Genomic DNA, 288,358 nt, shown 5'->3' on the forward strand with positions numbered 1-288,358 from the left:
GCTGCCATAAAACTGAAACCTGGATTATCTGTTACTACTACTTTTGGATAGAGATTAGTCATTTCAGGATATGTGAAGAAAAACAGATTTCTAACTTCAAATACATATACAAGGACATATTTTGACTTACATTTTCAGACTTTAATGCCAGAGGGCCAGTTCAGGTTTCTGGGATGGCTGGCTTCATAACCCAGGCCATAACTCCCGCCTCAAGTCTCTAATGTCTTACAAATGGCCACAGGCTTGAATCTACACTCAGAGCTAAAGATTTCCATCTTTCAAGAAGATCTTACTTGTTTTTCTCATTCACCACAGTCTTTCTTCAGACTTCTTACTTGTGCCTTTTGTAGAGAACAACTCCTCTGTAGTGAAAATATGTGTTATAAAATGCTTATTTTGTTCCCCAATTATTAAAGAGCCTTCATGTTTCACAAGTAGTTCTTTAAGAATACACTGTAAAAAGGCATAAATTTCTTCAGAATAGGCATTGCAACTTTGGACAGTTTAGAACATGTATATCCATATGTAAAATTAGTCTGTGGCTAATGCTAGTGGTGTAACCCAATAAATTAAGGGTGACTGTGTATTAGAAAGCCTGCAATAGTTGTACTTCAGCTGCATCTCAGTATGAAAGTTAATGGCTTTGTTACCTGAGAAAGAGGAGTGGGAGAGATGGCCTTGCCATACTCCTGTTAAGTATTTGTATATCATCCAGTAACTTGAGACTGGTATAGAGAAAATTATTTTTTATGTATCACACAACAATTGCATATAGAGCTCAAAGTAGACTTTGGCTGTGTAAATCTATTTTAGTCAATGCAAAATCAGAAGATGCAAGTTTGCCATTTCTAACTAGTAGCCTTTTGACAGTTTGGTTGTTTTGTCTTGCCCAGATACCCAAATGACAATTGTCTCTGGAGACTAAGCATTTACCATTTATACTATCTAAAGTATAGAGGGCATAGAAGTATTTACATATATGACTTAAAGAGTTGAATATGGTGCATGCTGTTCCACTGAGATAAATTATACAGGAAAAGAGATCAAGAAGAAATAGGAGATCCTTATCAAAAACTTTCTTGAATGTAAATGTGAATTTGCTTCAGGTATTTAAACGAAACAGAGTTAAAATTTTTAACAGCTACTCCTGACACTGAAACAGAGAAAAAGCAGAACCAGATCTGGTGGCAGGAGGAGCAGGTATCTCCCAGTGCCATGGGGCGGCCTGTGCTGGTTGAGCACTGTGCCACTCAGCTAGCAAAGGAGGAGGTATCAACAGTGCTGGTGAGAGTTATGATCAGGAAAGCTTTTGTACAGGCAGAAGTCCTTAAGCTCAGTCCCTTGTGTCTTGGGAAGGGAGTGTTTTTTCAAGGGTGTCAGCGGTACAATGCAAGCCTTTGTTTTGAGCTCACCCCAGAGGGTGTGGTGGGCTCTTCGTACTCGGAAGTTGGTGGGTTTACTGTCGTTATTCGAAGGAGCCAAACTTTTTATTCTGACCAGACTCAGAAACACCCTCTTTCACCTCTGACAGGAGCCTGATTGCTCTAGTGCTTTAGATCTGAGTTACTTAAAGATACCAAATGAGGCTGATCAGATGCTGAAGGGCTGCCAAGATTACAGGCCTGTCGGCCCTATCACTTTTGTTATTAATTATGATAAAGCTGTACAAGCTGCAACCCGGTCCATTCAGCGCAGACACTGGGACAGCTTTCCTCCCTTATAGTCCCCTCTTTTCACTGCTCCAGCTATTCTTAGCTAGGGGAACAGTCCCTTGTGGGATGATTGTCATCTGGTATATATACATTGCAGCAGCTGACTCAGATAACCAGGAAACTATAACCAGCTCCCTGACTGCCCTGGGAACTTGGCGGCATCAGGGAGTCTGGCCCAGTACCAGGAACAAGCACACAGCCATGGCCTGCATCTTGTAGGAGAAGGACACGTGTTTCTGGTGCTTCTTTGCTTTTCAGACTTACACCATAAAGACTTTTGCAAAGCAGTGAAACGTATTGCAAAATGAGACTCAACTTTAAAGACAAACAAAAAGATGTCCTGAGGAGCTTGATGATATTTGTATGATTCCCACCTTGTATCATCACTGTGGAGCTCTCTGCCTCTATTTAAATTACAAAACCAGTATAACTTCGTTTGCTTTTATCAGCGATGGCTTCCTGTTTCCTGCTGACTCCTCTACACATTCCCTTCTTGGTCATTTTCTGTCAGTGTATCTGTCCCTCGCAAAGCAAACAAGGCAGAATTATTAAGTCATTATTAACCCTGGGTGCACAAGATTACCCCTACCACAAAAACCTTTTTCGGAAACTCTCTTTTATTAAATTCATTCTGACCTGATTTCTGAAAATGAGTCTTCCACAAGAAAACCTGCAGTAAAGGAGGAGTGGAGAGATGGGTTATAAGCAACTACGTGACAGGATCTGGCAAAGATGGTGGGGCCTCGGAGCTGGGAGGACTTCCTTCTTCTGGTGTCAGAACAATTCTATCAGCTTGAAATGTGCCTATAACTTCACCCCTAGCCTGAAGTTTCACAGTCAGTCAAGCCCATAATGTCTTATTGCAGACAAAAGTAGGAAATCTCATACCCCATCCTGGCTTCCTATCCTCCTTCCCCTGCTCTTTCCTCTCTGTCTCTGCTCCCAGCTGCAGACCTTTCCCTGCTCTTGCACTTCTTCGCTCCTTTGCTGATTCACAGCAGCCCACTAAAACAGCAAAAAACCTAGTCATCTTTTTTATTTTTCATGAGTTACTTTTCTGCTGTTTTGTGGGCTAAATTAGCTCATGCAGGAGCACCCTTTGCCTCTGCATTTTGACCCACAGAAACAGCTGAGTTAGGGCCACACACTTCTATCCCCCTGCACAACCAGGAGAAGAGGCTAGGGCAGCGTGCTCCAAGATTTTTTTGCCTAACCAAGGTTTGGTTGCTCCTTCTGTTGCACCTGAAGGATGATGATGGGCTCAGCCCTTGTTTTGAATAAAATCCTTGACTATGTTTGAACTTAAGCTCTTCCTGCCATCAGCCATTCAGAATAACAGCACTGCTGCTTAAACAGGACGGTAGAAGCAGTTAGGGAAGGTGCTCAGGACGGATTCATCACAGCCCCACTGTGCAGTGATCATTCACCTGAGGAGCTGATGGAGCTGTTTTCCTCAGTGACCAATGAGCTGCAATTTCAGGCTTCTCTGACAGCAGATATTTCTGCCAGCTTTGCAAGTCTCAAGCGTTGTACCACGATCCATCATTGGAGTTTTCCTGTCACTGTTTCCGCTCTGGGGTTCTTATGACATTCTGGTTTGCAAAGTAAAAATCCCTGGTAGCGATCCTTGCTCAGTCCTGGTACAGCCTTTTGCCAGCTCTCTGCTTTTGTTTGTTGCTATCCAGAATCCAGCTAACTTCTGTTCTTTCTGAACCGATCTCACAAAGAAGCCCTACGTTTCAAGAAGGAGGTACAAGGCAATCAATGCAGCAGGACTCTTTGACTTAAGACCCGTGTCTAGATCCCAGAGATCAATAAAACTGTCTCCTCACATTCAGAGATCCCACAACAAGCTCTAGCCAGTCTCCAAAAGCCTCAGTGTGCTGATCTGTGCAGAGCGAATAGAGCCTGTGCACAATAAACAGCAGTGGACGGCTGTTCACACACTCTGGAGGAGTAGAAGGCATGAAGTTATCACAAGAGAACATGACCAGTCAGGAGCTGGTAGCAGCCTTTCCCACTTATCACTGCTTGCCTTCATCTGTCCTCATGTCAGGTTCAAACCCCTTTTTCTCAGGTGGTGAGCAGGGTAGATATATATAAAATATATATTTTCTTCCTTATTGCAGGGTTGTTTAAGGAAATGAACATGTCTGAGAAGCCACTTGGAGCTTTTGGGAGCTATTTACGGCTACTACTGTTATGACTGAATGGAATTGAGGCAGGGAGGTTTCTTTAGGTATAAGAGGATGGCAGAACAGTAATGGTGAGAGACTGAGGAAGAAAGAACAACAGCAGGGCTAGTGGGAACAATGCCAGTGCAGAATTAAGATGAGTGATAAGAGGCACGGGGAAGGGGGGAGAAGAAGAAAGAGAAGATTGTGATTCATGGAAGCAAACTGACCCACCCTTCCTAATTCTGTGGCATGTTCTGCTTTGAAGCCTTTTGTTCTGTATCAAAGCAAAGACTGTATCGCACAGCCTGAGCAGCCACTGCAGTTGCAAGCTAATAGGAAAGGGAAGAAATAGCAGCATGCCAGTTAGGTTGCATGATGCTGATAGCGAGCCTTGTAGGATGGAGAGAGAGGTATGCTAGCAATGTCTCCATTTCAACGGGTGTGTGGGATATTTAGCTCCCAACATTACTTATGAAGATTAATGTTTCTCCTTCTTAAGTATTGCTTTGTGGAAAGTCTAGATCAAAAGACGCAAACCAGCTCAACAGAGAGTGCTCTTCAGGGAGAGAGAGAGAAGAGTCCATCATGTGTCCAGCTTATTTCATATTCAGACATTTTGTGTGAATCAATGCTGAGAGCTCTGTGTTTGGGTTAAAGGAAGTTTGACAGTGCTGCTGGAACTGCTGAAAGGAAACTCCAGCCAGGTTGAGTTATCCATGGGTGCTGTGTTCTGGCCCCCAGGTTAGGGTACCACAGTAGCCGATCTTGCCTGAATGCTATGACAAATCCCCAGTAATCACCGTTTCTTTTGTGCACCCTGCTCTGCACTTGAAGGAAACCTGAAGAAGCAAGGAAGAAGTCAAGATCTGTTGCAGCAATGCCCTGCTGTGGGTAGTCAAGGGACTGGGACTGTGAGAGTGAAGACATAAGCCAATTCCTCAATTCAGACGAAGCTTCAGTGTCAAGAAATCCTGATGAGGTCTCTTGTTCCTGTACAGGTCAGCTTCTGGGACTTCCTTCAGGATGTTATTAAAAAGAGTAAAATAAACAGGCCTGCATTGTGTCAGGTCTGAACCCATGACCAACACATTAGAATGAAGTAACAGCCATTGAATAGTCAATGAAGAGGAAAGCCCTGTAAAGTACTTGCTTAAATTCACAGCAAGACCCTGAGTGGGATTCCTCTAACCCATCATGGATATTGGAGGTCAGCGAACCTGCCATAAGAAGCATCTCTTTCCACTGGCTATAGAGAGAGTTCAAGTTGATTAGGTGAAACACCTTATATTTTTACTCATCTGCAGCTGGGTTTCCCACTCTTCTCATAATGCGGGAGCAAATTCTCTGTGGGTCACAATGAAAAAGCTGAAGTTTTAAAAATAAGAGTCTAAGATCAGGCACTAAGCCACATACTTCCTCTGGCTTAGGATGAGACACTTACATTGCCATTTTAGTTACTCCAAAGCAGCCTGAGATTTTTGAAATGCTTAAAAACATGTGCTTCCATTGACTTCAATGTGTCCAAAATAAACCGAACTATTTGTTAACCTGCTATGAGCGTAATCAAACAGAATCCTTTGAAAAAGGAAAGTTTTGCAAATAATGACAGGAAAAGCATGAGCTGTCCTAAATTTCCTGTGCCTGTTGCCTTTTTCTGCTTAAAGTGCTCTCTGCTTTCCTTTAAAATTTCAAAGCCTTAGAAATATTTTTTGGCTTTGCTCACATTTATAAAGCTAAGAGTATCCAGAGAAGGGGGGGGGAGCTGATTTACATGGTCAGTTATACATAGCAGAAGATGCAGCTCTACATTTGTAGACAAACCATAGTCTGGCATTTGTTCACATAAACGATATGATGAATAATTATGAAAAATTGTCTAATTTGGGAAAATTACAATCAGGTCATGTACATTACAGGGAAAATAACTAAATTAATTATGTATAGTGTGTAACTGTCAAATACCAACATATGTAATGGAAAGTCAACAACATATAAGGATCCAGCTGATTTTTGTAAATCCTGAATTTCTCAGGATGTTCACGTTCCTCAGATTCACAAACTGCTGTACTCCATCTTATCAAGCTGTACTTGTAAAAAGGAGTGGCAGGATTCAAATAAATCTTTTAATGAGGATTATTGTTCTGTAGAATCGAAACAGTAGTCTGACTACCGATGGCTGCACCATCAGGGAGTTGTGTTGCAGGACTCAGCAAAACTCCTAGTAAAACTGCAAGCAATTACTGAGTGCCCAGTTTTGGAAAACAAACTTGTTGTGACAAATAGGCTAACTATGAATCACTTATACACATGAAAATATCTCAAGAGTAAATAATCCTTAAGAATTTTGGTCACAGTGTTACATTATCAATTCCCTAAATTATAATAGTGGAACTGCCAGTATTACTGGTCCACTGTAAAATTGCTGTGAAAATTTTGTGAATTTTTAATGTTTTCTTGATTATTTGCATTATAATTAAACTATTTAAAACTTTTTTAGTGTAAATACTCTCTTTCCTAGAGGCATTAAAAACATTGCTATGACTGAATTGTGTTAATTATTAAAATATGAGCAGTAAATAATGAAAAATGACTAGAAGTGGCTGCATAAAGGTCCATCTGCTTTTTTATTGTTTTATATCCTCAAAGAAATCTAAAAAAAGGAAGCAAGTGCATTAACAGTGAAAAGTGAGAGCGTCAACTTTCAGTTGAAATAGCTGATGTCTTTGCCTTAGGTGTGACTATTGTGAATGAATACAAATTGTACTCCAGTTATAAATCTGGGAGTTGCTAATAGAAAAAAATTTATATTAATTTAATATACCTGATCCTAAACTTGGAAGCAGGAATTTTTACTCTAACTCTGTTTTCAAAACCAATAGTCTTATCACTCAATGTGCACATACTTCACATTTGCTTTAATATGGAAAGCGCGCATCTTGTACAAAATGGAGAAAACAGATTAGAAAGAGTAAAAACCCGTTTCAGTATGGACTGGATGTCCACAACAGACTCACTGGGGACCTTTGATCTTACAGTCAACAACCATGTATTTCCGTCTGCTTAGGTTTTCTTATATGATTACCTTAAAAGAATTCTTGCCATATGTCATTTGAATCCTCTGGGGACTTTGAAAGAAAATGAGAAGACTACTTAAGCAAGATTTGTAAATGTATGTGTCTGTCCATAAGTATTATACAGATATTTTTTATCTTATGCCATACTTAAATTTATTAAAAATAAAATAAATGTACTGAATTTTATCACAGCTAGAATGTTCAGTGATTCTGCTTAAACTAGGTAAGATTATATAAAGTACTGTGCATGATTTATTATGCAGCTTTCCTGCTGCGCAACAATCCCACCCTGAATTACTAGCTCACCTCTTTCCTAGCCCATAGCCTTAATACTGGCAAACTGCACTAAACAATGTAGATCATGATTGGCATTCATGTATGCACACGTTAGGCGAGTTCAGTTCCCATGCTACTTAAAGCAAATTACATGTATGATGGGTCACAGTTTGAGAGAGAGCAGCTTCTGTGATCCTTACTTCTTCCTATGTTCTTCAAAAGGGCAGGGCCAAGATCTGGTGGGGAGGAACAACAGACAGGAGAAATCAGCATTCAAGAGGAACAAAATATTGAACTTCTGGGGGTTTCAAGCAGATTTCATATACATATGGTTTCATAATTGCCAATTTCTTGAATCGGCATCTTCAGGACCTTGCAGAGGAACAAAAGGAGGGAAGAGGTGCCCTAGTCTCTGAACAAAGTTTTTTCCAAAGTATTATTTATGCAAGTTCTAAGGCCCAGATCTAGAAGGATAAAGGACCTGCTTAACCACTTTACAGAGCATCAGCAGCATACAGTGAAACGTTCTGCAGATACAGCTCTGGAGTGAAGGTAGCAAAAAGGTCAAAAGTTATTAACTCCATTTCTCGGAGAATTGCCTAGCCTTTAATCCAAATCCCCAAAACATGTGGCAGCCTGTCATTGCTGAAGCTGTTAGAAAATGTGTTACTGATTAAGACATAAATTGTCTCTGTGTAGAGTGCAGTCACTAAGGATATTCAGCCTCTATTTCTTAAATTATGGCTCTAATGGGCTTACTGTTTCCACAGAAAGATTTGGTGATGTGGGGTATGCTACAGTAAAGTATTTTCAATTTATACCCCAGACTTGAACCTGCATGTGGAGTGGATTCAGTCTCTTTGCTCCAGCTTTGAAGAAGGAGATACCCTTTATTTGAAGCTGGGTGCAATAATCGTGGCCACACGTCCTTCTTTAGTTCAGGAAATCTCACTGGTGAGAGCTGTGCCAAATCTTGCCTTTAAGAAAGCATTATCTGACAGACTTTTGGTAACATATGCAAAGTCAGGGACTTATCCTTTTTCAGATCACAAACAATTAATATATTACTTCCTTCTGGCAGAGCATTAATCAGGATAAGTCAAGATGAAGGCTGAGAACCTTGTCTCCTTACATCTCAATGTCTGAAGAATTTATAGTAGTTAAAAGCAATGGAATGAAAATAAAACACTTCCTTACATCCTTTTCTTAACATTGTCCTACTTGTAGAGTTATCTGTCTACCAGTCGACTACCTCTGTGACAGCAGCAATCAAGGTTTTGTAACGATACTTCCCGTCAGATTCTCCTGGCTATCTAGAGTCCCAGCTGCTTGAAAATAACAACCCCAGGGGCATACCAGCTGAAACAAGGTATGCCCAAAAGGGAAATCTCTGCAGTTATCTTTGTAAGAATATTTCTTCTCTGTACCTCTCTGGCTCTCCCAAATACATAGTCTCACATAGCAGCCACTCACTGGGAAACAACAAGCTGATGTTACTTCTTGGTCTTCCTGTGCTCAGCTGGCTTTATATCAAATTCGGGGACACGCTCTTAGTGAATAGAACATTGCATTTCACCACTCTCCTGTAAATGATGCATCACAAAATAAAATGTCCCTGATCCACTCTGTCGCTATCTGCTCTACCGTTGGGATTAAAGAGAGAGGGATGTCAGCAGTTGCTCACAGCTGATCAAGAATGGGCTGCATCCTTTCTCTAGTGGTCCTGGGAGTGGCACTGAGAAAACTTCAAGACACACCACGTTATCCCCTCCCCGTGGGTCCCTCACACTCAAGGGAAACAAGCCTCTTCATTCTTCAACATCCAGTCCTGAAGTTAGGTTGTGAAGAGCTTGGGGTATTTGTTTGTGAAGGGTTGGGGTATTGGCTTAGCTATAGTCAGCTGGGAGACCAACACTGAAGGGCAGAGCACCAGGGTCAAATTCAGCCCAAACTACCCTGATGGAAGGACAGTAAGTAAACTGATTTCTCCATGCATTGTGACTCAGGTTTCCAGACCAACATTATAATACAGTTTGCCTGGATTAAAAACTGGACACTCTCAGTGATACAGTTGGCCCACGGATGCTTTTCAGGATTAAGGAACTACAGTTTTGAATTAGCAGCAGCTATAAATTAGTTCTATGGTACTGCTGTGCACATACCATGTCAAGCCTGTTTGTTTGGTGGTTATTAATCAGAGAAGGATGGCATGGGAATTGTCTATGCATAGGTAATTAAAGCCGTTCCAAAAGCAGGAATTTGGTGTTTGCAGGAAGCACTGATGGGCATGTTTCAAGAGAGTGCAGCACTATGTTTACCATGTTTGCTTTCATCCTGCTCATGCATGTACTCATGTATGCAACCCCATTCTCCCAGAATTCTATCAGTCATTTCCAGCAACCAGGAAATTCTATTTTCTTGATATATAACTGTTTCTGTCTTGGGTTTTTTGCTTGCTTGCTTTTCACCTATTCTTTTTTGTAAGAGAGATTCACAACAGGAAAAGATGGGACACTGTGTATTAGGGGAAAGTTCAGGCTCAGTTTATGCATCTTGTTCATGAATAATTTGGGATCAGGATTTGGTGTTCATGCCCTTTGGTTTTGCTTTTATTATGGAACAAGGCTCATTCCTCAGAATCACCTGAGCATTCTCTTATGATAAATTCCTTACTCTTCAGTCAACTTGCAAAACTGGCACTATATCTTACTTTTTTTGTAATACATTATAATTGGAGTTCTTTAGGTCCTTCATTTTAATTAAAAAGTCTTACTTTAGGATATTGGCAAAGTTTTATTTCGTGAAATGTGTAGAATGGGGGTGTTGTGGCTGTTTCCAGGAATACCTTTGTATTGCATGGTTGCTCACAATTGTAGAATTCACCCCAGAACTGGCAGTGTCTCCCATCCACAGTGATAGGCATGAGCTTGCATTTGTGGCTCCTGGTTCAAGTGAAGGACATTTCTTCCTACCTGATTATTCTTTTTCATCACTTCTCCTAGAAAAGAAAAATTCAGGCAAAGGAAGAGCAGCAGCGAAGATTTGTGCACAGCAAGAGAACAGTTGTATCTGAAGACTTTCTACTGACTAGGTTGTGTGGCAGCAGATGGGAGAAGAGAAGATGTCCTTCTTTCCTTCACAGATCTGTCAACAAACAGAGGCTTTGCATTCCTCCAGATGGGAAGATGAAGAGAAAACTCTTGATTTTTGTCTCTCCTGCATTACTGTCAGAGAAGAGAGGCTTAGCAGAAGTGTTTGAAGGTAAACCTGGCAATAAGTTTGGGAATCTGACTTTTGACGTCCACATTTGCTGATTCCATTTGCTTCAATTTAATACGGAAGTAACATAACTTGAACTGGCCTGCTTCAGTAAAGTGTTCCATTTATGTGCCTAAAATCCTTAATTCAAACCAGTTACACATAGTGAGATTCCTTCACGTACTTTGTGAGTGCTGCTAACCCCCAGATTTACACTATGTCAGCAGGGGGTTTACCCAAGCCAGCTCCATGCACAAGGATCCTTCCTGCTGTCTGATACGGTATTGTAAATACAGAGAAGCTCTAACAAAGTTAATCCGAGTTACAGCTGACTAAATCTGGTGTAAATGAAGGCAGAAATCAGTACCGGGTTAGAAGCACGGATTTAAGCATTCCTATCACACACACACACACACACACCCCATCCTTTTTTTCTAGTGAGTCTTCTGTCATGGTGGGACTTTCCCACCTTACTTCCCCAGTAAAATCAACACAGATACATCACATTTTAAGGTATTGTTTATTTCAGCTACTTGGGCCAAACCTGTGGTAAACTAACTACAAAACTGTCCAGGCTGGTTCAGATCTGGTTTACTTTTACCTGTAAGATTATAAGATTGCTCCTTCAAGTGAGCAGGTTGTCACTTGTTTCTCTGTGAAGGCTGTAACCAAAGAATTAAATTGTATACATCAGACTGTGGCAAATAAGACTCAAAAAACCACTTGATCACAGATGTGACATTGGACAAAAAGTTATCTGTCACCTTTACTTGCAGTGACAGCAATATCTCCCAGCTTTTCCCTCCTCTGCTTAATATGCCATCAGCCATTTGTGTCACAAGGCCAGTGAGAAAATGATGGTATGTTCAGAAAGAGGGCAACCTAATGGCATGAAGCCTCAAAACCAAAGCATTCTATTCACATGGCTACCAACAGCTGATGTCATCAGGGCTGACTTATATGACATCACTGTCACATACAGCACTCTGTGTGCTGTAACCTAACCAGGCCAGAAAACAAAGCATTATGCCATGTTATATCTACCTCCTGTATGGGCCTGGCTGGTCATTCTTCCCATTACCAGAAAGAAAGGAAGAAGAACTGTGCTCAAAAAGGATTCCCAAGCACTCCACCCTTTACTCATTTCATGGCCACTTCTCCCATCCTGAAAGTGTCCCCCTTCAGCTCAATCGAGGGCACTATCTTACTTTACCAATAATTTTCTCCTTGGCAAAAACACTAATATAGTGAAACTGTTAGTTAGCTGAGCACCTTGTGGTTGAGGACAACAGAACATACTCTGAATAACTTGTGGGGTTATTACAAGCCCAGGATCGATAGATACAATTTTAGAGGACAAAACTTTAGAAGACTCATCAGCCTTTGACGGAGCACATCTCCCATCATAATGACATAGCTAAAGTGTTGGTTATTCAGCTTTGTTCTCTTTTCTAGCAAGGGTTTTAATCCTGTTTCACAACAGAATACATGGAGGAAGTTATTTGATGAGATCTCAAGTACAGCTTTTTTTTAATTGTTTGATTTTTGACATTCCATAGGAGCCATATAAATCAAAGAAATGTTGGAGGGAGGTGTTTCCTCGGTTCCATTTCATCGCCACTGTCATCCTTGGCAGTATTTCAGAAAGGATTTCTGAGGTATTCTTTGAAAAGTGGCCTGATTATGATCCCATGGAAACCACTGACAAAATAATCACCAACTGCAACTGAAATCCATCCATTTAAAAATTTAAATAATGACATGCTGATTTGGAGGAAGGAAATAGAGGTAAAACTGAGAAGAAAAAGATCCTTATGCCCTCATTTTTGTCTACACAAATCAATGAAAAAATATTTTTTTTATGTATTTGTGTCAGGAAAAGAAGAACATTAAGACAATACTTTCCTTCAAGATATTTCTTTCATTTTCATGCTCTTCTTAAACTGGGATGGACAGGAAATAGCTCTTGAGCCTTGTAAGTAGGTCAACTGTGGTTCTTATGCCTGGACCACGTTCCCCACTGTGGAAAGCAGGATACCAGTGGGGCTTGCGTATATGCACTCTCCCTAGGTCGGGTGGAGGCTTCTTTCTTTCCTCCCAGAACCCAGTCCCAGTTCTCAATGGGGTGTGGGGGGACACACACTGGGAAGCAATTATCATCTTTTGCTTTTAAATTGCTCCCAAGCGTTTCCTCTTCCCTTGTTTCTTCAGGTTATATTAAATGTATCTTCAAGTTCTCAGCCAAATTAAGATTTTACTATCAGTCATATGGTGTGGGAGACTGATAGCTTGTGTATTAAACTGCCCCCAGACCTATGTTGTATATTAAAACTGCTTTTCTGGGGGCCTACAAATCTGGAATTATTTTCTGCAGTGATGCCATTTCACAAGGAGTATGAAGAGAACCCTTCCCGCAAGCCCTAAGCACCTCACTGCTTCTTTGACAATAAACGTGAGTTAAAACTTGCCGGATGTACCACTTTCAGGATCTGTGTTTCAGCCATTAGCTAGTCCACTAAAAATAGCTTCCTCTTTAAGGAGAAGCACAATCATTACATTTTTTTATCAGGCAAATAAAAATGTATAATTTGGCCATTAACATCCCTCCATTCTTCACTCTTTTATGTACAGTTACATGCCCAGACCTCAAGAGACAGGGGAGTTGGACTCAAGCTCATTGCTTTGTAGTCACTCCTAACTTCATCTAAGGGAGAACATGAAACACTTTGGCCAAAGCACAGTGGTGTTTGAATGAGCCTTTTCCTCCCCATTCATCTACAAATTACACTCATTGGAACATTTTCTGATCCCTCACAAAACCAGCAAGTGAGCTATAATCTTTTCTTTCATTTTCCGGGATTTCTGCATGAAATTGTACAATGTGAGCATTAACTCTTTTCTTGGCATTTAAGTGGATACACTTTCACACACTCAAGCCTTCATATTATTTGAAGGTCAGATTTAAATGGAAAAGGTAAATGTATATCAGAAAGACTGTAGTAAGTCAGAGTCTCCTTCTGAACCATTATATCTTTAAAGTAATAATGTTCGAAGTCTTGCCAAGACAAAGTCTTCTTGGACACCTCTCTTCATGTGGCTGATGGGAAGGAGCTGCTACACTGGGTTCTGTGACTATGAACTGATTACATGATTTTAATAGTCAAATATGCACTCAGGATAAAAAGAAATGTGCTTCTAAAGAGTAATAGAAAATGTGTGTATCATTTCATCCATCTCTCTTTTAATTAGGCATGTGTAAATAAGATGGCTGTTGCAAGGTGCTCTATAATCAGGTTACCTAAACGTCAGCCCCTTCCTAAATCAGCATTTACCATTATGTGAGATAGTTACAGATTGTTGATTCCTACTGCTTCTTCTATTATTATTATTATTATTATTATTATTAAAGGAACAGGCAATATGCCCCATTGCAATTTCGCATGCATGCCTGGGAAAAAAAGTAGATGACATAAATTGCATGCATAATCTCAGGAGACAATCATTTTAAATCTTAATTGGCTGCCTTTTAAATATCATTTAAGGTCTCGTTTTCCCTGCCTCTCTCTCTCTAGTTAAGAAGGTGTTGTGTCAAAGTCTATTACCTTGCTGGACGTCTCGCCTCTAAGTTTTTTTAAAAAAATAGAACCATCAGCAGAGGTTTGAGAGGTCGATAAAGCTTTTAGATTTGGAGATGTTTTCAGGGAGCCCATTTCCTGCGGCTAAGAGTTGTTAATGGAGCTTAAGGAATTATCTTATGACTCGGGCTGGGAGAGCCGTATATTTCTTCGCTCCTGTTCCCTTGTCGAGGCTGAATATGCTGCTGTCAAACTCGCTTAATGAAAAGTAACGCGCCGCTGATTACAGTTTTATTTGGGCTCTATGTAAAAAGCACTGTTAATTTAGCATCCCCTCCTTTGTGTGTTTGAATTTGCCATGGCTGAATGATTTAGAGTCTCTCAGTTTCAAGCCGTTTCTCTATGATTTTTTCCCCTCATCTCTTTCTTTCTCAGTCTGCCTTGTATTTCTGCTTTGTACAGCCATACGAGCTGCACGGCTTTCCCTTCCAGCCCCGTAGCCTGCTCTAAAGCAGCTGAACCTGATCTTTGACTTGTGCTATTGAATCAAATGGCAAAATTAATTTCTCTCACTCTTTTGTTCATACTTTAAAAAAACAAAAAACAAACAAACAAAAAACCCCAAACTCAAACCAACACTTTTGAAAAACCACTGCATTTGACGGCTGATCTAGAGATAAGGTTCGTATACCAAAGCAAGAAACTATTTTCCCTTCCCCATAATTTATCCAGTCTCGCCCCAGGATCGTGATCGTGCTGTGATGTGAGGACATTCAGACACACGCTCAGACCCACCAGCTCTAATTCGCGACCAGTCCCGCGGTCTGGAGGGATCGGGGCTTGTTACAGAACAGACATAAACTTACTCAAACTTGGTTTATAACGACAATGACACGGAAATGAAGGGATAAAGATTTGATCCGCTTTTCTTTTGGCTGCTGGTATCTCAGCGCTCCTGCGTTTTGCCCACAGTGTTATCACCTTCATTTTAAGTCCGGGGCGGGGGGGGGGGGGGGGGAAGGAGTCGTCTCCCAAACGTCGAGCTGACCCCATCGCGCCTCTGGCCGAGCCACGGCCGGTCCGTGACGCTCTGTAACGGCCGGCGGGCGGCGTGACCTGCCCAACCCCGCCCCCCCCCACCCCCGGGCCGGTGTGCGGGTGCCCGGCGCTCCGCCGGCCTCTGGGCACTTTTGAGGCCGAGGGAGATTTTTGGCTGCTCAGGGGAGGAGCCCTCTCCTCGCACACACGCACACGGTGTCGTGTGTGTGTGTGTGTGTGTGTGTGTCCCAACACGCACACGCACACTCGGCCGTGGCGGTGTCGGCAGCACCAGTGAGGTCCCCTCCTACCCCACAGAGCCTCTGTCGCACGGAAGGCGAATCCCCCCGGGACAGCCGGTGTCACCCCACCTGCTCCCCCCCCCCCCCCCCCCCCCCATCCCCCTCCCGGCTTTAAAATTCCCATCGCAGCAGGCGGCGGGTCCCCCCCCACCCCGACCCCCATCCCGCTTGCCTCCGCCAATGGTTTGAGGGCAGCCTAAACACTCGCTTTTGCTCCCTTCCCTCTTTCTCGCCTCCTTCATCCCCACCTCCTGAGTTTGGCTGAAAATAATTTGCTTTGTCTAAAGGGTTTCAGAGGCAAAGCTCGCCGGCCGCCCCGGCTGCATTAAAATTCCTGCCGGCCCAGCCTTTCGCTGAGATCGCGGCTCCCCGGAGACTCCACTTTCGCTATTACTGTCAAGTACCCTTGACTCTTTATTTTTGCCCTTTTATCTATTACAACTAATTCGAGTTCTTTTGCCCTTTTCAGTTTAAGACGTGGGCTTTCTGTAAAGCCTCCCCCTGCCACCGAGCTCTCCGGGTGCAGAGCCTTTAGAAATTGAGGGGTTTACTGTCAAAATGAAAATTTCACTTCAAATTATCTTGGCTGATGCACGTTTTCCAGGCCGGGGGCTCCTGTCTGAGCCTTTTGACAGCCAGATCAGCAGAGGGGTTCAGTGATCTCGATAATATCATCCAAGAGAGCGAAAGTCAATACAATGACAGGGAATATGACTGGATACAATCCAATTACGGCTGCTCGCCGAGAGGGGAAGGGCTTGATCTGATCTCCGCACCCAGATTCCTTTATTCAGTCCTTGCACTAACAGGTCTCGCTAGAAACTTTGCGGGCCGGAGTGTGTTACATTTGGGCTGGGTGCTGTCTCGGTTGCGTTTAGCTTTGCCTTTATAGATATATATATATTCCGCACTGTATTCTGATTTATTTATGGGGGAGGGGGGGAGCTGGCGGGGAGCCGCAGGGGTGGGATGGGCGAGGAGGCTGGGAGGCAAGGAAAGCTCTTCTGCTTGTCCGGTGTCAGCTCGGTCCTTCGGGTGCTTTCGGTGTCCCCCCGCAGTGCCGGGCGCCGCAGCTCAGGGGGTTTAGGCCCGTCTGGGTAAGCCTGGATCTGGTATCGCCTCGCAGCTTCTTTCCCAGCAGTGGTCCCTCTCTCCCGGTCCGGGGATCAATGAAGTTTGTTCCCGTTCCGGGGAAGGAGAGAAAATCTTTTAAACGCCTGTTATCTAAGTGGTAAATTGGCTGCGAGTGCTCCTGAGTCACACGTCGCAGGCGCTCTTTCTCTCTCTCGTTTTGTTGGCTGCACTCTATTTAATGTCAAAACGGTAAAGCATCTATCCTGAAGTGCTGAAATATTCATGGAGGATCAGCGATTCTCCGTACTGGCGGAGGAGCTGGAAAGCTAAAACGGTTCTTTAAAAGATCCAATTTTCCATGTGAATCAATTGCTCCGCGCACAGCGGAGGCGACGTCGCGGCCGAGCCCGGCCCTTTGGGGCCGACACCCGCCCGCCCGCCCGCAGACCGGGGGTGGGCAGGGGGCTGGGGGGGGGGGGGGATGCTCCAGCCCCGTCTCAGCAAGCAGCCGCCCCTCACCACCCCCACCCCCACCCCCCCCCCGTCGGCGCGGGTGACGATCGGGGCGCAGCGGCGAACCGCAGGGCCGCGGTAAAGCGCGGAGGGCAGCCGCGCCCCGCCCCCCCCCCCCCCCCCCGCGGCTCCATCCCTCCGCGGCAGCGCTCCGCTGAGCCTCCTGTCCCCTCTCCCGGCAGCCTGTTGACAGTCCTTGGAATTACCGGGACGAGCTCCGAGGGGGGATGTTGAAACCTAAAAGGTGTTTGTTGGGCAATGCAAAACGCCACCACTTGTGTTACCTCTGAAACAGACAATTTATTGGAGTGAACATACCTTTTAACATATTCTCTTTTTTTTTTTTTTTGTCAAGATAAATTTGTGCAGTAGGTGTAAACTTAGTAGAAGTGCGGTTTGTGAATTATATGCTAACAAGGAAATCAGGAGGAAAAACTCTCGAAAAGTCTTTATAACTAATGTCGGCATGCCTTAAATTAAATCTGAATTAAAATTTCCCGTTTGTAAACTTTCGGATGTAAACTTTTTAAGTAGGTCTACGCTATAGTACGTGCTTTTTGGACATGGAATTAAATAACTTTCACGACATTGATCCCTTAAAGTCGCAGCCAGGAGAAATTCTTCAGAACAGCAATGAGCAAAGTCTGTCCGTTGAACTGAGCAAACTGAACTTTAAATCCTCGTTTCTGTTGGTTTGTTGGGTGGGGTTTTTTTTAAAAAAAAAAAAAAAAGTTTTATATTTAAACTCTCGCAAGTCTCTTTTCAGTGTAGCTGACTCTTCAAGCATTAGGAAGTCCTTCGCCCCTCGGCGGCCCTGTTAGGAACAAAACATTTTGCTTCCTGATTTGGGAAACGCCAGAAACTCTTTGTTTGAGTCATGGTGGGCCAAGTTTGAGAGCTGCCCCTTGAGCACGTTGGCGCCGTTCCCCACCGCGCGTCCCAAGGCGCCCGTTTCCAGAATGGCTCCTTTGGTGGTAGCCCAGGAAACTGTCGTGTTGCCCAGGGCTTGGTTCAAAGTACTGTGCCTGAAGAGGGGGTCGTGGAAGACCCCGTCCACCCAGTTCCTGAGGTTGGTGACCGGCGAATCCTGGTGCCTGTCGATGACACTGACCGGGGCGGGGAGGGCGGCGGCGGCCGAGCCCCCCTGCCGTTTCAGCATGCAGGAGGGGTACTCGGCCTGGTTGAGGGAGGTGGCGGTGTGCGCCAGGGACCAGATCCGGGGCTTCGCCTCCAGCAGCTGCTGCCCCTGCTGGAAGCACATCTTGGACTCGCAGCCGCGCTGCCGGGCGCCCAGCAGGTCGGGGCCGCACTCCGCCGCCGCCGCCGTCTTCAGGCAGCTCCGCGCCCGCTCCGCCGCCGCCGCCCCCCCCGCCTCTTCCTCCTCCTCCTCCTCCTCCTCCTCCCCTCCGCCGGCGGCGGCGGCCGGCGGCGGCATCTTGGCGGGGGGCTCGGCGGCCCGCGGCGGGTGGCTGCCGCCCGGGAGCGGGTGCGGGAGCGGGTGCGGGAGCGGGTGCGGGAAGGGCCGCCTCAGCTCGCACTCCGAGCTCTCCGACTCGGCGGCGTCCAAGTCCTCCAGGTCGCTGAGCTCCAGCTCCTTCTCCTCCTTGCCCGTGGGCTCTGCGGGGTGGGGGCGGGGGAAGGGACAGCAAAAACAAGACACAGGGTCACTGGCGGCGCCGCGCTGCCCCGCGGCCGCCCCCACGAGCGGGGCCCGCGGCCGCCCCCACCAACGGCGCCCGCCCCGGGGGCGAGCTGGCGGCCGAGCCCCCGCGGCCGAACCGCTAAGTGCCTGTTTTTAGCAGGGTACCCTCGGCTTTCCCGCTCTTCATCGCCTCTTCCTGCGAACCCTCCTCCTCCTCCTCCTCCTCTTCCTCGTAGGGCCGCTTCTCGTCCGAGCACTTGTTCCGCGGGGGCCAGGTCATCTTGTTCTCCTTCTTGAGCCGCCGGCGGGCGTTGGCGAACCAGGTGGAGACCTGGGTGAGGGTCATCTTGGTGATGATGGCCAGCATGATCTTCTCGCCCTTGGTGGGGTAGGGGTTCTTGCGGTGCTCCTGCAGCCAGGCCTTGAGGGTGCTGGTCGTTTCCCGGGTGGCGTTTTTCCTCCGCGTCCCGCCGTCCATGGTGCCGTACCTGCGGGCACAGGGGAGCACCCGCGGTGTGACACGGAGCCCTCGCCCCCCCGCGGACCTGCCCCACGCGGGATCCCAGGGCCCCGGCCGCCTGCCTGCGGCACCCCCCCGGGGGGTGGCCGGACCAGAGGGGGGTTGGGCAGCGGGGGCAGCTCAGCTTTAAGAGGGCGACATGCCTCAAGAATTCAGGCCGAGGAGGAAAGCAAGGAGGAAGGGGTTCAGCTACCAGCAGCACCGGGCAATGCAAATCCCCGCTGTGCCGTGGCGGTGGTGGCGGCAAGAGGGAAGAAAGCGCCGGCCTTTATTCGCGGTAAAGTCAATGTCAACATTTCGGGCAGCAGGGACATCCTAGCAGCTTGCAAACGCACAGAAATCCCGCTTTCCTGTTGTTTGATCAGTCCTTCCCAAACAGAATACATCTGGGTTGACCCCAGGGTGTAACTCTTCATAGAAATATATTTCCTCTTACTCCCTTTATTAGTAATCTCTCCTACCCTTTTGTTCCTGAAACTGTAGAAACCTAACGCGGATGACACTGGGCTGCGACTGAATATTTAATGCACATCCTCCAGGAAAGGTCAGCGGCGCCCAATGGGCCTCGGAGCTTGAAACGGTGCGTAAGTGCGTTTGCGCTGCTTTAAAACTAATAAACGTACCAGAGATGACTCCGCGCAGGGAAAGAGAATTACCTCCCCAGTGGAGAGGGACCGCCCCCCCCGCCCGGGGGGCAGGGACCCCGGGTCTGTGTGCCCGCGGGAGAGGGACGTGCCGGTGGGGCAGGGGAGGCGGCACGGCTGGGGCCGGGAGGGAGAAGCCGGGCGGCGGGGAGGCAGGTCCCACCACGGGGGGGGCAGTGAGCGGGGCCGGGGGGGGTGTGCTCTTACCTGTCGTACTGGTACTGGCTGAGGGTGTGATCGTAGGGGTAGTAGGCAGCCGCCGGGGCGATGCCCGCATGCGCAGACCCGCTCCCATCCTTCGCCTCCAAACTGTTCTGCAAGAGACACCGTGCCGCGCCCTCAGCCCCGCCGCCCCCCGCGCTCGGGTCTCGGGGGGGGGGGGGGGGGGCGCACGGAGCCGCGACGGACATTCCCGGAGGCCTCTCGGCCGCGGCGGCTAGCGAGATCAATAGAGACATTAACTCGCGCTGTTACGGTGTCAGGAAAAAATAAAAAGAAAAAAAAAAAAAAAGGGGAGGGAGAGAAAAAAAAATAAAAGGCTGGCTGGGAAGAGCGCATCATTTTTTTTGGGCCGCCCCAAACTCCTCGCACTCGGCCGTCACCTCGTCAGGCGCGACTTTTAATTGCGTTACCGTGAGAACCGTGCCGGCCTTGAATATTTAATGACCGCGGGGTTGGACGCGCCGCGCATCCGCGCCTGTCGGCAGAAGCGGGGGAGCGGCCTGCGGCTCGGGGGCGAGGAGGAGGAAGCAGTAGCAGCAGCAGCAGCGCTCGGGGCTGGGCCCGCCGCGGAGGGGTCCCTGCCACAGCCCCCCGGGGGTGGGGGGGGAGCGCAGGCCCGGCGGCGGAGCAGCACGGAGGTCTGGCGTGAGCATCCCCCGCGACGGCGGGCGGCGGGTGCCGCCGGTGAGGCTTACCAAGGAGTAGAAAGCGGGAGCCTCGGTGCCGTAGGTCACGTAGTTTCCATAGCCCTGGGGGCCGGCGTAGGGGCCGCCGTAGACCCCCAGGGCGGCGGCGGAGTTGAGTTCGTGGCGGGCGGTGGCGAGCAGGCGGCTCTCGTACACTGGGCAATAGACGGGGGTCTGGGCGGAGGCGGCCGCCCCCGTCTCGGCCAGCGTGCGGCCGCTGGACTCGCAGCAGGTCGTCAGGGAGTTGGTGCTCATCAGGAACTGGAGGGAGAGAGAGCGGCGCTGAGGGCTGGGGAGACGGGGGGCGCGGGGGGGCACAACTTCCCAAACTGTAACTAAGTTCGGGTTCTTTTTTCCTCATGAGGTCGCAACTTTGGGGTGTCGCCCCCTCCCTCCCCATCCGTATTTTACTTCAAGTCGGGATAAAAACGCTCTGGAGAAACGCAGAGGTGCAAGTATCTTACCATTTTTTTTAAAAAAACCCACCACAACAACAAACGCACGCCCCGTGACTGTGGGCGTTTAATCCTCTGTAATGCGTCGCTACAGCCTTTTGCAATTAAAAACTAACTTTCCCCGTGCGTTCTCACAAGACTGGGTTTACACCGGGTTTCTCCTCTTGCAGCACAATGCTTTCCATCTGCGTTTTTAAACCTTTTTTCTATATCACTCATGCATATTTATTTCGACTGCGGATTTGTAGCGGCCACGCACGCATCTGTTATTAACTTGCTGGTTTAGACTATCCCATTAGGTTTCTACGGTCTGGACCTCAGTACTTCCTTGCTTAATTGCTAAACTGAGAATTTAATCGGGAAAGAGGAAAAAAGCGCTGGGGGGGGAGGGAGGGGAGAGAGCGGTTGGGGGGGGGTTGGGGGATCTCTAGCTCCTCTTCTCACCTCTCTCATCTCTGTAATCCTCCCCACGCGTCATTATCACCCCCAAACACCCTAAACCCCGCGTGTTCCTTCCCATTTTAAAATCTGTGCGCGAGATATAACTTGAGCATCTTGGAAAGATGCGGAGCCAGCAGCCGCTTTGCCGCTCCCGCACGCCAGAAAGGATCGCTGCCGCTCTCAGCCCTGGACGGGAGTAATCAATAAGGACTGAAACGCAATCAATTAACGTTGGTAGGCAAAAAGTCTTACCTGGGGTGCAGAGGAGTAAGGGTAGCCAAACTGAGGATATGACATGGTACAGAGGCTCCCAGTTATCTAGAAACAAGGCGAGACGTCTGATCTGCACGCTATTGCAGCCTGGCTCTGCTCTATTGTACCAATTGATTGGTAACCACAGGTCCCTAGATGCTTATAGGACGAAGCAGAAAACCACATTTAATTTATTTACGTGAAATCTTAAACTTTCTTTTTTTTTTTTTTTTTTTAACTGAAGGAGAAAAATGTATAGTGATTTTAGCACCTTCCCCTCTACAGCTACAAACCAGAAATAATTGTTACATGTGGGCTCCAAGGCTGGCAAACGTGACGGCAGAAACACATAGTTTGCACCCACGGAAAAATAAAGGGGGGGGGGGGGGGGGGGGAAGGGATACAAATACATCAACTCAGAAGCACGTTGTTTTAAAAGAGCCGAGCCTCTGACGTCACGCAAAACCTATTCAAATTAACCTGCCTGCAAGTTTAACACTCATTTTCGGGAACCTTTCCCCTGGCGTGAAAAACAGGCTCTCCGGCATCCCTCTCAGTTTGCCTAACAGGAGAGAAAGTTTGGAAAGCTCTCCGGCAGCGGCTACGCCTGCTTGCAACATTTCTGTGTATTTCTGCGGGGAAGGGAAGGAAATGAATGGTTTTAATCTGAAGGATCAATGTTATATCAGCTAAGATTTCCCCCCACCCTCCTTCGTCACTGAAGGGCTGGTAAGCACTTTTAATTAGAAATTAATTAATGAGCAGCTGCTTCTTCCCACCCCACAGTAATAATTAGTCTCAATTACAAACAAGACATATGAAGGGACACACGACTGAGTCTTCATTTAAGATTTAATCAACAGTTAAAATTAGCGCTAACGCTGACAATAAAGCACATGACATGCAATCCTGCTTTTCTTTTCGGCTTTTATTCCAGACGTGTGATTACAGGTAGAAAACCCTACAAGCGTATTCCGGGGGATGATGGAAAGGACGTGACTTCTCACGTTAAAACCACTTTGATCCCATCGCAAACCTGGGCGGGAAAAGCCTTTCGCGGGGCTGAGGGCCGTATCCAGCCTGTCTGTGCTCCGAGGGGGAGACAGCTGAGGGGTGTGTGTGTGTAAAAGCGGAGGGGAGAGGTGGGAGGGAATTAGGGAGAGGGGGTGCAACTCAGACGTGCCAAGTGCTGTTTCTCACCGAAGAGCAAACATCTCTTTAGAGGGGCTCTACGGCGGGACCCCCGAGTGAAGGAGGGCCTGGGAAGGAGATTCGTCTCCCTCCAACCCCCCCGCTTCTCCCCAACCTGCCCCACTGCTGCCAGCAGCCTCCCTAACACCCTCGGGGGGCTGGGACACCCCCCTCCTTCCCCCCCACAAGCAGGCAGCATATCCCCCCGCTCCTCTTCACCCTCGGGGGGGTGGAGGGGGGGGGGGCGGGCTCCGTGCTGCCGCCCGGAGGTAGCGGCCGTCGGGGGGGGGCGAGATGCTGGGGCTGCCGGCCGGCGGAGGTGGCCCGGCCACCTCCGCCGGCCGGCAGCCCCAGCATCTCGCCCCCCCCCGACGAGCAGCTACCCGCCGGTTAGGGTAGGTGGAGGAAGCTGAGGAGTCAGCTCCGAGGCTGAAGCTCGGCTGCTGGTGCCGTTGAACGTTGCTCCGTGGTGTGCAGACTTGCTCAGAGAGATCCCTGGGTTCAGACATGTGAATAGCCCCAGGGTCACACTCTAATTAATGATGATGTTCTCTTCTTCTCCCCAGCTGGAAAACTGCCTCCCAGAAACGAATCTGCCCACACTGACAGCTCGATTGAGGGTGATTGATGACTATCTGGAGACCACAGTACACATAATATAATATCTGCTGCGTAATTGCTTTAATTTACAGATGAAAATACTAGTTCTCGGATTGAGTTAGACTACAACGAGAGGCGTTTTATGGCGCTTTAGAGTGTTTGCAAATAAAAGATATCAGATACAGTACATGCAAATTATCCTGACAGCTCAGTATCTGTAGCCGGGAGAAACGTATAAAGAAAGGGAATCAGATGACATTAATAATCGGGTTTGAATTCTGTATTGATTTTTGGAGGGGAAGAAAGTGCTTTTTCTTTCCTCACCTGAAACGCTAATACCTTCTTCTTTCTGGGAATATTAATAACTTAGCCATTGGGTCTCTTTTACCGAAATGCTCCTTTATTCCTCCTGCTACCCCGGTGCTGCGGGGATATAATGACACTTTTAGCTCCTATTTCCGAGCAGCTTCCTTCCACGCGACGTTCTGGCCGTCTATTGCATTGTTTGGGAAGAAAAGACACCCGGTGTTTACACAATGGTCTGCACGCAGCGTTTGGTGCGGCTCGCTCTGCCTCCTGCGCTGATTGCGCTGGGGGATGTTTATTTAAGCCCTGGAGTATAACTCACCGGTGCTAGGGAAGAAAACAGTTGCACTTATCTCAAGAGCGGCTCGGTGTAAGGCACTATAATTAGCCGGGAGAGCTAGAGAACCGCCTGGAGAAGTCCTCCCAGTTTTCCAGGCTACAGTTCGGGAGTTGTCCTGGTGTGGTGGGGTTGGGTTTTTTTTTTTCCTTTTCTTTCCCTCTTTTGAGAATACTGCAGATGTCAACTCCGCAGTGGCCCACGGAATACTACAGGTTTTGATATTTAGATGAGTCTATTAAACTTTAAAATACAAGGTGAAATTCAATATTTATAGTCCTTGTCTATTTATATATCACAGTTGTCTTTCATTGCACCATGCAAATACTCTGGTGCCCATTTTTGCACTGAACTTTCCTGTATTAATCATGATAATTATTTGTCATTTTTCTTTGCAGCCTGCCTGCTCTGCTACTACACCTCTGGTCAGCTTTGTGCCAGTTCCAATCTGTATTCCCTAGAAAGCAGTTATTAAAAAAAGCAACCAAACACCAAAAAAAAAAATCCCACCAAAACCAAAAAACAGCAACAAAACAACTTAACCTGAAACGCTAAAAGCTGACGTTACATCTTCCTCCAGCGTTCATGTCTTGTTTCACTTACAATCTACAAGTAAGGGCCCTTTGTGGATAAGAAACTCAACACAATTATATTTCGTCTTGAATAGTTGGTGCCCGCACACAAACATGCAATAAGCCCCACAATGATTTAAAATAACCTTTGCGGCTCTTGCACACAAACAATGTAACACCGTTCAAATCCAAGCAAAGGCGCCTAATGCTGTGGGCTATATCCTTAAGCATTTGGAAAATGCAAGTCTTTGCCGTGCAATAAAAATTGATCCTTGTCAAAGCCCTGATTCCTGTACAAAGCAGTTAACAGCTTTCGCGAAAGAGAAACACACGCTGCCTTCTCCAAAGTTTGAGCAACCAAACCCATCGCGATCAATAGGAAAGGCTGGAGAGTTCCCCTCTTGTGGGAGTCAGCCTGCACACCCAGACGAGCGGGGATTTTGCAGCCAAAGCCCGACCGAGTCTATCTCCGAGAGTTGTGTGTTTCTTCCCCGAGAACCCGGAGCCAACGTTCATACAAGTTTTATCATAAAAGCACGAAACGAGAAGGAAACGCTGTGGTGCTGGAACAGGCCACAGCAGGTAAACCAGAGAGCCTCTTCAGGACTAACGCTTTGATGGACGTCTTCAGGGACATGATCTAGAGGCAGTTAATGCAGCTACACTTTTACTATCTGCATTTTCATCGCCTCCTCTTTTGGAGGGGTTATTGCCACTCCTGGAAATATTTCAGCGACGGAATTTGCTTATGGGCTAAACAGACTTTAGCGAGCTCTTTGAGTCAACTTCGCTTTGTTTTCACGTTACAGATTTAAAGCAACCTTGACACCGCCTGACAAACGCTGTGAAGCTCTACACGTTGCCCATTTGGGATCTGACATGGAACCGAGGGCAGCCTACAACAATTTCAAGTAGATTAGCTCCCATAAAGTCGCTATCGACAGTAAATACGACTGTGTTTCCTGAGCCCGTCTGAGGTGTAATTGCATCTCCTGCACTCTGAATCGAGGGACAGCGAGCTGACACTGCCGACCCGCACAGACCTACGCAATGGCTTGTGATCGGCAGAGCTATGATGACAAACATAACACTTGCATAAGAAGGCGCCGCTAATTAATTGACTCAGATTACAACTGCACGTAAAATCAGGCGTTCAAAGCTATCCCTCCGAATGCTTTCATTCTCCAAGTCTTCAATCCCCTTGGCAAACAATCTAGATTAAAGCAGAAAGGCCTCCCATGCTCATTCTGTTCTTCGTATTTATTAACTTTTCACACTTAAGAACTAGAGCCAACACGCGCGCTCTCTCTTCCCACCTCCCCTCCCCAAAACTTTTCAGCAAGAGAAGCAAACGCTGCGACCTGGGCAGCAGCTGGATGGCTGGATGGACCCTACAACATGCCCACATTTACCTGCTCGGTGCAGAGCATCTCAACTACGCTTTCACCAGCAAAGCAAAGGTTGTAAGAGGTTTCTCTTTCCAGCCCTGTACCCCCAGTGCCGCAGACTCGGAGGCATTCAAACGCCACCGCCTTTGAGCTCTCTGGCAGCGGACAGCTTGAACATACTTCCCTGCGAAGATAAAACTTTCCTACTTGCAAGGTCAAATTCTATGCCTTTTAAAGTTTGCCTTAAAATCCAGAAAGTTTGACTCGATACCTTACCTTAGCGCTCGCTGAATATCATATCCACACCCCCTTCCCAAGAAATAACACACATGTTAAAATACATTTGCCCTCTGTCCTAGGTAAGGATTGCACAAAGCCAAATGATTCATCACAGATAGTTTCTCTTCCCTCCAGCAGTTCGTTTTCAGCTGCCTTGCTGCTAAAGCAGGCTCCGAAGGGGAGGGGGGGGATAAACCCCACCGCTCCCCCCCTCCCCCGCTTCCGTAGAGAGAGAAACACCACACATACACACACACACACACACACACTCATCGCCACCAAAACGAGGAGAAAATGTTTACCTGCGATCACGCCAGGCTTCGGCTAAAGCCTCGCAGCGATGGCTGTGCCATGGCAGGGCTTCGCTCCTCTCGGCTGCGCGGGCGGGCTCCGCGGGGAGCTGCGCGGAGCAGCGCGGGCATTTCTCGGCGCGCAGTACCTGCGCGGCGCGGTGCCGCCGGTCCCCAGGCGCCACAGTCACTTCACTAACCCCTGCACCAGAGTGACGTTCAAGTGAACAGCTCCACTGGTCACACTCTTTCCTACTGATTAACACTTTCCAACGCGACCAGGCACTCCGCTTCCAACTTTTCCCGTTTTAAACCAGAAGCAGCCAGCACCGCTTCCTCCCGCGGGTTATAAACGCCGTCTGGGGCGTGGGGGACACCATAATTAATAGCAGGTTAGTAAAATTAGTGCTGCCGCTCCAACTGTTGTCCTTGTTGCCAACAATAATTGCATTGATTCTGGAAGGACAAGAATGTCCTCCATTTAACCTAATGATCTGCGGGTTGCACACGCTGTAAGGCAGCCGTAGCGTTGATTAACGGCGCGCACCTCCGAACTATCATTTATCTCGGCGAGTCACGACTGAAAGGCGCTAAACTTGCAGGCAACTCTCCCTGCCTCTCTCGCCGCCTTTGTTTCCCTCCCGTTTGAGGAGGTGGCCTGGGAGGGCCGCGCTAGCCCTGCGCGCGGGAGACGGGCACCCGGACCTGTCCGCCCATCGGCCCTCGGCGCTGCGCAGAGCCCCGGGGCAGCGCGGCGGGGCCGGGGGACGCGGGGAGGGGGCGGGGGGGGGGGGGCGGCGCGGCTGCGCCCGCCACCGGGGACCCGCTCCCGGCCGCGCCCCCGGGGCCGGCCCCGCCGCCGCCGCCCGCCCGCACTGGGCGCAGCCCGCCGGGGCTGCCCGGGCACCGGGGGCTTCCTCCGGGGGGGCGGCGGCGGCCGCAGGCAGGTCGGGGCAGGAGCGCTTGCTCCCGCTGATCCTCTCCGTCCTCCTGCGCCCGCCCGCCCGTCCGTCCGTCCCGCCCGCTGTCAGCCGCAGGCTGCTGCCGCCGCTCTCTCCTGCGGAGAAGTTACCGGGGCCCGAGGCTGGGCCAGCTGGCAGCGAGTCCCCCGTCTTAAATGTCTTTCCTGGTGTGCGCCCCCCCCCCCCCCCCCCCCCCCCCCCCCCCCCCCCGCCCATCTCACCCCCGGGCGCCGAGAGCCGCTCCAGGCCCCCGCCCGGTGCCCGGGGGCCGCCCCGCGCCCCGGCGGCCCTGCGGGGCCCCGCCGGGTGCCAAGTTGTACGGTGCGGTCGGTACTTTCTTTTCTTAATTGTTTGTTCAGCAGGAAAAGGGACAAATCGGGATTGACAGAAGGGGGAGGAGGAATCAATATCATTCCTGTTTCAAGGCGCGAGCCGGGGCAGACGTCTCAATAAGACAGAGGAGAGGAAAAAGAGAATATTATATCCTACCTAATTAAGGGAAGACAAAGAGGTGTGGGGAGAAAGGTTCAGCAGAGGTGGGGTGGCAATGGGAATTTTTAATCCGGTGTCTTCCCACCGTAACCACCAAGGCTGAACAGTAACGTTAATAGGGAACATCTGTACATCGACAGATTTATTCTTGCCAGGGCTCTTTCATCCCCGTGTCATTTGCATGGACCCGTGCTCGTAATGTTCGACACGCTGCACCTTGTAGTGCAGTGACAGGGTAAATCTGATGAATGTTGAAACTGGGAAACCCTCTTCTCTTTCCCCTTTCTCCCTCCTCGGATTGCCCTTGCAGCTTCCAAGGCGGGGAAACCACACGGAGAAAGAAAACGTGAGCCTTCTCCCCATCTGCACTTGTAAACAGAAAGCCAATCCTGCCGCGAGCCGCTGCGTTTTAAAGCAGAGTAACAAACCCCCAGCGACCTGGATGCCTGGGCTGCCCGCCCGGAGCTGGCCTGCTCTCCGGGAGGACGAGGACAACGTGGCTCGGGACAGGGGCATCGCTCCGCTTCCCAGCCACCCCGGGGGACTCACTCTTACCCTCCCCAAATCACCCGGGAGCTCTGTCCCCGACCTGCCTGTGTGTCCCTCCCTGCCTCCCTCCCTCCCTGCCCTGGGGAGGCCCATCCCGCTGGCGCTGCCCCCGGGCTCCTGCCCCCGGCTGCCTCCTGGCCCGGCTGCTCGGCTGCCGGCAGACCCGGCCCGAAGCGGGGCCGAGGCTCCCGGGGGGCAGCGCCGTGTCCGCGGGGCAGAGCCGCCGCCCCGGGGGGGACCCCTCCCTCCGCCTCTCTCCGTGGACCCCGTCCAGCCGCCCGACCGCCCGAGCCCCTGTTCTACAGGGCGGGGTGACACCACCTTCCCCCCTGGAGGTGACAGCTCCCCTCCGGCCCAAGCGTGCTTCGGGGGACCCGGACCCCGCAACACCCCCCACCCCCCTCCGCCCCCGGGGCCCGGAGCTGCCGGAGACAGGGGAGCCCCACGGCCTGGGTGCCCGGGAGCTGCTGCCCCCCACCTTTCCCGGCGGCAGAGCATCAGGGGAGAACTACTGTGGTGAAGTATTGGTGGGCTGCTGGATGCAGCTGCCCCCCGCTCCCCCTCCTTGAAATTTACTATGGTGTTCAAGGGCAGGAGGCATCGTTCAAAAAATCATTTTTTATACTAACAGCTCCCCCCCCCCCCCAACAGTCCATTAATATGTATCTTCTGTAATATAACAAGCTCAGTTCCATGAGATCAACATTTCTTATTATTTCAGTGGTGGTTAAAGGAAGCGAGTGGACTCTTGAGTCTGTCTTTTCCAATTTGCTCATGGCGACCTGCACACCTTGGAGATTGCCGCCCATTGCCGCTGTGACCCACGCGCCAGAAAGCGCGGTGGCTTTCTGACAAAGGCTGGCCTAGCCAGGCAGGAGGGTGGTCAGACTGAGCGGAGCTGAAATCCCAGTAGACATGTGTGCAGGTCAACCATAGTGACGTGACGGACACAGCCACTGAGGGAACACTGGTCACCAACAAATCTGGGGAGGTGCTTGCAACCAGAGCAAAAGCACTCCTCAGAAATCATGGGCTCTGGCCCATGGCTGGAAGGGCGTTTGTAGATTTTGCCTGATATTGCTCATGATGTCGTTACAGATTCTTTTTCTCCCTCTCTTTTTTTTTTTTAAATGACCAATAACGCTAAGGTTTCAACCATTTTTAACGTTTAAACTATTAAAAGGTACTCTTTTCCCCATAGAAATGGTGTTGGTCCTGCCTATCCTGGCATCCTTTGGCATTCTTTCCCATTTCTGTAGCTAGATCAATGCCCTCTCTGCTGTGAAAAGGCCATCATTAAATTATACCAAGTGGTTAAAACCCTTAAATTTTCCATGTCCTTAGACAAACAGCACTGGTGATAGCACCACATACTTACATCAGAAAAGGAATATCATTTAATTGCCAGTGTCAATTCCTGCAACACCGTGGCTATCCTTTGAAGACCTACTGTCTAAGAGATCAGATGGGAGAAAACGCCAGCTTGATCTCTTACTTTTTTGGCCTTTATTTTCCTGTAGAGATTACTAAATCACACCTAGTCAAGGAATAATATACTAATGCTGGTCTCATAAGTCATGCATGCTATGAAGGTCCTAGAAACACATTAGCTTAATCACGAAACCTCTCAGATAATTTATGTAACTGGAATAATTTCACAGGAAAGCCAATATAATTCAGAATGTAGTAAATACATGGATAGAAATCAGATTTTCACTGAAACTATTCTTGTCCTCATCTGGCTCGGGTGCCAAGTTTTATGCTAGCCTCAGAGCAGCAAGGTTTATCTTAATGTGCAGGGATCCATACAGGTACATTTCTTTTCCTTTTCTCACATTAAATTCATTATGTGATGTTCAAAAGACTGATACACATTAGAAAACCTTTAGGCATTTCAGTGTAAAAGGAATGGTTTATTAAAAGGAAGGTTATTACTTTGAACAATGACTTCAGTGTCTACATTTAAATGTGAAATGTTTATCTGGTACTGACCTGCATTGGTCAGAATCTGTACAACTGTACTTTTATTCATAAATGCGTGCCTAAGCTAGTAAAACACATTTATTTTCAGATTCTGTGTGGTCATTTGTGGGTCTTTTGTAGTCCACAAAGATACAGGTTGATAATTATTTTTTTGATAATTTTCTAAGCAAGGGTTACCATAATTCCATTTGTGAGCCCATGATTTTGAGAAGATCTTTATTCTGTGGTAGAAAAAAAATGTTGATGTGGTTAGAGAAATAGCTTAGGCTGTCTTAGTGTACTCAATATATGGATGGGTGGAGAGAATTACTTTTTAGTAGGAAAACAGCATCATCTTAAATGCTTAAAAGCTGAGCCATTTCAACCCTTCTTGAAGACCTTGAACAGGCAGGAGACATTGAGTGAGTCAGTAGTACCAAGTTCTCCTTCCTGCGCCGCAGCTTTGCTGGAGCAGGGAGGGTGGCCTGAGCCTGCAGACCAGGTGAGCAATGCTGCTGAGGTGGAGCTCCAGGGAAGCAATACAGGAAAAAGCTCCTTCCTCCATGTTAAACAACTAAAGAGAAGTGGACCTCGGGTCTAATCCCACTGACCTTCCCGTGAGTGAGTAGTTCTATAAAATGTTACTTGTGAGTGATCACTTCTTGCACAAAAGGCATTGTAGAAGAGAACTGCATGTGCCTCAGAAAACAAAGATGCAATTAAAGCAGCATTTGTAGTTTTCAGTTAGGGTTATCTTTCAATGCGGGATGAACCATCATTTTTTTCTGCTAATTATTTTCATTAGCTGTATTAACTCTTCCTGAGAGCTCTTAATAATTGCTTCAGAGCAGAATGTGTAAAACTGAAAATTATTTATGGCACTGATTAGAACTACAGAATACTAATATGGGTAGTCAGGAATAATTTACCATAGCAGGAAAAGCATTATTTAATTGTTTAATATAGAAGTTTAATTGTGCTTGCATATAATTATCATGTAAATATCACTGTGATCACTTTAAGAGGTTATTTCGAAGTGTGCCAAAATTCTGAAGCAATCTGAAAAGAATTAATTTTTTTCTTGCCTCCCTTCACAAGTCTCTCAAGTGCACTATATGTTTTAACTTAAACCAAAATATAGCCAAAGGCAGACAGGAGTTCCAACAGTGACCAGTGTAATACTCACTGCTTTTAATTACTGTAACAATAAATCACACAGGAATGTCCTCCAGGAACTAAATGATTTTCTAAAAACATTTGAGAATATTTTTGAAATTCAATTAATTGAAGGCACCAGATAAAAGGTACACATTCTTAATGGCTATAAAATAACCCTAAGGGATGTAACTGAGCTCCAAGCTTAACTTCAAAGTGTGACAGAAATACTTACTGTATTACTTTAAAAGTATTCAGATCAATGAATCAGTTAAAATTACTTATACATTTACCAACCTTTTCATTTTCTTTCTGAATATGATAGAAAGAATTGCTCTCATTTCCCAGGATACAAAAAGCAGTTCAGACCTGTAAAAGAAATTGTAATTAAAGCCAGCCTTCAGTCAAAATTGGTATTATGAATTTTTGGTTGACACATGATAAAGAGGCCAGTGAAACATAAAAGTGGCTTGATAAAACATACATTTAGACATTTTATACTGAAATTTAACTGGTTTGTGGAGATATTTCAGGTTCTGGGATTAAATCTGTCCTTGCTAAAGCCAGTAAGCATTTTTCTATTGAATTCAATAGAATCAGAATGTCACCCTACAGTCTGTATTGTGTACAGCTGTGTACCTGACTGGCTAGCTGATTATAGGCCAAATCAGTTCTCTCTTTTTTTTCCCCCCTCTCTTTGGACTAACTATGCTAACTTGAACGCCCACACAGCTTTGCAAGGTGCTGAACATCTCAAAGAGTCGCTGTATGCCTTCAGCTTTCGCGGAAAGCAGTCTGAGGTAGTATGCCATCTAATGCTCAGTAGGATCCAACTCTGAATAAATACCTTGGCATTTGGCCTGTAGTCTATGAGCAACAGAGGTTGTTTTAAAACAAAAGTGTTTAAACCATCATAATTTTCTGATCTGGAAGATTTCATAACACAACGTGACTCAACAGCAGCAAAGTGTTAAGAAACATGTAGAAGCTGAACTGTCGCTACCAGTCAATTTTTTTAGCAGAGGTGCTCTGTTCTGAGCAGCTCTTCCTTTCCCTCTGTAATCTCAATATATACCATGGAGACAAGGGTTAACTTCTAACCTTTGCAAAATGTCTGCTTATTATAAATATTCGCCGATGAGATATAATTAAAGTGCATATATATTATTCCCCAGTGCAGAAAGTTTAGAAATAGTGGAACCAGAATTATGCACACATGTACGTTGATCCACACCCGTGTCTGTGTGCTTGTATGTACCATGCACACGCACACACAGAGGGAAAGGATGCAGAGAAGTGTCTGTACTATATGAAGGGACTATATTCCAAGAGAAGACTGAAAATACTCTATAGAAGACTAATTAAAATATTTTCCAGTGGATACCTATTTTCAACTCTCACTGGTAATTTTCTTAGTAGCATGTTAACATTTTCTCTATGTTTAAAATGTGTTAAACTGAGACAGTAAAAAAATGACAATAGTGCTGCAGATATAACTGCATCTTTATCCCTTCTGTTTCTTTTCCTTGGTCATTCAAAATCATAAACATCATAAGAATCTTTGAGCATTTAATATTGATGTTATGTCATGAAAATGTAACAATTTTATGTAGCTCCATGGAGTAATTCTTCACACTGCAGGTGTGAGGTGGGTGGAAGGGTCACTGAGCAATGAAAACATCTACAGTAGATTGCAGTTGCAAAATACAGGTGTTGACAATACATGTGTTATATAATAGCTATTTTTAAATTACATGTAATAAATATAATACAAGACTAAATAAGACTCAGATTTCGTCAAACGACTCTGTTTAATAACAGTAGTAGTCTAACCATGACACTCTTTTGGTAAGGGACTGCAGCCTGTAGGAGACAGTTTGATATGTTTGTTTTGAGAGGCAAATACCTATAATATTCACAACAGACTCAAATCTACCAAATTAATAGCTGTGACCGGCAGCCAGGTTCAAATCAATTCTGCATAAAAAAGTCCAAACTTTCTAGTAAATGTTTCTTCCACCCATTACTCCAATCCACTGTTCACAAGCATTTAAAAGCTTTTATTTTCTGAAGACCTTGCAGCTAAAAGATCTTTTTCCAGAACAGTTAGGTTGTTTATCTCAGAAGGGCTGTTTGTCTAATAAAGGAACACATGGATTTATGAGTATATAATATCTCCATCAATTCTGATAAACTGTAGGACATTCCTACATTTCCCTCTCTTCTCTTTCCTGTTTTGAAAGTCAATAAATATTTGAACACTTTTTTTTTTTTTTTCTTTTAACCTGTGGTGAAATGGTTGAACTGCAGTAATATAGAAGAGCTGAAGTAAAAACAAGTCAGAATATTGGCTTCAGATTAAAGCTGGGTAAACCTGGGAAAACTCATCTAGAATGTAGAATCATTTAACTGAAAATACATGTCAGGCAAGGTTAAATATGATTAACAAAGGAAAAAACTACCCTCATACATCTAATTTTTAGGTTTGCAAAAAGTCAGTGCAGTCAAGATATGAAATGTAGTCATGTTTGTCATAAGGTGCTATGTTTCATCTGTGTTGTATTTTCCAGTTAACAGTCCTCCTTCTCCTCCTCTCCCAAGCATCTGATTTCATAGCAGGTAGAGCTATCAGTCCTAAGGACACAGACAGTGGGAGCTGAGGGATTTCTGCAAAATCCTTATTAATATTGAAGGAAGAACCTTCCTTGGGAGGATGGCTCCATTTCTTTGCCCATACCCAGAGACAACTGTGGGAGGTAAAAGATAAAGAGCAGACACCTGCAGCTGCACATGCCCACAGAGAACGTGTCCTCTTCAACATTTCAAGCCTCGCACAAGGCTACCAGCCATTCTCCGTTCCCACACCAGCCTATTTTTCAGGTGAAAGGGGAGCAGAGTAGTACAAGAGCTGCTTATTTAGGAACCAAGAAAATGTCAATACCATGCTCAAACCCAGCGTGGTTGGGTATGCAGCAGAGCCAGCGGTGACATTGGTGGAACTGGTTAATGCAGCTGACCGTGCATCACCTAGAGGAAATTTCAGCTGAGACAACATGATGGAGCCAAAGGTCAATGACAGCCCATGGCACCACAGCCATTTCCATATACTCCAGCTCTCACCCAAGCTGCAAAAAGACGCCTACTGCAAGTTTGGCCAGGTGATCATGAGAACTGTCAGCTGCCCGTGGTCAGCCAAATGAAGTCTGAGTGGGACAAGCATGAGAAAGTTTTCCTTTCCAGCATTACCAAAATGTAGGCAATCCTTGGGCTTGCCGAGACTTGATAGCAGGAGCTCAGTTGGACCCTTGTTTTTTTTCCCACTGTCACTTTGTCGTGGTTTAACCCCAGCTAGCAATTAAGCACCACAGATCCTCTCGCTCCCTCCTCCCAACTCCTAGGGTTATGGGGAGAAGAAACGAAAAAAAGTAAAACTCGTTGGTTGAGATAAGAACAGTTTAAAAACTAAAAAATAATAATAATAGTCATGAAAAGGAATATAACAAAGAGAGAAATAAAACCCCAGAAAAGGCAAGTGATGCACAGTGCAATTGCTCACCACCTGCTGACCGATGCTCAAGCAGTGATCAACACCTCCTGGCCCACTCTCCCCAGTTTATATACTGAGCATGATGTTTCATGGTACGGAATATCCCTTTGGCTCATTGGGGTCCTGGCCATGCTCCCTCCCAGCTTCTTGTGCATCTCCTGGCTGGCAGAGCATGGGAAACTGAAAAAATCCTTGATTTAGGGTAAGTGCTACTTAGCAACAACTAAAACATCAGTGTGTTATCAACATTATTCTCACACTGAATCCAAAATACAACACTGTACCCGCTACTAGGAAGAAAATTAACTCTATCCCAGCTGAAACCAGGACACACTTCTAGCTTTAACCAATAATTGAAACCTTGATCTGGCAAATCTATTCCGTGGTTCCCTGTGGGACTGTTGTTGGCTTGCAGTTTTGCATCAGGTTTTCTTACCAAAAGGCAGTTAGCCACATTACAGTAATGTGTAATGAAAGGTCTCCCAACTCTGTCAGCTCCTGGGCCTCAGACAGTGTTTTCTAGTATTGTTGAGCATTTGAGAGGAAGGCTTGTTGGAAGCGGCGATCTCAGCTGGCTCTGCTTTCATGAAACTTAAAGATTTGAAACAGAAAGCACAGTGGAGTAAAACCTGAGATGATCTGAAAATGAAAAAGCTATAGATAAATGTAAAAGACTCCATAAATGTAAGACTTACGAATCTGAATTCTTCCTGTTTAAAATATTCTATGTGAATTACACTGCTGGGAAAAGGCAGATGGGGATACTGCAATCACTCCTGAAAGCAGAGAGGGTCTCAGGAAGACTGGGAAGGCTGCTTGTTCCTCTGGTGCATGTTATGCTGGCCCTTGAGATATGTGACTCTAAATAGGTTTTTTTGAGAAAATTGTGAGTCATGTGACTATAATGGTTGATCTTTGTGTGAGAGGAGAAACAAAACCAAAGGCAATTTTTTTTTTGCCTATTTAATGTGGTAAATTTATTTTCAAGACACCTAGCTTAATCTGTGTTCGGTAATCACCAATAAATTTATAAGGCTCTCTAATCTGTCATTTTTTTCCCTGAAATTACAAAGCGTTGTGGCTTGCTAGCTTAACAATCTCCAGCATTTCTCACCTACAGTTTCAAGATCTTAAAATCACTCAGACCAGCCATGTGAAGGCACTTCAGAATTACCAGAAGAGACAGGCAGGGGGGACTTATATGAATTTATAAAAATACAGTCATTAAAACTTCCGTTCTGGAGCTCAGTCCCAATTCCCTCTTCATTTTCTTTCTTTCTTTCACTGAGCCATATGAGTTTACTCTTGTCTTGCCTTGGTTGCATTAAAAAATCCACATGAAACTTACTGAGAAACAGGATAACAATAAAAACTTTTTCTATTTTGAATGGCACTTTTCCTTTTTGTAGTTTCGTTACTCGTGTGGAAGTGCTCGTGCCAAGGTAAATTTGTTCAATAGTACAATTTACAATTGAAAATTTTATAGATAGAACTAGGAAAATAAAGTCAGTTGTAACAATACAAACAAAGAATGAATCTCATGTTACATATGAATCATGCAATTAGTGAATTCCACTAAGGATAGTAATTGTTCATTACTTCAGATCTGGAAGCTATTTTGAAATGCTCTGGGAAGTTGAATGAGAAGAATATTGTTTATCTTCAAAATCAAGTTCAAAGAACTTACCTTCAAGCAAATGACGGCATTCCCAAGTAGCACTCACACTACAGAGTAAATGTTAAGGGGAACTAAACTTAAAGCAGTCAAATAGAGAAGCTTGGCTGAAACAAAACTTGCAAGGAGTTTCCCAGAAGATGATAAAAAAAAGGTCACGGTGAAAAGTAGCAAGACAGATGGAGGTCTGGGACATTCACAGCAAACACTTCTCTCTTCCACTTTTACATGTGCATTGCAGAGCTATGTCCCAGTGCAGCTGAATCCCATCGAAGGTCCTGTGTAAGCCTAATATTTTTCTTTCCTGTGGAAGGAAAGGTTTAATCTAGTACTGTTTAGAGATGTGTAAGTGGTACAGGTTCTGTGTATGTTACCAATTTGATTTTGTTTCCTCTACTCGATTTAACTTCATAAATAATGTTTGCAATGGCTGAAATGAGTAAAATGATATGGTAAAACTGCCTATCCCAAAACACTGTTAAACACATAAATAACAGTCCAGCTTTTATACCTAAATACTTAGAAGCTTCATTTAGCGGATTCCAGAAAAGAAGAGTAATTCTACGGGTAAATAAAACGCCCAGAATCTTTCCTCTTGCTTTCTCTGCCCCCAAGATTTGTAAAGACATAAACCATCACGTCTTAGGGAATAAGCCAACTGCTGAACTTGAGCTGCTTTGAGGGAGGGTTTTTCAGTCGTTCTCTGCAGCAGATGGTACTGGTCAATATTAGAAATAGGATACTTGATGGATAGACTGTAGTTCTGTTTCAGAATAGCCATTCCCATATTTCTTCCAGATTCAGCTTTTCTTTCTCCTTTCTTGACTGCCAGGATTATCGAGGATATTTACCCCAACACACTGCTCATGGTCTTGTTTTTAAAACTTTCATTGAAGACAGATTTATTTGGACTTCCGTTAACCAGTTTAGAGGAAATTGTCCTTCTGGCAGCAATATCTCCTTGGGAATCTGTCAGCGTTAATTCTTTCTTTAGCTGTTGAACCAAACCAGGAGTTAAAATACATATTTAGGAACCTAAATAAGTTTTTCAGAGTTTCTGAGCATCAGCAGCTTCCACTGTGGTCAGTAACAACTGACGTTCAGCATCTCTTTGACTAGGTCACTTTTTGGAGAAAGCTCTTAAATCTTTTATGTAGCAAGGGATGGAACTCATTTCCTCATGCCAGTGTTTGCAGAAAGAGATGCATAAAGTCATGTTTAGGAAGGAAATTTCATTTAGAGATTTAACAGTTACAAAAGTGAAATAAGAATTGGTCTTATTTTGTGACTAAGACAGTAGATTTAGAACCAAAAAACTCTTGCAGTGTGTCCCCTGATGCATTAAAATCAGAGCAATTTGTGATGAAAGATTCAGCTCTAAAGGAGCAGGATAGGAACCTGAACTCAGGTCTTCTGTGAGTCAGACTGAACATGTGTCGGTGATGTCCCTCAGCCAAACCATTCAGATTTCAATTCCAAAATGGAAGTATTTTATTTATTTATTTATTTATTTATCTATTAACATATCAGAAACCTTGAGAGTAGAGGTAGAACAGAACTGGTCCCTTCAGGGAACTTTTCACTTAAGTCCACATATATGCAGCCTTATTTTCAGCAGTTATACTGAGCGCACAAGCACTCTGTAGATATCTACAGGTCCTGAACAAGAATGGAAGAAAGGTGGAGTGGAGAGTTGTGTGACAGAAAGTTTCGCTGTTGTGAATTTCAGACATAATTGAGAGATTTCAAACAAAGATATGTACATATGTGTACACACACACACATACACACGTATATACATATAAGGGAAAAGTTATTTTTCATCCCTGCCTTTGAAAATATAGATCTAAAAGTTTTAAAATGTAACTGATTCAAAAACAATTTAAATGAATTAACTTTTTATGGAAATTCGGAGAAAATGTTAATCTTTCCTTGAAAATATATCTGCCCTAAACCAGAAAAAATGAGCAAACCCAGTTGCAGTTATTAAAAACTGACATTGTTTAGATGAAAATGCTTCAAAACTTAGAAACACCTGGTAAGTAGCGAGAAGAAAAAAAAATTATCAAAACTTTGTTTCCACATTTAAGTACCTAATAACAATTTATTGGTAGCAACTGGGAATGGGAACAAATTAGATTAGGTTAATGATATGCACCTAACTAGAAGACCAAAAAATAGAAATTTGATTCTTGTCTCTTTTAACACTTGATGTCTCTACAGTTAAAACCTCTAAATCTTTGTTGTTAATCTGAATCCAATACTTTAGGCAAAGATCTATTTGCCCACTACAGAGATAACAGAGAACTCCCAGAAGGGACGTTAAGAAAATCTCTTGAATGCTTACTTCAATTTAGTTTTGTTTGCTTGTTTGTTTGTTTTGTTGCTTTTTAAAATGTCAGTAGCATGGAATTTATCTATACCAACCTGGCAAATAGACCAGGTAAAGGACACTTCTGATTACTTTCACTTGCACTCATATTCTTTGACCCAGAATTTGTATAAATACAGTAGAGGCTTACTCTCAACTTCTGACCCAGGCATTGTTATGGATCATTTGATTATGTAGTCCAGGGTCATTAGACCTTAATTTCTCTAGACACAAATACACCATTCTACAGGTTTCAGTTTCTTTAGACAGAGAAATTCTTGTTTCCAGGGCTATCTGTTTCTTTAATTTCATTCTTGTATACTCTGATACGTTCCAAGTTTATGTATTTCATTTCAGCATATGTCATTTTTACAATACTATTTCATCTTTTGCAAGTTTATTAATAGCTGCATTAAACTGCTTTCACAAAAGCAGGATTGTATTTTACTTTAAAATTGCAAGAGAAAAGAAAAGCTTTTGAGTAGCTTTAAAACCATTTAAATATGAATAATTACTCTTCGGAAATTCTCATTAACAATACCTAATATCAGATGGCATCTATATTTACAACATTTCAACACCAAGAATATTTGACTCCTAAGAATCTAGCTGAGGATTGGGCCAGATACATGGTCCTTTTTGGGCAAGAGCACATTTGGTTCCACAGCTGTGATATGGTTTGCTATCTTGCCCAGAGCTCTTACCATCAAAATCAGAAAATTGTTCAATAAGACTTTAATAAGCTATCCACAGAATCTTTGGCACTAGTTCTCTGTTCACTGGGTGACATAAACAGTTCCCAAACCTGCCCTCTCCACTGTGATAGGAACAATACATTCCACCTCGTGAAGTTAAGGAGTATTTTGCCAGTGTAGATTGCCTCCTCTGACAATTGGACCAGAATCTGCAATCCAGAGATCCTTTTTATGAAGGTCTGTAGATTCCTTACAATCCTGAAGAACCATCAAACTAACCTTCTCTTGTTTACCCCCCCCTTCCTGGTCAGGCAGTAGCAGTCCTTTCTTTGGAAGGCTCAGTCATAATTCTGAGGTAATTTGAAAAGACCACTCTGGAAACTGTTTCCTAGCATTTGGGCCTCCTGGTTGAGCATGTGTTATGGTCCCTTCTCATCTTTTGAATATCAAGAAACAGATTTTGAGATACTGGCATTTTTAGACAAGTGAGACACTGTAATTACCAACTTGGAAGCACAGACGTGATGCCTCTGTCTTGGTTACTTTGCAGCAGAATGTGCAAAAGTTTCAATGCACTGTAGACCAGGAACCTCTCAATAACAAAGTATGATGTTTCCCTTGTATGTGAAAATACCAATACTCGCTCAAATGATGTGCATTTGCTTAGCCTGAAGGTGTCAGGATTAGGTTGGATTCAGAGTGCATCCTTCTCCTTTTCGGTGAAGGATCCTTACTTTTAGGTTACGAAACAGCTGGGAGAAATACATTTAGAAATTGCCCTTGATTCACTTTCTCTGGGAACAGTTCTGGAGTGCAAGATTTATTTCTTCATGATTGCTTCAGAATATTTTGGGGGAATTTCTTTCTTCCCAAGGAGACTTTCTGTGAAACCTTTTAAGAGGTGGCTGCTAAAATATGTATAAACATCCACATTCTATCTGAGGAATATGGCTTTATACTCAAGCAAATGTTTGGAATACTGCACATAATTCATTTTCCAATTACATAATGGGGATATTTGCTTTCTATATGGCTGCATTGCTGCTTACTGCTATATTAGCTTAATGTGAAGGATTTTTTTTTTTTTTTAATTTTGATGTCTATTTTAGGCTATGGGAAAGACATCACTTGTGTTTTTATGAGATAAGAAAGGTAAGAGAAATTTTTGAAAAAGGAGGTGCTTGCTAATCATCTTCTTGTCATTACCTCCTGTTTCCTACTCTACATCTCTTCCTGCCTCCTTTCCTTCATTGGACCAGATAGTTTGGTTTGGACATTCTGGTTTAAAGAAGGTGGTTGTAAACTTGTTCTGGATAGAACTGGCTACCTCAGAATTATTTGTACTCCCAGTGTCCAGACCATAGAACTGTTATTTAACTAATGTGAGGAATAAGAAGTGGTTGTTTACAGGTGGACTTTGGAAAGGAGGAGGAGGAGGTTATGATAGACTGAATTAGTACTAAATAAGTCTTTCCATAGAAAAAGTGGTTCTGTGATTCTGTGAAAAGGACTTACAGTGATCTCAGTGAGTTACTAATTTGTTTACCTTCAAGTAAAATCATATCTCTAGAGCCAGCCAATTTTTATACTGAGGTGTAGAAGAGCTGTCCTGTGTGGCAATGTGATGGATAACTTCATTATACAACTTAAGAAGCTCTTCTTCTCTTTCTTGTACCTTTTCACACTCTAGTTAATCACCTCACCCTGGTTAAACCAACTGACTACTTCAGCATTAAAAGTATGCAAAATTAACATTTTACTGCACCATTGCCAGATAAAGGCAGTCTTTTCCGTCTGGAAAACAGCCAGCTTTGTTTAAATGATTCTGGCTTCTCTGTCTGATACATAGTCCAGTTGATGCCATTCCCAATCAAGGGATTAAGTCATACTCTCAACTTCCATCCTTTCTCCATCTTTTTTCATGATAAGAACATAATGTAAGGATGGCTGTCCTGGGCTGTCATTGTCTTCGACAGGGGTGGATATTGACTGCTGAGCATATATGAACAGGAGGAGGTCACAGAGATAATCTGTCAACCTCCAGCAATCTGTGGTTCAAGGACTTTCTGAGTCCAAGATGTTGAAGTCCTGGTTACTCTTACTGGGTCTGATCCTGATCCTGACCTGTGTGGTGACATTCTGCTCAGCTTCGGCCCATCCCCAGGAAAATGCCCTGAAAGTTCCCCGTTCTCCATTGTATCTAATGTGAAATGACTTTGATGTTTATTTCACCTTACTGTGTAGATTTCCCATCTTTTTGAGATGAAGGACAGAATCATACCTCTACACACTATTCAGCATGTTGGTTCACTTTGGATTTATACAGCGACATAACAAGATTTTTAATTTTTATTTTTTAATTTTTTTATTTCTTGAAACACTTTCATAATCATGTTTTTAAGTTTGTAGTTTCATAAAACTGGGTGAAAATTGTTTTCAACCCTGGGGTCTAAATCATGTACAACCCTCTTACAGAAATTGCTGCAATTTTTAATAAAAAATTTGTCTGTTTGAGAGCGTCTGTTCCCAACCACTGAGAATATCAGGATTTCCATTTTTTGGAAGACTTCATTAGAGTAAGGGTTTGTATCTGTAAGACCTTATCTTCCCTTCCTATAGATATCAAGATGGATTCTCCTGTTGCAAGATTTTACGGGGTAAAATTCACTGCACTTTCTCTTTGTAAGCAACGCTTATCATCTCTCCGTACACTCTGGGATTCTGTTATCAAACAATAAGAACAGTGCTGAAGCACTATTTTGAGATGGTTATTAAAAGACTCTTTCTCTTGTTTCTTTTCAATTGAATCATTTTTCCTCAAAGCTCTTGCATGAACACAGTTTGAAAAAGAAAACCAATATGACATCACATTTTGTCACCATCAATCATGTGCTATGCAAATTGAGATGCCTACAGGACTTCAGGGAGTTCAAGGCCTGCCTGCACACGGGTCTTGTACAAACAATGAAAGATTTACAATGTGAGTAATAAGTACTTTCAGGAAAAGACCGATTACAAATCAAAATATAAAGGAGTATGGATAGAAAAAGAAAAAAGAGCAAATGTTGATCACAAAAGGGAAACAAAGGGAATATTGAACACATCTGGTAAAATAGTTTTATGAAACACTTCTATTTGAAAGATATACATTAAATTCTTTTGCCTGAAACTTGTGCTTGCTTTTCAAATTCTGAGCAGCTTTGAAAATTAAATATTTTTAAAATAAATATAAAAGCCCTAACAAGAGATAAAGGTCCACCCACAGCTTGTTTCCGAGAGGCTGACAGAGGATGCCTATGCTAAAGTACAGCACCAGGGCAAGAACACAGTGATGCAATTTTCTCCCAGGCGCCAACCATTCTCAGGTCAGGATCTGTGATAAAGGTAATACTTCTGTGTTGAGTGGGCCCTGATGGTTTTTTCTTGCATTAATTTTTCTGATTCCTTTTTGACCTGCTCTTCATTTCAGCGTTTACAGCATCCTGTGGCAAGGAGTTCCAACACTTGTGTGCTCACTGTATGAAGTATTATCTTTTGCTTGTTTTGAACATGCCACATGCTGATTTCATGCTGTGATTCTTGCCTGCTGGCATTCAGTGGAAAAGTACACTCAGTATCTAATAACAAAAGAATGGAGGCTACTGTATCAGGACAAATCAGGATGGTAATATATTTCCCATCAAGACAACATAGGCCAGATTGAGGTCATGTTAAATGGAAGTCCCAAAGTTGCCACAGTTCCCAAAAGATAGAAAACTTAATTCCTCTTTCAAGTGCAGTACTCCCCAGCGACCTCCCCCAGATCTGTTTCTGAAAGGATTTTCCAGCTCCTTTGAAGCCACTGGTAAAGTTGAGTTAAAGGTAGATCTCAGATGTAAAAATAAAAAAGTCTTTAAGTGCATAAATATAGATTGGATTGCATATAGAAGATAGTGCCCATTATCAATATCAGTGAATAGCAAATTGAGGGGAAAAATCCACAGGCATCACATTGCCTCCTATTTTACTGCTTGTGCAACCAGAGAAGCAGCTGTATTTACAGGCCTGTTCCTCCTTTCTCCTCTATTATGAGTGACTTGATAATCATGATAAATTCTGTGCAGGCTTCTGACTGTGTAGAGTCTGTAGGGGAAAAAAACCTTACTTCCAATATTCATCTCACCAGAGGGCTGTGGACTAAGAATTTGAGATGTCAGTCTCCAAGAAACAGATGTCTCTGTGCAATGAACGACACCAAGCCATATCCATAATTATATATAAACAATAATAACAAAAAAGACCATGAGACACACTTTGTTATGTGGTACTGAAATCTCTCACTCAATTTTTAAGCCTCTGCTGTAGTGAGAACCTAAAGTTAATTTCCTGGCAGTGATGTAGGATAATCAATTTTACTCTACTTAGTAGGCTTTGAAAAGAGATTTGCAGCCAGATCCTTGGTGACAACATTAAGTTAACTTCCCTTTTGGAAAAAATAACTGTCCATTTTTCCATCAACAAATTGGGCACAATAACATGGTATGAGGTATGATAAGCAGTAAAAGCCAGATCAGTTTTGGGAAACCCATATATGGGTCTCAGGGAAAACCCAAGAAATCATATATGACAGTACTGTGCTACTGGAAGAGCAACCTGTTCATGGCACTGGCCATTATCTATCAGTTAAGTGTAATCTGCAAGAATAATCTTATTTGAAGGTAATTGTCTATTCTAATTTTAGTCAGACACTTGTTAGTTTATTCACTGAAGAATGGTTTTATATCCTTAAGGAACTTTTATTCTATGGAGAGGTCCTGAGTGTCCACTGGTCTCCACCTGCTTTCAGAACAGTTCAAGTGCCCTGTAGGTTTTCTGCCACATTTGCCACACAGACCTCTTAGGATACTCTAGATCATGTTAAATATTTCTCTGTGCCATGTTCAGACAACTGGATGCCCCCCTTCCATCCTGTTCATTTTTGATCTGTTGGGCTCAATTGTATGCTATCACAGTGAGTTCTTCTGCTTCCCTTCACACAAGGAAAGGATGTAATTCCTTTTCTAGGTCACTTTAATTTTATTGTCTGTTTCCTTGTTTTTTTGCAATGAGGAGATGAATAAGAGTTCACAATTTGCTGTTGCCTTTGCATGCATTATTTTATTTCTCTCTCACATATTTCCTCTCCAAAGGAAAGAATCCTGATCCTTAAAACTTTTCATTTCGTGAAAATCTCTTATCATATTTGCATTTATGTTGTGTGAACATCTTCCCTTTGCACTCTATTATTTATTTTAAATGAGGTGACTAGACTTAAGCACAACATTTGAAGTGAAAGTGTACAACTGGTATCTAGTAGTATGCATTAATTTGTAGTGTGTTGATGTCCACAAGCCTCCAGACTGCATAAGGTTCCTTTGGTCTGCATACTGTGCAATCATGGAGTCTTGCCTGGAAGATCTTCCAATCAAATTTTTAAAACAGATGTTAAAAGGTGAATAAATCATAGAAATGAGAAAGGAAAAGTGTACAAGGGAATAAAATCATTTATGAGCAGTTAATGCAAACCCAAGCAAACTGATTGATGATGGCATTATATGATTTTTCAGGTATTATTTTAATCCAATGTTTTATATATTTTAAAATGTAGTCCCCAAAATCCACAAATAATGAATAACTATGTTAATGGAGATGCTAACAATGACTCATTGTCTCCTGTGCCCGACTCCCAAGTGATTACCATTCACTTAGAGTTCATGAAGGTGTATCATCAGCTCAGATCATATTGAATGTTTTACCTCCCACTGTACATTAACATGCCTTTGTTAACACAGAGTTTTAACTGAAGCCAGGCTGTGCAGTTGTCTGTCTTTTAAAGTGCCTCTGGAATTCCACACAGTTCTTCCTGGTTTTCAGTAACCTAAATTATTTTGACACCTGTGAATATACCACCTTGGACTTCACCTTTTCCCAAATAATTAATAGACACATTAATTAATTATTTCCCTGCATTTTTAAAAGAGTTCCAATATTAGCTCTATTGTTTATGTGAGGAACACAGTACAGGAATAGTCACAAAGCCAAAGTGGTAACCTCTTTCCTGGGACATTGCCTATAAAAATAACCATTAGCTGGTATTTTTGAAATTTGCTAAGCAAAGTCTAAAGGTAATTCCTTACTCTAGGCCTGCCTTAAACAGAAGGAAGTCACAGTCTCTAGTTATTCTGGGCCAATGGGGGATATTAACTCCAAAGGGAAGTTGTCTTTGAAGAGAAAATGCTGATTTTACCTCTTCTGTTTGAAATGAAAGGTACCCACAGGTCTCAAATGCAGGAATGTGTCCCAGGAAAACATACAGTCTTTCAGGTAGAAAAGACAAATCAGTGCACAGATGAAAAACAGTGTCTTAAAATGCACCTAGATCTTGCAGCCCATTGAGAAGAGCAGGAAGAGCATCTAAAAATAAATCTCTAATATGTGCATGAGTTTTCAGTCTGAGAATAAATTTAAAGATGTGGCTTCAGATAGATTTCACAGCAATATTCTGATCTAGAAATGCCAATAAAGTACTGTGATCATAATTTCAGAGGTAAGATGGTTAGATCTTAGCCAAATACAGGTAGAAAAAGGAGGCTGGTCACAGTAGCTTCTTTTGCATAGTCAAATAGCAGACAATCTCTATTTTTGAAGTATCAGCCTTTTTTGATACAAAAGGTGGTGCTGTAAATTACCTCATGGGACTATTCATACTTACTGGGGTTTTCAAAAGCTTGAAGCTTCTGAATTCCTATGGAAAGCCACAGAAATTAGGCAATCTCTAAAAATCCACTAATCATCTGTCCACTAATCGTCTGTTTGCATGTTTCTGTGTTGAAATACTGGTAGTGTCATATTTCTAAATGTTTGGGTTCAGTTTCTAAATTATTCACAAGCTTTTAAAATTTTGCCTTGGACACTTCAGCAGATTGTGGGGCAATTGTTGAATACAGTCTTTTTGCCATGCCAGATAATTTCAGTTTATAAGAGTAAACAAAACTGAGGGAAACTGGGAAATTTATCTCTGAACAGAATAAAGAGTAATTAATGGATTTCCTGCAGAGAGTAGATACAAGTTACTTTTAAGGCAATCTATTCTTCTTAGGAATGAAAATTACTTTCTTATAGACCTTACCAATTTGGAAAGACAAAGATTCAGAGCACAGATGGTTGTAATCCAGTTGGCACATCAGTTACTATCAGCTTTTTTTCACTTCTAATTCCTGCATTTTGTTTTCTGCCCTGGAAGAGTTCCCAGGTACAAACACCACTTTACGCAGCTTTGTTGGCGGCAGCTGATATTGTTTCAGTTCTGAATTTCACATTACTAAAAAGACCCTGGGAGAAATTTAGAGAACAACAAAAATAATCTGGATGGAAACAATGAGAGACAAAATTGGTTTATGGGGACAGAGCATAAAAGTGAGGCGTGCACAGCTTTGTCAGGAGGTGACTGCAGAGGAAAGGTGGTAAGAAAAAAGAGAGCAGTATACTAATGGTATATAACGGCTGAAGGTTTTTCAGCTTCAGGAAATTCATATGGTTTAAGAAGATGCAATAATGAGTAATAAAAAGAAAGTGAGAAAAAAAAATCTGGCATACAAAATACTGTAACATCAAGACTTTAGGTTGCAAGGCAGTTTAGTAATTAAACATTTAAGTTAGGAGAGTATTCCTCCTAAGGAAATCTGTGGTAGCTGTGCTGGGTAAGACTGTGGGTGTGATTCAGCTCCAGATTGAGACAACTAACAGAAGTGTCTACTGATAATAGAGATGCTCGCATGTGAACGAGTGTCTAAGTCCTGTCAGAGTCAGTGGGGCTCTGGGACTTGTTCATTTGCCTAAATGTAGGCATCTAGCATCATTTAAGTTGTCATGGACATTGACCTTTATCCAAAAGATCTAGCAGGTCTAGCACCGGCTGTAGGGGAGACTTGTGCCCTGCTGGAGCAGCAGCTGGTGGCTAGGCAGGCTTCAGCAGCTGGAAGCTACCGTGGGGCTCCAGATGTTAGTGGCCACGCTGGCAAATCTTCTTCAACTTCAGAGGGAGCTGAGACCCGCCACCCCCGGCTCCTGTGCAGACACCTACTGTAAGCACCTAAAGTGATAAGTTTCAGAGTCCAGAGCTGAATCCTGCCTTAGCTGTGCTTTTCATTTAAGCTGTCTATGAAAAGGTAATTTCTGTGGTTAAATCATAAAGTCATCCACAGATTATAAAGTAACCTCAGCTCTGAAGGATCTGGAGATTAATTCTGATGTGTAATTAAATCATATAATGTCTTCTCTCTTATAATGTTCTTAGAATATCATGATAAAATTTTGGTGTTTAATTGAATGAAATTTTAACAGTTTTGAAAATTATTTGTATCTTTCCAACTCCTTTTGTGAAATCTTTTGGGATAGTTAAAATCTAAGTAAAAATATTCCAAATCCTTTCTTATTACCATCTCTGTTTACTTTGTTAATGTCACAAGTTCCACAATTCTAAAGAACTTAATTATTTAGCATTATCTGAATAATATGTAATAAAAAGAGACAAATCATCATGTTTTTTTCAGTAGCAAGTGCATCATACCTGAGTAAATGACCTGACTTTTCCATTAGAGATGACACGGCATGCTCAGAGTACTCACACAAAAGAAATGAAGCTTTATTTTTAACAGTTTGATGAACATTTAAATACAGAAATGGTTCAGCAAATCTTTCCAAGAGTTTTTATCTTTTTGTATCTAGCTCACATTATAAACAGATAGCACACAATTTTGACTTTTAAAATATTCTAATATTTTAAGAATCAAAATATAAATGTGTGTCTCAGTGTTCAGTACATGCAATGTTTATGTCAAGTGATCTTTCACTGTCACTAATGTCCATGGGAAAATAAAGTTTTACTAAAATTTCGAGGCCTGATGGGAAAAAACCAACAGTAGAACCACATCTGATTTGACTATTTCAAACATCCAAATAAATTTTAGTGAAATATGATTTGATATATTTTGCAATCTACTTGACATGCAATGAAATCAATTAACTATTTTCTGTTAGGACTAAGTCTATTTCCCTAACTCATGAACAGCCTCTCTATAACAACACATCATCAGAAAAAGTCAGGCTTACAGCTCAGCCTTAGCAGCTGGTCATAAAACCACACTTCAAAAAGATGACAAAACCGAGATAAAGTATAATTCACAATGGAAAAACAAAACAAAAAGCTCAAGCCTTAAACCAAAATGTTTTATTGTCTGAAGCTGAAAGAATTGACATGTTGTTAATATTCTGTATTGTGCTTTGCTCCTGCTTTTATCTTCAATAAAGGATGACAGTGTTACAAACTTCTGGAAGAGGTCGAGCACTGCCACTTTTATCAAATGTGGCATCAGCATTTTTCTTTAGTGGTTTTGGAACAACGTTAACTGCTCTGTGTTGGCTTAGGAAGTGAGTTGACTGCTTGCTTTGTACCTGCATTTTGATTCTTGCAGTGAAATTTGAGGGAGCACTGAGGAAACTAATTAAACACTCAGAAGAGAGGAAAATCCTTTTGTGGGGTGTATAAAGAAAAGGGTAGTTGCCTTTGAATGTATTTTGTTATTGGTTTGCCTTCTTTGTCAGTATATCCCATTTCCAAGTACTGACTCACTGTGTAGGTTGAAATCCTTTAACTCTGCAGTTTCCCAGAACAATTTGTTAAGACTGGAAAATGAAGGACTAACCTAGTGGATGAACAATAAGCTGGTACTTCTCACATTTGACTCTCTGGTGGGTAACCCTCTATGTGAAGCTCTCCTTTAGGTTACATTTAATATTACTATTTAATGTAACTTAATTAACACTTAAAGGTATTAAGGTGAAAAACTTATATTAAGGAAGTCATAAATTCTGTGTAACAGCTGTCAACAAAGCAACCCTGTGAAGGAGGAATTATCTGTACATCTTAGCTATGTATAGTAGCTGGGGATATATGACCTGGTTTTCTGTGATTAGGTAGCTGTATTACTGTAACCCATGTACAGTATATGTCAGGGTTTGTTTTGCACGAGGATCTTTACCGCTAATTTCACACAGCAACAAGATCATGCAGTTTAGTGCATGATAGAAACATAGAAAAAAGGACTTTGGGTTTTATTTTCTGATGTGTAGTTTAGAAGAACTCATCAGATTAACAAGTATCTGAATGAAAGACCCTGTGATATATATTTCAGGAATATAAATAAATGTTGAATCTCAGTGGATAATTGTGGAAAATTCCTTACAAAGCAAACTAAAAATGCTAGTAATTCTTGAATTGTTGAATAATTTGATATATGTAATCTACTGTCCTATTCTTTTATGTTCATATACAGAGCCAGGAAAAATGCTATGTTTTTGCCTGCTAGATTGTAAAAAATAAATGTAAAGGTACTGGACTGATATATGTGATATGTGATGCTAATGCTTCTTAAAAGAGGAGCCATGAGCAGAAGCTATCAGCCACATAAATTTGTATTTTGTGCCAATGCACTAAAGAAATCTCTAATGACTCAGTTAAAAAAAAAATAGTTAAGAGAGCTTGTTTTACAGTGATTGTACCTATTAGGGGAACATAGTAGATTCAATTGGAAATAAGATACCCAAAGCACTTGTGTATTTAAGTTTGAAGACAGGCTTGTGATATGATGACTCCCCAAAGTCTTCACTGCGGTAAGTAGGAATTGAACAAATAACACGAATGGGATGCCATGGGTTAAGCAGCCTTTCAACTCAAAGATATGCGGCAAGTGAGAACTGGGGAAGCAGTGATGAAGGTGGGGGTGAGGGGAATAAAGTGCACTTGTAATTTAACGCTTCCCTTGATAGAACAGTACTGCCTTATTGATCAAAAAGTTACAGATTTATTAGAGAGACTCAGATGGACTTTTTGTGTACTATATGTTAAGAAGACATGCAAAATTTTTGTTTTTTAGACCTGTATGTTCAGTCTTAGATCTTAGATCTGGTAGTCTATCAAAGTATTACTGAAGTCAGCATATTTCAGGTAAGTAAGACTACAATTCAGTACTTCTTCTTCCCAAAGCATCCACAAAAAAAAAGCAAAACCAGTCTGTGCATTTTCAACAAAGAAATAAAGATTTGAAAGCATAAAACTAGATACAACAACTGCAATGGGAAACAGAGTAGAAAAGCAAGCTTAGTTCCTTCAATCAATAGTCCTCTCTGTACCTTTGGTCTATGCTTCAGTAGTTCTCCTTCAATTCTTCTGTATTAAGCCACTTTGTAGGATTAAGGCAGATGAATGATTATAGCTAAAATCAAAACCCCAGTGGGATTAGGTCAAAACTCTCCTAATGTCTTCCTGTTCCTTCAGTGATATATCTTGTGTGTTTTTCCTTTAAATAGCCCAAAGCGGGGATCCTGATCCTGGCTGCCATAGCTCTATGTGTACCTCAGGCTTTGTAGGACCCACCTCAGCATATTGAACCCAGTTATGCTCCCATTTGATTGCTTATTTGCAATGGAATTTCAATAGGATTACAGTCACTCTAACAATTTGGAAATATGGAATTTATGCTGAACACTGACCTTTAAGTCAAGAAAGCTGCAAATGCCCATTAGGAGGACATAATTTTGGTTTGGGCCAGAGTCTGTGTTTTGGTATTTTTGGTTGTTTTTTTGTTCTTTTTGCACAGCCAGGGTAATTTGCAAAGGTCTTCATGCAAATAGAAAACATTCCATCTAAACACTTTCCAAAGGTGAGACATAGGGAACGTCTTGCAGCATGTATTTGGTAAGTCATAGAAACACTGGTCATCCAACACCGGATTCTGCTAACTGTTCTTGGGTGTGTGTAACACATCTTCCTCCATAGATAATTCCACTCATTTCAAATAAGTAATTATGTTTATTAATATAATTATGTTAGCACAAGAGCTCTCTCTAGTGGAGCCAATGATGCTTTACTGGTTGTGTTGCTCAGATACTGAAAAACAGTAGAAATACTTAATCCTGCTGTCTCCCAAATACAGCTAATGTCAGAATGGTATTGCAGTCACACAGCATATGAGGAATGCTGTGTCCATGAAATACTTTAAAAACATAATTTACAAAAGGTGCTGGAATGAAATCTTTGCTACTAGCTAACATCATTGCCCTCAGCAGAGCTTGGATTTTTTTGAAGGTCTTCATGGGCTGTTCAGGAAGAACATGAGACTGTTTCTGAACATCCAATTTATTTGTCAAGCCTTTTATTTCACTATTTTTTTCTGCGATATGGTGACTAGAACTGGACAAAATGCAGAATGTATTGATGCTGTGTCTGTTCCATCAGAGAACCATGATGTTATATTACATTTATGTCTCTCATCCTGCTCCTTAAAGAACAGCCCAAGCCCCACTGTTGTGCCAGGTGCAGCAGCTTTCAAGAAAACATTGTAATAGGTAGAGAAGTTCAGGAGACAAGTGGTTCATCCGAACAGCCTTTTCCCTCAGCCATGTGTCTGGCTTTTATATCCAGAAGAAAGCAGGCATCAAGAGAAAAATCTTAGAGATATGTGCAACATAATAGCTCATTTTACATTAACCAAACATTGGTTCTGTTGACTTTCTAGTTACTTTGCACCTACATGTAGTGGGTAAGGAGAAGGAAAAATTTAAGATAGCGCTTTTGGATAGAGTGAGAATTTTCTCAAATAAGTTTGCATATTCTCATGTGTTTGGCTTTCATAGTTACAGTTATCTTTCCCTTAGATTTTTCAGAAGCCCCTTATGAGCTGCTAAAGAAAGAAACTAGTTCACTATGGAAACTATACTGTTTGGCTTGGAAATCTGTTAAATTGACTAGTAAAGATAACATGTTTCTGTGATGGCACATGGCTAACAGGGAGGTGCCCCAGGTCTTAATGCAACGGTCAGTATTGTTTTAACACATTCATTTATGCTGGTGAGTAGTGGGATGACAAATTCTGTAGCACACAGTTATGTGGATTAGTTACTATCAGGAAAGATTATGAAAAACTAGGTAAGCTGTGAGGTGTGGAGCAGTTGAAGAAGTTGAGGTAAACCACACCAGGAGGAATCAGAGCACTCTTATACCCTGGTTACCCCATTATCTTCCTTTCAGATCAGGCAAAGAAATGTAGACCTGCATCCTAGAAGAGGGATCTAAGTGGGAGCAGTTAAAATCAGTTCCACTGAAGTGAAAAGGACATGTCTAAGGAGGCCAGTGCTGAGGGCATAAAAGGGCCTTTGTTGGCTTTGTGGTTTACATGACGCCACTGGAAGAACTGGCAGATATTTCACAAAGGATTTGCAGCCTGGAAACCTATCCTAAATGTAAGTAAGTATGCTCTATTCCTAAAAGAGGTCCATGTTTGGTTCTTTTTTTTTTTTTTTTTTTTAGATAGCTAAAAGAGGATCCATCTTTCTAAGCGGTAGCCTGGTAGAACACTGGGTACTTTCAGAGAACTGAGGAGCCTGTGGTCCACTTCCCTCCTTTTTTTTCAAGAAGCCAAATCTTTTGAAAGAGAAGCATGTATTTCTCTCTCTGATGGCTTCTCTCACATCCTCCTCATATGCCTGCCCCATGATGGGCCTTGTGCTGAAGCAACCATCTAACAACAGCAAGTAATTTTTCTGAGGAGCCTGTTTGAGGAGGCATTGCTGGGGAGTCTTTGAAAGTTTCAACATCTGCAAAAATAGCATTTATTTGCTTCTGGCTGAATGCCTGTTCCATGTTGTAGCTAATGATCTTTGTTACTTTGGGTGGGTTTTTTTATGATTGGTCTGCTTCTTTTAAACTCCTTCAGTGCTTGTTTTTGTATGACTCATCCTTCTCGAATGTCTTCAGAGGCAAATGGGATGGTATGCATGCAAGCATCTGCAATCCTCATCTTTGGCTTCTTTTAGAGTTAAAGGAGAGAATTGTGCTCTTCTAGGGGCTCAGATCATGCCCTTTTAAAAATGACATCTAAAGTAGGTCATGTGAATCATGACTTAAAATGCCTATTTTATACTCAGTTTGAGTATGAAAAGAAAGGTAAATGGATAGTCAGTCTGCTACTATCTTCAGGGCCAAGGCAAAAGTTTTATTTCCTTTTTTGTGTGATAGGACAAACTGTTTCAAGAAGCAATTGACTCAAAGGAGTTACCAAGAATCTAATAGAAAGCATTATGGGGAGCTGAAGAAATGTAACTGAGAGACTAATCTGGCTTGCAGGAGCATTATTAACAGTAAGGAGGAGAAGAGTGTTGCCTGTCCATCCACCCTGTTTGAATTTGGCAGGGCTGGCAGGTGGAAGGTTGCAGTTCTTCTCTAAGACTGAACACACTGATACAGCCATCCCTTGAAGCTGAAACTTTAGGTGTTCAAATAGTTACTTTTATACATTTACTTCTTCAAATATGTGTTCACTTCAGCTTTAATTTTTTCTGTTGGTATTTGAAGAAAAGCAAGCTTCCTTCATGCCTGTCTTCTTTTATTCCTTTTCTTCTTTGATTTGTGCAATACAGAATCACCATCCCTGACAACGACAGATAAATTTCAAATCCTGGGTTGAACAGTTAGTGTTTCAAGTGTTTTATTCATGCACACCATATGCAAAAAGTGAGTAGTTTTTCCTATTGTGGAAAAGTAATGTTATGTTCAGAACTGCCAAAGTTACTTGAATTTTACTTAGCTGTGTTTTCAGGTGAACCTAGAAATAAATGGAAAGTTGAAAAAAGAAGCTACATGTTAAATACATAGTATACCTGTAGTTTTAATTCTTTTAGGTCAAAAAATATTCAAATGCATTCACAGTATTTTTGATTGAAAGAATTTGTAATTGGATTTCCAAACACGCTGCTTTCATCTTGGGCAGTACAATGTGCACTTTGATAATAACATGGCTATGTCATTAGAAAGAAGTCCATTTACTAGTTTAGGCATAAAATGAGATACAGAAGAAGACAATAAAATGCTTTATAACATAAGACACCTTATTTTTTATTGTATTCAATAGAGGCACGATGAATAAGTAATCTTATAAGTGCATCAGAAGTACACCTTGGCTGATCTCTCAGAGGTGTTGAGATTTCACTGCTATTGAGATTATTCATAATATCACTTTAATTTCTCATAAAGTGCATAGAACTTTATAATGGATCAAAATATGTGCCCACAAGCTGCTTAGATCATCTGCTGGAAGAGGCAAACTTCCACACTGTAGAAGTAATCCAAGACAGGAGGAAAGGAAATTAAATGAAGATGAAAAGCAACATCTTCAAAATTGCTTCTTTTTAAAATATAAAGCCCATAAATAATAATTTCCTTATTTTCACTTATTCACACTCTTTTACTGGTAGCTATATATCTATAAGCTCTTCTGGGCATTAGTTACATTTTCCCCTATATTTAATGTTATCTCATGCAAATTAGATTTGCAGCAAACTAATCTGGTCCAGGTAGTAAACGTCACTGCTTGAATTATTTTATTCCTCCATTCCTTTTTTTTCTATAGCATTTATGCAATTACCAGTCCTAGTGGGATTCTCCCCGCCCTCCCCCCATGAAATCAGAAAAAATTAAATCCAAGGAACTTAAATAAGGTTTACAATTTTTTCTAGCTTTTTTTTTTTTTTCTTTTCTAGGAGAAAGAGAAAAGAGCTTTATTTGCTTTTAAGACATCCACATTTTAAGGTTTAATATCAGAACATAAGTAATTTTCCTTATAATAACAGCACTTGTTATATTCATAGGAAATTTCTGAAACTGGGTGATTTTGCAACCTCAAAGACAATAGCAAAACCAGTAGAGTAGTTCTTTGTCAGAAGGTGTGCAGCTCTGGTTTTGGACTCTCAGCATTTCATACAGGGCAGCTCTGCCTGCTTAGTAATAAAGACACTCTTTTGACTACAAGTGATCTAGACTGATTTTACATGGTATTTGTTTTGAATTTTGCTGCTCACAGTGAGAAAAGGAGGCTTCTGAATCGACCATTGTTTCTTTCTAAAAGTGCATTTGATTTATGTACTTTATTGGAAAAAGTATCACAAAATAAAACCTGGCAATTGTTCTAGATTTTGAAAATGTGCATTGGTATTGATGTTTTTGATGTTAATAATATCCTTTCTCTAGAACTGATGAAACATTGAAAATAATTGGGGATCCATTTTGTGCATTTAGCCTTCATATTCTGAAGCTCACTTGATGTTCAAAATTGCACTTACTGAAACAGACCTTTTTGAAAGTCACACATCCTCTTGAAAAGATTTCTTTTGAAACAATGAATCAGGCAGGGATTCATTGTACTGTTTATTGCCAAATATAGTCTCTGTCAGGTTGGGGATTTTTGGGTTGTTTTTTTTTTTTTTTTGTTAAGTAAAATGATGGCTATGAATTCATCTTTAGAATACAAAATGGCTGACTTGTAGCAAATTATTGCTCATACTCAAAGTATATCATAGTTGGATTTCAATGTCCTGATCCTAGTTGCTGCTATAGTGAGTTGGGTACAAACAGATAGCCCATGTTTTCCAAAATACAGCCCTTTTAAAGAAACCAAAGATACCAGAGATTTGGAGTCTGTTTTATTCACAAAAAATGATTTATTTAAAAATCAACCATTGCTTTCAGATAATCTTTCTTTTCCATGTTGAAACTGTTTTCGTTTAGAAAATTGCCAAAACTGAGTGAAAAATGAAATTCAGGTCATTAAAAGATGAGCAGCAGCATAGAACAACAAATTTAGAGTTTAAAAACTCCTCAGTAAATTACATTTTTAACTTATAAACATACTTATCCTTTTTGTTTTGTTTTGTGAGTGAAGATAAAGTCAATACCTGACAACACTGGTCCTGCTCTTACAAAGAATTGTGCATATATTTAACTCTGCTCTTGCAAGAAACTTCCTCTATTTTAGCTGGTCTGCTCCTGATGTTGGTGTTAAATTTATGTGACCAGAGACTTTTTCAGATCAGGAGTTATGTAAGACTGATGTAAAACACAAGAAAGAGAAATAATCTGTAAGTAAATCAACATTGTTTGGTTCCATTTTTTTCCCTATATGTTTTAAAAAAAATTCTTATTTTGTGATAGGAACAGAATTACTATTGTTGCACTTCCTTTTTTTTTGGAGTGGGAGAGAATAAATCCAGTAGTCACCTGTTCTTCTCAGTTCCTTTGTTAGATCTGTGAACCATGTTACTGGGAGGGTGAACTTTTTCCCCCTCACCAGATTCCATGGCAGATGACCTTACGTATAGAAACAGTCCAGGCTTTTTTTAATCCCTCATAATTTACTAGACCAAATCAATTTTGCTATTAAAATGGGCTTAGTTGCTTAGTTGCTTAGAGTATAAATAATGATGTGCTGTGATACATATTGTGATTTGCAACTAAGAAGGTTTAAGACTCTCTTCAAAAGATAAAAAAAACCCACCCTAAACCACACCTCCATCAGATTCTCCAAACCTGCATGCAAGCGACCTGAAAAAAGTGAGCAAAGAAATTACATGTCCTCAGCCATGACTGCTTTCAATAAATGTTAGAAAACTGGGGAAAATTCCAGGACAAAAACATGCCCTTCATGTTACCCTGAGACTCCAAGAGGGTGTGTGACAAGGGTGAGTTTCATGCTGTGGTAAATTAAGAGAACACTCTGTGGTCATAGTAGTTCATAAAAAACCAAAAAGATCAAAATAAAATTAATACTGGCCATCATGGTTTCATGGAGAATAGGTCTTTGTTAAACAGACTTGTTTTTCTTCTTTGATGATGATATAGCTGATATGGTAAACGAGTAGGTGTGATGCACTTAGACATTTAAAAGGCATTTGACTTTGTACAACATGCTGTTCAGATTTAAAAAAAACCCATCACTATACTATGTCAATAAAACACATGTTAAATAGATTAAAATCTGGCTAGCTGACAGGTAGTGCAGGTAGTTTTCAATGGAGAGCCATCATCGAGTATAGGTGTTTCTCATGGTCTTCTGCAAGGACAGATGCTGTGCTCAGCACAGTGCACTTGCCTCAGTGTTAATGAAGCTAATACAAGATCATTGCTGATTGATAGACTAATACAATAGTAAATAATCATGAGGACAACATAGCCTTGAGTAGACTCTGCCACTTGCCAGCCACCTTATCTTGATTTCTTTTTCTCCTTAAGGAGCTACTTGTTTGAACTGTGGGCTTTAGTATACATTCGTATTCACAGGATATCAGAGTAGTTCAGTTGAAGACTTGTGGCCTCAAAGTCTATGAATCTACAAAGAGGTGGCATTTGTGTGTTAAAAAACATGATGGGATAAGGTTAATGGTTTGGTGGGAGGATTTGCTGAATTTCACAGGGAAACTGAAGATTTCTTTTTGTTGTTGTGGAACATGAAGTATGGGAAGCTGCTTGTGTTTAGCATGGGGATGAGCAGTCAGCCAGTTATATACCAAATTAAAAAAACATTTGTAGAGAGAAAGGTATGCAGTGGAATATAGGTACCATGTCTGAATCATCAATGTGATGTGCAGATGGCTAAACTGATGGCCTGAGTCTTTACGATCCTCAAGACACACAGGCAGCAGTACTTGGTGTAGATCCTAGGCAGGATCTAGGTGCACCTTAGCTTTATTCAGTGAGCATTGCACCTCCACTAATTAACCTGTCTAAAACCAGTCAGTCCGGACTTTTGATGGGATTTATGTAGCCATATTGTCTGGGGACTGGGGGTGACTTATGTCCAGCTAGCTCAGGGAGATCTGACACATCATGTGTGGAGATGCCCAGAAGAGGCTTTCATGTTTGTTATACAATTTACCTCTGAGGTAAAGGAGACAGATCTGTAGCTCTTGCTGGGACATTTCAGTACTTCCTAAACATAGTGACAAAAAAAAAAATTCTGATGAGGGATATCAGCTGCCAGTTATAGTTCTCTGGGTAACACTTCATGCTGGTGGTCTCTATTTTTCAGCATTCAAGAACGCTGCTGAGTGAATAACATGCAATGGGGAATATCAGACTTGGCTGCTATTGGTGGTCTTAATCTTAACTTTTTATTTCCCAGGGCTGTGTGTGTGCAATGCTGGTGGGGCTTGGGGGCAACATTTTGGGTTCTGTTCCAATAAGTTAGACATCATTATGGTAAAGCAGTGTATTGATGGTATTCTTCTTATGTCAGCAACATCAGATGGAAGTCCAGTAAGGCTTCTAGTTTCTGCAGTTTTTGGTGTTGGAAAGCATAAGTTCTGTGTCAGATTCATTTATACAGAGATAGATGGATCTAGATAGCTATTTTAAATGAGGGTCTTACTGAATCAAAATAAAAGGGCACAAAAACATAGTAATATCCTAGAAGGAGAAATAAAATGCCCCTTAGAGTATTGGGATAGCCAAAACTGACCTTGCAAACAGGTGCACAGAGAAATTCAACACAAATATTTCCAAAACCCAATGTTTGTTTCAAAATAACCTTGGGGAGGAAAAAAGAAGGAAAAAAGAAAAGAACCAACTATTTTTGGAAAGATATTGAGGATCTAAAGCATTTCCCTCTTAGTGAGATAAGAGTTTTTCTTTGATTATTGAGAACTAGGAAGATTTTTGTTGTTGTTTTACTTCTTATTTCTTCTGAAATCATTCCCATGCCTGAAAGGGAGGGCAGTATTTTGTCTCTACTGATACAGCTTTCTCTCTTGCATTTGAAATGATGACAAAGGGCTTAGAAGTCTTGGAAAAATATTATTTTACTTTAATATATTAACCTATATCAATATTTCAGATTTATGTTTATTTCCTTACTCTATTTTTCTCTTCCACTGACAGTTACCATACTCGATCATACTCTTCTCTTGAAACAAAACTGAAGTCTATGAAGATGTTCAGCACATACAACAAGTGTTTCTTACCAAATGAGTTTATTAAAATGTAACATTAGAAAAAAAATAGAAGGGCAAGCATATATCAGGAAATACCAAAAGAGAAACTGTTGAACATATCTTTGTTCAACACTAAAAATTTCTATTGATTCTCAGTAGTCAGCACTGTGTCTTTCACTTTCTAACATATTGGAACAAGCTGAAAGGATTATACTTTCAGAAAGACTGTGGCTAAAAGTAGACCCTACATAAATAATTTGGAATTTTCCTTTTAGCAGGAGTAACTGCTTAGAGCTGTAGTGCTGTGTGTATGTACAGGCAAAATTATGGGATTTTCTTAGGCATTTCTCTGGATATATGTATTCTTATGCTTACTGATGTCTGATTTTCAGCTGCTTTCCTGAACATAATGAATTTAATTAATGACTGGTGGATGCATATGAATATCCCCAGAGCCTAGTTCCCTGTATGGATTCTGTGTTTTATCAGAAGTCCCTGGTATATGAAAAGTAGCTGTACCTATTATATTTTTATTTTTTAGAGAGACCACAGAATTTATTGAGGAAATTATTTTTTACACATTTTTGGACCTATTATTCATGAAACAAAAAAGAGTGAGATAAGGTGCAGAAACAGAAAGGGAATCACATCTAATTTCTATCAGTTGCACATGGTTTGTACATGGCATTGAAAAAACTGTGTTACAATAACATAGTCAGCAATAAACACTTTACAATAATTTTGTCCTTTGTCTCCTATTGTGGCTTCTGAATCTATATATTTTTACTTATATTTTTGGTTCAAAATCAAAAGCACAGTGGAAAAGATGACAGAAATCAATTTCCTTTCAGCCCATCCATTTTCCATCATGCTTATCATGGGAAATATTTTCATATGTTCCTCTCACTATCTTAAGTGATCTCCACAGTCACTCAGGTGCTGGTTCCTTGCATCTGTTCATAGGGGCTCCGTGTTAGTTCCACCAGCTAATCAGTTAAAATTAAAGTTTTGATGTGTATACCAAATCTGGGCTTCCCTCTTCATGTGTCAGCAAATGTCTGCTGTCCAAGTAGGTGGTACTCCTTCTACAAACATGTACTAAAAAAGCTCTCAGTGCATAATGGACAGGAGATTAAGTGGACAGGGGGAATAAGATTCAGAAAGCTATCTGGGAGTGTAGCTTTGATTAATTTTAAATCAGCTGTGCTGAGAAACATGAATGTTTTTGCGACTCCAGGTTCAGGTTAAAGGACTACTGTCCATCGAGCCTCTGGGCTGGGACACCCAGTACCAAGTTAATGACTTGAGAAGAGGCATTTGACATGTGAACTTGTGTGTTAGGAGATACCAAATCTGTGATCTTCACACAGAACAGGGCAAGAGCCTGTGGGATGTTATATGTTGTCCCTGGAGTCCAAGATCCTGCTAGCAATTCAAGGAGCAGGTCCCTTTCCCAACCTGGGAGCCCTGCTGTCCTCCTTATGTCAGTTGAATTGAGGTAATGGGAATGAAAGAAAACTAACCCAGAAAAACAAGCTAATAGTTTGTTGTGGACTTTTTTCTTTTTTTTTTTTTTTTTTTTTTTTAAACCAGGCAGGTTTAAAAACCTGTGTTGTCATAGTGATTGTGACCCTGAGCTGGATGAAGGAAACACTTTTAACTCATGAGTACTACTGTGAGAGACTAAAACGTCATTATTTTCACTGAATAGTGTCTAGCAGTAGCATTTATCTCATGAAATTCAGACATTGCCACAGTAATTTGTGCCATGGCGCCTTTGGAGCGTGCTTTTGCAGTTCAGAGCTGGACATGGTGGCAGTCAGAAAGTCCTTCCTCTCTCCTAGGGTCTGACTGGAGACCTCAGCCATTTGTGGGCTCTGTGGGCAGCTGACATCCTTCCCCCTCCTCCTTCTGACAACCCTTAGATGCCTCAACTCCTAGGAAAGAAAATCAGGCATGCAAGCTGACAGAGGTCTCTGGTGTTTCAGCCAGGTTCACAATACGGATAACTAGGGATGAAGACCAAAACCACAATCTACAGCATGTACCAGCCTAGGAGTTTGGAGAGATAGTCTCTCATAAGAAGAGAAGACTGGGGGTGGAGGGAAAGGGAACAGGCTTCAGATATACAAAAGGCTTCTGCCAAGACAAAGGTAACACTGATTTTTTTTTTTTTTTTTTTTTTTTTAAATTTGTCGTGGGTGGTTCAGGAAGTAATGGATTTAAGATTCAGAAAGGAATATATAGGGCAGATGTTAAGAGCTGTTTCCTTGTAAGAAAGACAGAGGAATAAATTGATTGAATAGGTTTCTGTAAAGACCTCCAATGATGAAAGTGCCAAAGCCTAGACAATATCTGTCAAGAATAACACAAATGTAGTAGATTTTCTTTAGGGAATGAGGCTGGACAAGATGACCTCTTGAGGTACCTTCCAGACCTTTGCCTCTATAAACTGTATTTGAACTGACATAGAGACCACAGGCAGAAAGTTTTAAAGGAAACCCATTACACAACCTGTCTGGGGATCACATGCCCCCTTGTTTATTTCCTGTACCAGTTCTGGGCTCATCTATACAAGATTCTACATTGTCTGGGCACTGATTGCCTGAGGCCAATCCATTTTGTGCAGGAATATCTGGCATCAGCCATAACATGGTTGAGTCAACAGAGCTTTGATTTTAACCATGAGAGAACTAAAAGCTCTTACTTGAGGGTCTTAAAGCTAGACCCTAATGGACAGAGAGGATTTAGATTTATGGAATCTTACTTATAGATGGGTTTAAATATCTCCTCCTTAAGGCACTCCCAAAGCTTCATTAGCAAGTTGGAACTGGGGTGATTCAGCAGAAATATCAATTAAAATGTTCAGTTAAGTTTTGTAGATGTGCCGCAGGATGGCACAAAGCATATGGTTATAACCTGGGAAATAAAATGTGAAAGAAAATAAAGATTACAACAAGCCTGTAAGAAACACAGAGAATTTGTAGCTGCAATATTGTTTGTCTTGTGAAGGAAACCATGGCATGTATTTCTTAGTAATGTCAGCTGATGGAGCTGAGACCATAAAATGTTCCTTGCCACTAGCGGAACATTTCTATTGCTAGTTATTGATCGTATTGCTAGTTATTGTGAAAAACATATATTATAAATTGCATTCTTTTTCTTTTTTTTCTTTATGTGAAAAAAGTTGCTGTGTGGGGATGCAGAGGAAGCTACTGCCACAGAAATTCTCTGGAGAAACAGGAGGGCACATTTCCTCTCCACAGCCTATGTTTAGTATGCCAAATAACAGGCAGGCAGGCAAGCAGTCTTGTCAGATATCTTGCTTTTTCAAGAATCCTTGTTTGTATATGATGGCCACGGGGTTCCCACTCATGATCTGCAAGTCTCAGGCTGGTTGAAATAGCATGCTATTCAGTAAGAGTATCTTAGTATGGTAGATGATGGGCATGTGAAGAGGAACACAGAATTGCAAATCCTTCTGAATGGTGTTCAAAATCACTAACTACACTCAAGCAGTAATAAGGTAGGGAAAATAGATGGGCATTTAAGCTATGATTAAGTGCACACATAGAAAAATAAAATCACACATGGAAAAATGCCAGGAGGTTGGCCAGATCAACTCTTTGCTGGTATGGGCTGTCACAGATCAAAATGTTCCAGACACAAGAAGACTCTGTCTTGCTTCTGATGTTATCTTAATTTAATACGTAGCCTTCAGTTCCATAACGCTTGATTTCTACATTTATGCCCCTGATAATGATAAGTGATATTGCTTTTTTTCAGAGCTGTAAGAGTAATAATAAAATACCACCTCCACACCTCACCTTTTCTGAGGTGCATCTAGCCCCCCAGCTTCCTCGTTGTAAGGCCTTTTCCTTCCATCCAGCTCCCTGGCTATTGCTTTCTAAGCACAATAATGTAGAAACATTAATAATTCATGTTCTTGTCTTGCTTTCATTTTCCTCCTTCCAGGCTCAGTCACAACTAAGGTTCAAGCCTTAAACAAAATGTCGGGCACCGTTGCACACCGAGTGTCTCAATGTTCTCCTTGGCTTTTTTTCAGAAAGAACTCCCCAGCAGGGCTGGTGGGGTACACTTCACCCCACAGTCAAGTGCAGCATGGAGTCACCTCCCACCCGCTCCCTCCCCAGCCCACTCCTGCCAGCTCACCCACTGCTGGGTATCACAAAGTCCCCTCCTGGCCCAGGGGCTGGCAGGGGGCAGAGGCAGGCAGGGCCACGCAATGGTCCGTGCTGCCTTCCTTCTTTCTACTGTTGCTCAACACCGGAGTGGTCGCTTTTTTCCCCAATCCAACACGTCTTGTACCTACAAGTTTCACTGCCATTTCTCAGGCCTTTGGACAATCAAAGTTTTTTTAATGCAGTTTATTAGTTTTCTTTTTACTTTTCCCCTCACGCACTCACTGTTTTTTTGTTTCATTTCTCACCATCCATCCACCCAGTTACCCCATTTCTGTTCATTACCGTCTCCTGGGCCCTCCCATAGTTACCAGTTTCCCTTTTGTCCCATTGTCAGTACAGTTGCACCTCTCCTTTGCCCCCACCTGGCTTTCACTGCCTTTTGGACCCTTCTTTCAATCATCTCTCTTATCACAGAGATATCCAGCTGGAGCTGACTTCTTACTAGAAACCTATTTGCTAACAGTCAATTCTTGCTATGTCCTCTTCTCCCCTGACTTTTCTTATAGAGGTTTGTTGCTGTGATTTGTGCCCTTCAACAGGCTTCTGCCTTTGCAGAAAAGTAAAACGTGACATTAATGTTTGTGTTTTATTTAGATCAGAACATTTTAAACCTGGTTTACAGTACTGACTACATGTTTCTAGTACTGAATACCAAAATATACTTCCAGTCTGAATGGCTTTTATTTTGAGTGGCAAAAAAAGCTTGTTTATCCTTTTCCTCAAAAAGTAACAAAAGCTCAAGAGCAGATATTGCTGTTTATCATACAACGATTTAAGATGTTTTTAGGAATATTCCAAAAGCTTTTTCCAAACTGTTCCTTTCATGTTCTGAGTTCCCCTGAAAAGGAAATTATTTTCATCCACTTCCCAATAGCTTAATGCTTTGTATGAAATGCAGGCTTATCAGTTATAATCATTCCACAGTTCTTAAACAGAGATTAAAAAATTTTGAATGAAAATGCTTCTGAATAGGTTATTTGAAAGACTAATTACCGCTATTGGGTCTTATTACACAAACCTGAATATGCTACTTCAATGATCAATATCTCATAAGTATAAAATTAGCTTTTCACTGGCTTTGTAACTGAGCAGTAAAAATTTCTTTATAATCAGTGAAAATATTTGATTTTGTTTTAGTAGCCAAAGGAGATTTTTTTTCCAAGTTGCTTTCATGGTTCACATGCCTTTGAATAATAAAAGAAAGGCATAGATACAAAAAGTAAAGTTATCTGAGAGCAGAGGATTCAGATCAATGAAAGGTCAGGAAGAGGAAGCAAAGTCAAAATCAAATATGCCTAAAATAAGGATACTTTACAGATTTCTCTTCTGCCTCCTCTAGTATTGTATTTGATATACAGTATTTTAAGTGACTTGGAGAGGAAAATGCTAAAGGATACACTGACTGGAGAACTGAGCTAGTAATTAGCAATCTTGGATCCTGGAGGCCTTGTATGTGATGGCTTCCCCCCTCTGCCAGGAACATTATTCTGAAAATAAATGTTAGCCAAAATATTTTTTTAGCTAGAATTTTGATTAGCACCTGTAATTTCTTCCAAGTAGCCTACAGACAGGGAAAGCATTAGAAAATTTTTTCTCCTAGTTTTTAAATTGACCCTTCCCTCCAAGATGTGTAGATAAGAGAGATTGAAATAAGCTGTTTCATGTCTGGGGAGCAAGCAGAACTGGAGAAACTTTCAGGTATCACATTTGTTCTGTGTGCAGTGATCACCATCTTTCACTCTTGAGCTCTTCCAGCCGCTTGGCTCTCCCCTTTCACCTGCTCACTAACCAGCACCACTGTATTGCTCTTGACCTGGTGCCTTTCAGAGATGAGTTAGTGGCTCTGCAGTCATTCAAGATTACTGATAATCTCTTCCAGCCACTCATCTAACTCTGCTAATACCTCAAATGTCCAATTTATGTATTACTTTAAAGACACATGCTCCTACTCAACAGATTTAAACTCTCAGTGGGATAATCTTCCTACACTTACCCCCACGGTGTGACCACTGGTCTACTCCACAGTCACCCTGTGGTTCAGCTGGTCTTAATGGGCTTTCTCTCCAGTTCTGAGTCAACACTTGTTTACTTCTAGCTGTGCAAGGCTGCAGGTTATTCCACAGCCAAGGGTAAGCAAAACTGCAGATCCTATGGTGAGTTTCACTCTGAACTTTTTATTTTGCTCACCCTCTTTCAAAACCAGAAGCAGAACTTGTTGGGAGAACTAACATATTTAAGGAGAAAAATTTGTATAGTTTGAGAGAGAAGAGAGACTAGCATCTATGGAGTAGACTTCTAGCAGTGAGGGACAAGCAGATTATACGGTAGGTAAAGCCATTGAGGGCTATTGCATGCAAAAAATGCAGATTAAAAATAATCGTTTAAAAAACTCAAGGCTACTGGAAGCTGGGAGGGTGTAAGAGAAGAAAGAATCATTTTAGATGGGTTCAGAAAGTGACCGGACAAATTCAGGGTAACCAAAACCCCACGAAACTGACAGCTGTGGAACGCAAAGATGCTCTGGCTCAAAATAAGCATCACCTGCTGCTCAGAGGGTGTTCAGGGGAAGTTAGAGGCCAGATATGGAGTGATTGGTGGGACCTGCAGTCTGACTTAATGCTGTCATTCTTTACATTCCTACCCTGTACACATGGCCTTTCTCAGGCAGATACTGTCAGGAACATGATGCTGGAAGAAACGATTCTTTGGTCTGATCCAGGTACAGGTTTCTTGCCTCAAAAAATATATCATCACTGGTTTTGTTTTCTTCCACTGAAACAGCGACACTTGAATTATTCCGATAGAACACAGAATGGTGTATTTTCTGTCTTCTCCAGATTTTTTCCCTACTGCTGGTGTGAGAGTAAGCTCAATCATCTGAGAACTCACAAGCTATCTGAAGATGCTTTTTTAGCCTTCATCTTAGACCAACACTGTAAGTAAGCAGAGACTAACTTAGTAGCTACAGTTCTGCTTTGTCTAACGTTCAGTGATCTCAAAATCTGGCACTCTGTGAGCACAGAGACGATTCATACTTGTGGCATTTCCTGGTTAACCAGAGCTGTACCTTGAATCCCCACAGCTAGGTCTGCACAGCTTTTCACCTCCAATAGCTTTTTACTTCTCTGCTCCTGGGATTTCAAATTATTCTCTCCCTGCAGTGGAAATGTGTATGAAGTCAGGTAGTGGTCAATGCAATTTTATCTTTATAACAGTAGAATATTACATAACCTTCAAAAATGAAAACTGTGAAAAAGATCAGAAAACTTTAACCTTTTTACAACTGTTGGAATTAATCACCTTATATTTAGTATTATAATTGAGCTTGGGATAAATAAACGAGCATAGAAAAGTGAAGGGAGATCAGAATCTGGTCCCCCAGGTTTTCCTCTCAAAATGTCCTGTCATAGCAATGTAATTTCCTACCTTTAATGGTCAATGACATTGCCATTTAAGCTGATTTCCTTTTTTTCCAGATTGTGTAAATGAAAAAGAATTCACAGAATCCTGTTCGTATTGGCTATGATACCAAATACAAAATAATATTCCTGATTCTAACTGCTTACAAAACACCCCTTATGTTAGCAACAATAGAGGACTGCAAGTTAAGTCATATCTGAGGGAAAAAAAGCAAGTTTTTTACCCAGTGATGTATTTGTTTAAGCCCTTTTTCCATTAGGGCACCTGGATCTATAACTTCATGTGATAAAATAAGTGTTATTCATATATGAGTGAACATAGTGTACTGTTCCTTCTTGTGGGACTTACCACTGTTACTAGGGGACTCTTTTCTTTTACTGGAAGCAGTTAGGAAAATCTCAGCAGGCCTTTGTACAATTATCATGGCCCCTGGTTTCCATCTAGTGCACTTCCAGCTTTGCTGTTCCTAGCCAGTGGGAATTTAGCAAACTACTTGGAAGGAGATCTGGTCACTGAGGCATCAAAATCTACCTTCTTCTCGCACACCAGAAGGTACGGATGGAGCCTGAAAGCTGCACTGTGCCTTTTCACACAGCGATCTCATCAGGGAGAGAGTCCCAGGGTTGGGACACAGTATCCAAAAATAAACACTTTTCAGTGCTTTCATTATGGGGGCTTGTTGTCTTTCCTCCTTTTGTCTTGGCTATGGAAATTGGGTGAGGTATCTTGCCTGCTTGGTCATGTATAGGAGAAAGTGATAATTTGAACGGATGTCCTAAGTTTATTAACTTTCCCTGGCTGCCATGAGCAAAGGCAGGGAGCGAGCTCTCAAAACATCTCTCTTACTAGCAGATCAAACCTATAGATGTCTGTGACAGAAATATTTGAAAGCATGATTAAATGAAGACGCCTGAGCCAGGCACATTTTGAAAAATAAGCACTGTATTACTTCAATCTGCTGTAAATAGTAATTTACTTTGGTTATTTCCTTTAATTACAGCGCTCCATCTTTACACAGGCTGTATTTAGGAACAAAGGGACCAGTGTCACTGTAAGGTGTATGTTATAATAGAGACATTTGTATTAGGCTTCAGGAGAAGCCTACAGTGTATCCAGCAATTCTGTGCCTCTTGTGACCACTGACCCTTCTCTTGTTTTGTTAATGTATTTTTGGTTTTATATATGTGCTAATTTAGCTCTTTCTGGTTCTGCTATGAAGTTCGTTTGACACTTCAGCTATTATCATGCACTGTTCTTACTTTTCTCATAGACAATGTTAGGATAAACCAGAATTAGAATAGCCTCTCCTCTATTATATATAATGTACAGATTTTAAGCGAAACTACACAAAGCCAAATTTTTAACCTAACAAGTGTTATAAATGAGCCAATTGTTCAAAATTTTTTACAAAGAAACAGGAAATCAAGTTAGCTAGCAAACCTATTTATACACAGTAGGTAACCCTGGGTTGCAGGCAGGACTAATAAACAAAGAATGACAACCTATTTCTTTTAATGACAAGCTGACATATTTATTTTTATTATTTCACAAAAGTATTCACCAGACTCATCCGTCACACTAAAGCCCCATTCTCCCTCCCTGCAGACAGAACATGTAGCCTTACTGCACTCAGGTAGAGTGAAAAACTAAAAACTAAAACCAACCTTTTTGAAATCAAAAAAGATATATGAGGGCCTGCAGTTTACTGTGCTGGAACATAAAATAGATTTTTCTTGTCTGAATAAAGTGTGATATTGCTCATTTTTGCAAAGTTAAATTACAGCTACAGAAAGTGATTTTTATACTAAAAATTAACATTATGATGCACTTAAGTCGAATTTCTATTTCTTCAGGAACTAGAACGCCATTTCCTATAAAATCTGACTGATCTTTCTACGTGAATAACACACCTCACAACTTTTAGGGCATTAAATCAAACAGTTCCTTTACAAATGATAGAGCCTCTTACAGTACTTAAAAATGCAATAATGAATTTCAGATACAACTAAGTTACCATAAAATGGGCTTACTTTTCTGTGCTTAGTGTGACATTTTCCAATAATAGCATTTTCTACAACAAAGGTGAGAATTCAGTTTTACTCAAAGAAATAATCAGCTTAGTTTTGCTAAGTACTCATTTTTGTTATTTGTTGTTTGTGTAACACTAACACGAATATATAAAATAATTTAGAGTGTCTTGAACTAGAATTTAGAATAGCTACAGATCAAGATTTGCTTTCCGATCTTGGACATGCAGACACTGTGTATGCAAATCTCACACAGGAAAAGAATGAGTATCTGTTTTGCATGACACTTAAAGGAAAGCCTATTAATTAATCCCTTCAAATTAAATTGAGTCAAGCTATGGAAGTATTTAGACAACAATGATTTTTCTTTCTATTGTCCATTTTTACTTACATTTTTCATAGATGTCAAATACATATTCTGAGCACTTAAAACCGCCTAGAAATGTAATGGTAGTTTGGAATATGCAAGAAATTCAGGTCTAGGACCTAAAAGAGAAAATAGAATGATAGCGTAATGTGACATGATTGGTAGTTTTGTATGTTCATGTGTATGTATTTTCCTTCTGCCATTTATAGCAGCTGTTTGGTCATGAGAAATATGTTACTAAGAAAGGAAGTTTTATGCTTACTCAAAGAATTAGGATGTAATAACCAGAGGATAAAATAAGGACTTCTAACCTTATAAGGTTGTCATTAGTTTAATAAAAAAATTACATACTGTAAAAAAAATACAGTGAAAAGAAATAGGAAAAATACTTTAAAATGCTTCAAATCCCATGTTTTAATTTAATTGTACAACATAACCCATGAGCCACTCAGTAAATAGATATTTCAATTTCACATAAATGCTGCTTACTTTGAAGAGGTAGGCAAGTGACTAAACATTTAAGAGTCCTGGGGATTTTATAATTTTAGCGTTACATATAAAACCTTCTGGGACTGGATAACAATTCTAACACAAAAGCAAAGGTAACCTATCCATTTAAAAATTATGACACCAGCATCCACTTTATTAAATGCTTGAAAACATCTTATGTCATGTCCATATTACTTGCTTGAAACTGTGCTGGTTTTGAATGTGAGCTAATATAAAGATACTGTCACAGTCTCTTGTGTGAATCCAAACTTTGCTGAAAACACAGTCTTCACCCTCCCCCCCCTCCCCCGCCCGCTTTCCTTCAAAAAAAGCACACGATTTTAGGTGTCCTCAACCCTGCCAGGTCCCTGCACATTATTTTATGATACCTGTGTTTTATGGGAAAAAAAACCAACACAAAATGCCAACATAGCTTTTACATTACTATGGATATACTAGAAAAGTGCCATTATTGAGTTAGCTACCTATTCCTGTTCATTCATGAATGAATAATGTTAGAATTAACATGAGCTATAGTACATTATTTATCATTTCTCTGGATTTGGTGCTTAGCAGAGGTGTTAGAGGTCTGATGCCTTTTAAATGTAATTCATTTCCCTTTGTTATGTATTGTGCTGGCTAAAGAGTTCCTTCAGTTTTCTTTTACTATTGGTATTTTGGGGCAATAATTCTTAAAATTAGAGTAATATTAAAATTATTCCAAGTTATTAGTTAAATAAATAGAACAATTAGTTAAAAGCATGCAATTATTTAGTGTTAGTAAATAGATACTTAAGTAAACTTGAAATCTATATATTTGGCTAATGTCTGCACTTTATCATGAAAATGAAACCAAAATTATGCTCTTATGCTCTTTTGCTGTGATTTTTATTTCTGAAAGTTCAAGAACTAGCAAGAAAGCATCCAGACTGGAAGCCTGGCACTATCAAAGCAATGGGAATTTCATTCACAGTAGCATAACCCTGTTCAATGATTGTTTGTTCTTGTTTAAACAAGATTCTTATTTATGTTATTAAAGACTCAAGATTAATATTTTATGATTCATAATACATGGTGTTGAAGGTTGGTGAACTAGGCAGTAAACCAGTCATTTCCTAAGAAGCATTTTCAGCATAAGCAAAACTGTCTGAATGGTGTTCAAAAGAGGCTGTTCACATGGATCTGAACAGGAGAGGGATCCATACAGAAATTAAAAGTACTAGTTACAAGCCGGGAAAACACCCTGTTTAACTGTAAAGATCTAGCTGTTGTGTATCAAGAGCAAATCAAACATGAGAAAGATTCTTACAAGTCACTGTGAGAATGCTTTCTCACCTGTGGGTATATCTGATTATCGGTCTTATAGTTATGAGGGTTTTGGCAAGACTTGCAAATTCCTGCCATGACTTCTGTCTTCTCAAAACAAGCTGTTGGCTAGTGCTCTTGGCAAGCTCAGCATTTGCTGTGAGGCTTCTGCAAAAAAATGTTTCGGTCCTTAATCATTTAGGAGAACAATTGCTTCCCCAAGGCTTCTGTCTGCAATTTGAGTTGATGCGTCTCTTCTGTAGACATGCCATGTGACACATCCCACAACCACCTTAATTTGAATTTGCAAACCATATTTTCAAGGGTTTTCGCAATACCTCTGAAGTTCCCCATGCATCTCTTTGCAACTCTCCAAATTGTAACTTTCCAGAGTCTGAAGAACAACCTGCAATTGGGGTCATAATCCCTAAAAGAAAACCCAAATCAACCAAAAGTACAGGTACTCAACCTACAGAGGGTAAGAAAAGCTGGGCAGAGCTAGAAGGAACTTCCCTCTCTGAACATTTATAAGATGCTTAATGATAGGACAGAACAACATTAAGTACCACCACGTCACCCCAGATTTCCTCAGATACTGAGTTAACAGGTACTTTGGCTCACACTAGGTTTTGCATTATAATTAGCAAGCACTCTAAACTTAAACAGAAGTTGTGCAATCCAGCCATACTGCAATTGTGCATGTGTCTATGTAAGGGCAGATAGGTGCTTAACCAGGCTGGTTGATTAGACTAACTGGACTTGGTAGATGGCTCCTCCCATAAGCACACTGCAGCATTGCAGCTCACTGTAGTGGTTCCCTGCGCTGCCCAGGAGTGTTTGCTTGTGAAGCTTAGCTGGGCATTTTTCAGCTTGAAATCTGTGTTTCAGGATCTGAATACCCTCTCTTCCCTCCCCCCCCCCCCCCCCATCAATATTAGAAGGTAGTGCATAAATTAAGTTATTAAATGCGCCGATGAATACATAGCAAGACTAATCTGAGCCTCTCTTCTGTACAAGGAGGTACAAGAAGGAAAAGCACATTTCATAGTCATGCCTGCTAACTTCAGAAAATGTAAGCTGAGTGGGAAGCATTAGGAAGGAAAAGAATAGCAACAGTCACAACTTAGGTCAGGACATTTTCATCCCCTTTTTTATAACGGACAAAGACTTAAACCCACAGTAGATTTATTTAACTCCTGTTTATTCTAGTGGTAATTATGAATGTAAGTAGGGACTAGACAATGAAATATCAGGAAACTTGGTCTGTGTGGTTTGAGTAGGATTGTATTGCAACTTGTTTCCCTAAGGCTTCAAATACCTAAAACTGTAAGGTAAAGTATGAAACTGTAATGAATAAGTAAATAAATTTATACTACCTAATTAATTAAAATCCTGGAAAATTAGTATTAAAATTGCATTCCTTGCAATAGTAAGAAGGTTATTTACAGGTTCTTTCTATTCCATATTAAAACCATAAACTGCTTTAATAGCAAACAAATTTTGGAAAATGTACTTTCCATAGAGCATTTTAATTGTGGTGTTGTACTGAAATGATTACACAGAACTGGAAAAAAACGTTTTTAATTTTTTTTTTTTTAATTCCATGTGATCATTTTTGTGTGTGTGTATTGTTTATTTTTCTGAAATTTTGGAGGTGCAGAATGTTTTGAGATGACCAAAAACACCACCCAAACCACTCTCAGCAATCTGAAACATGCCCTGAATTAAAAAAATAAATGTCCTTGTAGTCAACACTGATTTAAAAAACAAACAAATAGCCAAGCAAACAAACCCGGAACTAAGAAGCAGAGGGCTGAAGTCAGCATCCCAAAGCATATTTGTGTGCCCTGCATCTTGTCATGATTGATGTGTTGCACTCATGTGGCCTTTGACAAACATTGTTTTGCAGGTACTTAGCATGATGACAAATTAACAAATGGAATAAATGGATTACAAAGCATTTACATAGTTATTTATGCTTTTTCCCATCCAGTCTGGACTACTACAAAGTGATCTGAGGCTAGTTACGAAGAGATATACAAGCTTTACAAGGTGCAGCATGCAGCAAGGTGATTAATGCAGAAAGATTAATGAACATAATTTTGAATCAGTAGCTTTTGTCTTAATGCCATTTACTCATTTTATTATTAATAGGCACTGAAATCATGACCCTTATTTCATAAATCCTCAAAGGCCTGGCACTGTGCTGCCACAGATAGCATTCTTGAAGCATCTTTGAAACAACCTCTGATAAACAGGAATAAAAGAGATGATCATCCAGGATCAAACATCTGAGAAGCAGGGTAAATTAGCTTGGGTGACGGTCCACTCTATCATGGCAGCAGTGTTTCTGGCTCCTCTATACCCTACTGATCTGGCACTGTAAATCTCAGTGGGCTATTGCTGAAGTGGCCTCAGGTTTGCAGTGGCTTAGTGGATTGTCTCCCAAGATTTTTATGGTGGGGAAACAACAGGAGTAATTTTTCACATGCATCATCCCTCGAGAAAGATGACTGCTAAGTAGTGATGCTGCATTTGTAGACAGTGACCAAAAGGGTTCCTTTGTGGGAGAGACCTCATGGGATCTTGGTGTTTCTGCTGGGCTTCAGAGGTTTCTGCAGCGTGAAGATACCTCTCACTTCACGCAGGTGCTAGTGAAATGTTATTCTTCAGTGTGCAGTGCTAAGCTGCTGCCACTGACACCACACTTTATTCCTGATATATTTATCTCATTCTGTAATAAATTTGCTAAAATTTGGTTCATCCACTCCCCACCACAGACGGCAGAGACCATGATCCTAAACATATTCTGTGGATGCTTCCCTTGGTCCTGTTTTGGGCAAGTAAACAGAAAGGGAATTTGTACTAAAAGTGTTTTGGATTCACTCTTATTTTAAGTTTGATTATTTAGATGATGCATGGAAATTTTTGATGTCTACTAAATCTGATGTGTGCTGTAAGATATAGGAAAAGTTTGGTCTTACACATTCTGCCTAGCAAGTTAACACATGTCAGCTGAGCTGTGCTAACTGCCCAATTTTGTGTTCTTTGCCTGTGGCAGCTATATAATGGTTCAATTTAGCTGGCCCTCAGAGAAAGCACCTGCAGAGATTTGGTGTACCACAGACTGTCTCACCCCTTACAGGCATGCAAAGCTGTGAGTTTCTCAATTTGACCACAGCAGTTTACTGCGTGCTTGTGCTATCTTGGGTTACAACATATGCGTTGTGGGGACATACTGAAAGCCAGAGGCTCTCCCCAGATACAAAGCACTGAACACCTGCAGGATGAGCTCCTTCTGGTACCACTCACACTCTGGGAGAACATAATTGCCTCCCCTTGCCTGTATGACTGCTGGAGGACATATTTTCAGTGGTGGCTACGTTGCACATTTGTGGCTGCTGAAGTGATGGGGTGGAGAGCCAAAGACTGGGTGTTGTGAGGCAATTGGTGTGAGTTACAGGGGAATGAAGTCTGGCACTGCAGATTTGCAACCCATTCTAAGAATGCTAGGAAGTGCTATTTCTGAAGATGTTTTGCTACAGAAATGCATCACACCCCATCTGGGGTGCAAAGGGGGAAAAGAGAGAATGAAGTAATATATGAGGGAGTGACAGCAATTAAAGAGTTGCAACAAACACTTGTGCTTTAGGGGGCATGGGTGGCATGAACAGATCTGAGGAAGGGAAGGAAGGAAGGACAGTTAAAGGATGTGCATTAAACTGCATGTAAAGGCTGTGATTCTTAGCTTAAACTAGCAGCTAAAAATTTAGTATGTTAAATGAAACTCAATGACCAATCTACTCCAAGGCCCTTGTATGCATTAAAATTCATCAAGAAAAAGAAACACGGATTAAAAAGAGTGATAAAATAATGCTAACAGTAAGAGTATGGTGCTTCTCAATCAATATTACATGTGAAATACATGCCTGAAAGCAAGCTCTGGTATTCACAAAGTAGAAAATAGAAAAGTAAATCTATGCGATCTTCTCTTCTCATTTCAAGAAAACATTTGGTAGGAAATACAGAACAGAGATTAGCAAATAGAGCCAACTACAGAAGGAATTAAAGTAAATTTGTTTCAAATGAGAATAGAAGCATAAATTTAGTATTTAGGGGAGCTGGAGATTTCATAACTGGATCATCACAATAGCAAGTGTTATATACTTCAGAATCGGCTCTTATGAGACATGGCTCCTTCAGAAAGCAGAACTCATCAATCCTCCAAAATACAGTAAGAGTACTTTTAAACTGATGTATGATCTATGTGAGACTTTTATAAATTAACATGTTCTTCCTAAAATTCTGTTTTGTGGTGACATATGTAGGAATTACATTTTCAAATAGAGCACTATTTGAAAATGGAAGTGTCAAATCAATTTACAGAATTAATTCCATTTATGAAACATAAAACTGAATAAAACATCCATTCTGAAGAGTTCAGTAGCATTCAGAATGTCACTCTCTATCAGCAGAACATTTAGGACATTGTTTCTTGCAAAGTTGTCTTCTACATGTCAGATTTCATCTGCTAAGTCATATATTCTTCAGGAGTTAAAAGATGGTTTGTGGGGGAAAAAAAAAGCACTTGAGGCAGAGCTCTAGCTGGTACATATAGGGATGAGGAAGGTAAGTAGCTCATCCTATCTCCATTCTTTCAGTGAGTCATAGGCTGACATGGCTAACACTCCCTACGCAATGTACAGTTCTGGATACCTGTTGAGATGATCCAGCTATCCTGGGTTGAAATGATGATCTTTTGCATGTGGGGTTCTGAGCTTCTTCAGACAGCACTGATCAGGGATCTGGTCATATTTCCAGATCTGGGAGCAGTATATCCATGCTAACCAAGAGGTGACAGCATTTAGTCTGGGTTCTACACTAAGGCTATGTTGCTGTCAATGCCCATGCTAGACCTCCTCATGCATAGTGTCTACTGAGCTTAGCTACATCCCCAACGGCCCTTTGTGTTCAACACAGGTGCTTCAGCTAATTAACTCAATTAAGCATGTGTGGAGAAAGCAAAGAAACATTATGTTCAGTCAGAAGTGTAAGAAAGGAATAAAGGCTGTGAAATCTTCAAGAGATTAGCCCTGTAGCTCACAGGACAGTCTTGTTTGCAGAAGGCAATGGATTAAGAAGAGGAGGGGCTTTTGGATGACTCCTGAGTTTCTTGATGCATTTGAAAAGTTGCCTTGACCATACTGGAGTAATTAATGGGACTTGGCATTTCTGTGTGTACTTAACTACAGATTTATGCATGGTAAAGCTCACCACTGTCCAAATGTACCTGTAGGGCCTCAGCTAAAGCCTTTGAAGTCAGTATCAGTCTGAAGTGAATGAGAGGTGGATCATGCCCTTAAACAAATATTTCTGGAAAGCCCACTGTGCATATGGAGAGATATTTTCTTGCTAAGCTGACATTTTAAAATTAAATAATTTTTTGGCTCCAGGCCTTAAAGGAAATGGGACAACTTTCTTTCACATATTATTTTTTAATGATGCAAAAAGTATGTTTAAGCTTCTTTTTATTTTAAGGTGACTGTGTATCTTTTTCAGACTTTTCTAAAGAACTCACCCCAAGAACAAAAAATACCCCAAACCCATTGATGGAAGAAAAAGCATCAGAAATTACTGGCCTGAAATGTTTTTGAAAGTTTTAAGTTTGGAAAGCAGGGAATAAATGGAAACTCTTTTGCAACCACAAGAACTATTTTGCACTGTATGCCAGTCTGTGGGTGTTTGTGTGTGTCAGAGCTCGTCAGGTAGTTATCAGGGTTATATTTTCCATCCATGCTTATGACTCACTCAGAAACAGATCCAGATTTCTGCTGTTGTTTTGTTATTTGTAAGCATAAATTGAATAATCTGGGTGATTAACTTTCAGACTACAGAATGTCCAAAAACTGATTGCTGCAGTGCGTCACCACTGACTTCACATAAGGTGATCGATTAACAATTTTACAGTGCAAGCTGTAAAAGTTTTAGTTCTCACTGGAGAACTAAAACTTTTAAGAAGTTTGGACAATGAATATCAAATTAAGTCAGAATTTAACAACAGTTATTTTCATTTCCTATTGTGAGTCTTCATTAAATGGAAAGCAAGTATTGCATACCTTCTGCAATCTTAGTAAACTTTTGCTATCTGAATTGTGCTAGTGATTCAAAAGAATCACTTCTAGGAACTACTCATCATCAGTTTAGCAGGGACACTTGTCGGTTTAGCACAAAGTGTTCAGAAGTTACATTTTTGTACAATTTAGTTAATAACTTGAGTTATCTTGGGTATGGATTCAGAATATCAGGGGAAAAAAAGAACTACATGCACGTGTGCTTCTTGTTACTATTCTGTTGTAACCAATTGTTGCTAGTCCAACAATACTGTAAAACAAATGGCACTATTAATGTATTTGGGGGATAGATACCAAAGAACCTTTGGAGGAGGTTAGTCCTTGCATGCCCAGCCTTTATGTACTGTTAACACCTGGGTGATGCCTGAGGCATGCCAGTCAATAATTATATACCTTCATATTTCTTTCCTGACAGGCTGTCATCATTAGTTCTAACTGTGAGTTAAAGAGAGATTCTTCATGCCTACCCTTTTTCCCTGTTCTGAATTCTACAATATCTTCTGCAAAATCATTTATTTCACCAGCATGTTCATTACAACCCTTTTGCATATAAAAGAAAAATAATGCTGTGCTGGATCTTCTGAACTACTTAAGTGACAGCTGCAGAACAGACTATTTGAGCAAACACATTGCAGAAAGTAATTTGCAATTAAAATATTTTTTATTAAGCTCCTAATGACCATATTTTGATCTTACTTTAAACCAGGACCATCATGGTTTGCACCATCAGAGAAAGGCAATGGCATAGCATTTGCATGTAATTTATGCATGGTCACACCAGCAGTGGGATTTCTGTGAGAAGCAAGAAGTCATAAAACACCGCCGTGTCAGTAACACGTGAAAGTTGGGTTGGAACAGGGAAGTTCAGCTCTTTACACTAAATTGTAGCGTTGAAGGACAGAAGGAATCATTAGGTCATCTGGTCTGATCTTTTGTATAATATGAGCACCTACCTCTCTAATGAGATTAATAATTTGCTATTAACTGGTGCATATGTTGCATCTGACTTATAGAGCTCTTACAGAAAAATCTTTATGTGAAGGCATTTAGATGTGGGGAAACTACATGTCCATTGGTCATTGCTCCAGTGATTAATCGTTCTTGCAGTTGACAACTACTGCATTTCCCCCATCTAAATTTCCTAGCTGATTCTCCACTTTTTGAAACCTGTCTGTAAGCCATTATCCTCAAAGAATCAAATCAGTTTTTTTGACAAGATGTACCTTCCAATATACTGTGATGGCTGGTAGTAGTATTAATATTCTTATCCTTTAATTCTTTGAGATGTAAATCCTACATGACTTTTGCATTAATCTATCCTGGATTAATACCAGGATCACTGGTATTTAGTTACACAGGTCATCTGCTTGCCCTTCTATTGAGAGCTTTCACAAAATTAATGCTCTCTAGGTATCTGAAATCTTTCTGTTATTGCAAGCTGTACTGGAGATGAGTATCAGTCAGCAGGGCATTTCAGCTAATTCTTATGGAATTCTTGGCTGAAATTTTTCTGAATCTTCTGTTTTAAAGATATTTATCTCTTGTGGATGTTGTTCAACATCCTTCTTAATTACTTACAGACTGCAAAGTACTGCAATGCCCTGCAGTCTTATACATTATCCTTTTTATTGTCTCAGCAGCTGCATTTCTTGGTGACAAGGCTTTAGCTCTGGTCTAGGTATAAGAGCTGGCAACTGTAGTGAACACTTTCCATTGTGTTTCATAAATACTATGGGGACAGTCCATCCCTTGACTTGCAGGTGTAATTGTCATTGAGTTCAGCAGAACTTGTGGCAAATACGGTAAATGAGTTGTAGAGCAAGGTAACATCCTCTGGTTGATAAATTGTATGAATGAACGATCTCTCACTCTCTACAAACCTTACCTTGCTCTGGTGGGACTTGCAGCTATAGTCTGAACAAAATAGACAAATCATAAACATGTATTTTGTGAACGACTGTGTGTTTGGACATCATTTGGTGTGTGTATTATACTAGAGCCACTATTATCAGTGTTCTTCAGGATGCTAGTCATGCACTGCTTGGTCTTAATACTAATCTAACACAGTTAAATGTAGTTCCTAAAATTAGAGCTCTACTTGATTTCAGCAGCAGAAGAACACATAGTTTCAGTAATTGTTGCTGAAAACAGTCCACAGAGTGTTTAGAAGTGAACAAAGTAGTACAAATCTATAGAAAAGTATTTTCTAGTAGTATTTGTAATGTTTTTGTAATTTCTTTGTAAGATTGGAAGCATTCATGTTTTTAAAATGTCAGGTTATTTAGAAACAATTATGTCTGACTATTATAAACATATTTTCTTGAAATATACTGATAGCAGTTAAATTGGTGTTTGTTGAACAAATGAATCAACTGAAATGATAAGAACTAAAATTAATTTACTTACTATTTTGAATGCATCATAAGTTCAAGGCATAAAAATTCTATCTTTGGTGGAAAAACACTTCTCAAGGATAGAAAAAGATATGAGGAAAACCCATGCAATTAGAGGAAAACCACAGAAAAAACCCAATATACATAAAGGTACCTTTCAAAGAAAGGATATGCTTTTTGGCTCCGATTAATAGAGCATTGACTCATCCTGGTTATGAAAAACATTGTATCAAAGCATGCTGTAATAACAGAAGAACAGATACCTACTGGTTACCACAAATGTGCACAAATACAAACAAACTTATGTATACCCACATGTGTAGAGTTACAAACAATAGCAGCCCTAAACATTACTTCAGTGCACTACCTGGAAAATATTTTGTCCAAGATGTGCTGAAATTGGCTGGGCAACTTTATACTGATCATCCTCTGTTCTGACATGTTTTATGAAGAAAACACAGGAAATTGTATGTATGTATCTTCTTCATGCCAACAGTCAGAAAGGACAAAAGACTCAACTTGCAGCTTGAAAAACGTCAGAAACGCAGAATCAAATGACATTCCATCACCCATACACTTTCTGCGCTGAGCAGCCTACATTAGAAACAGCATGTACTAGCAAATATTGGCATGTTATTTCTTTCTTGATAGACTTCAGAAAAGTTTTCTGCAATTACTTTATGTGGAAGGGCAATGAATAAGACTAAAGTAACCATTAATATGGTGGCTCTTGTATTAAAAGTAATTTAGATATAGTTGGGTTAGTTTTACCCCCAAATAAAACTGTCCAGTATTAGTAACAGTACATAATATCTAGACATTTAAACAAAAGAGGTGTTTACAAACTGTTAAACATTAAATGAGATTTGTTTAAGAACACTATGTTTCATGACCAAAAAAGAACCCTGTAAGTTATAGAACAGAGTACAATATATAAGGGAAGAGAGAATAAAAAACGTAAAATAAGCAACCATCATGAATATGAATAACAGTGAAATAAATAAGAAAATTAAAACCTACAAACTCTTGGTATCATGGCAGTATCTATTGCCAATTGCTTCAAAGAAAACAGAGAGGATGACAGGGTTATACCAGAGTCTGAAAAAGAGTAACAGTGGCTTAAAAATATGAAACCAGCTAATATTAGCTAATCAGTTGGATGCTCATCTTGGACAAAATATGACAATGGCTAAAACGGTACTCAACAAAATGGGAATGTGAAGCAACAACACCCAAATTTTCACAGCCCCCCACACAGCGGTTTCAGAACTAAGTCACTGCCCACTGCTTTGCCCTTCACAGCCGTTCTTATCCTGAAGGTGTTACAGTTCACTGAGAAGATGCAGAATGAAAGTCGTGAATGTACTACTACAGCATGCACTAAACCTACCATGTGCCCTCTGTGCTGGTTGTCCAGCATTTGCACAAAGCAGAGTGCTCTCCAGATGCACAGTGGTGTGATAGGGAGACATCTGAGAGATTCCTGAAGCTATGGTGGCCACGAGGACAGTGCATCTAGTCCCACATTGCCCTAACAAAGAGTCACTGAGAACAGGGATCAGACAGATTATCCTGGTGGTGCTACGCTGAACATTGTGCACATGGAGTCAAAGGACAGAACAGGAGTTGCTAGCAATCATCCTGGCTTGGTGGAAGTAAATTTTCCTGAAAATATTTGAGTTCTGCTTTTTTTAAAAGATAACAAATCCAACTGGTAAAAGCAACTGTGTTGATGTAGCATAGCTGGCCATCAGCAAGATGACTTCAGTTGCACAATGTTCCACCTTTCAACCTGTTACTATGTGCAGTCAAAATGAGAGAGCATGTATTCTTCCACAGATTAAAAGTTTGCTTGCTGATATATATGTATGGAAGTATGAAGGACTATCAATTGCAGGTTGATTCTGCAGCGCTGTGCGGCCCATGCATTTCAATCAACTTTCTGGAAGAAAATATATTAAGAAAAGGATGTAAGATACATATATAAACTTTGCAGGTGATACTGAGACTTGTGGCTTTGTAAATCAGGGTAAATTGCTCAGTTTGAACTGGATAACTTTGTTGACTTCGGAGCAACCAAGTAATATGATATTTTTTAATATAAGCAGAAACAAACTAGAACCCAAAATATGACTATGTTCCCACAGGTGCTTCCCCACCACGAACAGGGCTTTCTAACACACCTGTAACCAGTCACTCTCAAAGAAGGCTTAGGAAGGAGGTGCAGTCCTGTATCTTTCTCCAATCTAACCTCTAGTTCAGTCAGCATTTTTAGGTCTGAAGCAAGCAACATTATGTAGTTTGGGGTCTGATGCAAATAACATCAGATAAATTTGTATGGCTGGTTTTATGCAGTGGGTAGACTAGAAAATGTCAGTGCTGTGACAGTCTAAATGACACAGAGTAACAGCCATCCTTTTTGCTCTAACATGCATAAAAGTATCAAAACCGTACCCTCTAAATAACATAATGTATCACAGTATATCATTCACCTCAGCTTTTCCCACCACAAGCTGTGATATAGCACAAGCCATACAAATTGTCACAGACACGTCAGGTATGCTGCTGTCCATCTTTTTTTGTTTACTGAGAAGCATGTAAGGTGCAAAATAATATCCATATTCAGTTGCAAGCAAACCATTTGTTGACAATAAACACAAAAATACAGGAGCCCAACCTCGCACTGAACAGGGTGTGTGAAAGCTCTGCCTGTCCTCAATGAGTGTGTCCAGGGGAATTAACTATCTCCCTGACTTTAAAGACAGGTTTTATCAGAGATCAAAACTGCTTAACTAGAACAGGATAACTCTTTGTACAGAGAGATCACTGATCGGTCAGGTGACCCATATTATACAAGAAGTTTTGAAACCAAATCTCTGAATTCCCCTCTCCTGCCCATTGCATCCTTACAGGGCAAGGTCTCCCCCTCATTTGCCTTTCAGATCAGAAACAGTCAATGGCCCTTAGTCTGCCCAAACCCCTTGCTTAGGAAAGTTTTTTTCTTTCCATCATGCCAGAGGGAGGTTGCTCCCTTCTGCACACAGGTTCCGTCCTTGTGCCAAATCTTTCCTTCTTCTGCAGACTCCCATGTCATGTCCCCCCTCCTGCTCGTGCCCTAGAAGCATTTTGTACCAGACATGTCCAGGAAGGGTGCAGTTCTCCTCCCTCCAGAGGGTCCCCAGAGTACCGCAGCCAGGACGAATTGCTATCCTTCCTCCTGCCTGGCCCTCCTGCCCTCTTTAACAAAACATAATAAATGGTTCCCACAGAATAAACAGAAAACAAACTTGTTAACTACTTACACAACTGCTCTCAATCAGTTTGAGAATTTTTTATAAAATGATTCTTGGAATAATCCAACATATATATATATAATATATGCACTATATATAGTGCATATATAATATATTTCATAAAATGTAGTTCCACTTGGCAGGACATGCTGCATGCTGTCTGTTTCAGAAGAAAAGATATTCCAAAGAGACTGCAACAGCAAATATTTCAGATATTAAAACAAAAAGGAAGCAAGATGAAAAGTGAAAGTGCTGAGCACAACCAACGAAATTAAAACATAAGAAAACAAGTGTGATAAGAGAACATGAAAAAAACAAACAAATAAAAAGATGCTGCAGTATATAGATCCAGGAAATTACTGCAGCCGTTTTTTGTAATAGCATTTGTTTTCCACATTGCATATTGCCTCTATACATTTGTATTTTATTGATATTTTAACACTTGTGTTGAATAGCAGAAATACAATATATAGAGTATTTGCAGAACATAAGAGTCTAATGTCCATAGAAGAAATATGGAGAAAGTTACATGAGAAAGGTAAATCTGTAGGGACTTTTTAGAGTATTTATAGGAATGGACTCCGAACTTGGGCACTTCTTTGATGCTATGGGTATCATGGCTTGGTCTTAAGGATACTGTCCATTCTCACTGGCAGGAATTACCGCTTTCTGCTGTGCACACTCTGGTTCTCTGAAAACTATGGATGGTGCTGGTAGGTGTCATCCTTCTGCCAGTCATCATACTGGTTGTGACAGGCTCATTACAGTTCACTTCTGCACAGCAGCTTTAAGAGGAACCTGCAACTTCTTCTTCTTCTTCCTTCACATCCTGTATATCATTTAAGAGTGTTGTACTGTATTTCTATTTTGCACTTTTGTGATTTACAATCTCCTACAAGTTTCTGTTGATATGTGAAATAGTCGTTACTGCTTCTTTTTGGTTTGGGAAGGATTTGATAATTCAAATATTAATTAACATTTTTCTGAAATTCATAATATTGGCAATTCTTCTTGCATTTACAGCTGATAAAACAGTGAGATAGATTTTTACATTCTCAATGGCCATATAAGATGTGAGCTTTGAATGTAGTGATCAAATATTAAATACATTTTTACCTTTAATTTGCAGAGACACTACTTTGAGTCTTAAGAATAATAGTGTTAAGGTATGGAAAACATTATTTATTAATTTTTATTTTGGCATGTTTCTGATCTGTGAAGAAAAAATAGAAATCTCATTTGTAACATGAACTTAAAGTTATTTCTCAGCATGGCTTTTACACTAGTTGACAAAAGGAAAAAAGAAATAAAAATTATTTGACTATTCACAGAAAATGGATTTAATACATTAGCCATTAAATATTATTCTAACATTGATAGAATGGCTTCAATAACAAATACTTTTAGTTGTAAATAATGCATTTCATTTCCAAAACCTCTTAACCTAATATACCCTCAAATATAATTTGACCAGGTCTAACAAAGCTCAGCTGGGATTTCTCCTCTGAATATTGGAAGGTTGGTACCTTTTCTGAGATAACTGTGAGTGATCATGGCTTCTCTGGGTATACAAAGAGAAGACCCCTCTGCCCGGGCTCTGCCTGGCTCGCTGCTGTTCTGTTTGCATTCCCACCCTCTCTAGTCCTGCAGGGAGTGGGGATCCCAGAGCCTCCCCACAACAACCACTAGCCTTGGGAGGGTATCGCAGTTCCCTGAAGGGGATTCCTCTCCCTGGATATGAGCAGATGTTGCTAGAGAACAACTAAATTACAGAACAGGCCATAACTTTGCCTATAAGAAATGGGCAACCACAGAGGTGTCCTCAGTCACCTCACAGTGGCTGCTCATAAGCAATGGGCAACATCTTTGTTCACCTTAGTGTGGCAAGTCACTGGGAAAGTAAATAGTCCCCACTGGTGGGAGAGGGGGTATTTCTCCATTTAGGTAACATTTTATTTTTGCCTATCAGATGGCCTGACTTAAGTGGGGCTGGATATTTTGTTGTGCTGTTACAACCCTGATGTCCTCCATGGGCAAAGGAGGGGAACCTCAGTCACATGGATGCCAGACTCTGACAGGAAGCAAGTTTGTGACAGGCGAGTGTGCAGATGATGTCTCTTCTTGCTACAGGTGAATGGACAGGCAGCCTGGGTAGCTCCCTGCTCACAGTCACCCCAAAGTCAGAAGCTCCTTCCTGTCCATCTGACCATGGCACCAGAGAGCCATCTGGGGCTACATGTGGTACGGCTGTACTCAGTCTGAATAGGACAGTAGTTTGCTGAAACACCCTGCCTGCTAGAACAACCTGTACAGTCACTGGAGGAGCAGTGGTGGATGGGATGGGTGTTACATTTACATAGAAAGTTTAAAAAATATGTTTTGGATTCCCAAAATATTGTTGGGGAGTATAAAGCCTTTAGCAGTAATAAAGATTACTTATGACAAAGGAGTGCAGTCTGGAAGTAGGAAAATTAACAGTTAGGAATATGATTAGTTTTCGCTAAGGGCCATTGAAACTTCAGTGTAAAGGGTATTCTCTAAAACTTTCATCTGTTTTCACGATCTTGTCTTTGCTCACAACCTGTGCATTAAAAACAAAGGCTAAATAATGCCTGTGTCCTGACCTTTGAAGAGGTTTTGGTGAGTGTTGCAGATGTTATGAGGCATCAGCCATGGGAGACACCTAACAAATCCATTTGAAGTTTTTAATTTTAAACAACAGGAGCCATGATTCAACGCTTAGAATTAACCTATCTTTGTTATAAGTCTTAATTGATTAATTGAGGGAAACTGTTTTATTTCTAGACACATTATGTGAGCCTGAAGGCATATTTTGTAACTATCACACTCTTTTAATTGTCTATTACTGTTTGAGATACCAGGGTCCACTCAGAAATAGCAAATAGGCTCCATTATTCACATGAAAGAAATGAAAAATATTAAAAAATAGTGTTCATGGAAATATCCTGGTATAATTCAAAATCCAGTAAAATCTCCTTATCATTCTGAAAACCTGTGTATGTTCTCCTTTTTGACTGTCATATTCGTGAACAAATTTTTTAATTATCGCCTTGTTAACTGTTCTTCTCACTAATATAAAATGGCAGATCTACAGCATCTGTAAATACTCATGAGGACCAAGTAGGTAGAAAAATGATCACATCAACACTTTACCTTTCAGTATTTTTTTCTGGGTGATTGTCATGTTTGAAGGGCAGAAAAGAGTAAAAGGCCTATCTTTCTATCTTTTTGACTCTTATGGCTGTATTCAGTGTAATAATAATGTACTATCAGATTTAACTGTAAAGACTTTATCTATGGCCTTGTATAAATCGAATTTTTATGGGAAAAATAAGCAAGGATGGGATCAATGAGGCAAATTTGGGATTAGGAAAATAATACTGTGCTTCAAGGAGCATCATAATATGTTTAGATTAATCATGGATTAACATCATAAAAACTGAAAACCCATAGTTGCTAATCTCTTTGAACTAGACTGAGCTATTCTAATCCAACACTGAACAAAGTTTTCACATGTGGAATGAGCCAGGAGTTTGCAACTTTTCTTTTGCTAAAATCCAGATTAAAAAAATACTTTTGATGTATTTGTTTCAGCAAAGGTTTCCTCAAGGCTTGGGCAGAGTTTCATGTTGAGTGAAGGAGAGGTAAAAAGATTCCAGCCATGGAATAATCCAGGCGAGGAACTTCACCTGGAAAGTAGGCAAGAAGAATAAAATTATATGGTTTTATCCTGGGATGAAATACGGTGGGTGGTGTAATTACACCCATTTCAACTGAAGTTGTACCTGCCCCTGCATATAGTAGGGAAACAAATCTTTATTTCGCAATTAATGAATAAATTGCTTTAACTGCTTTTGTTCTGTCTGAAAAACAGGGAGAGAACTTAAACTATTCTCTGTCACCTGAAATTTCTGGTGACACCTGAACTTTTACAACAAATTAACAAATGGCATTGAAAAAGCTGTGATACTTAGGCAAAAAAGGTTTCTTAGTGAGAAATCATGATACACTCAGTCAGCCTTTCCAATAGTCCTGGGTCAATGTGGTTAGTACAATTGCTGCATGCAACAGAAAGACAGGAGGTGCAACAGTCTGCTTAAAAGGTACATATAGCCTGTTGACCCAAGCTTTTCTACAGTCTAAATAACAACCATTCCAATCACAATCATTTCCAATAGAAATAATAGTGCAGCTGATTTACAAACTATTTTTTGGAGTCTATTTGTCTATTTGCAAGACATTTACTAATTATAAATAATTTGCATATTTTGAAGAGTCTGTTATTCCATTGTTAAACTAAATTAGGTCAAAGATCAGACCAAACTGAATGCTATAATTCTTGAAGGCCTCAGTTTTTAAATCTAATTGATTTATTTATGTAGAAAATCCACTAAATTGAAAAGGAGAAAGATAGGAATGTAAAGATGTTTCTGTCCTCTGCCCTTTTGCCAGTAACCAGCAGGGATCTTCTGCACTCCCAAGATCTTCCAGGTTCCTACTCTATCAGAAGGACTACTTCAAAGCTCCTAATGTTCCACATTTAATTTTTATGTCAAAAAATAAGAGTTGGAAGTGAAGTAACCATGAGGACGTGCACTGCTGTTGGAAAGGATTGGCAAGCACAAACATGGGTGTTAGGAAAGTGGTTTGACAAGCCTGGAGGATGGAAAGGGGAAGAAAAAGGTGAATTAATAATATTTTAGCAATAATGTATGGTTAGAAAAGGCAAACAACAGTGGTTTTTTGTTTGTTTGCTTTTGGTATCTCCCTTCCTGCCGCATTTTTGAAACATTTTTTTTAAACGACGTTGTCCTCTGTTATCCAAAGTATACACACACAGACAGACAGACACACAAAGAGATATCTTGGAAAAGTTACCTTATTTAAAAGTGAGCCTCAGAAATGTGCTTTAATAGTAATTGCAGCTGTCCCTGACACACTGAGCAGTGGTCAGCTAATTTGTGGGCATTGAAGTCATACAGCCACCAGCTTCATGAAAGGATTGTCCCTGGGCTGTGGTACAGCAGTTTGCTCCAGTGCCACTTATTTCTTTGCCTGGAAGCATGGGAGATAAAAGACTAACCTTAAGATGATAGTGCAAGTCAATAGTAAGGTCCTGAATGAAGTGGGAGACACAGTGCTTACAGTCCCTGCTGGACAGCAGTCAATATCAGACATCACACTTAAATTGTCACAATTTGACCTGACAATCCTTTTTCAGAAGGACCAGAAATAGAGCTAGCCAAGTTACCTTGCATTTCTGAAGAAGGTCATGAGGAGGTCACTGGCAGATGGAAGTGTGTATTAAAGATGTCTAGTATAAGTATAAACATGAACATTTCTAGCCTGCATAAACATAAATGTTAAGATGCATAAGGGATTGTTACCACCTAGCTGGAACAGGAGCACAGTTAAAAGATCTTTATAAGGAACAAAGAGAGATGTTTGCTCTGTTCATGTGAAAAAAAATTACTGGGGGAAAAAAAAAAAGAGACTTATATAGTCAGCAATATATGTTCTAAAAATGCAATTTCCGGATTAATAACAAAGACACTGTTCTAGTTCACTAGTTCCTTTAGGACGTGTGCTTTTGACCCATGCAACATATTGTGCCCCATGGCTCTTAGCTGAACTGTGACTTAACTGTGCCTATTTTTTTTAAAATGTGTGATGTCTATTAAAACTAGCTGGTGCTTGTACCAGGACCCCAGTGGAAATGAAAGAGATGTCTCGGTGGACTGTCCATTGGTTAAATATTAAAGGATCAAACTTTAATATTTAAGTGTGTATGCAGTATATTATATAAAACAAATTCCCATCTGAATATTTTAAGTTTTCTCTTTAATCTTGGGAAAGCCAGCCTTTCCACCCCTTAACTCTAATTAACCAGATAAAACAGTATTTCAAGGATATATCTCCTACAAAAAGAGTCAGGTTTTTCTGTAATTATATATATCTTTGCTCCAAGGCACTTATTAATTTGCTTAAAAGTCCATGCATCATTTCACAGATTGTTTTAGCACTTGTCATCTTATCAGTCCACGTCTGAATAAGGCACACTTGAAAAAAATGAAGTGAAAGATTAAGTATTCCAGCATGCGCTACATTATAAATATAACTGTCTACATTTTATAAATGAATTTCCATAAAAACAGAGCAACATAGAAGGGTGAGAGGTGATGGAGCACAGTGAAAGATGATGGGCCTGACAAATGCAGATGGGGAGGGAATCAGAGGTAGCAGCAGGATAGATAGAGCTGGAAATCTTCTATCCCCCTGCAGCTGCAATACTCCTTGACTCTGCTATTTTGTGTCTCATGTGCCAGGGAGCAGGAGGAGCAGGTGCTCTGCAGGGCAGGGGGTGGTGGTGGGGCAGGAGAGGCAGCACCCTGCTGCTGAGGGCTGCCGTCCTGCCCTACCCCAGCAAGGAGGGTAGAGTCGCCTGGTGATGGTAACCCACAGTCCCCATCACCCCAACATCATGATGAGGCAGGTCCACCATCAAGGCAAGAGTGTTCCGTCCTTGAAGTATCATAGTAGTCTAGAAACAGAAAAGAGAGGTCCTTCAGGTTAGTGAAACTGAGACCCAGGTCCCCAAAGGTATTTCTTCTGCATACCTCTATACACATACACCATTCAAGTGCTCAAAATTTCTGCCAAGCTACCACTTGACTCGATGGGTGTTTAAATCCTGTAGTTGGCTGACCAATGACCACACACTATGCAGCCCGAATGCTGAGGTTAACCTGCGAGTTAGCAGTGGCTGCAGCCTGCAACTGGGTTGTAGATTAGATCTAAATCTAATCTCCAAGTCAAGGGTTTGAATGTCACCTTCCTACATGCCAACTGAGGTCTCTCATCATGGGTTGTCTGCTGTCTTGCAATCAACATGTAATAATTTGTAGACACTGCAAGGGCTTCAACAGGAGACCTGGTCGGTCTGCAATGAATAGTGCAGCTCTGTGGACAGATGTGTAACTTGACCCTGAGCAAGCTGGCTCCAGAAGCAACATAAGTGCATCAGAGCTGTGTTTCACCCAAGTGAATTAGCCCTGAATGCTGAGATAGCTGCATGGGGTCCAGGACCTATCCACTGAATTGGTCAGGCACTTGGACTAGATGATCTTTGCAGGTTCCTTCCAACTGAAAACCTATTCTATTCTATTCTATTCTATTCTATTCTATTCTATTCTATTCTATTCTATTCTATTCTATTCTATTCTATTCTATTCTATTCTATTCTATTCTATTCTATTCTATTCTATTCTATTCTATTCTTTTTACTTGCCGGTTGCTCTGGAGTCGGATTGAGCATATGTCAGCCATTGTCACACAGATACAGCCATCAATCAGTCCTTCACACCAAATTAACCAGAATATAGGTGGAGAGGAATGGCATTTAGGTCATTTAGAGCCTATGCAGAGGCAGATGACTATGCCTAGTCCCACTTCTCTGCTCTTCAGCTGTGGCTGATTTAGGCAGATCCTCACTCAACTGATTTCTGATTTTATATCTATTTTTTTTTTTAGTCAATCCTTTACTCTCATCATTCATTGCCTGGGAAGTTGTATTTGGGCTGAGAAATCCATGAGGTCACAGGGGGAATAAAAGTTAACTTTGCAACATTTAAGTACCTTTGAGGATCTGGGCCCAAAGGCTTAATCCTACACCATCAAAGTCAATAGGAGCTTCCTGAAGTTAGAATGGGAAATTGAGGTAAGAACCTGAATATGTTCTTTTCTCATTTCTTTTTTATAGTTTCTGTTGATAAAAAGCCTTGGAGTAGCAATTCTTCTTTGATGCTTCTGCTGTAAAATCAGAGTTCAAAGGGGCTGGTTTGGATCTGTACAATAGTCTGACATTGTATCCCTTTTCTTCAGCTGCACAATCATATAAGAAAATTGAGCAATAGAATGAATTAAAAAGAAGTGCTATGAAAATCTTATTAATTTTACTGGATGTTTCGCTTACAAGAGAAACTTAGCTGAGGAATCAGTATTTGCCAGTTTGAGTGAAGAAGGAGCGGAAGCGGTTGTACTACGCAGGCAGAGGTATGGAGAGGCAGAAAGGGCAAACTGGAAAAAGAAGGAAGCAGAGAGGAAGAAACGCAATGTAAGAGCAGCTCATTTTAGTTAAGAAGAAGAACTTTGACCTGAAAAAGTCAGGATGAATCTTTGTGTTTTTTTCAAACATAAATGAAATATCCACATATGATCTAATATGATGCTACATTTGCTTCTAATTAAATGAAACAGACTCAAGCTATTAATTTGGTGTACTAACTTGTCTCTGTACCTGTTTGAATTGCCAAAAGGTTCAGCAGAAGGTTCAGAAAATTTTGTAACGGAAAATTATGAAATAATCTGCTGTTAGGAAAATTTTATCCTGGTATGACTCTGGTAGATTAGATAATAGCTATTTAAGTCTTGAACCGAAATCTGTCTAATGTAATTGGGTGTTCACACTCTTTGTAGAAATTGCTGTATTTCTCTAAGATCTTGGTGTCAATGTTATCTTGTTCTGCATATGAAAATATTTCCTTTTACCACGTTTAAAAATTTTTGCCTCTCACTTTTATGGCAGTTCTTATATCATGTTAACAGCAATTTTGCCCACTTAACTAAAGCTGAATTATTCTACAGAGGGAGGAATCAGAGAGTGGTCATACGGAAACTCATTATTCATTGACTAAGTTTGGAGAAATTGCTTGTCTGCCGGCAGTTGTACCCCAAAGACATTTTGATTAAACTTTTCCTGCAGGTTTTCCTACTCATTTTTTTGAAAATATTTGTTTGAGGGGAAATTTTTTTTCCAGGTGTCTGGAAAGGAGGAAGACTGAATTCCATATCTGAAAAATTTGGTTTGTCTCTGAAGGAGCAGATAGATCAAAGAAGTGGAGCTGGATAGGTAATAGAAGAAAAACAGGTGAGGAAGAGAGGAAATGGAGAAAGCAAGGAGCATCAAGATGAAGAAGAGTAAAGGAGTCAGGACTGAGCATATTCACACTGTATTGAATGGAAGGCAGAGCTTCCTTCCACAGGTGAGAGAAGCAGAGAGCCCAAAGCACTAGTAGGGGACATTGTTAGTAGGGAAACTCCTAAAATTTCCTTGCAGTAGGGCACATTTCCTGGCAATGACACAGAGTTGTTCCTTCTGCTTCTTAGCTGTTGGTCAAGTGCTCAGATAATGTGAGTGAGAGGCTGGGGAACCATCATGCTGCAAAACACAGAAATACACAATCTTGATACTCTTGAGTTTTGCCTGATTCCTAGCCAAGCTTCTACACCATTTTTCTAGTGGAACCAGTTTCATTATAAGTGATTTTATTAAGGACTTGGTACACAGCATGAGCAATTCTTCCTGTGAAAGTGCTTAATGCTTGGGAGACTATGACTAAATTTGTGTGGCAAAAAGTGCCCTGGACTTCTGCACAAAAGCTTGTATTTTTTTCTTAGCAATGTCCACATTCTTAGAGAGGGGACACTTTTGCAGAAAATGGGCCATGGTGATCCTTGTGTACTTCAGTCCAAATTATACAGTGGCATATATTGCAAATCCTAACGGTAAGTATAAAAGAGTTAGCTCAGTCATGCTATCATCGTTAGGATTACCCTTTTCGAAATATGGAGCAGAGAAAACTTGCATTGTTAAAAGAGGCTTTGAATAATTGCACTGTTCAGTGGCAGCCCTTTAAGATTTGTTAAAGGTCCTGTTAGCTTCCAACAGTGCAGAATAATCAAAATGCGGAATTTCTGTTTTGATACATGGTACACTTAAAAAATAAAAGAAACTTGTCAAAGGTTTAAATTAATCTCTTTTAAAGAAGAAGCACATTTTTAAAATGAGTTGTCTCAGATATTCCGAAACTCTCTAATGGCACAATATTGGTCTTTTGAAATTTTGGGGCATATCGCTTTTGGAAAGACAGTGAGCAATCAGACTTGTAAGTATAAGCCATGCTGCTTGTTTAACTATGAACTGAAAAGCTCCCTCCCTTAATTAAATAATATATTGATAATTTATTATGAATATTCAATTTTAATGTTGCCTTCCTGGACTTGTATTAAGTTTTCCATAAACAAAATCTGGGGATTTTAGTGAGGTGTCCCAACAACGGGAGAAGTATCACTAGTAGATTAATAGCCAGAATGCAGCTGGAAGTTCCCCCAGCCTGTCAGTAATTTAACTGGGATTTTTACTAATCTTTAGCAGTTTTAAACTACTATGCAGACAATAGTATACAGCTAGAATTAGTAAAACCTATGAAGAAATTCCACAGTGTGTGATACACATAATAAGCTTAAACAGATTTGGCTTAGAATAAGTTGTTAATTGACAGCATATGACTGCCTAAAATCACACAGCTGCTTTGCAAACCATTCAGACAAGCAGTTCTAAATTAATACACATCTAATTCATTATTTATGTAACAAATTATCTCCTTTCACAGTTAACAATAAGGAAAAGCATTTCCAAACGGGTCATCACTATAGCTGGCCATAGGCTTATATGGGATGCCATTTTCAAGGGCTGGAGAGAGTTGGCAACTGCTTAGAAAAAAACTGAGTTCATATTGGAGCTGGCCTTCATCTCACATCTCAGAAGGAAAGGAGCATAAATAAATAAATATTTTTCCAACTGCTTAGCTATATTTATTTTCCACTGCCTCCCTGCCTACAGCAACACGGATGTCCCCTGAGCTCTTGAACCTGTTCATTTCCCATCCGCTACCTGTCCAATTGAAGCAGCACTAATTATCCCAGAAGGCTTTGCTCCTGTCAGTTAAGACAGAAAAAGCACTCAAAGCCCTCTGAAGATGCACCAGGGCCATCACAGGCAACAGGTTCTGGAGCTCCTGGTGAAACACATCTAAAACCTGGAGTCACAGCCTGGAGCCGAGGAGGACCATTGAAGTGGAGCAGCAGGGGTGGTACTTAAGAGGCCTAATATGCAGCAGCATCTGAGAAACTCATTATTACAGACACATGCACTTCTGACCTAATTACAGTTAGATTTATTTCTCTTCTGCATGTAATGTATATTGCTTTGTTCCTGGTGTTGCTGTACCCTCCATAATTTTTATTTATCTCCTAAAATTGTTCTCTGCAGGTCTGTTCCTTTTCATTAAGGCCTTTTCTCATAGCTCATACATTTTCCAGTTCTCTACAGACTTTTCCAGATTTGTAGTTTTGGAGGATAATCCTGCAATTCAAATGGGAGAATTCAGATATATGGTCTTTCCATGCTATGAAGAACTGACACCTCAGGGTCTGCTGGTGATCACCCACGAGCAGTCTGAGCACTAATCAGATAATTTTATAGGCCTAGGAAAAAAAATGACTTTAAATAACAAATAGTAAAATTATATTAAAATTGTAAAAGCCTCCTTCCCATTTAATTATTTGTCAAAATATAAAAGCTATTCCACCCACTCTCTCCACATAGGACCTGTATAAACCATAGCATGACGTTCAGACAGATGTGGCTGATGTGCCAGAACTCACCCTACCCATGAGTAAAGCCATTAAGAATGAAGAAATCTTTCAGGGACAGGGCAGATACAAAGGGGGTAATAAAACACTCCCAGTATAGCAGTGTCATATTTTTACCTCCTCTGAGCTGTGGAAAAAAAGTGGAAGAGCAGATGCTCCTATTGGGGCAGCTACTTGGGGCCTTTGCTCTCAATCTGACAAGAGCCAAATACGGGATGAAGTGTGTGACAAACGAGAGGCATAAAAGTATTCATGCAGGAAACTTGCGACGTTCTGGGATTCACTCCCTTCCTATAAATAATTCATTTTGTAGCTGGAGACTCTGTTTATGACATGTGTAAGATTGGCAGGAAAATATAAGATGGACCACGTGATTGTAGAGCTAGTTGAAAAATGAGAATTCAAGTTCAGGGGAAAAAAAAAGTGGGAGATTTGGAAATTTGTTTTCATTCCATGTTGGAAAAGAACATGAGACTTTGAAACATATTTTTCTTGGTGTAAAACCTAAAAAAAGAGCTATTCTCAGAATAGCAATACTAGAGGCACTCATGTGAAATGAAATACTTGCTCCACAATGAAATTCCTTCTGTCTGATATAGACAGGAACTTGCACCTGTGGCTTCCACGTCCCAGTTCAACAGTCACTTGGGGAATAGTTTCTGCTTCTCTCTCTCACATTTGGATCATAAATTTAATCCCAAATCCAAGGGAAAAATGTTGAAATTAAAACATGTCTGGAAAAAGAACTGGGTTTGATGAACTTGGTATTTCGGAATGAAAACGGTAGAATAATTTGTTGATATTGCTTGTGCAGCTACACATGCGATATCTTTGCTCAGTGCTCAGTTTAGCTCAAAGAGCTTATTAACACTTGGTAAGATCTGTTCCTAGGATAAAATTAATAATTAAGGGTTTTTTTTTTTTTAGCTCCTGTTATTGTTAGCTTTTATAATAGCACCATGTTATTTTCCTTCTTCATCTGGATATTTTAAAAAATACTGTTTCTCAAAATGAAAGTTCATATTAAATCTGGACTACAGACTAATACTGAGAACAAGATTTGTTTTAAATTGTTTTATTAAAGATGACTAACTGTTGGAAGGAAATATGGTGTCTTCAATAGAATATTATGAATTCCTTACTCTACCATGTATAGCTCTTCTAATAAAGATATTTTTCTTGGCGTTGCCTGCTGTATGATGCTGTTGTTCAGTTTTAATTTTCCAAACCATAAAAAGCTGTGCTATAGCCTTTCAAGAACACCTCGGTAATGGTGCTGAACACTGAAGATGTATACAAGGAAGTATTTAATGCATGACATTTAAGATCCTGTAATGCTCAGCTGCCCATTACAGGTACCCTCTTTGTCCCATATGCTGCTCCCCTGCCAAAGGGGGATATAGGGCCACAGCTCAGCTGCCCCCATTTACACTCAGCCTTGATCAGAGAGGTAAAAAAATGCCCTTGGCAGGATAGAGAGGCATCTGTGATATAAGTCTTTGATCTTTCTCTGACTCTACTGCCTTGATGACACCCTCATCAGTGGGATGGACAGAAAAAAAGAGAAAGCTACCAGAAAGTGCAGCCAAAGGTGTACTAAGAAAGAAGTGAATTGAGCAGATCAGTAGCTCAAGGAACAATTGCAGACTTCCAAATGAAGGAAAAGTTATTCTGCAAGATAAACTCACTTGTGCTGAATCCTCCGTAACAAACTGATGGGAAAATATGTCTCAGTGCTAAATGTTAATTATCTGACTAATGCATGAGTGTCTTGACCCACTTGTCCACAGCTTGCTAATGCATAGGTGTACTCAGCTATGGCCCTTTGGTACAGTTGTATGATGATCCACATAGAAGTCTGTAAGGTTGTGTGTTCTTACCTGAATAGGCCACAGATTGGTTCAGTTTGCTGAAACATGCAGTTCTCTCTGTCACATGGAATAAGGTAACAATGAGGATTTAGGACAGCAAAAATATGAGTATTTAACAGGAAAAGAGCCCTTAAAACTTGAACAAATTGGCAGCATTAGCACGGAGGGAGTTCAATGACAAAGTACACTTGTCTTCCAGGCAAAAATACAAACAAAAAGAATAAAACCATATTTTATATATATAATAATAATCTTGTATTGTGGTTTAACCCCAGCCAGCAACTGAGTACCATGCAGCTGCTTTCTCACTCATCCCCCCTCCCAGTGGGACAGGGAGGAGAATCAAAAAACAGTAAAACTCGTGGGTTGAGATAAGAACAGTTTAATAACTAAAATAGAAAATAATGTAATTATTAATAACAAAAGCAATAACAATAATATTAATAAAGAAAAGGAATACAACAAAAAGAGAAATAAAACCCAAGAAAAAAGACAATGATGTACAATGCAATTTCTCACCACCCACTGACCAATGCCCAAGCAGTGATCCACCCCTCCCAGCTAACAACCCCCCATACACTAAGCATGACGTCCTGTGGTATGGAATATCCCTTTGGCTAGTTTGGGTCGGCTGTCCTGGCCGTGCTCCCTCCCAGCTTCTTGTGCACCTGCTCACTGGTAGAGCATGGGAAACTGAAAAATCCTTAATTTAGGATAAGCACTACTTAGCAACAACTGAAACATCACTGCGTTATCAACATTATTCTCACACTGAATCCAAAACACAGCACTGTACCAGCTACTAGGAAGAAAATTAACTCTATCCCAGCTGCAACCCGGACATCTTGATATTGGGGAATACAGATGTGTTCATAAAGGAAAAGCTTTTCACTGTCTCACTGAGAAGAGAGTGAGAAACATTTGCCAGGAATAATGCCTGAAACACTAGGACAGCTGATAAAAAAACTCTTTCTTGACAAGCACTGAAACTCCACTGAGAATGAGAAATTAGAAAAACATTTTCCTTAAGCCCAGAACCAAGATGCTGAAGATGGCACAGAAACTTATATCACAGAGCTGAGGCTCCCAGCACCCGCATTTAGCTTTGGAACTACAGACATTTGGTTAATTAGAGACAGCACCATACGTGAGGCACACAATATCATCTCCCACTGCTAGGCAGTGAGCAATGCCAGCCAACCGATTTGGTTGTAGTACGCTGCCAGATCCTCTTCAGCATGACAGAAAACCAGCTCTGTTGTCCAGCATCCTGACAGAGCATGAAATATCTTTTAGGGAGATGGACTGTGAGTGAGGGAGCTTAAGATGGAAAAAGGCCAATGAAATTTCTAAAATTCAGCCTTTGTGAAGCAAGGAATTGGCGACCAGAAGCTAACAGCCTGCAGAGACAATGCATCTCAATGTTCACAGAAACTAATCTTCACATTAGCAGAGATGAGAGATAAAAAGAGGTTAGAGGTAAGCTACAGGATCTGCACTGAACCCAAACCACTAAGCAATAAGTTATAAAATATTGCAATCAAGTGCAGGCTGGCTACCTGATTTATTCAGGGAAAAAAAAAGGTTTGTTGTTTATGTTAAGGATGAGTTTTACCCTGTGAACTATACAGACCAGCTCTGACAACCTGTGCCACATCATTTAGCAGGTACCATTACGCAGCCATTTCTATGAGTAACAGTTCATCCCAAGAGCTATTCCGGTGCTATCTATACTCTTGGGGAGGGCTATTGCCTACAGCTGCCTAGGAAATTTTGGATAAGGTATTTTTAAACCAATTCAACAAAATCAAACCAGGCTTTGGCAAAACATCATGTTGAAATGCTTTTGTGAGGATGAAGGCAAAATCCCATTAAACTGTTGCCTGGCTTCTCAGCCACTGATCGAACAAACAGCTTGTGGGTCCAAGGTGATGACACCCTTGAGACTGGATAACCCACCGCTTTTGGACAATACTGTCAAATCCCTTGGAGGGAAAGCAGAGAGCCTGAGAGTCCACTGCAAACGAGAGATGTCTGTATTGGCAGTAGAGATGCTGCCACAGCTCTCGAGGACTCAGCCAAGGGCTTCGAGGTGGAAGGGTGATCCTTGTGCCTCCAGGGAACTTCCAAGGCTCATGCAGCTGTGGGAATTGCCTGGGAAGCTGCTCTCAGGTCCTAGGTAAGCACAAAGACTTCCCAGGAGTTAAGATGGCTCTGCACTCCACATCATTCTAGAAAAAAGAGAGAGAAATATTTTAATTTTTCTTTGAGGAACAGACAATCATCCCCCTCCCCCGTCATGTATTTTTTCATTTGAGCCCTGAACTGTAATGTATTGTCAGTCTTGTATAAAGTGCCTGAGGTGGGGGAGACCTTTCTCATGGAAGTGCAGTCCTGAGTTTTTATTGCTTTTACTCTAAGACAATATTCAGAGACAATACTCTGCTTATCTTTAAGCAGATAGCAAAACTACCCAATGCAGGAAAAATGCAGCCAACGGGGACTGATACTGCCTCTATCAAGCACCTGTTGCCTTCTGAGAGACTGGTCCAGACAGAGTCTAAGAGCCACTATGGGAGTGCCCATGTCAAAAGGTGTAAAGGAAGCCCATGGATTTATTAAGATGAACGACAATTTTGAAATTTTTATGTTGGAAGTCCTGTCAACCTTTGAGCCACCCCCACAATAATATTAAATTACAGACATTTGGAAATGCAAAGAAACGCTTGGATATTGTGCTCTTTCCAAATAGCTCCAGCTCTTAAAGGCAGCTAGTGCTATAAAGCCTCAAAAAAAGGGGTAAGAAGGAAAAGCAGGAATTGCCCTGATGCAGACCTGGCAGTTTGTGGTTGCTAACAAAACTCTAAGCAACCATGGCAGCAACCACAATCAAAAAATGAGCTACTGAGTGTGCTCTGGGAAGTGAAATGATGTCACCAGCTCACCATTGGGTACAGCTTGGATGTACCATTTAGCTCAAGTCATTTAAAAGCATCATGAAGAAGCTAAGCAACTACCCAAGAGAGAATGCTGTTGACACTCTGGGACTGTGGCACTGCTGAAACTGGGTGGAATTTCTCTAACAAACCCTATTTTCACTGAAAAATGCCATTCACTTCTGCCTGAAACATCTCTGCTTTGGCAAACATTCCCTTCCCACTGCCTTTATCAATAGCATTACAGAATCACAGAATCGTCTAGGTTGGAAAAGATGGTGAAGATCATCTAGTCCAACCATTAACCTAACACTGACAGTTCCCAACTACACCATATCCCTAAGCAGTATGTAAGTACAAGAACATCCTGTGGTTGCATTTCTCCTTTATACAACTGCCCCATGTTCCTAAGGTGGGTACTGTGATTGCCCCTGTGTTTGGTTTGTGTGTGTGGTGGAGGTTTTTGGTACTAGCAGAGGGGAATACAGCAGTGGCCCTTGTGAGAAGCTTTTTGAAGCTCCCCTGACTTCAAGTTGGACCCACCTCTGGTCAATTAGTGATGGTGGCTGTGCCTCTGTGATAACATTTTTAAGGAGGGGAACCTGGGAGGAGGAGTTGGAGTTGTGAGGATGAGTTGTGAAGGAGACACCAATACAAACACCAAGGTCAGTGAAAGAAAGGAGGAGGAGGAGAGAAGGTTTGACGGAGCAGAGACACCCCTGCAGCCCATGGTGAAGACCATGGTGAGAGGGCAGGCTGTGCCCCTGCCACCCATGGAGGTCCACGGTGGAGCAGATGCCCACCTGCAGCCCGTTTCAGACCCCACACCGGAGCAGGTGGCTGCATCTGAAGAAGACTGTGACTCTGTGGGAAGCCCGTACTGTTGTAGTTTGGCACTGGGAAGACTGCATCATGCAGGGGGCACCCACACTGGAGCAGCTTGGTAGGAGTTGCAGACCATGGGAAGGACACATGCCAGAGAAAGTTTATGGAGGACTGTCTCCTGTGAGAGGGACACCATGCTGGAGCAGGGGAAGAATGCGAGGAGTCCTTCACCTGAGGAGGAAAGAGCAGCAGGACTGAATGCACCCCCCATTCCCTACTCCCCCATGCCGTTGAGGAAAGCTCAGCCTGGGAAGAAAGGAGGGGTGGGGAGAAGGTGTTTTTAAGATGTGGTAATACTCTCACTGTCCTACTCTGTTTCTTAAGTGCTGTTGTTGTTGGTGTTTGAATTAAATTGATGTTGTTTTTCTTCCCCTAAGAAGAGTCTGTCTTTTGACCATGACTATAATGGGTGAGTCACCTCTCTCTATCCTTATCTTGATCTCTGAGCATTTTTCTTTATTTTTTCCTTCCCATTCCTGAGGCGGAAGGGGTGAGTGAGCACCTGTGTGGTGCTCAGTTGCCTTCTGGGCTCAAACCAAAACATCTTTGTATACCCAGGCATTTATCTCTCTCACTCCTTTCTAAATAATCAGGTCCTAGCAGAAATGCTTTGCCTTAGTTATTGAGTGACTCACTGTGACTCTCCACTATTGAATTTAATCTGATTTTATTAAAATAGTACTTTCTACCAAGAGTCCAAATTCTTTTCTTTATTGACAGTTCTTCCCCACATTTTGTCATCAGTACCTCTAATTAGCTCTCTCCTGCTTCTTGTGGCAAGACAATTAATGAACAAGCTGAATGAATAGAGAAGTATCCTAGAACAAATCCATAAGAAACTCATACTATTCCTCACTTCAGCCAGATACATCCTCTTTCAATACTACTCATTGCTGTGTTCTTTTTACCTCTATTTTATTCGGTTCAGAGTTTTTCTAGTCATCATTCCCTTTTTCCACTTAGGTAATAATTTCCCATCTTTAGCTGTACCAACCACTTTATAGCAATCTGAGTAAACATGGTATATTTCATTCCCATTCTCTTTTTTAAAGAATTATGTCACTAATTAAATAAGACTATGTAGTTGTGCGATACAGTCCACATTAGCTAAATCCATGTTGCATTCTATCTCCTTTTCTATTTATCTCCATTTTATTAACCATTAATTTCTTCTAAACTCCATTCTAATGTCTAATGTATTATGGCAATCATCTTAACGGATATAGACTTGTCTGGGCACATTTTTCACCCCTTCATCCTCAAACATAGACACTACATATGTTGTAATTCAATCAGATGGTATTATGCCAAACACTGTGATACTGTAAATGCTAGTTGTGAGTGCCATTTTTCTCAGAATACTGGAATGGAGATTAACAAGTTAATTTTTCTTCTTCCCCACTCTTGCCATCACTTAAATCTTGCAGTTTTTCTTTCACTTAAGATGAGGTGACTTCTATTTCCACGAATCCCATTCCCGTTCACCATCCCCCCATACTGGTAATCTTCATAATTTTTGAGAAACTAAGGTAGACAATTGATTTAGTTTGGGGACCATATCTCAGCTATCTTTAATCTCCACCTAATTGTCATTGCATTCATGTTCCCCTTCTTCTTACTACCCTCTCGCATTTTTTGCTGAGTCTTTTAAAACTCATGCAGCAAGAATTTTATTTTCCAATATTATTTGCAAAATTTAACACAGCAGAATTTTTTACAGTGATTTTATCATTTTATCTTGGCAGTTCTGACCTCTAAAAGACATCTTTTTGTTTCTTGATCAGTTATTTTCTATTGTTAAGATATATTTTTGGGCATGATTGTTCGCCATTCAGGCACAAAAGTCTTCCTTGGGTGTAAGATTTTACCAGTTCTGTAGGACACAAATTCCAGGTGAATTTGTCAAACCTACTTCTTACTCCTTGCCACCAGCAAGCCAAGTGTCTCATAAAACATCACAAATTTCAGCATTGCAATTGGCAGTTATTGACAGTCTCAGTGGAGAGGACAATGACTAGATTGGCAAGGAAAATGAATTAATTTGTCATTCTGAGTGGATCTTCTGTAACAAGGCTAAAGGAATTTGGCAGCTCATAATTGGAAATCTTGTTTTTTGCTGGCAGTACTCTATCTATACAGTGAACGATGCAAAGGCTTCAGAGGTAACCCTCTGGTGCTCGTTACTAATTAAACAGATAAAAATACTAGCCAAGAAATATCAATTCAGCTAATGAGAAACAAAAACCAGAATGTGAAGCACCCTCTGTCTTGGAGTTCACCATATCTTGAATAACCTTCTCATCTGCAGTTCGGAGAGAGCCCTGTAATAGGAGCAAGACTTAAAATTGGCCCTCAACTGTTTCTCACAAGCACGGTGTTTGAACTAGTAATTTCATGGGTCAGAGGGAGGTTTTACCAGATGCACAGATTTCAGTGCTTTGTGAACAACTACTGTGTTTAGAAATGTGGCAACAGGTTTTTTTGATGGTTTCAATTAGATCTATCCATTGGGTCTTGCTGAGAAAGGTTTAGTCTAACAAGCAGGGTCTATACAGCATGCAACATGGGCAAATCCCTTTGGAGGCCATTTAAGAAAGATTGTAACCATTTTCTTCTACAGGCTGTTTACTTGCAAAGTATTTCCTTAGTTGTTAAAGCACTGCTAAGCTACACATATATTTGTTCTGTAGTTTCTACCAAAGCCAGTGACAGCAGCTGTGAGATTTCTGTCTTATGCTATAATGGCAAATGGAACAACTGGTGATTTTATACTCTGTAGGACTCTTCTCTCAAATTGTCTTATTTAGAAAAGAAAATTACATGTTTTACAGTTTTAAGTGCAAAGACTGGGAACAGTTGCCCTTTAAATTAATTCCTCCTTTCCTTCTAGTTCTGGAGGGTGATTTTCCCTTCTGTCCCTTGGTACTGCGTATCTTTCTGGAGAATACTTTTGCCTCTTTATTTCCTTTCAGATTCCTTTTTGTTCCACGCTTGCTCTTTGCCATCTTCTGGTATTGAAGCTCTCTCTGTTCAACCCCACAGTTCCAGGCAATGTTCAGGTTTACCTCTATTTCAGTGTCGCAGTCCTCTAAGTCGTTACCTCATGCTCTTTAGCTTACATGTTGCTTTCTGAACTTTGTTTCTTGCGTCACGGTATGTATCTTCTTTTTTACCTTGCAGACCAGAGCGAGATGCCTGTAGGAGTCACAACAGAATGAAGATGGAGCTTTTCAATGTCTGCTTACACACCACCTGACAACCTGCCTCCTTAAAGCTAGAACTAATACATACATGGTAAGAATAAGGATAAACAAACAAAGACTTTATATAATTTCATGTTTTCTGTGGATCACTTGATGACTTGAGAATGAACACAGTTGCTACTGAGGTGTGGCTTATGCTGTTTAACTTACTGATAAATCATCTAGAAAAGGTCACAATTTGGTGACAGTTTGCTGATGATAATTTATGGCTGTGAAACTGAAAGTCAGCTGTAAAAGAGGTGCAGAAGTTTCTCACAGTACTGAATTACTAGATAAACGGAGATGTGAATTGCTATAGATGAATGTAAAATAATGTGCATGGAACAAAAATACGAATGCTGCATGTATCATGAGTTGACCATTACCGTCCAGAAACAAGATCTTGGGGTTTTGATGAATATCTCTGTGAAAACATGGACATAACACATTCATTCAGCAGCAGACAAAGCAAAAAAAAGGAAATTGAATGTTAGGAATTCTGAAGAAAGTAATATAAACCAAGACTAACATTATTCTGCCACCACCTGATGGTGATGAATCCCTGAGGCATGTACAGCTTGAACACCCTGTGTACTTCTGGTTGCTCCATCTCAAAAATAAAATGATAGAACTGCAAAAGGCTCAGACAAGGGCAGAAAGGACAATCAAAACTCTGGGATGGTTTCTGAGCCACACAGGAACCACAGAGCAGACTAGAGAGATGGCTGAGGGGGTACACAACAGACATCTACTAAATCATGAGTGCCATTAAGAGGATAGAAGGGGAACTGTTTGTCCTCTGTTTTACTTCTCTACAAGACCTAGGAGTGAAAACTATCAAATAGTAAGTGCAAAGCAGATGATGGGAGATTGTTCTTGTAACACAGAATTAAAGTGTGGAATTCCCTGATACAGAACGTTGTGTGTGCTAAAAGTTCATATGGTTTGAATGGTGTTTGGACAATTTTATGGAAGAGACTGTTAAATCCCACTTTGCTTGTCCCATACTTGCACTCTTGCTAGGAATATACCACGGGTTGTTGTCAGCATCTACTGAATTAAACTGAACACTGGCCTGATCTGATCTGTCCGCTTTATCTAAATGACTCTGGTCATCTTAGTACACAAATTATTCTCATCTTGAGGGAACAGGGACTGTGATGCTTATTTTTTGCTGCAAAACATTTCTCATATTTGGAGAATATTTTATTTAAGTAACCAGCCACTAACAGCAACCAGAAAAGTTGTGAAAACTGGAATCAAGCTTGTAAGTGCCTATTTGGTACATCAGACTGTTTCTAGAAAGGGCTTAGTACTACCCTCTGCATTTCAAACTGGGCGACCTAATAACAGGCTTGTGGCACAGAGAAAAATCAGTGAAAGAGTTGCTGTCAGGTCTCTACACTGATGGGCAGGTGAGACTGGGAACAAAGGAAAGATGGTGCTCATGCTCTTCACTTTCACTAAGCTGGAGGGAATACCTCATGTTATGGGCAAACCTCGAACAAACTGTATTACTGGGGGCAAATGGTGTGTTTGACCAAAAGACAGAAGCAGGTGATCACAGATTTGAACAGCAGAAATGACAAGCTCATGCCTTCACATTACTGCATGACTGGAATCTATTAAAGAGCCTTGTGAAAGAGGAAAAGCTCCCATCAGTCAATTCCTGTGCTAACATTAGTGATAGATATTTTTGTTCTAGGTTATGACTGAAACTCTAGGAAATGTGAGTTGCCTACCAGTGTTAGAAAGACACTAGATTTTTAAAGGATTCATCTCCCAAACAGAAGTTGTACATAAATTATGTATTTGCTCATACAGGCTCTTACATATTATTATTTTCTGAATGAATATATGAGGCTTCATTCACACTTGGAGTAAATGTATAAAACCATATTGCCTTGAATTATATTTGAGTTCATCCAAGTAAATTAAAGTAAAATAATATAAATAATTTGCAATAAACAAACGAAATAGTAGATTAGATTGTGACTGGATATCATTAGAGACTGCTTTTTCCCTTAATGAAAACCTGCAATATCTGTTAGCCCCTCTTTTAACTAGGAAAGCTGACAGACAGTTCTCTGTGAGAAGTCTCAGCTTTATAAGGTGATTTATTTCAGGACATGAGAACACAACTATGTTGACCCCTCCAGTGACGCATGGCCCATTTGTTCTCTCATCCTCTATTTAGAGGAGAAATGGATATGTGGGTGTTTCTGAAAATCAAAATGCAGATCAACTCACCAGGCAGAACTCAGATAGAAAGATGGATGACTTTTGTAGGCTTAGGTCTTTTTCTAAATACCAGGTTAGGTTCCAGTTGAGTCTGCTGTGGAAGACAAAAAGTGGATTTTCTATACATCTTGCAGATCTATTGCAGTTTCCAAGGAGGGACTGGTTTTACACATGGTACCAGTCATATTTAGTTCCTTATTCTGGCACTTTCTGTAGAATTACATGTGCCTTTTAAATAAAAACTTAAGAACCCTGCCCTACAAGCTACAAAAACACAGATGGTTGACCTCTTTGACATCACTGACTTAATTTGTTTGTGAAATGCTGCTCATTCACCCTTCAAATTCTGTCTCACCTTTTCTCAGTACCTTCCTAATTTCCAGCCATGACTGTCAATGTACATGATATGTACCATATTCCTTTCCATTAGCATTGCTTTTTCTGCATTGCCAATTCTTGAAGTTATAAAAATGTGGCCAAAATGAGGAGGTAAAAGTGAGCCATTTCAAGGCCTTTGTCTTTGGCTGCCTTTCTCATATGTAAGACATCTCTGGCCGAAATAGTAAGTGGCATGAAGAGAAAAGCAGACTCCATGCTGTTTCTAAAGCTCTCTGTCCCATGAATGACTTCTTTAGCTTCCAAATAGTGTTTTAACTACCTTCTTGATTCTTTATAATGTTTCTAAGGAATATTTCCATCCTAAATATCCCTTGGTGGGACACTGAGTTTGACCATGAGAACAAGTTTTGGAGCCATGTGAGCATAGCTGCCATCATCTGGCCCCCTACTGTACGTTCTTAGTAGGACTGCTGAATTTTCTTTTCCAATTTCATGTTTTAGGTTGAAGGAGTTTCCTTTTCTCTGGATATTTCTGAGCTTGCTTCTGAGAACAGATTACTTCAGATGTCACAAATTTTTTTCCTTAAACTGTGCCCCTGTGTTACATTTTACCAGTTAATATGAGAAAGGACATAAAACATTGTCAGAAGGTAACAACTGGCATTAATTCTGTTTCCAAGAGTCATTCACTTTCACTGACCATGAGACTGAGAGTGTGAAATGACTGCAGAAGCAAAGGAGAAAGCACAGCAGTAGTTGCTTTCTAGCTGTTTTTAATAATTGCAGTTTTCTTGTTCTTTAAGCAATTCCTTCCTACTTCTTCAAATGTGAGCAATACCAAGAGGGGGGAACAGGGTCGAAAATATTTGTTCCTTTCTACCTTCATGGGCTGAACCAGAAAACAGAAGACGGTAGGATTAAGATATGTTATAATGAGGGGTGCCCATTTCTCGTCTGAGAGAATTACCTGAAAAAAATTCTTCACCCTCCCCTGAGACAAAATTTCTCCCTAAACCCCACCAAGGATGGCGGCAGGGTGGAAGAACACCCAGCCAAAACTATGCTTAATGGATCAACTGCAGGACATAATCAGCAGTAATAGAAACACACAAGATGAAATAAAGCAGCATGTAAGAAGACAGTGAGCGTTAGCTCTCCTTTTAGCTGGAAGTATGTGTGCATATACTTGGATTTTTTGGAAGACGTTCAAAGAGTTTCTCTGTTTTTAGAAAAACACACATGTTGCTTCCCATTATCCAGGAATGTTTCTTTTCTTGGGCCAATTTCTTCTGTGCATGAGGTGAATATAGGAAAACCTCCAGGTAAGGTGTTTAAAGTAATGAAAACGTAGAACCTGAACCAATTTTTACAATGGTTTCATATATTTTTCTACTGTTTTAATCCACTTAAGGACTAGTTTGAGTAAGGAACACTTAAAACATTTGCTTAACACATCTTGCAAAAGATACATCATAATGTAAAATGTTGTTCTGTGATATTCCAAGATGAACAAGTACTAAAGTGTTCCTGTAATACATTTACTTCTTGTTTTTTCACATAAAGAATAAAAGTGACTTGCAAAAGCATATTTTCAGTGTAATTACATGTGATTCTTCTCCAGTATGCCTTTTCCTGAAGGTAGATAAAACTAATCCAACCTTATTTGACCGGTTTTTCTTTAACCTACAATTCAGCCCATGGCTTTGCATTTGCTGTTCCTCCTCTACACCTCCCTTCCTCTTCCTCTTTGCTTTTCTTTTCCCCTTATTCTTATGACTTTCCAGTTGAATCACTCCAGTTTCTCCTCCATTCTCTACTTTTGTCTCTTTCTCATACCTCAGTATCTAGCCCAGAAAGCCCCAAATTTTGCTTTGTACATGCATCCATTCTTTATTTATTTTTCCTGCATCTTCCATGTCAAAACAATTTCCTCTTCCAGTAGACATGCTACATTCCTTAACAGAAAGTACTACTCCTCAACAGCAGTTGAGAGTTTCTCCATGTGAGTAGTTAAGTTGCTTATTTGAGTTCTCAATACGTACAGAGTCTGTTATTACAATTTTTGTAGCTTATTTTCACTTTGGATTTTCTCCATTCAGTACTCAAAAACACCCTTTGTTTGCTTGATCTTAGCACGTACTTCTAAAAGACCAATGAAGTCTTCACAATTTATATTCACTTTCTTCCCTCTTGTCTTTTCCTTAACACTTTCTTAATATTTTCTCCATCTGCTCTGATAAACCTGTTTTCCTCTCTTTCCTAGTTTTCCTTGTTCACATTCCTGACTTTTGAATCAGATGGTGGGTGATTCATTTGACCTACTTGAGGTGTGTATAGCAGAGCGAGATGAATTGCACCACAGAATTGCCTGTTTCTCTTTATTGCCATTAACTACAAAGGGATACTGAATGACTAGTTCAGATACAAATAACTACAAAGTTAGAGGAAATCTATTGCATTCTTTTGCCCAAATAAATCCAGAAAGCAGAGAAAACTCAATGTATCAGACTGCCCTGTTTCAGTCTGGGCTGAATGTGGAAGTACTTAAAGAATTCACTCATTCTACCAAGTGTAGAGCTGGACTGGTTGGGGGGCGGCAAATAGGATGAACTGGTTAGGAAGCAATGTCAGGCTGTTGAAAAGAAAGGCAAACATCTCACTGAGATGATAAAACATGGAAATGCCATGCCAAGATAACTAAACCTGCTGTTCAATCAACATGCTCCAAGTGTTAGTAAGAGCAAACTATCCAGCCTGGGCTACTTGGAAATAACAGCTATGAGGAGAAGTTGAACAACCTGGAGTAATTTATCCTAAAGAAGAAACATCTGAAGGGGGATATGACATTAGCCTTCAAATACATAAAAGATTGATGAAAAGAGGAGAGGCACAATCTGTTCCCCCTGTCCAAGGTGCACAGGAGAAGATACAAACAGCCTCAGTTGCAACAAGAAACATGATTTAGAGCACATTTTTTTTCTATATTTCTGTAACTGTCATCAGAATCAAAACCATCTTCCTCTGTGTGTGTGTGCGTGCATGTGTGTAGATGTATATATTCTAAAAACCTTTCACGTGAAAGCCAGCTGGTAAGTGCTAAGCTGTAAAACTGAGGCTCAGGTTTCAACTGGCTGGTGCCTAGGGAACAAGAAGAGCACTGTTTCTCTGATTCATAAAAGGGGTGTGTGCTTGTCACCATCTCTCTTATCCTTTTGTCTGTAGAGGAACTGGGCACAGCTTGGGGCTATCAGCTGAGAAAACAAGCCTTTAAATCATAAGCTTCAGGCAGTTAAGTGAAAAGCATCAGTGTTTGTTTTTTATAGAGGAGGGACTAGCACCTCCACCTTATTATTGTTTTAGGCTTTTATTTAATTTCATTGGGAACTCAGATACGAGCTTTTATATCCGATTGGTGTTTGAACACCTTCTCATCCGTATGTGGCTTCCACATCATAGAGACATAAAAGCCCCACAGAAATATGAGGTAGAGGGATATTAGAGAAGTGAAAGTTTTGAAATGAGAAATGAACTTTTCCCCTTCTAACACATTCAACAATATACAGGCAGAACTAGCAGGGGAGACATACTGAGGTGGATCAAAAGTGACAGAAAGACAGCTGTGTATATCTGGCACACATTTGCTGGAATAAAACAGCATCTGTATATAATAAACCTTGCAAATGTGCATTTTGGGAAGGATTCACTTTTCCAAGTTTTATTGTTTATTTCTTAGTGGTGGCTCTAACAAGCAGTGGCTGACAAATCAGTGTATTTCTGAGTTGGCAGATGTCTTTAAAGGATAATGCATATTTTCATCCTCGAGAGAAGTGGACAAGGTCTTTATTTCATAAATATTATGCAGTCATTTTTTTTGCATCCTCTTTAGACTAATTCAGTGAAGCATAAGTAAACAAGGCTGACAATGTGGCATAACTCACCTTGAAATAAAGAGATGGACATTTATTGACCACAGTAGGAAAAGTACTTGCTCTTTAAAATAATGAACATAAAGGATTGTATTCTTTGACAATGTCAATCGGCATAGCCCCTGTGATTTACATCATCTGATTATTTAGCTGATATTCTCAGCATAGGATGGGAGGAGTATTTTTTTTAACAAACCTCACCAAAAAGTGAAAAGTTTTATTCAAACTGAAGACTCAACAGTAATTATTTTTTATGTAACTTCTCCATCATTATTTATTCCTATCAGCATATTTTTGCTTGAGATAGGACTATATGTGCAAGTTTTTGGGAGCCTTTAATGGTGACAAGAGTTAATTATTAAGAAGAATGACAAAACATATCAGCCAACCTTTGATTTCTTAAAAATTATCTCTCTGACATACATACACTTCTCTTCAGAATATACATGAATGTACTTATATATACATGTTTTTTACATATGCATATTTTTTTCAGAATTTATGATTTTTTCCTGCACCTCCTCCAACATTAGTATATTATTCACAGATGTAATCTTGCAACATACTTACCATCACCTTGACATCAAAGGAAACTGACTGTAGTTACCAACTTACATTTAAGGTGCAATCTTTTATAAACAGTATATTTTGCAACTTAAACTGCTTGTCCTGTTGCCACCATAAATTTCAGTTTCTGAATAATAATAGGGATGCTAATAACCATCAGAAAGAGAAAATAAATTATTAATGGCTACTAAGAAGTAACAGAAGTTACAGAAAATGTCAAATCAAATTTTTCCTTAGTTGATAATGATAATTCATTTTTTTATTTCAAAACAACCTTTTTTCTTTACCTACTCTTATGAAATTAGTAATGGATTTCCTGTCTGCTGGCAGAAGGAACCAAATTTCTTTCTATTGAATTGATTATAATGTTATATGTGGCAGAACAACATGCTTTAGTTAAATTTCCCACAGTTTCTGAATGCTGTATTAAGAAACTTGTACAATAGGATTTTGTCTGCTATGCCCCATGAATGCTGAAGAGTCATTAGGAAGGTTTGAGAAATCTGTTTAATGAAATGATGATGATGTTAGAGAGTCCATAAGGAACTTGATAGCATACTCATGGGGAATCAGGACCCAGACTGTTCTTTCAGTAAACTGACTATTTTATACAAAAATGGAACACCTACTGCTGGAGTACCTGCAAGAACCTTTCACCAATTCACCACATAGTCTTGCTGACTATAGCTGGAAAAATGTGGTATGAGGATGGGCTCTTTCTTTGCTCCTAATTTTTTTAAAAAACTGCCACTGTCATTTATGCAAATGCCATTCCTGCTGGTGTCGTAAGTTCTGCCTTGGTCTAGAAAAATACACCCTAAAATAATATTAGGTAGAGGGACACAATGAGTACTCAAACTCTACAAGAATTAGGATTTGGTAAAAAAGTTGCTTTTTCAAACTCAAAAATTTTTAACTCAAAAATCTTATGTCAGCTAGAAAATGTCACACAAGATGAGTATTCATGTAATCAAGGAAAGTGCTTTGCAGCTGTCATGATTTAATCCCAGCCAGCAACTGCTGGTCACTCACTCCTCCTCCCCTGCCCCCCATCCTGGCCCCCAATGGGATGGTGAGGAGAACAGAAAACAAGTAAAACTTATGGGTTGAGATAAGAACAATTTAATAATAGAAATAAAAATAAGATGTAGTACTAGTAGTAATAATAATAATAATAATAATTATTATTATATAATGAAAAGGAAGATAACAAAAAGACTTTGAGATAAATGCCAGGAAAGACAAGTGATGCACAATGTAACTGCTCACCACCCACTGACTGATGCCCAGCCAGTCCCTGATCAGCGATCTGCCTCTCCTGGCCAACTCCCCCCAGTTTATATACTGGGTATGACGTCATATGTTATGGAATATTCCTTTGGCCAGTTTGGGTCAGCTGTCCTGGCTGTGTTCCCTCCCAACTTCTTATGCCCCTCCAGCTTTCTTGCTGTCAGGGCATGAGAAGCTGAAAAAACATTGACTTAGTATAAACACTGCTTAGCAACAACTAAAAACATCAGTGTGTTATCAACATTATTCTCATACTAATCTAAAACACAGCACTGTACCAGCTACTAGGAAGAAAATTAACTCCGTCCCAGAAGAAACCAGGACAGCAGTGTACTATTAGAATATTTGCAAAGGGGGCTGATCACAAGACAAAGGAGAATAGACTGGGAGACAATGTTAATTTCACCCAGATGATTTTTGATATAAGTTGTAAAAAGTTGGGTTGTTCCATAGCTGAAATATTTTGTGCTGAACAATTTTGGCTGAGACAGGAGAACAAAAATAATAACAGTGCCATGGTGTCCCCCCACCTTCCTCTGGTGTAATGAATTGCAGTAGAGCTACGAGTTGCTTAGGTAAAAAGATTACCAATGGGACAGTGACTTAAATACCAGATTTATTTTTTTTCTCTTTTTTAAAATGTATTATATTACATATTTATTATGTATTATATTATATTTCCATGTAAATAACATGGAAAACTTTGAAGTGAATACCACTCTTGTGGGTGTCTGTTCTGTTGTCAAAATATGTGTTCAACAGCTTTCAGCATCATGTTAACAAGCCATCTGACATCGAAACTGTGTTTGCTCTCATGTTGAACCTTTGTCTTGAATCTCCACTCTTAACGAAGGGCAGGGCAAGAGGATTTAAGAGTGGCTGGTTGTGGAGGTCAGTAGGTGGGAGAAACAACAGTCCTATAACTCACCTTCAGTCAATTTAACTGCAAGACAAACTCAGGATGATGAGAACTGTGCCAACCGCGTATGTGTGCTGACATGCTGCAGAGTGTGTTTCATGATTCATCAGCTGCACTGTGATTGATTGGCCCAGCATCCTGGCAGAGCCCAGAAATTTTTTACTTGTCTCTGAATGTGTTTCATGATTCTTCGGGCAATCTCTGATTGATTGGCACGTGGGCTGAGCCTACATTTGATTTTTTTTTCCCCATGCCCTGGAATATTTGTTTGATGATTCATCATACATACATATTGACTGGCACATTGGCAGAGTCCAAAGTTTCTTTACATCACAAAATATTGTTTTATGATTTGTCAGGTAAATTGACTGTTTCCTGCTGACACTTGTAGATAAATTCTGCTAGTGTGAACTGGAGAGAAGAATACAACCTTCGGCTTACAGCTAGTTAGGGCAGTGATGGAGGATGGGGTCACACTGTTTGTCTAGAGAGAACGGTTCCTTTTGCTTGAATGTATAGTTGGTCATTGCACTTTTTAAAGAGCTGAAAAAAAAAATATCTTGAAGAGACTGTGTTAGAAAATGCAAAGTGAGGGCATTACTTCTACACATTAATTCTTGTTAATATCAGTCTGGTAACTATGCTGAATAGGACATCCAAGCATGACTAAAGGAAAGAAAGGCCTCATCTAAGTCTGTAAAGAGAGTAGATTTTTAATGACACTTTAAACTGTGCCACTTGCCTTCCATCACCAAATCGTACCACTGTTCTCTAATTGGCTATTAACCACACACACATTACTTGAAAGTCAAAGGAGAGATTTTAAAAGATGGCAACAACTTTAGCGCTGGCACTCCAAAATGGGAGTAACAAATCAGATTCTCTTTTGAATACTTGTAGACAATAATTCTTAGGTCATCCCTTTTCCCCCCCTCAGATGAATAACATTTGTCCAGGGTGATGGATTCACAAATTGTAATTCAAAAAATGATTTATTTAGCATTACATGTCATTGTGCAAGAATTGACTCCGTGACAAAAGTTTCTGGGAAGTTGATCGTTTCTTTTGTCTAGGAAGATGGATGCTCTTTTTAAAGTCAGGTTTCCTCCCACAGTTATTGAAACACAGAGACCATCACCTAGAATGTATACCTTACGAACCAGGAAAACTATATCCCATACATTTCTACATGGTCTGTGCACATTTCTCCAAACTCTGCCCACACTAATATATTTCCACAGTTACAGAAAATATTTTATAGCCTGTCTGGAGTCAATGCAGAACCCTTTTTCAGGAAAAATGGAGACTGAATTGTAGATGTAACTCTTGTTATTCCAAGAGATAAATAAGAGTTTTATGTTTTCAACCCCTCCGCCCCCATAATTAGCTTATTTTTTATGTCTACTTCAGAACTAAGGAAGAGCATAGATTAAGCAAGGTGTCACACGGATCAGTTAACAAAATTGTTGCTCCTGGAGTAATCTGAAGGAATATGTGGAAAGAGAGAAGAGAAAATATAGGGCTTTTGAAATGCAGAGGAATGGAAAAAAGGAACTTAACTCCCTTCTGAGTGGCCTGTAAAATAAAAACATTAAAAATAAAATTATGTTATGAGCTGAGAAATCAGCACAGCAATGAAAATCATGGAAGAACTGAGAAGGATGCCTTTTGATGAAAGTCACAACCCAGGTAGCGTTAAGTTCTTTGCCAGGAAGAAGAGGTTAAAGGCACCATTTTCTAACTAAGATGGCTTCCTAGATTAAGCCATATGGTTCTGGTTGAAGGAGAACCTTCAGCCTTCCTTCTTCTTTCCTCCCTTCTTCTTCTTTCTGTGCAGGATTTCCTCCTCTGGTCTCGCCTCCAGGCATGTCTGTCACTGGAAAGGGCTACCTCATTCTGCAGTTCAAATTGCAAAGAGCTCAGCCAGGGAGTGAAGGTCTCCCTCCCTCCTTTCCTCCCTCCCAGGCAGGGATCCAACTGCCTCTACAGCAAATGTTTGTATTTGTGTTCCTCGTGACTTCATACAGCTGAGACATCATATGCGTCCTGACTTCTGCAGGTCTCTGACACTATTGTGGGGTGCTCCTTTTAGATCTTTTAAAGTTCTTCCTTCGTTCAAGAAAGGATTAGTATCAATACCAAGCTGAACCTTTTTGTCCTAACCTTGTCTTCATCAAAGAAGTCTACCCAGGTTTGCTAAGAAAGAGGATTAGAAAAATCACTGTTTCTTTCTTAATTGATGTACTCCTCTTTGGATTTTGGCTTACAATGACTAAACTTTTACTGACTCCTCCACTCTAAGAAAGGCTCCTTAATTTTTAAATCCCACTACACAAGAAATTCCATCGACTTATTTACAGTTGTTTTTAAAAGTACTAGCTAAATGGGAGCTGCTTCTTTTTAATTTTTTTTTCTCCTGCAGGAAAGATGTCAAATGGTGTAAGACTGTTTTCCCTGCTTCTTGGCTTATTTGAGTATGTAGCTATAAATTTACAACAAATAATTAATATAATTCACATGAGAGAGAAGTCGATGGGAATGGAACTGGTGAAGTCAGTTGTGCATTTTTCAAATAACTGTGTTTCAGTTTAGTCCAAGCCATCATATTTTTTTTACCACATTAGGAACTAAACTCTGAGATGCTATTTATGAGTCTTTAGAAATTGAACAAAAAAACAGCCATTGTGTTGGGGCCCCGGGACGTGCTCATGTTGCTTAAGGACTGGTCTAAAAAGACAATGTGTAATATGTAATGTGCACTGACTTGCATCTTGTGAAGTCACTTATGCATTTGCCAAGAGCAAAATACTGGTGTGTAAACACTTTAATTTTACTTGGTGTATTTTTCTGTCCTCTTACACATTTTGTGGCCATTTATGACTGTTCAAACAGTGGAAAATTGTCCTCATAAAACCAGGGAAGATTTTGAAGCGGGGTTATCACAAAATCCAAAGTAGATAAAAATGGGGTTGATGGAGTCAGTTTAAAGATACTGTTTGCTAATAGAAGACTCAGCTAAAGTTATCACTAAAGACGTCTGTGAATCAGACTGACAGATGTCAGCACTGAAATACTGTATTGTACATACTTTTTGCCTGATATGGTTTATTAATTTTGTAATTCAATTTTGTATTTAAGTCTTTTGCCAGATTTTGGTTAAAAAACACAAACAGCTTAGAAAACAGGTGTATTATATTTTCATTAAACAGTACTTCATGTCTTTTTAAACTTCTGCATTTTAACATAGAAGACACTGTGGAAACATATGTACCACAAAGATGGCTGTATTTGTATGCAAAACTGAAAACAAGCCCAACCCCCAGTTTTATATGTTACTAATCCTGTGTGCTTTCTGTTTAAAAATGGGAAAATTATGTAAGAAGATGTAAATGGAGCAAACTAAAGCGATCTGAGGGCTTTATCTATTTCTGTTGTCCCCATGGAAGTACACTTCTGTTAGCTGGTGTCATTTCTCATCTCTTGGAGGGACGGCAGTCTTCCACCATTTCATGAGAAGCAGAGACAGCAACAGGGCCTTTCACACTTTGCTGTATGAAAGTGGCATCATGGGGACCTCCCGCTTTCAGTTTAGTGGTGACAGCTGGGAAGAAGAAGGAGCGGGACACTCTTTCCCTATGCACTTGCACTTCAGTACATGCTTCTACACCTCCCGATCTCAGACAACAGGAGAGTATCTGCGGTGTGATTATACGCAGAGAAGGAGTAACAGGACACCTGATAACCCACAGGTTATCCGTTCTAGTGAAATCGAGATAAAATCACTGGTGAATTTTCAGATTCTTCGAGGAATGTGGTTTTATTTGCAGTTCATTTATACCTGAGCATTCTAAAATAATATTACTATATAATAAATAAATCCGGACACTTAATGTGAAATAAAATCTTATACAATAAAATGTGTCCTGACATTATGACTTGACAGCTACTGAAGAAGGATCGAATGAAATTATTTTTTGAGCGAGTCTCAACTGTATAATATTTGGCATGCTTTGTGTTGTGTGACTGCCCATGATGGATAGCCTGAGCAGTAGTGCTGGTACTCGTTTGTGTATCCGCAGGCATGGGGAAAGCACAGGCCCAGTGTACTCCTCCCTTTCTTGGCCCATGGATACTGTCAGGTGCGTTTATGCTTTTGTGTGCCTACAGACAGTCGTTTCCACTTCTCGGGCCTTCAGACTGCAGTTTCTCCATTAAAAACATTCCCAAATATTGCATTATCACAAGAACTCTGACTCTAGCCTTGCATCACCCTATGCTTTCATTGAATGCTGGCTATAATTTATGAATTAGATTTTTATGAGGAAAACCAGGTCTCTCTGCCTGCCCAGAGAGAAAATATTTCTGAACAGCAAAAAAAGTAGCATTTTCATAACGGCACCTAGTAACATTTATGGGCAATACTTCCCCCACTGAATGCAGAAGTGGGCTTCCAGTCACATGTAATTAGTGGCAAAATCCAACAGGTGGCACAAAAGTATTTGAATTTTATATTGATTTAAATCATGTGCCGTTAAATTACCAAATAAACTACAGAGGTATTTTTGTTTTGAAAAAAAGGAAAAAAGAAAAAAAAAAAAAAAAGGAAAAGCGTTATCCCCGACCCGCGAACGAAGCCCTGCCTCTGCCGAGCCGCCACGGCGGAGGCCGGCGGCTCCCTGCCCGCGGGCGGCCCCGGGCAGCCGGTCCCCGAGCCCCTCTCCCCCGCGCCCCGGGGAGGGGACGCGGCGCTTCCCTCGGCCCCTTCTCCCCCGCCGCGCCGGCGGCGTTGGCGGCTGGGCCGGCGGGAGGCGGCGGGGCCGGGCGGGCCGGGGCTGCCCACAGCCTCTGCGGGCCGGCGCACCTCCCCGCCCGGTCTGTCGGTCGGTCGGTCGGTCCGTCTGTCGGGCGGGCGGGAAGCGGGGCGGGCGCCCTCCGCTGGCCGCCGCCGGGAGTGGAGCGCGGCCTGGAGCGGGGCCTGGAGCGGCTCCCGCCGGCGCCGCCGGGCCGAGACTGTGCCCGGGGTCAGCCGGGGGCTGCGCCGCGGGGTGCGGGGTGGGGAGGGGCGGGAGCGCAGCCTGAGGGACCCCGGTAGCCGCCCCGCTCCCCGCCCCGAGCGGTGCTTGTGCAGCGGGGAGGTGAGGGCTGTCGGGGCTGGGAACGCGCGGCGAAGGCAGCCCGCAGCTCCCCGGGGTCACGCCAGCGCCTCGCCTGGGCACAGCCCCTCCGCCCTCCGCACCCGCCGGCCCTGCCGCGGAGCTGATCCACAAAGCTGCACCCTCGACCGCGTGTTTCTCCGTCTGCTCCTGTTAGGTTGTCCCTTTGGACAAGCATCTCCTGGTTTCAGTGATGTAAGAAACTGACCATCTTTGTAAGAGTAAAGTAAATAAATCCAGGAGTAAAGATCTTGGGCCTGAAATTACGCCTGCTAGGCAATATAAATGGTGGTTTTGTAGCACCGAGAAGATAACTGAGATTTGTTTTTTCTTAATGGACCTGCACTGGAGGTTTCTGTGGGACAGAGCCGGCCGAACATGAGCCAGCAGTGTGCCCAAGGTGGCCAAGAAGGCCGATGGCATCCTGGCTTGCATCAGAAATAGCGTGGCCAGCAGGGACAGGGAAGTGATCTTACCCCTGTACTGGGCACTGGTGAGGCCGCACCTCGATTACTGTGTTCAGTTTTGGGCCCCTCACTACAAAAAGGACATTGAATTACTCGAGCGTGTCCAGAGAAGGGCAACGAAGCTGGTGAAGGGTCTGGAGCACGTGTCGTACGAGGAGCGGCTGAGGGAACTGGGGTTGTTTAGTCTGGAGAAGAGGAGGCTGAGGGGAGACCTCATCGCCCTCTACAGCTACCTGAAAGGAGGTTGCAGAGAGCTGGGGATGAGCCTCTTTAACCAAGTAACAAGTGACAGGACAAGAGGGAATGGCCTCAAGTTGCGCCAGGGAAGGTTTAGACTAGATGTCAGGAAGTATTTCTTTACAGAACGGGTTATTAGGCAGTGGAATGGATTGCCCAGGGAGGTGGTAGAGTCCCCATCCCTGGAGGTGTTTAAGGGTAGGGTCGACATAGCACTGAGGGATATGGTGTAGATGGGAACTGTCAGTGCTAGGTTAATGGTTGGACTAGATGATCTTCAAGGTCCTTTCCAACCTAGTTGATTCTGTGATTCTGTAAAGACTGGAGCTGGAGGAATTGATTTTTTTTCTGGCAAACAGCTTGCCTGGCCAAGCTCTGCTTGCATGGCAGATCACAACCTGTGAAAGATACTGGGCTACCCAGATCTTGTAAAGGTCTGTGAGGTGCTCTTCTAAACCAGATGCAAGAAAAAACATGTCCAAGAGCTATTGCCAACACTTTAGCAGTAATGAAAAATTAAGAGAAAAAACCCAAACTCAGTTATTTGATCGTTCTGTGGAAAACAAAACAAAAAAACAAAAAATGACCTGGACACAAAAAACATAGCTATGAAATTTTGGGTAGAGCTGATAGTCACAAGTGTCAGATATGAAAGTCGTTCAGTTGTTGGAGAAATGGAAGGATAATAAAATAGAAGCAGCAAATAAAACTGCAAGAGTGACCCTAAAATTTTAGTTCTGGTCTAGGCAGCTGGAGAGTAGTAACACAGATTTGGCTGTGAAGTGCACTGGGATGGTGACTTTAGGCAAGGAAAACTGTTAGTAGATGTGATAAAAATGAAATCCAAGGAGTAAATGGGTAGGAAATAAATAGAAACTACAAAATATCAGGGCTGTGAGAGCACCAAAAGCTCTAACCAGCTTTACCTGGGGCCTCTGCCCACACCACTGCCCATGGACCCAGAAGCCCCATTTCAGCTCAGGCTTAGGACTTAGGTGTGCCCCAAGTTATGCTGTAGATGTGCCTCTAACTCCTGGAGGGACCTCAGGCCTGTGTTATAGGTAGCTTGTCTCCTGAATGGATGCCTTCAGATGTACTTCGTTGCTTGTTTTCTGTCTTGTCTTTGTTTTCTGGATTGACTTTGGATCTGTGTTGTAACCTTATCTCCTGTCCTGTCTGTCTCCTTTTGCTCCTGACGGGACTGCCTGCATGGACTCTGAACCTGGTTCATCACTTTACTTCGTCTGGGACTGCCAGAGGGCTCTGTTACCCATAAGTATGTGCTCTGTGCTCTGTGTACTGTGTTCAGATGTTGTGGGACTGTGCCCTGGTCAGCAAGGGCACTGCTCGCACTGGGTCATCCTTAGCTTGGGGCTTGCCTTCCCTTAGGGAGCAGCTGACCCTTGCTGCTCCCTGACACAATGTAAATCCTTCTCACTGGTTGAAATTATTTAGGCTGTGATTGATAAACATGCATTTATCCAAAACTGTGATAACTGAGCCTGCAGATTTGACCTCTGAAATTTGAAGAAGAAAGCTGGAAAGCAAAAATAAAGTTTGAAGTAATAGTTGGTTTGGATTCCACTATGATAAATAACTGCTTCATAAGTGGCAGGGAAAACATCCTAAAATTTCATCCATGAAATTTCCTCATGCAGGTGTGGGCTAGGTGAGGCAAATTGCATGAAAGCAGTATGCTTTCACAGTCGTTTTTTCAGTGAACAAAGTTTCTTGGCTCCAGGGATAAAATCCATAATGGCAACTAGATGTAATGAATAAGAGCTCAGTGATGAGGAGGGATTTGTTGAGTCTTGTCTTGAAGCTTTTTTTAATGGGATGAAAATAGCAGAATTCCTTGAAATAGAAACAGCTCCCTGATGGTTTTGCCAAATAAGTCTCACAAACAGTAAATACTCAACAAAGGGGAAGGTTGCTGCATAGTGTGAAGCCGTGGATCTGGTAAAAGTGGGACTAGGAAAAAAAGCACCAAGGGGAACAAAAAACTCTTGTTCCAGGACATTGGTAGTGTTTTTTTAAAGGAACAGAAAAGACGAGTGTAACGGATGGGAGTAACGTGAGCTGTTTTCTGAAGAATGCTAAACTGCATTCTAATAGTAGCCATCTGACCATGTACACCCATCAGAGAAGAAAGAGTTGTTGGAGGTTATTGAAGAAATGTATCAGTCATGGATGTTTACTAGCCCTGACTCCTATTTGTAGTTTGTTTCTTCAGCAAGAGCTGAAAGAGGTAGGATAATAAAGAATACAGTGTGGCATACATATCTCTGTATTTATAGCCTAGTAGGATGACTTTGTGTTGCATAGTAGAAACTTCCAGAACTGAAACATTACTAATAATCTGTAATAAGTTTATGGCCAAAAATCTGAAATTAAGCTCAAATAAACCAGAGCTGCTTCAAAAAGAAGTGTTCTTTGGGCATACGGTCAAGGAAGGGGGAATTTCTATTAGTGATGATAGCATATACTATATAGGGATTACTAGTACAGTAAGCACTCCCAGATGTGTGCAGTTTTACAGTTTTTAAAAATAGCTGCTTTTGTCCATGGAGAAGGAAATCCATTTGAATGTGACTTGGCACTGACATGGTTAAAACCAGCTGTGTTGGCCTCCTTGGGTTTCAAAACAGATTCTTGCATGAAAGGGCTTGGGTGGTCTTGAAACAAATAAAAAGGCTAACAAGATCAATGGCTTATACAGAAAATCAGAGCTTTATAAAAAGAGAAGTAAATGCACCACTGAGTGTTGTATAAGTCTAAGGAGCATTTTCACTTTTTATGAGTATGAGGAATTTCTGTGACTAAGATGCTGTCTGCATTTGGCTCCTTAGATTCAATAATCCTGGTGATCAGACTCATGACCAGCTGGAAAAACTGCAGAGTGATGATGTCATGATCAGAGACATGGCACTCCTGAAGTCTGAGCCACAATAGACAGTGGGAAAAAGTTGATTGCTGGATTTTTCTTGAAGTTGAAGAGAGTTTGCTTTTCATGGCTTGCAGTAAGGGTACACATATATTATTTGAAAGACTGTATGGTTGCGAGTTATGTAAACACAAATGGTATTTGATTAAGTAACTGATGAGCTAGGCTGTGGCAGCACAGAATTCAACTTAGGTTATAAAATTCAAATGAAGCTACTCATGAACCTAAATTAAGGTGTAAGTGCTTGAGCTGAGCCAAGATACATAATGCTAGAGTACCTGAGATTGCTGTCTGAAAACTAACATAGGTTTGACCACGAGTGGTGATCAGGTATTTATTACAGTGTACATAAAGGCTGAAAGAAATGGAAAAGTCTTAGAAAAGAAATACCAGAAGACATATGTTTAAAAGAAAAAAAAGGAAGATATACCTTGCATGATTAGAAACTTCCTGATAAAATCAAAAAGCTTGGATTTTAAGCTTATAGTTTAAATAATTGTTATAAGAACTAGGAACTATTAGTGATTGATTAAGTATACTTATTGGCACAATGGAAAAGGGGTTTCCAAGGTTATGTTGTGATTCAAAATCACCAGACTTCTACATACCTCCTACATATGGATACCGGTAGCTCATATGAATCATGATTGATGAATGTCTTTCTCTGAGTAAATGTGAATTTCAGTAATCTGAAATGTGTTGCGTGCTTTGTGTCAGGCTGTTTATTCCTTGAGCCTAACGTGTGTGAATAATTTCAGAGATGCTGCAAGTGGTTCTAAGGACCAATTATCGTCCTTGGAAAATGTAGTGCATAATCCTCTCAAAGGTATTTTAAGCAGACACAGTATAACCAGTTGATATTCTCATAGCTAAAGTAGTCTGTCCACAGGATCATTAATTCAAAGCTTAATAATTTAATATAGAACCAAAATGTTCCTTGTCCAAAATGCCACATTGGGTTCTTTTGTTAGTGACTTTCAAGGTTAAAACCTCCACTGGAACCATTTCCTAATGACTGTCTAATGGTTGTAAGACTCCAGTTTGGTTTGAAAGGTTGGAAAATATGATCAGGCAAATAACTAGAAGAGTGAGAAACACAGGACAGCAAAGCAAAGCCTTTGTTTAAAAAAATAAAAGGTGGTGTTTTTGTGGTGTGTGTTGGTTTTGTTTTGTTTTGTTTTGGTTTTTTTTTTTATGCCACATGTATTCTTGGGCTGTTTAGTACGGCTTCCTGGGTGTACTCAGTCTTGTCAGGTGAGATGAAAGCTCTGATGATATCCAAAGGTCTGATGATAAATAGGCTAACTGGATATGAAGGAGCTGAAGGCTGAATCCAGTTGTTTCTGCTGCTAGTCTAGCAGGTAAGATATGACCTCATGTGAGGGCTTTAAAAATAGTGGTAGCAAAAATGAAATTTAAGGAGGATTAACAAGTATCACATTATATGAAAAAATTATAAATGTGTTGGATGGTGAACCAGAATTTTATTGTCTCCCAACTTTTGTTTTGTGTGTAGCAGAGGGTCCTTCAGAAAGAGGCCACAAACTCCGCTCTGTTTCTAAAGGGAATGGGAGATGTCTGCTACATTTTCTTTCCAGTAAAGATTGTTAAGGAGAAAGTGTATCCTCAGGAAATCTCTTAGAAAACAAATAGGTGATCTGCAGGGGAAAGTGGTCAGGCTGAGAAGCATCAGTGATGATAAGAAAATCAATAGTATGCTAAATGAGGAAGTTGAAATCAGAAACAAGTCCACCATCCTAGCAGCAAATGAAGATCCACCACCCACAGCAGAAAAGGAAAGCTTATGTAGGCAGGAGGTGGTAAGATTCACCACCACTGTTCCTAGGAGAAAGCAATATATGATTGCTCTCTCCGTCAGTCTCAGGAGAGAATCTGTTCACATGACAGTCTAGGGCATGTGTTGCCTCTTTGGATCTCAAATCAGATATGATACTTGAAAATTTCTGAGGTTCATTGAAGCCACCCAGTATTGCCCACCCATGTGGATGCTGTGCTAGAAATGATCCTGAATGGATCAAAAGTGACTGCTGGCATTTAAGAGCAGGGTGAGTGGATCAGGTTTTCCAGTTAAGGTTCACACAGATACAGATATACTGGAGATTTTTTTTCACAAAAGAGATTTTCGTGGAGATTGTCACAGAATGGACAATTTTCTGACCATAGGGTAGAACACTCCCAAAGAAAAATGTTAGAAGTGTGTTGTTACAACTGAACTTGCCAGTTTGCTAACCTAGAAGAAAGGGGTTTTCTATAAAAGAAAAGCAAGATTAAAAAACCCCTAAGTGCATATATAGCAGTCTTGGACCAGGACGAAAACTAGGAGGTACAGAGTTATTCTAGTCCATGCAGATGGTTGGCTCAGTCTGATGGACCTTTTGCATGACCATGGTAAGGCGTAAGCGGGACGAAATCTGAAGTCTTAATACATGATCAGAATTATGATTTAGTTGAAATAGAAGAGAGGTGATGTGACATGACAGAGAAGTTACTAGGAAGTTTTGTCTGGGGAAGGAGGAGTCCAAATATCTGAAGGTGTATTCTCATATTCTGAGGTGCAGAATGCAGAGGGGAGTTAAGCCCACTCAGTGATGAGGGGGGAAAAACCCTAAGACTGCTATAATAATGAGAGCTCTTGACAAGCCACCAAATCAGGATGATCAGCTGGATGGGAATTTTTCGCTCTTGATTTGTAGAATCATGCAGAGTACAGGATTTAGTGATAACAGAGGACTTTAAACTGTCTGGATTTCTGTTGGGAAAAGAATATAGCAGAACATTCAACAGATTATTCTGTTGACAGCAGATTATTCAACAGATGATGTTTTTGATAAAATTGTGGGGGAAAAAACCCCAAACCAAAACCCAACAACTAGAGATGAAAGTATTCTAGATTTGATTTTTGGTTTTGGGAGTGAACTGAGACTGTTCAGGCAGAAAGTGAGATAGGTAAGAGTGATCAGGAAGTTGCAGCCTAGGAGGACTACTGATAAAACAGAAATGGTGGATTTTAGGGAAGTCATCTTCAGCAAACTCAAACATGATATCTGGAAGATACAACTTTCCAGGAAACTTGTCTGAGAAATAAGGGAACCAAAGTGGGGCAAAGATTCCTTAAATACTTGAGTGGTAAGTACATAACTAATTTTCTGTTTTGCATGGAAAACAAGAAACACAGTAATATAGCAGCTTTTAAAATAAGGAATAGTTCTTTTACTTCAGGTGAAAGGATGCAGAGAGGAAGAGAAAAGATCAGGTTACTCTGAGAAGCACAGCAAAACCAGGAAGATAATGTCACAAAATAGGAAGCAAGTTGCAAGAGTAGCAAGAAATGATTGTCTGTGTGCTCTAGCATTAAGAGGAAAGTCAGGGAAATTGTCGTTCTGTGGAGGGGACAAATTTGGTTACTTTGGACAAATAACACCTGGGAGGCAGATGTCATTAATGTGTTTTTTGTTATCAGTCTTCACTAAAATTCAGTCCAGTAAGAAAGAGAAGGGAATCTCAGCCTTGAATGGGGAACATACAGTTTAGAGACAGTTAAGATAAGGTAGATATTGCCAAATTGGCTGAGCCCGAGGTACTTCCTCCCAGGGTAACTGCAGAATTACCTGCCGTAATCAGCTGCTTCTGCAGCTAGACCTGGGATGGGGTGGTTGCTCATGGTGTTGTAGTGGGTGAACTCTGTGTTGGCAACTGAAGTGAAATTTGTGTTGGTATTTGAAGTCATTTTGTCTTCTGCTGTTCTGTCACTGGGGAGTGACATAGCTTCCTATCCTACAAAGTCATTCCAGTTTCCCACCTGTAATTAAATTCTGTGAAGCCTGCTCTCCTGGGTCTTAGGTTATACATCTGCCACACCAAAGGATTTTAGACTGGAGGGTGTGAGTGTGTGTGTGTAGCAAGGTTTTATGCTGGCTTTTGCTGTTTCTACCTGAGAAAGCCAAATAAAATATTTCTCTCAGTGGGGGTGAAAGGGGGTGGCAGATGTTCAAGTAAATTCTCAAGCCATTTTATCTAGCCTATTTCCACCTGTAGCACGTTATTTTTCTGAGTTTATGTGTGCATGGATTTAAATAGGGTGTCTCTTGGCAGGTTTTGCTTATGGTAGTTGCTAGTCTAAAGATAGTGAATTTTGGGGCTTACTTGGGCTATTGGTTTAACTTGCATCCTTGAAAGTTGGGCAAAATATCAGTGTCTATATTCACTCCTATTCTAGATTTAGGGCAAATAATAGAACAATTGTAATCCTAGTCTGAAACTGGTGATCTCTTCAGTTAAAATCATATCAACTGTAGTTGTCATTAAAGTAGTATTTTTTTTCTAGGCAATGCTATTCTCTATGGAAAGTAAATTTTTATAGTATTACAAAACATTTTGGAACTATTTTTTCACAACATAATTGTACTGTACTGAAGGTTTAAAAACTTTGGATAAGACTTTTATTCTCTACTAAATTATGGGATGTTTGCGTAACATTTTTGAGAAGAATACAAGGGTGTGTATATATATGATATAAAGACATCTGTGCAGAGTTGCTGTATAGATATATATATGTATTTTGTATATGCACACATATACATGCAACAAAGATCCTTTTATATAATATTGTATTGATAAGGAGAACATAATTCCTTAAATGCTCATATAAGGCAAATTCAGAGGTACTGTAGAAGTACAAAAGTTACATGTTGCTACATAACTGTTTGTAATGTATGTATATGTATGTGTGTGCACATGTATACTCAGAAAGCCACTTCTGTGTGTCTCAGTCCTGATGCCAATGGATTCAGCGCCTGAAGCTGGTTCAGTTGGTCAGCGGGCTTTGGTAGCACTCACAAGTTGGGAAGGTCTCCCAGAGACAATTTTCTTACCTGCAGAGCAGTGGAGAACAGGCTGTGTGTGAGTCCAGTACATCCCACCATAGTCAGCAGTTACTGAATGCCTCCTTGGGAGTTGAGAGGAGTGCTGAGATAGTTTTGTACTGCCAAAGACAAAAAACCACAACTTTGTGCATGATAAGAATCTAGCAACTCTTTTTTTGATGGTCTAAGGATTAAATAGCTATTAATGAAGTAATTACTGAGACAGGAATCTAGTGGTGTGGTTGTGAAAAGCGACATGGAGTATCTTAGAGTGAGAAGTGTCTATAATCACTGAGATCACTGAAGTACATGCTGCTGATGCTAGATGTGTTCTTGTCTCTTCCACCCTGGCCTTCTTTTGCATGCATTTCTGTCCCTTCCCTTGTGCTGGCAAAAGTTTTCATGTAGCAGTCCTGCGAGCTGAATCTGTGTGGCAATCTGAGGGAAGAGTAACCTGGGAGGAAAAGAAGTGAGATCAGATCCTGACCTGACTTGCATTGCAGCTGTGTTAACACTTGAACAAGGTGGATTGTATGGATGCATGGCTGAGGACAAGGCAGGTGTGCAGGACTTCTCACTTGGCAGCGGGCCAGTCTTAGTTTCTGGATCCAGGGCTGGAGAGACCTCTCTAAGTGAGATCAGAAAATGTACTTTTTGTCTTATTCTAACTGATAACACAGGTATAAAAGTCTCTCTGAAAACAGACTGTAGAAATGGGCATTCTCTCTTTGAGAATAAAATATAGCTCAAATAAATATTTGTTACAGACTGATGTGACTATTTTGTCTGGTTTTGTCTTGGAAGTATCAAGACCTGAAATAAAAATTCATTCTAAGTCATCTGTAACATATCCATCATGCATATAAATCAAATCTGTGATATTCTTTCCCTGCTATATATTCCATGTGTTGAAATTTAAAGATTCCCGTGGACCACTTTGTAAAACAAATACTAGTTAACGAAACACTTCATAAATATTGGGTGTACTTACTGAGCAGATTTTGTGAGAATTTGGAGTTCTAGTACAGGATAAGAATGAGGAGCTATGGAGTACCAGGACTTGTTTAGCAGAGGTCACATTGCAATATAAAATTAAAGAGGTCAGTTCCAGAGAATGAAGATAGAAGCATATTTTACCTTCATTGAATGTTCCATGCTATGCTTTTATTATATCATAACCAGCACTCTTTACTTAATCAAAAATTCCTGTTGATTTTTTTGGGAATGTAGCCAGAAGAAATAGCGCAATACCAGGTTCTTGGGGACTAGGTCTTGCATGTTGTGAAGCTGATTAAGACGTGTTAAGAAAATGAAGTGTTTGTTAAATTCTGCCAAAACAGAATGATATAGCCTGTATATAACCCAAGATACTGATAAATGTATTTATACTTTTATAGAGCACATTGGTTATTTGAAGAAATTTACAAGCAGTCATGAGTGTCAGCAGCTTCTGTTCATAACACTTTGAACATGATTAAAATGGAAAGAACCAATGCATGAGTTTAGTGGGATCATTTTCCAAATCAGGAGAAGTGATGATATTTGACAATATGGTATTGATGGTATTTGCAAAGCATTTATTCAGGTATTTGTCGCCTGCAGCTTCAATTGCTTCACTGTGTTCCATGATGCAAAAGTAAAATGCTTATGGTAATAGGAATACTTTTCAAAAGAAATATTATTATACTGTTTTATCATAATAAGAGTGCTATTTGTGCAATAAGGCATGAAATCTGAGCTCATTATATAGGCTGTATATACATGCAGTTGAAATTTTGTTTACAGGCTAGTTTATGCCCCTAATTAAGACCTCTGTTATAAACCAGAATTCTTTATCAAGATACCCAATTCATGAATCCTTAACACAAATTTCCAGACTTGAAAGGGAGTGCCAGGTCTAGTTGGAGTTCTGTAGCAAAAGAGAAAGTGAAATAACTTACCTTTTCTTGGAAATACTCAAAATTGCATAAAGTGCTGTTCAGATATGCCAAAGAAGTACTTGGAGATCCACTTCATCTGAAATGAGAACCCTGCTGTGGCATAGCCTGTTCACTGTCTGCACTGCAGAGCATGCCAGCGTCAGCATTACAACATGGATATGTAATTGCCATTTGGCTAAAAATATCAAGGTTAGCTTAAATTTGGCTACTTTGTGTGACATCATACTGGTTCCAGGACCTACCTGAAAGGTTGAAACCCACATGTCCTGAACTTAGAGACGTCCTAAGAATGGATCTGTCTGCCATGCCATGGAAGTGGAAAGAGGGGATTTTTCCTGTGTCTCTCTTCATTCTCTAGAAGCTATTTTCATTGCTGAGGAAAATTCTGTGCTTGCTTCTGCTGCTCAAGCCTCTGGTTAATTGTGCCCTGGGTGTATTGTCAGATGCCATCAGTGTTGAGGCCTGTCAGCACTTTGTTGGACCACTGGTGCAATGGAGTGTTTAGGGGATGTGACCTCCTGAAATTCTTGAAGATTTCCTCAGTTTGTCCTGTCATTAGGTTAGGGTATATTCTTGTTGATGGATTCAGACCTTTGGTTCTTTTATGTACTGTGTTTGTTAGCAAGGGTGTGGTACTCTAAAGAGCTGCCTGAAGATTACTGCTAAGTGATAGTGCAGATTGTAGTGCAGAATTAATTTCTCAGCAGCGTGAGTTACGTTTGAAGCATGCATAGATCAAAGCATATGTTTTGAGAGAAAGGTGTTTCTGAAAGTTGGTGAATTGTCAAGATCCCCAGGATTTTCACACCCTCATTTCCATGTGGTGGTGGAAAGCCAAAGCAAGTGTGGGCTGGCATGTCCCATTCCCCTTTGAGTTTATGGAATGGCAAAAAAGCTGTCAGAGCTACCTTCATGCAGAGGCAAGGACCTGAGAAACTGTCTTGTTTTATGAGTAAAAGCTCAACCTTTCAAGGCGTTTTCTTGTGCAGTGTCAGCAATATTTTCCTCTGAAGAGGAAACGAGGCGGGATGTTGAGGTCTCATTATATCTGTTGGTATTGCTGTGAAGAATTTTTACTCTTCCCCAGTTAAGAGTACACAGTGCTTTGAATTTTTGGTACTTTTACCTCATTCATGGTAATTTCTGTTCTGTATTCCTGTTGTTATCCATGCCAATTTTGATAGTCATCAAAATCTGTTTGAAAACAGATGCAAAATACTAATTCAGATTCTGGCCCAACTTAGACTGTTGCTGGTCTTTGTTCAAACTCACCAAATTATGATCTTTTTTTTTTTTGGCTTTGCTTTGCTATACCATGCCAAGAAAAAACTTGGCAAGTCCCATTCAATTTCCATGTTGTTGTCAAGGTTAGATGACCCTGACAATCCTTGCTGCATTTTTTGGCTCTTCACTTGTAGCTAGTAGCCTACTTTGTGGTGGTTCTTAATTTAATCATATCGAGAGTCCCCTCCAGATGTCTGGAATACAGATTTCTAGTTACCCTGCTATCTTTGACTTAAAGATATTCCAGTCTCTGAATTCCTCAGTTAATTTTTGTTCCCTGAGGAGCTCCCTAGGTTTACTGAAGTTTACCCTTTTGAAGTTGATAATTGAGTTATGAAACTATTATTTTAGTCCTTTGATTTAATTTATGCTAACTCAGCTTTCAATGGTAAACTATTTAAATCTTCATTACATGACAAAATCAAATTTAAATAATGTAAATTTTTGTTAGCTCTGGCTATTTGTTATGCACGTTTGTTGGCTGTAACATCCAACAGTGTGTTGCTTCCACCTATATCATTAGTGGTTATTACTGTCTATAGTTGGTTCTAATCTTTGTCAGGAAGTTTGTCTCCTGTCACAATAGATATTGTGACAATAGCTAATAGTATTTTTCTTTCCAATGATGCTACAGTGAACTTTATCCATATTTGTATCTGACGATGGATCTCTTATGAACTTTCACCTTGATTCCAGCAGAAATTTTTTATCTTTTAAAAAATGGACCTGTATCAAAAAAAACATGCTTTCCCTTCATAATGCCTTATAGCTTGTTGCATATCCCACTGCTCTCATCTTTAATATTATCTTTCCTGAATGGTATCTGCCCTTCTATAGCTATACTCCAGTTCTGAATTCTATGTTATCAAGCTTCTCTTTTATCTTTAACATTCATTTTCATTTTCACATCCTATAAATGTATTTCAAGATCTTCTATTGTGTTGAGAGAGCTCCTGAGAGTTGTTTACACATCAGAGTTATTTCTTACTCTGTTGTTTATGTAGAGCAGACTCAGGAACGTCATCTCTTGTTACCTGATTTCTGTTCACAGTCTTAATTCTTTTTATTTACCATATGTTCTCCTGCTATGACAGGGTTTTTTAATCCATGTCTGAATTCTTATTTACCCTATATTTTGTCTTTCCACTAGTGTTTGGAGATCTACCATTTCTTACTTTAAAACTGTTCTTATCAGTTGTGTCAACTTTGATCCCAGGTAGCTTGGGCATTCAAGTCAAATTTATCTCTTGAAAAATGACTGCCTTCAATAAATGCATCTCAACAGTCAAACATTGAAAAAGCTTCCTTATACCACTCGTCATTTAGCTATAGGTCAGTTTATTCTCTTATTTGGCTTTTTACTCCTTCTCTGGAGACCTGATGTCCCTGAAGTTCATACAAATGTCTACTTGTTTGCAAGTATTCCCCAAAGCAGTTAGTCCTTGATAGTTTTTTTTCCAGTAGGAATTAGGCAGTATTGGTTTGGGGGGGTTGTAACTGTTTTTCAGGTTCCTTGTGATGCTTTTCAGTTGCAGATCCACTTGCCAGTTGCACCTAACAGACATGATACCATTTTGTTTTTTTGATCCCCTTCCATGACCAGACTAACAGTCAGTAACGAGGCTGCAGTCACACAGACCTGCCTCTCCATGTGGTGCTGTGAATCTTCAGCCCGTTCCTCTGTGTGCCATTTTTAATTGTATCTGGGACCCCGAATGCCCCTTCTGTTTTCTTACAGTGTTTCTGTGTACTGACTTGGTTCCCCTTCATTTTCCAATGCCAGTATTCTCGTTTTATTTCAGAGCTAGCATCCATTGTCTTCTTTCTTGCTATCTTTATTTTTTTACTTTTATTCTCTAGGGCATCAAACCTACTTCTCAGTTCTGTTTCATACTCACAGGTTAGTCTAGTCCTTTGAGTTCTCCTTGTATTTTTCTTTGATGGGCAGCTATCCTCAGCTAGCAATGCTTTTCATCTCCTTGTTGCGGTATACAGCTGAAGGTTTCACAGAGATGCTCCTCTCTTCCCTTTTGTCCCAAAAGACATGTTCACTCTAACATCATCAGTTGAATTCTGAGTCTTTATGAGCCCATTGTGTGTGTGTGTTTTCCAAGTATCCAGTGAAGGGTAGTGAAGATCCTGCTATTTCATTATCTTGTATCCTTATCCTAGTACACTTCAGGAATAAGCATCATCCTTTATTGAAGTGTACCGGGTCTGGCTGAGCCAGAATTGGTTTTCCCCTGTAGCAGCCCTCATGGTGCTGTGTTTTATGTTGGGAGCTGGCAGGGTGTTGATAGCACACCAGTGTTGTGGCTACTGCTGAGTAGTGCTTGCACAGCACCAAGGCTCTCTCCAACATTTCCCCCCCACAGTGGGACAGGGTGGGCAAGATCTTGGGAGGGGACACAACCAGGACAGCTGACCCGAACGGACCAAAGGGATATTCCATACCATATGACGTCTGCTCGAGTATAAAGCTGGGAAAAAGGAGGAAGGGGGTGGGGTCACCCTTGGTCCTCCGAGGCAACCACTACGCGTATTGGAGCCCTGCTTCCTGAGAAGGCCCGACATCGCCTGTTAATGGGAAGTAGAGAATAAATCTGTTTTCTTTTTTTTGCTTCCTTGCGCGGACCTTTGCTTCACTTTGCTTATATTAAAACTGCTTTTGTTTTACCCACAAGGGTTGGGTTTTTTTCCTATCTTATTTTCTTTCCCCTCTTTGCCCTGTTGAGAAAAAAAGGGGAAGGGGGGGGAAGTGATAGAGCAACTTGGTGGGTACCTGGCATTTAGCCAAGGTCAAACCACCACATGAAGTCTAATTGCTATTACCGAACCATCCCTGTCTTGGATTTGTGACCACAAGAGCTGGTTACTCATCTGACATGCACTCTTTTTTTTTTTTTTTTTTTTTTAATGTTTATTTATTGAACTACTTGGAATGCTGAATTTGAACCCAGATTACCTGCTGTTCTCAAAGGTGACATAATCATTGCCCTGTATATTACTTGTGCCTTGAAACTTCCTAATGTCTCTTGGTAAAGGTACTACACATTGTGTATGCTTTTGTACTCTTAACTGAGGCAGTGACAAGACCAAGTTGTGCCTTTGCTGCTCCATAAGAATTTTTGTTTAGTACATATGTGACTACATGGTCACTTCTTTTGTTCTGTATTACATAGAAATATTCATTTACAATTAAAAATCTCAACAGTATATTTAAAAATACATAGTTATAGCAATTGTGACTGCACTCTAGGTTTAAATACAGACTTTGACTAATCTGAGTAGTGCTGCAGTCCCAAATGTTTAATTTCGCACAGTGCAAAAGTGTTTTATGAGAACAGTTTAAACAAGAAGCTCCAAGTTCAGAGCGGTGGGAGAGTCATCTGTAAACCAGAAGGAGAAGGGCCTCGTGGATGCTGTGAGCACAGCTTGAGTGTAGACTGGATAAGTGGACAGTGAGGTAGGCTGAACACTAGCTGAACTGCTGGGCTCAAAGGGCTGTTGGCAGTGGCATGAATTTCAGCTGGAGGCAGGTCAATACTGGTGTACCCCAGGGGCTGATTCCTTCAAATCTCAATATTCTGAGTTTCAGTGTGAGTGGTGTGTGAAGGAAGCTCACTCACCTTTATATGTTTCTTGTATGAAAACTTACACTTGTTGTGAACATATTGAGTAAATTGGATCTAACCGGTGTTAACTGTTTATTTCTTTCATTCTGTGGAGTTTAGATGTGCACTGCAAATCCACCGAGGTGGTAGTACAAGGACTTGGATGGAGTTTGCGGGGACTTTTTCAGGAACTTGAGAATTTATGGATTTAGGAACTTGCAGGATAAGATGTTTTCTGGTCTGAGGCTTTGAGAAATACATAGTGCTGAAATGCTGAATTAGGCATGGTTATACAGAGAGCCTGTACCTGGATCCATGGGTCACCTTGATTCAGTGATTAAGTAAAATCTCTGTAGATTTCTAACCCTTTTTAATCTAATGCTGTTGAACCTTATATTTTATTACTCATAGGGGTATTTTTTTATTATAAAGTTATCCTAGTAAAAGTACTTTGACTGTAACTGTCTCACCTCTTAATCATATCTTGGATGCATGAATGAGCAGTTTGGGTTTGTTTTTTTTTGTCATTTGCTGCAAAGCAGATGTAAATCATCACTGTAAATCAGTTCATAACCCCTTCAAAATTAGTTTTCAAACTAATTTTGAAACTTAGGATACAGAATCAAGGACAGTCTTAAAAGTAACTGAAGTTAGTTGTTTCCCAGGTGTCTGGAACTTATAGATTGGCATTCTGTCACTTTGTCATGCTGTATTTGCAAATTATCTGTTTCTCTTTGCCTCATTTTTTTCTTCTGCCCTTTGCTGCCAAGAGCACCCCAAAATGCTTCAATTTAATCATTGCTAATTGGTCGATAGATATGAAGACTTGTAGAGAGTACTGAACTGGCAAGTGCAGCTAGTGGAGATAACAACAGTGCAAGAGGTGAACAGAGAATCTATTCAACAGGGCCAGGTAAGTGAAGCTCTTGTGGACCTGAAGGTGTTAATGAGTGGGGAATAAATTTTCCAGATTTGCCTGGCAAAAAAATTATATGTTAAAAAAAAGTAGGTTCTAGTTCCTTTACTTGATGGCCTCTGGTAGATGCTTGCTGAATATCTATGTGGCTTGAGTGCGTTTACTCCCTCCAAGGTCTGAGGCTGTGAACCTGTTTCATGAGGACATTGCTAGCCACTGTGGATAACTGGTACTCTGGAAGAAATGCTTACAAGAGCCAGCTGCAACTTCTGCACACAGACAGGGTATGCAGTGCTAAGATGAGACTGAAAGAAGCAAATCATATTTCTGTACCCTGATTTCCAAATGGAACTTGATACCAAAAGTAAAATGTACAAATAATACTTCTTTGTGGGAAGAATGGAGTAGCCGAGAGCCTTGTTAGTACTGAAATGTGTGGAAAACATGAAAGGAGGTATAAAGAGTGTTTCACTTTGTAACTGCAGGGCTTTGGAAGGGAAAAAAAAAAAAAAGAAAGACAATAGGAAAACAGCAAAGTGGCTGGTTTAGAGTGTTAAATACTATTTAATTAGATTATTCTAGAATGACTTATATGGTAAATAATGCTTAAATTTAAAATTGTCAAGATAAAATAGCAAACTAAATGAGAGAAGTTTTATTAAAAAGAGGCTAAATGTGTAGGCAGAAGTAAAATGTCTCCAGTTGGAATAATTGTCATTTAAAAAAAACCCCAAAACATACTGACAACTCAGAGCAAATACATATTGCCTGTGTGTGTTCGTGGGGGCGAAGTCTTTGAATGCCAAAAGGAGGATACTGTGGGTAAAGAACATGAGTAAACATGCCATGAGTAAAGAAGGTTTCTGAACATGTGACAAATTCCTTAAAAATGTTGAAATTGTAGCTAAATGAGAACAGAAAGGCAGTATAAAAATAAAATAAAAAAATACTTTCAGAAAAGAATTGAAGAAGTAACTTGCAGGAGGTATAGACATGAATAACAAATCACTTTCCTGGAGTGTTCAAAAAGTAAGCCTGCTGGAGACCTGTAAATCCAAGAGTTGATCAACATATAAAAGAGAAGACAATACAGCTGAAAAAATAAACTCTTTTTTTTTTTTTTCTTTTAATATATTTTTGTAGATTTAAGAAGAACTTGCGGAGGTTTTCCAGATGGTAGTCCTTTTTGATGGGGAAAAATTTTGGAGCATCCTTCTCTAATCTAGTTATTGGTGGATGAAGTCTCTGAGCAAATGGACAAAAAGACAAAAAAAAGTCTCCAGACAGAGATGAAATTTACTCAAGAGCTGTAAAGAAACTTGGAGATGAAACAGCTGAATTACTGAGATACATGTCCAGTTGCTTAAATCTCTCTTGGTACCAGAGATGGCTACTGTGATGCCAGTTTTTAAAACACTACCTCCAGGGAACATCTAGGGAGCTACATGTCAGTAAATTTGGTGTCAGGCAAACTGGAACAAACTTTTCTGAAGAATATCAGTATTAGATGGACAAATGGAAAGCATATACTTGGGATGAGCCTTCATCTTTTGTTTAAAAAAAATAAAATTCAGGTCTGTCACTGTTCTCTGGATTCAATAAACATATTTCCAAAAATAGTTTATCAAGATTTGTCACCAAAATCTTCTAAGAACTAAGAGACCATGGGATTATAGGTAAGGTTCTCATATGAATTAATAGTGGATTATAACCTAGGGAAAAGGAGGGCATGGGTAAAACATTGTTTCTCACAGTGGAAGGAATTTGCTGATGAAGTCTACTATTCTGTGCTGCAATGTGCTTTTTAGCATATTCATAAATGATCAGAAAAAAGATGAATACTGAGGCAACAACATTTGCTGATGATACCATACTGTCTACCGATGATAAAGAGCTGCAAATCAATTCAAGAATGCTATGATAAAACAGCTGATTAAATTCAATGTAGATTAATAGATAATGATGTCCTTGGGGGGGGGGGGGCGGGGGGCAAAAAAAAAAAAAAGGAATGCTCCAATTTTACATATTCTTGGATGGATTGTGAGTTGACTATTACAACCCTAAATCTCATTCAGAGTGGTAATAGCCTTATGGAAACCAGAGAGCAATGCTCAGTGGCAGTCAAAAATCAGATGGAATATTATGAATTATTGTGAAAGGAACAGAGAACAAATCAGAACCTCATTATGCCACTTTGCAAATCCATCATGTACAATCATTGTGAATATAGTGTGGAATGCTAGTTTCTCAAATTAAAAAGAATATTATCGAATGAGAAAAAGCATTTGGAAGGAAAAAAAGGACATGGGGATGATGTAAGAATGAATTATCTGTGGTTTTTATTTTTGAGTAGAAAATACAGGAAAATTAAAAAGACTTATTTGCATGTGTGATGTGACTGAAGAGCCATTTTCTTGCTCTCCCTCTCTCCTTATTTTCCTTTTCTTTTTTTTTTTTATTTTTTTGACTATTTCCCTGCTTTGTGATCAGTTCATGAGCAATACGTGGAACCAAAGTATCAGAAAAGAGGCTGCTGTGTAGCCCAGGATTAACACTTGAAAAAAGTGACTTTTTACTGTGAAGGAAGCAGATTTAGACATATATATGTGGATTGCAGATGCTACCCTCTAACCCTGCAGTCAAGATGGAGGGTCCAGAATACTGTAAGGATGCAAGAAAACATATGTAACAATGTTGGTGTCCTCAAAAAGCATGTGGAGATGATCATCATGTGACACATTCTCGAAGACAAAAAAACAAAATGCACACAGTTTGAGAAGAGACGAGACTTGTAGTGGAATTGTATCGCTTTGCAAGTGTTCACAAGACCTCAAAACATACTCAAGTATGATAACACCACTGCTAGATTAAAATAATTCCTGATAAAGGCAATGGATAAGATTGTAATATTAATCTGATATCAAATGGGACTTTTTTTTTTTGGTTGAGTTGAGCACTAGCACATAAACCATGGTGAGGCCAAGGACAAGCATTAAAACAGAAGTAGAGTTGGCCGAAAGAAGATGGATACACTTCAGGGCAAAGGCTTCTGACCATAATATTCTAAAAGAATGTGGTAAATAAAAGTATGGGTGAACAAAACCAATGTGAAAATGTGAAAACAATGTGAAATATATATAAAAGGCTCAGCATGAAAAGATTTTTGTAATAATAAAATAATGGCAAACCCTTTTCACCAGGAGACGGTAATTGCTGGAGGAATGAGGGAATTTGAAGACATGTTTGAGGTCTTCATCGTGGGAAAAGAAAAAAGGAAATTTTTAACATGCACAAACAGCTAAATTCACTCAGTTCTTTCATGACTTCTGTCCTGCAGCAGAGTATGATATGCCTGTTGCTCTGGAGGACCTAGGGGAAGTAATCCATAGAGCGGGTACAGTTTCTGTTCTCTGTAGGAGTGGAAAAATACCCACACACGATAAAACATTTTCTAAACTTATACATCCTTAATAACTATGTATATATAAAAAGGGGAATATTTTCAGTACTGCAGTTGGAGATATCCAGTAAGTAGTGCTAAGTATGTTTGGTTTTGTTTTTTTTAATTATTCTTGATGCAGTGATAGAGTTCTGGAAAGTGTCCTGGGAAAAAGATAAAGTGTGCAAACATCTGTATCTTTCCAGCAATCTGTTTGGAAAACATTGTTTCCTACAGACTGCTGTATTAGTTATCACTGATACCCAATGCATTTCACAATCAGGAATGATAGAAAGTTAGTCCTGCAGTGAGTGCTCAGACCTGTATACAGAACCTTTTGATTTAGGGCAAAACTCTAGAAATGCTTTGCTACAGGATACAAAGGAGGCCTTAAAAAGAGCCAGAGCTCTAAGCTGAAGTGAACCGAGGAAAGGTGTATGTTGTCTCATGTAACACCATTCCTTGGAAGAGCCAATCGTGCTTTAAATGGACTTCAGATGAACAGTGATGTTGATGCTGTTAGGTCTTGTGCCGTAAGAATACATGTATAAATAATGCCTTAGAAATGTGCTAAAACTGCAGGCAAAAATTAAAGCAGGAAAATCCATCTGGGGAGCATAGGGGAGAAAGATCTCATGCAGTAAAGTGAACAGAGTTGTTAGCCTTGGCTGCCCATCTGTTCTTTCACTCCTCTGAGAAAGCCCTCCCTGAACGTGCTGTCACTGAAAAGGTCACCATAAAATCAAATCTATTTGAGCTAGCCCTCGTCCACTTTAATAGTAGCTCCTATTGGGTGATTACGCTGTTTGCAGCAAAGTGTGGGTGCAGCTATGCCACCGTAGGGTTGTGAAGATAGTAAAGCCCCTCCTGAAGAGGAACGTGAACTGACACTGTACTTCAGCTACAGATGGACAAAAGAAAGCTTGGTTTGCTGCCTGGTATCACTTTTTTTGCTCAGAGAAGTGAAAATATGCATGTCTGCAGAGTTATGTTATGTTCTAACTTCAGGTGTATACAGGCAGAGCAAAATGAAAACCTCAGCCTTTTGGTGTTCAGGAGAAACCCATAATTCATAAAAACAATGCTCTGCTATGATGTTACAGAGCTGAGTGATTCTGTAGTGGTGAAACAGAAATAATTTGAAATATTGTGTTGGAAAGATAGCATTCCTGATGGATCAACATGTACGCCAGAGAAGTAATGTTTTATTCTCTGCATTCAATAGGAGATGAATTAGTGGTCACTCAACCAGACATTTTACTCAGGAAAAGTGTTATAAAACACCTACAGTAGGTAGGGCGTCATTGGGGTAGGAAGGGAGCTGCTGGTTAGAAAGAAGTCCTTTGGCCTGTACAGCCATTTTGGGGTGTCATTTTCCTAAAATGAGACTTACCACTCTGTGATAATACTTCAGGATATCTCAAAGCATTAGGTAGTAGGTTATTTATTTTTTTCTTGGGGAAGGAAGATACAAGTGAAATACTTGTATCAAACTGCCTTTGTAAGAGGTTTTGGAAATGATTGTTGGGTGATGTAGAAACCCATGTAAGCTATAACCAATCCATTAGATCTTGTATGTTAAGTGAGACATGCTTTTGCCACGCTCCTTGGCAATTACAAACATTACAAACCTCAAGATACAGAATGCTTTTCTCTCGTTGTCTCGATGAATATTTCAGACTGGAATAGCTTAAACAGGAAAAGCTGCAGAATTACCAAGGGCTTTGTGTCGCAGACATTCTGCAAGGAGTGGTTAGTGAGTTCAGATCTCCTCAGGTGGAGAGTGGTTAAGTAGGCTTGTGCATGTAAACCTGGGGTTTCTGTAGAAAAAAAGAGCTGTCTCCTTGGTTTTGTGCCTAACTCTAATGCTCCATTCCATTGTTTTGATGGTTTTGCAACACCTGTGATAAAAATAAAAATATTCTTGTCAGAGAAAATGAAATATTTTGTTTTGCCCTAAAATGAAAGTAGCTTTGCTTTTCCATATTGTTGAGGAGAAAACAAACGTGTTCCTATCTGCTACTGTCAAGCTGACTTTTTCATTTTGCTTGGTCAGGTTTTTATGTTCACTCTTCAAACAGAAACCCATTGTTCACCCAGCCCTGCTCTGGTCTCTCAGTGATCAGATGCTCCCTACTTGTCTGCAGAATGAAGAGTTGAGGCTTAGTATGTGCCCTGAGCCCTTGCACGCCAGAGGGGAAGGGGCTGTGGCCATCTGCATGCTGCTGAATTCAGCGCAGTGTAAAGCAGTGTCTACCTCTGTATGGACACTTTCTTTTGGTGAAGACAGGGTAGAGGGTAAAAATAAATAACATGCTACTTTCACTGAAATGTAGTTAGACCAGCTAAATTGGAATAAACCTAAGCTGAAATAAGTGTGTTCATGAGATTTTTAGTACTGGTTAATAGAATTAATGTAATATCTTTGGTAAAATCACATGGTTCTGATTGGAAACAAGTTATAAGTCTATAAATATTCTTCAGATCAGAAAAAAAACCCCCTTATATTAGCACATTCTGAGTGAACAATCCGGAAGAGTAGAATAAATATAGATAATGTTTTCTCTATATTTATGAGAAATAAATGTAGATGTCTTGTCAGTATTCAGCTTTTGTCAGACGATATGCCTTAAAAAGTGGCTACCGGAACATGGGGATACTGATTACCTGCTTTTTTTCCCCAGATTTAACCCATGTCATACACATAACCCCATGTCATGACTTTAGCGTGAATCTAAGTTTTGACAAGGATAAATTGCACTTTGATTAAATGCAACTGTATCAACACTTCCACAAAGCAATTGATTTTGTGTTAGAAAGGACCATTGGATCATTTAGTTCAAGCTGGCAAGGTAGTACAACCCCTAGATCATTACGTGCATAGAGCTTAACAATTCATAAGCTGTTACACTCTTTCAGAAGGGTAGGTAACCTAAATTTCAAAACTGTAAGATGATTCATTATTCTATCTCATTGTTAAAAAATGACTTAATTCTATTTGAATTTGCTTAGTGTTAACTATGAGTTAGACTAAAGAGCCTTTTAAACACCTGATGGCTTGTTTCTGTGCATATACTTGTTCACTCTAATGAAATCACTGGTAACTTAAACTAATGGAACTTCTGAATTCATTTAATATAAGGCTTAGTTCAGTCTAAATCACTTTTGCACTTCCTCTGTATATATATAATAATATATGCTATTTCTGAAACTAGAATTACAGTATCTTCATTGTAGTTCTTTTCAATGACATGAAGAGGTAAAGTATATCTTGGTATTCTTACATACTGCTATTTTGTTTGCGTACATTCACGGTAGGCTTTTGTGTGGCAGAGCTGGACTGGGAGTTTGTGTTCACCTGGCTGACAATTATTTAGGAGTCATAATGGATGAAGTCACTGTTTTCCTGAATACAGTCCTTTAGTCAAGTGATATGACTGATATTCCTTTCTTTTATATCCATGACCATGCATTTGGCTGTATTAAGGTATGTGCTCTAAGTATGGGCTTAAACTTACTAAATTACTTTTTAGATCACTCTGCACAATTGCCCTTTCTACCTTAATATTTTGCAAACTTTGGTGGATCTACAAATCTGATAATGAATCCGTTTTTATTTAATTCCAGATCATTTACAAAATATTGAAAGGCATCAACTTGTGTAACATACGAAATCACTACTACCTGATGATTCTTAAGTGACTATTTAAGTCACTAAATAGTTACTATTTAAGTTCCATTAGTTATTCAGATCTTTGTTAATTTCATGTGATTTTGAGTGACAAAGCAGAGTGCTAGATTTTTTTGCCCCTTTGAAAAAAATAATTTAGAGACTACTTGTCCGCTGTTGACATCTGTCTTGTGTGGTCACTGAAATACATTTTCAAACACCTTAAATCAAATGTTGAGGTTCCTAGCTTTTACTTCTGAGCTATTCGTGATACATGATTTGCAACCCTTTCTGGAATCACAGTATCGCTGAGTTTGGAAGGACCTCAGGACGTTGTCTAGTCCAACTGTCATGCACAAAGCAGGGTCAGGTAAAGCAGGTTCATCAGGACTGTGTCTAGCAGGTTTTGAATGTTTCCAAGGATGGAGACTCCACAACATTTATGGGCAGCCTGTTCCAGTGTTTGACTACCTTCAGAGTAAAGAAGCTTTTTCTGATATTTAAATGGAATTCCTTTTATTTCGGTTTGTGCCCATTGCCTCTTGCCCTGCCACTGAATATGACTGAGTCTGACTGCACCATCTTTATCTCCCCCTTTTTATACACATTGATAAGATCCCCATGAGCCTTATCTTCCACATGCTGAACAGTTCCAGCTTTCTCAAGCACTTCTTTTATGAAAGATGCTCCAAACTTCATGACCCTTCATTGGACTCACTCCAGTAAATCCACATCTCTCTTGTACTGAGGAGTCCAGACTTTGACACAAGATTTGTGATGTGCTCTCACTAGTGCTGAGCAAAGGATCACCTCCCTCAACCTACAGGTGGTGCTCTTCCTAATGCAAGCAACCCCTTTACCATGAGGGCACATTGCTGGCTTATGGTCAGATTGTTGTCCTCCAGGACTCCTAGGTCCTCTTCTGCAAGAACTACTTTCCTGCTGGTTGGCCTGTAGCATGTAGTATTCATCCCCAGTGGCAGGACTTTTCATTTCTTTGCTGCCCATTTCTGCAGCCTCTTGGGGTCTCTTTGTATGGCAGCATGCCTATCTGGTGCCTCAGCCACTCCTCACAGTTTTTATCATCAGCCTCACAGTGACATTAGCCAGCTCCCTCAGTACTTGTGGGTGCACCCCATGAGAGAACCCATGGACTTGTGTATGTCCCATTTCCCTAACTTGATCCTCCCCCACCAAGAGTAACTCTTCCTTAATCCAGACTTTCCCATTGGTCTGAGAGCTCTGGGATTCCTGAAAGCAAGTTTTGTGAGTGAAGACTGAGGTGAAGTACCTTGGCCTTTTCCCATGTCCATTGTCACCAGCTTCCCTGTCCCATTCAGTGTCAGGCCCACTTTTTTCACCTAATATTCCTTTTGCTGTTGGTAGGCCTGTGGAAGCCTTCTTATTGCCCTTCATGTCCCTCACTAGATTTGACTTCAGGTGGGCTTTGACTTTCCTAATCCCATCCTTGTGCACTCGGACAGTATCTATATATTTCTTCTGGATGACCTGACCGTGCATCCCTCTCTTGCATGCTTCCTTTTTATGTTTGACTTTAGTCAGGAGCTCCTTTTTTGTCTATGTGGGCCTCCTGCTACCTTTGCCTGACTTCCTGTATGTGGGTATGGACCATTCTTGAACTTGGAGGATGAGTTCCTTGAGGAACAACCATTCTGAAAACATTTGTAAGTTTGATTGCAAACAGCAAATGACAGTCTTGGAATTGCAAATAGTTCAGGAACAGAACTGGTTTAAAGTTAGCTTTTGTCAATTTTTGGGTTAAATGAAAATACTAGAGAAATATTATTTCATTTCTGTCTGCAGACGGAAATATAGAGGTGTGTGGAAAAAAGTAAACTGAAAAGATTTGGAGAAGCAGATCCAAACTTATCTGTGAAGTTTTGACTTTGAACAAAAAGCATGAAAGTGTAGGGTAGCTGGAAATTTAAATGGACTGTAGAAAAGCATCTTTGACCTTGCTGAGTTTTGCTAGGTAGGAGGTAATTCCTGACAGACCTCCAGGTCAATGAATATGCCTTCAATTCAAACAAATACAGCTTTCTAAGATACAAGATAATTTCCATGTTGTATAATAACATAGTTGATGCTTCTGATTGCCATTGTCCCTATCAAGCAATCATTTCCTGTTTTGCAGATCTGTATAAGACAGCATGCAAAACTGCATTTCACTTTGCATTAATAGGAAAGATAACACATTTTACATGTTGTTGCATTTTCAGAGATAGCAAGGGAAGAATAACCTCTAACATTTTGCCTTCTTATGATGGTCCTCAGTGCTCAGCTGCTGAAGTTTGGGAAGGGAGGTTTTCTATAATTTCTCTTTTTTTAAAATTAGACTGCGCTATACTTTGACATCACTTCCATGGAGACAGATTAGAAGTATCAAATATTCCAGTCCTACAATATAGCACAGAGAAAAAAAGAGGGCTTTTTAAAAAAAAAATGTACACTTTTTATGTTAAGATTTCAATTTTAATAAATAAATTAATTCAGTAAATAAACTTGAAAATAGAAAAACTTCAGTGAGTGTATTATATTTAGATACTGTATATAGTTGAGAAGTGTGTGTACTTCAGTGAAAATATTAGGAGTTCAGGGGTGTGAATATATGAGAGTTCATTTTGTGTGTGCTGTTTCAGCTCAGGCTCGCTCTTTGGTTCAGGGCTTATGCTTGTTCAAAATATTTCATATTTGTCTTTTCCATTAAATGCCATCCTTGTAAGTGCATTGGCTTTATAATAGCGAGGGCTAGAAGACAGCCAGCTCTATCATTATTCAAATATGAAAGTTGCATAAGGAGAACAGGATATGCCAGTAAGAGAAGGTAACGGTCTGTTTTGTTTTATCTGATTGTTTTAGCACCTTGCAATTTCCTCAGCCATCAGACTAGCCAAAAAAGTGTGAGTCTGAAAATCAAAAAGATGGGGAAGTAATTTGATGCTGTTGGTCTTATATATTTTGGCAACAGACTGTGAAAATGTGCAAGAATGTTTGCAAGTGGTTTGAATGAGTATGTGGAAAGATGTGGATCTGAGGTACCTTTTTAAAAATAAAATAAAACACTCTTAACACAAGAAGAGCTTTTTATGTTTCCCTGGTGTGAAAATTATTAGCAGCTACAGGCAGTCCCCATCTGGGAATTTGGAGCCTACTGTCTGGTCTTTCAATCAGATTAGTTGGTGATACTAGAAGGAACAAATGATACTTGGAGGAACTGTGCGTAGCTTATGACAACAAAAGACTGAATTGGCAACATGTGGCTAACAGCTCACAGACATCTGGTATAAGCCATTTTCCTGAGGAATTAATTTTTGTTGTATATTCCAAATCTTTTCTTCTCTAACGTAGGCACTTGCAGGAAATTAGATGAAGAAGAAATAAATACTGTATGAAAGTTTCAACTTTAACTTGATAGGAAAGAAAAAATGCTAGGTTTAGCCTTTTTGATTTTTCTTTGTAATGTCTTAAGAAGGACTGATGATCTAGTGGTTCTGGGTTTTTTTGGCGGGAGGCAGAGATGAGAAGGATTAGGTTCTTTCCTGCTCTATTTTTATCCTTAAAAGTATTTGGGATGTTGTGGCGTGATTAACTGATGTGATCCAGCAGCTTCATGTTGCTCCTGGGGAATGAAACAGCTGTAAGTCTGGTAAAAAAAAAAAAATTCTGGTGGATGATTTTCCCTTGGTAGTGGATTTCTCCAGTGGTGCGGAGCTGGCACAGTATTTCCAGTTCTGTCTTCTTTCTAGCTGGGGCTTGAAGAAATGAAAGAGGACAGACAGAATGCAGGTGCCACTGTATCTTGTTCAGGCATTGACTATTGTAATTTGTGAAGAAAGTTGTAAATTGTAGTACATTGAACGGGCAGAGAATTTCACTTTGCTCCTTTGTTTTAGTAGTGCTTTCCCTAGGAGGATCTAGGGAAGTGATATGGGAGGCTGGGACTTTTCCAATCTGTAACTGAATGGATGGGAAAGTTAAATATTTACCAACAGAATTTTCTTTTATGTACCAGTAGTAGACCTGTTCTGACTGAGAAATTGTGTTCAATTTGTATGTAGCTCAAAAATTGCTGCTTCAGTTTCAGATGTAAAAAACAGCTTGTTTGTTGACAGGTTGTTTGGACTTTAAAATTATCATATGGTCTTGTAAGAAATAATTCCATTTGTTACATATTTTACCTCCAATATTGATTGTTCAACAAACAGACACATAAATGAGAGAGAGATATGTTTGAAACAGCCTGGATAATATATTAGGACCTATCCCCATGTTCCTTTTTGGCTGCAGTTGTGCTGGCCCAAGAAGTTACCCCCAGCAGTCTATCACTGCCGTCTGCTTGAGTTCACCATCTCCTGTGATCTACTGGCTGAGCACTGTGTGCCTGCTCACTGACTTGTTCTTTAATTAAAATTATATGGGCTATGCTAAACAAAGCCTTGAGATCAAGATTTTTGCTATTGAGCACATTTGACTCGTGCAGTCACTCACACGAATGTTATGCAGCAGAGAGAAGGCAGTGATCTCTGAGCATGACTGTACAGTCAGATGTTGTCCAGGTCTATCTATGCTTGTGTTTCTATTAGCCAGCTTGCGTCTCAACCATGTAGACGTGGGTGGCACTGTGCTTATGTCCAGCTATATTTATCTTCTGTCCAGCAACACTTACTAGTAGAGATATAGTGTCACAGCTACCCAACTTCCCTGGGTCTTTCTTGTAACTGTTCTTTTAGCAAGTGACCACTCAGCAGGGAAGGAGCTAGGGGATTGCATGGGCCACCTAGGAGTTATATGTGCAGTTTCCATTTGGAGTGCAGCCTGGTGTTTGTTTTGTCTGTGCTATTACTTAAGTTTCTAAATCATTCTGTTCTTGCTTTCCTGATAAAAGTGGTCCTCCCTTGATGTGTATCCAGAATTACAAAGTTCCCATTCAAACATATGGTGTTATAGCTCTTTTTAATCCTTCTTGGTGTTTAATACAGTGTTCCCTTAGCAACTTGTGTTATGTCTTTGAAGGATCAAGGTGTCACTGCCTGTCCCATTGTTCCACTGTGAAATGAGTAGGTTAGGCTCCTAACTGGTGATGTTTCATTTGAAGAAGTATTGGGTAGGAGCCAGTTGTCCAAACATGAGCTTTCATTGCCAGTTCTGATGCCTTCAACAGCTGGCTTCCAGCTGGTCTCCAGAGGGGTATAGATCTCCTCCAGTCCCTGGGACATATGTGCCATGCTGATGTCTTGGGTATTGAAGATGTCTGAAACAGCACTTGTTGCCACTGTTTAGCAGCAGACATTCACCCATAATGTTAGTGACTTCAAAGGTAGTTGCTAAGTCTCAATGTTCAGTAAATTGGATGTTCTTTGAACAAGAAAAAGGACTTTAGAAAGATCTGCTCAAAAGTCTGAAACAGTGTATTTATGTTTGTTTGAACGGCAATGTAGGAATGAACTAAATGTAGAAAGTCAGGAATAAAGCAAGAAAAGAAAAATTGAAATGGGCAAAGAATTTAAGTAAAATATTGAAGGAAATTTAAAAGATAATTCATAAACTTCAAGGGAAAAGCCTATTTTTCTGCAGGATTTCTATTAGCAATTAGCAAAATTATTAGATTAATGAAGACTTAAATTCTGAAACTTAAAAACTCTGTCTTTAATAAGAAAAATAAAAAAAATATTGCATCCTCACAGATTTGTGTAACGTGAGGTTTATATTATTTGGAGGAAAACATAATTAAAATTACCCAAACATGCAGAAGATAGACTGGACAATTTTAATTGACCTTTTCTATCGCTTAATTCCATAGCCTTATGACCAGAAAATAATTGATAAAGGACAAGAAAATGCCAGGAAGTATATGCATGTGTAATCTGCATGTGTAATCTGCTGCTCTAGATAGTCATCTTAAGGAGTTAGCAGATAAAAGCTATCACATAATCCACTGACAGTTATTTGGGAAGCCCTGGGGACTGCAGATACACTGCCTTTGATTTCAGTGCAGTGTGAGTCTTTAGGAGGGTGCCATCCCAAGGAAGTTCATCAGTGGTGTGGAAAACACTGATCCTTGCACAGGTACAAGCAGCTCTTCAGGCAGCTCTGGTTCCCACAGATGGTCCATTACGGAGGATGTGGGTGGCTTGAAACCTGTGCTGCTGAAGAGAGCCATCCCTGTTCATGCCTTCCACACCCCTTGTCTCCTGCTTGGTTTAGACAAGGACACCATTGTTTTCTGGCAACTACACAAACGGAGGATGCCCACAGAAATGAGAATGATCTCTTTCATGGGAGGCAGGGACGTGCCATGGCAGAAACTGCCAAGAGCATGAATGCAAGGTACTAGTGGTCTGCTGTAGGTTTAAAAGCCTGCACTGGCAGAGAGATGGTCTGGGGAGGTGAAGTTGTTTCTGTCATGGACTTCAGGGATTCTGAGAGAAGTGAGGTAATGTTTACAGTGGTAAATTGACTGGAGGCAATATTGAAGTGAAACATGAAAACATGTAATTGCCAGGGTCAGGGAACACAAAGGCCTCTTTTGCAGCTTCCTGGTTAATGATACTGTGCAGCTCCAGATATTGCAGGCACATGTGTGTAGCTCCTTCAGAATGCTCACTGGCATCTTATGACCTCTTTTGCAGTGATTTCATATTTTTCACTTTGAAGTTGCATTTCTTGATGCTTCTTTAATAGCTGGCAGCTGCGAGTTCCAGACCAATCCTCTGTATTGCTACTGTGATATCTTCATGGTAGAAAAAATTTCAGCTCAGCTCCCTGCAGATGTTTACCAGGTCTGCAGTCTCTACCAGTCCATGGGCTGCTCTGGTTTACTATTTGACGTGGTTATTACTTTTTCCTTTTTTTTTTTTTTTTTTTAATAACAAACAAATTGTAATAGTCAACTCATCAGAAGGCTGCTTTGCAGCTCAACAGACTGGGATTTTACACTATGCCATCGCGAGGATATTCTGTTTTTACAAGGTATTTTGGAGTTTATAAAGGTGCAAGGACAGTGCTGAAGGACTGTCTTAGGTAGAGGATTGTAATGTGACATGGTTCATGATCATGTTGTCTGTGTCTCTTAGGTATCTCTGTCTCTCAGGGGAAGTGTTTATTTTATTCCACACTAAAGCTCAGTAATAAATTATTATGTATGTGTTGAATTTGGCTATGGGATTAGGCAATTCCAGCAAACCAGGGAGTAAACCAAACTGACAGACTTTAAGTTTACCTGTGAACTTGGGTCTATTTCTGAATAAATGAAAAGGGCAGCAGCTCCCCTGTTGTCCACGATGTGTTCTGACTTACATGGAAGTAGAATTAGAGTGAAGAAATGAAATTCTCTCCTTTGACAATCAGTTAAGAATGCTGATTAAGTCCATCTTTTACAAAAGATGAGCACCAGAATATAGTGATGTGATGATGAGTTATGAAAGTGATGAATTCTATATTTATACACAAAAATGTTTCTCAGGCAATTTAAAAGTATGCTCCATCACAGGTCTGCATTACGATGCATGATTTTTATGGATTATAGTACATTTTTAGTTTTGTGGAGTTAATCTTTAATTACTGTTTTATACAGAAAACAGTTACATGGGAAATGTCAAGCAACGTTCTTTCTAAATACTGTAATTTTATGGAAGACCTTATAAAATGTTTTTGAGAACAATTGTGAGTTAATAATTTAATAGGAAAGGTGCATAACTTTATCAGACATAAATAACTTCAACAGTGATGTGTAAATGTGCACTTGCAACTAGGCTGATCAATGTCTGTTATTAATGAGCATATATGGAGCAAACTGCTTCTGTGTCTTTGTTTAATATGGCCATAGAGAGCAAAAGTAGCTAAACCTAATTTTCTATTCTGTGTTAATTTTTCATCTATAAGTAATATAGAAAGTAAATGATATGTGATTACAGTGCTTATGGTAAACCTGCCCCCCCACCCCTACCCCCACCCCCCCCCAATATCTGTGCTTTTATCTTCATGAATATTGATCTTTTTTTTCCCATTTGAATAAGGAAACGGGATGAAGAGAAAAATGTCACTACCTAGCCAGTTCAGTTTGTCTACTAATAAATGCTTTCCACCTTCTTAGAAGAATTTTTTATGAAGTGATAACACAACTTAGTTACTCTTATCATCTTTCCAACTTCTCTTTTCATGTCTCTTGTTTTGCTTTAGTGTCTGTCCTACTGTACTTCACAGTCTATGAGCTTTTAAGTGCCAATGATATATGTGTGTGTGAACAGTGTCTGACAGAGTGAGCTAAGAGTTTATGTCCACTGGCCAGTGGACAGTGGCAGCAGAAACAGGCGAATGTTTTATCCTAAGGGAAAAAAAAAATGTCTGTCCCAGAGCTTGAAATATTCTTTTTCTTATTATATTCTGTGTGGTTACCCAGGTCTTCATTTTCTGATTTCACAAGAAGTCCTAAAAATTCCCACCAAGTAAGACAAATAGGTCATCACATTCTTTGCAAAAGCTCCTGATCACCAGAGGTATAACTGTAAGGATGTGAACTGTCCAGGGATGATAAGCATATCGGCACTAATCTCATCCTTGTCTGTGTTGTGGCTGTATGATTGCTTACCTGTCTCACAGATTCCTCTCTTTTCATGTGTGTGTGTGTTGTGTGTGTGTTATGCGCATGGGTGAACTAGCTATTTCCCTTTCACTGTGTGCAGTTATCTCGGCAGAATAGTACAGGCTCTGAGGGTCAGTTGCCTTTCCTAAAAGTAATGCAAGCAATTGCTACATTATTAACTGTCAGACTAAAGTTATTAAGAATCAGCTTTAGGATGAGGAAGGTACATATAAACTGATGAGGAAGGTACATATAAACTATAATGTACTTAAATGAGATAAAATTGCAACTACAACTTAATAAAATTCTCATGTTTTGAATAGTCCCTGACCTGAGAGCATAACACAACAATTAAGTGCTAGAGTCACTTTGGCCAAAGCATATGCAACTAACTAGACACAAAGCATTTCAACAGAACATTAATATGACTTTAGTTCTAACAAGTATAGAACGGAAAGAGCTCATGGTGATATAAATACAGATAGTAATAGGCTACAGATCATATATTTAAAAAAAAGAAAAATCCATGCCTTTGGAAGGCTAAGCCATCAATACAAATGCTGTGTATACTCACCAAAAGCCTGTCCAAAAGATGGTTGCAGCCACTCCAACTAGGTGAAGAAGGAAGGGGGTGTTAAACAATCTGGAGAGAAATAAAAACTTCATAGCTGAATTTATTTGTTTATTTATTTTCATATATTTGGAAAAAAACAGTTGAATGAATGATCAACTTCCTGCCCTTCATTCAGATCACTAGATAAAATGTCCATTCATTCCTTGTTTCTGGAGCAAAGTTTTGTGTTTTAAGTTTTACACCTTTATTAAAAAAAAAAAAAAAAAAGTCTGCTTGAAAAATAGAAGTGAATTCATTCGGTGCAACTCTAAATTTCCAATAAATAAATAAAAAATTAAAATGTTTGGAAGCTATCAAGAATCCAGAAATATCAACAATGTGATTTAGACTGTGGTTAAGTTTTGCACAGTTCATAAAAACTCCAAGAAATAGACTAACTTTTTTGTTTCAAAATTTAAATGTTTCCTACAAAAAAAGATCATTTTTAGTATTGTCATTTAAAAATGCGGTGATAAGAAGAAATACTCCTGAATAAAAAAGTCACTATTTAATAATATGTTACATCTGGACTTTAATGAAATATTAATGCTAAGTTATGATAAGAAAAGTACCTCTTTCCTGTCTTTTATCTAAATTGTTTAATATTTAATACTTTATAATAGAAAGATAGAGTAGACCAAAGTAGAGTTTGATACTGTTTTATTATGCATGATTTTATTACCAGATAAGAGCATTTAAAAATGCTTAGACTATTATAGGATCAGATACAGAATATTTAAAGCTATGTAATGCATTCTGCAACAGATCCAGAAATCCAAGATGTTCCTTTCCAAAGGAGACTGTAAATATAAACCTGAAATTCATAGAAATATCTACATAGATATTCCTTATGGGTCCCTTCCAACCTGATATATTCAATGACTCTATTTCTTTGCTGCCATAAATATAGCAAGGTTGGTTGTTTGGGATTTTTTTGTTAGAAAAGGTGGTACATTGAATGGTATGTCAGAAATGGAGTGTAGCATAAAGAAGTCTAAGTTAAACCTTATCAAAATGTTAGAAGAACACAATATCTGAAACCTGATGAAGTGTATGATTGACAACTGCATAGAGGCAGCTTTACATATGAAGTGACCTTACTAACCGTGTCTGGCAAGTGAAGAGAGTAATCAAATCCCGAGACAAAAAGTATATTTAGTGGGTGCTATATAATTTCATTTAACTGATGCATCTTCTTGGACTCTGCTGCCTTTATTCTTCGTTGCAAAACAAAACCAGGTAACTACTAACCAAGGACAGTAATAAATGTCACAGGAGGCACAGAGAGGTTACATAGACATTATTTTCCAAATCAAAATGGATATTAGAGATATTGAAAAATATTGAGAGAGAACACAGCTTGGAAAAGAATGTGGAAATACATGAAGTGGCCACAGGCACACTTCAAGGAAACAGAAAGGTTCTTCTGAATCAGATCGCTAAATGGAATTTTGCCATCCAATGCTTGGCAGTTGCAATTTCAACATATTTTAGGTACTCTGACATAATGACATGTAATAGTAGTTTGACACGGGATCTTTGCCCCTGCAGATTTGTGAACTTTTAAGTTCTTGGACTAAGAATTGGAAGTAACCATGCAAAACCAAGTTGTAATCGTGTGAAAGCAAATTTGTGACAAACCAGTGACGTCATTGTCTCCTTTGAAATGGTGGAGGGTACATAACTTGCATTCAGTTTGGACACTGAAGATCTTTGATGGAAGCAAGCATTTTGTTTCACTTGGTTCACATCTACCTTTCCAGAAAGAATAGTTACGCTACATGGTCCACCAGAAACTGTTTGCATGGTTTAATTCTGACATATCACACAGACCAATGTTTCATTGTCTCACTGTATTTCTCTGTATATCTAATCTCTCTATTCTCTGCTGCTGAGTCTTAGATTGTAACCTCTTGGGAGCAAGGAACTTCTTGTTCTGCCTTTAGTCTCTGTTTGAAGCACGTCAGCAACATCTGGCATAATATAAGACTTGACAGTGATTTGGGCTTAAAACACCAGCAATTCCTGCTTTAAGTGAATCTTTGGAGTTGAAAAGTGTGCTCCGTGCTTGCAGGGAAGTCAAACCCCTAAATAGACAGTCATTGTGATATCCAGAAACAGACAAAAGTACAGCTTGGGTAACACTTCAAATGTGTGATTTTTCCGTTACCCCCCTCCAAAATGTTGTGAATCTAAAACTGAATTAGGAAAAACATCTTTCTTTCTATTACCTACATGAATAAAATTACATGATAAAACCACTTTTATACAGGGATTTTATTAACTCTACTGACAAATAGATTATTTCAAGTTATTGTTTCCTCAAAAGTACCTATTCATTAAACACTTAATTAAGCCCAGTTACCTGTATGCTTCGTTAAAGGACAGATTTACACCACCAAATAATATATTTGATAGATAAATAAGTGCCTAGTGAGATTTTTTCAGAAGTGCTAAAACTGTGTGCTTGAAACATCTCGAGTCATCTGGATAACCTTACAGTACAACCAGAAGTGAATAGGTAATTGAGAGCAGAGTTAGAGAAACTCAAGACTCTAAGCTTAATAGTATTTTAAGAGAAAATTTTACTTATGTAGTGATAAGGACAGCTAAAAAAATCCACCATCTTGCAGGGATTAGCATTAAATGGTGTGAACGAGCCTAGAATTTCTGTTTTGTGATCAAAAGAAAATGACAACTTCTTTAGATAAAGGGGGGAAGAAGCTTTGAGCTATTTCCTAAGTTAATATTTCTGCCCTTATTTTAAAAATTTGGTCTCAGCAGTGTAAGATCTTACTCTGTGGGCAGCTTTAAGCTCCCTGATGAGTCAGAAATGGCTAGGTGTGCTCTGAGCATGCCTGATCAGCTCCTGCAACTACCTTATGTTTAACAAGGAGAAAAAAAATCCCACCCTTATGCTAGCATTAATTTTTGCTATGCCTGATGAGTAACAAAGAGCCTTTCTCAGAAGAAGAGGGTCTGGGTTACTCTCAGCCTGGGGGAGTCTGAATTCACATGTGAGACTGATACTGATTTTAATGGTCCAGAATACTCACTTAAATGTATTATACAGTTGCAAATAAAAGTATTTCTAAATGGGTGGTAGGTGCTTTCCCCCGCCCCCCAGTGCCTCATAGTCAAGAATTCTCATTAAAATAGTCTTGACTTGCCTACTAAAACAAGAACCAGAAATCCTTAAGAAACAGCAGTTTATGATGCTAAAATCCCAGACCCCAGAACTTCAGTGTAAAGAAACAGGCAAAGGAGGAAAGGAGAATCATTGCTTCCTTGCAGCAGCTTGCAGTGTTGGTCATTCAGCAGTCAATAATGAAATGGGTAGCACCCTCAATTGCACATATTTCACTCTTAGTGTAAGCTTTGTTGTCCTTCTTGGGGATTAATAGTTGTATGAAGTGGCTTCTTCAGCAGTCAAGTGCTTTTTCACATGAACCTTTCCCCTGCTGCCTTCTGGGAGTTAAATGTACTGGCTGATGGGATTAAGTCTTCTGGAGCTGGGCACAGAAAAAGAATGTCCCACTAAAGGCTAAAATCCTTAATTTACTCTCTATCTTTTATACACAGTTTTCCTGGTGTATAGATCCAAGATTAATGACTTTCTGGATATTTGACCACTCTCAAGACTGTATGGTTAGTCCTACTATAACAAATCCTACTTGAAACAATAGTAGAATAAACCAGGATGTAACATTTTGAAAGATTAAATATTTATCTTCTCATGGAATTAAAGACAGGTATGTAAAACACTGAAAGGCTATGACTGAAACAAAAACTAGCACCCTACTATGTATGCTTTCACCTCCTTGGTTCAGTATCTTCAATTGTGGGCTGGGATTTTAAAAAAGGAATGTGAAATTTTTGACATTCACATTATAGGCGACATAATATTTAGCTATAAGCTGTGGCATACTGGAACACTAACAGAATTTTTGCCACATTTTTTTCTTTTATAAATACTGAATTCAGTGATATGCTGACAAAATGGCTAATGTGATCCTTAGGTATAAGCACAGAGGATCAATGAGTAGGCGATTTTTACCTCTTTAAACCAAGTCAGTGAGACAGATATTGAGAAGCTAAATACTGCTCTGTTCCTCACAGTTTGGCTGTGGTCATATTTTAAAAGCGGAGCCAGTGCGTAAATGAGCTGCAAAAATGATGTAAAGGCCTTTGAAGGGCAGATTTAGAAACCTCCAGCTGTTCAGCTGAGAGAAGGAAAAACAAAAGGTTGTGGTAACTTGATTACTGCATGTAAGTATTTCTGAGGTGAAAAAAATGCTGGCTGTTGAAGAGATCTTCATTCCAGCTGGAAAGGCATAATGAGAATGACTCCCTGGGAGCTGCCACCACGCAGCGAGAGCAGGCAAGCACTGAAATGTACTACGGGGTGAACGAGGGTTCTTCACCCAACACATCTTGGCAAGACCTATGGCAAATGTTTCTGTAGTTGTTGGGCAAATGTTACTTTAGCCAAGTTGAAGTTTTTCAGTGCAGCACAGGATAGCTGGAAGATATACATAATGCACGTTACAGTAAGTCAGATTGAGTGGTTGAAGGATCCCTTCAGGACTTAAATTCTCTGATTATTTTCCTTTAAGGACAGCTTTCTCCTTACATTATAAATTTTAGACTTTGCCCTTGGGTCCTAGACCAGTCATAGACCCTGGTTCTATTTCTGCCTTTACCTTACATCAGTAGTTTAAGAAGTGGAGACTATTGCCTTTATATCCAGGATACCATATTTCTGTATGTTTTTGTGGATATGTTTTCCTAAAACACCCCTCTGAGATCAGTGTTCCTATAATTTGCTCTTTGGACTGTGAAAGGAAGGTCATGTCACTTGGGAAACTTTTTTTTATATTACTGTTTACTGCTTTTACAATATAGAATGTTTTTCAGGGAAAAGGACCTGCTTTTGTTTAGCAGGCTCTGCTGAGACATCTTTCTCTTCTTAAGATAATCCATATATACTGCTGTTCTTTTCCTCCTTAATTTTCTGAATAAATGAAATGAAAAAAATTGAATATGTTTTTATTGGTTAGGCTGTCATATTTTATGGTTAAGAGATTTAGAATAATGCAGAGCAATTTTCTTAGAAATGTGGCAACAGTTTCTAATTTCTAGTTTGGATAGTTCAGAGTGAAAGAGAAGCCCTGCTCAGAGAGAGAACTTGTGGGATTCAAGAAAGTCTAATGTGGTGATGTTTTTTTTTTTTAAAAAATAACATACCTGCAGAGAAAAATGTCCAGGACAGTGCTATCAGGAATGTCTGACAGTGGGAAGAGACCATCTGCTTGCTTTCACCCAGTTGTTGAGTCCTCTGGAGGAAAAAGAAATCTCATCTGTGTAGGGCAAAATGACTGAACCTGGAACCTAAGATTGTGAGCCTTTCACTAAGGGGTCATCTCTAAAGGATGAGCAGATGCTGTGTGCCATGCACATGGCAGAAGTCATGAAAGTCTCTCACAGACTTTCAGCAATAACTATTGCATCTTACAACTGTGGAGAACAAAAAGAAAGTATGAAATAAATGGATAATTGCCATATATTACCAAACAATATTGTCGTTGTCAATCACTGCTGCTGGTAGATGACAGTGATACAGTCTTTTCCCTATCAGCATGCCTTCTGTCCCCTTACAGTTGACTTTCTCCAAACCCTGGCTCCTGACCTTTCACCTCAGTCCATGGTTAGTGCAGATGATGGATGAGCCTTGTTAGGCTCATAAGATGTGCTGGTGTGAAGGAAAAATACCAGCAGGCATGTTGTGTTTGTCTTACATTTTCATAAGAATAACTTGGCTTAAAACAAATAGCTACACAGGCTGAGCAAGATAAATTTGTCATGAATGTTTTGGTCCTCTGCTGGTCAGTGTTGAATACTGATGTCACATTGGCAGATAGGGAAAAGTGAGCAAGGCAGGAGACTCTGAAGGAGGGGATGAATGGCCAGTTGGAGCTGTAAAGGAACATGCACTCAGTTTTGCTGCCTGAGTCTGAGCTCAGGAAATACAGAGCAGCCTGCTTCAGGAAAAGACTAAAGATTCTGTCCCTGGTGCAGTATTCTGTGTAGCTGCCCATGTTGTGAATCACACACTTGAAATGGAAAAATAAAACATTATCATTGTGAACTCAGTATGCTGTGATTTTTTTTTTTTCAGGCAGTTTGAACATAAATTTAGTTTGAACTTGTTTCTAGTAAGACAAGTGTGAACTTGTCATAAAAATCTTGAAGCAGATCTACATGGTTGAGGCTTTTCTGACTCTTTTAAGAACCATCAGGGAATTTTTTTGTTTGTTATTTTGTTCAAAGATAATTATTTTTTGCGGGAAAGTAAAAGAAAGGGTGTTCACTTCAATCATTAGATGGCAGGGTGGGAAAGAGATTTCTCAGGAAAGAGTAGTAGGAAAGACAATTTCTTGCTAACATAGTAGATAAGACTTTTATTTAGGTCTGAGAAGTATGGTTCCATGAGATGTTTTTTAAGTCTAGATGTTTTCATAAAGATACATAGATAAGTACAATGTTAGAGCGTGGAATTTTTCCAAGACCCCATAGGCTTAAACTGTGGGCTTGAATTCAGAAGTCCAGGTAGTGAATAGCCTGTACGATAGCCACAGAAACAACTTTCTTATGTTTGTCAGGCCTCGTGAACAAGAACAAACCAGTGTATTTTGGGAAAAACATATTTTCCGGCAAGCCTTGTTATTTCGTGCTTGTTATCATCTATCAGATGTAGGTGTTTATTCAGGAAAGTCTTGCTCTGCCAATCCAGTGGCTTGCATTTCTCCTGTCCATAGTGCATTTAGCACTATGACCCTTTTTTCTAAATGTTCTAGTTGGTTTCAGAGCATTTAAGTTGCTGAGGGATGGCTGCCTTAATAGTCCTCATTTTAACACAATTTTATTTGTCTTGAAAAACAAAACAAACAGGAAAGACCCAGATTCTGCTTCTGAAATTTTGTTTACCACTGAACTACTTTTTCATGAAGTGATCATGGAAAGACAGCTGTTTTCATACTGTGCTGAGCAAACAAAATTAGCTGTAAGCTTTCTCAAATATTGGCATTTTAATCAGCCCATTTCAAATTGCATGCTGTTTCCCTATCATGAAGAGGTTCTAATTCAATGGTGTGACCAGTGGCTGACCACACTATGTGAAGAATTCACAGCACAGGGAACCGCTTGGCTGTGCTGAAAACTCTGCCTACAACTTTGGCTGTGATGCACTGCACTTTTGTTTAGTACCTGGAAGTATCACTATGAGAAGGGAACCTCATGCACAGGAGTGTTTTGCTGAATGGCTTATGGCATGGACATGTTTTAAATTTGGGAAGCTTGCGAAGGGGAAATGACTGTCAGAAAAAGAGGGTTTACTGAGTTCAGTACAGCCACTATTTGAATGGATTTGCTGAGTATTCAGAGAGAGAATATTGAATACCTGCAGATAAAATAAATTTTAACTATTTCTGTGCATTAGGTTTCTGCATTTGGAATAATGATTTCAGAGACTGAAAAGAGGGGAGAATAAAACAAAATCCCATCACAGAAGAGAATATACAAATAAAATTCAAGAATATTTGAAAGATCATAATTCTTTTAGCATCTTGGCAACTGGTGAAGGGTAGGTGTTGAAAATCAAGACTGCTCTTTACCTTTACAATGAGGTCCATAATTGGTCTGCTACTTATACTATACTTTCTTTCCTAAACAAGACTCTCATGACCATACCTTGAAGATGAGACAAGAAGTTTATTTTCTTTTTCAGCATTGCTTCTTATTCAATGGAAATAAAAGCATGGAAATCAAAGCAAGGCCAAGCACAGGAAAACAGTATGCCAAATTTAAAGAATATCAACAGTTGCTAAAGCGTAGTGTTTTTATAGTGGCTTGATTTGTGGTTCAATATTAGGTCATACCTTGTGCAGGTGCAATGGCATGTAGCCATTTATATGTCTAGTATCCTACTGACAATAATATGAAATGACCTGAAGTCTTGTGGGTTGGGGAACTGACACCAGCGTATCTCCAGGCAATCATAGGTGCAACCTACATCCATGTGAGTAACAACCCCTTGCAGCTCCAGAATTGCAAAGTATTGAAAGGGTTGAGTAAAAGAGCCACAAAAATAACCTGTGTGCTGAGGAAAGTGAGTTATAATGAGAGTTTTAGGAATTCAATCTATCCATTTTTCTAAAAAGATTTGAATGTGACGTGATTATAATGCCCAAATACCTTCATGTTGAGAAAATCGTGTGCTCTGTAACTTAAGAGATAAAAGATCAATGGCAGGAAGTTAAAGGCATACAAATTTGAATAAGAAATTAGTACTAATTTTTAACAGTGAGAGCACTGAAACATTAGCACAGATTATGAGTGAAATTGATGATTTCTATAACTTATGAAGTCTTCAATTCAATGCTGAATGTCTTCCTAAAATAATTGATTTAGCCAAACAGGTTTTGGGAATACAAATAAGAGGAATGGCATGAAATTTAAGGACTTCTGTTATATGGGACACAATAATTGAAGTAATTGTCTTTCTGACCTTAGTTTCTGTGAATTTACTGAAGATAAGTGTTCGATAACAGATGAATTACTGTTCTGAACTGCTAGTTATTTCTATTCTTATACTTGGCATTTCACACAACTACTATTTTCTTATGATCCTTGGTGAGAGAATCAGAGTTTATGATGCCAGTTAGTATATTTATTATAATTGGTTATATAATTTTAATACTTAATTTCTTTAGTGGAACAGAGTTTAAATATCTTCTCTCTCCAATATGGTATGGTCTTCTTGACCTACCTTGACCAATCCCCTATTTTCCAGGAGTGTAACATGGCCATTTCAGAAAGAAAGCTCCTCTAAGTCACTGAAGAGAAGCAAGATGCTTTGCTACCACCTAGGGAGGTAACTGCATGGTCACTGGTGATGACCAGAGAGTCACCTCCCTCAGGTGAGGAGTGAAGCATCTTTTGTTCACTGGGCCAGAGGTGCTTTTCTTTTGCAGTGGACTCTGACTCTTCTTCTGCCTGATCCTACTAAGATGTTTTAATGTAAAATCAGTGTGAGGGGCAAACAGTAACTGCTAAATACAGATTATATAAATATTTCCTTTAAATTTTCTGAGTATGATAAAATACCATTCCTCTTCGTGATAAACATCACTATGCACACATTCTAGCATTTTGTAGGTAGTGGGGTTGTTTTTCTCTTAATATTAGAGTGTTTGATTCTTTGGGTTTTGACATCTCTATTCTTTTGTCTGACAAATCTGTGCGCTGACTTGTAAAAAAAAATCAATATTGTTTTCCCTGGCACTTTCTCTGCAGTTGAGTTGATTTATTATCACCGTTCCCTTTCCCCTCTTTTTATCAGTGTGTTTCTATTGCTTTAGGGTTGAGTACCTGATAACATCACAGGGTAGAAGACACACAGAGAGTTTCTGTGACCTTATCCCCTGTGTGATCTTGTCCAGTGTGACGGTGAGCCATGGCTATAAAGTGAACAATGATATTATCCAAGCTGTGTGATCAGATTTATGTTCTATTATGTTGGAAATAGAGATGAACTAGAACCAATGAACAAAATTTATATTTATGTTTAAACTGTACTGGTCCAGTATCTCAGTGGCTAAAGGGAGAGTAAACATCCACTGAGTAGAACTTAATTTGCCTGCAAAGTAGTATGCTGGAAGAGTCATACAGGCCACAGTCCTTGTGGGATTTAAACCAGGCATAAAGGTGAGCTGCTTGTTGCTCCTTAAAAATGTAGCTTTAGTACTGTTGTTTCTGTTAACCACTTATATCAAGGTAGTTAAGAACCTCAGTAATAGATCAGAGCTACCTTGCCCTAGACACAGTATGGACACCTAAGAGAAGACAAAGTTTGCAGGCAGTATTTCAGAACAGATGCAACGGAAGGCTGCAATAGGTAAATTTCTGTGAGCATGTTGACAAGCATGAGTGCAGTAATGCAGAGGCCATGTGCACACAGGGGCGCTAGGGAAAATGAGTTAACTAAGTCTGTTAAACCTTGGCCTAACGTGGCTATAGCATTTTAGAGCCACTTCATTCTTGGAAAAGAGTATCCTCATATAGATGACTTCTGCCTGTTGACTTTCGTTCTCTGCTAATCATCTCAGTAATCTCAGACCACTACTTGCCTTGCCACTGGGGACTGCCAATATCTGTAGGCATTATGAGAGAAATATGCTGGAAGGTAGGCTGCAAAGCAGCATTTTGTGAAGGAGTTCTTCCTATTGGCAGGGAGCAGCAATGGGGAAATGACAGCTGCTTGACAGAGGGAGGGTGTGTGTGTGTTCCTGCTTGGGGCTGCAGGGGTTGGGAGACCAAGGGGGGAACTTGACAGCAAAGTAAACTTGTACATCTGATAGCTAGAGCAAGTCAATAGGGTGAAGTATAATAAGAAAGGCAAAATAATGTGTTAACTCAGTGGAAAGATGCAAAAGTGTTAGAACTTAGATTATACAGTTAGAGAAATGAGGGAGGAGGACAGTTCTAGCAGTTATTAGACTTAATGTTATTTGGAGGTCAGCCTCTGGCTAGACTACATCAGAGGAAATCATGCAAGCAAAAAATCTGAGAAAAGTTTGTTTGGAAACCATGCCCTTGCACTATTTCCCTTTCTTTTCTCTTCCCTTCTTTCCTGTGGGGACTCAGGAAGATTTGGCAGGAGGACAGCGGAGTTGGCAATAGAAGGACCAAGAAGACATGGGGGATCAGCATTGCCAGTGTCCCCAGTGCTGCTGCTGTACTGTGGTATGTTCTGTAAGGATGTCAGAAGCCTCAAACTTGCTTCAGCTCTGGCTGGAAAAAGTACATCTTGGTTGGCTTCCTCCCCCCCCACCTCTCCCCTTTTTCTCTCACTTCTTCCAGCAGTGTATCAGAGGAAGAAAAGGAGAAAGAAGATAGAGCTTAGTAGCTTTGGTCTTTTCTCCTGTTTTCTTCTCCTTGAGAGACAGAAAATATCTGCTCCCCCGTCTTCCACTCTCCTCATCAGCTGTAGGTCTGCAGCAGCTGCAGGTGGTTCAAAGCTGGACCAGGAACAGATTAGAGGTGAGAGAACAAGCGCCTCTGGAGCTTCATATTTAGTTTCAAAGCAAAGCAAAAGATTGCTGTGGAGCTGCAATGAGTCTGGATTAATTTACTTGCAAGATGTGTCTACTAGACCTTCATATATTTTGATGGTACTTCTCCAAAAAAACAGCTTATCTAGTTGGACACACAACCAGGTCCCAGTTACCTAGAAGCAATCACACTGGTGCCAGAGTATATAATCTTGGCAATTTATATTTCATTATAAATGTGTATTTTTGTAAAAAAAGGCATGAAGTTATTAACATTTTTTATTTGCCATAGACCCATACTAACTGACATGAATTTTATTACCCCAAGAGTCCTGCCACTGGCAAATATATTTTTTCTACTTTCTATTGAGTCTTTTAAGATATTATCAGAACTTAGTTCTTTGTTGTTCTTTTTTTCCTATCCTTTGGAGCTTCCCCAGCAACTCAACACATATAATGTATAGTTTTGGCAGTTGTTTTTTTAGCATCTTGCTTAAGTATGCAGTTATGAAGAGCATTTATTCACAATCATACAGTGATATCATCTGTCCTTTTTCCAGATATTGAGCTATAGTTTTCTGGAGGCACCGTTGTATGGCTCCCTTCTGTCTTAATTATGAAGAAATATGCCTTTAAATTGTCCTTAGCTCTGTCTTAATGATAGAGTTGTTTTGCTTCCCTTATCAATTTTTTACATTTCCTAGAGTCTGATTAGAATTTATCATTAGCTTCTTGTTTCTTTAATCAGGGAGCAATACTTTCATAGCTGCTGTCATACCTTTTAGGGTAGTTTTAACTGGTAAAGGCATCTTTCTTAATTGCTTCAGGCAGAAGCTTTTCAATCTTGTACTGAAATGCTTTTACACAGTTCCCAGTTATTCATTTTTTCTGCTTAAATTATTTTCTCAGTGGATTTGATCATATGTCAATACAATAGCCAAGCTGTTTGAGTTGTGCAAGAGTTTGGGTCACAGTGATATTAGAAGGTACACAATGGTGTAGCTACTTGTTCTATGAAACTTTGTTCTCCAAATTCATTGATAGTTCCCTGCCTACCCATATACAGAGCAGAGTTCTACCCTCAGAATTATTAATTTCTAAAGTGAGTAATGTTTATGTCTGGCATAGTGGTATGAAGTAGAATGGCATATATTTTGGTTAACACAACTATGCAACATTAACTTTTTTAATAACAAAAAGACCAAATTTTAAAATAACATCTGATAATGTTACTGAATTTCTTTCTGATCAGAAAGCCAGTTGAATTTTCAGGCAGTAGAACTTCAAAGCCACATCACTTTCCTCTCTCTGGGGATTTAAACTTCAAGGATTTTTTGTTTTTATCTTTTTATCACAGTTAGTACAGGTCAGGTGAGAACAGGTATATCCTTTGTAAGTATCCCACATTATGAGTGAGCTGCTCTCTTCCAAGTAGTGTCAGGACAGACTTCTGCTGTCATTGAATCATACTTTCATTTATTACAGGGGAAACCCCTGCAGATGAGAATCATCTATATTGTTACATTTCTCTGAAAAATGATGTTGATGAACTCACATTTCCCAGTGAAAATGATCAAAAGAGTGTCTCTGCTCTTTTTACACCTTTCAAGGCAGTTATGATGTGGGAAAAAGTATTACATGATTTTGTATCAAAAGAGAGATCCTTTCTGTCTTCCACTGGAAGATGGTATTTTTCAGTTCCTTCTGAGATACCTCAGTGAGAATGGGTACACCAGAGGCCATGTGCCATGCTTGAAATCTGGCCCAGAGGGGTGGCAAGGATGGTGACCCTTGCCAGCTCTGTTACACTCTCTTGTCAGACCATCTGCCCCATCTGTTCTCCATTAAGCATCTACAGCTGTGGCTCAGATAGATCATTTGGAGACAACATCAGAAGGGACTGTGGACATGCATGTTGCTGCTTGGCAGACTGTCAGTATTTTCCTGGTGGCTGGAAGCAAAAGGTGGTGCTTTTTAGGTGTCTCGTTCTTTGAGAGGCAGACAGAGTTGCATGGAACAAGGAGAAGGTAAGTTTATAACCAAAGGGCTTCATCTCTGCTGGGTATAAAAGCCTGCTACAAGTGATGGAGGTGAGAGACCACGCAAAAGTAAAGGTCACAGTTACCTTTTCTAGGAGATAATTATAGAGAACCTTCCCATAGTGTCACTTAATACACGGTTGTGTCTCTATATATGCTGGGCAGATAATGCTTGTTTGGTTTTTATCTATCCAAACAGAAGAGATATGGGTCACATTCTGATGCTTTGAGTAGCATTAGGAACTACATTGCCCCATAGGTTAGATCACTGATATTGCTTTAATTATCTGGAAAGATGCTACTCAGTCTGATTCTGCATGTCCATGTGTATGACTTACTTAACATTATTAAGATCATGGGAACACTCAGTCTTTGCAGCTTTAAATACCTGTGTTTTAGTTTCTTGACAAGTAGGTGTAATATTTCTAATTTGATTTGATACCAAACAAAAAAAATCTAATCACGTGGCTGAATTTGTGAATATAAGTGACAGCTGTGAAACCATAAGGATATGTGACAGTTTTCTAAAAACAAACCCAGATTTTGACAATGCAGTTGAAATCTGTGGGTGTCATTTACCTTTTATTGTCACAACCTCACTCCTCTACAAGAATGACAATAAATGTCTTCCTCTTTCATAGCCTACAAAAGAATGAATTCTTGTCTGCTGTTGCCTGTGATATAATTTTTCAAATAGCTCTAGTGATTGTAGTCTTGAGTGTATGAATAGAAAATTCAGATCGTTTAGTTGAAAGAGCGTCTTACGAAATTTGCAAGCACGCAGCAAAAACAGACTATGTAGATAAAAATAAGATCACTTTTGGTTATAATATATGCTAAAGCTAATAATGAAAAAAAACCCCATCCCAAACATGCAAGGCTTTTATAAGTAGGCTGTTCTGAATTTTGAGAACATCATAGAAAACATAATATCTTATAACACTCTTGGTGTTTTTTCAAGAAATCTGCACTGACTACTGACCTATAATGCTTCTGCCGCATTTGAAACCTAAACTACAGATAATTTTACAAGATCTCTTTGCTCTCACTGGATGTTTTTCCATATGCACAAATACAATAATATTTTCAAATAAAAAGACAAAGATTTTAATTACTGGTGTCAGCCTGAGGGTGAGAAACCTCTTGTTTTTCTTGTTAAATACTTCCAGTGTCTTCTAGATAGTGATTTTCTGTCCAGTTTGTGAAGATAAGGTCATGATTATGGCTTCACTTTTAGTCTGGCTTTGTATGTATTTTGTGGCAACGGTTCTTCAATTTTCTAAGTATATTTGGGAGCTGAGAAAACTTACCATTTTGTGAAAGAGTGATGTTAGGTAGAAGGTTTATACTTTAAAAGAGCTTTATCTGAGTTCAATTTATCAAATTTAAAAGCATAGTATCTTTGCTATAAAAGTGATATTAACTTTTAAATAAGTATTGGCATTATGAGCTGCTCTCCAGGACCATAGCTTTCAAGTGCTGTGATAGAAGCTCTAAAATGAGTAGTACTGTTGCATTAAGATCTATGGGTGCATGTTGGTGGCATGTCTCGTTCTCCTAAAATAGCATTTGGCTCTACACTGAGTGTGCCAGAGGTCAAAAAGGATGCTCACGGAGTAAAGTGGGACCCAGCAGCTGCATGAGTTTGAGAACTGAGCTTTCGCTGTCTACTTGATTTGAGTTTTGGAGCTTGTACTGAGGTATGATTGATCATTAGTTGATAATACCACTAGAATATTATTTAGTAGCAGTTTAGCAATGAGTTTATTTAAAGCCTTAATTCCTAGAGAAAAGTGATTTTGTTATCATCTCAGCTTTCATTTAGAAATGTGAGAATGCTTTCAGTCTTCCTAGTGCTGGGAAGAAGTTTAAAACAGTCCAAGTGTACCAGACCAAAAAGACGAAAGACTTCAGTATATCCTTATTCATTCTTATGTTTTTTTTTTTTTTTTTTAAACAACCTCATGATGCTTTGGAGTCACAGCAATGATTTCTTTTTTAGCATTTGATGTTAGCCCCACTGCACAGCCACTGTGCAAATGTTAAACTCTTATGAATACTAAACTCAACTCCTGGATTCTGTTCCCCTCCCTGCCCTGATCTGCTGAAAAATAACATGTAACAGCTGTTTTCTGCTAATTACTCATCTGTGATCTTAACATAAAATTCCAAATTAGGTGCTTATAAGTGTTGTGCACATGTTTTAGCAAAACTTTTGATAAGCTATGAATGAGGTATAAGCCACATAACTATTTTATACATGATATCACATATTGCTGCCTCTATTGCTAGTCCTTGGGCAGTCTTGGTGACACGGAGAGGGGAGATGCAGTGAAAAGCAAACTCATTAGAGCTGTGTTAAAAAGCAAAGCCAAGCCAGAACATATTTTCCTAGTTTGATTTTTGTGCTAAACATTGAGAACCAAGGTTAAAGATACGAGATAAAGGGTTGTTAACGTGAATTATTACTGGGATTAACTCTTTGAAATATAACTCTTTGGAATAACTAGCAGTATTGCTTCTTGATCTTCAATTGCAAGATCAATTGCTTGAGTTTCTGCCTGTTCAACTGACAGCCCTGTTTTTTAGAGGTAGGTCTTTTGAATGGACTTTTCTCTAGAATTCCATTCTAAAGATTTCCACATGCAGTGGCAGAAGAAAGGATGAACTAGACATGGGTAGTGGGTTATTTGAATGGTCCAGAAGTGTGAATGCAAGTTTAGGTGTGAGTACATGTCTCTGTGGTGTCAGTGTGTTCATTTGCTATTGGTGTCATGAGCTCCTTTGCAGGAGGGCACAGTAAGGACACAGGCAGTAACAGAGATGAAAGCTGAAGCAGAAGACAGTGGTGATGTAGGAGAAATTGATTTTAAACCTTCTGAGACATCCTGCAAGGCCAAAGGGTAAAGCTTGACTTAATAAAAATTAGCCTAAGAGTTCTGTACTGAAATATCATGAAGTTTGAATTCTGTGCCTGTGTTTGCTTTACCATCTGTGCTTTGGTTAATGGGAGCTATCCCTTTAAAACTTGAGTGTGGCAGAAAGAATGCCTGATCTGAGAAAGGGGGCTATTTTGCCTGTGAATCAAGACAAGAGAAAAGTCTACCTGAGAAATTTCAGAAGGCTGGAAAGACTGCATTGCCAGGAAGAAAAGCTCATTTTTTTCCTTTTGCAAGCAGAGGGACTAAATGTTTCAAGTCATTGCTAATTAACCTCTTACATAGGAACAGTCTGCATCCTGTTTAGTTCAGCCAGGATTGAAAGTGACCCATCTAATGCAGGCTTAGTAGCCACACCATTAAATGAGTTTGGTGAGTCTCTGCTCTTACTCTCATGACATTGATTATGGTGCATGTCTCTCTAGGCCTGTTCACAATACCCAACGCACTGGACTATGACTTTCTGGGTCCTCTGCCAGGGACTCTTCTGTTGATTGTGGGCTGCAATCAACAGTCCTAGCAACAGGTTTTTAAAAGCTGGAAAAACTTGCTATCACAGGGATGTAGAGGCAAAGGAACTTTTAAAAAGTCTGATGATAGTGAATAATTGAGACTTACCTTTTTACGTGAAACAAGACGTTTCTCATAGTCTCCTGACTTCTGAACTTTTTCTCCTGTAAGTACCATGAAGATACTTTACTTTCCATAGTTATGCATATACTTTATATTCCATAGTTTTCCATATACATATATTTTTTTTCCTTAAAAGTGGTGGTGAACAATGTTACCTGTTTACTTACATTTACTTATCAAACAATGATGGTTCGTGTCGTTCCTGAAACTTTGTGGCCAAACTATGGTAGAAGTGCAACATGAGGTGGTAGTGACATAAAATAGGACCTCTGTTCTGTTAATTAAATTTGTCTTAGTAAATATGCTAACACAGGCTTAGATGCTTTTTGATAAATGATCACAAACACTATGTGATTAATTTTCCATTTCTTTTGTGATTCGGAGATGCAGTCTTAAAGTGGGTTGTTAAGACTATCTGTGCTATCCTTTGGAATAAAGGAGTTGTACCCAGAGTGGTCATCTATACTTAAATGAATTTAGAAACAATACTGTATTTTATATTCAACAGAAATAAGGGTTCTTGAATGAGCCGAGTAGGTACAAGAAGCCAGAGATGTAATCAACTGTAATCTATGGAGTCATAAGAAAATGAAGAAGAAAAATACCATGATTCATAAAAAAGGTATAAAGGTTGCTGGATGATTTAAGGCCAGATTAGCAAATCACTCCAATGCAATTTATGGCTTTAGATAATGGGAGGTCAAACATGTATTACCAGCTGACTTAAATTTGATTTGACTGAAAGATAAAACTCTGCTACATGAACCATATTAACTGAAAGCCTCTGCTTTACATTTCTCAATGATGGCACCCTGGGGAGGCAACTTTCTTGGCATTTCACATCCAATTTAAGCACATCATTGATGAAAAGATGGCTAAATTGGTGCGTCATTTTGTAATAAAATATCCTCACAAATTGTTTATCTGATCAATGGAGAATGCAGTCTCAAGCCATTCGGGGCTAATGTGCTCATTGCACTAAAATAGTAAGTTATTGACTGTCAGAGGGATCTGGGAATTTCTAAACTCTGTTCAGATTTCCTGAATGAGAGCAACATATTGCATCAGAATAGTAGGTTGTAAGAGATAACTCTGCTAGCTGAATTCTCACTGAAATCAAATGTGAGTAGATGGCACTAAGCACTTAGCGGGAAATGTTCAGCTTCTCAGATGATTTGGCTGTAGAGAACAGAAGGGGGTCTTATTCTTACCGTACTTATGCAGCTTTACGCCACTGTAATTCCATTGAATTTTACAAAGTCCTGCAGCATAAGAAAGTCATGCCGTTATGTGTGTTATGCATCAAATGTTATTTCTGGAGCTGTGGCAAGACATTTTGGTGCCTGGGGTATGATGGAACCACTCCTTCCCAGGTAGGAAGCATCTGGAGCCTCCTCAGAACCAGAGTCACATGGAGACTCCCTGGGGAGGTGCCTTCTCTTCAGACTTGGGGTGAGAGGAGCCCTGAGGGGAGCTGGGTGGATGTGGTGTAGAGAGAATAGGGACCCTTCCTATGAAGGACCAAGGAGTTAGGACAGATATGCATTTTCCCCTCCAGGCCTGCCAGCTATTTTTGCTGGAGCTGATGCCCACTTTGCAGCCTGAGGATGGGGAAACAGCACCATGACAATCCTCAAGTTCAGCTGGCCTCAGTCTTGACCTCACAGGAATGCAGAGTCATATTACTTATGCACCCTTCTTCCTAGCCATCCATTTGGCATGCTTTGTTACTTCTTTTTTCACTATAATTTTCCCACAAAATGAAGTGGATAAGAATGATTAAGAATCATTCACAAGAAGCAAAACCTCAGGAGGTCTGTCTTTAGTGACCAAGGCTCCTGTCTCTATAAGACTGGCCTCATTCACTGTAGATGTGGGAGAGAGCGAATTGTGTAATATAATATCATTATTTATTTATTTTCCTAGAAATGTTCGATCCACCACAGAAATGACTCACAGACAGAGGAAACACAAAACAAAATGGTTGGTGGATATTTTTAGTGAGAAGAAAGTGCTCTTTTCTCAAGGTTGAGAAAGGAAAAGGTTTCTTTCTTTGAAGCCCATGGGTTTAGGACGCTGCAAAGCTGGGCTTATATACTTCTGCATAAGAATTGGTAAAAGTGGAAAAGAGGTATAAAGTGCATTTACTAGGAAAACATCTTCACTGGTGAGATGTAGGATATTCCAAGGTGAGTGCTCCCTGGTCTGTTGTTGAAGATGCTCTGCTGTGAACAGTAGATTTCAACATTGTTGTGCCTACAGGGGAGCACAGCACTGCAGGCTACCGATTTAAATGTTTATCTGAGAGCTAGAAACAATAGGTTCCCATGCCCTTCCCACCCAATAACTGCTATAATTAAGTAATAATATTATTGTAATTACTTTATTCAGCCAAATATACTAGATTCTCTCCAAAGTTGTAACTTCATTTTGTTTGGCTGAAATGGGTAGTTTTGTTAATGGGATACAAATCATACTTCCAGCAGGAGATGGGGCTCTCTTATGCTTAAAGAAGGTATTAATGACATAGAAAAAGTTTGGTCCCCACCAGTGATCCACAGTACTGCAGAGGCCAGATGGCCAACATGCACTCGTTTTTTTCTTGTCTGATTTTGGAAGTTAAATAGTCCTACGACTGCCCTGTACTTGATTGAGAGACCTAGGAAATCACAGATAGAAGAGGAACAAACCAAAGAATACTGCTTTGTTGCTTGATAAATCTTAGCTTGTGGAAAGCTGGGGAGGAGAGGGATGTTGCCCAAGTACTGACCCTGATTCTAAGCATGTCTTCCAAATCATACGTTTTTGGCAGAATTTGTCACTAATTTTACCCCTGTCCATGCCGGGTGTTTATCTTCAGGAAAAAGAAGTGCTAAAGGGCTTCTGGCTGTGAATGAACACTGATGGTTTCTTTGAGATCACAGTTGTCAGGGCTAGTATGCAAACAAGAAATGGTGAAAAGTGTCTTTGAGGAACTTGCTGTTTAGAACCATCTGACTTAAAAAGTGTTAAATGAATGTCTTTTTGTCAAAATGAGAAACAATGGTAGTTGGGATTGATCTTTTTCTTCATCTCAAAGACTGTTAGCATGATGACTCTAATTTAATTTTGGCATTTACTGTTAGAAAGGATATTAATGAAAAATTGCACTGAGCAAAATAAAGTACGGAAAATGAAGGAAGATACTGATGAGCAAGCCCTTTGTTAGTTCTGTAGTGTTTTCATAATCCTTAAAGTAACGACCCCCTATTGTTTCAAAAAATGTGCAATTCTGTAGATGATAGCAAAAGCAGCAGAAGCCTGAGTTTACCAGTTTTTACTCAAAAATACTTTCCTTATGTCCTTGTGTGTTCCTGACATTTGCCCATTTTGGTTTTGTGCAAATGAGAAAAGAGCTCTTTATATGTTACACAAAATTATTCTAGTCTCTTATTAGTCTTGTGATATGAGTTGTTCATATGATGTCACTTCTAAGAACACTTGAGCATTCATTACCAGTATTACAGACTTTATTTAAAATATTATTTTTACATGCATGACCCAGAATATCAATTTTCTACCAAAGTGCTAATAAATGATTTATTAATATTACTGTGACATTAAAATCAGTGTGTTTATCATGTCCTCATAATCAGGTGAAGGAAAGTGTCCTTAAGAAATAAAATAACCCTTATGTTTTACTAGATTATAGAAATCACATTCTTAATAATAGCTAGATCTAGAGCAGTACTTTTCTTGTTCAACAACCAGGTAGTTTTGCAAGTCTGCAAGATGCCATCTTGTGTTGGGTTTGTGCATGACAAGTTTTTGGTAGTGGGGGAGGGGACTACAGAGGTGTCTCCTGTGAGAAGCTTCTCGAAGATCCCCCAGCTCCAAGTCCGACTGGCCTCTGGCCAAGGTAAAACCAATTAGTGACAGTGGCTGTGCCTCTGTGATAACGTATTTAAGAAGGGGGAACCTGAGAGGAGGAGTGGAGTTGTGAGGAGGAGTTGCGAGGAGGACACCTATGTGAACACTGAGGTTAGTGGAAGAAAGAAGGAGAAGGGAGGGGAAGTGTGCCAGAGCAGAAACCCCCCTGCAGCCCGTGGTGAGAGGACAGGCTGTGCCCCTGCAGCCCATGGAGGTCACCAGTGGAGCAGATGCCCACCTGCAGCCCGTGGAGGACCCCACACGGGAGCAGGTGGCTGTGCCTGAAGAAGGCCAGGACTCTGAGGGAAGTCTGTGATGGAGCAGTCTGTTGCTGGGAGGACTGCAGCCTGCGGTGGGAACACACGCTGGAGCAGTTTGTGAAGAGCTGCAGCTGTGGGAAGGACTCATGTTGAAGAAGTTTGTGGACTGTCTCCCATGAGAAGCACCCCACGCTGGAGCAAGGGAAGAATGTGAGAAGTCCTTCCCCTGAGGAGAAAGGAGCAGCAGAAACAACCTGTGATTAATGGACTGCAACCCCCCATCCCTGGCACTGCTGGGGAGGAGAAGGTAGAGAAATTGGGAGCAAAGCTGAGCCTGGGAAGAAGAGAGGGGCAGGGAAAAGGTGTTTTTTTTAAAAATGTGGTTGCATTTCTCACTGTCCTACTCTGACTGGTAAATTAGTGGTGGTGGTGGTGATGTTCAGATTAAATTGATGTTCTTTTTCTTCCCCACTTGAGTCTGTCTTTTGCCTGTGACCATAATTGATAAGTCATCCCTCTCTGTCCTCATCTCCATTCCCAAGCCTTTTGTTTTATTTTCTCCTGTCCATCCCTGAAGGGGAAAAGGTGAGTGAGCAACTGCTGGTGTTCAGCTGCCCTCTGGGCTTAAATGATGTCACACCTTCAGAGTCTTTTCCTCACCCAGGGTAGTTAAAGCAAAGCCTAAAGCACACACATGGATAGCTCAGGGGACTGATGAGTGTGTCATTGTCATTATTACAAGACATGGTAGTGCCCGAATGCCCAACTGACATTCTAGTTCTTTTGATGAAAATGGAGTTGGGATCTTAAATCTCTTGGTTATCAGAGCAAATCTAATCCTTATCTGATTCTTGTCCTAGTTAGGGTGCTTTTCCTGTCCGTTAGCAAAGTCATTACTAGGCAGACGTGGAGTTACCAGGTGGTACAACGGTGACTTGAACTACCAGTTTGTCCTTCCCAAACATTATATCTATCTGTTTTTTCTAGGTATGAGGCATAGTAAGTGATAACAAAAATATTCAATCTCATTACCAAAGGAGGGCCATGAAGATGATGAAGGGGCTGGAGAACTTTCCCTATGAGGAAAAAATGAAGGAGTGAGGTCTTTTCACCCTGGAGAAGAAAGAGCTCACAGGGGACCTCATCACAGTATTTCAGTACTTAAAGGGTGACTACAAAGAGGAGGCTCTCTGTGCAGAAGGAGCCACTTGGAGAGGACAAGGGGCAACAAGTACAAGTTGTACCAGGAGAGGTTTCATCTTGGTATAAGAAAGAAAATTTTCAGAGTGAGAACAATCAATCACTGGAACAACTTCCCCAGGGATGTGGTAGGGTCCCTATCACTGGAGGTTTTCAAGATGCGAGTGGACAGGGTGCTAGAAAATCTCACCTAGGTTCCCTTTTCCCTTTGGCCCAGCTCTTGCTGTTCTCTGTTCTGCTTTAAATAACCCTTATCCACACTTACTAGAAAGAAAACTCTGGTTTTGGATACAACTTTTCTTCAGAATTTATTTCTAAAAATATGAGAGAGAATGTGTGTATGGTAGATACCAGTTTTGTCAACAGCTTTTGGATCTGATCTTTAATTACAGGTTACCATGACTACATTGTTTGATTCTTTTTTTTTCTGACAAATGTATCTTCTGAGTTGTGAACATATTCAATTTCTGAAATGCTTCTGATCTTAATGTATGTAGATTAGATAGAGTATGAGTTTGCAAAAGAGAAAAACAGTTATTTCAAAAATATGTTGGCATATATGCTATTCTCATGAAAGTTCGTGGAAATGTTGCCAATTGTACTGAAATTTATAGTCAGCCTTTCAACACCAAGCTACTGGCACTGAACATATCTTCTATTGGTTTGTCTATGGACAGTCGAGTCATCGTGAAAATTTGACCAATTCAGTTATTTTTTTATTTACAATAAGACATGACTGAACCGACTTCATAATGAGATAACTGTAGGCCTTCAGGATATGGTGAACTACTAGAGGTGCAGTGTTATCTCATTACAACACACATTTTACTAAAGAATAGCATGCTCTGAGGCATGTATTTATACTGCAATACATTCCTGCCTCAGGCCTGTTTTGAGGTATAAGGCAAAAGGACAAGTAGCTTTAAAACTTGAAAAGTAGATGCCTTTTACTGTAGCTGCATATGTAACATGCAGTTATGCTTAATGGTTTGTTGAGTTAATTGTGAGCAATATCGCTGAAAAATGTGTGTTCTTATGAATAGCTTTCCCCCGTCTACCCCCTCTGCCAACTAATGCTGTTCAAAATATTTTCAGAAAGCAGACAGAAACTCCAAAGAAGGAAATTCCAATTGCACTTGGGAACTCAAGTGTATGTTCTAAAGTTGCTGCTATAGTAGTAGTATTATGGGATATTCAGTCACTCAGAGCAGCAGCTTAAATGTTACTACCTTTCTCCTTATGACGAGAGTTTAGCAAATACAACAACTGCCCAATCTATTTAATCTCCACAAAGGATAAACCTGTGGCAAAGAAAGCACCTCTTCTAGGAATGAATGGTTTAACACGGTGGTCTGATTGTTCTTTGCTTCTAGTCTAGTGTAAATCTGGGGTGGCCCTGTGAAATTATTGGAGTGACATCAGTAAAATGAAGTGCTGTGGCAGAGCATCAGATGTGCAACATGAAATTCTCTCTCCCCTGAAATCAAGGAGAATTAGAGACTGATCTTCATGCTGGAGGGATTTCACCTGTGAATAGGTTACTAGAAATTATAATGGATTGAGATGAGATATAGAAGTAACTTTTGAAGTCAGTGATCAGGGATTCATGGCAAAAGAGATCTTGTGTGCTTCATCAAGCAGAAAAAAGAGCACAATAATTTCCAAACTTTAAAATGCTGTAAATTAGGAGAATAAAAATAATGAGTGACTAATAGTGTTTCAAAGAAGTGAAATCTGGTAGCAGGGAAATGTAAAACTAAAGATAATTTGTTATTATTTCTATGTTTGTGTTACACTAGCATGGAGTGGCCCAAAACATGTTGCAAGAAGAAATTTAGTGTGCTAAGGGACTTCAGGCCAACATTAAGAAGAAGGTCTGGCTGGGGGCCTGACAAATTAATTGATGAGGGCAGACGCATGGGAGAAATCCCAATAATAATTTTACAATTGCTGTACTGGGCTTCCCACAGGTCAGCTCTGTGTAGTTCATGGCTGGCCTGACCACAGAGCACTTGCAGCACTATGCTAAAAAAATTCAAGGATGGTCTACTAGAAGTAATGTATATTGAATAAGTAATAATTTGGTAAAAGAATCTCTGATTTGCATTCTCAGTAGCTGTCTTGCACTTACCTTTAGAGATGGTATTTTCTCTCCATTTTCAGTAAGGATGGTAATAACTTAATTTTGGAGCCATATCCAGATTGCCCATAATCTCTGTGTCAACCTCATTGTGATTTGACTTTACTTTTTCTTTATGTGGCTGAAAAGTCTTTTTCTATTTGTTCTCAGCATTGTTGCAGGATCTTGGTCATTTAGCAATAATTTTAATTGTATGGAAACTCCTTTTGACCTCTGAGACACAGAATTTTTCATTGACCAATTCTCTTTTTTTTTTTTTCCCTTTCCTTACAGCCTTTCCATACTGGACAAATAACAAACGCCAAAGAACAATGAAATTGTCAAGGCTGAGACTCACCCCTCAGAAGCATCCTGGGACGGACATGAATGTCAGAGAACAGCCTGACGAGACATAAAAATCACAGATAAGTTTCTGTTGACATTTTTCCACTATTAGAAGTAAGTTGTCGTGAACAAAGGAGAAAACTGGCAGAGGATGGTTGGAAAAATTATGTATTTGAATTGGGGGAAAAGGGGATATGCCACATTTCCCCTTTCAGTCTTTTTCAAAACAAAATGCCAATCAAGGTATTCAGTTCAAATTCTGAAATTTATTATAGAAAAGAAATAAATTGTCCAGTTCAAAACTTTCTGATTAACACAAAATTATTCTTCCTGAGTTTTTTGGCTTGCTACATAGTCTGTATTTTGACTTTTTTTCCTCAGTTTCAATGTCTCCTGTCACTGATTTCAGGTATTATGCAGCTACTTTCTTCCAGCTGGAAGGGGAGAGTGGAAGAAAAAGTGGGCGGAAAAAGTGATGGCAAGTTTTCTTTGATTCCCAGATTTTCTTTCTCAGAATATTTTCTGTTACCGTGCTAAACAGCAGGAATCTGTTTTAAGACAAATGTCTAGAGAAAAAAAAAAAGAAAGAAATGAGAAAATGGAAATGTTTGTCAATCCTTGGGAAAAATGTGATAATTGAAAAAGAAAATCAGACAGAAAAGTGCTCATATTTGATGGCCTTATTTTTTGTGGAAGGGTCTCTTATATTGACAATGATATCCACTGGTATTGAAACAACAGTGTCTACACAAGGGACTTACCCTGTTTAATTGCATCAGTTGAAAGTGATTCAATTTTTTTGGCAGAGACAAACATAGGGAGATGGAAAAAATAAATGGCTATTTTTATGGTGAAAGAAAGGGGAGGAAGCAAAGCAAACAACTTATGGCCCTGAAATGCCATATTATTATATCTAGGAAACCATGACCAAAAGATGCTAATTTGTCTCAACTCACTCACTGTGAGGGTTCCCTTTGATCCTCCTGCCTTTCTTAGAGTGTGATGTTCTCACATTTTAATGCAGTATCATTTGACATTGAGATGCAGGGAAAATTGTCCAGTAAACAGCTTTCTTGTACTGATTCGGAGCTTGTGGGAAAGATTATAGCATGAGCTGGAGCCTGCCACAAGAGAAATGGATTATTACTCTGGGAACACTTAGATCAAGGAGGGCCCTTTTACAGCTGAAAGAGGCAACCTTTTACAAAGAGCTGTGTTCTGTGAACTCCTTGTCAGCTTGCTGAAAGTGCTAACTCACTTACAGCATACAGGTCATTCCTCCCTAGAAACACGGAAGAAAAGCTTTAGCGTGCTATTTGTGACTTCTCCTTGAATGTAAAGATGTTTTCTACAAAATGACACCCCATCAAAGAAAAAAACCTAAAAATCAGATTTAATGAGGCAGATGGTTTAGGGAGGCAGGAGAAAAGGGGTGGCTTAAAATATATCAATGCTACGTTCACAGTAGCTTAAGCTTTCAACAAACCAGCCTGTGTGATTCGGATAAAATGGGAGTGGTGGCATTTTCCATACGAAAACCAGTTCTGATAAAACTCAGAGCTGGGTAACAAGGTCTCCCTGAATTTCCCCACCCATAAAATCCTACTTTTCTTCCTATCAGTTTCAGTGTTATGATAAAATTAAAAGCCTCACAAGGGAACATTTTTAATTTTGTTTTTGAAAGATTTCTTTTTTTAAAGTCAAAGAGAACTACAGAATAAATTATTACAAGGACATTAAAAGGATTTAATTTCCTTGAGCATACATATGCATTCTGCTGCAGCATGTCCTCTCCCTCCAAGTGTAGCCATTGATCCACAGCTTTTATAATGAACTCTAATAACAACTCTATTACTGCAAGGCTCCTGATTGGCTCAGGCACCCACAAAATTAGCTACAAAGAAGCCAGCTTGTCAATATTAATTCTGCCACAGAGATTACTTGTTATGGTAGAACAAAGGTGTTTTGGCTCGAGCTGAACAACTTAACTTCTTGTCTCATAAAATTTAAGCTGCTATTGATCGCCTTCTTCTATTGTGCTGAAGGATTAAAAAAGCCAGGCGCGCGCGCGCACACACGCATGCAGACACCCGCATGCTGAATCACTCTGATGCGTTCTCCTAAACCACCGGCTGCCCCCTTCCTTCCCTTCCCTTCCCTTTCCTTCCCCTCCCTGTCTGCTAAGAATCATTCAGTAACATGAAGCAAATTAAATCAATGAATTCATCCTAGCAGATGGGTGCTTTAACAGTCAGTTAGCCTTTAGATAATTGAGGCGTTGACTCCGGAATCATAAAATGGATGGCTCGTTTGTACATTTTACTGAAATAGATCACCGAGGTTAAATAAATGAAATCCCATTTGTCAGGCGGTAATAAATGGCCTCCCCTTCTGCAAACAGCTCTGTTTGGCCTAATAAATACAGGGATGTTACAGTGCTCCTCCCTTGATAGGGTTATGGCTTAATGAAATGGTCTTTCCTCTGCTTGTTTTTGCCTCCTCCTGCACCGTGTGATAAGTAGCGAACCAACGAAGCTTGTAATTACAATCTTACAGAGAACCCAGCCAATCTGTATATAAATCTCACCATCCAATTACAAGATGTAATAATTTTGCAGTCAAGCTGGTAATGAGGTCTAATACTCATGCATGTGATAATCCCCCCTGGATGCTGACTCTATCAGATGTTAGCTTTGTAATTATACTGGCAGAAAATCATTATTTCATGTTCAGCAGAAAAATGAGGTTGGTGGGAAGTTAATTTTCTCTATGCTCTGTGAAGCATAGACAAAATTTTAATGATTTAATCATTATGGTTATCCCTTTTGCAATTGACCCGCGTTACTTCTGTAGAAACATTGGCACATTTAAAAGTCCCTGTTACCCGATAAAGCTTGCCAGGTATGCAGCTTTTAATGTAAGAATAACCGTATACAATTAAACTATTAACCTGCTTGATGGGGGAAAAATCCATAGTTTTTATGTTTTCATTATTTACACATAGGATCCAAAGGAATGTTTATGTCCAGTCCACACTGCGATAAAAAAAGACTCTTAAATAAAGAAAAAAGAAAAATGCTGTAATTAGGATGTAAGCTCTCAGAACAAAACAGCAGGTTCGCAATGTTCACAATGGTATTTTAGCAGCTCAGTAAGCTTTTGTTCCTTTCCAGTATAGGAGACATTCATGCGATGTTATACTTTGACACAAAGAGCTGCTTATGCATAATCAGCATTTTCACAAGAAATAGTTTAAAGGAAACACTTGTGATACATATTTTTAATTGTTCTTTTCTGTTCTCAAAATTTTCTTGTTATTTCTGTTTGACTGGCCTGCCAAGGGGAGGGACACAGAGTAAGAGAGAAGTCACAACATTGGTATGGGAGAGTGAGAAAAGTAACAGCAGCGCAAACCAAAACTACAGAGAAGTAGGTAGGCAGGGCAAAAAACAAAGCATGTTGCATATTTATAGCAACTAAGATATTTAAGGATAAATTACACCCAAAAAATTAAAGTTAATGAAAATGTGATCAGATTCTGTTGTGCTAGGATTTCAACTAAGGACTGGAAGACGTATACAAATAGTACTTAAACATTCCCAAAATCGTGTAGATTTGTAAGTTTAATTCTGCTATTTCTAAATTCTGGTTCTGTGTCTGTAATGTTAATTTACTGGCTTACATCACACATGCATATATATGTATGTGTGCGTATGTATATAAATATGTGTATATATGCTCTGTTTCTCTAAGACAGACATTTTAAAAAGGTTAACTGAATTCTATCTTCTGAAAATATCTTTATACATCCTTTTGAAAAAGCAGCAGGATTAGGACCTGTGCTGTACTTCAGTTGACTTTTGTGGAGGTTTGATCTGCTATGTCTGGAGACTGACCAAACCAGAACCCAACTATTATATGAAGTATGCAAAAGATAACCTCACATTTGGTTCCTGCTAGGCTTACAAGGTAGACACAGAGCTTTTGTCTCAAGACAAAAGTAGCTACAGATAATGTCCAGAGAATGACCTGCAGATAGGCACCTTTGAGCCCTTGGGATGTGACTGGTTCAACCTAACTTCAGATTTGGCCTTCCATACCTGGGTGAGTCATCTAGAACCCCTTTACAGCCAGTGAGCACACCAAGGCTGCCCTCCTCTTACCCAGCTAAAGCATCTACATTTGGATAAGGTGATCTGTATCCCAGAAGTGCCTTTTCATCCATTGGCTATGAAAAATAAGAAATTAGTAGTTCAGATGTTGACGACTACTCTGTAGGCCTCAAAGATTAGTTGAAATAAATTCTACCCTTACCTGCTTCATGGATCCAACCCAGAGTGGCTCTGGAGAAGGCCTGGAGTCTATCATGTTTTATGTATTAAACTCCTAATCTGGTGATATAGAAAAGGCAACTTGACAGACACGAATCCTGATCTAATTATGGTTCTCAGCCTTAAAAAAGGATTATTTTTTAATGAGTCCTGTAACTCAAAGCACATATATATTTAGACAATTTATCAAACCTCTTAAGAAGAAAATCCTGACATTAGTTATGGTGGTACTCCATATGTTTTCTTCCTGAAAAAGCAGCAGAATGGTGATGAGGAATGTAGATAACCTAAAATTAATCAGGTTATTAAGAAGCAGTGAAGACTGTGGGACTTAACAATAGTCAAATGGACAGTCCTTTGCTGACAAACCTATTGTGTGTAGTGTGTGTTGGACTGAAATGCTTAATGCCTTACTGGATACAAAATAAATTGTTCTGAGTTGGTAGAAAGATGGGGGTATTATTACGGACAGCTGAGTCCAAAGTAATAAAAAATGCAAATAAAATATTAGACTAAGAATAATATGGAAAATGAAAATATGAAATGCCATTTAAGTCAAAGGCACTTCCTCTAGAATGTTGCATTCCTTGAATGCGTGTTAATTGAGGTTTTACAGATTTCATCATGAGTTTGCCATGTTTTGAGCGGGGTAGTTGGGTTTAAATGTATTCTTGAAGTCATGGTTTTAGGTAATGTTTCTAGATTTCCTTAAAAAGAAATAAAATTGTATCAATTTTTTCCATAAACGATAGCTCTGGTGGAATGTGGCTTCCTAAAGATTAGTGTCCTGGGCTTTTTTCTTTCCCACACTTCAGAGACCCTTCTTGTCTGCATATGCCCTCATCTGCTTGACCCACTTATCCATTTGTGGGCAAGTAGCAGAATGCACGACTAGTCTGCTGCGATGTGTTTGTTCAATTGATGGCAAGTGTGCATCTGCTGTCAAGCCAACTATTTATGATCTTGCAAAATGGGTATGAACGCTGCTGTTTAGCTGCCTTTTCCTGGAAAGGACATTATGTGTAAAATGGAGTGTGCAAAATCGATACAATAGGCTTTTCTGTCTGAAATATATTATTACTCTTACATATGTACTTTTTCAAAACACTGTGTGATGTAGAGATGAACCTGTTGTCCTGAACTCACATCACGAAAAGATCTTAACTTTTTATTTAGCCAACTAGACATTTTTCTCACTGAGTTAGAACTAGGATTAAAAGTTAAGTGAGTTTTACTGCTGGCTAGAGAATAGCTGGGCAAGATTTTATTTTTGTACCATAAATTAGGTTACAGACTGCAGGCAGAGAGAGGCTGAGAACTCTTGGGTTAAGACATTGGATTTAAATCCAATAGAACACATTGGGTGTTGCATAAGTATGGTGTTCTAGAGGGTGGATGTTAATTATACTTTCCTCATTTTCTACATGAAGTATTGAAGACATTAACTGGTCTTACAGGTCTCTGACTAAGTAAATCTTTGCTACTCAGCAGGTTGTAAGAAGCAAAAAAGGTAACTCAGCTTCTCACCCAACTTCAGCATGTTTCTATCTCATATTAATCTCTCTGAAAATAACAGAGGAGGTATCCAGATAGTGACTGTGTCTAAAAAGCAGCATATTTGTGCTTTTTGATACAGCCTGCAGTAATGGTTGTTCTGTGATCCAACCATTGGATCTCTTGGAGCTTTGTGATGCTGCTTCTAGTGCGTCATGGCATAGAGGGATGTGTCTGAAAGACTCCTGGTTCCACAGGTTACACACACTAGTTGGTAGGTGAACTGTGTATAAATTTGGGGGCTAGTTTGTTAACCTAGAGATGCTTCATTGAGAGACAGCAAATGTAGACAACCAATGGGCCATGACTGAGTCCTAGGACGTGACAAAATAGCAGATAGAGAGGTTGTCCCCTTCGTAGTTTCTCTTAGCACAGTGTCTGCCTGCATTCCCTAACACAGACTCACTTTTCCACTACTTGACAGCTCTGGCATTTTCCCTGAGTGCCATAATCCTCCAAATGTCAGCTATTTGGGATTCTTGAGCCAAAGAGCTTCCCTTAGTCACATTCAGTCACATTCACCTCCTATTTCAATATGAACTATATCTTCAAAACTGTGAAGAGCAAGTCAATAAGACTGCATGCTCCCCTTGCAGAGGGAGGAATGTCTGGGGCTTCTCTGTGACTTTGCCTTGCACATCCACCTTGTCTTTATTTTATGACTCTGCCATTCTGGGACCTAACTGCAGCCAAGCCACAGAGGTAGAAACTTGGCATAAAAAATTCTGGAAACTCTCTGTGAAGCAGCCTTTGATTTTTGTATGGGTTTACAAGAGATCAGCATAATTCTATTTGAGCATAGTTAGGATTATATATTCCACTGAATAACTCTAATCCTTAAAAGAATTTCTAGGTTCAGTTATGATTTCATCAGGCAGCTTTCAACAGCTGAACCCACTGAAACTGAAAATAAATTTCCTAGTGTGTTTTGTGCAGAAAATAGGAAGTCCTTTTGTGTTGCGAGATGCTACCGAAGCCTCATATGAAGGGGTTAATTTATAAAAAGGCACTGGCTCTTAGTAGTTGCTAGGTAACATTGACCTTTTCCCAAAGGCTATACTCCACCAAGGCGGGTGTTTTGGCAGAGGTAATGATTCTGTCTTTGGTTTACTCAATGAGTTGGTGGTAACCTATCCTGCAGAGAAGTTGAGGGGATATAGTTTTGGAACAGTCATCTCCCACCCATCCTGCACTTCCATTCATATTTCTCTCTATTCTCTAAAAAAACCAAAAAAAACCCAAAAAAACAACCCCCAAAAAACCCCGATCCCAAAACCAGAGGAAAACCAGTTTCTCTCATTTGCCTGTGAAACCACATCACTGTGGTTGCAAAAACTATCTGTCCTCCCTGCAGACTGAGCACTAGAAATGTGAGTGACTATTTTGTGCCTGCGACTATAAGAAGTCCCAAATTATAGTTGTGAAGCTTTCTCTTCAGAGTAGTAAAAAAAAAAGACCATTTTGAAGGTGATTATCTGAAACCTCTTTTCTTTAGAAAAATAACTTCATAAAGCAATGAATTTTTAAGTAAGGTTTATTTTTGTCTCCGATTATATGTCAGCATTTTACCTTCTGTATTAAGATCACTGTTTAGTTATTTCTTTACTACTGTGTTTTGTTGTATTTTTTAAGAGAAAAGGCAAAAAAATGCTTGAAAATAAGTATATTTTCCATGTGCACACCCAAATGATTTCTAAGTTGATGATACAAACCTAATGACAAGCAGTGTATTTAGCTCTGTGACTAAAAAATTACAATTAGTTTTTTTTAAAAAATAAACATTTTTATAAAGGAAAAGGTGCATAGACTTCATCCTTATGGGCCAGGGTAACTTACATGACAACTTGTTAAATCGATTTTATGCTTCTTTTAGATCTGCTATTCAATTTTTTAAAGTGCAGATACCATGGCAACCCCCTCTCTCATATGGAACGTATGCTGCTTTAGAGATAAAGAGCAAGTACATGCAAAGATGGAACAGGATGACATGTAAACTTTTTTTTTATATTCATACTTCTTTGGATGAAAAAATACGCTGCACAAACATCTTTTCTCTCAGCTGCAATATATTTTATTAAGCAATCACATTTTGTCCAGTCTAATTCATTACTCTTTAGCTTATTCCATAAAAAATATAGAAGGAAATTGCACCCTATGCTTTTCTGATGTCTGTGTGCATGTATGTATATATATGCATATATATAGCCAAAGAATTATTCATATCTCTACATTTGTTTTAGTGTATAATAACTCTTTAAAGACTGATGCAAACATATATGTTTTTACTGATTTTTCTTACCATTCCTTAATGGTAAGAATGTAGTACATTTGTTGGTTTTGTTTTGATTTTATGAAGGAAGGATCTGCATAGCTGCTAGGACTAATTATTTTTAAAAGACAAGACAAAACAGAGCTGAAGTATCAGTTCTGAGAAAAAGCAGGAGGACCTATATGTATTTGGCTATCTTGGCAGTTATTTAAATTTCTGGATCAGAATTTTCAAAAGAAAGATAGTATCCTCAATTAACTTTCTAAATAATTGACTTCAGAGGAGTCTGCTGGGGCACAACATTTTTGAAAATCTTGTCTCTTATTTGAGTTGCTTTAGAAAGAGTTGGGTTTAGGTTGTGAGATATTGTTTATATCCAAAACAAGACAATTGATCAAGGAAACTGCCATTTCTTATCATCAAAACCCAGTTTCCTTCTGTATTCTATGCCTTGGTTAGAGATAGGATATACTTGAAATTTCAGTGTCTTGCTAGTCTTTTTATTTTTGTATTCAAGCCTGGTTCTGTGATTAAAGAAGGACCTGAAATACTAGTAATGTGTCTACCAATACAAGCTGCACACTCATTTCAAGTTCCTGAATGAATTAGTTTAAGAAAGAAATTAAAACATCTTTTCAGAATTTAAAAGCACACTATTTAATCTGAAACCCTTGCTATTCTGGACCTCAGTTTTGTCATTCCCACCAATAAACCCCAACAAATTACTCTCTTATGTGAACTTGCTGTTGATTATACACATGACTTTCACATGCTTGGAGCACTGGAGGAAGGCAGAGTGTAGGGTCCATTGTGCCTTTTCCAGCTTAAACATGATTAGTACTGGCATTTGAGTAACTCTTAAAATGTCATTATTTAAATCAAGCAAACACCCGTGCATCATCCGTCTCATATTTAAAGACTCAGTTTTGCTGCATTTTTGACATATGAACTACTGTTTGACTGTCACCGCCCATTTCCATCTGCCTGTTTTCTGGTCACTGTTTTCACCAGTTGACATTAAGCTTTTCCAGCTTACATTTCTTTTTGCAAGCTTTAATAGGTTTGAAAGTTTAGTTTCATTTTGATAAGCTTGCAGAAGTCCAAAACTGGTATATCAAATATGCTTGTGGCTGCAAGTCTCACAGGAAAATTCTCTCATAGGAGACGGACTACAAATAATAAATGGAAATATGGGCTTTCGTTTCTTGTTTTCCACACCTTTCTACTGTCAGTGTCTGAACCAACTCCCATTAAAATAGGGAATCCCATTGATGGCATTAGGCTGTGTGCCAGACATCCAAGCATCACAGGAATTCACAGTGGGAACTCCAGAAATCATGAAAACTGCTATTAAAAAGTTAATTCTGCATCTCTGAATTATAAATAAATCTCTGTTTGTGTTTAGGGGGATTGGATATTGGAGTTCATGTTCACAATGGTTTTCCTTTGTTGAAATCAATTTGCCTGTACCAACCACTTATGCTTTAACAAGAAAGTAATGTGATGGTGAGAAAAAGCATGGCATATTGGGATGTTCCTCTGAGTGCTATTCCCTGAGGCAGCTGCTGGAGAGTATTGAAGGGAGGCTAAATCAACATTGCTTACTTTTTTTTTGTTACTTTTTTTTCTTCTTCTTTCTTTTCCCCAGAGACCAAATGTGTAACCTCTGTGATGCAAATTATATTTAAGCAGCTCTGGGGACTGAATATGGATTGGTGCTTTGGTGAGCCTGGGTCTCTCTACGTGGCCACAGAACAGTTTGTCTCTGTGCTACAAGGCCAACTGTGATTATTTGTATATAAATAAAGCAGTGAGTTTGTTTTATAATTCTTAATGACAGATCTGAATTAATTTGTTCTGTATTTCAGTTTAGTTTCTATGAAATTATTACTTTTAAAGTGGATAGCAGTGTTGAAAGCCAAGACAACTGAAAAACGTGTTACACAACTCGGCCTGTAAAATGCATGTTGAAAGGTTAACTTCAGTCAAAATACATTCACTAAAATACACTCCAAAAAAACACATTTATAAATGTAAATAGTGCATCTTGTAGCTTCCCGGTTCTAAGTTCATCGCTGACTAGAAATATTAAAAAGTATGTTTTACAAATGCTTTCAAATAATGATACCTTCAGGACAATAAATAAATTACAAAAATCTGAAGGTCTCAAAGGTCTGTTTGTTAGGTATCAGCAATTATTATGAGTGAATTTTGTAATGCAGCCATTAGGAGTGCTAAATAGACTGTAAATGGCATGGGAAATGTATTTCTTATTTATACATTGTAGCGACTATTCAGGAAATAACAGTAAAATTAAGGTGTGTATATATAGAGACTGGTAGATATACTACTATTCTACTTTAAAAAAATCTTTTTGCTAGCTTTAATTTTCAGTTGTGAAAAATAGTCTTACAGTTATTTAATATATTTTAAAAAATTAGATTAAAAACTTTCCCAAAATTAAGTTGTTCATTATTTTATTTAATAGCCATTTTCATTACAATATTTTATTAATTGTGGTTGTTCATAAAGTAAAATTTTTAATTTGTGCTAAAATAATTTATTTATGCATTTAAAAAAATACTTTCTCAAATTGCATCTTTGTTTCCTCCTCATACAGAAATCCCACATGACAAACTAAATAAGCTTCCAGCTCCAGATTTGAGGCAAACAATTGATAACATAGGTTTCAAGTAAAAAACATTTCAACAAATTGCCTGATGGGCTTGGCTTTTTTTCATCTTGGCACTACTACTCTACCTTATATGATTGTTCTTTATTTTGAGGAAAGACCCAGAAGTAAAAAAAAAAAAAAAGCCAACAAACAAAAAACCCACTACCACCACCAAAAATGCTGTTGAAGAAGTTTTGTTTTAAGGTGTAAACAACACATGTAGTAGTGCATTTTTTTTTCTTTATGTCACTGAGGCTTCTGGGGGGGGACATGACAAAAAAAAAAAAAAAGAAACATTGCTTAGCGTAAAAGACAGGCTTTCTCTTAAAATAATTACCGAGTAAGTAAATTTTGTCAGAACTTGCCAAATGAAAGGTTCTTATAACTCTATTTTTGCCTCTGTCTGTTTTTATATATTTTGTAAAATGTAATTCTCAGTAATACCGATTACAGGATATCCTTAATACATTCAATTCAAATGTTGTTTTATTCTATTAAATATAAAATGTTTTAACTGAAAACAGAACATGTCATTAACAATAGTTTAATTATCCAACACACTGTATTTTTAATAGCAGTAAAAAACCCAGCAATTTAAAATTTTTCTTCTTCCAAGATAAGCATTATTTTTAAATAAAAACTTGAATGAGCTTCTGATTTAGGAAATGAGCATGAAAAACCTTCCAAAAAATGTACAGGTTCCCATTAACTGTCATTTAAATGTTGTCAATCAAATCTGTTTGCATCTGGTACTGATGCCATGTGAAATTTATTTATTTAAACTTTCAGTCACACATGGAAAGTTTTGCAGATGGTGTCTGTTCTCATCTGTTTTTTCCAATTTCCCCCCAAACTCCAGTTCTTACTCTCTCGACCCCCCAATTTGATTTCTCCTTCTAAAAAAAATAGATCTAATCAGTAGCATGTTAAACAAGAGGGGATCTTTTATGTATTCTGTGTTAGGACAAGGAAAGCATCGCTGTAGATCACTAGAATAAACAACTCGGGCTGATTCAATTACAATGCCTGGGCCAGGCTTTTATCTGCTGGTGACATCATTTCAATCAAAATGTAAAATAATACAATCCAATAGATGCAAGAGGGAGAGATAGGACACAGACTGCTGCACTTAGTCATTTAATAAAAAAAAGTGGAAGAAAGCTCTTTCTGACAGGCTGCTAGGACTTCCATTTCCAAAACTCTATTACCTTGTATAATAGTATTCAAAAGAATTGAATGCAGGAAATTGTCTATTACTTTTTATTAGTAGAAGCTGTTATGTAGGATACAGCCTGCTGCACTGTTTTTTCTTTGTTCCTTTAATTAACAAAAGCATGAAATCCTTCTATTGGCAAGCACTTGTTCCAAGCTTCTGTTGCCTTCTGTTTTTACTGAAAATGTGGGTTTTTTCCTTTTCTTTTCTCTGAATGTCTTTTTTAATACTAAAAAAGTAATTTTTTTTTCAAGTCACTGTAATCTAAAGTCTATCAGTCACCTTAATGGGCTCAGAGTAGAATGCAGATACATTTCTATAGTCGCAGAACATTTTTTATAAGAAAGTTTCACATTTGAGTGAGGGAGAGTCAGATTATAACCATGTATAGTGTAGTGCCAGTCTTCTGACCGTTTCGCTTGCTGGCTGAAATTTGCTTTTGTTACTTAATTTGTTATGATAGAAAAAAGATAAATTGATACATATCGATTTGATAGATGCACAGTGCAAAGAAACATATTCTTTCCTCAGGCCATATCCTTGATCCTATAAGATTGTCTGTGACAGCATAGGACAGAACTTTGTAAATATCATCAATCTGGCCATCCTACACAATTCTCTTAAATTTTACCAGAAGTAAAACTAGCAGACCTGATACCAATGAGGTGTAGTTTCACTGATTTCTACATTCACGTATATATAGTATACTAGAAAGCCAATATAAAGGGTAGAACACTAATATACCTTTGGAGAGAATCTGTTGAATTGATTTTAATGATTAATTTACATATATAATTCAGGTTCACTGCTATTAGGTCCAGAAAGGTCTTAGTAACTTTATTTAATAATAAATTCTATAGCTAAATTGTGATATTGGGTAATGAACAGAATCTTGCCCAGGGCCAACACTGACTACTACAGTGGTCACTGAAGCACTCTTCCCACTGTGCTTACCATTTTAGGGTACATTATGAAGAAGCAGACTGGCTAACTGCAGATGTTGTCCAAGGACATGTAACTCCTTAAATTAATTTTATCAACATTTTCTTTACTAATGCAATAAGTTCTTCTTTTGCATTTATCAGTAGCAAATAGACCTGAAGAGATCTGAGGTATTTGGTAGTCTTCAGAGATATTTGCTGTATTGGGTTTTTGAGCAGTTGGATGACCGAAGAAGGCTGTGACTCCATGGGAAACAGGCAGGGCCTGTGGACCCATGGAGAGAGGAGCCCACGCTGGAGCAGGTTTACTGGCAAGACTTGTGACCCTAGGGGGGACCCATGCTTGAGCAGTCTGTTCCTGAAGGACTGCACCCCATGACAGGGACCCATGCTGGAGCCGTTCATGAGCTGTCTTGTGTGGGAGGGACTCCACGCTGGAGCAGGGGAAGGGTGTGAGGAGTCCTACCCCTGCAGAGGAAGGAGTGGCAGAGACAATGTGTAATGAACTGACCACAACCCCCATTCCCTGTCCCCCTGCACTGCTTCAGGGGAGGAGGTAGAGAAAATCAGGAGTAAAGTTAAACTCAGAAGGAAGGGAGGGGTGGGGGGAAGGTCTTTTTTTAAGATTTGGTTTATTTCTCATTATTCTACTCCGATTTGTTTGGTAATAAATTAAATTGATTTCCCCAAGTCGAGTCTGTTTTGCCTGTGACAGTAGTTGGTGAGTGATCTCCATGTCCTTATCTTGACCCACGAGCCTTTCATTATATTTTCTCTCCCCTGCCCAGCTGAGGATGGGGAGTGATAGAGTGGCTTTGGTGGGCACCTGGCATCCAGGCAGGGTTGACCCACCACAGCATGATGAAACAGAGACAGTTACATGCTTCTTGAACCATCTCTCAGTCCCATCACAGATTAAGATGTGTGTTAGCTTAGAGAAGGGTAATGCATTTGTATGACTGTTTCAGTGCTTGGGAAACTGTCATCCAAAATGGAGATATGAGTTGATTGTAGGTACCCTTGCCATAGTGCTGGAGAGCAGACATTTTTCAGAGATTCATTGAGTCTTCATCTCAGTTCAGGTGGGACTCATATGATCTGTGTCTTAAAGCACAGTTTTAACCGAAAAAATGCACATATGTCAAATTTCACAACTAGACCTTTTCCTAGAGTATCTGCCATATTCAACCACACTTTGCTTTTATGATATTATGTAGGCATGAAAATGCTCACTGTGAGAATTCAATAGCTATCTTGACCAAAGTCCTCACTTAAACATATGTAGTTGAGACCCTTTAAAGTCATCTTTCTTCATAGGAAAATAAGCCAGAAGGGTAGCAGATAACAGAATCTAACAACTGAAATCCAGAAACATCCTACTGTAAAATGTTTTTGTGATTGCTGAGGATATAGTCTCCCCTGGATGAAAGTAGAATGTCTCATATACCATTAGGGTTGAGCAATGTAGGCTTTTTGGAAACATGTATTTAGTGGGCATCCATGAATGTTCAGTTTGTAATGGAAAAATTGTTCTAGAATTTCCAAAAAACGTATACATTAGGCATATGAGTTTAAAACAAGAAATGAGGCAATATTTGTTGGTCCTGATTCTCCAGACAGTCTAGTAGAACCAAGGAATATAGAGGTTACCTTCTCTGCTGGATGCTCCTTTTCGTTCTCCTGCTGTGCTACTGTGCTTTCCAATGCTCACATCTCTGCCCAACTCTGAATTTTATCCCTGTTTTACAGCCCCACTTGGTTTATCTCTTCCTCCCTGGGGTCAGGTCTTGATTTGCTGCTTTTAGCCTGATGTTTTTGTTCTCCTGCAATTTCTTGACTCCCCAAGCTCTGTTCAATTTGAATTACAGGGATAATCTTTCCTGAAATCTGAAGGTTATGGAGTCCTGTCCTAGCTGGAGATTGTTTCAAGGTCTAGCCAGAAATGACAGCATTTTTTTAATAAGGATTACTTTTCCATGCCTAGTTATCAGTATATTTTGGAAATACTTGAAGTAGTTCATATAAGTTTAAAAGACTAAACATATTGTAAGAAACTGTTTTTTTATCTAAGAAAACTTTATTTTGTAGTCTAGATCTTAATAGGTCTGAAGCATTTTCATAATTCTGATATAATGGATCTGATGGAACAAAATATACAGAGATTTGGATAATTAACTGTTAGCTTTGTATCCTTTTTTTTTTTTTTTTCTTTTATCATAACAGAAAACTGTGCCAAAATAGCAAACCCCTGGCTGTTACTAAAAACAATCTGAGCACCAAATCTACTCACCTTATAGTGATACAAAATGCATCAGTGTTTTTTCAAAATCTGACTTTTGGAAATAGTTTTGCAAAGTGTTAGTCTTATGTAAGCAGGGAGCAGGCAAGAGCAGGATTTGTTTAGGGTTTTTTTCGGTAGCTTTTATGCTGCATGTTGAATCTGCATGTTATAGTTTTGGAGGTTATATCGTTCCAATTGTTGGCCCTTCATTTCACCATTATCTTAACGTAAGTCATGGTTTGTTGCACATGCACGTTTGGTGAGCAGGCTGTACGGTCAGAAAGATTTATCAGAGAAAGCTTGTACATGAATGTACTTTATTCTGTGAGCATCTTGTGACATGCTGTTCCTGTTATATAAAGTGTACATATTAGACCTGTACATAAAAGTACCTATTGGTCTGCTGTTTAATGTGAACACTGCAATTGATAAGGTTAAGGTGAAACTGTGCTGTCCATACATGAATGGACTTACGCACCTAAAGAGAGACTTAGAAAGAATTTAAGCCTGTGGATCCAAACCTGACATTGTAAACTGTGGTTCATCTGCTGCGTGTTGGCTCCCAGGCATCTGGGCTTCTTTTACTCATCCAGGATTGTCCCAGGTTCGATCAATCAGAACAGTTTAGACCATCTGGAAGCAACAAAGTAGATGTTCCATCAAAATCTAAATCCTTTAAAAATCTGAGCCCAGGACATGTTTGGAGACTGTACTGGGTAGTGACTGCTGGGATGGGACTCTTCTGAAAACACAGGAGCAGCTAATAACTTCCTTGGCAATTTGTCTGTAGAAGTGCGTAGTTAGCAAAGCAGTTTCTGAACATGGTCAAGTCAGCAGAAGGTCAGATTGAAAGAGCTTTGCTGCTGACAGGGCTGTCTCCAGAAGCAGACAAAGCAAGCAGTTGTCTAGAGCAGCAACATGACTGGGTTGGCTGCTGTTGCTCCTACTACAGAAAGGAAAGTACATGTGGGGCAGCCACTGCTTCTGGAGGGGATCCACACCCAGTCGGTGCTGCTGTGCCTTTCATTAATGCAGATTGGAGAGGAACTGTGAGGTCCCCACTGCTCCCCAGTCCTGGTGCCACTCCACCTCCTTGCACTTTCCTTACCCATGGCAAGAGTGACTGGTCCCATGGTAGTGTTCAGAAGGCAAAATTCAATTTTGCTGGCATTACTGAGAAGTCTGAGCCATCTCTGACTGCCTGAAAGACTTCAAATCAGTATTTCCTACAATGCTGTCGGCTGAGGGTCTGAGCTGGAATCGCTTTTCTCCCTTCCTATTAAAACTGCACCGCTATGTGTAGAGTAGTTTTAGAGAGAGAAATTTTACAGCCTACTGGTTACAGTATTCACCTGGGAGGGGAAGCTGGGGGATCTGTTTGTTGTGTAAAGGACTGTTTATTAAGTGGCCAAAGGAAACAAAAAAAGGAGTTAAAATGAAACAGATAATAACAAAGAGCAAAAGAGCTCACAATGAAAGGAGAATTTGATCCAGCAGATTCTGTGAATTAGTTACTTTTTGATAATTTACTACGAAAAGGCAGCTTTAAAGAGATTTTGACTGTGAATACAGTCTCTTCCTGTTTTCCACTAACATCATAAATTTCTTTATAAAGACAACTGGTCTTAAATATGCATTCTTCCTTCTCCAAGCTTTTCCAGATGGGAAATGGCATAGTTTATAAAGGAGCTGGATCAATAATCTTCCTAAATAGAAAAATGCCTAGGCAGAGAACCACTTTTTGTAAGGTTTCCTCTGAGTTGTTGAAGCTGGCCAGTTTTAGAATGAGGTCTTGGGTTCAGGGCTTTAGTGGGAAGCTCAGATAAAACACCACTGTGTCTGAGTTAATGTTAATGTGGGGGAAAAGTGTTGTGGTATCAATGGAAGCGTCTCTTATTGTCTTTGTATTGATATAGGCACATTTGAAATGTACCTATCCATATTTAGCAAATATCTTGATTATTACATACTAATTTTGAGTATGTTGAGATTATTTCAATTATTTTAAACAGCATCCAGGTAAGTACTTAAAATTTTAAAATTGATTGTAACATGTATAAAATCTATATTAAGATGACTTTGACTTGGTAAGACTAATGCCAGAATGATCAATAATGGCATGACTAAAGGACATTTATCCTACGGTTCCACATATGGAGAGATCTGCAAGCACCACAAAATAAACTGCTTGCCACTTTATCCGCTGGTGCTGTTAAAGGGAACAGAAGCCCTGCATGAAACTGGATCTATCCCTTGGCAGTGATCCCAGTTAAGTAGGCATGTCATTTATCAATGAGCCAATAACACCATTTCTGTGATATTTTTTCCTCCCAGAATTTTGCATTGATAAAAGACTTCTTCAGCCAATAATCTTGCATAATATTCTATCACAGAATAAAACTGCCTCTCCTTTATTCTCCACTTCTTGCTTTGTATAGCTGGGAATACTAGAACAGATCAGTGAAGAACTAAGCACTTTCTTGACTGAGTTAGTATATTATATACACTGAAAGCAAAATGTAGTTTCTGTTTTGTACAGACTGTTATGTGATGTCTTAGGAGGAGAAAGTTCTCAGCTGTAACTCCTGATTCACAGCTGAACTCAAACTTCCTTAAAAGTAAATGTGAGATCTTTGTTTCAGCTTTGACCAGCAGATGGGCCCAAGTTTAAAAAGTTAATTTAAGAAGTCAGTTTAGATTCCATATTCTTATTTGGTTTCACCATAGTCAATATTCTATTGCTAATTATACTGAAGTGTAAATATGAGCATTCTAGAACTTGATTTAGACCTACAGGTTTGTTTGGTTTTTTTTCCCACCTTTTTCTTAGTGAAGACAGTGAAAGCATGCTGCTTCTTCACATTCCACTTCTTCACTGAAGCTGCTTAAGAAAATGAGATACAACAAATCCATTTAGAATTATGTTGAAAAAGCATCTCTGCTTTTAATATTAACCAGATTTTTACTGCTAAGTTTTGCTGGCAAATCTCTGAAAGTTTCAGCTTGCAACTTATCCGGATCACTTAAATCTACAACATGGCTTTGCAGTCTTGCAAGAACATCTGTTTTGATTTCCAATGCTATCTTTTTTAGTCCTAGAACACTCATCTTTAGTGTTTTAGGAGATTTTTTTCAGAATCTTAAAGGGCCTTCGTTTTAACTCCAAAACTAAATAGAAATCAGGAGGAAGTACCTCAGTCTAATGTTTCTTGTGCTATTATTTTCACCGAATATGTTCAGTGTAAACTGACAAGGAAACAGCTGGATATCCATGTCACAATTACTTTTCTATGACTTCAGTGAAACCTGGCAATACAGTAATGTCGTGCACCACAGCTCTTATTGTGCTGTCATTTGGGCATAGTTTGTATATATATTCCTTTATGTTGTAAAGTATTAATTAACTATTAATTAATGAATATTAATATGTCTAGTAGCATCCTGTTTTCTTTGTTGGTAAATGGAAGTATTTGGCTGGGGGAATATTGGTCTGAATCTAAATTTTTAAAAATTATTTTATAATTTCCAAAGTGAAACACCTGAAAAAAGCTGATATATTGCAACCAGATGGTGATTATCAGGTAGAGAAAGGACTAGTTAGACATCTGTTTCTTAAATTGATTCACCTTTCTAAACACAAATGTTAATAATGGTATTGTGTACATCTGCACAATGGAAATCAAAACAGATATGAATTAACTCTGGTTATCACTAAAAATTGGAACAAGTGCTCCAATGGGAAAAATAGCTCACTAGCTGCTGGCTTATGTTCTCACAAGCTTAGTTTAGCAGAAAAAGAATTATTAGTGTTTAATATCAGTTCCAAATAACTATTCCTTAAACATGATGGTTTATCTTTCAGCTAATTTATATACATTAATTTCTTAGTTCATGTACGTACAGATGTCTTCACTCTACTGGCTAAACCTTTACCCTCTGATACACATCTCTGGTATATTAGCACAAATACCATACTATTGTTGATATTATTGTATCCCAACCTTCTATCAAGTTGTCTACCAAAATAAATCTGTCACTTTTCCTATACACATTCCAACATAAAAAAAAAATTATTTCTTTATTCCATAGTTCATACCAGCTTGATGTGTAGTGCCCTAAAACCTCAAATGTGCTTATGGGTAAAAAGCAAGTTAGTATATACATTTTTTTCACTTGTGCATATATTAAAAAAACTTCTAATTAAATAGACCTTTAAGTGACCTTTGTTATACTTGTTACTGTTAGATACTACGATCATTTTATGATTTCTTTAAATACAACTCACATGAAAAATAAGTGCTTTATTTCGTTATCAGTTGCTTTGGTTTCTTCTAATTTTTTTTTTTTTCCTGAGTAGGTTATTTTTTAAACAAAAATACCATTTTGAAAACAAAAGCTGAATAAGATTTTTTTTCTCACTGAAAGTATAGAAACAAACCTTTTTGGCACACTCAGAAATTAACACATTAAAAATGTTGGCATGAAATAAAATTGCATTTTAAAAAATCTCCTTTTTTTAAGTGTAAGTATTTGCCAATTTTTCCTAGAGCTTGTGGAAAGCTTTGTTCCTGAGAGTTTTTTTCTATGGATAAATATATTTATATATTTTTTAAATGTTTTTTCAGTTCTAATTCCAAGAGTCCATGGGAAATTTAAATATTTTTTTTAGTTAGTATCAGATACTGCAAATGGTATTGGGAGTTGATATTGTGTACATTATTATGATAAATATTAACCCTTCTTTAATGTTAAGCATTCATGTAGCCATTTGATAGTTTTCAAATATACTCACAAGCTGTTATTACGTACTGACATATTTGAAAGTATAGTAATTATTTGTGACATTATGTGTTTGCTATTTCCTACTCATAGTGCACATAGGTTTGTTCATTTAAGTCACAAGATATCATTGTTCACTTTTCACGTTCTAATCAGGAAAGTAACCAAACAGGTTAATGAAATGCAAATAAGGAATACTATTTTTTTAGTTGAGTCTATGAAATTTTCAGAATGTGCATGAGAACTTGTGGAACTTATGAATGATTACAAAAAACCCAACCCTCTGTGAATTGCATGAATTTGGCATTTTTATTATTCCAGTATTTTCTAAACAGTCATGCTGGTTTACCAGCTCATGATAGTTGTGTGGATGCCGTAATGCACTTTATGAATCTTTGTTAATATCAGGTGGGAAAAAATGTGTTAAAAATTATTTATGTAAATCAGTAACCACTCCATAATTTGTCCTCTTCCATTAGCTTTTAATTGTGCTCTGCTGCTCATATATTAAAATCTTTCACATTATGTCTCTTTTATTGAGGTTAGTGTTTATTTATATGACTAACTGCAAGGGTGGCTGGGTAAAATGAAAAAGAAAGGTGAGATCGTGTTTTCCTCTTCTGTCTCTCTCTTTCTCTCTCTCTCACTCTCCCCCTCTTTTCTAAACAAGCTAAGAGTTTTTATAATTCATCACCTGGCTGACAGATGAGTTCTGCTGGAGAATATTAGAAAATGTCTCAAATCTCATATATATGCTAATGGTATGCTGAGACTGGTTGGTGGTATGCCGGAGTTTTTAATCTGTCTCGACCAGTGTGGAAAGTGGAGGAGACAAGTCATTGCACTCGACAATTTATGATCAAACAACTGAATTGTAAAGGAAGAAGGACATGCAGAAAAGGAGAGTAATTTTCTGATTTAACAGCGTTGTTACTACAAATAAAGAAATCTTGATTTTGACTGCACTCGACATTAAATGAGTTTCCTGTGCCCTGCTCTGAATTTTTCATTTTCAGATTTGTATAAAGCACCCTGCTTAGATACAAGTGACAGATAAGGAGACGATTGCATATGGAAATCAAATGTGTATAATAAAGCCATCTTCTGTTTATTAAATAAACACATGTAGATGACTTCCGTGGAGAATGCACTGATAATTCTTCATTGTGTTCTAGTTTTTTTGCAAGTCACAAAGAATCTTATTTAACAACCACGAATGACTAGATGCAAGCTTTTCTGTTTATTACCTTATAACAAATCAGGCAGTCTAATATATGGCATTTATAAACGTTTTATTTTGATTCTTTAGTCCAAGTTTTGGCTGTAACAGTACAATATAATAGTGTTCATGCTATTAGAGTTCTGGAAACTGCATTGGAACATTAGTATTTTCTGAATATTACGTTTTCATGCTAGAAATGATAAAGATTATCCAGATAATATGTACATCATTGTAAAATGAAACTCCAGGAGAAGTGAAGTATAATATATAGCACTTTGGTCTTCAGATAAAAAATTATAATATTATATAACTGAAACTAAGAAAAGACCATGGGGTCTGCAGCCAGCTTGGCAATGATTTCTGATCCAGTGATTTAAGAGTCTTAGTTTCAGATGTAAAAAACACACAAAGCTCATCAAAGGATTTTTTTCCAGTTCTTTTTCTCACTTGTGATTTTTTGTAGATATGGCCTTCCTATAAATTATTATAATATACTGCAGTGTTGGGTAACATCACGAATACAGGTTGTTTTTTCCTGAAAAGAGTTTCATATTGCAACTGAAGAGCTTGTAGGCCTTTTAAAGTAAAACAAAAGATACTTTTTTCACCTTCTACCTCTGGAGAGTTAAGTTCAAATTTAGATTTCTTTCTCAGATTTCTTATTTTGAGAATAAAAAGAGGTGAAGGAGAAATCGGTAATGTCCAGACACTAATGAACTATATTTAGTGAAAATTATCAGCCATGTCAGAGGAGGTCTACAGTTGGTAGCTCACTCTGGCTGGGCTGAGAGGGCCATTATATTGTTTTAAGTCCTGCCCTGTGTTTATCAGTACCAGCAGCTGCATTAGGAAGGTTTTAGACTGTCAGCATTTTTTTCTCAAGTTATCAGCAATATCACCCAGTGCTTTTGCTCTTGCGTGAACTCTGCTTTGATATTTTTCTTTTGAAAAAGACAAAAACCCCATCGAACCAACACCCCAAAAGCAAAGCATGCCACCTCCTGCCAGACATTTACCATTGAATGAGAGGGGAGTTGTGAAATACTGGTTCAGACTTCCAAAGCACCAAGCAGCTTCTCTGCCTGGGTTAACTGTAACGTGAGCATTGGCATAAGTGCATCAGAAAATCCACATGGATTTCTTACTATGATTGGAAGTGATTGCTGTGCATGGAAGTGCACAACCAGTTCAAACAAGACTAGATAAGCTGTGTTGCAAAGCCATATGGCTTAGTTTAAACAGCACAAAGAGGAAGTCTTTGATCGTGGCCTTTGATCATAGTTAACCCTAAATGAAGTGGTAGGCTAATGTAGGTAAAAAGGTGTCAGAATCAAAGCAACTAGAGGCTGGTAAGAGTCTAGTAAAAGAAGGACTTTGGAGAGGACCCTGGTATGCAGATGGTTTGTTTGATTTTAAACTTAAGGTAAGGATGAAAAAATGTAGCAACTTGGGCACCAGTGAAGAAGACCAAAATATGGCAGAAACTATGAAGATGACTGGATGCAGAAGCTGTAAGGTGTATGTTATCCTTCAGTGAGTTTCTGACAGAATTTACATATGCATGAAGGGTCATCTCATAATGTTCGGGGATAAAAAAAAAGGTGTGAGAGCCTGAAATGCAGCTAGAAATGAGGGTAGAATACAGAAATGCGTCTGAGGATGACAGACGAGATGAAAGGAAGGAGCATGCATATAACTGGAGTTGCAGATGGGTTGATTGGCATATCCCCAGATGAAAAGGAGACCTCTAGAAGTATATGAAAATAATGACAAGGCAGAGGAAAATACCAGTATGTGAAGGAAATCTGTGGAAGGAGTTTGTTCTGTGGAAAGAGTTTGTTCCATGGAAGTAGTAATGAGGTGCAACAGCTAGAGACAGAATATTGAGCAGCAAGAAAGAAGAGACTGACTAAATGGTAACAGCAAGGGCTAGCGGCTGAAGAAGAGAACAGATAGGTGGAAAACAAAAAGGAAGCAAGAAGGCCAGAGTTTCGCAGGAACCTCAGGTTGCTCTGAAAGATGACTTTTTTTGATAAGAAATATTAAGAGACTGGCCATCAGAGTGGATGTAGAAAACAGTCTGGTGTGAAGTCTGTCCAAGCATAATGCTATGAGGGGTTGGCGTGAGTGTGAAAGTCATTCTGAAGAGGCTGGGGAAGAGTCCTTTTGCTGTCATTCTGCTATTTGACTGTAAGAATAAGAATGCTGCTCGAACGGCTCAAAGAGGGTTGTGCTGATTCTGTGATTCTGTGATATTTGTTGGAATTTTTCTATTTCCCAGACCTAGAGGACAAATTTTTTGGGAAGATAATTAGTATCATCAGGACTGGTGAAGGCACCAATACAGAGTTTGAGATATTTGTCTGTTTAAATACCTGGCAAAGCAATCTTCCTAGATTTTTGCTAACCTGACTGATAAGAGAATGGACAGTAAAGGAAGTAAATACTATGAGGATAATAGCGAAGTGGGTAGTTAAAAATAGGAGTGCTTAATTTGGATAATGAGATTCAACTGGAAACTGCCTCAATAATTCATAGGAACTACACAACAAAGCGGAGGAAGTCAAACAAAGAGTCAGATGTGAAACAACATTATAAGAAAAGCAAAATGGAATAGCTGTTATCACTAGAAAAGAAATATGGAAGGAGCTTAACTATTCAGGAACTGGTCTGGTACATTTTGTCACATAATGGCCTTTAAAGAAGTAAGAGGAAGGAGTGTGAGTGAGCTGCAATCTGAATGGTAATTTCTTTGGGGAAGACAATAAAGTGCCTTTTGCTGTGAACATGCTGGAAATCAGAAATTGAACTCCAGTGTCTTAGAATAATTAAAATCTCTATTGTCCCTGCTGTGAATGAGGTCTTTCTAAGATTTTTTTTTACTTCTCCAATATAGCCTGAAGCACAAATGTTACTTATAATGGTATCACCCAAATGCAAAGTAGACTTCTTCAGAAGTAGTTGTTGAGCTAGAAAAAGACATTGTTACTTTAACTTTGGTTTTGGACAGAAGACTGTTTAGCAAAGTAGCACACTGTCTCATGCTTTCCTCCATCCTCATCCCCTCTAGTTCTTCTCACTGTTCAGCTCATTTTTGGTGCAGCCCAGGACCTAGGATGCTGGCAACACTTCACTGCCAACTGCAAGCAACTTTCTTTTTATCCTGGTTATGGAGGAGGAGGTATTTTTAAAAGGTATTTAAGTAACATTTTAGGAGTCCGGAAGGCTTGATTCACATGCTTTTGTAGAAAATTCATGGGACCAAGCAGGTATATAACAGTATTTTTTCAGTAATATGCTTCTAAACCTGAGACCTGCAAGTTAGATTTTTGAAACTGCTTGACAGTTATACAAGTTGGCACAAAGTGAAGTGGAAAGTAGAACCTTTTAAAAGTCTCACCAACAGTATTTTAGAAAATCTCCTATATTTTTAATTTATAGGTTCTCCAAAATGATTGTTTCAACAATTATTGTTGTTAAAATTATTATTGTTAAAAAAGCAAAATAGACACCAAAATCCCAAAACAACAAAGAGACACTGAATATAAAAATGTGAATTAATAGATGCTGCTTTTTCCCCCCATGTTCACACAAGAGCTGTCTACACCACTGTGCTTGACTGCCCTTTTATTCTGTAAAGGCAATGCCATGAATAAATAAAACTGAAAGTGTGAAACAGCTCAGAGTTGAAATGTGCCCTTAACAGGCCATAACAAAACTTTATTGAAACTCTATGCCTATGAACAATGCCTCATTTCAATCGTGCCAGCAGATGGCACTCTTTATATTAAGTAGCTTTCATGGGAAAATTTAATTTGTTTCCTTTTTTCGTTGTTTAGTAAATATTGGGAGGTACTATCCCATGTAATGCTTCTTCCTGAAATGATAAATTGATCTACACAAAACTTCAAATAACTGTATTTATGATGGTGTGTATAAACTGATATTTCTAATACATGCCTTTCTCAATACATGGGAAAAATTAAGAGAGGAAATTCAGTGTGGCTGGAGAGTTAGCACTCCTGAGCCTTGGAAAATTAAGGTGAAGGAGCAGGTTTCTGGGAATGTTTTGCAACTACTCTGTGTTTCTAGTGGTTAGGTATTTCCAGGCTGAATGATGGATACGTAATAATGTTTAGCCAGTTAATTCCAGATGTTTGCAGTCTGACATTGGATGCCTTTTCCAGTTCTAACAGAGGAGACACTGGAAGAGATAAACGCACAGGTATTCTAGGTATAATGGAACAGCGAAGACTGAGGAGGAAGGAGAAGGACTTCAAATGATGCTAGTCTGATCCTGCAGGAGAAGTTCAGGACTAAGGAAAGAAGCTGCCTGTGAGCGGGAGCTACGTTTCTTCTCTCTCCTGCAGTGTGGCTGGGAAGCCCCTTTGTCAAGCTGGTGTGCGGTGGTGGCAAGGAGGTGCCTCACCCTGTCTGAGCCAGGGAAGCACTGCCTGGGCAGGGAAAGCACCAGAAGCACAGCACCGCTCCACCAGCAAAGAGCTGCTTTTCTCGAATGCCTCACAACTCCCTGCAGAGCTTCCACCTCCATCACCGATAGCCGCATCCACAGCCAGTTGATGGTAGCGTATGTTTACAAAGGGATTTTAGCAGTGAAAAGTAATGTATATTCAATCTGTGAACAGTAATATAAAATCTTGTGTTTTGCAAGTGAAGGGGAAGAAAAAAACCAGGTTCCCATAACACATAAAAACTTCTGTAGCTAATAATGTGCTAGGTTACTGATGGACACAAGACACATAGCCCCTGGGGGAAAATAGAAAGCCTTCAATATTTCCAGCTACAGCAGAGACTTCAACTGAAGTGGAGCCTCTTTTTCTGAGGAAGTAAGTGGAAATAGCTTCTGCTGAGCTGGAAAGATATTCTTGATTACTTGCTGTGCTCTTAGATAATCAAGGACACAGTGGAAATACCACATACCATGTGACCAGCTTTGATTTATCCCAGGAAACCTCTCTCAAACTCAGAATGCGCTGTAAACAGCTGCTTCACAAACTTCAGACAGAAAAACCTATTAATTTTTTTCTCTTAGTTAATAATAATAAAAAACAAAGTTTATTGAATGTTGCACAACTGCATCATTTCTGGTTCTTGCATGAAATTAAAACATGAAACATGACTTCAAATGATCTTGTTTCTTGGTTTCTTGGGTGCAGTCTTTTGCAAGGTTTCAATTACTAAGTCAAACCTGTTAAAAATATTTGCCCCATTAATCACATTATGTGCTGCATTATTTAGTATTCTGGCTATTTCTCTCCTAGCATGGAATTATATATGTCTCTGTCCTCTAGAAACTCCTGATAGTTTTATTATGCCTTTTTACCTCGCCATATAGATGTTTTCAGCTGCTACCCCAACTTTCATATCCTTAACTTTCCTCAGCTTCCTAGTTCTGAAAACTTTTAGTAATAATATCAAGCCTTGGTAAAGCTAATTTCTGGCTACCTCTGTAACATTTTTTTTTCCTTAATAAAAATCCCAAAAGCTTCAAAATAAAAATTTACTATATCTAATCCCTCTTTTTTTTCTAACTCTACTGACTCTTTTTTATCTCTGTCTTAATTTTCTCTTGGTGACTCTGGAATTCTATTCTGCTCTGGTCTGCATTCCCTGCTATGGGTGACAAACTCTGTAACCTGGGAAGCTAAAACCTAAAACTGCTGTGTTCAAATGCTCCCTCTACTTCTCCTTCTCATGACTTCTTCCTATATACAGTGCTGCTTGTTTTTCTTCCTGTTTGACATCTTTGAACCCCCTTGATGCCCTTCATTACATAACTTTTGTTCAGGCACTTGGGACTTCTTAAATTGCTTATTAGAAACCTTCTAGCAACACTTACCTTATTGCCTTAAATCTACTGAAAATGCTGTTACATCAAAATAAGCTATTTCACTTACACTTCTGCTTTTGCACAGTCACCTCCAAACCCTTGTATTGACACATTTCCTCTTTACCAAATACAAACCTCCTCCAGCTTGCTGCTTGTTTCTTTCCCTTCATTTCTTTTGGCTGACCTCCCAGCCACTTTGCTGAGAATGAAGCCTTGCAACTAGGCATTTAACTTCTGTATTTCATCTGTTGCTCGTTCCAGGACTCCTTTCTTCTTCTCCATCCTCCATGGCCAACATTCACAGCCTGGCAGGCCAGGTGAGGTACTGCAAAGCTGTGCATTTGAGTAGTTCTAATATAGGGGACCATGACCCCTTAACTCACTGCAAACCTGCATTGCTTTCCTTGCTTACTCATTTGAATGTGTTTGCAACTCTTTTGTTTTATATTTCAAAATGGACTTTAGTATTCAGATGACAAATTAGGCAGTTAGGTCTTTTATTTTCCTAGTATATAACAATGTGTGTGAAAGTATTTGTGGAAGAAAAAAGTATAATGAGAATTTCTATGAGTCCCTACCTTCTATAAATAGGTAAAGGTATAAATATTCATCCTTGAAATATTTTTGCTGTTGTTGTGGAAGCTCTTTGGATGTAGCAGTCACCCAGATACACAGCAAAAAGGAGACAGACGGTACCATGGAAATTTTTGTGAAAACTTTAGCAATTATTCATATATCTGAAGAAAACTGTGTCGGTAATTAAACAAGTGAATTAATAATTACCAATATGTATGAAAAAGCATTTGATAAGCTTCAACCTTAATATAATTTAGATGCATATATAATTTGGCTGACTGTTCTTTTAAGATTTTTGGGGAAAGGAGGGGAAACAATGCCATTTTTCCAGTGAATGTCATTTACTGTTGTTTTAATGCAGAGTTGAACTATTTTCTTAAAAATGTATTCACTGTTCCCAATGTTGGTTTTGGTGTGCTGTTCATAGACTCTGCTCTTCTCCTGAGCAGAACCCATCACCCCCATCACCCCTTATCAGTATTTTGTTTCATTAAATGCGCATTTTACTGTATTCTGATGTGAGATGCACAGTGCTCTAATTAGTAGATATTTCTTATTACAAACTACTGGTGTGGGGGAACAGCACATGGGAAGGGGACAAAAGATTTCATAATATTCTGCAAAGGAGATGAAATCCCCTAACACATACCCACTTTTTGCCCATAGCGTTCCTATATTGCTGTCAAAGACATAGCTGCAAACCCCTTATGATGTACTTTGACAAGCTCCAGGCTAGCTTGTATGGATAACAGCAGCATTTTAAGCAGTACAACATGGTCTCCAGCACCCAGTTCAAGGCAAGAAGGCATCTACCTTCTAAGGTGGGATGGGGGTGGTGTGGTTACCAGTATAAGGTGTTGGTCATGGTTGATGATCCATAATGTCTGGGTCAAGTCAAAGATCTTTCTAAACTCTCTCAGGCAGCCAAAAAAAAATGGAGCTTGTATCAAGGAAAAGAAAAATATGTAGTCGTACTCCCCTTGACTTAATCTATGATCTTCTACCATTCACTGGTTTAACTCGTTTATGATTTAGGTGTCACATCCAAAGAATCATGTGTTATAGATCTTGGGTTTAATAAATACATCTTTCATTAACTTCCAGGATTTAGTTGTGCATTGTATTAAAAAAAAAGTTCCATTTGTTTCAGACTTTCCACATGATTATTTTTTCTTATATTCCTAGTTCTTTTGCCAGAAGTAATAATGAATCATGGTTCTCTAGTTACCTTGCCCAAGACATTTATTATTTTACAGATCCTCATTACATCGTTCCTCAGTAGCTTCTTTTGCAGGCGAAAAATCTTGTTTATCTTTCATTGTGTTATTCCATACCCTTTTATAATTCTTTTTCTTTCTTCATTTTTTCTTCCCACTGTTTGGAGTGTTTTGGGGTAAGGTCTGTTTCCAAAATAATATGACTAGAGGCCACAGGAGTATTCAGGGTATGAACTAACAAAAAATTAATGAGGTTACTTTGGTTTACTGTTTTTCCTTAATAATTTCTAATAGTGTTTTTGCTTTTTTCCTTCTACAGAACAGTGAACTGATGTTTCCAGAGATCCCAAGCTCTCTTTGCAAGTGCTAGTAGATAATAGAGTCCAAAACTGTGTAGTTAAGAATATTTTTTGTGTATGCCTTCCTTTTTTTTTTGTTGGCATTGAATCTCTCTGTCATGTGATTGGTCACTAGCATGTGGGTTCCTCTGCAATGCTTTTTAGACAGTGTTAATTTGACTATCATAAATAACTTTCTATCTCAGCAAACTCTGTTGCCTCATTTTTTTCCTTCTTTTCAACATATTTTTTGACTATGCTGAAGGGCATAGATGCCAGTGTAGAGTCTCATGGCACACCCTGGAAACCTTCCTTTCACAGTCTTTATTTTCTATCTTTGTATATCCCTGTGTCTTCCCTTTATTCCATAACAGCTTGCTTTCTTTAGAAGCTGATGGTAAGGGACCCTGGGTAGAACCCCTAGAAATTCAAGTACATTGTGTCATGTGGTTCAAGCTTACACAAATACTTGCTCATGCCTTCAAAAACTTCAAGCAGGTCTTTAAGGCATGGATTTCTTACAAAAGCTGCATCGACTCTTCTCTACTTTATCAGTAGGTTTCACTGCAGTTTTTAACAATTTGCCAGTGCTTCCTGTTTGGAGTTCTCTAGCACATCCTTAAAATCAAGGATATTTTGTATCTTTTATTCTTCCAAATTTATGTAAGCTATAGTCTACATGTCACCAGTAATAGTTCACATATTTAATACCTGAGTTCCTTTAAGACTCTTGTGTAAATGTCATGTGGTCCTGGTGGCTTCTACGGTTTTTACGGCCCTCTGGAAGGGTCTTTGATATTGATATTTTATGGAAAAAAATTTTCTCTTTACTTATCTTCTTCAAGGAAGTTGCTTCTCAGTGGACACCTTGTTATCTAGCTAATATAAAATTAGTTCTGTGTTCCCAAGATATTTAAGAACCGTGTCTTAAATGCACTCTATTTCTGCATTCTCTTCTGAAAATTTCATATTTCATTAGCCAAAATACTAACACTGAATATGTAACTGTAAAATACTAATACAAAATCCAAATTCACTTCCAGGTGTGACATTTTTCAATAGAAAATCCTTCAGTCATTCTAGAATTCTAATTTCTGAAAAAAAAAATTATTTTTCCCATACACTTCATCTTTATTATTCACAGAACAGATCTCAGCTTTTTCAGGCCTAGGAATGAGTTGTTGGGGGGGAAACATCATTTTTGGATAGCTGATACACAAAAGGTCAGTGGAGACCTTGGGTATTTATGTGAAGGTAGCAGGATGCTAGCCATCAAAATTCCTGGTTTCAGCCTTGAAGCATCTTACTAGTGCTTATAGTCTGTGCTATGGAATGAAAAGGGATGACATTTTTGATTAACAGAGGAAATTTAAATTAGGAACTCAGGATACGAAATTGAAATTCTTTCAATTATTGCAAAAGCAACAGATGCTTTACAGTAAGCTGATGATGTTAAGCATGATCTAGCTGTGTTTTAGCTCAGTGTCTCACAGCCATTTTGAATGCAGTAACTGAGTCTGTTGGGATTTGGAAAGAAAACCACCTCGTGTCATGCTGCTTCTGTTTTTCACTTAAAACCAAATGTGTGTGAATCTAGGGACTATTATTATTTATCTTCTTGGTAATTGTTTCATGGGTTTTCATTTAGGCTGGTGGCAGTTTGTAGACCAAAGGATGAGAAACATCAGTCCAGTTTATAAAAAGTGACACCTAGCTGCAGCATAATTTTTTGCAATTATCACAGTCCTGATGTTTCTTTTCCAAGATGGGCAAAGTGAGTGTGGTGCTGCCACTTTAGATGTCAAGGTTCTTATTCCAGACCTGCCTGAATTAATATCATACAACGTCATAGTTACAGTAAGAAATGATAGATTATGTTGTTATCTGTGCTATATCATCTCATTTGTATAATGACTTCCACTATCAGTGCAGGAGTAGAATGAGGTACTACATAACCAAAGGGGAACATGGATAGCTGGGAGAATTCCTAGGGAGGGTCCAGATGCTGCCACCAGTTCAAATCCTAGGTGAGAGTGGAGTAAGGATCAATATTGTCTTCCACATGTTGGGAGATCTCTATCTTTCAGCTCAGTGTTAATTCCTCACTAGTGTGAAGTTGCCACTCCAGCCAAAAGATCAAAGCAGATTGCTAGTGCATGGTCAAGAATTATATAGTTGAGGCAGTTTTCTGCCTTGTCCCATTCCCTTTGCATGTGTCAGATGATGCCAAAGGAGCAAGATGGCACCTAGTCCCTGTCTTTGGAGGATCCCCAGGCAGAGGTGGAGCTTGTTACCTAGCTGTGATGTCTCTCTTCTCTCCTCACCTAAGGCAGGGCACAGGTGACAGTGATATTTGCTGTCAGTTGCTGGGAGGGGTGTGATCGTGGTTTGAGCCCAGAGGGCAATTGAGAACCATGCACCCATTCCTGCCCAGCTCTGGGAAGGAGAAAAATGAATCAAATGGCTCAGGAATGGAGATAAGGTCAGAGAGAGGTTGCTCACCCATTAATGGTCACAGGCAGAAGACAGGCTTGTTAAGGGAAGAAAAAGGATGTCACTTTAATTCAAAACACTAATGATAACAACACTTAACAGACAGAATGGGACAGTGAAAAGTGTTACCATATCTTAAAAACACCTCCCCTCACCCCTCCCTTCTTCCCTGGCTCAGTGTCATTCCTGAGATCTCTACCTCCTTTCCCAGTGGCACAGGGGCAGGGGATGGGGGGGTGCAGTCAGTCCACTGCTTCTTCCTCCAAGGTGTGGGGGAAGCACTCCTCTGCATTCTTCCCCCTGTTCCACATGGTGTCCCTCTCACCGAGATAGTCCTCCACAAACTCTCTCTGCCATGAGTCCCCTCCATGGGATGCATTCCTCTTGAGATGCTCCGGTGTGGGTCACCTCCATGTGTTTCAATCCTCCCAGTGCTGATCTACAACACTGGGGGCTACTTCTTCCCATAGGGTCCTGGGGGTCCTCCACAGGCCGCAGGTAAATCTCTGCTCCTCTGGTGACCTCCATGGGTGGCAGGAGGATGCTGTCTCACCATGGCATACAGGGGGTCTCTGCTGTGGCGCACCTCCCCCCCTTCCACCTCCCTTCCACTGACCTCGGTGTTCACACCAGTGTCCTTCTCGTAAGTCATCCTCAAAGTCCCAACCCCCTCTCAGGTTCCCCTTCTTAAATATGTTATCACAGAGGCACAGCCACTGTCGCTAATTGGCTTGACCTTGGCCAGAGGTGGGTCTGACTTGGAGCCGGGGAGTTTTCGAGAAGCTTCTCATGGGGACAACAACTGTAGCCCCCTCCCCTGCTACCAAAAACCCCACCACACAAACCCAGCACAGGCAGGCTTGTTGGTTAGTTCATGGGCTTTTCTCAATGTTTCCTGTGCTGCCATACACACAGCTGAGCTTTTATTGAGTTCCTGCTTGCTGTTGCTCAGGATTTCAGGGAGGCAATGCAACAGGAACAGCTCTTCCTCACCCTACAATGTACTAATAGTCAATTACAAGGATAGGGGAAATCAGGGAAGGGAGATCTGTGGGGCTAAACACTCCCAGTTTGGACTGAGCTATTGCTGTCCCCTCACAGCTGTGCTCCAGGGCCACTGTGCAGAGATTGCCTCCCACCCATTTATTACACTCCACTAATTTAAATTACTCTTGTATGCTAGGCTGTTAATGCTTCTTTACGCAGAGAGGAATCCAAAATAGGCAGTACATTATTACTTACTCATAGTTCCATATAGGAAAAATTCAGAGAGCTATGCAGATATTTATTTATATGTGATAATCTATATCATACGTACTCACAGATATGCAAATTGCAGCTTTACATCAGAAATTCACAGGAAAGCCTCAGGCTGATGTTAATTCCATCATTTAAATAAAGTATTTCCCATTGTTACAGGGGCCTTGGAGTGCTTCTGTGCTCTTTCTATTTACATAGTGATTTTCTCAGTTGAACCAAATGTATAGTGATACAGGCTAGTGATACTCTTATATATTGAATTATTCATCATTACGGGAGATTTCAACCAATACTGATTAATCGTTTCTCTTCTAAATACCGTTTTTGTTATAAAGCTTCCACTAATTCTCTTCTCTTGCCATTATATATGATTTCTATCTGTTATCTGAGTTGGTTTTCAATCTGGTATTTAAAAAGTACCAGAACTGTCTAAAGGCTATTCAGTGAAACAGACTTTGGAAAGATATACTGTCAAGGGCAGAGTATTGAACAAGGCAGTAAGAGAGAAAAGAAAAACCCAGACAACATAATGATTCAGTTACAGTGATTACACTTGTAGTAAGCATTACTTTCCTGGAGAAATGGATGGATGGCCCACTTCCAGAATAAAAATAGACAGTTCCGATTCTGCATGCCCCACAACCTTCTTCCAATGTCTCTCATGTTAAGGCATATGATTTTTTTCAGGTTCTTTCAAAGAATAGGTATGAAAGAAGTACTGAGGATCTTTCATTTGTGCTTGAGGCTGTTGATCCAAAATTAAGAAAAAGATATATCTATATGATCATGTGACCCATGTCAGGGTGTAACTTTTGACTTCTAGGTCAGCTGGACTGGATGCTGTTCACATCATTGTTGTTCAAAGCAGGCACTGGCTAGAGGTGGACTGGTCATGTCCTCAAGGTGTATCAGTTGTCCTCATGGCCTGGCTCAGTATTTATCCCCTATGCCCTTGCATTTACTCACCCACAAATCTGTCTAGTGTGCCCTGCTTCATACATAGCATATGACCACATGGAGAGGCTTCAAATTAGGAAAACATGGGTGAAACATGTTGGCAGCCTTGTTGGAGGCAATGTACTATCTTCTGAGTCTACCAACTGCTTGCCATTTCTTCTGTCCCTACCTCTGCCGCTTACACTTGAGAAAGCATAGAAGCAGTGCTATGCAAGTGTCCACTGTGTGCATAGATGTCACTATCCTGGGGGAGCTGGTGCTTCAGAATTTGAGAGGAAATTGTTGCCAAAGACATGAGCCAATATTACAGGTCTATGGTGTTAGCCAGCAATGTTGTCAAGGCTAGGACTTTGAGTAATCATCCCTTTGTTGAGAGTATGGAGATGACCATGTGTTAGTGTGGCCATTTTGTATTCTGAGATGACTAGTAGCAGATCCAGAACTTGGGGATGAGAGAGTAACATCTGAGGCCCTCTGTTGTTACCACCAGCCACTTGAGCCTTAAAATCCACCAGTAGGTAGGCAGCCAGTTTGGGGTAAGGAGGTCTGCTGCAGTTATGATCATGTAGAGGTCTCCAAAGCCTTTGCAGTGATTGTATATCTACATTTGACCTGTCTCACAGGTCATGAGGGCCTTCAGTCTTTGTGGATTGTACAACTGATGAGATTCACATTATTTTATGATGCTTTCATCCCTCACCATGGCTTCTGTACTTGTAACAGGCACAAGGGCCACCACTCCATAATTCTGAGGCCCTGGTAGTGGAAAATTCATTAATACAGTACCATATTATGCTGTGTGCATGAGTCCTTGATTTTTCACCAGAATCAGGCCCTTTTCCCAAAGTGATACTAGTTTGTGTTGATTCAATAGCCTGACACTGTGTGCCATAAGTCTGTCTGTAAGGAGCAGATCCCATAACAAATTGTCCTTTCAACCCTACTGAGTTTCCTCTTGAAATGAAATGGTTGTCTTGCACTCAGCTTGAATCCAGGCACAGAGTAAGAGTTATGCAGCAAGGACGACTGGAATCCTGGATTCGAACAGGGGCTGAGCAACACTGACAGTGCAGACACAGACACATCCCAAGATCTGGGAAAACAGCAGACTAAACTGTTTAACCATACCTCCAATTGTCACTCACATCTACTTTCATAAAGGTGTAGATCTATCTGGATGTATCTGTGATTCTAATTTCAGTGTCTAAGCCCCTTCTTCAGGAGAATTCAGCACCCTGGATGATGATAAGATTAAAGGTTTGTTAAAATGTTAGGGCAGCATTTTACTGGGATTCTGAGACACCTTGTTTCTCTGTTATAGGTCTGATTTCTGATGTACATGTTAAAACTCAGTTCTCATACATCTGTCACAAACACTCCTCTAAGTTTGTGGGGTTTTTTTCCTGCCATACCTCCTGTTTGTTTGCATCTCTATATATGTAAAATATTGTTAAGTGCGAGTAGTAGTCCACAGATATAAATGAAAACACATGTAGGACAGAGGCAATATGCAATTATTGAACTTGTTGTTTTTCCCCTAAATTCTCTTTTCATTCCCCTTGAAGTTGGAAATTCTGTTAATGTGATGATATCCAAAAAGAGTCAGAAAAGAAGTAGTAGTAATAGTACTTCATGAAATAGTTAATCTTCTAAAGCTACAGAAAAATAATCAGTAGTATTAAAAATTATTACTGACTACAAGTGTAAGAAATAATAATGTCATATAATGGAAGAAACTTGATTTATTTTGTAAATGTTATCTGATTTTTGGGAGCTTCATTTAGGACCACTCAGTTTGAAGGCTCTGAAGTCAGACACCCATTCTGAAAAGATGAGTACTGAATGACACAAGAATATACAAAACTATATCTAAATATGAATTTATGCAGGGACACTCAGTTTGAAAGTGATCCTCAGTACCAAATTTGAATTACTGTTCTGCTTTATTATCTAGATTTCATTTAATGCAGACAAGGAAAACATTTGGATTAAATGCATTCTCCTATTTTATGCTTTTAGAGCATGATGCTAGTGTTTTTGACAAAGAGGTTTCTGAAGATGGTTTATATAAGAACTAATTTTTTGTTTCAGAATAGACATTCTCTTTTCTTAGAGGTTTCATTTTATAGAGCAGTTTTAGAACACATCACACATTCTTTTCTGATTTTGGTCAATAAAGTTATCATGTAATTATCATCAACTAGTATTTAATAATTAATTCATACCTCTAGGGCTGTCTGTGGACAAAGTATGATATCTCATCTGAAAGCAGTGGCTGAATTTGTCAGTGAGGTACGGGTGCAGATAATCAGTGTCATCATGAATAATAGAGCTTTCATAATTTTTGCTGCATTTAGAAACCATTTCTATCCTTGTAACATGGCCAAAGTGCCTGCAGCTCAGGACTTCATTGTACTTTTTGCATAGTCTCTGAAATTCAGAGTAAAAATCTAGCTTTACACAGAGTGTTTAAAACAGAAGTAGCACAGCTGTGGACAGCTTAGGCAGAACTGACCTTGGACACTATCAAATGAGGCCAGCAGTTTCTGCATTTTCAGTCATCTGAGGGGTGAACTTGGGTGCAGGTAATTGCACATCAACAGAAGCATCTTGCAATGGTCAGAGCAATCTCACTACCACACCAAAATTCCCAAGTAACAGCATAGCATGCAGCAGCTGCACAGCAGAGGAGGATAAAACCGTTTTCAGTGGTCTCACTTTATACATGGACATATCCAGCAGTGAGGCTAACCTAGGCTTTCATCCACAGCTGCATACTTTAGTGTGGGGTTCCGTCGGGAAGCTGATCAAGGATGCATGGGGTACTGTGTGAAACTGTCACATTCCCTGCTGTCAAAGGCACTTCTAGGGAGAAGACCTTGGTTCTAGCTGTACTACTTTCCCATAGTCTACTGCAAGGGTTGTTTTGGTAAAGCATACTGAAGAGAAGTGTACTGCACATGGAAACATGGCCTCCACTGACCGACATGGCTGAAATGGCCTGCATTTTATTTTAGAACAATTAGCTATTGTAGAACTGAAGATTTATCTAGATTGTCAGGCTGCTTAAAGGCATGGCAGAAGAATATGGGGCATATCAGGGACTCCAGTTTGAAGGGGAGATGGCAGTAAGAGGAGAGAAGAAATACAAGAGGACTCATGCACAGATATTGGTGATTTTACTGTTAAGCTTAAGAAGTGCCTTCTTGTGCCCTCTTGTGTCTGGCCTTTGAACCTCCACAAATAAACCTCCTGGTCTTGTGGGAATCTCACAGACACTGGAGAGGAAGAAAGGCAAAGGGGAGCCTACGTTGATATATTGTTTCTGGTGCCAAGGAGGAAATTATGAGCTTTTTCACCTCTCAGGAAAAGGGGACATTTAGAGAGGGAGAAACAGGGCTTTCATGTCTTGTGTGACTATGGACCTTCTACTCTGTGAGTGCCTGCGCCTGCCTGTGGCGTTAGATAAGACAGCTCAATTTATGCTTATGACAGCTCAAAGCTTGTATTCCAAGACTTATGTTGAAGCTGCCCCTCATATGTGTGCAGATGGCATAAAATATCTGTCCTTTGTCATATACTCCTGGATATTATAAATAGTGAAACTGGATGACCCATGGGCAGTCATCACCTTTAAGCAGAGTGGTCATGGCACAGTAAACTTCACTGACCCTCCTGTGCAAGGTCCGATGTATCTATCTCAGAGGTCCATGCTGTGTGGTTCATTTGGCCACCTGAATTAACCTTTCACCTTGACTGTGTAGGAGTTTTTAACCTTATTACAGAGCAGCAGTGGTCCTTGATTGTTTGAAACACCTATGTGATTCAGGGTAGTAGATAGCATTTCATGTTCCCTATGATATGAACTGGAATCCTGACTTTTTGGAGACCAGTTTATCCCAAAGAAAGAAGAGATTGATCTGTTCCCTTCAGCAGACTCTGAGATGTAGACAAAATGGGTGCCAAAAAATCAGTAGGACAGCTAGTCGTGGTGTCCACCATTCTCCTGGGGTGTAAGACAGTCACCCTTCCAATGGTTATAAGATCCATGTGAGGGGCATGTGAATCCTGTCAGTTGTGTTTCTGCAGCTGGAAAATTCATGCTGAGTGAAGGTCCACATGACATTGAGAGATGTCATGATGATTGAGGACTGTACAGGAGCAAAGTATCTTCAGCGAGGCACAGCAAACTTCAGCCACAGTGTATTTCTGGTAGACTTACCTACCTTAGACTGGTTGTTGGTTGAGGTTGAGGTTACATGTGCCAAAAGAGAAATTGCAATTTTCAAATTGGTGTGGCTGTAGAAGACATTATGCTGGTTCTGGAGGAAGGTATAAACCTTCAAAGCAGAGGGCTTGGAATTCTATAACTCCAACTCCACTGTGAGTCACCCCATGTCTAATGGACAAAGTAGTGCCTTCATTGCGTTTAATCTCCCTCACTCAAAACCGCTTTGTGGCAGGAACTACCATTGCTTGGACTATGGTCATGCCTCAAGACACCATGAGAGGGTGAAAGTATCAGTAAAGGTCTTGATGAGCATCTGCTCAGTTTCCTGTCAGGCTAGGGCAATTCACAGACCAGTGCACACCATGTGTCCTAGCTCACTCCATAACAAAGGCAAGGATCAGTTTATCTGTCAAGACTGCATGTTCCTTATTTCCATGTGTGGCAGAAGGGATCTTTATAGGAAAGAAAGACTTGTAAGCCTAGTCCGTGTTTGATCTCTCTTCTGCAAACAGTGATTACTTCCACCACATTTAAGTGGAAACATTTTAAAGTTTCATTGTTCAGATATTCTTAAAAATGAAAACAATATGAAACACAATAATCATTAATATGCATGTTCAAACAGAGTCTGCACCTTTCTTTGTATCTGAAGAGTGCCTGTCACGTGGTAAATTCCAATTATAGCCACAAATTTAATGAGAACCACAACAATAATAATGACAAAATTCAAAGGAGAGAAACTGGTAAATGACAGAAAACACTGGTAACTTGCTAGTTTCTTCATATATCTCTGGTTTGGATTTATATTTTGATTCCTGTCTATCTTTTAAATTGAAATAATGGGTTTTTATGGGCCACGTTTATACTTAGTTTTCCTTTAAGGATATTTAATAAAGTATGTTATTAACCTAATTGGCAATGATGGCTACTTTGGAGCCATGAAGATGCAGTTTGCAAAACTTTTTAATTCATGATTACATATTGCAACAGTGGAGATTTCAGATATTTAAATATTGGTTTGTTTGTTTATCTTCATATCGATTAAAGGAAGGTCCACTGATTGCTCTTTGTAAAAGAAGAAAAGATTCTTGAAGAATTATTTTTTACCAAATCCCAGGTAAAGAAGATCAGGACTTATAAATAATGTTCAGAGCTTCTTATCCTTGTTTGAAACAGATTCTATAATCTGTGGAAGGACATAAACTACGAAACACATACCATTTCTTCAAACTCTTTTTTTGTGCAACTTAGGGAGATATCCTAACAAGAAACATGTACTTTATCAGCTCATTTACTGGACTGCTCCTCAGTCCAGTATGAGCATATGTGAATAGTATGGCTATAGCTGCCTATAAAATTATTCTCGAAAATAAAGAGAAATATTTCCGAATTGACTCCAGCCTCTTAGGGAAAACAGAGACAGGCCGTGATACCCACTAAGTATTTAAAAACAGTCAATAAATTAACAGAAACAAAAGGAACTCTCAAAGCTATTAGTTAAATTTTAATCTATAACATATTTTATAAATACGTGGAATCTAAGGGCTAGAAAGAGTCATTAAATCATATAGCTTTATTTCCTGAGCTCAATGATTTATGTTTGACGAAAGCGTATCTTCCAGGCAGACTTCCAGGCGATGCTTTGGATGTATTAAGTAGTGGAGAATCCACCACTTCCCTTGGTAGTTAGTGTCGCTGTGAAAGCGTGTACCTTAGTACTAATATAAATTTGTCTTCTTCAGCTTCTGGCTGTTGATTCTCTTTATGCTTTCTTTACTAGATAAGAGAGCACTTCAGCGCACAGTACTTTTTCTCTGGAAGGATACTTGTACAATTATAATTAAGTCACCTTGATCTTTTTTTCTTTTCTTTCTTCTGGTTAGTTAAACAGCTTGATTTCCTTAATGTCTCACCACATTGCCATTTCTACAGCACGTGGATCATTTCTATGTCTACTTTCTGTACCCTCTCCATTTTTTTCAACATCCTTTCAAAAGGAGGGACATGAAAACAGTTTCCAGTGATTCAGCACCACTTTGGTGAAGCTGTTTACAGAATTAAAGTAGACTCCTGGCTCCTTTAGGTGTCGCCTGTGTGCACACCACACCCTCCTCCCCCTCATTTATATGCCGTTTACCATTGCATTTTACTGATAGTTCATGTTTAGTTGCTTCTCAACCCAGAACCCAAGATGTTTCTCAGAATTGTTCCTCAGTAGAATATGATGCCTCATCCCAGAGATTTAACTTCCGTGTCCTATTCCTAAGACTCCTAACAGTACATATAGCTTTCATTGTGCCACTTCAAAGGAAATTTGGGTTGAGTAACCAAATGGTTATTGATAGAATTCTATAGGACTTTCCTCTTGAGAGATATCACTTATGCTGTCCCATTTGTAATATGTTTTTATTTGCTATGTGGTGTAACATTAGGACAATGTTAATTATTTTGTGTCTATGTTGTCTTCAAACTTTATTTAAAAAAGCTTTCTCTAGTTTTTTCAAGACGATACTTGTTGAATATGAGGAAGGGAAAGGGAGGCTACAGACTGAGGACACTTCTTCAGTGGTGCACCTTGAAGATGAACAAGACTTACCATGCTCTTCCAGCTGTCTGGCATGTGTGTGCATTCATAACATAGTTAGTCCAATGCACTCACTTTCAGAATTAGTGGTGACAAATGCACTGTCACACAATTAAGATATGTCAGCTCCTTTCTTTCAGTCAGCATGCAGCAATGTGCCAAATGGTTCCACACTCAGTCCCAAGATATGACTACCCTGCATCTTCTTAAACGTAAAAAAAGAAATTAATGTGAAATCTCCGTTCAAACCTATTTGGAAGTAAAAGCTGTTAATGTTTTGTGGAGAAAAAAAAAAACAAACCAAAAACATCAAACCTAGAGCATCTTAACATCTGTTTTACAAAGTGGCATACCTCAAAACAAAAGACTTGCTTACCTTGCTGCATATCCAGATGTAAATGTTCTATTTTAACCAGTGGATTCAACATTTCATGTACAGAGGACTTCTTTCTGAGGCATATTTGAGGCATATTTAGGGCTGAAAGTACTCTTATCCTCTAAAAGCCCAGATTTCAGTGAGCAGTGGAAGTTGAAATGGTGTCACTTGTTATATTCAATACTAAAGTAGTTACTCTAAGAAAAAAGATCTCTCTTACACGCCTTCCTCCACTAAACATGAAAAAATGGTAGCAACAACCCTGATTAAGACTAAGAAATTGGTCTGGAATACAGTATATACTTAAGAAGGGAAATCCTGATCTACCAAGAAGGTGGGCTGGATAATATATCATTTACATGTTGAGGGTCAAGTTCTCTTTACTTTTGCAACAATGCAAATCAGTAATAAACCTCGTGAGGTCACTAGACTAGCTTTAGGTGCGTACGTGTATAATGGAGAGTGGAATTTTGATTCAACCATGGCTAGATTAAAGTAAATATTATCCTCCTGACAGAATTGCCAGCATGATAAAATAACAAAATTAATAAATAATAAATCTCAGACAATATTCTCTTTAAGATAAAAATGAGAAGGAGTAAAACAGTGTGTGAAAATAACTGGCTCATTCATCTTAGGTTGATCTATAAGCCATGGCATTTACTGATCTCTACCACACTGTGCATTCTCAAAGACAAAAGTAGGCAGTCAAATGCATTCCAACTCTTTTTTTTTTTTTTTTTCTTTCCAGATTTGTTTGGGTTTTTTTCCCCCCTGCTCAGAGAGACATGAGAGCAGAAACATTTTGTCTGCATTATGATACAGATGCCTTTCATAGGATAAGAAAAGGAAATTTTCCTGATCATCCATTTTCTGATTTCTGAGCCATTTCCCATCCTACTAAATTGCTTAATACTCCCTGTAGCTGGACCTGTGACCTGGAATCTTTATGCAAGATTAATGGGAAAGCAAATGGGAATTAGTATCTGGGCGGGTTGCTGCACAGCTCTTGCTTTTATCTAGCACTCCACCTGTTTTTTTTTTTTTTTTTTACAATTATGCTTTCATTAGTTTCTGAAGCCAGCGATCCTAAAAGACCTTCCCATTTCTTCTCTCTATCTTCCCTCCCCCCTGTCCTCAATTCTTTCCATCTTCTATCCCAAAATTATCAGACTCACTCTGCTTGTAACTGACATGCTGACAGGAAATTATTACACGTCATTACACTTCTTAAAACACAATTTACCCAGCCTTTGCAAATTATTCTTCAGCAAGTGTGAGGGGGTAATGGAAACTGTCTATTCCACTTACAGTTGTCACTCATGCTTTCTTCTGTACAATGAACAATTTATGTTTTCTCTCTCTCCAAAAAACGGCTGTGCTCGAAATATGTAAAAGCAACGTATTATGGAATAGGAAAATAAACCTCCTGTTTGAGTTCCCTTACTCTGCCTTATTACAGAGCAGATCCATTTTCTATCGTAACCTCATTAGTCCTCATGCAAGCACAGTACAGGCTGATGTTTATTTAGCAGGAGCAGACCTCCTTCTGACTTCTGGCCTGCCAATTGCACTTGACACTGCTGTAAAAGAAGAGCGATCTTGTGTGACTGTAGTACCCAAACCTGATAATCCACAATCATAATAGTCCTATTCCTTGCCTGACACTTTTATTCTTCTTCACAGATAGATACTGCAAAAGGGTGTCTGCAGTATCTTTTTTGCCCTGTTGCTGCATCTTGGTTTTGGTTTGCACTTCTTTGTCTTTTGGTTTTGTCTTATATAAATCCAAACTACCAAATCTTAAAGTGAATGGGTTGTGTTTATTTAAAAGACGTAGAAACAAAAAAAAAATTGTGTCATGCTCTCCCCCTCAACTTGATCATATTGATTAGCTTTCAGGCATTCCTCTGTCAGACTCATTCTGCCTCAATGGGAGAAGGATGATGAATTGTCTGACTACTAGAGGCAGGGAGAAAGAAATGCTAAGCTTGGGTCTGGGAATTGGCTAAGTACTTCTGCGGAGCCTCAGCCTCTCAATTGCTCTCAGCAACTTGGCCTCCTTGATTTATAAACTGGAGTGGTGATTAATGATCTTTTAAGTGGACAAGGCAGGCCAAATCTGCACAAATCAGGCCACTCAAACATGACTACTACTTGTAAGAGAAGAATAACAGCCTTTACATAAAGGTAATTGAGACAGCTTCAGAGGATCTGGTAGTCTGCTTTAGCAGAAATAAATCAGACACACAGGCCATCTATTTTTGAAATCAGTCCTTCTCATCAAACCTCCTCAGGTCAGCACATGGAGTTGGCAATGTGGTGGGTTAGCAGATGTACTTCAGGACAGAAACAAGGCAGATCAAGCAGCCCCTGTACTCAGAGAGGAAAGAGCATCCCACCTGGGCATCCCACTGCAGCTTCTCAGTGTCAGCGCTGAGTGTGATCCCACCTTTGTCTGTCCCTCCGTGTTGGACAAATGGGGTCTGCCCTGTGGGTTGGAGTCTTGATTCCCCCTTTCATACTTGTCCCATAGCTGTCTTGATACAACCTTCGCCTGGTCTGCCTGTGACTGTCAGCGTGTACTTCCTTCAATGGCTTGTGGCCATATCTGCTGTGCTTCAGGGCTGAATCAGGCTGCCTACTTCCTAGGGGGTATTGAGCTCAAAATGTTTTAACCAAGACTCAAAACCTGGGAGCCTCATCTCCTCCTGGATACGCAATGGTGATTAATTTAAACAGACAGAAACACTGACAGTAAATGCTCAGTGAGCAGCAGCTTGTGTGAGCCATCCCTTTCCTCCAAAATTCAGTTCCTCAGGCAAGCACTTAGTTTGCCTATCCTTAGGGCCAGCCCTGCAGACAAGTGATCTCCCTTAAAGGGACTAGCGAACTTGAAAGCCATGGTAGTGTCTGCAGCCCAAGACAAAAGTCTTTTCATACTGTGCTTGTAAGATGGAGAACAGAAATCATGGGGCATAATGAATATTTATCAAGGAAATTATACCTGGAATCAGGAAATCTGACAAGCAGTAAATAAAGGGGGTGGCTAGAGCAACTGAGCGGGATGTGGCAGCAGGATCAATAGCAGAAAGGTAACTTGTGGTCAGAAAGGAGCACATGCTCTTCCCCGGAGGGAGATTCCAAAATGGTTTCAATCTGGTGTCCCCTCTGGGGAAAACTCCCCTCTATCTGAGACAGGGGTGGGGGGAATCACAACCCTAATTTCTGAAACTCAGTTATAACAAACAGACCCATTTTCTATGAGGTTGGTAATATCTTTTCCAATAGCCTTCCCCGAACAGAGGGGTTGCAACTAAAGTAATGAATTATCCCCAGACTCAGGCTATCTATGGATAACAAACATCATTAGTCTGTTTCCATGAGTGCTGTGGCTGTGGGCTTCTATAAAACCAACCCCAAATTGCAGTTTCTCACAAGAGGACTGGAGAGGTTAAAAACCACAGCACTACAAGATCCTCTCTAGAGGAATTTTCCTGTCTGTCTTGCCATTACTTGGTTTTAATAGAAGGGGTGTGGGAATCACAAGACTCACAGCTCTGCACCCTGTTATCTCCTTGAAGGTGACTTCACTGCTGCTGCATTTTAGTTTGTTCCTGTAAAAACCTGTATAGAACAATATCTGACTCACAGAGGTGTTGTGAAAACAAGTTTTAAATATTTGGAGACCATTAGATGCCAGAGCACAGGATTATATACACAAATATACATAAACACATATATACACACACACATATTCTCAGATGCTCCAAGTATCTCCTCTGAAGTACTTGAACTTGTTCTTCTGACAGGAACTGCTTTGAGGCTAGCAGCATAGGCATTATTTTTAATGTCAGCTAAAAAAATTGAATTATTATTACTGTTACTATTATTATTTTAAGACTGTAAGGGGAGAATAGGATGTGAAAGATAATTCAATGCAGATTGGTCCTTTCTGTGGTGCCTATTCTGCTATAAATGGAAATAACAGTTTCTGATGGAAAGAATAAAAATTATGAGAGATGCATTCAATGTTGTGGGGGTTTTTTTGTTTTGTTTTTTTTTTTTTTCTGGAGCCTTCACATCAATATATTCTGTTTTATCATAAATACTTTTTTTTATTTTTATGTGGAAAACCTATTGAGGAGGTTTCTGCTAATAATATCCTGCTAATATTTTGTATCCTGTGGCACACCCAGCTCCGTGTGCCAAGCAGATAGCTTTTTGATAAGTCATTAATGTTTTGAATTGTACTTATTTATCTATTCAAGTTCTTTTTACTCTTGAAATTACCCTATTTTCATATAACCAGCCAGTTTCAAAATTTATTTGTAAAAAACCAGTAGCCAACTCATATGCAATTCTCATATGCAATTGGTAGCAAAGCTTTGTGTAAAATCTCAATGCAGTTGTCCTGTTCCACTGCATTGAGCTAGATCTTAAAATAAAACTAGAACATACATTTGTGTGTGTTGGGCCATATTTTGGTGTGGAGCTCGAATGCAATTGTTCTGTCAGGCATTGACTAATGTGGGAGTCATAAGTGCCAGAAGAAAAGAAACTTCCATAATAACCACAAGTTTCAGGACTTGATTGGAGCTTAGTCTGCAGCAGTAGTAACTTCTATATGCAAGGGAGTTATTTTACTTTTCTATGCCTGAAAAGCTCAGCTGTATTCTCCCCAGAGACCAAAAATCTTGCAACTAGAAGCACAGGGAAGATTGAAAAATCAGTTTTAGCCCATATCAGAATGGGATGTTGATGTGAAACTAACTTCAATGACAACCAAAGCAGACCAGCCTTCATCGGTGATGCCTTGTCTTCCAACCTGTTGCACAGCCTGTGATAAAGACTCTTCTGACTTGATACTGACTGGAGAAAAATTTTTTCCTGAGCTGATAAGAGAATGGAGCACCCTATGGCAAGGCTTTGTACAAAAAAAAGGGACAACTTTAACCTCCAAATAGCTTATGGAAATATTTCTTACCTCTAATGCTGGCTGGGAATTACTCATAGTAGAGCTCTCATTGGAAGGTGAAGCCATATTACCTTCTCCTTCTCAGGGGAAAAAAAAAAGCCACTTTTTGTAACACTCCTGCCTTCTTTTGGCAAGTTATTTTTGACTCCATTCTCATTTTCTTAGAGCCTGCTTCTCTAAGACAGGACTCTCTCCACTGCTGAGAGGAGATACGGAGCTGTGTATCCTGAGTGTGTGGCTGTCTTGGGCCACCCATGCAGCTACTTGTGCAGGGCAGCCAAGGAAGGCTTCGGATGAGGATAGCAGAGCCCTGCAAAGTGAACTTCATGTTCATGTGCTTGGGCTGTGTCTGCAAAGGCACAGTGCCACCAGTTCAATGCTACCCTATCCTCGTCAGGCTTCTTCAGGCACAGATTTATGTGCAGAGTTGAAGTCACTGCAAAGCAGTTATGGCTAGTTTATGCCCGTTCTATGTTTAGCATCTGTCCAGAGTCATGAGAAGCAGGTGCTGCCCTAAGTGGGTCCATCTAGGCAGGGGATTTGCTCTTCAGCTGCTGAGGAATATGATGATGTTGTAGGCATCTTCCTACAGTTTTCTTACGGAATTTATGAGGAAGGAGAAATTTTAGACAGATTGTTTATTTGCATTAAATATGTGGGTAAACATGGTCAATTCTTCCTTTAACAGCTGCCTGAGAAAGGGGAAAAGCAGATTTTTTCTCCTACTGGAAATGTCAGTTTCACAGACTTAAATAAAACATATATGTGTGCGAATGTATGTTTGCATGCTGCATGTTTGTATCTATGTAGGTGTGAAGAAATATATTAAATCTGACAGAATGCTGTCGGTTGAATTTTTAGAGGTTATAAATAATGTTTTTATTCATCAAACAATTTGCAGACAGTGGGAATTATCTCTGTTTTGAAACTATGGCAACATAATAATTGAGATGGAAGAGGACGGTTCCTTTCTAGACTCAATACAGACAAGTAGAAGTGGTTGCCAAAAAAAAAAAAAGACAAAAACCCCCAAGCAGAACAAAAAAAACCAACCCAAAGCGAAAAAAAACAAAAAACAAGTGTTTCAGAGAGGTTAAAATAATGAATGATATTTGTGTACGTCTGCATTATATTCACAAGATGTGATAAGATAAAGAATAACATAAAAAGCCATTAAAATAATATTTTCAGTCAAGGTGTGTACCTTATTTAGTTCTGCCCAAATTCAGTTACAATACAATTAGAAGGACCCCAATCCCGATATTTAACAAATGGATAAGCAAATAAAATGTTTTCCTCAAACAATGTAGACCAGACATTGTGAAAAGAAGGCTGGTAAAGGAAGTTAAAGACTACTATGAAACATCCTAAATGTCCCACACCAATGTCTATAAATTGAAATAAAGCACGTATTTTTTCCTGTTGATAAAAGCTGTCAAAGAAAATAGCAGACAACTCTTCTCTGGCTGCCTTTCTAGAAGCTATGTATTAACTAAATCAACCTTTTAGGTTAATACAAGGGATGAAATTCAGTAGCCTTTTGTCCAAAGGAACACAAATCATTCTGTGTTCACTGATCATCTGTGCTGAGACCACAGGATCGAATGTTAGCCATTTGGCCCTAAAGTCTGTGCAATTCTGAAGTTGGAGGGCTTCTGGAGGAGGCCTGCTGGGAGACAACCATGCTTCAATGAACTCTATCATTGATTGTCATGGTATTTCCTGCTAAATGCCAATCCCAAAGCAGATATAGGTTTGATTTCCACCTGCAGTGCCATAGATTTTTTAATTGTTTTCATTAATTTTATCAAAGTGGTTTGAATTCAGTCAAGGGTCTGTATTAAAACAGCTACTCTTTCATTCTTTTAAATTCTAATCCATCCCTAAACTCTTTTCTACGATAAGTATTTCAGCTTTCACCTGATTTAAAATGAATATGTCTGTAAATGTTGACCTGTTCATTCAAGTTTTTGAGTTTCATGCTGGACTCTAACTTCCTGTGTTGCAATCTAATTCCAGAAATGGTATATGCAGAATTCAGTACAACACTGATTTTTTTTCGTATAACCAGTTCCCACTATTGACCATTTGCAAGCTGTCCTGTCTTCTTTCTCTTTCTTTCACAGAATTTTCAGTCTTATAAATACAGGGCCATTGCTATGTCTTGAAAAGCAAGTCAGCACATACAAGAACAATAACTGTATTTTATGGCACAAAATCCAACTGTTTGATACAACTGGCTTCTAGTCTTTTGCAACCATCTATTAAGATTCCACATCTGCCCATAGACAGAATATGCTTAGAAGAACTGCTACACTGTCATGGCAAAAGTTTATTTTGCTATGGGTTGTTTCATCTCCAACCAGTTGCAATATTGATTTCTCTCAGTGGATTAATTATCAGTGGCAGTTTCAGTCTTCCTTGCAATGGGCGGAAGGAAAAATGATGTTTTTATTTCAAGGAGGTCTATTGACAATTGTGCCTGGGCTTCCCTTGGGTCCTAAAGTCAATGAAGTTAGAAGACCCATGTCATGAAAGTGCTGTGCATGAAATTATTTATTTTATCTGTAGAGGCAGTATCATGTGCATGCCATGATGACTGTTCAATTTAAAAAAACAGCTGGCTTCATATGGTTTTTCATAATATATTGTAGTTGTAAAAACAACACTGAAATTGGACAAATATCAAATGATAACTTAATATACAAAAAGTAGCAGGAGTTATTCATACTAGCAACAAACCTATCAAAATGTTAGTTTGAATAGAGAGGCTGCATTCTTCTGCAACAGAACATTTCCAGTTAAAAGCATTATGCAGAATTTGGAAGGAAAATCCAAGCTTGTGCTTTAGCCAAAAAGCTCTGTGCATATGTTCAAAATACGTTAAGGATCTGTAAATACTAAAGCCATAATGGATTAAATTTTGGATTTTATTGCTTTCTTTTCTCCACAAACCCAAAAATATACATGTATTATACACATCAGTATATATACCTATTGGTAAAATGTGTATCTTTCTATATATGTGTATATATATATAATCTACACATAACTGTTCTAACTTTGATGGTATTGTCACAATGCACAGATTATGTATGGGTTATATACTTGTTATTAATTTAAAAAATATAATTAAAATATTATTACTATTAAATGATCTATTAAAGTGGGTTTTTTTCTTCAAATCTTAATTCAGTTACTACATAAACCAGATGTGAAAAGACTGCAAAGAGAAAAATTAGAGATAGTGTAGGTAAGAATAGTGGTATTCTTTTCATTGTACTGTTTTGTCTTTAAATATGCTTTCAGCTGCTCTACAAATTTCCACTGCAACATACAAGATTGCAAATTTCCACAAAATAATGTAAGATTCTATAGTTGGGATACATGATCCAAAATGTTGCAAAGAAAATTACATTGCCTGGATTCAATATCTGATTCTTTTAAACTGGAGACCACTTATTTTACTGAGATTATGTTGTAACCGTGTAGGCTAATTGGTTTGCCTGTCTGGAACATGCTCCATCAGTTTTGTTACTTTCAGGACATAGGCTGATTTTGTAGGAGTGCAACTGAGAAAGATATATTTACTCACAGAAGAGCTAATTTGATAAAGAATCAAGCATGAATACAAAACTTAGCGATAACATTCACAGCAACACTGTTGAATTTACTCTGTAAATTTGAAAAGCTTGCAAAATGTTTCCCTCAGCTGTTTGGTCCCTCCGCCTTCTGCAGAGGTAAACAAAGAAGGAAAATATTATTTAAATATCTTCCTTATCTCCAGCACTTTACAAGATGATTATTTCTCTAATCACCACAGCCCAAGGAACCACAAAAGCCCTGGAAGACATCTCATAAAGCTGAAAAATAAAACCCCTATTAAATACAAAGGGAAATGGACTGGTGGGCTGGTAGTCACAGTGACTTCTGTGGATTTTTAATAAATTGACCTTATTCTGCATCCTCCTGTCCAGTCAGAGACCCTGGATTCATTAACTAGAGCTCAACTACACCGTAGTTACAACATTGTCACTTTGCAAGTTTCATATTTGCTGTATAGCATGGTCACTAATTCCTAACAGCTGTATAAGTAGTCATATAGCTTAACTTATGTTCAACACAAACATAATGAGGTAATTTGTTGAGAATCAGGCTATAGCGGAAGCTCCAAGCAGATGGGATTTTTTTTGAACTAGATGTCAAATATCCTTACACTTCAGAGGAATCCATTTCTTGTTCTCTAACCAGATGCAGTGAATATTTGGAGACATGGTAGAACACCGACTAAGAGGGGAGCCTCACTTCTAGCAATATTTTGTGTAAGGGAGCTAATGACATTGTTTCCTCATCATCTCTATTCCAATGGAAAAAATCGGTTGTTGAAAACTAATACAAAGTGTCTGCAGTTTTTAGGCTTCCTCTTGGGATGCAAGACTTTTGAAAATATTCTTTGAGGACTATAAGTAACATCTCAACTGATCTAAAAATTGAAAAATTTGGATAGTGGAAAGTACAAATTGATATTTTCCATGTGCATATGTCTTTTTACAATAAATTCAAGGACAAATACTATTAATTTAATAAACATATGTATTGCAAAAAAGTATGGAAAGCCACATAAAAAATTAATGTCAGTATGTTACAGCAAACAAAACAAAAACCAAAGAAACCACAATAAAGTTAAAAGAATGAGTGAAGCAGATGTGCTTTTTCATGCTTGACCATGTCAGGACCACGGCAGCGCTGAGATTGGCTTAAGCCGTCACAGATGAAACACATCAGGAATTCCTCAAAAACCTGTAGTGTGCATGCTCATTTAGATATTACCATTCAGCATCCAGTTCCTTCCCTTGTAATTAAAATACCTGATTTGGAAATTAATCACATATATTTACCACAGAAGTGGTTCAAAAAGAGGCTTCTTTGGAGTCCTAAACACAATCCACATGGCCACATGTTCTTGCTTGCTGTGCTGGCTGGAGAACAAAAATGTAGAGTTCCGGCATTGTCACTTCTCTCTCTTTATTACAGGCATATCCTTTATCCTTGAAAGCCAGGATATAAATGCCTTTGGGATCTTTTATTTTGTTATTTATAAACTTATTTTCAGATAAGACTCGATAATTATTTTCAGATAAGGTTCCCAGAAGTCATCATTCACTGTTCAGTCCTGAGGAAGCTATGTGGAACTGCATAATTTTTAGACTTTCATACTAGAATTACTCACTTTCGTATGTAGTGGCACATGTATAAGTGTGCAAGATATAAAAATATAGCATCACTCTCCAAAGTACCAACATGAAAGAGGAGAAAGAAAACAAATTACATTTTTTCCTAATGAAGAAACATGTATATTGACTACTCTCAACATAGTTTTATACCAACACAGAAGTTTGCTAGGAAAAGTATACACTGGCTACACAAGGTAGCACAGGTAAGTATGTAAACTGCAAAACAGAAGTATAACAAAGTAGTGGAAGGAAACTGAAAAGTATTCATTAAAACAAACTCAGCCTGGTACCTAAACCTCTGATCTTAGGATTTTGTAAGACATTCTTGTGTCAAAATAAAAAAACAACTATAATTTTAATATGATTATCCTAGATTAAAAAAGACAAAGAAAGGGAAATTTTTTCCAGTTATATTAATGAGTGGAAATTTTATATATATGTATCTACCTATATATATAGATACAAATGATTAGTCCAGAACTTGAGCTACACTGTAATTACAGTATAATTACACTGTAGTTATGCAGATGTATCACAAGATTCAATACTTCAATACAAATGTCTGATACTTAAACATCTAAAATAGGTGTTACAAAATATGCGAATCCTCTATTGGTTTAAAAACTTGGAGACAAAGTTACATGTAAACACACATGCTATATAAATACATAAACATATCTTTTAAAATTGCAATTATTTAAAAGCAAAGAATCTAGAGGTTTCTCAGTATTCCAGCAAGAACAAATAGAATAAAAGCCATGTACTAGCATTTTTTTAACATCTATATTTCTTTTACAGATAACATTGAGGGGCAAATGCACTCATATTGTGTGATGAATCTTAGATGTTGTTGGATGCACATGGATCATAATGGAAACCCTTCCCTTCTCCCCTCCTCTCTCCTTCCTTTCCCTTTCCTTGCCTACCTTTCCCTTCCCCTATCCCTTTCCCCATCTATTCTCCTTCCCTATTTACTCCCATTTCCCTTCCCCTTCCCCTTCCCTCAGCATTAGTCATATTTGCTGAAATTAGTCAAGGAATTGGAATTCTTGCAAAGGGCTGTGGCAGGTGCACCCACCCAATGAAAATAGGGCTCTTGGATGCTGAAGTGTAGCAGCTCCTGATTGTCTTTGTTCTCGGGGCTTCACAGTAGTTGGGGCCTTTGGCCAATAGGAGCCACTATTGACCACAGATCAGATTCAGCCTGGGTATAAATGGAATCCCCTGGGGAGCCATTCTAAGCTCATCCCCTGGAGCAGTGTGCTGTGGTCTAGGACTCTTCCTTTGGGTTGGGATGCAGCCCAAGGAAACTCCTTGAGATGACTTGGGTCAGGACGCTGCCCTGAGCAAGTCCTCGAGGTTGAGAGCCCTCACTTGTTAGGTGAGTGATAGAGCATTTTGGGTTGTCATTAAACCCTAGGAAGTGGTGCTTTGTTCTGTGTTTTGGGTTGTCATTAAACCCTAAGGAGTTGTTCTGTTCTCCTCTCATGGACATTTGAACCTGTAATTTGCAGAGGGCTAGTTAATTGTGTTGACAATAAATTTTTAATTTTTGGTGGTTGCTTGTTTATTTGAGAGCCTCTGTAACAAGGGCCATGTGATGCATCCTGACCCCAAGTTGGCAGGATGAATTTCCCTCCCCTAAAGTTCCTGTATATAAAGACCAATTATGCAGATGAGGAGAATTTCACCCAAAATAAATTGCATGTTCCATCTGATTATGGGTAATAGATTATTCCAGACCTATACTGTCCTCAGGTGAAATTGAAGGATCCTTTAAACATCAAGGAGTATATTCATAACCATTATCCTCTTAACCCTTTGATGTGAAAAGATTGCTATAAAATTTACTAAATTCATCTAAAATGACTTTTGAATCTCCAATCACTTTGTTCTCAGCATTAATAATACTAGGACTAATCCTGCATGACTTGTGAGATTTAAGATGAGTAGCTAATAGCTTTTGAATCAAGGGTGCCTTTCAAGGGTGCCTCTAAGCAGTATCTAAAACTGTGCGTGTGCAATTTGTCTTATCCAAACTGGTGCATATTCAGAAAGCTATGTAACCTATATACAAACTGCATTTTCATTCAAGATGTACGTAGACCATGATCTTCCTAACTCATATATGCAAATATAGTCTGAGGATTAACAGTGGATTTTTTACACAGAGAACAGAAAAGACCTACACATGAATACTTACAGCTACTTCTGAAAATTTAGCTCTATTTATCCAACTAGGAACTGTGAGGGTTTGATTGCTTTTAGTCTCGTTTTGGGTCCTAGGTATTTTTTGTTTTTTTCCCTGGTTCCAGGGTTTTGTCACCATGGCGTTAGATTAAGGCTAACACACTGAGGCTAGTATTTTCCTCCTCTGTTCTCCACCCCTCACCATTTGGCCTTTAAGTAAAAACCAGTCAGAAACACTAGTCAGTGGGAGCAGCTGCAGACACAGCCAAAGCCTGAGCCTTTCTCTATTCAGAGACTACAATCTCACCGTTTTCATGGCTCTCTACTTTGTCTGACTTCCTTCTTCCTTCATAGTCTCTGCATCCAGTGTTTATTCTTACCTGGTTATTTTGCCCTTCTCTGTTTTAACTCCCTTCAATATTTTTTCTTCCTTTATTCTTTTCATGTATCCCAAGGTAACCTCCTAGTTCTTTCTTTGACCTCCCTCCCTCCATCCCCCAAAGATATAATGGAATATATATGCTACTTTCTGCTGCTTCTACTTTCTTTCTATTTAGAGGATAAATTTCTCAGAACAAGGACTCTTGGCTACTCTTTATGCTTGCTGTGCCTAGCACAAAAGAACCCCAAACAAAAGCTCAGTCACAAATCTTACATATGAGATCTTGAAATGTTTGGGGTTTTTTTTCAGATTAATGTAATTTGAGCATTGTCAAGTTCTATTGCAAATCAAATAAAGACATTTTCATGAACAGAAACAAAACAAATTTCCAGAAAATTTTGGTTTGCCTATCAAAAGTAATGAAATCACAACCTATTCAAGATAACATAGTTTATGTGTGATCTTGGATAGCATTACAGGATATGAATCCTGCTTGTGAAAGTAATTTAGGCATTTAAATGATTCAGCCTCTTGCAAAATGATTACTTCAGAAGTTGGTTAGACTATCATCACCAATGACCTTCAAGATCAAAACCTTATGTCTTGAGTTGGCCCTCTAAAAACATGGAATCATGAATGGCATCAGCACCAGTCTGATGCATTCTCTTTCCTTCTCCCACAGCATGTGAGAACATGCTTGCATGGACAGTTGTGAAGGGTGCATACACTGGGCAGATCTCTGGTGTGGGTACTATGGAAACCAGGCTCTGATCTGGATGATCAGGAGACATGGGAGACTATTGCTCCTGCAACTTGGTTATTATGACTTTTGAGTGTGTGGTTGAGCTCACATCCACTGAGAGAGGAAGAGCTTACCTCACTAAAGGCATGGAAAGTATGTAGCATCTCACAAGTGATCTTCAGAGTACGCTAAAGAGCAGAAAAGGCAGTGATAACTGTGGGACTCAGCCTGTGCAGACTGTTAAGAAGCCATTTTCTGAGTCCTTTCTTAGGCCTACTTGAGACCAGCTGTGAACCTTTGAATACTGCATAACAGTAACAAAGCAAAGTAGCAATCAACAAACTGCACCCTAAGAAAATCTTGAAAAGTAGAGCTTACAAGCTGTAAAAGAGTGGATGATAAAACTACATTTTATTGAAAACACAGAATACATTCACAGCTGGGAAATTCCAATGCTGGAAAAGACATACACACACACAGTATCACAGCATGCGGTGTTTTAAGATCAATAGGACAGGTAATACAAATTTAGTTTATTGAGTGACTTTAGCAAAAATCCCATCATAATCAGGCTGAAAGAAAGAAAGGTATGTTTACATGCCATCAGTCTTATACATTTGTTGATTTCTCGGGGAAGCCAATGTGGCTGTGGCTGCAACATCAACACTGCTTCATGCACTGCATCTTCTCATAGAGTCAGAGGTAGGGTTGCACACAGCTACATCCCCTCTTCACAAACCTCCTGCCAACAAGTAGCTGATAGTTTCCTTATTTATGTAAGGCAAACGCAGGTTCACAAGACCAGTAATAACCAATAAAACTGCATTTTGTGCATGCCGCCAGTCCTAGCTGTTCAGTGAGGTACTATCTACCAAAGACACAGAACTATAATGATTTATACCATCTAAGAATATGGCACAGGAACTGAATTTAATAGCATTTGTTGAGTTATCTTTGCTAGTAAAGTTGTATTACCCAGAAATATCTCATTAAAGCTAAACATGACAGTTCTCCATATTTTCCAGCAGACAAAGAGCTGGCAAATACTCTTTGCTTTAAAGAATTTTCTGATACTTTAAATAACCTTCCACAGAAAAAAATTCTTTTCAAAGTTACCAATGCATATCTGTCCCACAACTTGCTTACAATTGCACATATTTACTAAATATACATTTTTATCAAGCTACTATATTTTTGCTCCCTAAAATAGACCTTTCACTAAGATAATTCCTCTTTCTCCACAACAAAATAGAAATAAAATAATAAAAAGTGCAGTTGATGATAGTGCACAGTATAGTCTGATATTTTTTTCTCACAAATCATGATTTCTCATGAAAACAGTTATTAGCTTTTACTCTGTACCTTTTCTTTGTCTCTGATTTATACCTTCCTTCATTTTATAACTGTGTCATGATCAGAGTATTTTGCATTAGGGTTTTGCAATTGTGTTTATGTTCATATTCCTCAGGCCTACTATTTTCTGAAAGGAAGTAATGATACATTTTAATTAATGTTGATTTTATAAGATTTTAACTCTGATGGATCCAAGCTAAAAATCAATCACCGTCTCTTAATTTTCAAATCAATCCAAGAAAATATGAAATGAAACATCACAAAAGGCACTTACATAGAGAATATAAACTGATGGGAAGCTGTTTGATTTATTGTATAACGGATAAGATCTGCATGATACAGCTTCCTGATGGTTTATGAGGCTATGAAATCTTTCTAATGAAGGTTATTCCTGAACTCATAAAATTTCATATTCCAGTCTGTACTCTATCATCAACCTATAATGCTAGATTTTGATTGATAAACTTATTAATTATAAAAAAAAATCCTTCTCTTGATCTAATGAAGAAATGTTCTTTGAAAGGAAGATATAAAAATGAAACGAACTTCTGCCACAGCATCTCCACAAGGGAGCAGCAAAACTGACCACTTGTTTCCTATTATCTTTCAGCTTGAAACAGAGGGGGAAGACTTCACAGAGCCTTTTACATAACATTATTTCAGATTTTGCTTCTCAGGATGCTACGTTCTATAGGAGATACACACATATATATTTGAATTTCTGTCTTAACTGGAAATTAGCTTAGTCTATAAACTTTTGTTGTTTTCCAAAACCTAGGTTTTCCAAACCTAGTAAGCTAGGTTTGAATAAATGGTGGCAATTCAGGACAGGAGATAAGATGCATAGATACATCAGGCAGCACTGCATTGATAAAAATTACTCTGAAAAAGACCAGCACTGTTCACATGCCCAGTTACTTCATTCAGTTGAGAGGCACTAACAACGTGCTGAGGGACAGGGATGCTCAAGCTACCCATCTGCTGTAGCTAATGTGTTCATTAACTCAGTGAAAACATCCCTTGGTAATGTCAGAGGACTCTTGCCCTTTTATAGTTTACCTGGCCATGATTGTTCATTATAAATATTTTGGTTATAAAGATACTATCCTCAATTTTAATATTCTTCATTTTCAAGATCAAATCAGAGTAATAGAGTTAGGCTTGTATTTCCATAGTAGGTCCCATTTAAAGAAAGCATTTGAGCGTGTGGTTAAATTCAACCCTATTGAAAACAATACATATACATGCTTTTAACATTAATATAAAAATGTCCCAATAGAAATGATTTCCTGAGTGGGAGCTTTAATCTCTACCAAGTATTTGGTAGAGTTCAAAACAGGATGAACATGTGGCACTTTTACTTTGCATCAAAGATTTGCATAACAAAGGATAAACTGACAAAAGAAGTGACTTAAATAAAAAACGGTTTAGCCAAATAATTGAAATTTATCCTTAATGTGCAGAGGAGAGAAAATATATATGAAAGGCTTTTTGGGATTTCTCTGAAAACAAGGACCACATGAAAAGTCGGCTGAAGTTTTGGAGTTTTTTTACCCTGTATTTCTATGAATCCATTCACATGCATTCATAGACTTTATTTGTCTTTCTATGAAGCAATTAGAAATCTTCCAAAGTGGAAAAGAAAGTACTTTATCAATTAAGTATCATTTTCCATTTCCTTATTTATGATCCTGTGGCTACTAAGCATCAATAATTTCTGTTTTGCTACAATGTCACCAGGAAGATTGATTGTGCATGTCACCTCGATATGAGAAGATTTATATGGAAAACATACTTGCAACACCACCAAATTCACTTTTGCAAAAAAGAGCAACTCAATTATATTTTTAAAAATACAAGTTTTAAGATGCATCACATCTCCGTTCAGATGAAAGATCTGAATTTTCCTTCAACATTTTAATATACATTATTGTAATACTTGTAACTATGCACACAGCAAGCATCATACTAAAAAAATATATTATTTATAGCTAAAAATCAAACATACAGAAAAAAGGAAGTGCCAAGATCCAGGTTGCACAGAAAATTTTAAATCTGCCTGCGCATATAAATTATGAAACATTTAATTAAGCGATCACTATAAGATTACTTGAATACAGTAGGCCTTTGCTTTGTTCAGAGGATAAAGCAGATGGTTAGGGAACTTACTAACAATTGTTTTGCATATTTTTTCCAAACTCTCTCCAAAAGAAGACATCCCTGTTCTGATGAGAGAGGTGCCTACCTATTTCTGACATATTTGTGTCTAATGTTTTAGGCACTGTTTCCACATGTTCACAGAGACATCTAGCTCTCCACTTAGCACTGGTATTTTCATGGGCTGGCACATGCAGAATGGTTCAGGTTTCGAGGCTGATAAAAGCCTTGTTCAAGCCTGAAACGGGATTATTGGATTATTTAGGTGAATGGCTCTTTGACCAATGGGGTGCAATACTTGGGGTGTGTCAAGGCCATTGAGAAGAAAGGACTAACACTGTTTTGAGCAGGTTGCCTGATCCATTGACTTGTGATGTTGAGGACTAAAGATGAGTGCTTGCTTCAGGAAGCATGTGAGCCTCAGTTTCTAAGACCGTGTGCTATGAAAACAATTTGTTCCTCTTCTGGCCCAGTAAATACTCCTTTTATACAAAGATGTGCAGAAGAGAGACTAAGGAAGCTAGGGCTGGGGCATTCTCAAAGGAGGGAAGTTCACATCCTTGTCCCAAATTGATAAATCATAGAGAATTTGAAAATGCAGATCCTGCATCTCAACTGAGCACCGCAATCAGGAGTATTGGGTATTCCAGCTTTGTGCCATCTCTCTGCAGTATAATTGCCTATGGAAGAGGCCTGAGCTGCTGAAGCAGCTGTCTGTCTTCAGTGCCTCACAACTGGCTGGCACTGGTATTTCCCTAAGTAAATGTTTTCTGGAAATGTCTTTGTCTGGTCTCTGACTCACCTGTGTGTATATGGGAAGAACAGATACCAAACACAGGGCTGAGGATGCCTTTGCAGAGAGTGTTCAAAAGCATTGTGTCTTGCAGGATCTGATTTATTATTCCCATCTCAGATTCCTCAGTGCATCATTATCTTCATGGGCTGTCCTGCATTTTTGCAACTATTGTGGGTGCTTGACAAATATGAGTGAATTTGTCACTACACTTTTTTGAGGAGTAATTTCCAAATGGGGAAATGTGGCACAGAGAGACGAAGGTGACCTGTTCTCAGCAGTGTCAGGTTCCCCATCTGCTGCAGAGGGTTACTCAAATGAGGGCAAGGAAGGCTGAAGAAAGATCTGCAAACCCTTAGGTTCCCATTCAACACTGGAAGGGACTTCTAGTGAAGGGATGACTACATGAGGAGCAAGGCAGAGTCTACATCACACTCCTGCCAGCCTGCCCTCTGCCGTTCAGTTACAACCCAGAACAGAAGTACTCTGTATCTCAACCTCTTCTCATATCACTGTAAGACTGGAAAGAAAAGAAGAACCTAAGAACCAGCTGCTGGTATTTAGGTTATCCTGGCTTGATTGATATGTAATACACAGCACCAGTCTTCCTAGGGAATTGTGGAGATGAAAGGATTTAACATTTTTGGGATGAGGAGCAAAGTTTGGAGGAAGCTACATATAGGATCATATTAATTCACAAGTGGAGACTGTGGTTAATTGTACAGTGTTTTCACACAGAATACATTTTGTGACCATATATTGTTCAGTATGATAGTACTTTATAGTACTGTTTTCTAGCAGCATAAATTATATTAATCCCTTGCCTCGGAGACACAATATACTGTGCTCCATTACTCATATATGGGTGTCTGTTATTGACAATTATATTCTTTACCTTTTTTGGGAAAATAACCTAAACAAAAGCTTTCTACCTGTTTCATCATCCTTGCCTCTTTTCCTTCAGCTTTTCTCCCATCTTTCTGCCCCAAATACATATAAAGGTCATATGCTTTTTTACTGCAAAATGAATGAATCTTGGTACAATGTAATTCTGAATCTAGAATCTTGACCCCGTTGTTTTATGAGATCTGAGGTCTCCTTTCAGGTCTGGTTTTCTACTGACTTTTTTGACATGCTTCACTAGACCTAATAGCTCCCTATTACCAGTTACAATTTAGCATCTGAGCCAGGAGCTGGAGGAAAAAGGGAAAAAGGAGTGTAAATTATACGGAGTTGCAGTGAACAAAGGTTTTATTTCTCCTGAGCACAACCCTTTGATAGGAAAACGGGGGAGACAAATGTGTTGCTAATTTAATTAAGTAGTATGAGATGGCAGGGTCCACAGATGCCATTTAGGACTGGATTAATCAAGAGCAGGTGATGAAAATGAATAGTCACACATAATGTTAGCATTTTTAACAATCCGACACAGTCTAATGGAATCAAGTGCTATTTAACAACAGGGCTCAGTTTTGCTTGCTAATCCAAATTTATCTACACTTTCACCCTGCACATTCATGTGGATCAAGAACTCCGTTCCCTCTGATTACCATTAATTTTCTGGGGCATTTTTAGTTATTTAACATTTTGCACAACATGTTCATGTCCTCTTGTACTGCACATGGAAAAAAGCACAGTGAAGGCTGTGGAAGCATTGGTGCTGAACAAGTTTAACACAAAGCAGGTAAACGCCTTTTGACAATTGACATATCATACTTACCAGTATGAAACCTTTCTTTTCCTCCATGCATTCTTTTCTAAAAGTATAGAAAAGGTCCTGGTCAGTTGTTTCCTTATAGAATCAAAGTCTGAGTATTTTGTGAGCGCCTGCAGTTATTTAACACAATTCTTCCAGCATGGCTTTATCTTTCCTGGCAATAGGTGAAGAATGGAAGTTAGTAAAACCTTTAGTCTCCTCTCTAGTGAAAGATTTACTAGATGAAGATTGAAATGTCTGTCAGGCTGGAAGCAAATTTAACTGAATATGAAGTCACACTCTCCCAATAAGCAGTTTTCATCTAGAACAATTTTTGTGCCTATAATTTCACTGCTTGCAAAGGGCTAGAACATGCTGTTGGAAATCAGTATGGTGTCCGGTTGTGGTCTTATACCTGTGAACAGGCTGTGGCCTCAACAGACACATTAACTTTAAAGAGCAGTAGGTACATAGCTCGTTCCTCTATTCCTCTGACAGCCTTTGACACAGAGGAGAGTGTGTAGGAAAGTGCTATGACATCTGTTTCTCATCCAGTTGTGCAGAGTGGGTATAAAGACTCTGTCACCTATGCTAGGGCCCTGAAAGCTTTATAACCTATTAGTTCTTTATGTGGTGCTATAAAAGCAAACCAAATCCTGTCCAACACAAGACTGACAGAGCATTTTGCAGTATTCTTAGTTTTCAAAGTCTGAGCTCTCTACCGTTTTAATGGATGGATTTATTGCACTTCAGAGTGCAATTTCCCATTAGTTGTTATCAGGACTGAGGGGAGCTTCTTTATGTCACAGGGGGAGAGAACTACTCCATTAGGTGCTGTACATTTTGTTGCATTTACAGAGCCTTGCCAAGCTTGTTTTCTAAACCTTATGAAAATGAATTACAAACAGACACGTCTCAGTTGTCATCTTTCAATATCGCTATTCTCCAATCCCTGAAGTTTCTTTAGAAGAGAGACTTCTGTGTGCCATAAAAATATCTGTGGTTTTAAGGACCTCTGAGTATTAACAGTTCCAATACAAGAAATTCAAAGATACATATGCATTTATTTTCAGCAAGCATCCCCAGGATGACCTACCTAGTTCTGCATAGTGGTCTTTGGCTCTCTGTTTTTTTTTCAGATGAACAGTTTATTTGTCATAATAATGCTGTATTCCTGACAGAGAGGGGAGAATAGCAGTGGGGAGCAAGAATATACAGTCTCACAGAAAAAGAACCCTAAAACACCAACAGCAGAACCCAAAGAGAATGTGTGTTTATATGAATATGTTTTTATACCAAAAAAACTCCAGGATGACAATGAATTTTAGGATTTTTTGCCAGCTGCTTCTGAAAATAACACTGTGAGACTTAAAACCTTGTAAACGTGCTGTGAGGCATTTAGCAGTAGTGGATCAGGGGTGTCCATGACCAGCTACCTGTCTTCCCTTTCATGGTGGTAAATGCACTATAGTCCTCAGCTGATTAAAACTCATGGCTTGGGATAATCTCAAACTATTACTGACCTCAGTGCCTGTTTATATCTTTTTGCCTTGTAGTTACTCCTGTGGCATCTTAAAGTTGCTCCAGCTGTACTTGCTAGAACTTGACTGCAATATCCATGAACTTGGGTGCATTTATAAAGCTGCTGTCACATTTGAAGATGTTACCATATCTTCCCGTTTGCTGAGACACCACAACTCACAGAGCAAGTACTCAGAGACTTCCACTTCAATTCAGTGCCAGGATTTTCACTTCGCTCATCTCTTATTTTGTGCTGACCCAGACTAGAGTCACTGATGTAGGGTGGCAATGTCTTAAACTGCCATAGCTGCTTTGCATATACGACAATGACCTGAGATTAATGATTATCTATTCCTCTCTTTCCCAGACAAGCAGAAATAAGGAAGACTCAAGTGCAGATGGTGTGATCAGCTGAAGGAACAGCGTGCATTGGTTCTAAAAAAACTTTATATTAGAGCTGACAGTTTATTGTAGAGATTTGTGAGATTTGTGGGGAGTGAGTGATGAAGGAGAAAGAATCGCTGTGTGCCTGTCCTGCAGGCTCATGCCGGAGTGGAGAGAGAAGCTGCTTTGAGTTGGAGGAGGGGGGAGAGAAGGGTATATAGAAAGCATTTGGTGTCTCTTGCTCTAATTAGGCTTTCAGCATAACATCTATAAAGCTCATCCTTTTTTTATTTTTCAATGTGCTCATACTTTTTCAAGTATGTTCACTTTTAGGGATGTGATCTTGTGCATTTCATCCCCATTTGAAGGCAGGGATATATTCTGAGGTATGTTTGGGTCTTTTCATTAAAAATTACAGGTAAAATATTTAGAATACTTCTGAATTATGGAATATTTTTGTTTTGCAAATGGAAAAGTGTAACTAATAGTCTTATTGCATTTTATATCAAACCCAGTGTTAAATTATAATAAAGGAAAAAAGTTAAAAGAATTACAGACTGGATTTATGTATATGTGTTGAAGATGAATACCTTTGGTTAATTTGGGTTGAAATATATATTCTAATAAGGTGCTAAAATTAGTTCTGAGAGTGCTCATCTGGCAACCATGAATATGTTATAACAAAGTGTAATTAAGTCTCTCAAAAGTTTTTATTTCTTTACTTTTTTCTTTTTTTCTTTCCTGTTGGCTGAACTTATAGGAACTTAGAGGCAGGTGCAAGGACACTTTTCCAGGGGAAGTTATAGTTTCATGTAAGCACACAAGCAAATTCCTTTATGTGTGTTCGCACTCTCTGAAAAAAAAGGGTAAGAAAATCATGAGGATAAGATCCTTAGTGCTTCCACAATTTTGAGGTCTGTCCGTAATTGTTTTACATTAAAAGATCTGGAAATTATCACCCAGACTTAACCAGATGGGTGGAAAATTGGAAATGAGGGTAGAACATCCAGGCTCAGAAGATAGCAGTTAATGGGTCAGGCTTTCCCTTCAATCTGGTAACAAGTGGGGTACTGTCGGGGTCTCTACTAGGACCTGAACTCTTTAACATTTTTAGCAATGACTTGAAGGAGATGATGGATGGCAGTCTTACCAAGTTTGCAGGTGACACCAAATTGTGAGGACCACTCTCTATGCTCAAGGACAAGACTGCAATTCAGAGATACCCAGGCAGGCTGGAGGAAGGGGCCAAAAAGAACCTTGTGAAATACATCAGGGACAAATATTATACCCTGCACTGGGGAATAAAGAGCCCCTTGCAGCACTACATCTGGGGCCTGAGTGCTGGGGGAGCAGCTCTATGGAGAAGTGCCTGGGGGACCTGGTGGACAGCAGTCTGGGCAGGAGCCAGTGGTGTGCCCTGGCAGCACTGATGGCCAACAACTTCATCGGCTATTATGAACAGGACAGTAACCAATAGATGGGGGGAAGTGCTTATCCCTCAAAATTCAACACTCATTAGATGATGTCTAGAATACCGCATTACTTTTTGGTCTCCCATTGGAAAAAAGATGTCTATCTGCTAGAGCAATTTCAGCAGAGGACCACCAAGATGGTCAGAGTCTGGAGCACTTGCCCTGTGAGAACAGGCTGAGGGAGTGGGACTTGTTCAGACTGGGGAAGAGATGGTTTGGGGAGATTTAACAGTAACCTTCCATTACCCATGAGGAGCTTATTGAGAAAACAAAGCCAGACTCTTCTCAGTGATATGTGGCAGGACAAAAATAGACAAAGCCATAAGTTGAGACAAGAGTGGGTTTGTTTATATACAAGAAACTCTTTCACTATGAGGACAGCCCAGTAGTGGATGAGGTTGCCCAGAGAGGCTGTCAAGTCAAGATTTTCAAGACTGGATAAAGCCCTGAGCAACCTTTGTCTGACCTTATAGCTGACAGGGGCATCCAACCTGAATTTGCCTGTGATTTCATAAGACTTACTACTCATATAGAGCTAATATTTGTTTAAAGGTGCTACACCTGGATTAGTAGATAACTGGCCACAGACAAATGTGACAGTGCTCAATTCTTGCTGAGCTCCCAGGACTCCATAGCTGCCATGCCTCTGCACACAGCACATAGAGAAGCAGCACAGGCTTGCCAGGAGGAGGAGGAGGCTGCTGTGTCTTAACAGGGCAATAATGGGTGCAGTCGCTTCGAGGAGTTTACTGATGCTTTCTAGTCTTTCTCATGAAGTAAGGTAGCTCTTCTCCCCTCAAAGATAAATACTTAAATAGTACTGTTTGGCTTTCCCATCCCACATAACAACGGGGAAATACACAGTGAGTGCACCTAGTGTCTATGAATGTCAGTAAATACTGTGAATATTGTTGAAAGGATTAATGTGACATATGTGGAAAGTGTAATAATCTAATTCATTTGGCATTCTAAATATTGAATTTGTTGCCTTTTTAGTAAATTAATTGTACAGATTTGTCACTGTAGCCACAATGGAAAACTTATGTGGACTCATGGTGCAAAGTTTTCAAGAGGTGAGAGTCATCCCTGGGTTGTGACCAAGATGGATTAATCAGTTGTAATTCTGGGTGAATTTTAAAATAGTCAGATAGGAGTATCAAAGAGACATTAAAAAGCAGCTAATATTTATTCCAGTCCTCTTCTTTACTATTTGCCTCATGAATGATTACTCCAAAATGGAGCTGTATTGCAGCTAGTGATGTCAGGGAAAGAACAGTGGAGTGACCAAAGCTTCCCAGCCCTGTATTGTGCACAAGGCACTGAGGAAAGCAATAAGGATCAAACAGAAGACATGGAGTGAGTGAATACTGATGTAGGGTAGGGGAGCAGGGGAGAAAAAAAGGAGGCTGGCAATGTAGAAAATAGCATGACAGATTCACGGTTTTCTTCAGCTGAAGATATTTTCAGAAATGAGATCTATCTGCTGGAATTGAGTATAAAGTAAATCATAAAAATTCCATCAATATCTAATCATCCATTCTCCAGAACACCTTTACTTACCCATTTCTGGCTAGTACATCTTTTGTACATTTAATTTCTTAGGTGTTGATTTCAGGTATTGGTACATATTAAGTACCAGAGTATTCTGACAATGATGTTTGATAATAAGTAAAGCACTGCAGAGCTGCAACTAGGAGAGAAAAGCTATTGCAGCATACTGCAACTGAAAACTTGTTTTCATCAGGTGAACTGTAGCTATATTTCCTGAGTAGATACGTGGTCATGAATTTCACTAAAAACTTCTCCTTTTTCTCCTGCTTAATGAAAATATTTTTATGCTGTAGTCATCACAGTAGAGGACCTCCCATCCATTAAATGGGTTAGTTGAATCTTGCAGATGTTACAGGATAAAACTAACAAACAAACCCCCCCCCCAAAAAACCCTCCCCACAAAACAACTATTTTCTCCTTTGCTAAATAATTCAGGTGATCCAGTTAGGTCTAGCTTTGTGCAAAAACTCCTGACTTTTCATTGAGAAGGCTTTCTCAGACTATATACTCTGCCTGTGAGCCATGTGACCTTTGGCTTATCTGAAACATCTCTGGAAAATGTGTAGTAGAGACCTTAGTTTTCTCCTGATCAGCACAAGAATGGAAAGAGATACTGAGAGTTTCTTTTTGCCTTTGCTTCTGTTTGTTCTCTTAGTTACCATCTGTAGCTCCATGGTGCTGACAGCCCAGTTCAGAGAGACCTGTGGTTGCAATGGCTTCACCTGGAGAGTATGTGTGAAGAGGGAGAAAATGGTACCTCATAGAGGAGAGAATAATAGATTATGGGAATGAAGAGCATAGAAAATTGAGTTTATCTCCTCTAGGTTCAGTACCCAGGGTATCTTTGGGAAAGCTAATGAGAATTACCTCTGGGGTCAGATGCTTTACCTTGGCTTGTTAAGGTGGAAGAATTATTACAAATACCAAGCAGCAGAATGCTCAAAGAGTGGCAAACCTGGAATGTGTGGCAGGAGCAGGTGTCACCTTCTTACGAGATAGGACATCAATACAGCTCAAAAGTTTTCAACATCCTTTAAAGAGCATAGTCACTAGATGTGTACACAGCATTCCAGTTCCGTCTCACTAACACTAAGGTAAAAATTTCATTTTTCTCCTTACCTGCTTGCATGTACAAGTGTCAGACTCTCTTTAGTGCACTAAGGGGCTGTTCTCAGCAAAGAGGCTGTTTTGTTGTGCCATCCCACCACAGTGCTTTGTATCATGTCAGGCTTTATTGATCTGTGTGGATATATGTTTCTAGATCAGTGGACATCTGCCACAATAATAGCAGAACATTCCTTAATTGCCAGTGCTGAAAGGACTTGCATTCTTCCCTGAAGAGATCTTGAGGAACAAATCTTGAAAGAATATGTGTGACAATTTCCAAGGAGGTGCCATTTCTCTCATTTGCACAGCTAAGCTGCCAGCTGTTCTAGGTACAACTCCAACCACACACAAGCTGTTGTTGAGTTTGGTTTGTTTTTTTTTTTTTTAAACTGCAGATAAAATTTGATTCAAAGTGCCAAATAGAACACCTACACGGATGTCCAAAAGTTCTTTATGTACCTAGGCAAAAATCTGTCTTTGGATCCCTGTATGGCTTAATGGCATGTCTTTTCTCCAAGTTAATTAAGAAGTATATATAAATATACTTGAGGTCTGTTAGGAATCAACAGAGCTGTAAAAAATCCCAATAAGGAGTTTTGTCTCATAGCCTTAGCAATTGCATAATTATGTAATTGTTATGTTTCTTTGTTTAGCATGTGCACTGCGGTGTCATTAATCAGTACAGCGATACTAAAATGGCTGTGATTTCCACCAGCGTGATAAGACATGTTGGCTGCTACATTCATAGGGATAAATTGGTTATTTCACAAAGTCTCAAAGGGTGAAGTCTTGGCGGTTTTATTTTAACATTTGTCACATGATCTCACTGCATGACATCGCAAATCTCCCATCTCTGCTTTGTTGGCCTATATGCATGAATAATTTTCCCAGTGCTTGTTTGTAGCTGAGCGGGAGAAAGAGAGAATTACCACTGCACAATCTCTTGTTGTCGGCGATCAGCATTCCGACGGTCTGAGCTGGCTTACAACAGTGTAAAGACATCAGTGGCATGTGTTATAATATATTGAGCATTGTACTCTTGAAGAACGCACGAAAGAAAGAACATTGTTCTACTAGGGAGCAATTCATCGGGTTTTTCCCAGAGACTCTTGGGTCAAGTTTTTATAGGCCTATTTGATTTTCAAATTCTTTTTCCCCCTTTTTCCTCTCAGTGAGCCATAGTGTCCAAACTTGTCTACATTTACTTCCCATGTTTTGTGCATGGTAGATGTCCTTTAAAAAGAGTATCTCAAATAAGTCTTTTTTCTTGTTTTGTTGGCTCTTATTCTGTGTTTTCATGAACTCTGGCCCTGGCCATGGCAACTGCAAGAAAAATGTTAACATTGATTGACAGGATTAAGAAAGCCTCCATGCCTATCCGCATTTCAAACACTTTGGGAACAATGGTGTTTGGTGTGATTGAATTAATGAGATATCGTGGACTGTCAAAAGAGCACACATACTTTACATAAACCTGATTATCTTTGCATGGCAGAAATGAAAAAAAGGAGGGAATAGAGGTTTGGCTTTCACTCATACCTCCAAAGGAGCCATCAAAGTGTGTGCCCTGGCTCAGAGAGTGATGTGCCTGCTCAACTGGCCTGCCCTCCCTTTCTCTCCACATACTGCCTGGCTCTGCTTAGCATACATCAGCCATGGGCTTTAACAAGTCTATTCAGGCGACTGGGCCCAAAACAACACTCTTTTCACAACTCAGCACCTCTGTGCTGATTTTTTTTTTCCTAGGGATCTATTGTTTAATTTGAACTAAGCATACATTTCAACAATTAGACCTGAACTGGCTCCTACCACCCTAGCTTAACCCCAAAGAGTGACATCAGTCATGATACAACATACATTTTGAGAGGTGAGCCACAGCTGGTGCTCACTTTTAGCAGTAGAATTACCGGAGAGAGAAGAATGTTTCGTAGGGAACCTCTTCCCACTTAAGTCTTTATATATTTCTATCCTCTGGGAAATGTTCCAGCAGGCACAATATTATGGTGAATAAATACAATTCATTGAAGTAGTGTTGTATTTTAACATAAGCTATTTTTTTTCACAAGAAGACACCATGGATTAAGAGGCTCTGAAATGAAATGTAATCCAAAAGCTGAAAGGATTCTACCTACCTACATACCTGTCTGTCTATCTGTCTACTTACCTGTATTACAGCCTCTCTAATCATTTTACATGGTCCTTATTTCCACAGATGAACACTGCTTCCTCAAATGTATGCAGCACTGGCTTACTGAAAATCACAAGCTTCATCGAGGTGGCATTTGGTTAACTGTGTAGTTTATATCAGGCCTTTCAAACTTTTTGAAACAAGTAGTCACTTTTTTATTTAATTAAACTCTTTACATTTAAGAATCTAGCTGATTTTTTTTTTTTTACTCCAAGCATGGCTCATATGCATTTTTTTCTTCTAAAAATAATTTTCTCTCTTTTGTGTACTAAACCCAGTTGGACAAAATGCAGAAAATGTTATTTATCCAAAAGTCTGTTAAGGAAGGCATGTCTGACAATATTTCTAGCATAACTGGAGTAAAGAGATACTGGGAAATCCTAAAAAAAATGTACGTATGAGAATGTCCTGTCTGTTTCTACAGATGTATGAAGCATGAATAATTTAAATAAAGTTTAAATAAGTGGTCAAACTAGTTTGATGCTAGTTCACTTGCACCTACTCAAGCCTCTAGTCCTCCCAGGCTCCTCCTATCATTACATTTCTTCTCACCCGGTAGGAAAATGTAGCTGTTATGTAAACATGAAATATAATATTCAATGCTTTTTTAGGTTCTTTAATTTACTTATGTCATATTTTAGGTCTTAATAAGTAAGCAAGATATATTCTTTGTCTGTGTAACTTCAGTGTTAAAGGTGCTGAGCTGAAAATTATGAGATTTAGTGGCCAGATACAGTATTTCTGCCTTTCCCACTTTATGGAGTTCTTCCCTAAAATCTTGTAGCACTCCCACAAGCTTTGGTGATTCTATGTTGTGATAAATGATTAATTTTCACTAAGGATTTTGAAAAACACTGTAAGCATACAGAAGTATAAAATCACTGAGTGGCACGTGTTGAGTGTTGCTTTGTAAATCATTAAATAATTTATGGCAAAACTCATTTTAACGCGTGTGCATATTTTCTGAGGCCATGGATTAGTGACAGGCCTATCATAACAGATTAATGATTCAGATCAAAGAAAAGGCATAGAGCACTGCACTGTGAAGTCACAAAACAAAATAAAATAATTCCCCCCAAAGCTTAACCAGTAGATGTCTCTGTTTCACAAACCCTGTCATGGTATCAGCTGCCATATCCTCCCGGTTACATCTCCTGCATCCTTCTTATTAGTATAAATTCACCTTTACATAAAAATAACAAACTGATGTGAGGAAGGTGGTATTTTGAAGCCTGTATGAAGTTGTCTGAATACTCAAGATGTTTGAAATTCATATGTGCACATAATAAGTAGTAGAGATTGAGACAGCTAGAGAGTTGGAGACCGTCTAATAACTGACCCAACATAATCAGACTGCTTTGCACTACATGACAGGGTCTTGGTGTTACCATCATTTGCCCTTTTTATCAACTGAGCACAACCAGAATTTATGGGAAGTATATACAGCAATATGTAGGGATGCCACCACAGCTTACTCAATCTTATGCTTCTTGGGTTTTTTTCCCTCCTTCTTGTTATCTACACTCTGGCTAACATGGCTTCCCCTCAGTGCCTTAAACACTCATCTGCTCCTTCTGAACTCTTTCTCCTCCAGTCCTATGACACAGAGTGAAAGCAAGGGGAGATGCAGTGCTCCACTGAAGGAGAGCAGCTTTCCTTTTCCAGTCTTAAGAACTTGTGTGCCCAAAAAAGAAAACCTGTGCAAAAAGAAGCTGGACAGAGAGGTGTCCTTGGGAGAGGGAGAAGAGGGAAGGAAGACTAAGTGTGATGACATAACCCTGCAGTTTCTTCACATCCTTGAGCTGCTGCCAACCTGCAGTGCCTTCTGCAGAACACCTTGCTCTGCACAGCATGAAGTGGCTTCACCTTCCACAACGTGCCACTGGCCTCCTTTCTCTCCCAGGGAGAGCAAGAAATGGCAGTATTGCCTGTTTCTCCTGCTGAGAGCTCTGCCAATGAGTTAAAAAATGTTTTCAAGCAGTTCTTTAAATTCACAGGGGCAATTACGTGTCTATGAGAACAGCAACATAAAAGAAGAGAGCATGAAAGATGGCAACAGTCATTTCGCTTTTGCGAACACAGGTATTGCTGATCTTTATGCAGACTTCAGAACGTCTTCCCTACTCACTTAGGAGTAAACATTCACCCTACCCTGTAATTTACTTTCAAATTTTTGAATGAATATTACTTGCTTTTCCTTCTCACTTTTAGCAAATTTGCAGTGAAATTACGCTTTTCATTTATTAAAACTATTATAACTTGAATTGTTAACACCTTTATTACTGATATAAACAAAACACAGGCCTTTTCCTCATCAAATAAGTAATTTCAATTTGGGTAAAGCCTGAGGTTGAGGATTCATAACTGCTTTAAGCTAACCAGAGTGTGGTCTGCTGTCAAAGTAGGCAATTCCAGTCTACCCTCTGCCTTGTCTCACGATGCTTTTCTGCCACTTCTGTTGTGTCAGCACTACACTACCACACATGCATGCCCATGGTGAGCTACATTGTTTCCCCCACCTGCTTCTCCCCCGCTAATGTCAGCACAGAGGAACACCTGGCTGGGGGTTGGATGGAGGTGGGATTTCCAGCTTTTAATTGCATGTTTTAGTTAGATGAGCCTAATGCAATTGTGGAAACCCAAATCAAGAGAAGATGTCTTTCAATGTTGCAGAGGTGTATGTTTAAGGATGTGTAATTAACAGCTATAGCTGCTGTCATTCTATCCAAGCAGAAACCTTTTCATTTTTTCTGGCTTAAAAAAGCAGAGAATAATTTCCATTTTGGGTGCCTCAGTGCATCTGGTGTTATTATAGATACTTTTTCCAATACATAGGCAAAATTTTAATAAAAACATGAGTAGAAAGCCAAACTACACAGTTTCTAGACTAGCTGAAAATTATTATTATTATGTACAACAAATTTGTGTAATAGACCACATAAGAAGGATTGTCAAGTAGCTAGGAAAGCAAGTAACAGAAAGATGCAGAAAATGTGAGAGAAATAATGAAGACAAACACCTTCTACCAAGTTTGTTGTGTCTGCCTTTGTTTCATCTTGGTCCCATTTTGAATCTTGCACAACAAATGAATTCCTTTATCCTGATTCACTATCATGTGCATGCAACCTTCCAGAAACCAGCAACTTACCAGCTCATCAACCCTCAGCCCTGACTCAGGCCTCCTTCTGGTGTAACTCAGTCAAATTCCTCTTGCAACTTGCATGTAGCTTACTGTGCATTCAGAGCAGGAAGGATTTCTGCCAGTAGACCAGCCTGTGACAACTGTGCAGGCTTCTTCCATGTGTATCATACCTGACAGTCTTGAAGTTCCCTCTGTCTTCTTTCATGAGTAAGAAATACTTCTTTCCCGTATCCTGACATATATTTCTAACATATTCTCCCATGTGTGAGTTTAGTTAAGGCCTAACTACAGGAAAGAGTTGAATTCATGGTAAGCTTACATTTATTGAGTGATCCCGCTGCCTTTGCTTTCAAGTAGATGTGCCGGAATCTTGTATTAATACTCAGGTGGCTGAGTAAAGGCTACTGCCAATGAGTTTGAACTGCCACCAGCAAACACCAGCAGATGCCGAGTAATGCTTTAAAGCATATTAATTAAAACATGATGACTAACATATCATCACTAGCATCACTTATTTTCCTAATCCTTGCAGACCCTTTAAGCCCCATCTCCAGTAATATCCTGACCCAACAGCAGTTCAGCAACAAAAATCCCATTTACCTCAGGGCACTCACAGTTTCATTAGGAAAAGGCAGAGAGCACACCTAACAGCATGGTCTTCCTGCCACTTCCCCATTTTTCCAATTACTAAATCAGTTAGTACAGAGTTAATATTATGGATGAACAGAATTTGTTAGATTTTAAAAATTTTTGCAATGGAACTATAAATGGGCCAGTACAAAGGCCACAAGTACTCTACTGTCAAAGATGTTTAGTGTCCTCATCCCTGAGAAATGTGACTTAAAACTCAGAAGAGAAATTTAGAAGACTGAAAATTAAATTGGAACACATCATACTTCTTTCCCTTAAATAATGAACATATATCTGCATATTCCAGGTGGTCTTTTCTAGCTATATCTTCCTAATGAATTTCCACATTTTCAATTTTTGATCAGACTTTGTAATAAAATTTTAAAAATAAGGTAATTTTGTGTTAAACCTTACTGACTTTACGAAGATCTGCACTAAAAATACTTTAATGACAATGTATGTAAACCAGTTCACTAAATATACTATATATTTCTTGATTTAAGTTATGACTTCCTGATCATATTTCCTTCTGGCTTAAATATAGCAGTCTTAATTTTAAATCTGGCAACATTTAGAGGTTAGGAGTTTTCATTAATAGTGATGATTGCACTTCCTTTTTCAACTTTGTTTTAAGAGGTACATTCTTTGCACTGCAGATTCAGTATCCTTGAGTAACCGGAAATCATTAATAAATATAATTATCACAAGCAGTGCTGGAACAGGGGAAGCTTTGAGGTTAGTACAATGCCCTGGCAAAACATGTTTGACTGGATGAAAAAGTTTACGGAGATTAACACCCACAGAGCTGGCCCACTGCTAGGTTGTTGCAGGTTAATGGAAATGTGTGGCAACAGGCAGCAACATTAGCAGGGTCTTTATCTTTAGGTCTCATAAATATTCTCCTTAACCCCTGCTAACACCCATGTTTCAGGCTTTTCTAGAAAGAATTAGGACAGCTAGCTCCATGGTTATTGTTAGGATTAGGCACATTCAGTTCAGGGTTTCCCCCCTCTCCGCTATCGGTTCAGAATTGCTGAGCTTTTTGGATACTTATTTTGAGCCGGTATCAAATGTTGTGATTTGCTGATTGCTGCTTCTTGTTTCTTAACTAAAGGAATGAAAACTAACAGCAAATTCCTGTGTTGTAGAGAACTGATCTCAGAACATTTTATTTGAAATGTAGTGTTCTATTAAATAAAGCTATGAAATGCTGAACTGAAGGTTCATGCCTTTCTGTGCTGAAAAGCCAGTTTGGTCATTAACTTAAATTTAAAAGGAGTATGAGCTTCTTGTAATCATATACGATTTTATTGCTCTTTTCAGGTCTTTGTCAGTTTCTTTGTATATTAAACCACAGAGACTTTATTCTTTAGTAGATTGAAAATGGAGCTGGGAAGGGGTTAAGGATCTTCGTTGACTGCAATTTCTCAATCAGCCTCAGGAAGCCTCAGGTCAACTTTGCTCATAAAACTCTGCACAAATATTTCTTTTTCTATCAGAGGAATTCTAATTCCACACACAGACCAGTGCCACTCAGATTATTACACATTATTAAAAATTAATTTAAAAAAATGGTTTGGTCCCTGTAATCTGCTGTAGAACTGTGAGAACCCAAGCTTTGAAAAAAAAATCACTCACATAAAGTAAAATAAATACTAAACATAGTCCTTTTTCCTGCTGTTCTTACTATTTCTGTTATCCCTCAGTTTTGAAATCTTGCTCTTTTTCTACCTTGCACGGTACAACTGAAGATTTTACCTCTAGCTACAAGACTATCCTTATGAAAAAAAAAAAAAATCATATGGAACTTAACAGGGATAAAAACCTGATACAGAGATTAATAGGTTTACATAGAAATTACTCTAAAAACCATATAATTTAATAGAAACTTCAATATAAAAGGTGAAAAATCACTCCCTCCTGTGGTAAAACATGTAAGAGGGTGGGCTCACAAGAAAAATACTTCTGTTGCAAGGAGACTGTTATGTTGTGTAGCTATGGGGTTGGCGTTGCTTGTCCCCTACAGAACAGGCCTGTAACCAGAATTATTCAGACCAGTTTGGCAGCTTGCACCTTATGTCCTGTTGCTCCGAGGCACCATGTCTCCAGAGGAGATACACCAGAAAGAAGTTGGTCCTTTCCCTGCACTTAGGTACCAGTTTTCATTCATCTCTCCTCAGGATGAAGCTGACCACATGAAAAATGCCATGCACCCAGCCATGTCCTAGTGTGACAGACAGCAGGAGGATTTGCTACATGCTTGTGTTGGCACCATGTCCTATGTGACGGCAAATTCCCATGTGCAGCCAGAAGAGGTTTCGGGATGATCAGCTTGGGGGTGGGGAAAGAGAGATGCAGGATGTAGGGAGCCTGCAGAGGGGGACAAGAAGGCCAGGAGTAGTGGGGGAAGCAGTGGGGAAGGCAACCTACAGCATGACATAGACCCATAACCACACTCCAGGTAGGAGTGGTCACAGACAGTTTATCCTCCCAGGAGAGAATGGGTGGGTGGGTGGCTGTGTGTGGGTGTGTGGGTGTGTGTGTGCGCTTCTCAGGAAACTACTGCCAGCTGCTAAACTATAGAGGAATGAAGCCATGGGTGAGGAGCAGGAGATTTCTTCAAATATTTTTTTGCCATTGTCTTGTCTTCTGATTCTGCTTGAATCATGCTTATTTTCAGTTACCTTCTTCTAATTTGTGTTTTAATAAAACTTAGCCCTTTGGGGTATTTGCGTTCCTACATTATAACAGAGATAGGACTGTTCAACCTCATGACTCAGGTGTATTTGGGATCTCTAATACACTCGAGTAGGCATAAGATTCTAAGCATATCTACTTCTGGTTCCAGACTGACAACTACCCATGTGCATATATATGGACCAAATGAATGCTGGTCCCAAGCTGAGAATTATGTGAGAGAGACATTCTCTTCATCGAACTGTGCCACTTGCTTGTTTTCCGTCAATAAAAAGTTTACAATTCTCACTGTATTCCACAGAAATCTTGTGTGTGTGGAGAAGAGCAGTTAAAGACTGATTTAGTGTATCAACAAGCAGGTGAAAGTCCTCTACCCTTCTGAAAGGTTGTTTACTTCTTTATTTTTATACATTGATATGCTTATTAAATATAAATAGGAACTACATTCTTTATTAGCAATGTCAGACAGTTCTCTTAATAAAGGTAACAGTTACTTATAACTATTCAGTGTCAACTTTCTGAACAAAAATTTTCTGTGCTAGTTTACCTGATACCTCCACAGGAATAAAAACCAAAGTTGTAGTTTTTTTATTTTAAAGCATTCTGAGAACAATTTCTTAGAGCAAGGTATGATAGCAGCAGTCTTAGCCTTACATAAAGATTTTTCTACAGTGGAATATAATAAAAACATTGAGGTGACAGATTTCTCATTTCTTTATATTTCTTCATAGTAAATTCTGATCATTGTGCTAATTTGGGTGCTCATCAGAGGAACTTGCATTGGAGACCAAGAGAACAGAAAGGATGAGAAGGAGCAGAGCCATCAGCTCTGCAAAAGAAAGGGGGATAAGATTTCTGGAAGAAGTCTTAGTGCTTTCCCAGAGAGGACCAATGCACATGTAAGCAAACTGTACATCACTCAAAACTGCACAAATGGGACCGACCACCTGTTGACCACCTGTTTAGATGATCATTTACAACATTTGATACTTTTCAGAAAGGTCAGTGTTTGAAAGATGCTGGCAGATAATCCAAATTCCAAAGCATTTTATGGAGTTCCTGCCTTAATAACCACCTGCATAGTAGTCAGCAGTTTGTGACAGTGAGTAGATTTTCACATGTCAGGATGTATATTTATCTGTTGGATTTTTAAACGTATATGCAGAAAGTACTATGAAACAAGGTGTGTGAGGATTCAAAAAGTGGAAGAAAGAGGTAGATACACTGTAAGTAATATCAGGTATGTTGATGACTCAGAAACTTTTTGTTAGTTTCCGATGCAATGCATCGAACACTGTAGTTTTAAATCAGGTGAGGAAATGAGATCATCCCAAAATGGAGCAAATCTAAAAAGCATGAAGGCTATGTCATTTGATAGAAACAGGATAATGCCCAAAATTAATGGTCATATTGCAGAAACAGCAGATTAATTCAAGTTGAGTGTCTTCAACAAAAGGGATATTGCAATTAAAAAAATTGCAATAAAATTAGAAAAGGCTCACTCTCTCAAACACTCATCCATTCACAAAAGGCTTGGAAAAGGATGGAGCCTAAGAACATACAAAAGTTTGTTGCAAAGTGTAATTCTTCCATAGCCTGTTCTCCTGGGAGTAAAAATCATGAAAAATGCTGCTCACAAAGAAACCATGGGGGACTTTAAAAAATGGTGCTGGTGAAGACCTACATATTTCCTGTATCAAAAAGAAGACAATTTCTATGTTACCAAGATGGGAGTACAGCACAAACATACGTACTTTGATCATATCAGGCGCAGGGATGGAAAAGACCTTGAAATAGTTAGTGCATATGAAAGGGATCATAAAAGACCACCCTTGCAGAGGACAACTGGCGAGAAGATGGTGTGTGACAGATGATCGAGAGTCAGTTACTTATAACTCAAACAAGAAATGGACTGAAGTGGTTCCCAAATATTGCAGTAAGATGTTACCAATATTTTACATGGATTTTACCTTACTTAAGGGAAGATGAATGTCTCTCATACCTCATTTAGCACACTTCTGGTGTTATTTTGAATTCCTGACCAGCTACAAGTCTTGTTGCACACAGAACCTTTCCAGGCCAGTGGGAATAAAGGTCAGTTCTCTCTTTATACATAAATGAAAACTGGAAACATTGTGTGTAAGATAATTTGATCTGATATTCCCATGTATTTTGAACTCTCAAGGCACAAAAGGTGATTACTGACTCAGAGAAGAGGACAAATATTCAAGCAGACATGAAAGGGACCGTATTCCTAACCAACATTTTGAAGTATCTGATGAAAATACATACTGTCTCAATTCTATTTTTTGCTGGAACATTTTTCAGAGGACGTTATGTCATTCTGAATAGCTTGAGTTTAGGATCGAACTTTTATTATTACTAGTAACATCAGCTGCAGAGAGAGAAGGCATTTCTTCCTTTCTGTCCTCTGCAGGTAGGAGGGTCAGACAGTAGAGATAATATAGCTTATGGTATACACATAGCAAGAACAAAGAATAGGAGACATGGGTCTGGAGAGGAAATGTGATTAAAGGGACATATCTGCTATATTTAATTCAGTTTCAGTAGAAAAAGGTGGTCCTTTCTGAATAATGTTTTGACAAACTAGATTTGCTTATGTTAAAGGACAGAATATTTAAAGTCTGAACAAAAATCCCTTTTGAAGGGAGTACAAAGATAGCACTTTGTCCTGTTACAGGAGAACAAATGTGTGTTGTACTTTGCATAAGTATTATACCAGAAACAAGTACTGCTGCTGTCTCTACATTGGGAACTTCCCATCACATTTACTTTCTGTCCCTAAGACTTTTTTTTTTCACTCTTTGTTTCTTGCCTTATTTTTTCCCCCTGACATTTCCTTGTTCATTAAAACTATTCGTTTTTAATTCACTCTTATCCTCTTTAAAGACAAGCTTGGAGAGAAATTTTTAAAGTATTGACAGGCAAGAACTTGGTGCTGTTTTCACTAATATTTTGTAAATTTTATCTGAACTAGATATGTAATTTGCAATTATAATTTACCAGCAGTGACTTATAGTAAAATAAGAACTGAAGATCCAAAGAAATGAAACCTTTTAGGCTCATTTTTCAGAGGAAATTATATGAATGTAGTTTGTGTGAAATAGTAAAGGAACTGTATTCAGAAAACACAGATATGTAGGTGCTAACAGTGATATTTATCACTATTTAATGTATTTGTGCATGTAAAAATACATGATATTTGTTTTAGAAGTGGTTGTCTTACCACTATATTTATGCACAAAAATATGCATGAGGAGTACTAAAATAAACATTTGAACATATATTTTACTCAGCTAGCAATGCATTTCTTGTATTTTATTCCTTGTTTTATTATTCAGGGAGAGGGCATAACATTTTCAAATGTGAAACTACAGAGTTATATTTAATGCTCAAAGTCAACTATCTTTCCCTTGGAGGATAAGAAAATTCATTAAAATTTCTATGTATTTTTCTCTCTTCTTTTTCTCATTTTAAATTGTTCTGCACTTGTCTCCTGAAAAAATCATGCGTGTATTGATTTATTCAGGCTATGTTCCTTTTTTATAAAAGCCATCTAGTGGAGTAGGATCTTTTATTTAGAAGATCATATAAAAAGGCAGATTCTTAATTTGAGTAAGTTATCCTAGTCTCACTGACTTCTATGATGCTCTGGAAATTTTCCCCAGCTGATGTTGTCCATGTTCCAAATTTCAAACATTCATTGATTGTCCACTATGATTTTTGTTCTGTAGGTCACTAATACAATGATATTTTTTTCTTGAGGAATTCATGTAGAAATGAGGAAAATTTCTGAGAGGAAAGGAGTGATTTGCTCACAGTGAATTGCTTACACATACAGACTCCATTAAAAAAAAAGGATGTGCTAGCTTCCTTGAAACATTACATACTCATGTGCTCAACTTCTAGTACTGAGAGAATGAAGGGACATCCAAAGTAAGTGGTTAACAAGTGCACTGAAAACTACCTATAGGACCTAGGTTTCCCATAGTAAGACAAGCTCACCATAGTTACACACTCTAAGCAGTAGCTGCAGAGAACTGCTAAATTCCTTTTCTTCACATGTATGGCGTCCTTTCCCTTACTGGTTTATTAAGCTCCATGGATCAGGCTGAGGGGTAGAGAAAGGTTTATCACCCATACTTTGATTCATTGTTGTAGAGCAAAGAACAAAGTTAAAGTGCTTATATTAGCAACATGGATATTTTCACACTAAAGTTGTGTAGAAAAAATAGGAAAGTTGACCATTCTAGTGAAAGAGAAAATAAAAAATACGGAAAAAATTTTTAAAAGTCCAAACATTTTGTTACTAACATTGCTGAAATGGCTACAGGTTCTAGGGTATCTTGGCTCCCACTGTCCTATTAATCTGCTGAAAACATTTCAAGTGTTTCAGAGTCATATCTCTGTGGCTCCTCCAAGACTTAATATATGGAAGCCATGGCTTGCCTAGGTTTCCCACGACTTCTGGGCCCATCTGACTCCCCCAGATCTGAACCAGTCCACATGTCAAGGATATCTCCAAACAGCACATCTCAAAAGGCTTGTGGCCTGCCAAAATTCCCAAAGGAAATTCAAGTGTGACATTAATGTTTTCACTGTATTTCTAATATTGTGGCTCTTAACATGTGATCAGGAAATAGTAAAACTTATTACAATTTCTTACCACCTCTTATGAACAATGTGACTAGAGAAAGTGAACTGCTTATGCTTGAGGACTGTCAAGTGATATGAGGAACTAGAAACTCATAAATAAGAATGCAGTACTATACAAGTTTTGTGAACACATTTGGAAGACAAAAATAGTTAGACAGGAAGTCAATGTAAAATGAGATAAACCCCAATATATATTTCAGATTTACCTGATGCTTCTCTTTATAAGATGACTGATTTGATAATGTTAATGCAGTAGATGTGCATCTTAAGTAAATCACAGGATGTGGTGCTGTAAGGAAAAACAGATAAAATAAAAAAGAAAACATTAGTAGAAGAACTGTTAGATGAATAAGGAGTCCATGACATGGGAAACTACAGCACATGTACTATAGGGAAGCTATCAGACAGAAGAATACAGAGCAAAATTACTCATGTGCTCTCAGGAAGAATGGTTTATGGTCTCAGGCTATATAGTATGGTTATTAATGCCTTTGATGGCATGTGTTAATGAAATTTACTGAAAACACTCACAGAGGAGATATACCCACTCACAGAGGAGATATCCCCAGTACGGAGAATCCCCCAGTACAGAGGAGTATCCCCCAGTACAGACAAAAATACCAGAGAGGAGGAACCTGAAAAGTGGAAGAAAAGAAACTGAATTAAACTGAATAGGACAAAATGCAGTACAGGCAAAGAAGGCTTTATTACCTGCCAGACTTCCCAATTCTGAGGGAGTTCACATGTCAGTGATGCTGAGAGGAAATGTGTCAGATACAATTTTATACATATATTAAAAATCCTTGTCAATAGACTTATGATCTTCTAGGAGAAAATCAGGTTCCTGCTATCCCAGCACCTCATAAACACTCTTGAAGATCTGAAGATTTTTCCTCCTTGGAGTTAGGAAGTACAATTTATCTCATCCTAAGGCAGACACCTAGAACAGTGTAAACCCACTGTTTCTCTGGGTTTATCTATTTTCCTGTGCAGCCCTTTCCACTGATTCTGCATGTTGATGTGTACATCTGACTCCCACACCGTGCATCATAGATCTCCTTCTGTCTGCCTTCTTTTTTGCATCTAGGGAGTCCTTTACTCATAGTCTCAGAAGTCCTAGATCTGGGAAAATAGGAAGTTCATGAATTAACATCTTTTTTCAGTAATCCATACAAAATTCCTCTTGCTTCATGGAATTTCACATTTAATATATTCACTGACTTTATTCCACTCCACCATAATCCCCAGATCCTCTTACCAATGCTTTTACAATGCTCTTGATTGCAGATGTATGGCTGCTCAGCCCTGCATGGTCGCCTGGGACCACAGGAACTTCTGCACTTTTCCAGTTATCTCTTCATAGCTTTCTGAGAAGGTATGCTTCTGAGGCTGCACAGCATCTAGAAGAGCTATCCCTAGAAGCTTCTGAGAGGTCTTGTCCAGGAGTTGCTGTGCCTTGCTGAATATCAGATGCAGGTGTTTCATGGAAAGGCCCTGATAAGGAAGGAGATGAGGAGGAAGAGATAAATATATTAGGCATTAAGATGCCTTCCCAATGCCAGGTCTACTGTAGCCCCTCATTCTAGATCTTTATTCCTTACTCTTCACTCAGAGATCCTTACTGCCCCCATTTTGGCCACTACCTCTTTCAGCTGTTATTCCTGAGCCCTTAAACACCTTCTTATTTAAAAAACAAAAAAAAAAAACAAAAACAAAACCCACAGTTTTCTGGAAGGCCCTTTCCATTGTTCTCCATTTTCACTCTTTTGAAGGTCTTGAACAAAAGATCTCATAAAAAAATGGGAATTGTGGATGAATAGTTGTGGGATCAAACTCAAGATAAGATCCTGAAAGGGCATTTAAAGGAGCTGTTCCTTGGCTGTCTTCTTTGAAGGGGACATCCTTCCTCTGCACAAGTTCACTGTTTTATTGCTGTCATTTCAGTTTTTGAATTCCAATAGGATGGGACAGCTTGCCTGTCCTCAAAAAGACTCATGTCCCCAGAAGTAAAAGAATGGATTCATCTCACTGGAAGGTAGATATCTACATATGAGCTGTGATATCTACATCTGCTGTGACAACCTGTAAAGTTCACTGCAAATTTTTATTATTAGGGAGAAAAAAGATGAATTCAAACTAATGTGTGGAAGGACGATATTCTGGAATGATATGAAGATTTGTTTTACAATGGGAGAATAAAAGAGCCTGTTTTGCTTAGCTTCAAAAGAAAAAGATAAGATATATTATAAACACTTGGTAGGATTAGAATCATAGAATCACAGAATCATTTAGGTTGGAAAAGACCTTAAGATCAAGTCTAACCATTAACCTAGCACTGCAAAGTCCACCACTAAACCATGTCCCTAAGTGCCACATCTACACGTCTTTTATATACCTCCAGGGATGATGACTCAGCACCAGAGAGGTAGGAAAACTGAAGGGCAAACCTGGATGAAGAGAAAATGGGTGTAACCGAGACATTTAAGCTAGGAAGTAGGTCTATATATATCAGAAGAGTGAAGTTTTGGAACAGACTTACTATCAGAAAGAAAGGAGGAAGGAGACCAAACTACTTTTAAGTTGGATACAGGTAAATTTAGAAATGGAATTACAAAAACATAGTTGCCTAGAATAGTAGGGGACTGTGGTGATTTAGGCTATTGACATGTTCTTAGGAATGCTATTGAACAGTAGGTTGCAGAACAAACATGCTACAAGATTCTAACCTTTCATTTCTGATCCTGGAGACAACAAAGAATTCAGAAAAATGGAAATATTTCCTGAAATAGGAAGTACATTTTTGTTCTACATATTTTCTTCTCTCTATCAATATTGCATCTGCAAAATCTTGGATAGCAAATTTATTTTTTATTCTAATTGAACTGTTTGTAACCATTCATTGGGTGTTCAGAAACCAGAGGAATGTTCAGCTCAATTTTCTGCTAGACTTTTGTCCATTAATCATTCCTAGGGTTTTCCGAAGCAAAGTTAATCTTATGCTCACATTCCCTCCATTATGAATATATTTATTTAGTTTCCCTACAGTCTTTTAAATCTCAGTCCCATCCTTTCCATATACTGTCCCTGTTTATTTTCTGCTTTCTTATTATTGGTATGGGTGAAGTATCTCCTGCTTTATTTTAATTTCCTAATTCAAGTCTAATGCAATTCAGTTGCAAACCTTAGACCTGAAACCTAAAAGTCAGGCTGACTTTCAGTAACTCTCATTTGCTTCTTTTCCATATCCAAATTAAATCTAGGCTCTTATGGAAGACATTGCATAGACTTTACACGTATTTTACAGTTCCTTTCCAATGTGATTCTCTCTCAAACCCAATGAAACTCTTAAATTGACTTGCTGATATCAGTGATGATGCTGATTATGTGACAGTATATTCAGAAGGGAAATTTGCATGTAAAAATATAGAAGAAATACACAAGATTCCTCCAGCTCTGGCACTGTTGTCACAGCAGTATCTGAGAAGTGAATCCCGTGTCTTCCGAAATCTAGGTTGTGCTTCCTCAACTCTTGGTGTATGACAACCTTTGCCTACCTTGTAGCATGCACATTACCTCCTGGATTATCGGAAGAAATAGAAAAGCTTACTGCCATGTGGAGTCGTAAAGATGGAAACACGAACAAAAAACACATTTATTGGAAATGTGCTTTTCAGAATTATATTGTAAAGTTTGAAAATACTAAAACTTTACACTAAAATGTTTAAAAAGAAGTAGAGACATTTTTATTTTCAGTAATTGTCATTTTGTTTCTCATTATGGCGTAGGAAATTCAGGGTAATGTTATTAAGCCAATGAAATTTCTCCAGATTTATGGAAATAACTGAGAAAAAAATTTGTGCCTCTGACAAACATGACCCTGTTGGAGATCAGTTTGCAGCTCAGGTATAGGATTCTTGTGGAGATTGGGAAAAGTAAATCTTTTTGCTTGAAAATATTTAGAAAGTTAAGGTAAATCAGCTTGCATCTACTCTCTATATTGCATTTACATGTTGCCTGCCTTTGCACCTATTTATCATTATATATAGAATTTATACTTTCTTACTTAATATCTATGCAAAATGGCCTCCAGTGTTGGTTAAATGATCTAGCTCTAAAAATAATAATTAAAAATATGAAAATGCCATTAGTGGATTAATTACTCCTTTCTTTTTCTTTTTTTTTTCTTTTTTTTTTCTTTTTTTTTCTTTTTTTTATGGTAAGTATCAAAGAAAAAGAATATAAATTTCACTCTAATACTACTGAAACTATTTCAAAGTATGTTGTATGGTCCCAAATAGTAAAAAAGAGTGCAGGGCAAATAGTGTCATGGGTTTTTCAAGTATAATTTCTCATTTATCACTTTTCATATAGGGCCTACATTATGAATAGAAATAATACAGAACAACCATTTAAAATTTTATTCTCTATAAGAAGGAGGCAATTGAGGCAGGAAAGGCATAGGATTAAAGTAGAAATAGATGTAAAAATAAAATGTTCCCTTTTGAAGATTACTCATTTAAGGAAAAAACCTTCATATTTCCAGTTAAACAGTTTTTTGTACCCAGGGAGCCTTTCTTTCACTCAAAGAATGCTTGTTAGTAACAATTTCTTGTTGGTAGAAGTTAAATGTCTTTTCTTTTTGATCTTAAAAGTTTAATTCTTCTATATTAATCCTACTCTTAATCAGACAGATTTACCAAGACTTAAGAAGGACACATGTATGCACACAGCAGGGAACAGACAAGAAAGGAAAAAAAAAGATGACGATTCCTATTTATGGTTAAACTTTGGAAACATATAATTAATTCAGAACTCAGATTATTCAAGATTCAAGGGATGGTAGCTTTCTTTTCCTATCATTGCAGATTTTAGCCCTGGACTCTTGGAAGGTAATTTGGTTTTTTTGACAGAAATTCTGGAGCCTTCACTTCTCTTCAAAGGCCTCCCATACCAATTAAAAGTTAGCTGCATATCATTTTGGCATGTCATGAAGGAATCTCTTTGTTTCTTTGGCATGGTAGGTGCTGCAAGCCAACAAAACTACAAGTCCATGCAGTTTAACGTTAAGAAACATAAGAAATATGAGGGACAAAGAAAACAGATGGGTGCGTGTGAGCAAATGCAATGTTACAACCCACTGTCAGGAAATGAGGCTTTGCATCGGACAATGTTTCCATCACATGGTCACTTGTTGATCTGAGTTACAGTGAAAACATTGAAAAAGAACCTCTTTCAATTTACTTTTTGGCAAATTGGTTGATTGCATAAAATAATGCTTTGTTTTATGGGTCAGTGGTTGATTTTAACAGAATCAGTACACCTAGTTCACTGGCTCAGGCTACGGCCAACCTCAGCTGGCAGTGGCCAGTCTCAGAAGCCAGGATAAATGGGTAGAAATATCATTTAATGATACTTCCTACAGCATTTTTTCCAGCTTCTAGTGATTTGTGGTTAAGGGTTTCTTGAGAAAGAGATCTTGAGGGAGTTCTCTTCCATGAAATTTCGTCAGTTGTCTCTTGAAATCACATGAACTTCCAATGTTTGTAGCATCCTGAGTCAACAACCGACACTGTTCTTTGTGTGGAAAAGTATCTCTGTTTGTTATCAATTTACTAGTCATATTTGATGTCCCCTAAATGTTGTATTGAGAGAAACAGTGAACAGATACTTTGTTTTTATCTTCTCTGAGGTGCACATGGATTTTATAGACCTGTATTATTCACTCATTCCACTCCAGCATCTCTTTTCCAGGCTGACCAGTCCTTTCTTTTAGTTGTTCACATAATCACAGAATCATCAAGGTTGGAAAAGACCTTGAAGATCATCTAGTCCAACCATTAACCTAACACTGACCATTCTCAACTACACCATATTCCTAAGCACTATGTCAACCCGAAAAGGGAAACTATTCTTTAAAGGGAAACTTCTTTAAAGGGAAATTATTTCTCACCTTTGATCACCCACATTGGCTTTCTCGCTGAGTCTCCTAGTGTCTGGCTTTGATTATTTTTTGCAAAGGTGACAGACCAGCATTTAATATGCAGAATATAATTTGCAAAGTAGCAAAATCATATTTTATTTTAAATTTTGTTTTGGCTTTTTTTGTTAATCTTTGCTCTTCTACTGAAGTACAGTGACAAGTTTATTCTGCTTCAGTATAGATGTCAACAGAATTTAAATTTTATTTTTCCTGCAATTTAATTAACAATTAGAATGGTGCTCCTTTTGTTTTCCTTGGCTATATAGTGTATGTGTTAGCATAGATTGTATTTATTCTACTGTAAATTGCTTTGAAGACAGAAAAGGAGGTTCTAAAGCATTAAAAACACTCTCATCAGTCTGCAGAAAGTTGCATGACACAGGGTTGTGGTGCAGTTTTCAAACCAGGGACTCCCCAAGTAGTTCATGTAGGACAGAAAGTCTTTGTCTTTATATACTCAGCCTGCTTTAATATATGCTGTCTCTACTGGGAGCAGTCACATGTGGCTACTCCTCTCTGAATGCCTATAGTTGCTTTTCTTAAACTGAACAACACTGGAACAAACTGCGGTCTTTTAATTTCTGTAGGGATTTCTACGTCAGGATTGGCAGTGGCAACTGAAGGGTTAATTCCCAATGGACACAGAAAAAGCAAACAGTCTGGGTGCTGGTTTGTAAAACGAATTTTCAATGTGTAGCTCACAGACTATCATTGATTGTGGTAAATAAATAAAACCACTCCTGACTTTTATTGTTGTAGGGAGTAATTATAATTCACAGGGCCAGACCCTTTGTGCCACAGAATGCTTCATTTGTGGTTTGCATGAGCAGATACATTAACTTCTGTAAGCTCTTTTCATTAGAACGCTATTACTCATTGAGGACTGATCAATATATCATCTATACAACATCTTGAATGTGGATGTCTGGACCCATTGTGGGCTTGCTGATAATGACTTCTTTATTCAAGCCAGCTTGTAGGAACAAGGAGATAAAGAAAAGGGAAGAGAATTATAGCATATGCTCATGAAAGTATTCTAAAGGTTATAAACAGAAAGCAGGAGTAAAGCTACAGGGTAGGAAAAGCGATCATAAAGAAAAAAAAAGTGGAAAGGAACGGAAAGTTGAAAAGGAAAAAAGGTTAGAGTTTCACTGTATTTCTTTTTCTGACATTATGCAAAGCAAGCTAAGTTTTAATAAACCTTCTTTTGAAACTAGTCCTCCCCTTTGGGATTATATTGCCCTGTAGGTTTTCATATCCTAATGCTCTGCTCATCTTGTGAGGCATTTAAGTATTCCCAATGAAAGTGGAGCACCATTTTCCTTCCCCATTGAAATCTTTTATTTATCTTTTGTTCTCCTCCTCTCTCACCTCCCTCCTTCTACCCCAGATAAACTCTCTGGGGCTCAGAGGTTTTATTTCTTCCATTAACTTTTGATTTCTTACTGCATTCATCCTTTTCTTCTGTTTCAAGCTTTTATTATGCTATTTATCAATTTTTTTATCATTTTATTACAACTTTAATGTGTAATGTGACAGATTACAGCCTGTTTCAGGCTCACTGCACTCTTCGTATCTGGGGTATATTTTGGGAAATGGTAACGAATAGAAAATTATATATCCACAAACCACTGTATTCATTTATTCCAGCTTTTTCCTTGCTCCTCTACTTTGACTTCTGTTGTGCTGATGACAAAAGATATCAAGAATTATAGTTTGTTCTGTAAATTGGAGTGGAGGTGCCATGCAGTTGAAGGAAATATAGAAAGTGTTAGAATTGTTTTTAAGGATCAGAAAAAAGAATTTATGAAAGAATGCATAACAAGAGAGCCATCACAGGCTTCAACCTGCGGGTAGGAAGAGAAGAAATACCTTTTTTTTTTTTCCTGAAAGAACACAAAATCAGATTCCTTATTAAGCAGGTCTTCATCAAGTATTTAAGTACAATGCCAATGAAAAAAGTGTGAATTAACACATTCGTAGTGGGGCATGAAGTGAAGTACCTGCATAATGCATACATGAAAATGAAAATCTCACAAGTTTGTTTCAACAGATTCAGCACTTCTGGAGGGCCTTACAAGGAGAAGAGTACTCTCAGTGACAAAAGGTCAACATCTGGAAGTCAATAAGAAGTTCAGGTAATAAGGTAGCACACATCAGTTTTCTGAAGCTGAGTGAAAACAGTTAAAGATCTTTGGTCACATTTTTAGAAAGACCTCAGAACAACAAGCTGATTTTTATTTCAATCCAGCAACCTAAAGGTGTTAAACAACGCAATTCATGAGAATTAGGGACTGGATGTCCCCACTGCAGAAGAAAGATAAACAACATTGCAGACTGCTATCAGAATGATTGAAATATTGCCCAGTATCGGTTCATAACAGTAGCAGAGATGATCAAAAAAGCTTGTTTTTATTACATGTGAAATAGGTATGGATTATTTCTAATAAGCTCAGAGCAGGAAAAATTTTTGTCAAAAAAATGTTGCTTCTGGTTTCATCCTAAAAATGGCCAGATCCTTCCATCTGAAAACTAAAAGTTTCCACTAGAATGGAAATATTCCATGTTGGGTTGTGTCCGTTTGTCTAGTCAGATCAAATATTATTCTTTGGGGGCAGGTACCAGTAACTATACATTTGTTTCAGCTGCCTCAGTGCTTTATGGAAGTTGCAGTCCAGGCATCTCACTTGTGCCTCATGATGAACTGCAAGACTGCAACATGGAAATCACAGGAGAGACCTACTCTGCTCCAACCCACAGAAGAGGAAGGGGATTAGTTGCTCCCACTTCCCTGGAACATGAGAAAATGCAGTTCAATGCTGAACTGTGTGTAGATGAAACTTTTCAGTTTGGAAATCTGTATGTTTATTTTGACCAAATGAAGCACAGGGAAAGGTATGGCACTTCAGAAAGGGAAGATTCTAGTGTTCAGAAGAAAGAAAAATAAAATTGGCTCTGGAAAGAAAAGATAAACCAGAAAAAGGGTTTGCACTCAAGTTCTAGCTAGCTGTCACTGTACATGGCTGGACAGACCTGGATAATCTCTACCCAGTTGTTATCAGACCACAGACACGTGGTAGTGACTTCATCTAGAAAAGGCTCCACAGCATCTGTACTGGTGCAGGGCTGATGAAGCACAATTCATTGTCCAGAGTTTGCTGCTCAGGGTCCATAAACAGTGTGTGGAGAGAATTAAAACACAACCCTAGCATGCCCTGCATTTAATGTGCACTCTAGCTGTTCTGCCTTGGTGTCACTATGTCTCTCTGCAACTTGCTGCTATTCTTGCCTGCCTGTCCTACACTAATAAAGGCAGAACATGAGATTTCACTTCAGTTTATTGGGTTAGGATGGTTCATCTACCTTCCGTAACATGCCAGTCCTCCTAAGGGTCAAATATGGAGATGATTCAGACTGCTTTATGTGTAATGTACCTTCTAGACTCCAGGTTGATGACTCTGATTCTATGCTTATTCCAGCAACTTTATTCTGCTTATTTATAATTGTGCTGCTGAAGGAGGTTCAGTCAGATGTTAACAAACAAGTTTGTTTTGTACTTTGATTCTGCTTTCTATTGCTTCTGCCAGACCTCTCACACCTCTCAAACCTTTCTTAGTATGCCTAATATTGCTATTGCAGCCTTCCACTGTGCTTGTATGAAGGAATTCTCCTATTGCATGGGCTTCTCCTCGGGAATATTTCCTAGCTGGGCTGTCCCAGCAGTATTATGTAAAGTAGTCCCAAGCTCGAGTGGGAGAACCCATTAGGGGTGCTTCACTGAGGCCAGAAGTGTTTGGGCTTCTTAATGTGTAACGGGACTTGCTTTAAATCTCCATGGAGGTGTTCTAGCCTGTTTGGGATTGGAACCAGAATGCCTTTTCTCATTAGCCACACTGAGATCTCAGTCCCTAGCATTTGGCCAATCCCAACACCATTTTCTTACAACCACCAGTGAGAAGCTGAAGAGCTAAAATCCCTGCCCTCCGGCATTTCTTCACTGCTGAGCATCCTTTGGTAAGTGTATTTCTTGCCACTGTAAAGCTTTGCTTAACTTCAGTAGGTCCTGAATAGACTCCATAATCTGAGAGCTGCAATTAACTTCTTTGTATATCCTGTGGTCCACCTGGTACAAACCTCTCATCTTTGCCTCCTCTCTTCTTTCAGGCTCATTTCCGTGTCTTCCTGTTCCTTATCTGTTATCACAATATGACCAACATACTTCTTTCCACAGTGCCTACCTTTTGGAACATCTTAAACTTCTCTGCCTCATAAACTTCCCTTAGTTTTACAACTTGGAAATTAAACAAACCTGGCAAAACCATAAATATTTTATGTTCTGTATCATTTTGCTATTGCCCAGATATGTCAATGCTCTCACTTATTCTTTAAACTATCTTTACACTTCTTTTTTTTTTTCTTTAGGTTTTTTTTTTTTCTGCTAAGTACAATACAGGTTCTGCTTTATATAGAGTTCTTCCAAGTCATTTAGGAGGAAGTTTGTATTAAAGATACTATGTAAAATAAATTACATTCTAATATACAGAATAAAAATTATACTTAGAACTTTCACTAAAAGGAAAAGTGTAAAATAGTGATAAAAAAGTACTAAAGAGCAGTTATTGATGGTTCAGTCGCAGAACTGGGGTTCTCCAGAGACCTATGCTGAGTCCAGTTTTATTCAATACATTAATTAATAGTTTGGTTTTCATAACAAGGAGTAAGCTCCTTACATAAAAGCTGAGGGGCTGTGAATATGTTTAAAGATAAGCATAAAATTTGGAAAAATCTGAGCAAACTGAAAAATCTAATGTGAAACCCCTGTAGTTTTCCTGTAGGAAGGTTTTATACCTAGGTAGGCATCATCAGCCGTGCAAGCACATAACACAGAGTAGCTGGCTTTTCTGTAGGAAATGCTGTGAGGGACACTGAAACATAGCATGAAGGAACAGTATCATGAGCTGCAAGTATCATATTGAGAGAAGGCAAACAGCATTATAACTGCAAGATGCGTGAAGTGATCGTTTTACTTTTTTGGAAAAAATCAAGGTCCTGAGCCTTGTGATCATCTTGGGACACCACACTAAAAAAAAAGATGAAGGTCAATTACAGTAAGTAGAAAGGACAGAGACAAGAATGATGAGGTGAGAAAACAAGCTGAAAAGGGAAAGTTGAAGCAATCAGGGTTATTTAAGCTGAAGGAGAGAAACTGGAAGAAACATGAAAATAAGGTGAGGTATGCAAAAGGTTGCTGTAAAAAGAATAGGACAAATTGCTGTCCAGGTAGATGGAACAAAAGAAAATGGGTTTATACTACAGTAAGAAAGTTCCAGAACATCATCCCTGTTTTCCAGCATGACAGTAAGGAAGCCCTGGAAAAGATTTGGTGGATGTTATGGTGTTTACATAGACCTGTATAAAAGCTGGATCTTGAGGGGCCCTTCTATTCCAGTCTCTGCACTGAGACAATCAGTCCTATCAAAGTGGTTGCCACAGTTATTTGCCTAACCTGTTATGGGAGATCTCCCTATATCCCTAGGCTGTCTGTCCTAGGCCTTCATTAGACTTTCCTTTAGGTGCCATTCTTAATGTCTTGCCTTTGTCAGTGATGAAAAAAAGAAGTAGCTTTATGTATTTTGCAAGCAGCAAACCTTATCCACCCCAGAAAAATACTGTGCTTTGCCTTACATGGGCTTCCTTGAAAACAGATGAGATACTACCATGGATAGGGAGTTGACCTGTAGGTACCTGCTTAATGTTCCTCCAACCCACTTGTTTAGGTTTTCTGGATTTTCCAGCAATACACCTGCATGATGGTAGAAGAGGGTAAGCTACACTTGTACTAAGGATAGAGGTGCACAGGAATCCAAAGATGGATTTGAAGCTCAGATAACTGAAGTCAAACTATCTTCATATTTCCTATAGATTTCAGCTGGTAAGTATTTATGTGGAGTCCTGGGTTGGCTTGGGCAGTCTGAGCTGAAATCCAAGCTGTTTTGAGAAACATGTTCCTGGGTTTGTCTCTGCACCACCTGCAAACATACCCTTGGATTCCAGTATTGTGATGTACCTGTTGGAGAGTTTTGGTATCAAGATATTGTAATCCAGAGAGCTATCTTGTCTGCTTGTTATGACTTTCAGTGTGAGAACTGTAATTCCTGTGAAATTTTTATTTATTAGATCAGGAAGAAATTTCACATGAAACATCATTCTTCCATGTAATTAAAAAAATTTTTAAATGTATGAACTTTACTTGTCCTCAACTTCTTTCTGAGTGTCCTGTGAGTCCCAGGGCCCTGTGTTTTAGAGGAATTACATTATCTGAAATGATCTGTGAACATGCTTACTTAACCATATGAGTGAAACTGCAATACTTGCATGTCCTGAGGGCCTAATGAGGTTGATCGGTACTCTTCTAGTCAGGGACACCCTCATATCCTGGTGAGTGTATATCAAGTTTTATCTCCCAATCAATATTTGGAGTATATGAAGTATGCATTCGTACGTTTAATATGGACCCTTATGACTACATGAGAACATGTCCTAAAAGATGTTGTGGAATGTGAAAGGAAGAGGAGTGATGTACCTCTGTCAACCCTGCCAAACATGTAATTTGATATTGTTATGGTGAAGGCTTTCTTCTCGTTAAGTTCCAGTTTTTGAAGGCTGTAGTTTATGCAATATGTATAGTATATGAGTATATTTCAGCATTAAAACTGGAACAATTTATGCTTATGTGTAACTTTCCTCACTTTGCTCATAGAAATCTTTGATGACTGCTCAGGTGGATAAACTAAAGGATGTGCCTGAGCGCTTGAGGTATTAGAGCCTCAGTTATTATCATTCTTTGGAAAATGAAACAAGGCCACAAAGAGGTCTTGTATAAATTAAAAATGGGGCAAAATGAAAAAGTAAATAAGTCAGAAAAAATAATTAGCTGACATACGTTAATTTTTTTAAAATACTTGTTTGTGGAACAAAGTGTAATTAAGCCCTTAGTGAGCGTATGGTATGCAAATACTAATGCAGTTTATTAGCATGTATTCAGAAGAATATTTGGGCAGATCATTCACATATACATATAAAAGCAAGCTGAAAACTAGAATGTGAGAATGAGAGTGGTCTAGGAATGATGAATGTTCATTCTACTGATATTTTTGGTTTTGAAGGAATCCAGCAAAATATAACCTCTGTAAGGGACACAAACCAATTTAATTTTTTAATGAGAGTGTAGGTCTAAGATGAGGGGAGGGTGAAACTAGCTGTGTTAAGCTAATTAAACCTACCTTTTCTTTTTTTTTTTTTTTTTTTTTGTAATTTTCTAACACTCAGTACTGAATTAGCTGTAACCACTTGTAACAGTTCTGGTTCCAGTTTTCAGTACTGTGTACACCCAGTCATGCTGGAACAGTTTCTCTCTCTCTTCTGCTGCCTTTTAAGAGAGTCCTTTTGAAAGTTTTGTTCCAAGACCTGACTTACTGCTTTCAGAGAGAGATTTTGAAGAGCTCTAAAACCTGCATACACAATTTATTTAACACTGTGGTCAAATTAGCATTAATTAAAGCAAGAGAAGTTAAAAATCAGTAGTAACTCATAAAGTTAATGTAATCATAATGTATTTTTTCAACACTGAGGCAGAATACTGTCAAAATCTGGTCAGTCGTTGCATTATCTGGTCAAAACTTCCTAATATGAGCTTCTTGTGACAGTTTTTGTTGTGCAGAACCAGTGAGATGGGATGAGTGAAGGAGAGAATATGGAGCAGTAGAAATTAATTTGTATTTGTGCAGTGCAGTGGTATTCAGAGGGGAAGAAGCAGTGCCTCTGACTTCATGATGACCTTCATTCCTTACAGCTGTGCTGTCTGTGGGGCCACTCAGAGAGCATAAATGTAAGCATATAACACATCTGTGCAAGATCACAGTCTCAGATCACAGGCAGGGGATGAATTCCACTACTGTTTTTTGCAGCAAAAAGTACAGCAGAGCACCAAACCTAATAGGATTGTAGGAGTCTATTGAGGTATTTATTAGTAACAAATCTTATCCTAAGCAACACGTTATAGATCCATACAATCATCCACTGTGTCTGTACTACTTTAAAAAAAGTCAATCTGGTGGCCCAGTTGCGGTAAATGCATTTCTCTTGACCATAATACAGCTCTAGTAACACATACAAGCTGAAAACTTGGCATGATGTGTTAGTATAGGAGAGTTGTCATTACATTTATGAGATACTCTTGGAACACTATGGTGATGTACTGACTGACAATGTGTATGTTAATTAATTTGCTATTGTATATTTACATTTTGTGTTTCCTCCATAACCATCACTATGAGATATTATATATTGAGGGAAGGGATTTGACCGACTTTTAAAATTGAATTCATAGGAAGCCCCACCTTGAAAGTGGCACTAGTGTGTGAAATGAGACTGCAGAACAAAGATTAAAGCAGTAGAACAACTGCTGGGTATTGTTACAATATGGTTTCAAACAGTGTGAGAGTGAAGAATGGTTTCTTAATAGTTTTAAATGGCAAAATATTTCTGTACACTGATGAAGACAAAAATTATTTGCTTTATTGCTGCAATTCTAACATGGTCGACAACCATTCATCACAGAGCATTAGCGGAATTCCAGCAAAATGGAAATGTAGTTTAAGACAGGGGAGCACATTATACCTTGCATTCACTTCAGCTGATACAAAATTCACTGATGGTGAGAGCAATTCTGATTCCACTGATACAAACCACATTTGAGCTAATGGAATTACTCTCAATTTGCCAGCAGGATAAGGTCTTTTTGCTCTTAAGTCATATAAAATGCACTATTGTGCATCTTCAGATATAAAAAAAATTCCTTTCCTTATGCCTACAGCACTGAAAATCATGTTTTGCAGCTGAGAAGACAATATATTTATTATAGTGCATGAAAATATGTCTCTGTTGCTTTGAAAGGAACAGCTAAGAACTTAAGACTCTTAAGCTTGACTGTGGTGTGTTCCTACTGCAGGACAATTTTCAGCTTTGCAGTTGCCTTTCTAGCTCTTCACTCTGTCTCTGTACACAGTTTCTTGACCAAATTAAAGCTGTCTGGCCCACCACCTTTAACTGGGTAAAGTGTAGTTCATCTTTCTATATGGAAAAAATCACTATTTTACTATAAATTAAAGACTGATTTTTAAAATTACAGTGGATTTCAGGTGCCATTTAGTTCTAAACAAAAAAAAAAAAAAAATCTTACTCCTGCTATAACATTTCATATAAAATGAAGTATTTTGGTTTTTTTGATGATCCTGTGTTTACAACTGAGGTAATTCTGCAAACTATGATTTTTATTAAATTTTTTATATGCTTAACCGAAAATAACTTTTTTCTTCACCTATACTTAATTCATGACATCTTCTCAACTGAGTTTTTTATTAGATAGCCAGGATGTAGTGTCGATGTACTGTCCATACCATTTATGTTATGCTCAGGTTCCAAATACATTCTAAGGAGTCACCACCCCTTTTCCCGGGCCTCACAGATAACATTCCCTTAGTCTATGGGCCATCCTTCCAAAATGTCTACTGAGTTCATTTGGTCCATATCTTTGGGTTCTGTCTGTCATGACAGTCTTTAAGGCTGGAGGAATGAGGTGGAGTTGGCTCAGTCAGTGGAGCAGGAAGCTTTGGATGTAGCAGGAGGATGTTGCAAGGCACCAGTTGCAATAACAGAGTTATTTGACAGTTCGATTCACTGGCTATTTTCACCTAAAATCAAATCTCCCTGAGGCACACATCGGACTTCTCTGTCCTTCTGCATTACCCACCAAGTGCACCCAGGTCCTTGGACAAAAGTTATCCTATGTGTGGGTTTACATTTATCCGATGCAGGAATAACCCAGACTGTCTTCCCCAGCATATTTTTAATGTGCACTATGGGGGCTTTATCCCCATCTACAGTATGTAGGAGGCTTGATTGAGCAGGGCCAGCTTGCTTGGCAGATCCTCTGGTATTGACTAACCAGGTGGCTTTTGCTAAATGCACATCCCAGTGTTTGAAAGTTCCACCACCCATTGCTCTCAGTGTAGTTTTTAACAACCCATTGTATCTCTCAATTTTCCCAGAGGCTGGTGCATGGTACGGAATGTGATATAACCACTCAATGCCATGTTCTTTGGCCCAAGTGTCTATGAGGTTATTTCAGAAATGTGTTACATTATCTGACTCAATCCTTTCTGGCATGCCATGCCACTGTAAGACTTTCTTCTCAAGGCCTAAAATGGTGTTCCGGGCAGTAGCATGGGACACAGCATAAGTTTCCAACAATCTGGTGGCTGCTTCCACCATTGTAAGCACATAATGTTTGCCATGCTGAATTTGTGGGAGCATGATATAATCAATCTGCCAGGCATCCCCATATTTATTTTTTAACCATCGTCCTCCATACCAAATGGGCTTTAACCATTTGGCTTGCTTGATCTTAGCACATGTCTCACATTCATGGGTTACCTGTGCAATAACATCCATGGTTAAGTCCACCCCTCATCTATATGTTGTGTCTCTTCCCTGATGGACTGAGGAGTCATGGACCCAGCAAGCCATAAATTGTTCACCCTTATGTTGCCAGTGCAGATCTACCTGAGCCACCTTAGTCCTAGCAGCTTGATCAACCAACCTGTTGGTTGTTCTGATGTTCTTCAGTGTCCCGGCTCTTGGGTACCTGAGCATCTACATGGCGTACTTTCACAACCAGATTCTCTACCCGAGTAGTAATATCTTGCCATAATTCAGCAGCCCAGATGGGTTTGCCTCTGTGTTGCCAGTTGCTCCATTTCCTCTGCTGTAACCACCCCCACAGTGCATTTGCCACCATCCATGAGTCAGTATAGAGGTAGAGCACTGGCCACCTTTCGCTCAGCGATATCCAAGGCCAGCTGGATGGCTTTCACCTCTGCGAGCTGACTCGATTTACCTTCTCCTTCAACAGCTTCAGCGACCAGTCATGTGGGGCTCCACACAGCTGCCTTCCACCTTCGATGTTTCCCCACAATGTGACAGGACCTGTCTGTAAACAGGGCATATCGCTTCTCATTATCTGGTAACTCATTATACGGTGGGGCCTCTTCAGCATGCGTTACCTCTTCTGGTGCCATTCCAAAATCTTTGCCTTCTGGCCAATTTCTAATCACTTCCAGTATTCCTGGATGGCTGGGGCTCCCTATTCGAGCCCGTCATGTGATTAATGCAACCCATTTGCTCCACGGGCATCAGTTGCATGGTGTGTAGAGGGGACACTCCCTTTGAACATCCAGCCTAGCACTGGCAGTCGGGAAGCCAGGAGGAGCTGTGCTTCAGTCCCAATCATCTCTGAAGCAGCTTGGACCCCTTTATATGCTGTCAGTATCTCCTTTTTGGTTGGAGTATAGCGGTCTTCTGATCCTCTGTATCCCCGACTCCAAAACCCCAGGGGTCGACCCTGAGTCTCCCCTGGTGCTCTCTGCCAGGCTCCAGGTAGGGCCATTCTTCCCGGCTGCAGTGAAGAGCACATTTTTAACATCTTGTCCTGTCCGAACTGGCCTGAGAGCTACTGCATGAACTTTTTCCTGTTTAATTTGTTCAAAAGCTTGTTGTTGCTTCGGGTCCCATATAAAATAATTCTTTTTCCGGGTCACTTGATAGAGATGGCTGACAGTCTGACTGTAATTTGGAATGTGCAGTCTCCAGAAACCCACAACACCTAAGAAAGCTTGTGTTTCCTTTCTGTCTAAGGGACAAAAAAAAAAAAAAGAAATTCATAAGTTGAATAAAAAAATTTAGTAATAGTAACAAAACAACAGTAACAGTAGTAAGTCCAAATGTGTAAAAATACAGCAGTGGCTTACTGACTGGTGACCGGTACACAGCCTGCCCCCAGCAGTGATCCCGACCACACCAGAAATCCTGCCACGCTGACAGGGAAACCGAAACAAGAAACATGGGGCGTGAGAGAGCATGCGTCCACCTATATGCCGAGCATGACATCACAAGATATGGAATATTCCAATGATTGATCCAGACCCGGCCCTCTAGCTGTGCTCCCTCTCAACCCAAGGAAAGTTAACTCTATCCTGACTGAAACCAGGACATGTACAAACAAAAAATTGGTTTAATTGAATATTCTCTGTAGATCATTAATTTTTAAGATAGGCCCTGAGTACATCACAAAATATAGTTGTGTTCAGACAAAATAATATGAGCTTCATTTTTTTTTCATTGAAGTCCTTCATGGATTCTAAAGTTGAAATGAGATTATTATATTTTATAGAAATTCACATGAAATATACATATTTTTCAGTGAAATGGATATTTCTCAGATATCACACCAGCCAAGATCTGAATTGTGGCTGATACATTTCTGGATTAATCAATGGAGATTGTGCATGTATATCACACATGTTTAGAAAAAGTTACTGTTATATTAAGAATTCACTACTCTTTGTATTGTCATTCTTCAGAAGACAGTACATACTAGCACTCAAGGTGTTACTGGCATAATTTCCCTTTTCACCTGGGCATTTCAGATCCAGATGAGTTTTTGGGTTTAGTTTCAAATGTGAACCTACAGCTCTTATACAGTGAATCTCCAGAAGCTTAATTTCCTTTATTTTAAAGAGAATATTTTCCTAATCCACAACTTTGCATGTGTTTAAAAGAGAAAAGGATGGCAAAATAAGAGATTCGGGATGTTGCCACATTGTTCAACAACACTAGTTGGAACTTAAAAAAAAAAAAACAAAAAAAAAAAACACACCGGAATACTAAGTTGTTATTTCATTACAATATTTTGGAACACTTTCCATACTTCATAAATGTCATTGTAAGCCCAGTATTTTACAGTAACTATAATGGTTTAAAGACACAAGCAGAACAAACTTTGTAATATATTTTAAGATTAGTCAGTACGGTTAGGAAAAGTTGGTCAAACTGTCAAATGTACAAGACCTTCAGGTTTGTCTTCAAGGCAAGAAGAAGACATGAGCCTGAAAACTTGTCTAATTTTTCCAGCTGTATCGATTAGTCAAAGAAAAGATATCACAGGTCCCAATAAACCTGTTCCTGCCTACTGTGAATAGTGAGCTTTTTAATTTTGCTTTTGTTACTTGTCATTATTTTTAGTGTTATTTTTCTAAAGGAAAGCAAAAAGGAACATGGAGAGGCAGTATCTTGTTAAAAGAGTTGATATAGCTGGGGCAAAACCAAACTGACCAGATTTCAGACATTCTGCTACTTCTGCAGGAGGTTAGAGGCACCCTTGTGTGATGCACTTGACTAGCTCACAGTTGCATAGAAACTGGAGAGTCACAAATCCACCATTACAGGAAGTCACATTTTCTGTGACAGGTAACACAAGCACTGGAAAGGATAACTCCCCTATGGTCCTGCAATAAACTGATTAACCTGAACCAAGGTTTGTGACATACACAAGTGTGGAGGTCATTGCTGACTTCTTATGAAATTGGAGCTAAGTGAGCTTCACAAGCACTTGCTAATTTTATTCTGTTCATTTCTGACTAGTCATACTAAAATTATCATAGGGAGCGCATAAGAAGAAAACAAGGAGTACAAGTTGCTGTCTTTGGTTGTGGAACTGCAAGAGACATTTACAAAAGCAAACTTTTCTTGCTATTTATTTTCCTCTACATACTACTGATCTCAATGGTTTGACAGATCTAGATGGTCAAGAGGTCTCCTTCATCCTGGGAAATGTTCCAAAGAACTGTGTCTTAACAGTGTCCTTTTTATAACACATCTAATTTAGGTATGTCTCACAATGCATCTGGGGTAGCTTACTGTTATGTATACCACTTACTATTACCCAAAACCTCAAAGTATTCAACATGTGGTCTGGAGGGATCGCATCAGAGCTGGATGAGGCACAGACAATATCAGGGCTGAACACGGTAATGGAAAGGATATGTATTTCATGCTTCTCAACCAGAGTGCAAACATGTATAAAGTTCAGATGCTACAGGCTGAAAAGCACTTAAATAAAGCACTAACCCAACAGTTCTGTTCTGAAAGTGCTATGTTTGATTTTAACTAGACAACAAGCCTTAAGGAATGTGATTCCTTAGAGTAAGCTAGATTCATATGTGACCTTTATATAATATCCTTATAGCTTTGTAGAAAGATTAAAGGCAGTGGATTAAAGCCAAAGACTAAAGTGACAGTATTAAAAATATATGGGAATGTTTTCATGCATGATGGCCATTTTGTAGAGATGCGGGTAGAACACATCCAAGGGAGGCAAATCTCAGCAGTTTGCAGAAGTAAATTTTCTTCACAGTCAGAATAGGAATGTTTCCTGGAGAAGACTGCAGGAAAATTGCTTATCTAGGTACAGCCAAAGACATTGAGGCGAACATGGGAAAGATGGCATTGCTTAGACCTGAAGCTCTTCTGCCAATTCTTTTCAGTGCAGAGCACGTAGACAATCTGGCATCTGCAGTGGAAGCTTGTATGTAAAATGAAGAATGTCGAAAGCTGATGTACTTCATGGTGAGGGGATTAAGCCCTGCTCTTAGAGGTATCTCTATAGATGTCTCTGAGTACTAAACCTGCTGATTATGTACTCTTTGTGATGGGGAAGAGAGACAGAATCATCTATAAGGCTCACAGAGGTCTTGAAGCATTTCAGACTTGTTATTCAGTGTGCTTCTCAAGGTTCAAACAGAAATACTTTTTCAAGTTTTGTGACTATTTTACACCAGTCAAAAAAACCCTTGAACTCAAGAATTGTGAACCTGGCCCTCTAGAAAGTTACTTCTTTTTTCTTTAATGAATAACATACAGTCAAAAAGTAATACATTACCCATACTTGTTGTGTTTCTTGGTTTATCTGGGCAAAAAGAGAGTAGAAATATGTGGTAACTCTGAGGTGTTAGGTGGGAATTTATTAATTGGAAACTGACCTGACACTATCAAACTCATGTGAAATGGACAAACAACAGGTAATATTTCATTTGTTGACTTCATGGCCCAGATTTTAAAGGGTTTGTATCCCATTATTAATTTTATGAGAAGTTGAATTCTTCTCAAGCTTTTCTTTGTGCAGAGAAGACTAAAGAAAACCCATATGTCCATGGTTTTATTTGGCTGTTTAAAGAGAGAAAAGTATGCTTTTTTTTTCTGCAACACTCTTCTATATTATTTATCTGATTCGAGGGAATTCCAAGGGCAGGACACTTTCTTTAATAAGGCCATGAACTGTATATCACAACTAAGACTAGTAATAAACTCTAATACTGATGTTATAAAAGCTTTCTTAAAGCAAGGTTAATAACATGACAATAGTAAACACCCCAGTCAGCATAAAATGAAATGAAGCCTACAGTATTTTAAATGCATAGGTCCTGTGAAAAAGGATACTGAGGAAAGACCTTTTGTTCATGAGCTTCTATATATAAAAAATTCAGTTTTTTGCTTGTGTCTCAGTTGAAGGTCATCTGTATATGAACAAGAGAAAAATAACCAGCATACTTAGCTGCAAAATGCTGTGATTATATAGCAGTGTTTACAATATTGTAAATACAATGCTTTAATCGAAGATTAATATTATTTATGAAATTAGAGGATTTCCATTAATGGTCAGACATTCATTCGTATGTTCAGGTATTCATTCGTAATTATTGCATTTTGTTTCCTTTTTGTCCTCCTGAAAATAATTTATATGATGTAGAAATTGACAGAAATACTGTTCCTCTACTTCAGCCCTATGACAGAACTAAATCTTGGAAAAACGTCAGAATAGTTAGCTGACCGGTTTCTGAAGAAGCACTTTCTGTAGAAGTTCACTGATGTGTCCCTCATTCAAAATGAAGAAACAGGAGGATATCCAAGCTCAGGACCACATTTACATTTTGATGGGGTCTTGCACTGCTGGTTGGAATTAAGGATGCTTTCTGAAATTGCTGTCTCAGTCTCCAGTCAGTTTCGCCCATTAGAAGGCATTTCCAGAGGGAGCGTGTGCAGAGTATTTGAATTAACGAAAGAAAACAAAACAAACACACCAGTTTTCAGGCAAATAATCACTTCAGTTGTTTTCAGCAAAGAACACCAATTTCTTCACTAAAATTATAAAGAGTATTTGGAAGTTTTCAACACCATTTCTCTTCTCTGAGAAAGCAGAAAATTAGAATTATAATGCCATTCATCAGACAGTAGGCCATCATTTTCCTGAAAGGGGCTAGATCTAGGCTGATTCTGATCAAAATGCAAGAAATCTAATAAAACATGTAGAACACAATAGGCTGTTTTCTTAACCTTCTGGAAAGGGGCTTTTCTACATCTTTGTTTAACAATTTTCTCAATTTGCTTGCCTTTGAAAACTCTGCTGATCACTAATCTCCTCTCCCCACAAAAAAACCCCAAGTTTCATGGTAGCGTAACACCAACACATAAAATTTGACTGAGCAAAAGAATATTCATTTAAAGTAGTTTAAACTTGCATACTACAAATGTTTTGAAGCTAGTCAGAAGAGAACAAGTTATATTAAAATCACATGATAAATCTTTCTTCTAAAAGAGGAAAGTTTTTCAGTTGGTCCCTTAGATTTGTCAAGAAAGTTTCCCCTTTGATTTCAGATCCTTTTAAAAAATGTATTACTTTTAAAATATTGTATTTGTTTTTGTTTTATTTTACAAAAGTTGCTTGTTATTAAAAATGCAACTGAGCACTCTCGACATGAAAATTCAGTTAATACTAAAGAATAAAGCAACATAACACCACCTGTTATACACTTTTTGTTTTCACTTGTTACATACTTTTTTATTCATCCTTCTTAAAACTCACCAACTACAGAAGCGTAAACAGCTGTTAGGACATTATGGCAGTTTGATATATTATTAAATTACAAACTCTCCAACAAAATATGACTGTATTTTCATGGTGAAAAGCTAAAGAAAAGACAAATAGTAATTTCTTGAAGTAGGAACATGCAGCCATTTTCAGAATACTTCCATTTATGAAGATATGGTCAGTGTTGGTTTTTTGTTTGTTTTGGTTTTTTTTTTTTTAATTTTACTTTTTTTCTACCAGATTTTCTGATGATAATTGATTACCTTTCTGTGGATCACTATAACACTTAAAAAATTTATTCTCTTACATGATTTCTAGTTTAGAGAATTCACTTTTTCCATCAGCCTTGTTTTCATTTACTAGACTGTACATATTCAGCTCTTGACTGAAGTGACTAACACAATCCCTAGAGGTATGTAGAAGAAAATACTAAATATAAGTTGAAAGGTCATATTATTTCTGCATGTAGAACTGGTGCTGCTATCTTTGGAAGACTGTCCCCACTTCAGTGTCCAGAGTTCAGACTAGCTGCTGATGACATTGCAAATGCCCACAGAGAAGCCCCAAGCACAATTTTGAAATTTCTTAGTCTGTCAGAGAGTTAGTTAGGAGGTATCAGGTTTAAGCTTATGAGTTTTTAAGAGCAACATTGGTAATGAGCTCTTCAGTTAGCTCACAGATGTTCAGCATGATTTAATGAGTTGAAATTAAAGCAAGAAAAGCTGAAAGTCAAGCTTTGTTTTGAATGAGGTGGGGGTTAATTTCTAGGACAACTGATCATATATTGATGCAGAGAGAATCTACATACAATTTCAAAGACAAGTTTGTAATAATTTTTAACCTGAAATCTGTCTCCTAGTTCAAATGAATATTTGTTCTGTGCCAGGTTACAGCTTGTCTTATGCAGGCAGATCAGGTGACCAGGATCTTCCCTTGTATGCTGGTCCCTCCAAAGTGATGCTCATTTTTGCACTTCTGTGGTCTCTCTCCAGTTTGTCAATGAGATGTCCTGAACATGATACTCCACTTGTGCAGATTTCCCCACTCTAGGGTCTGTCAGCATCTGTGCAGGCAGATCAAAAGCACTGTGAACATTTCTGCTGCCATTTCAGATTCTGCAGAGTATCTTTCAACATCACAACAACCTTCTGCTACCAGGTATGTGTTCCTGCAAATGCAATTTTGATTTGTAGTTTTCTGTCTATAGCTTCACCTCTGAAGATTAGGTAGTTATTGTTTTTGTCACACTGGAGGCCACAAGTCCTCTCACTGTGGGGTTGGAGATTATGATTGCAGAACGTGCTGCAGAAAGCTCTGGACATTATCTTCCAGCCCAGCAGGGTGTCTAAGCAGGTATCCATCTGTCTGTTTTCACAGTACAGAAAAGCCAGTCTACAGTGACAGTCCTGGTGGTGGAAATCCCAGAGAGGTCAAGTGAATATCATCACACAGCCCTTTGTGCACTAACCAGTGGAGGGGCAGAGATCCTGCAGTGTGTCACTTCAGAGATTAGAGGTGGCATTTAACATTGCGCCTCAGGCCCTTTGCAGGCTTCCTGGTATGTTCAACAGCAGTTTGGAGGTGCAGTAGCTTTTGTTAGCAAATGCTATCATTTTGTCTAGAAGGCATGAAACGTAAGTTACGCATCCCCCAAGTAAACAAAAGTCATTCCCAAGACCTGACTCAGAGCTGGGTGGACTTACCAGTTCAGGTCTCGGTGCAGTGCTGTCACAGAGGGCTTCTTCACTTACTGCAGGGCTGTGCAGACCTGGTTAGAATACAGGGTATCAGTTGGCAAACCAGTCAGACCTAAAGAAGGGCTCTGGAGACACACTGTGGCATGCCATGAGGAGGGGAGTGATGCTGTGCTGTAGGCTCTGGCTCCAGAACCATCACTCTTCCTTGAGGAGCCTCTACCATGAGCCAGTAAGGAACACTTGCAATGCAGCTTCCCACATTCACCTTTTGTGGATGGAAGGTATGCATTTTCAGGGCTGTACCAGGACATGAAGCAATCTGAAAACCACACAAAGCAATGGCATATCACTTAAGGGTGTCTCCAGAGGCTTATGGAATAACAGTCCAAAATGCAACGATGAGACCTTAAAATTAATTGGATCTTGTCCAGCTCTTCTGTAATTTTTTTTCTTTTGTTCTGTCAGCTTACTAATTTACATACTAGTCTAAGGTAGCTGACTCTCACCTGCACCAGGACTGTTCTCACATGTCCCATACCTCATGTGCACCATTGAGTGCAGCACAGTGGTGTGAGGTGCAAGAACTCAAGCCATCACTCCAAAGTAAGAAATAAAGCTCTTAAAGGCAGTCTTTGACTCAGCTATAGCAGTTCAGAAACATGAAGATATGACTCCCTTCAGTTTAAACATAATTTCTCTAGATGCACCATGGAATGTATGTTTAACCTATTAAAAAATTAATGTTTGAAAAAAAAAAAAAAGTAGGGTAACCATTTAATAATGTTTGGGACAAAGCAGTCATTTCCCTGATACATTAAAAAATTGCAATGACGGAAGACAAAAGCACTGAACAGGGTATTAAAGAGAAACTCTCCTTCTGCTGTTTGCTTTACAATCTGAAATAAAAAGTTGTATTCACATACATAACCTCCAGCTTTTCAACTCACCTGGAGAGTTCCCCTACCCACAATGCACTAAGTGAATGATTAAAAAGAAATGGGGGCTTAACTGAGGGGTAAGCGTGGGGTCTCTGGAGCTTTGCAAAGCACTGAACCATGCAGCTACAGCTGTCCTCCAAACAAGCCCAACATTCTTTATTTATTTGTTATGAAATATTTATGGATGTTATGAAAGGTTTAAAATAATGTGTCTGTCTCTCTCTCTCCCCTCTTATTTTTGCCCTGGCACAGTGTTTTCTAATGCATAAATAATTCTGGCCTGTGGACAGTGGGACAGCACATTAGGTGGGATGTATCCGCTGTATCACATTCTTTCTGCCTGAGAGAAAATATCATTCCTAGTAATTTTCTACACTTATACAATCTGCGTTGACAGTAAATAATTGATGTATGAATTTAGGACTAAACTCCAACACAATATGACTTTATGTCAAGGGTTACTCCCAGCAGATTTTGAGCTAAATCATCTTGCAAAATGGATTCTTTCAGTGGAAAAAGGGGGAAAAAAAAGCTTTTTGAAATTATTTTAATAGAAAGATGGGACGTCTGCGTAGTGCTTCTTTTGATGAGGTCTTGCTTTGCATGGCTGGTAATAAAACCAAGCAATCTACCCATTATGAGATTGGAAATGTTTCATTTGTGATCACAAATGGATTTTTTTTTTTAGATTGACATAAGCACGTTCTTTTTTGTTCCTCTCATTCTTTCTTTTCCTTCCCCTTTCCTTCTCCTTTCCTTCTCCTTTCCTTTCCTTTCCTTTCCTTTCCTTTCCTTTCCTTTCCTTTCCTTTCCTTTCCTTTCCTTTCCTTTCCTTTCCTTTCCTTTCCTTTCCTTTCCTTTCCTTTCCTTTCCTTTCCTTTCCTTTCCTTTCCTTTCCTTTCCTTTCCTTTCCTTTCCTTTCCTTTCCTTTCCTTTCCTTTCCTTTCCTTTCCTTTCCTTTCCTTTCCTTTCCTTTCCTTTCCTTTCCTTTCCTTTCCTTTCCTTTCCTTTCCTTTCCTTTCCTTTCCTTTCCTTTCTTTCCTCTTAGTTTTTTCTCATTTTTTTTCCATGTTTCTTATCTTTCCTCTCTTTCTTTCTTTCTTTCTTTCTTTCTTTCTTTCTTTCTTTCTTTCTTTCTTTCTTTCTTTCTTTCTTTCTTTCTTTCTTTCTTTCTTTCTTTCTTTCTTTCTTCTTTTTTCTTTTTTCTTACTTTTTACTTTTACTTTTTACTTTTACTTTAATTTTCTTTTTTCTTTCTTTTTCATTTCTTTTTTTTGTGATAAGAGAGTTAGCATGTGATAGGGTGCCCTCTGCTTTCCATGCCTGTATTTTCCATACAAAGTACAATTATGTTTTAAATTACAAGCTGGAAATATCTACAACTTAAAAATACATAACTGGAAGAAAGGCTTCACATAAAAGATTACAAATTTCCTCCTAGTGCTTCAATTAAAATCCTTTTCATCATGAGAAAGTGGTTGCCATCAGACAAAAAAGAAACAAGGCAAAAAATGGATTAGAGAAGAAACCTTTTATGATAGAGATGGAACTGAAATACTCAATACCTCTATATATCTTAATAAAGACTAGACAGGAAGATCAAAGAAAAATCATTGTATAAATAACCCATCATAAAATGCTCTTATTTAGAGGAAGGGAATTAACAGAGTGGGGTGGGATTTATTTGTTTGGTTTTCATTCTTTTTTATTTCACGATTTAATGCACAGCAGAATATCTCCCATTATACTAAATATTTGCACCTCTGTTGGTACACCAGTCATATACAGTTTATTTTAAATTAAAATATCATCACAGTCTTTGAACAAATATCAATATCATTATCTTTGTCAGTGATTCCTTTTCTGCCTAAAATTGTAATGACACTTGTTTACTTATGTTAAACCTCCACTTGTGGAAAATTAGTGAATTTGTTGTGATATATAAACTGAAAAGCAAGAGAGCTTTTTGTTAAATGGACAAAACCGTCTCCTGGGACAACAGGGACAAAACTCTCTCTTATTTCTCAGCATTCAAGTAAATATCTACTAGTGACTGTTCTATAGATGGCACTCATGCCTCTAAGCAAGAAGCACAGATCCAAGTTCAGGTGAGTAATATTAAAAACAAATACTTTGATCTGAAGAAAGCTTCCTAAAACATTGACAATTTTTTGAGAAATAACAAAATGTTTTTTCCTCTTATTTATAGATTTGGCATCTGAGACTGCAAAATAGCAAAAAAAGATATCTCTGATCTAGAAGAAGTGGTTTGCAGTAAACTACTTTCTTGTGCCTTTGCTTGAGGGAGTTATGTATGCTGTAAGTTCTGTGATTTTCTGGAATAAGGAGAGGGAAGGGTTGAAAGCAGTCATTGTTTTAGTTAGAGAAGGTGCAATTAAGACATGTAATATAACAGAATTTTCTGCAATTTCTGCAAGTTAGTCAAATTGTTTTTAGGAGTGCTCTCTTGCAGGAATGTTGTTCAGCTTGGTACTAATGTAACTGCAACTTCCTAAATGTTCCTAAAAAATGCAGTACATGTAACTTTTACAAGACAGAAGTTTAAACCAAAATACAAAACATGCACTTAAGAGTTTAGCAAAACCTGAAAACTCTTTTTAAACTGTTAGCAGATAGAACTTAGGAACCTGAAATTAAAAAAAGCTGCCCAGCAAGAATCTGTCATCTCTAACAGTAACAACATCTTTGGCTGAGTCTTGACTGAACTGGTTATCAGTATAATTAAATATCTAAAAGTAAGTAGCATCCTGATTAATGAGGAAGACATTCAATTTTCTGAATAGGCTGATCTGCAAATCCAGAAAATCAGAAGTGCTCTTCAGACTATTCCAACTTGAACTCCAAACTCTTAATTGCTACACCCCAGTACAAAGGGATAAAAATTCATATATCTCAAATATCCTGGCACAGTCCCTGTAGAAATAAGTCTGTCTTGGGTCTCCGCTTAAGTGATGAAGCTGGAAGAGGCCTCTGTGAAGATGTACCCTTGGGTCTTAGGGTACTTGGTGTCATTTAGCTGTTTCAAACATGATCATGAGGGGTAGAGATCCTCCCTGACAGAAGCATTATCAGGGGTCTGCATGTAATATAACAAGCATTTAAGAATCTGTGTTGTTCCCATCACTTCATGTGGTGTAAACTTAGATCTGAGAAAGAGAATTGCTTTCTGCAACATAAAGGGGAAAAGGTAAGTCTACTATTCCCACTGACTTCAAAAGAAAGTAGGCTTCATTCACCAACCTTGAATTAGGCCCATAAATATAAAATAAAATATGCTTAAGGAGGACAAAGTGAACCGAAAAGATTAAAGGATTAACACTGACAGTTGCAAACCCCACAAAGGCGTCAAAAGCCACTCTCATTGTTCTGTCCCTGGCAGTAACTGTAGCAGATGCTGAGGAAATGAATGAGAAACCAAAGTACAGCTTGCTCTTTCATTCAGAATGGCCTCTTTCCTTGTGAGGATCAGTGGGTCAGGGGCTTCCTGAGACAGAATTTGCAGCAATGATGTGTCCTTTTGTTTTTGAAGCCATATATACCTTTGGCATCTGCAACATGCAGTGGTAGTGAATTCTGTGAATTATTCTGTATATTATTTTATACAAAATAACTATGTGGTTTTTTGAAATGAATGTTCTCTTTTTGCATGTGAGACTTCTCTCTGATTCTTATATTGGGAGCCCCCTAAATCTTCTGTTCTATTAGAAGCAGTAAACGGCTTTTCTCCACTCATATTATTGGCATCTCTGATTATTTTATATATCCACTCACTTTCTGTCAGTTTGTTTTTGGGTATTTTCATACTGTAGAATCCAAGAATATTCAATCCCATCCCATATGGGATCCTGGATCTTTGATCATCCCTATCTGTACTGGCCTTTGTTCTGCTATATAATTATTCAGATTGAGTGTCCAACATTGTGATCAATGTCAAAGATACAAGTTCTTTGTGGTTTTATGTATAATGCAGTTGTGTAATGTTTTTTGTTTTGTTCTCTATGCTTTTCCAAATAATTCCTTATATTCTACTTGTCTTTTTGGTGTCACTGAACACTGAGTTGTTGTTTCCAATGAATGGTCCACAGAGACTCCAAGATTACTCTTCTGCATTGAAATATCTAATTGAAAGCCCACAGCTGTATATATGTATGGGTAGAGTAATACTCCTCACTATGTATTATTTTACATTTCTCAAGACTGATTTTCATCTGTCATTTTAATTCTTCATCACTTTGTATTGCTAACACTTTCTCCAGATCCTCAACCAGCGATAGTTTTGAGTATCCTGAACAATACTGTTTTACTAGTAAACTTTTCCACTTCATTTATAAGGCTATTGAAAGAATTTCTATATTCAGGCAGGATAGAAGGAAACTGATGTTGTAAGATGTGGCAAATACATAGACACATGTTGAAAATACTATCAGAAGGACATGGTAAATGCCTCCCGCAGATCTACAATGTTACCATTTGCAAGCATCCATTCGTGTTATGTTGGCACTTACTCAGCCTTTCTGAGGCTCTCATAGGTGATTTTCCAGTTCTTCCTACTGGTTAGGTCCATGTGTTGTTACAGGATTATTTTTACAAAAAAAAACTATGCAGTGGGGAAAAAATAAAAGCATTTCTTACTTCTATAGGTGCTTATGCTAAATCTTATTTCTTTCACAGGAAGAAAAAATAATACTCCATGAAGAAGCCAGAAATCAATACAAGAATTTGCCACCAAGTAAAGGTGAATTTTCTAGGAAGTAAAAATGAATCTGTTGGACTGGTGGAATGACCATGGCAGACTCTGAAGTTTGGATGGCAAAAGTATTTCATGGCCATCTCAGAAAATTTTCCGATTATGGTGTTTGCCCTTCCCTGGGATAGAGACTGAGCTTTGGCTAGTGTCAATGGTATAGTATTCACAGGTACATACAGTGAGGTGACCATAGAATATGTTGCACAAATGACTGTATCTTGCATCATTCACTAGTTCTTCTAGAAATATATTAGGATGCACCACTCAGTAGCCCTCAGAGGGAGCAAAGAGGTGCAAGGAGAGAGAGGGAAGGAACCATGCTACTAAACTGTGAATAGATGTCAAAACTTGCTGAGTTCCAGCTCAGAGTTTTAAAAACTATATCCTTATATAGGATCCAGTGAAAAGACATGTACCATTTTAAAGAGACTGGAGTGGAAAAAGTGTTATCTGAGATTATCTGAGGCAGAAGTTTTACAGCGAAATTAATGGGCATAGTATCAGGAAAATATTGTGTTAGCTGTTCCAATGTATCCCTGGTTTTGTCCTTCTACTGTAAGATTTCAGCTAGCTGAGGGTTTCTCATATATTGCTGACACCACATATTCAGAAATTAAGTATGACACCTGAGAAGCTGAAATCGCTTCAAGTGCTATGAACTGTCTGTTTCTTTTCTTTTACTCAGCTTCTGGAGGTTTTTGAAGCTATGTGATTATTTCACGTTCAAAACTTAGCCCTAAATACAGACACAAAGTACAGCCTCATTGATCTCTGGATGCTGGAGGACTTTGGTTATTCTCTTTTGTTCCAGGAGTGAGAGAATCTGTCAGCTCTCTACACAGAAAGTCAGAAATGAAGAATTTTACTACTTCCCTGATTTTACTTCCTTTAACTTCCTGAATTCTACAGTTCAGTGACTCTGGATCCTTTCTGTTGATGACACCTGGCAAGGGCTGTGTAACTGTAGACATGAAGGATCATAGTCAATAAAACCTTCTTGAGCCATGGTGGGGGCAGGACAGGGAAACTGTGCCAAACCTTATGGTACATAGGTATATATACCAGAGAGAACAGGTATACCAGGGTGCATAGGGTGGTAGTAGGTGCTTCAGATCACTGGAACAGATGCAACTATTTGGTAAAACTGCAACATGGACATTAATAAGCAGTAGAAAAGGCTTGATTGTTACTGTTAGATGTGTTAATTTAAACACACGCTGGGAGTGTCAGGGCCACTTGCTATGGTTTGCAACAATCTGGGAAGCAAACACCATCTTTGCCTTTCCTGGTCTATGTCAGTGCTCCTTCCTGTCTAGGTCTAGTTTAACTGTTAGCAACCTTCACATGGCATAGCTGAAGTTGGGCTCTACACTAGTATAGCTACAAGCTGTAAGGGAAACTCCAGCTCTTGCAAACAGATAACCCAAATGAGTGACACGCTGTGTTAGGCTATAAGCAGGCATAAAAGACCTGTATGTAGGCTAACTTTACATGAAATTTGCATTACTTGGTAATTTTAAACTTGTTTTCCTTGTCTCTTATCTATCTCTCCCTTTCCTTACTGCCTACACAGGGTCATTTCATTTCCTGCACTTCAGAAGTCTAATGCTTTTCCTCCCTATCACATGATGATTGAGGAACTCCCTGGGAGCTCTAAGACCATTCTGGATTTGACCACGCTTGAGCCAGAATTTAACTTGTGGCAGCCTTAATTCCACTTTCAAAAGTTAAAAGTATGTCCCATGAGCTCCTTTCCCCATCCCTTTTTTCCTAGACCTTCTTGTCTGACAGCAGTCTAAAGGGGGGTGGGGTGGGTGTGTGTGGAAATCATAGTCTGGAGACTCAGTCCATACTGAAATACAACCTTAAGGCAAAAATATCAAAAACCAGAATTTGGAGAGTTAGCAATGCTGTCACAGTGTTTGCTTGCTCATAAAGGCAATTACACATGAATTGTGTAAGCATTTATAACACTTCTTTCTGGAGTGAAATGTTCATCAAGTATTTTCAGCAAAGGCAAATATTTTCTGTACTACTGCTTCATGTTTCACAGCACAAGTTAATGAGTTGGCTGGCACTTTGATGTTCAATGTGTTAGGCTTCATTGTAGTTCAGAATCTCAGTCCCTGATCATTTATGTCATTTTGTGAATTTATCAAAGGACAGGTCTTGTGAGACCTGCTCGTGGGCTTCCTCCCCACACTTGTCTCCTCCCCCCAGTATGTTTTAGACTGTCTATGCTGCAGTTGCTGTAGTGCAGTGAAGTGTAGCAACACCTGAGCAAACTTAAATTAGGCCTAGTTGTCCCAGGTACAATGTGAGCTCATTTACCACTCTGAGGAGGGAGTGCTGAGCTGTACCAGGACTGGA

At 39.3% G+C, this 288,358-nt stretch overlaps 1 protein-coding gene and 1 long non-coding RNA gene across 7 annotated transcripts; one reads left to right on the top strand and one right to left on the bottom strand.

Annotated features, from left to right (window-relative positions):
* Positions 1–17,234: 17,234 nt before the first annotated feature.
* Positions 17,235–27,005, bottom strand: IRX4 (iroquois homeobox 4). Of its 3 annotated transcripts, none has more exons than XM_074876004.1 (6): positions 26,837–27,005; positions 21,862–21,927; positions 20,723–20,974; positions 20,013–20,119; positions 18,807–19,129; positions 17,235–18,616 (listed from the first exon to the last, which is right to left on the bottom strand). In XM_074876004.1, exons 2-6 carry the CDS (start codon positions 21,904–21,906, stop codon positions 17,817–17,819), a joined length of 1,527 nt encoding a protein of 508 aa, XP_074732105.1. In that variant the 5' UTR covers positions 21,907–21,927; positions 26,837–27,005; the 3' UTR covers positions 17,235–17,816. The 3 variants fall into 3 exon arrangements, with proteins under 3 accessions (XP_074732105.1, XP_074732095.1, XP_074732114.1); XM_074875994.1 differs by having other exon boundaries at positions 21,862–22,020; positions 26,837–27,004; XM_074876013.1 differs by lacking the exon at positions 21,862–21,927.
* Positions 27,006–27,102: 97 nt separating this feature from the next.
* Positions 27,103–204,218, top strand: LOC141946364 (uncharacterized). Of its 4 annotated transcripts, none has more exons than XR_012629817.1 (8): positions 27,103–27,216; positions 84,825–84,861; positions 104,082–104,195; positions 175,692–175,856; positions 200,077–200,200; positions 201,194–201,341; positions 203,119–203,174; positions 204,100–204,218. It is a non-coding gene; the product is annotated as an uncharacterized LOC141946364 (long non-coding RNA). The 4 variants fall into 4 exon arrangements; XR_012629821.1 differs by lacking the exon at positions 84,825–84,861 and adding an exon at positions 67,108–67,205 and having other exon boundaries at positions 27,138–27,216; XR_012629820.1 differs by lacking the exon at positions 84,825–84,861 and having other exon boundaries at positions 27,138–27,216.
* The last annotated feature ends 84,140 nt before the right edge of the window (positions 204,219–288,358 follow it).

This window comes from Strix uralensis, chromosome 1 (genome assembly GCF_047716275.1).
Source record: "Strix uralensis isolate ZFMK-TIS-50842 chromosome 1, bStrUra1, whole genome shotgun sequence".
In the NCBI taxonomy this organism is placed as follows: domain Eukaryota; kingdom Metazoa; phylum Chordata; class Aves; order Strigiformes; family Strigidae; genus Strix; species Strix uralensis.

Coding starts and splice junctions, on each gene's coding strand:
- IRX4 (XM_074876004.1), bottom strand. CDS start 21,906: ATGTCATATCCTCAGTTTGGCTACCCTTACTCCTCTGCACCCCAG. Junction 20,975..21,861: donor CTTACTCCTCTGCACCCCAG/GTAAGACTTTTT, acceptor CTCTCCCTCCAG/TTCCTGATGAGCACCAACTC. Junction 20,120..20,722: donor CTCCCGCTTTCTACTCCTTG/GTAAGCCTCACC, acceptor TGTCTCTTGCAG/AACAGTTTGGAGGCGAAGGA.